The sequence below is a fragment of the Diadema antillarum genome, unplaced genomic scaffold, assembly GCF_040938485.1.
Source record: "Diadema antillarum isolate AM-2024a unplaced genomic scaffold, OU_Dant_1.0 seq00001158_RagTag, whole genome shotgun sequence".
Lineage (NCBI taxonomy): Eukaryota > Metazoa > Echinodermata > Echinoidea > Diadematoida > Diadematidae > Diadema > Diadema antillarum.
Genome location: NW_027271968.1, coordinates 19099 through 262070, shown reverse-complemented (window position 1 = coordinate 262070; position 242972 = coordinate 19099). Strand labels below are relative to the sequence as shown.

Genomic DNA, 242972 nt, shown 5'->3' with positions numbered 1-242972 from the left:
CCCCCCCCCCCAATGTGTGTGTGTGTGCGTGTGTGTGTGTGTGTGTGTGCGTGTGTGTGCTTGTGTGCGTGTACACATTACCTGTCATGTCCCTGGAAAACATTCCATGACCGAAAACCATTCAATTTATGTCTTTATTTTAAAGATGCAAACCCAGGATGAGACCTGATTCAGCTAATTTCATCATAAGTATGAAAGAGATCGTATAGTTTTGGTTGAGACCTAATTTCAGGTTTCTAACATTTTTTTTGTGAGATAATGAGAAACCTCATATGAAATATGAAAGAGCATGTGATTCCATGAGGAATTCAACATTTATTTGACGAAAATTGGTTTTGAAATGGCCGAGATATCCAAAACAGAGCGATTCTAATAGAGTGTGGGACCCACATTTTACTATGATCGCTTTGTTTTACTTTGTTTTTGGGTGTTTTAGTCATTTCAAACCCGATTTTCATCAAATAAACTTTGATTTCTTCTTAAAATGGTATGCTCTGTACTATTTCACAAGTGTTTTCTTTATATCTCGCAAAAAGTTATAAGCCCAATTCTCATCTCCACCAATACATACAGTATTGGTGGAGATGAGAATTGGGCTTTTAACTTTTAACATCCCTTTAAAATTGAGCCATTTGACTGTATGTGTGCCTGTTATAAAAGTGTGTACGGTGTATGTGTGAATCCATCCTGCATTGGTGACATTCAGTGGGCAGGATGCCTTTTTACACAAGGAAGTCAAGGAAGACATCAATATCTTCCACAGCACATAACATCATACAGTCAACCTTGCATAAGTCAAATCTATTTTGACTGAAAAAAACATAATATAAAAAGAAAGAGGACTTCAAAAGACCTTTGACTTGGACAATTATTTGACCTATGCGAGGTCAACTTACTCAAGGTTGGCTGTAGATGACATGATTAACATTCACCAGACTTTGAGCATTCCATCACTACAAGGGTTTGAAGGTACGATAAAAACTTCACCAAATCATAACTTCCTTGCATTACAAAAACAACATGAGATCTACAATTACAGAAGTTAATTAGACAAGTGTGTCTGCTAGAAGAATGCCAATTAACTAATATCAATTGACCAAGGAAAAAAAAAGTAAATCAAGCATTCTATATTCTGAGGTAAATTCCTCATCGGCACCAGAATTACACTTTGCATACCACAACACCATCAACTGATATAGAATTGACATGTAAGACATTAATCCAGGTTTGTAATCCATGCACATTGTCTGTGGTTTTTATTGTCTTTCTTTCACAGTGACTTTTGGTCCATTAAAAACAAAATTACTTGAATGAGCATAATATGATCATAAGCCTCATCTGCTCATCTCCTTACAAAACGACAACAAAAGCATTACCCACAGTGAATATGACCCTTGTTTCATATGTATCCAGTACTGCACAGATAGGAAAGCTCACAGCCATGACATGAGAGTAACAAAGCTATGAACACAGAGCAGTATGTGTTGACTGCACACCTTTTCACTGTTTATGAGTCTTAATTACAGTAACCTCTATAAACCAACTTTTGAGCTATTATTACAGAAAATTACCACTTATTCATTGGTGATGGTAATTGATTGCTGGTGCTAGGCACTCTCACTCCACTTGTGAGTGAATAGTTAACACCTTCCACTAAATTTGGAAAACAACAGACAAAAAAAAAAAAAAAAAAAGAGGAGAGAATAACAATCACAAAAAGGACAAACAAGCCATCTCATGTTTACATGATGCCGTAACAACTTGCCGAAAACTATTTCGCAAAGTGAAAGGGAGATGATCAGCTCATGAGCTTTAATGTGTACTGTAATCTTCTTTCGCTACATTTCTCTGCAGTTACAAGTTATCATCTGCTCATACATAAACAGTGATCACAGTACGAGAGCCTCGAACAGAATGTACACTTTGCAAATTACAGCAACAGTCCTATAGCAACTTTATACACAATATTCAATTTATTGGAGGTGATAAGCACAATCAGGGTATGCAATCATGATTTTCTCACTTTAAAAAATTGTAACTTCTAAAAGAATGCACCAACTGACTTCAAAATTCACATGCAGCATGCTGAGACATCATTAATCACATGTGGCAATACAATAGTTAATTTCTTCTCATTTACTGTTAATAATTATTAAAGATTAATTACCAAAAAGTCCCCCAAAACCCATGTAATGCATCAAAAAAAGCGTTTTACAACTTGTGTAAAATCAAGATTTGAGGTCCGATTTTTAAGTCTACCCCTTTGTGTTTGGTATCAAATTAATGGATTTTTTCCTGGCATTGCTTGCATGCAATAAAAAACAGTGGTCCTTTCTGCTGGAGAAAGTTATGAGGTCTGAAGTCCTGTCATGGTAGGAGTGTAATGCTGGCTAATTTTTGTGACATTGTGACCTTTTAACCCATGCTGTACAGCCACTAACTATACAGGGAGAAACAGCTTATTTTTCTGCTTTTCCTGAAAGTACTGAAGATACACTACAATATGGTTGCTGTTTGTCAATAAATGTTCAGCCAGTTTTGAGTTTTGAGCCATTTTCAAATGCTGAGGAAAAAAGTGCAGCCATTTTTTTTTAGTATTTTCAGTGAGGTATATCATAACTTGACTACTGAGAAGAATCTTTTCCCCTTATTGAATATCATTGGTTTTTTAGCCATGAATTGTACATATGTAGTAATCTATTGTGTGAAAAGTTTAGCAAATTTGAGCAATAAGAACTTATTTTTTTATATTTTTACAAATTGCTGAGGAAAAAAAGACTGATCCACGCCCATGTTCTACTGCATGAAGGTCATATGATAAGTGTTCAGTGTTCTTATTTCTATGCTTTTTCAATTTTTAAAGATATCATAAGCAAAAACACAGTATTTTGGCTTAATATGTCACTGTTTGAGTGTCATAGCTTGGATATCGAGTCAAGTCATCATAAATCTCATATTCATTCCTCTATCTGTGTTTACAAATATGAGAATGGATCCAAACACTATGCGCACATTCAAGGTCAAACTGTACAGATAATTTTTTGATGAAAAATATCATATCTTCCAAAGTACCAGCCCTAATTTCATAAAACTTTGTAATAATGGCCAATATATGTCTGTTACCTATTCCTGAAAGTTTCACCTCTTCACTCTATGGCAAAAGTGAAGTATTATAAAATATATAAAAGTGGTTTTATTTGAATTCAAAGTAATGCCTACAAAATTTATCATCCATTTTGAGTAGTGAAAATACAACATTAATTCATACTTTGTGATATGTCATGGCTATGTGCTGGTGGTGAATGAAAGGGATATTTATCAGGAATATCTAAAAGCAATTTCAGATGAACATAAACATTCTCCTTTTTTTAATGAATTTTTCCAACATATTAGTCATTTCAATGTAATTCGACACCCCTAATTAAAATGCTAATTCATGTGCAGTTTAATGCAAAATTTTGACTCTCTCTTTACATGAAATGAAAATTTGAACACTCAGCTACAACAAACAGCAAAAAAAGCATTTTCACCAAGTTTTTTCATTTTTCCCCTGTTACATAATTGCATACCCTGATTGTGCTATTGACCTGGTGAGTTTTGATAAGCTTTCGTAATTTCAGCTAACTGCAGAGTATCATGCGAATTCAGAGAAAGAGAAATTCATGGCTGTTTTGGACAATAGGTAGTCTGGGCAAACTTTACATACCCAGTATGTGTGTTTATAAAAGGAAAAAAAAAAGTCATCCTTGGACAAACAATAAGTGGAAATTGCTAGGTTTGGACAGAAAATATTGTATCCCCCAGTTCTCTGCCATGCATTGTTTAATTTCTCCCACAAATGGAGGCTCAGTACCCATTCACTGTATTACCTGAAAACTCCCCAGGTGCCTGGAGTGAAACACTATTATATCAATTGACATATGCACACACACACACACACACACACACACACACACACACACACACACATTCTCATAAGATGCTTTAATTGGTGATATGACAGTTTGCTCAAGGTGACTGGGCATATTCCATTATTGTTTCTTTTAAGAAAAAGATTCTTTTTTTCCCTCAATAAATTGACTTACTGAAATTGAAAACCATAAAAACAAATACTTCAATTCAGTCTACAAAAGTATTAAAAAATTGTGCATCATGTAGAGTATAGGCACATTCACAACAATTGAGGATATGTTTAGGATACGTAAACATTTTCAAATTTCTTTGTTTGTATAGTTTGAAAACTTTTCGCCTACATACATGTCCTAAAAATGCAGAATTGGCAGGTGCATTATATACCTCTAGGGTACCCCTAGGGCCTTGAGAGGGCATTTTTTATTCGTTTTTAAATACTCTGAACAAACGGGCATATGCCTGGTGTGAAATGTATCCCCGGTTGCCTTGAGTGAAACACTATAATATCCACAATTGAAGCCGTTTGCGAGAACACACACACACACAAAATGTTCATTGGAATTTGACTCCACACAAGATCCTGCAGACATCACAGTAGTGTGCATATCACATTCAATTATTGTGTGATAATTAGTGCCGACTACTGTAAAAGTCTATTTTTGCGGGACTAATTTTTCGCGCTCAGCATGACAAGAAGAGTTTCGCGTGTTTTTAATTCCACGGAATCAAGACATCAACTGCTGGAACATACGGTGAGCAAAAATATTTGCGTCTTTTATTTTCACGCTAGTTTCTGGTTGCTTAAAATGCGCGAAAATTTCAACACCGCAAAAATTTCCACTTTTACAGCACAGTAGTATCATACGCATTAATTTGATTGACTTTATTGGTGTTCAGTTTGACACAGTTGGCATGTAGAAACACCAGCATTACCAACAAACCTGAAATCATTCATAGAGCAGTATAGTGTTCAGACATTCATATCCAATGGATTGAAAGAAAACTAGAAATGTCGCTATGGCGACTGATGCCTCCGCCATAATGCATGATTCTCCCATAGGCGTATAGTACAATGTCTTCACAATGTGTGATCCATGACAGTTTCACATAACTGGCAAAATATTGAAATGACAGGTTTGTCAGAAATGTCTTGAACTGGGTTTGCTATAATTTTCTAAGAGTGCAGGTGCACATATTTGGGGAATTGAGAATTTTTACTTGAATTCTGACAGACCTTTTTATAAGTTTATGCATTGATTAATTTCCAAGGTATGAAGAAAGAGTGTAATGATGGTACAAAATAGATTTTTTATTTTTATTTTTTATTTTTTATTTTTTATTATTATTATTATTATTATTATTATTTTTTTTTTTTTTTTGGGGGGGGGGCATTGAAACTTGGCCTTTGACTCTTAACTGTTGACCTTTGACCTTCTGGCTGGAAATTTCCCAGAGAATCTCCATTAGGTAATGCATGTATTAAGTTTTGAAACTAATAATGCAAGCATTGTATATACTAGTATATGAGGGAAATAGTAAAATTTTGAGGACTTGACCTTGACCTTTGACCCCTGAATATTGACCCATGACTCCTAAATTCCCTAGATAATCCCTGCCAGTCAGTACATGCGTGTGTACCAAGTTCCACGAAGATACATTGAACCATTTGCGAGAAAAGTCATATTGCAACATTTTCACCTAACCTTTGACCTTTTGACCTTTGACCTTATGACATGAAACTCTCTCTGGAGAATCTTTACGCAGTAGTACATGTTCACACCAAGTTTCAAGAAAATACCTTTGGGCATTGCATAGATATGGGGGAAATTGCAACATTTGTAGCATTTGACATTGACCTTTTGACCTTTGACCTCTTGCCAATGTCACTAAAATCTACTCAACTAATTGTCCCATCATACATCATCCTTGGACCAAGTTTGGTGAAAGCTGCTTCGTCCAGTTTTGAGTTATCACGTAAACAGATAAATTTTAGGATTTGACCTTGATCTTTGACCTTTGACCTCTGTCCGATTTCGCTGAAAAACTAATCAAGTAGTTGTCCCATCATACATCATCCTCCAACAAAGTTTGGTGAAATTTGCTCCATCCAGTCTTGAGTTATCGCGTAAACGGATACAATTTCATGATTTGACCTTGACCTTTGACCTTTAGCCGATTTCACCCAAAATCTAATCAAATAATTGCCCCATCATACTTCATACTTGGACCAAGTTTGGTAAAATTCCAATAAATATTACTCAAGTTATCGCGTAAACGAAAGTGGACGTACGGACGGACGGACAACCCGAAAACATAATGTCTCCGGCACCACTTCGTGGCGGAGGCATAAAAAAACCCACAAAGCTCCATTGTTCCACAGGACATCTACAATGTACATTCAGAGGAGAGTACCACTAAGGTTACTATGTGATGTACTAAAATACAGTGAGATGTTAAAAGCATCAATATGCTGATGTAATATCATTTGCATCATTTCCTACTATTTCTTACAACTTACAAACATCAGTATTTTTCAGAAGAGACACATTCTTATATCACTCAATCCTGCACATAACTGGGAGTTGTGTCCCAGTTTTCTAGTTTTAAGAGATCAACTTGGCAAGACCATCAATCTACACTGTGAAGAGACTGATGTCTTTTTCTTTTCCTTTATCATATTGCATCATTTCTTATGATATGGTAATTTCAAAGTACGGACTTGGAACCACTCTTTTTTTTTGGGGGGGGGGGGGGGGCAAGCGACACTGAAGGCTCCTTTTCATGCAAGATGGAGTTGATGGGCTTGGCTCCAAAGGTTTCTGTTTTGAAACAGAAGGGAGTATGAGAGAGGAGATGGAAGAGGAGTGCACTGACCCCATTTGAGGCTGATACCTTGAAACAGGAACTAGTTACAATACATCACAACACATTAGAGGGATACAGTAAAATTACTTTCAGGTGGGTGATGTCTTTCTCTTTTTTGTTGGTGGTTCATCTTCTTCCTCCGTGTTGTCTTCCAAAGAAGTTTGTGATGGAACACTGAATCCTGGAACCTAGAATGAAAAACAGAATGGCAGTACAAAGACAGGAGTTAAAAACAAATAAAAGAAAACCCACACAAACAGAGGTTGCTTTAATACAAACAGTGGAAAGAAATGATGTGGAGGCAAGTGTTGTATCATAAATGATTACAGAATGGGGAGCAAATATCCTGCAATCTCATAGGTCAAGAGCTACATGTTGGTTTTTTAGTGGCTGCACGCTGCCTCACAGAGGACGGTCACTGTAAACATGTTAGAGTGTGCACCTTGTAGCAAAGGTTCGCGCACTAAGTTAGCGTTTGTGCACTCGTGAAGAGGCTCCTATTGGCTAGAAAATCATGCATCCAGTACTTTTAATGCATGTAATTATGCTACCAATTCTATAATCATTTATGATATAACACTTGCTTACACATCACTTCTTGCCAGTAATTACTGGATGCATGGCTTTTGAGGTTTTGTCTATGGCAACCCAAAAGGAAATCCAGAAAATTTGCTTATCAGGTAACATGATCGAAAAGTGGATTTTTGGCAAGAAAATTGTCCCCATTCTACAACACAGCTGATGCACATGTCTTTGCATGCGTCAGTCGGAATATAGTGTGCGTGCGGTAATGATAGAATTTAGCCTAACCCACTCAGCTTCACCTCGTGGGTTAAGCATTCCATACATGTAGTTACCTTATGCACACAATCCGACTGATGCACTCAGACTTGTGCGTCATTTGTATACTGTATTTTTATTGGATGTTTCATCTGCTTGAATGTCATTTGATAATAAAAAAGGGGGCATTGCAATCACTTAGAGAAGAAAGCTACATATGACTGGAAGTCTGAGCGAAATTAGACACAAAATACGAGAATGTTTTGACAAATTACGTAGCTCAGTAAATAATTTTTCATGGCATCTTATAAATGTCCCAGATAAGCCATCCTGATTATGTGAATACTACACAACATTTATTTATTACCCACGCCGATGAAAATCGGCAGGGGGTTATGTAAAGGGTTCCGTATGTTTGTTTGTTTGTTTTGTTTGTTTGTTTTGTTTGTTTGTTTGTTTGTTTGTTTGTTTGTGTGTTTGCTTGTTTGTTTGTTTGTTTGTTTGTTTGTGTACAAGATAACAATAGAATGGGTAAACAGATTTGCACAAAATGTTCAGGGGATGTCTGGATAATGACAGGAAAGAATCGATTAGATTTTGGTGATAATCGGTTGACCCTTGCAAATTCTGTGCGACCTTTAAGTTTTGACCCCATGGTATAGTGACCACTCCGAAAATTTCCCGTTTCTCACTTTGTGATTTTCCGCTACCATACGAAAACATAAACTCCCAAACGATCGGACTTCGCTGATCAAATGTTCGTAAGAATTCCGAAATTTACGTTTAGGCCTATTTGAAGGACTATGTCCTTCTGGATTTATGAAAGTTCGTTCTCCGTCGTCACAAACTGGCCCGTATTTTGATGATTTTTCAAATTAAAATTGATTGTTTTTTTTCGTTGGAGGAGCATTTGCTCGGTCGCAGTCACACTGCACGATATGCGTGCTCAATGTCAATGCGTGTGCAAGGCCGCTGAAAATGCATTGCGCTCTACCCTGTTGGTGCAAAATAGCATCGGGGACGTTGCGGCGCTCGTTGGTGACCGAATACTGGTGCAGTAGACATTTGCATTTAACCCTTGCATTGAATAATTCCCGTAGACACTAATCATAGGGGTAATTGCCTAGGGGGTACGTAAATTTTGTTTTTCTTTTGCGCTTTTGTGGATACCATCAAAGATCGTACACTCGTACACTCATACGACCTTTGATATCAACACACTCTCGGCTTGCTATAAGCAAAATATCCCGCAAGAAAACGGCGTATTTCTCGATTTTTAGCGCTTTTTCGGCGACCCGTCGCGTAGACAATACTCTTAAAACTGGACTTAATTCGCGCGCGCTTGGAAAAGTTCCGAATCTGCACTTTTGACGGTGGAATTTGGGATTTTCGATGGATTTTTGGAGGAGACTAAAGGACTTTCCTGTGGTGAATGAGTGTTACCGTATGTGAAATGATGTGATTTGCGTGTGATGTAGAACCAAAGATCGTACACTTCAGTGTACGATCTTTGGTAGAACGCACTGGCTGGTGATAAAGGACACTGGCAATTAAGTGACCGAATTCTGGTAGATGACCGAATGCACAGTATGTTTACCCCGACTTTGTACAAGGCGTGGGTCTGCCGCCTTTGACAGCCCCTCTCTAGTTTATTTTTTTTTTAGCACACACCTCATTTGCTTTGGATATTAGACAAGAAGACTTTCTACTGCACTTCCAACAATGGAAGACATACATATGTATATTTTGCTTTTAAATGCAGGAATTAACTTCACAAATTTGCAAATGGGTGAAAGGTGATGTCGTTCTATGTATAAAGCAGAGTCAAAGAACAAATATGATGTCCTTTGCATTGGAAAATGGGAATGTTGATCATTTATGGTCTCAATTGGATGTGCAAAGCTGTTGCACACTTTCCTTGCTATTTGATGAAATCTGCACATTGACATGGCACATGAACAGGTATGAAAAGGATCAATTGTTGGACATAAGCACATCTTACTGGGAATATACTATCACTATTTACGTCATGTACCATTTGTACGCTTGTAGTTTCAAGACACATATTTTTGCATCCTGCAAATGAAAAGGAAGGCAAATATCAACTTTACAGGTAGGGAGGGATCTTCCAGCACTTTCCTATACTCCATACTCCTACGGCCTTACACTGGAGATGGGGGATGTACATTTGTATGTCATAAACACCCTGCTACCTCGCAACCAGACTGAACATTCTCAAGCAGCACAATTGAATTTGCCTGACAGTAAACTGCATTAATATTAGTAAAGCAACAACAGGTAGGCTAATGCAACAATTACACTACAGTTACAAACAGTACCATATTCCTGGTAGAAGACAAGTCAGAGAACAACAAACAAAATGCAAAATCAATGCTGTTTTCAGCTGTCATTGTCAATGTTTTGCATTCAGTGATGAAAAAAAAAATTATTGGAAGGAACCATGTGAACAATACTGGCAAATATTTGAACATGCTAAATTGATGATTGTTACTGAGGGAGGAGGTTATGTTTTCATTGGCGTTTGTTTGTTTGTTTGTATGTGGGCATAATAACTCAAAAAGTTGCAAACAGATTTGGATGAAACTTACAGCAAAGGTTGAGAATGACTTGAGGAACAGATGATTGAATTTTGGCAGTGATCTGGAAATTTTTATGGATTTTATGAAGGATTTTCAATATTTTGGTGGGTAGGGTCAATGAACTTGAGAGTTTAAGCTGCACATTTTTCGATGTTTGCATATGCGCACTAAGGCTGGGTTCACATAGGAGTACACTATTCGGGTATACAGTGCACGTTTTCGAGGGCACGCGAATAGCTTGAATCGAACGATAGGATTTCCCAATACCGGGTCACATAAGAGGGCACTATTCGAAAATGCCGTACAGCTGCGTATAGCATAGTATAGTGGGAATCGTGCATGCTTATTTGATTTTCGTGCAGCGTATGTATACCATCTCTTGTTTCTGAAATGATGGAAATTTGGGTCTGGATTTGCCCTTTAGCAAAAATAAACATGTAGACTGATATTCTGATGCAGTGTTGTGTATCATGATCAAATACAATGTTATTAAATAAATTAAAAATAATCAGTTTTAATTGATTTACCCAAAATGACCCAAGGATAGAGTTGGGTCAGTTTTTTTATTCATATACTAAATTTATAGCTTTCTTGTAACACAAAGTTTCTGGAAAACTCATGTTAATTTTGTAAGTAAAATTTTGTCTAGGAATATTGGGATTTTGAATAAGCTCAAACATTTCTTTCCTGTTCATATTTTGCAGAGTATATATTCTTGTTTAATATCTCCACACTTCAATTATGGAATTTTGGCGTGGGGAAATGCAATTCACTCATTACTAGATTCCCTTCTCCGTATTCAAAAGCGTGCAATAAGAATCATAAACCACGCCGGATATTTTGCCCATACCAATTGTTTTTTCCATCAAAACAGAATTCTGAAAATTTCAGACTTATTTTATTATAATCTCGGAATCTTCATGTATAAACTAACAACTAATGAATTACCATCTGTTTTTATCCACATGTTCAAAAGGAATCGTTCTATCCACTGTTATCCCACTCGCCAGAGTGACGCCTATCACCTTCCCCGTACTCGCACTATTTTTGCAAAGAAGACAATTATATTTACTGGACCCAGATATTGGAATGATCTCCCTCTAGATATCACTTCTTCCTTATCTTTATTCACCGTCAAACGCAAATTAAAACAATTATTACTTAGTGGATACACACTACCAAGCCTTTAGCAACCTTTTTATGCTCACAGTCTTTTGTCCTTGTCCGCAGCACCAAGTTATTCAAGTGATTTCATGGTACCGATACATCTTTTAATAATATAGCATTTTTGTTATTCAAACACTGCGAGATTAGTATGCAGTCTGGTTTGTGCGATATCTATGTGGTTCATTAGTTTATTACTCATCGATTTTTTTTGTACTGGTGTAATTTTAGTTAGTCAAGACAAACATATCCGTTCTCCGTGTAAAATTATATGCCTATGAACTCGGGAACCTACAGTTTTACAAGCTTTAAAGCTTTTATGTAGGCCCCATCATATTTCTTATACTTACTAGTGACTTTTTCATACGATGTGACCATGTACATTTGTGTCAAGTATATTTTCTTTTTCTTTTTCATCTACAATCAAAAGACATGATTGTATATATTTTGTACTCTTGTTTTGTTGTCAATAATTTGTAATGTCATCATTGAGAAAATGGAAATATGAAATAAATTTGAACTTGAACTTTGAACTTGAACAAAAATGGTATGTTCCAATGTAATCTCAGTTTAGAAACTCTTAATAAGATTGCTGGGATGGTTGTGTAGGAGGAAGAAATCCTCCCTGCATGGGATAGGGAGTTGATGGTGCGAGTGATGGTGTACTGGGTCGACTTGACGGCGCCGAAAGAATATTAAAGCAGGACAAGCGTGCTACCTTGTGACCCACCATGCCCAAATAGCGTATAGCGAATAGCGAATAACGAATAGCGAATACCTTATACCGTATACTTCTATGTGAACCCAGCCTTAAGTGCATACTCTAGTTTCTGCTAGGGGGAGGTGGCGCGCAGCTGGATGTTGATGACATAACAAAAGGCTTCTATATTGGGATATTGGGTGATTTTCAGCATGCATACCTATGAGTGGAAATCACTGATCTCTATAGATGAACAAGATCAGTGGTGGAAATGAGCTGTTTGGCAGAGGTCTGAGCCCTCAGAGTGCTTGTCTAGTTCATATTTACAACTATGATTACTAATACCATCAGAAAAATTAAATAAACAGCTGGAATCAAACAATTTTATATTGCAGCAAAACATGGCTTCTGATTGGTGTCTCAATATTCCCTATGGCATGTGACAGTGACATCGCTTGTATGCAGAATCTTTATTTTCCTTTCAAAACAAAATGATACCATTAATATTCATTCTTAGATTTGCCAGGAAAAGTAAACTCTATCTGCCAACGTGGATGTACATAAACATGATACCCTGTATGAAGTTTGAACAAAGTCATTGACACTGTTTCTTTTCTTTGCAAATATATCGATTGATATTCTTTGAAGTTTCTAAAGTGGTTAGTTTGTAGATGATGCACTTTTGGTGTTCCATGTTACCCTAAAGAGGCAATTTTGGGCAAATGCATAAAAAAACCTAGGATGAAGCAACTGCTTAAATAGGCTTTGCGCTTAAAGTCTAAAGGAAATAATTTTGGAGTATTAATCACATTTTACAATCCTAGCCACGAGTTACTGAGAAAAGGAAATGTTAATTCATGTGTTCTAATACAGACAAGAAAACCACCCTGAGATCAAAGAGTCTGACCTGAAATCTACCAACATTTTTTTAAATCAATTTGTTTCATACATATGTCTTCATGTAATTTATGAAACTACACTTATATTTTTTCCCCCTCTGGAAAACGGTCCGTTTCATGAAGTCATCACATAAAAGTCTTTACATAAATCTCAGAATGGCCAACATCACTCATATGAAGCTATGAGAGACTTTCAAGGAAAAGTAAAATCCATTTCCTTTCAAGTCTCTCATAAGCTGTCTTAAGGGCAAAAAGTGTCTCATGAGACCTTCATGAAATGGTTCCCTAGTACCTGATATCCACTTCTGACAAGTTCTGGTATACAGAACCTTAAAGAAAAATTTAATCCTGATATTATGTTGCTTTGTATGACAACTACAGTTAAGATAAATTGGCAACTTTGTGTGATCTAGGTGTTGAGCATCTCTCTATTTGGTTTATACACAAAAATTCATCAATTTTGATTTTCCTCCAGAAAAAAAAATCTTCAGTCCTATTCTTGTTATACGACGAGAATAATATGTTTTTGTGTGTCTTTGCTAATAGACAAGTTCTGTCTGTGCCCAAATATTTTAGAAAATTAAAGTTACTGGAAGTTTGTGTACAAAACAACAGCAGAGCTGCACGACAACTTGATTAGGCAGGGTTGTCAATTCATCATACTCTCTAAACTTTTGCCATTCACATCTGATTTCAGGTGTTGGACATTTCCCCATATTTTCACTGATTTACTTCTCTAATTTTTCTGATTTCATTCAAAGCAACATTATGATGATGAAATTTCCCTTCCAGTAAAATGAGTTATGTGATTTCTGCGGCTGGTACTGGTCAATACTGAATCTGTGCAAGCAGTAATTCAGAACAAAATCCTTCACAAGTTCCATTTTCCTAGTGCTAAATTTGAGGAGTGCTCTCTAACAACAGCTACCTTGAGCTCTCATATCCAAATATCAGAGAGAATGTGTCTCACTTGGCTCTGCTGCGAACAAAGAACTTGGGTTGGGATGGAGTGAGACAATGAAAGGGTGCCCACAGCAAACCATCTGCACATGATCTCAGATGAATATATGAGCTTGGGACAAAGAAACTGTCTGGATACTAGTCTTTTGATTTCAGCCCCTTTGTGGAGATCACAGAACACAGGGCCCAGACATTGCACCAAGAAATGGTCATGAAGACAAAACAGTCATGAAATTTTGATAGTAGGGTTTTTTGTTTTCCTTTTCATGAGACAGTTTAACCCTATAAAGCCCAAGGGGGGCACATTGTCCCCCCCCCCACCATATTTTCGTTTGCCACTCCTACACCCTTTACCCGATTTCAACCAAATTTGGTGACTTTTCCTAAAATCTTATTGCGAACATTTTGATGTATAATTCAGCTATGTCCGATATTGCCGGTTGCCATGGCAACCGTAAACTGACAACCACGTTCATCAGATTTTGCATGATTTTCTGTTGCAATTTTAGTTAACAGTATAATAATTAATGAAATGGGAGTTTTCTTGGCTGTAATTTGCTGAAGGACCAAATGGTGAAGTAATTATGGTTGTGAATTACTCTGCAATGGTTTTTCTTATTATTTCCTTTATTTTTATATGACATAGGCATCAAACAATAGATATAATAGAAATAATCGAAAATACAGCATTTTCCAAAGACTACCCTTTTATTTTGTGTTATCTTCAAACAAGTTTTTACCTGTAATATCATTTGTTTATCATATTATCAATCTGCAAACTCAAAATTTCAATATTTCGGAAATATGAAATGTGATACCAATATATGTATCTATTCCAAGCAATACATCACAGGTTTCACATATTTTTTTTTTTGACGCTTTTTATAGCCTTTATTCTGACCAATCAAATGAAATTGTTACATTGTAATGACACAAAATATAACTATAATACACTGTTTAACGGACAACAAAAGGTTGTGTGCAAAATATAGATAAAACATACATAAATTTTACACATTTGACATGATTCAGTCACCAGTCTGAATAAAGATTTTATCTAAAACAAATACAAAAAAAGCATGAGAGGTGATGGACTTACAAAATCTTTAAAATGTATTCTATTCACCAATTATGAACATCATAATGACTAATATCTCTCTGGGTCTTATGCAAGTGGAGATTCATAATCAGATAATATTTGATTAAGTTTTAATGGTATGAGGATCAGAGAAAATAAACAAGTGGAGTGGGCAAAGCTGAAAACACAGGATATTCAAATCATTCTAAATAGATTGACTGAAGTAAATACAACAAGGAAAAGTAGAAATTACGCGGTGCGTAATATATGTCCCCGCCGGAAGTAGCATTTAGTAGCAAAATGTACAATATAGGTAAAAAGATGAAGGTCAAAGGTCAAAGAAGTCAAAGGTCAAAATTCTATGTAGAAGTTTTGAAGCCCTCACCTAGTGCCATCACATAAAGCAAACGGAATCGAAATCGGGTTAGAAATGGCGAAGGAGTAGCATTTTGTAGCCAATGTACAATATAGGTAAAAAAATCAAGGTCAAAGGTCAAAGAAGTCAAAGGTCAAAATTCTGTGTAGAAGTTTTGAAGCCCTCACCTAGTGCCATCACTTAAAGCAAACAGAATTGAAATCGGGTTACAAATGGCAAAGGAGTAGCATTTTGTAGCAAAATGTACAATATAGGTCAAAAATCAAGGTCAAAGGTCAAAGAAGTCAAAGGTCAAAATTCTGTGTAGAAGTTTTGAAGCCCTCACCGAGTGCCATCACATAAAGCAAACGGAATCAAAATCGGGTTAGAAATGGCGAAGGAGTAGCATTTTGTAGGCAATGTACAATATAGGTCAAAAATCAAGGTCAAAGGTCAAAGAAGTCAAAGGTCAAAATTCTGTGTAGAAGTTTTGAAGCCCTCACCTAGTGCCATCACTTAAAGCAAACGGAATTGAAATCGGGTTACAAATGGCGAAGGAGTAGCATTTTGTAGCAAAATGTACAATATAGGTCAAAAATCAAGGTCAAAGGTCAAAGAAGTCAAAGGTCAAAATTCTGTGTAGAAGTTTTGAAGCCCTCACCTAGTGCCATCATATAAAGCAAACGGAATCAAAATCGGGTTAGAAATGGCGAAGGAGTAGCATTTTGAAGCAAAATGTACAATATAGGTCAAAGGTCAAGGTCAAAGGTCACAATTGAAATTCTGTATAGAAGTATCAAAGCTCCCATGTAGTGCTATCATATAAAGCAAACAGAATCAAAATCGGGTTAGAAATGGCGAAGGAGTAGCATTTTGAACATTTTGATCACACACGGACGCACACACGGACGGACACACGGACGGACGCACGGACGCACGGACGGACACACACACGTACGGAGCCCGTTTCATAGTCCCCTGCTCGAACTCGTTCGGCGGGGACAAAAAATATATCTTAACAAGATGCAATAGTTAAACCCGGTATTTCATGAAGTATAATTTTCCCATTTCGCGTAGTGTAATGTCAATTTATCCTCTAATGTTGCTTTTTCATATTCAGACTGTTTTGAGGTGGCGATTGCCCTACATATTTCTTCACAGGTTGGAACTCTTCCAATTTTACGATTAGTATAAATCATATGCTTAATCAAAATTAACACATGATTCAACAAGGCATTGAGTTTGATATTTTCCCTGAATCGAAGTAAAACATCCAGCCAATTTATATTAATAAACTGAGGAAATTTTGATTTATTTCCTACCTCATTCCATATTTGATAAACTTGAGGACAGTCATAAAATATATGATAATATGTTTCGACCTCTTCCCTACAAAAGGAGCACAGATTTGAATGTGTTATTCCAAACTGGTGAAGTTTATCATTACAAAAAATAACATTGTGCAGAAGCTTATACTGGAATTCTCTCAGCTTCCAGTCTAGTGTTGAAATTCTAGGAAAAGAGAAACAAACTGCAGTTGCCGATCTATCCATGTTTAAAGCTAATACTTCTGGGTGTTTGGAAAGGAAAGAATCTTCAATTGTACCAATAAAAATATTGTAAATCATTTTTGAAGATACTGACACTAAGAGGTACACTTTTTTGTTAATATTAAGACTAATTTCAAAAACATCAGCAGGGTTATCATTCAAAATATGATCCCTCACATTACCTATTCTCGACACCTTCCACTCTGCTGGAAATTTATTGTATACATATTGCTTTATATTGTAATGAATAGCGCCCCCATATGTTGACCTTGAGAAATTTCACCCATAAGAAATAGTGAAGGTAGACTTGCTTTTCCTTTGTGGTAAATATTAAAATGATTGATATGAAATAAAAACATATATGCTCGGGATAAAGAAATTTAAAAAAAAACCACATGATTTTAGCGTATTTCCTATGTATTTCTTTATATTTTGGTAAATAGCGCCCTCAGTGGATGACCTTGAGAAATTTCAAATGTTGGGTCATGTAGAGTATGAGTTGCTCTATCCATGTGCCAAATATGACAGTCATACATCGAATAATAAAGAAGTTATATGGGGGGGGGGGGCACAATGTGCCCTCCCTCGGGCCTGGAAGGGGTCAAAATAGCTCGGGCTTATAGGGTTAATATTGGTTGTACCCATCTCTAATACAAATTAGACAAGTCAATGGCTTTTAACTTCTAAGTAGTTTGTTGAAAAAAGAATTAAACGTTATTTTTTTCCTTTAAAGTACTCACCATGAGAAAAATAGCTTTATATTAATAAATAAAGTGAATTATACATTTCTAGAAAGCTTACGTCTTTAGGAATATGAATAATTAAGTTTCAGAAAGTGAAAACCTCTCTAGAATGATGGAGAGATGGTGTTTTGAGACCCTTTTCTTACCGCCAGAACCCAATCTGACGGCAATATTTTGGGGACCGAAATTGTGACGTCACACAAGGAACAAATCAGCCCTGCACTGATGGACTGTTGCTACACAGCACTGTGGTTCAAAGCGTAAATTCCGCATGATCTGCGTAGGATCACAGAGTGTTGCAAAGTCTCTTCTACAAAGAATCAGGTACAAGTTGGTTATAATTTTTGCAAATTATCACTTATTGAATCCATCTTGCTTAAAATTTTAGTAAGTATACATATATTATCTATACAGACTTCTACTTGCGCTTTTGTGCCTCAGTCTCGCCTCTCAAACAGCTCGTAGGCCTAGGCGCTCTACTTGAACTAGAACCACAAGCTAACTCTGCAGAACCCTAGCTAAATGTAGGTCTACGTGATCTAGATCTAATGCCAACAGTTAGAGGTACAAGGTCAAAATTTCATTTAGGTTTTATTTTATGTCCTAATAGGCCTATATGAACTTAATTATGTACATAATTATGTTATGAATCCTTACAGCTACGTGTGCATGCCACTTACGGTAGCTGTTTAGATGGAGTGAAATCAAGCAGGGCCAGTGAGTGCCGCCGGTAAAGAAATTGCTAGAAATTAGAAATGTTGGGCGCCGGGCGTTAGAAATTGTCGGGAGCCCTACCAATCAGACTACTGCAGATTAGTACTAGTACTGTAGCTTGAGCCGCACAACACATGGTAACGCCAACAGTCTGATTAATTGCTATGGTGCGCCAAAGTAAAAAATGTCTGGTAGGCCTACTATAAAAATAAAAAAAAAAATCAGGAATTCCGTACAAAATCACCAAAAATGTTACTCTTATGTCAAAATCAAGGGCAACAACATCATTAGTTGAAGATTATTTTTTTCACAAAATTATTAGTGGGACAGTGATATTGTAACAGAATAAGACATGGCTCCTTTTGGCGCACCATAGCAAAACATATCAACACGGACGCACTACAGACAGACAGTAGGCTCTGTCGCCTCACCCTCGTTTCTTCTACCACCTCAACTTTGCCACTCAATTCACCCTTGATATCAAACTCAAAGTCTTATCGTATAATATAAGGTAAAAATTGGACGTTTTAATGCCCAAATGGACATTTCATTATCGTCGACGAAATGACAGATTTTGTAACGAAATAGGCCATGCAACACTTGGCGCCCCATACAAAACTATGGTCTTTGTCCATGGCTTAAACCATGGGCAAGATTCTACCACCTTTGTGAATTCGGGCCAAAGTGATGTACTCTGAGGAATTTCAAGGGGAAAATCATTCCACTGTTAAGGTTCTTTAAACATAATTATATCTTTAGTGAAAATTCCTCAAGTATGTGGAAGATGATAAAATTTACTCTCCATGGTGGATATGTATGGACCAATTTTGCTTTTCAATATGTTTTGAAAAATTGTTGGTAATTCATTTGTGGATAAAAGGTACATAAATATTCCAACACTACAGACAATATAATTTACTTCTAGGATTTTGTTCTTACAAAATGAATGATTTGTACGTGAGAGATAATCAGCATGATTTATAATTCGGGTGATTAATAAGCAGGCCTGGTGATATGGTGCAATTAACTCTGCGATAAGAAGTGAAAGCTTCTGAATTCGTAACAGTCAATGAAGCACTGTGCAAAGCGAAGGACAAAAAACTCTCCAAAGTTCACCTCCTTGTATCTCCCGTATTTTATCACCAAATCCCTTGAAACTTCACATATTATATTGAATATGGCTATGCTATCCTTCATATGAATGTTAGGCAAAAATGCTGATGTATCTTTCAAGATAATTGTATTTTTCTGTTTGAGTCAATCATAGGAAAGGTTTACGATTATTTCCCCACACAACTCTGCTCCAGCATGAATAAGCATTTGATTAACACAATGCTAGTCTGTATACCCCAGACTCACTACCTGCAAAGTTTTGTGTTAGCGCAATTTGTAGTTATGTTAAAATCAGTGCAAATAGACAACCAAGTTTTAGAGAAAATACTGGACATGCACAACTAGATCCTCCTCCTGCGCAAGTGTTCTCTACTGGTCAGCGCACACTTAGTCAATCAGCTGTGTCAGGATCGGCGCATGGCGACAGGGTTCGCTTTCGCTCCACAGAGTGGTGAGTGGATGAGAGACGAACCCTGCAATGTGCTTCAAATCAACTGTTTCATGCAGCACGAAAACCGATACATTGGACTGCGTAATGCTTACGCTATGGATTTTACGTGGGTCACAAATGACAGTGATCTTGATTTTTCCCCAACATAACCATGCGACAAATATTACAGAAAAGATACTTGGAACACAGTATGGACATGCTACCACAATTCATATACCGAAGTTTCATTTTTGGGCAATGAAGGAAAATGTGAAAAATTAACACTTTTTTAGAGACCATTTTCTTTTGAGGCTAAGTTTCAATGTTAGTTTCACAGGTTTATCCTCAATAAACCCCAAATATCTAACATTGTGAGGTATCAATTTGCTGTATAGATTTTATCATTTGATGGCTTCAGAGGTGATATATTGGGATTGTCCTGCAACACTTCCCCAGCAGATTTGCATAAACACGCTACTGTAAAAGTGGACATTTTCGCGGTGTTGAAATTTTGCGCATTTCGCGCAACCAGAAGCTAGCGCAAAAAAAAAAGCACGTGAATATTTTTGCGTGCCTTATGTTCCAGTAGTTGATGTTTTGATTCTGCGGAACTGAAAACATGTGAAAGTCTTCTTAAATGACCAAGCGCGAAAATTAGTCGCGCGAAAATATCCACAAAAGCTTTTGGCGAGTTAATTGCACCGTGTCGCCGCGCCTGTAAAGAGCTTGTCTAAGAGGGTTTTTGCACAATATCCCCATGCAAGAATACTATAATTCCAGTGAGGAGATATCAAAGCTAAGGCCAAAAAAAAAAAATTGTTGCATTGGCGTAACATGAGATTTTCAAATAGGGTCGGTCGGGCGGATTTTTTTTTTTTTTTTTTTTTTTTTTTGCTACCTGCATTTTACGTGTATAACTCGTGCTCAGTAAACAGTTACAACTGCTGCACCGTATGTGCTGTGTTCATCTATTCTACAAATCATTTATGAGGCCGATATTACTCGAATTATACCCCTTCACAGAATTTAAAGATGTTGAAATCCCTATCCTGAATGTTTTCACTTCATATTTTACTATTTTGACTTAGATAAGATAGATGCAAATTGACCCATATGTACGATCTTTTCATCGCACACGGCGATCTCTATTACAGTCCCACATATACAGATTCGTGTAAGTTCTCCACACAAGAAACCTATGGCAAAACTGTGCACAATACATTGCAGTCTGAATGCTAAGTATACACTGTACAAATCTTGATAGAGTACGCGTCCGTGTTGGACACAGATGACCTACTGATCAAGCGAGGCTATGTGAGGTGCTAGCGAGATCTCTCCCTCGTACATCCGATATCCCCAGAGCCGTTTCCACTTCCGGGTTTTTTGCGATCGCGATCACAGTCAAGAAGATACTTGATATCGATAGCAAAAAAAATAATTAAAAAAACATAGGGTCGGCGGAATTTTTAGGGTCGGGCGGGTTACGCCAATGCAACAATTTTTTTTTTTTTGGCCTAAGTACACATTCAATGTGAACTGATGGAATACGAAAATATTGACTCATTAATTAACAGTCTGTGATTTAAGACTATAGACATCTCCAAGGGGTCAGTACAAGATGAACTTTTCTCTTCTGCAAAGCTGGGTATGACCTCTTGGGGTCAATTCACAGGAGATGTTGTGAGGGTGTTGTTCCATAGCAGACTATTTTTGGTGAGGAATTTGTGTCAGGATTGGATTTAGGGGATGTTTGCTTGTTGCCTAAATGGGTCATACTTTAATATATGGTGCTCTAGCATCTCTTTAGGGTTCAGTTGTCAGTTCACTTAACTTGTCTCGTCAGATTTGACACAAGCTTACTTGATCCATTCTTCATTCCACATTTTAACCATCTCATTCTCCACTGATAAATGAGCTGGATTTGAAAAAACAATAAAAACAACATTGGGCTACATAAATGTATATGTAAATAGCAAACATTCTCCTTCTTTACTGGATCCCTCACTTCAATTCCTCCACTAACTTCTTCTTTATCACCTTGTCCTTCTATTTAACCACTACAACTAACAGAGTATTCTTTGCTCATTACTTGAGTAGGGTCGGGCAAAGCATTTCTTACCTGTTTCATTCATGTCACAACTACATGTATACCAATCATAGTGTTGTTCACATTGCAAGTGAAAATTTGCGAAGTTTGGGTGAAAGTTGCTAGGCAACTTTCTTTTGACATGGCCCCTAAAAGAAAATTCAACATGCTTTCACTTCTCTAGCGTAATGGAGAGCACTTGACTAACCGCTTTTAGAAAGCAGGGGGAATAATTACTACCCTTAACATATGTCAGTATCGAGTTGATGAAATGTGTAATTTTTATGAAAAATGAATTTTTGTGGAATTCTCTTTATATATTTTTTTTTATTGTTGTCCATACATGACGTCATGAACTCTCCTTATCCATACAGTCATTACAACACCAAATTTAAAAAATTAATAACTTTTGCATTGATTGCCCGATTTTCCTCAAACTTTCACTGATGAGTTCTACTAATGTTAATGCTTTTACTCAATCCACATTGTTCTTTGGGTTTTGGTTTCCTTTAAAAGTAGCATGGGATTTTTGGAAAAAGAAGATGCATCCATGAAAAACATTATGTACATGTAGTTACACACTTGTCGACAAAGCTCCCACACTCTAATCATTTTCTCTTTAATCCATGTGCAAGAGTTAGTGCTTGTAGGATAATTTAATAAACATTCATCGGCATGAAGCCTAACCATGGTGTAAACCGCACTCTCGTCAAGCCACATGCATGCTATGAAACATGTGTCATGTGCGGCTAGACTCCTATGCTTGGCACGTTGCCACATGCTGTAGCAAATTCTGCTGTCCCCATTATGTTTAATGGCTACAAAAAGTTCATTTTCCCATGGTCAGTCTGAAGAAAGGTTAGAACCTCAGTGGAGCTAGCTTATTCTTCGTTATTCTTCAGAGCTGGCTAGGCACGTGTAGTTTCAGTATTACTCTGTCATATTGTGTGTAGTTCAGGTAGTGTGTAGTGGTGCTCGTGCAAGCTGGCGTTTGTACATGGCATGCATAAATGTCTCCATTTGTAGTGATGTGGTTTATTCAATGCGCTATCATCTAATTATGAGAATAGATGAGCTTTATCTGGAAAATGTCTACTCATTTAACAAAAAATGCCTAACCGATCGTCCAGTATATGAAACATGCATCGGAACTGTTTGTTCAGGTTTTACATAAATTAAGTGGAGTACCTGATTATGTGGAAACTACAGTAACACTTCTTTTATGACTGCTTTTTACTACTACCTTGTATTACTTTTCAATTAGTTCCACTGGCATAACTATTCTTTTCATCTCAACCACATCTGTATTACTACTACTACTACATGTACTTCTGCTCCTGGAGCATCACCTTCCCCCACATATGCAGCCAAAACTTGCCTTTTTTGTATGTCTGTATGTGTAATGCGTGTGTTTGTGTATGTGTGTGTATGTATGTGACAGACAGCAAAAGGAGGGATGAATATGAAAATAGAAAAAAAGGTTCAACATTCATTAACAAGGTGAATTACACATTTCTTCAAAGCCTAAGCCAGTAAGAATATGAATAATCAAGTTCAGAACATGAAAACTTCTCTAAAATGATTGTTAGATTTTTTTGACTCCCTTAACTGAAAGCCAGAACCCAATCTGACTGTGATATTTTGGGGACCAAAATGATGACATCATGTCATGTACAAAGTAGCCCTCCGCTGCTGCGCTGTTGGTATGCGGTGAGGTGGTTCAAAGTGTGAATCCCACATGCTAATCTGTAGGCAAAGTGCAGTGAAGAGATGGAGTCCTCAAATGTCTTGCTCACAGAATCAGGTACATGAATTTTTTTAAAATTATAATTTTGGTAGATTTGTACTCATTGAATTTATCTTGCTAAGACCTACAAACCTGAGAATCAGTAGTGATTCTCTTATCTTCAAGATACAACTGGCCACTCATCTCTCAAAGCATGCTAACATCTTACCGGCTACACCCAAATCTGAGAGCATACAATCGGAGAAACCTAAACAAAAGCAATCACTCACCACACACACCTCCGATGTGTGCAAGTTCATCCATAAATCATCTTCTGTATAGCGCAAAGGCCCTCCAACAGGAGCAACAGCCCAGTTACAAGGCAAGGTGGTGGGTGGGCAGTGAGACAGGTGGCCAGTTGTATCTCATAGATAAGAGAATCATTATTGATTCTCATGATCTACAATCAATACAACTGGCCTCTCATCTCTCAAAGTATGCTAGACTGGCACAGACCCAGATGGACCGGTTGTTACTGCCGACAGGCAGTGAGTGCCTAAGAGTGGACCATGGACACAAGGGCTCCCTGCTGGAAGGAGCCTTGGGGGACCAGAACGTCTTTGAGGCAGAAGGAAATATATGTGTTAGGCGAGCGCCAATAGGCATCTGCGTGGATCTCCTCCACCGACACACCACTGAATAGCGCCCACAAAGAGCTAATGCTTCATGTGTCATGGACGCGAGTGGTGGAGTCAGGAAGGCCTTAAGGCCACCTGCCCTGATGGTGGTGACTAGCCATCTGGAGATAGTATCTTGAGAAGCTGAGGCAAAGGGCTCTTGAGTGGTGATAAACAAATGATTGCCGTTGTGCTTAGATTGAAAGCAAGAGAGATGCATTTGAGCGCTCTGATAGGACATCAGATCTTATCCTCTGCCATGAACAAAAACGAGGCCTGAGGCTGGAGAAAGATCTCAAATGGTTTCAAATTGGGCGTCTGGTTTTTGGCAATTAAACCAGGCCGTGGGATTAGGCACAACCCAGCACATTCCACTAGATATGACTTGGGCAGTTGAGAGGACACGAAGAGTATTGCGCTGCTGGTCTGAGGCAACAGCCAACAGAAACAGGGTTTCAGTGGTGAGATCATGGAAAGGTATCTTGGCAAGTGGCTCAAAAGGTGGGCGACTGAGGGCTTCCTAAACCTTTGGAAGGCTCCAGGAAAGAGGGGACCTCTTGGAGGAGGCCGCTGGAGGAAGAATACCTGGAGAGGCGAGTAAAGGCAGGGGCGTAAAACATGCTTGTGCCTCTGTAAACCCACCATGAATGGTGGCAATGGCAGATCTGTAGCCCCAGATCATGACAAAGGCTAGACCTTTGTCAAAAGGTGCACTAAGAAATCAGCGACCTTTGGGGGGCGGGGGGGGGGGGGGGAGCTGTGTGAGGATCAACCCTAACACACCTGCACATCAATTTAAATAACCTGCAAAGGAGGGACTTGTAGATAGGCATTGCTGACTCCCTATAAAGGCTAACAACTAAAGTGACAGCACAGTCAGCAGAGGGCCGGCCTGGGAGGTGGCATCCTGGACAAGGTATACGTAGTCTTGTGCAAGTGGCTTGGATGGGGTGAGGCTTGCCTGCAAGGGGCTGTGTCAGATCTGGCCTGCTCGGAATGACTCTCGGCACCCCGCAGCAGGTTCAGAAGCTCTGGATACCACAGTCTCTGGGCAGCAAGAAGCAATCAGGAGAATGGAGGCCTGATCCTGCCTGATTTTCTGCCAGACGGGTGGTATTAAAGGAATTGGTGAAAGGCATAGGCGCTTGTTGAGGCTGACGCAAAAAGGTCTATCTCCAAGGGAAGGAGGGAGTGGGATAGCAGATGCATCACCTCGCTGTTGAGGGTCCACTCTGAGGGGAGATGTTGCTTCAAGATAGAAAATCCCCAACTTCGTTATTCACCCCTGGATCATAGAGAGCAATCGGCGTGACACCCCACCTGCGGCACTAGCTGTGCTGTAATCACATTCAGCTGAGCAGAGCGAGTGCCCCCTGCCTGCTGTAGGGCGCAACAGTGGTGCTGTCTGTGCGAATGAGCACAGTGCGGCCTAACACCTCATGGAAATACTTCAGGGACAAGAGCACAGCCAGCAGTTCCCAGATGTTGATGGGGGGGGGGGGGGGGGGGGGCAAACAGGACCAGGCACTGCTAGCAGTCCTCCCTTGGTAGTGACCTCCCCAACCCAGTAATGAGGCATCCATCGTGACCGTAACAGACTGGGTCACAGTACAAGTTGGCTTGCCATGAGAGAGGAAGGCCAGGGCACTCCACTTCTGCAGCACGGCAAGGATACGAGATGTGGCAGGTGTGAAGGACAAAACTGAGCAGGGCCCTGGAAAACTAGCTATCGGATATGAAGGAATGCATCCTTCAGGTCTGAGACTGCCCAATCCCTCACTTGGCCATGGCCATGGCTCCTGCCCCCATTGGGGCACAGCAATAATCCACCGAAAGTCTGGTTGCCCCTCGGAGGTGGGAGGGGGTTTGTGGGTGGGGAGGTAAGTTCCTGGTGTTGACAGGTGATAAACCGAGCCATCCTGGCTGTCTGCTGCCACAGGAGCTCAATCACTGAAATCAGCAGTGATTAAAGTAGGGTCCTGTCCATGGGCGAGACCCCAATGTCTTCAGCTTTAGCATAGCACCTGTCCTTTATGAATGGCTTGTATCACAGGGATTACCATCCCCTTCATTGTCCCTGAGTGCGAGCAGCTCCAGAGACAATTGTTCAGGGGGTTAAGAAGCATTCATAGTCCTGTGGTTGAAAAAGGAAAGTGCGATGCAGGCCAGGAGGGCCCAGCAAAACTGGGTTTCAGCAGCTAATGTTGATATTCCTAGTGAGAATCAGCAGTAAGGAATGCATAGGCCACCGAGGGAGCCATGAACAGGACAGAAACTTGCTGGGTGGACTTGGGCTTCACTGAGTAAAACTCAGGGCCTCCGTCTCCTCAACCAGGTCTCCCTGCAGTACAGAGCCCAGCACTGTGGGGATGAGTCCTCGTAAGATAGGGAGTCATCTGGTTTATTAGACCAGTCAGTCTGCCAAATGAGGGCAATGGGGCCAGGTGCTGGAGGAGCACCATGCGAGAGATTGTCTTGACTGTTACTTGGTTGGGCCAGAGTGGCAGTACAAGCTGGTCGTGGGAGCGGTCCTGGGAGACAACCTACGGAAGTGCACTTGGCACAGCCAAATGGGGCCCACCACAGCCCATCCATACTTCTCAGTAATGGTCTTCATCATACCAAACAGCTCTGCCTCAGAAGGAGCAGCTGTTCTGGCTGACTTCTTGCCGGGAGTGGACAACTTGTGTATCTTTTTCACACACTTGGTCACCAAAATGGCAAAGGATGGTCGGCATGACATTTTTTCTATGTCCCTTCTGAACGGAGGGAGTCGACCACCGAACCCTCCATACTATACGATGGCGCAGCTGTTCCTGGCCATGGTGGTCTAGGCCAACTACGAGCTGGGGAACGGTCCTGGGAGGACCCGGCCGTGATGGTGGTAGTGACCAACCAGGCGTGGGGGGGGGGGGGGGGGTACAGAAGATGCTCCCAAGCAGCTGGGGAGCCGGTTGGCGGGGCTGGGGGAGGAGGAGAGAGCACGGGAGGCGATCCAAAGCCACTGTGGTGCCCTCGGGTGTGCTATAATGGGGAGGATTGCGCCAAGGGCAGCCAAGAGCATGACAGCTCATCAGGCTCAGTATCTCTGAAACCATCAGAGCCATCATGAACGCTGTGGACGCAGTAGCCGAGTTGGTGACTTCAGTGTTACCCGGCAGCTGGGGTGCCCCAAGAGCCGGTGTGTGCGAGATGTTAGATCTACCCGCAAGCCAGGTCTCCATGGCAGCCCAGGAGGCCTGCGTCCACCTTGCACAGAAGTTGCAAGAAGCTTCGCGGTTATAAGCCTGATGTTGAGGGCAAGAGAGATTCAACATTCATTTGATGAAAATTTGTTTGAAATTGCTGAATTATCCAAAACAGACCAATCCTAACTAAAATTATCACTGAAGGTGATTAATACCCCTGCCCCTAGTTGCTTTATAGTATGTGATGTCATGAGGGCAATGACGTTAATACCAAGTTTGTGCATTTGTCGAATTGGAAACAGAATAATTTTAGTTTACTGTACAATTACAGAGTTGACACTGAGTATAAAACTTATAGCAAATGGAAACATGCTTTCCCCCAGCATCACTACACTTAAAGACCATCATACACACCAATTTGACCTTCATAGCTTGAATGGTTTATTTTGATACAAAAATGAGTGGTTACCATGGCAACACATTTTCCTTAAACTAACACATTGGTGTCTTGCAAAACTACACTTCTAGATCATGATACATACTAAATTTGACTTTAATTGCTTGAATGATAAAAAAGTTATTCGATCTGCAAAGTTTTGGTAAAATTGTGATTACCATGGCAACGGTTTGTGTGACAAACACAAAAATTATGTGTTCCACATCTATACCTCAGGGCCATGATGCCTACCAAATTTGGTTTCAATTGCTTGAAAACTGTGGAAGAAGTTCACTCCACAGGATTAAAAAAAAACATGCGGTTACCATGGCAACGCATTGTCCAACACAAATACAAAGGACATTTTGCAAAACTACACTTAAAGAGCATCATACACACCAAATTTCACCTTCATTAAATGGTTTAATGGTTTAATGGTTTAATTTGATACAAAAATGAGTGGTTACCATGGCAACACATTTTTCTTATATTGACACATTGGTGTCTTGCATAACTACACCTCCCGATCATCATACATACTAAATTTGACCTTAATTGCTTGAATGATGTGGAAGTTATTCAATCCACAAGGTTTTGGTAAAATTATGGTTACCATGGCAACGCTTTGTGCGACAAACACAAAAATTATGTGTTCCACATCTATGCCTCAAGGTAATAATGCCTACCAAATTTGATTTCAATTGCTTCAAAACTGTGGAAGTTGTTCTCTCCACAAGATTTCGAAGAAAACATGCGGTTACCATGGCAACGCTTAGTCAAGTACAAACACAAAGAGTGTCTTGCATAACTACACCTATCATAGATCATCATAGATACCAATTTTTAAATTGATTGCTTAAAGGACAACTCCACCTTCATATACATGTGGTCTGAGTGGATGCAGCAATATTTGTAGAAGACATCAGTGAAACTTCGGGGAAAATCAGACAATCCGTTCAAAAGTGATGAATTTTCAAAGTATCTGCACAGTCACTGCTGGATGAGCAGACTACTAGAGTGTATGATGTCACATGCGTACAATGATATAAGGAAAATATAAAGAGAATTTCACAAAACTTTACTTTTTGAAAAAAGTGCACATTTCCTCAACTCATCACTGGCGTATGTTAAGGGTAACATTATTCCCCTTGCCTTCTGAAAGAGGGAAGTCAGGTGTTCTTTTATTATGCGAGAAAAGTGAAAATATCTTGAATTTTCCTTATACTTTCTTTATATCGTCGTACACATGTGACATCACAAGCTGTAGTAGTCTTCTCGTCCAGCAGTGACTAAGCAGAAAGTTTTAAAATTCATAACTTTTAAACCGATTGTCCGATCTTCTTCAAACTCTTGCTGATGTGTTCTATTAATATTGCTGCATTCACTCAATCCACATGTCTATGAAGGTGAACTTGTCCTTTAAATACTATGAAGTTATTCAATCCACAAGGTCTTGGTAAAGTTATGGTTACCATGGCAACGCATTGTTCAACAAACACAAAAAAACATGTCTTGCACATCTATACCTCAATATCATCATTTACCCTAAGTTTCATTTAAATCGCTTCAAAACTGTAGGAGGAGTTCGCGACGCAAGATTTTGCAACAGACCGACCGACTGCCCGCCCGACCGACATCACGATGATTCCTATATACCCCTTCACACTATGTGTGGCGGGAGTATAATAAAAGGTGGGACCCGCCATTTATTAGGATCACTTTGTTTTACTTTGTTTTTGGATGCCTCTGCCATTCCAAAACTGATTTTCATCTAATAAACTTTGTTTTCTTCTTAGAATGGTATGATCTGTATTATTTCACAAGTGGTTTCTTGGTATCTCACAAAAGTTGAAAGCCCAACCCTCATCTCCACCAATACTATACCATCCCTCTAACCCTGAAATACAGCACAACCCCTGGATATTAGGCACTTTTCGATTTGCACGTTGAGCCAGGCGTCACCGTGGGTCGACGCAATTTTTAGGTACTTAGAATGCGTTCACCCCGGTTATCACCATCCACCCAATTTACTCGCGCTGCGCTCAACCCACCTTATCTACGACGTCACACTCCTCTCGCGATAGACGAAAATCGTGCAAAAGAGCACGATGACTCTCGGAAATCCGTGCTCAGTTCACCTGTTTTCCTTTTTCTTTTTAGAGAGTATTGATATTCTAATTACATGAAAGCTTATGATCTTGATACGTCACAGCAGCAGCGCTGATATACAAACTACAGCCTGTGGTACCTACTTTATTTGCCCGCTTTCACTGTTTCGCACTTTGCAACTGCATACCGTAGTCCCACACATGCATTTACACGTAATGCTGTACGCAATCACATCTTGGTGCTTGGCCTAGTGCAGTGTATTTACCTTGTAGTCTTACCATGCCTCATGTTTTAAAATCCACATAATTCATCCCAGGATACTTATTCGGCATCTAGTCAAAGACAAAATAAATATCACAAGTACAGAAACAAGTCACAAATTCCGCATACATGCACCCAAGGCACAGGTTGCCTCCTGCACACGCCACGAGACGTGACGCCCGAAATCGAAATGTGTTTTAGCAGCGGGTCAACGTACAGACGTGACGCCTTGACGTACGCTTGCGCTCGGCGTCACAACCCTCTCGTTCACCCAATCGAAAACTCCCTATTGTGCCGTGTTTACCTCAGATGGTTGGTACTCTAAAGGGACATGGTACAAAGCACAAAGCAAGAGTCTGGAGTGAGTCTGAGGTAACATGTCACACTGAACAGCACACAAGTCTGAGGTAACCTCTGGACCAAGTTTGAACTGCTCGCCCCATGGCTTCCCCCTGTCTGATTCTCTGGCCAGAAAAAGAAGCTAGAGTTTGAAAGGAGCAGCAACTTATGTGCGGAAAAGTTACTCACACAGATCGCAACACCGCTGCCAGCTCCACACACCACACACTCGCACTATTGTGCAAGGTAGTATTTGGGATCCATACACACATCCATACTGCACTTCGTACAAATTTGGACAGACACAGACAGCTGTCTGCCTCGGCCCACCGCTTGAGACTTGTGTAGGGGAGAGAGAAGGGGGGGGGGGAGGAAGAGGGGATGGGTCTTAGAGTCAGGCAGAGGGGGTCTGATACGTCCTTGTTGCCATGCTTATTGTTGGATACGGAAAAACAGAGGAACAATATGAAATGCATGCTCATTACCTCCATACGAAATTTGTGTTGTTTGCCTGCTTTGGTTTGTTTGTCTGTTTGTCCATTTTTCTGTCTATTTGCAAAATAAGTCAAAAGTTATGAACGGATTTGGATGAAATTTTCAAGAACAGTTGGTAGTGAGTGACACAAGGAACAGATGACTAAATTCTGGTAGTGATCAGGATCACTGTCAGGGATCTGCTGTCGGGATCTATCTTTTATTTATTTATTTTTTTTGGAGGGGGGTATTTTTTCTGTGAATTCATACCTGAATTCTACAATGTGTACCCACTACAGTCAAACCTGTCTTAGTGGCTATCTGCATATAGCAGCCACTGAAAAATACCCCGCATGAAATTGCTGTATTTTAGACCCCCCATATAGCAGTCACCTGCCTAATGCAGCCAGCGGCCACTCATTTTGTATCCCGTGGTGAATATCTACCTGCACATAGCAGCCACAAAAATTTAGCTGAACCGTTAAAGAAGAAATTTATAGGAAATAAAATCATATAAATTGACTGTTTTCCATCATTTTTTAATGTTATTTTGATTAATTTCAGACATAAATCATGCAATAAAGTTGTCTCTGCTTTGAATATAAGAATCTTTATTTTTACCAAATTTGAGCACTGGAAAAAGTTTGATGCGGCTACGAAAAGTGTCATATCTGCGACGTCACTAAATGTGTATGTAACCCAGTGGGATTTACGTATCTATAGGCAAACTGTGTGCGCTTTTCAGGAAATTGGTGTGTAATTTGTTGTCAATCTAGAATAAATCGTCCGCCAAAACTATATACTCACATTGTGAAATTGTTTGTTTGTTTGTGTTCATTGGAATCATTTTTTACACCCATAAATTTACGGAAAAACAAAGTTTTAAAAGCACAAAACCTATCGTCAGCTCAAGATTCACAATTGCCATGATCAGCTGTTCCTTCGTACAGCCACAATTTGCTGTTATTATTGACAAAACAAATCGATCATTGTGGAGGAATTGCATATAGCTGAGGTAATCTCACATACTCATGAAGGATGATAACTAAGTCAAAGAGCTGTAATTGATTGGAAATCATTTTTACACCCATAAATTTACGGAAATACGACGTTTGAAAAGCACAAAACCTACCGTAATCAGCTCAAGATTCGTGATTGCCGTGATCAGGTGTACGCACAACAGTACCAGCAGAATCGGCAGTGAAGAGGTATTCCTTGATACTGTGATTTCAGCTCGATTCTTCTTCGAAATGGCATGATGAAGGTTTGTTAGATAAATGTGACCTTCTTTTTCTCTTGTGTGCTGGTTAAAATTCTAATTTCTACCTCAACTTGCTAAAAAAACAGTCTGACAAAGCGGGAAACTGCATCATTTCCGTGCTGAGCAGCAGTCACGATACACGCGTTGCATGCAAGCATGCACCGCTGCTGCAGCGATCCCCATAGTATAACACGTAGGTTGCTTGTAAACAAGAGGGTCCTCGGCGCAGTTGACCAATCGTGAACACGTATTTCGATCACGTGTCTTGGTAAGCAACAAGGCTGTTTACGCGTCTGGGAAACGATTTGCATAAACTTACGCATGTTTCAGATGAATTTATGAATGAAAGTGAGTAGCATGACATCATGCCACGACCATATTTGGAATAAGCAGAGGTAGAGCTTTCCGCAGGTACCTAATGTGTCAGGGTTCAACGCAGAATATCTAAGACACGATCGCCAAAAAAAAAGTCATTTTCGCCGTAAGCGAAGGCGATTTGGTCTTTAGACATAAGTTTTGGGCCAACTTTTGAGATTGACATCCCTCTTTTCTCTTCAAAATTCCACATTTTGTAGGTTGTATTTCAAAATGTTGTTGATATCAATCAGAAACTAGAAAATTTCCCCTACAACGTGATACCAATATGTCAATTTGGTCCCTGAGGTAGGTCATTTTTTTTACCTTTTTCCGGCTGTAGCACGAAATCACATTTGCCGAGAAGTTTCGGGTTTTGCCACAGCGGGTCTCATATAGCTGTACGGCAAATCAGCTCATACACATTTGGTGAAGTCGCTCAAATCCGATGTTTCTTGTAGCGAACGGAGCTACGTGGTCATGGAAATTGGGTTTTTTTTCAATCTCAAAAACAGTTTGGGGGTAAAGTTACATCGTCTAAAAGATATCCAGTTTTGTTAACTAGCTTCTTAGCTTTCCGTAGATATCAAACTTGTCATATTTCTAGATTCTCTATAAATTTCTGCTTTAAATCAGCCATGAATACATTGGCTTTTACCTTCATTAGGTGAATTCTATCGAGTCCTAACTCAGTCACAATCACACAGACGTGATTGACAAAATTAATGCAGCTCTTCACAGTGAAATGCTGTCTTACCAGTAACTGACCAGATCTAGGCTTTAGTAATGCCACCTTAAATACTGTCAAACGAGGAATGTTTGCATGCATTTTAATTTCGTGAATTTCGCGAGCGCCAAGATTCTCGAAATTAAAATGCCCGTGAAAGTTCTTGTCTACATTATAATGCATTGAACGCCAGTGGCAATTTCATGCCACGAAAAAGGCCGTCGGCTCCAATATGCGAAAATTTCATGCCGCGAATATATCATGTTTTACAGTAGATGCTACACAGGCAAAAACAGCTCCAAAGAATGTCTTAGAATTTTACCAAAATGCCAACCAATTAGTGATTAAAATCCCTTTGAACAAGGACAATAGGGTACTTGTCTGGGTATTGTTTGTTCTTTCCGACAGATTCGCACACTATCAATCCCCTCGAACTCACTCGCAAATCCTATTCATGCAAACCGGTATGAACCAGTGCAGTTCCTCAGGCCCAAAATATTACTTTAAAAATTAAAAGAACAGAAATAGACTACAAAAAAAAAAATTAAAGAAATTGCACAAAGAAGTCCCCATGTACTTTTAACGAATAACCTGCGATATTTTATGCTATCATACAATGCAAGTACTGAAATTCAAAATGGCCACCGACCTGTCTATAGTGGCCACTTTTGTTGTTTCCATCAGGTGGCCACTATAGACAGGTTTGACTGTAGTAAGCTCTTCTGAGTGGGAATGGATTTATGAGGACATCAATGGTTATGAACAATTTATCGACGAGCAGGCAAGAAAGGAGCTATTTAAACATTTCCATAATATCCCAAAGATAGCCCGCTTGCAAGAAAATGGAACCTTCACCACGAACCTCTCTTTCATTTCTTATTAATGAACTGCTGCCAATATAGCTTATGGAGTTTCCTCATGGTTTCTGTGAGAATATACATCATACATCTCTGTGAAAATATCTCATTTAGTACCCCCCCCCCCCTTTGTGCGACGATGCATAAATGCACAGATATTTACATTTATAGTTATCCCCAACAAGCGACAAATTCCTGGAAAGAATTCAGGGTATCTTGGATCAAATACTTTTTCTGTTATGCTTAGTGACATATATCCACGAAAGCTCAATGTTCTCATACTCATATGATGAAATGATCTCATGTACCAGTATTTTCCGGAACACAAGAAATATCACTGGTATAAAGACAAGAAATATCACTGGTGATAACATGTTTACTTCAAGGGAAGCCCAGTTCAACATATTTTTTTTGTTGTTGTTGATGCGATCATAACACAGTCTTGGCAACCCGCATATTTCACACACTGAGTAATGCTATACCCAAGAAGGTGATATCATAGTTCACTAAAAGGTATATGCATCACATTTGATATCCTTGACTGCTAATAACAAATGAAGAGCTTGTTTGCAAAGGTACCTAAGTCCATTTTTCATCACGTGGTAGTTCTACATATGACTAAATACTGTAAATGTGGATATTTTCATGCTACTAATTTTTAGCGCTTGGCCGGGTAAGAAGAGTTTTGCGTGTTTTTAAATCCGCGGAATCAAGACATCACGTACAGGAACATATGGCCAACAAAAATATTTGCGTGCTTTTATTTTCGAGGTGGTTTCTGGTTGCGCCAAAATTTCAACACCACGAAAATTTCCACTTTTACAGTAGACATTCATCAAACCGACTATGGTCCAACTATGAAAAGTTTCAAGAAGTTGGTGAAAAACTGATATGAAATACAAGTTTTTCTTCAAAAGGGCTTATATCCACATTTCATCAATCCTGTATCCTGATTGGCTAAAGCGAAAGACACAATTAGCTTTCGTGACCAATACGAAATCAACATACAACTAGCTAAGCAGAGTACTCTGCATAAAGATGTGCCATGCAATTACTAAATCAACCACGTCAGAGATGATGAGGATGATGGTATTACAGAAGATAGTGGGATGGTAAAGCCTATTAAGAAGCATGCAATTGTTATATGCTTTGTACTTGGTAGAGATTGCTGCTAAGTTGGGCAAGCCTGCTTCTGGTAATACAGACAGCATGATGAACATTGACAAGAGAGCTGGGGGTCTCGCGCTCACCTGAGTATTGCAAGTTCACCATCCACGCATTCTTGCAGATTCTTACCTGAGAACATTGATTATAAGGTCTTACTTATCCTGGGTAGCCTCTTCAGTGTTTCCACTGCTCTACCTGAGGGCCCTGCCATTATTATTACCTTTAGCATTGCCAGGTACCCATTTATACACCTGGGTCCAGAGGGACATGGTGGGTAAAAACATCTTGTCCAAGGACGTAAGCACTGGGCTGGAATTGAACTAGGGTCTTCCGATTGGGTGTCGAGAGTCTTATCAACAATGCAACAGCACCCCCCAGTGGCAAACTGGGGGGGGGGGGGGGGGTGGGCAGCTTTGAAAGCTGGGGACATGGTATCCATTTGCATATTCCATCACACTGGTGAAAATACCTGCCAAGTACACTGGTGAAAATACATGCCAAGTTTGCAATCACATGCAAAGTCCTTGAGCACATTGTGTGAAGCCACAAGAGTACCCATGATTTGCTGAAAGGCATTGACAGAGGTGAGCAGCATTATGCCATCTTGTTAGAACTATCCAAAGCCTTTGATAAGGTACTGAAGTACCACATCATCGCCTGCTTTGTAAACTTCAGTATTATGGAATTCACAATCTAACTGGATCGAAGACTTCCTCAGTGACAGTAACGGGTTGTTCTTTAGGGCTCCACATCAGATACAGCCAAAGTAACATCTGGCGTTCCGCAGGGCAGTGTCATAGTACTCCTATTATTCCAGATCTACATTAATAACCTGTTGGACTATGTATCTTCATCAACACCTACAAAATTGTTTGCTGATGAGTGCCCTCTGTATCATAAAATCCAAACAGTTGATGATGACAGATATCTCCAAGATGACCTTGATACCCTACAATGTTGGGATCAAGCAGACTGGCTCATGAACTTCAAATCCAAGGCTATGACCATCACCAATAAAAGGAACCCTAAAGGGACATATCAAATACACAGCAAAACCCTTGAAGAAGACTCAACAGCAAAATACTTGTGCATCTCTCTCCAGCAAAATATGAAATGGAACCATCATATCAGCCAGCTTACAAAGAAGACAAATTCAACAAGGGCATTTTTACAGAGAAATATTGATTCTTACCCCATACATGTCAAGATCATGTGCTACAAGTCATTGCTACAGCCCATTCTCGAGTATAGTTGTGAAGTTTGGGGTCCATCTACCAAAGTGCTTACTCGAGTCTGGAAAAGATACAATGCCATTACACCAGGTTCATCGATCTTCAATGACTTCAAAAACTCTAGCAGCGTCTCTGACATGCTCTCCAAACTAGACTTGCCGACCTTGGAAGAGAGAAGGGCTCAATATAAGGTCATCATGATCCATCGTATCACCCATTCCATGATACATATACCCATGAGCAACTACCTAATACCAATCGCCAGGGGCTCACTCAGAGGACATGGGCACAAGTTCCTTTTGCCCGAACACAAGCTTTGAAGACATCACATTTCCCACTTCCATACGACTGTGGAACTCGCTGCCCAGTTTGACCATTTGCACTTACGCAAATCAATTCAAAGAGGATCGAGGTGCAAAAGATTCAGCTCCATTATGTATAATGTTTTTTACTTGCACGTAGTTACTTTTATGGAATAATTGCATTGCACATTGCACATCACCCAAAAGTACAATGATACACCTCATTGGTGAACTGTACTGGAAAGGAAGAAGAAGAAGAAGAACACAGCGTGAGGCAAAGTTGTGAAAAGTAATTAAGTTCCCTTGGTCTGGCCTGTCACTGGTAAATCATTCAAGCATGTAGAAGCAGAGCGCACACTGAATATTTTGATGAGTGCTGTCATTCCTGCCAGCATCCAGTCATTACAAGGTTTGGCCCTCAATCTGACCCAGAACTCTGATTGATTCCCTCCCGCTAAGGGTATAGATGGGACTATGGGTAATCAGGATGTACTGTGTGCCAAACTTCAAAGTGATCCATGATATAGTCTAGACCATATTATGTCAACTTATGGTTTACTGTACAAATGTAGTGTAGAAGGTGCTATTTTATTGCATTATCCCACTTTCTGCTAAAGAAATGATGGTCTCAGCTGAGCAAGCTAATCCCTGTGGACATGATCTTCTGGCTTCTCACCCAATTCAGTAATATAGAATATACAGTCAACCTCGGATACCTCGACGTCGGATAAGCCGAATATCACTTACCTCGGGTGCAAAATGAAAGTCCCGATTGCTCCTATGGAGTTTCCGTGTATTGAAATTCGCGTAGCTCGAAGAAAATAACTCGAAGTTCGGTTACCTCGAAGTGAAATCTACTGTCCCGATCTTAATTAACTTATTGTTTTTCCCAGCAAGTAGCTCGAATCGAATTGCAACGTCACTCAGAATCTCCGATTAAGCGCGCGTGGACAGCGGAGACGTGTCACAAATCTTTTCACACTCGACTGTAAATATTCTTAACAATCGCGCGCCCAAAGAAATACCTGGTAGGCCTACACAGCTGACAAGAAAAAACCCCAACACCTACCTACTACACACGTACACGATATGCACATAGCACCCGTGCCAATGGAGTACTTACGTTAACACTACGCTCTTTTCTTTAACCACTGTGTTCTGATTTTTGATCGTGATACCGAGTAGTCATACCGTGCGCGTATACTTAACCGTCGTGGCGCACCTGCTTAGGTGTTGACAGTTATATCTTTGGCATTAATCACGGTCCACTGTTCTAACACCAATCTCCTGCATAGTGCCTATATTTTAACTTTTTTTCGGCCTTTCACGAAGTTTGTTTCATTCATTTTTCCCCGAGAACGCAAGCACTGGATTTTTTTTTCCAGCAATGAAAATACATGTAGTGTCGTATAATGATCTGGAAGTATAGGCTGAGCATAATAAAGAATGGAATAGACAGGGCTCCACACTGACTTTATCGGGTCACCAATGTCATTGATTTTTATTTTTTGGTGGTCAAAAGTAAAATCTGCTGACGCAAAAAAAAAAGCATCCCAAAATGGGAAAAACAGAAAAACTAAATTGGTCCTACTAAACATAGAAAAATTAATATTAAGCATTATTGAAGTGATGCAGATGCCCATGTCTTAAAGAAATGAATAGAAAATTCAATCATCTTATTCTGAGTTTTAAGATTTAGCAAATTTTGCATAGGCATAGAGGTTATTATAAAAGTTGATGCTTATACTAGGAGGTTAAAACTTACGTTTGAAATGAGAAAGTGGGAGCATTTGCTGACATTTGTTAGCATCCGAAAGTTACCGTTATTCATTTCATATTGTAAAAGCAATCATCCAACATATATTAGTATGTTAGCACCTTGCGGAGCCGAATATAATCGTTAATCATTTTTAAATGTAAAAGCAAACAACCGACATTCATTTTAGCATCTTGGCGGAGCTGAATTCTTTTTTATATCCTTATCCATTTCCAAACGTGAAAGCAAACATCCACTATTTGTTTTAGCATCTAACTGAGTGGATTAATACCGTTAATCATTTCCAAATGTAAAAGCAACAATCTGTTATTTATTTTTGCATCGTCCGGAGCAGAATATTACGGTTATTCATTTTAAACATCCGACATTTATTTCATTATCGTATCCGGAGCCGAAGGTACTGCTGTCCACTTCCGAAAGTGAAATGAATCATCTGACAATTATTTTATCATTGTACGGAGCCGAATGTTACTGTTTTTCATTTTTGAACGTCAAGGCAAACATCAGACACTTATTTTACCATCAAACATAGCTGAATTACCGTTATTCATTGCGAAATGTAATAGCAAATATCCAATATTTTTTAACATCGTATATATGGGGCAGAATGTTACCGCCATTCACTTCCAAACATGCCAAACGTAAAAGCAATCATTCGACATGTATTTTAATAACTTCTGGAGCTGAATGTTATTACCATTTACTTCCTAACGTAAAAGCAAACATACGGCATTTATTTTGTCATCGTACGGAGTTTGATATTACACTGTATTGTTATTCATTTCAGAACATCAAAGCAAACATGCGACATTTATTTTAGCATCTTCCGGAGCTAAATGTTATTGCAATTTACTTTCAAATGTAAAAACAAACATCCAGCATTGATTTTATCATCGTTAGAAATTGAATATTATTGTTACTCATTTACGAACGTCAAAGCAAACATCAGAAGGTTATTTTAGCATCTTCCGGAGCCGAATGTTATTGCTATTTCCTTTCGAAAGTATAAGGAAACACCCAACATTTATCAAACCATCGTACGGAGTTGAATATTAGTTTTTCATTTCCGAACGTCAAAGCAAATATTAGACATTTATTCCAGCGTCTTCCGGAGTCGAATGTTAACCTTGTTCGTTTTCGAACGCAAAATCAAATATCTGACATTAGTTTTAGCACCATACGGAGCGGAGTCTTATCGTTATTCATTTCCAAAAGTACAGTATTAGCAAACATCCGACATTCATTTTAGTATCATACAGAGTCGAATATTACCGTTATTCATTTCCAAAATTAAAAGCAAACATCTGACATTTGTTTTAGCATCTTACGTAGCCGATTGTTACCGCTATTCATTTTCAAAAGTTAGTAAAGGCAAACATCCGAATTTTTTCGGTGGCGCGATCGGGCCACCAAAATCTTTATTTCTGAAATTTTAATTTCAATTCATTCATATAAAAGTCGATTCAATTCCAATTGACAAGCATGCAAGCAATCAATAGGCACTACAACAGATACCATGTTGAACAACGATAAACTTCGGATAAGTCGAAGAAAATTCGACGTACGCGTACCTCGAAATTCGCGTACCTCGAACCATTTTCTTCAGTCCCGACGAATTCGAGGTATCCGAGTTTGACTGTATTTTCTATCCCTACAGTCATTATCCAATATTTGTTTAATGCCATGTCTTAAAGGGACTGTACAGTACTGGCTGAGAGGAGGATTCAGGTTTATAACATTCCTAAGTGAGATAATGAGAAACCTCTTATGAAATATGAAAGAGCATGTAATCTTAAGAAAGATTCAACATTTATTTGATGGAAATGGCCGAGATATAAAAAAAGGTTGTAGTAATAAAAGGCGACCGGCCACGCCTTTTATTAGGATCTCTTTTTTTTCACATTGTTTTTGGATATCTCAGTCATTTCAAAACCGATGTCCATCAAATAAACTTTTGATTCCCCTTTAAAATTGTATGCTCTTTGACATCTTGCAGTGGTTTCTGAATATGTTGCAAAAACATTAAAAGCTAAATCCTCACCTCAACCAGAACTGTTCAGTCCCTTTGATTACTAGTAGCAACACTTCTTAGTCTAGATCATCCCTTTCTATAGACCTACCAAGTCTCACTCCCAATGACCCATCTCACTCTCACCTGCCCAGCAATCATATTTTCATACCTCCCTGGAAAAAATAAAAACATAGATCAACTAGAAAAGCACTCTGAGAGCGCAGACCTCCGCCAAGCAGCTACTTTTCACTGATGATCTTGCTCTTACGTAGAGATCAGTGATTTCCACCTATAGGTATACATGCTGAAAAATTGCGTGATTTCCCAATATAGATGCCTTTGTTACGTCATAAACCCTCAGCTGCGAGGTGCACCTCGCCCTAGCATAAACTAGAGCACGCACTTTAGTGCGCATTTGAAAACCTCAAAAATACGCAGCTTGAACCCCCACATTTATTGACTTTACCTGTCAAAAAAATTAAAAATCCTTCATAAATTCCAAAAAAATTCTCGTATCACTACCAGTGTCATTCTCAACCTTTCCTGTAAGTTTCATCCACATCCGTTAACTACTTTGAGTTATTTTGCACATGGACAAACAAACAAACGAACAAACCAACAGTAACGAAAACATAACCTCCTTTCTTGGCGGAGGTAATAATAAACATCAAATGGGAAGTGCTGATCTATTATAGTACGGTATACTTTTTCCTTTTTTTTTGTAGCTAGAGGATACATACATAAATCATATGGCTCTATCACAAACTACAGCTATTTACTATTCTTCATAGATAATCCACAGAGGTCTGTGAAAATCGTGCCATCTATTTACTAAGTCATGTCAGTCATACATTCTATAGACTCATTCACCATTGGCCAAAATTTGGGAAACCTAGGTCGTCATGCTCCCTCGCATTTATCTCGCTCCAAGCCACTTGAGAAACTTGGCATCTCTGTTTCTGGATAACACATTTTCCTCTCTCAGCTTGCTCCCCCCCCCCCCCCCCCCCTTGTCTGCCAATGCTATTTTCCTTTTCATGAATGCCTCTTACAAAGATCAGCAGGTGCAGACTCAGCATTCAGCCAAAACAGCAGACACTATGTGAACATCACCTCCAAGTATAAAAAACAAACAAACCCAAAATCGCCACCCACAAAAAAAACCCCAACTAATTGCACCAAAACAAAGCACGCACATAATGCAGTATCATCTACATCTTAACATTTTGGCATGCAAATGGAAAAACAAGGATTTTCATATTTTATTATTTCACACATTTCACCTATTTGCAAAAGTTCATTTGCAGCAGGTCTACAATATCTGGCATGCTACTTTAGAATGCTGCTCATATTTGTGGGATATCACTGTGACATGTTTAAAAGGTGAACGGACAGCCACACAGATGAATGAAAAATCAAATGAAAAAAACAAAACAAATTATGCCAATCAAACTGAATGAACTCTTTAAACATCAACAACCTATCATATGACAGTCTATAGATGAGCTTGACTAAGGGCTACATATCTACCTGGCCAGGACATCACTACTAGTAGAAACAATCAATAGTATCATACACAAAGGAAATAACTGACAATATGTTAAACTTTACATGACTTGAGTTTCCTTTTAAATTTCCAAGATACGGTGGATGTATAGCAATATAGAATTCTTTTTATGTCATAAAGGTCCTGTTTACCTTTGGGAGCAGTGATTAAAGAATTTTTCAAGATATCATTTTTCATGCATATGTGTAGGTCAGTTGTATCACAAAATATCCTACCATATAAAACTTTTGCAATAAAGCTTAAAATATAAGGAGATATTACTATTTTTTCTCATTAAACCATAACTGTAGATGGTTCAGTCTGGAAACATTTTTGTCATAACTATTGTTCACATTTTGTATATCTAACAATACTTAACATTGATTATACTGGTTAAAACTTTTACAATGGTTGTTTCTATCCCTAACTCACATTTTAGAACTATTTCAAAGCACTAATGCTAGGTTTTTGTTTCATTTAAAAATGGCAAAGGCATGAGGAATATATTTTAAAGCTATGAGAAGGAAAGAGGTGATACACAAGTGATGTGTCGTAGTCATGTGACTGCTATGATTGGTAACAAGCTCATAGGACACTATATTATATCCTATTTGTCTGAATTCCTCCATATTTGCTCTCATCTGTTTCCTTCTCCTTGGTACAACAATGTTTCCTGTAGATGTACACACAAACACATGCAGCTGGTTTAATTCTTACATCATCTTAATATATCTCCTTGAATAAGAATGCTAAACGTTCTTCCTTTTGACATAGATTCTAATTTGTAATAAAAACAATACAAATACAATGTGTGTGTGTGTGTGTGTGTGTGTGCTACTGGCATACTGGAAAAATGTAGTTACATCTGTAATGCTTGTTCTGGAAAGAAACAGGGGAAAATAGTTAAGAGGAATATCCTTACAGAGTTTCATGGAAGAATATGAAGAAAACGGAAAGGGAAAAGCAAAGGGGCTGATCCCCTTTATTTTGTCTGCTTTTTTTTTTCAGACAGTTCAAAATCGATTTGATGTAGGTTAAGGGAAAGGATTATATGAGTAATGCAGTTATTTGCTCACCATGAGTCCTGTAATCGCATCTTCACACATGTCCAACATAAGTCAGTTGAAAATCTCATGCTGGGTCTCTTTGAAATTCAGGCATCTATGACACCCACCCCCATCTCTCCCTTTCTCTGTACATGTGTTCATCATAATTGTCTGGCTGACTCATCCTGTGAATGGCATCAGAACGACACATTGAACAACGTGGCCATGTGGTTCATGGCTCATGGTCACAGACAATGACTAACCCTTCACACAGCCCTTCATGCTTTTGCATTTCATTATCGTGCTGTTTCTGAGTGCCTCCCCCCCCTCCTTGTGTCATTATATTTGTCTGATCACATTGATGCATCATCCATTCACATCATTCACAGATAGACAGTAATAGCGAAATGTGAATGGATTAGAAAAATAGGATGCTCAGTGTGTGCACTGATGCTTCGCTAGCCCCAGTGATAAGATCTGATGTCATTTCCAACAAATTGTGTGCCCTTCCTAAATGATGCAGCATTTGGTGCTTGGGGTACTAACTGAAAATACCATCCTTTTGTTGAATTATCACATTTTCTTTTAACCCACTGTACCCTGGGTTACCAAAAATGGCTGCAAAATGATGCTTTATGCAAGAAGATCTTGTTGTTTGTAATCTTAACACAGCAATAATTTAAATATATAAATCCTATAATTTCTTTTTTTCCCCCTTTCTCTCTGTGATTACAATACCAAAGAGTACGATGCTAATGCCCTGCTGCTACAGTGGCAGAGTGGGCAGTGCATGCATGTGTCCCTCAGCACATGACCATTTTGTTAACGAAATGATCATTTCGTCGACGTAATGTTAACATTCCGTCTATTCCACAATTGCATGTATGTGATTTTAACCGGTGTTTACTTGCCTCAATAGGAACATGCAAATATGCTGTTGGTGCATGACCAGTGAGCCCAATGTGAACACAATTTAAGCCTTGACTGATACTAGACCAGTGCGGGACACCATCTCGCATCACTCCCAGCTTAAATCCAAGGGCAATGTTAATATGGTATTAGTAGCATCAGTATCACTGTACTATGCATTATCAGTTCATATAAGAACATCAGTAATCATAATCAACTATCCAAAACCATAATAACATCTTTTGAAAAAAATGTGAGAAAAATAATCATTATTGTTGACATTATGTTAAACATGTCAAACAGGAAAGAACTGAAACCGGGACTGCATCACTAATAGCTCAACTTTGCCTGCCTGGTGCACTGGTTACTGCACATCTTTAAAAGAAAAAAGTGGCACTATACAATGCTGCAACTTGGAGTATAACGACATCCCCACATTGCTGCATGCAGAATCAAATGTCTAACTAGAGATTGTAATTTGCCAACACTGACAAATTAAGGTGATCCCATCTATTTGGAAATCAATGATTCGAGTCCTGATCGCAATAGGCATGACCATACAGGTTTCATCTGTGTTACGAGACATTGGCCGTGTGATAATTGGATTCTCATTTAGTAAAGGGAGTCAGATCTGCCATCTTTGGTACCAAATTCCGTATACACTATAACAAAGATACAGAATGAAGTATATTTGACCTTTGACCCACCTTTGCACAGACAAGATGGCATCTGAGGAAAAAGTGGTTATTTTGTGAAATGATATTGCGACATCGTCTATACGTGTGCAAAATATGGCAAAGATAGGACAGGTATTCACCAAGATACAGGATGAATCATTTATGACCTTTGACCCTAATTTACATACCAAAGATGGTGTACGATCAAGTAGTTGCTATTTTATGAAATAATGTACTTCACATTGACTAAACATGTCCAAAATATGTTTTTCTTGAGTTATTGCAAAGAAAGTTGCAGGAAGAAAGAAATATCTCAATACATCGAAGATAATCTTTAATTTTAACCAATTTTTTTAACGTGATCCCAATATCGTATAAAAAAACGAAGGGCAAACACACGATAGAGCAAAGTCTCAGCTACAACATATTAAAATCTGAGAGAAATTCAGCGAAGGGTAAGTGAGCTAGTGCTCGATAAAGGCAATCATGTCAATTTACACATCTAGAAAAATTCCCTTCCATAGAATTCCACGCGTCCATCCAATTTTTTTCAAAAAATGCTCCAAATGGTCTGAAACGTGTGCAAAAAAATTTTGAGCTCGATTGGAGCATGTAAATATTTCAACGCGCGCGTCTTAAGGGTAGATATGAATTTTGAGAATATGAGTAGAATTCGCTTGACCTGAAATATATGTGATGTAAATTTCATTGAAAAATTCCATTCGACTAATGAGATATGAATGAGAATGTGTTTTCATATAATGATGTCATAGTGATGTCACGGTCAACTGATCACTCTGATTTTATTAGATCTGTCGTCTTTGGGACATGATACATATATGGTATAATTTTGAAATTGATAGGAAGAGGACTTTCTGAGCTAACCTCTGCACAACTTTTGAGGAGAAAGAAGACAAGAGACCCGCGGGTCTAGCGCTCACCTGAGTATCGCAAGTTCACCTTTCACGCAGCCACTAATCTAAATTATTCACAGCTCTACCAAAATTTGACCAGGCATTCTCAAGTAGAAGATGAAAATGTACAATAAGGGCCCAATTTTTTTAAGATTCCTTAATTTGGGGGGGATTGGGGCCCCCTGGGGCCCTCTGGGTGGGGCATGGTACCCATTTTGATAAATTGAGATCCTGACCCCCTAGGGATGCTACCTGCCAAGTTTGACCCTCCCCCCCCCCCCCCTCCCCTGCCCCCAAGAGGGGCACCCCTGGATCTCCTATGAACAAACTTGAAACTACAGTCATTAATGTACTCACTCATAGTATTATCTCAGCTCTATAACTTCTGATTCTAGAGAAGATTTTTAAAGATTCCTTCATTTTGGGAATTTGGGCCCCCCTGGGGGCCCCCTGGGTGGGGCATGGTGCCCATTTTAACAAATTGAGATCCTAACCCCCTAGGGATGCTACCTGCCAAGTTTGGTGAAAATGGGTCATGGGGTTCTCAAGAAGAAGATAAAAATGTACAATTTAGGCCCCATTAGGACCCCTCCTCACCCCCCCCCCCCCCTCCCCTGGGTCCCAAGGGGGGCACCCTGATTCTGCCATGAACAAACTTGAAACTACAGTCATCAATGTACTAACTCATAGTATTAACTTAGCTCTATCACTTCTGGTTCTAGAGAAGAAGATTTTTACAGATTCCTTAATTTTGGGGGGTTTTGGCTCCCCCTGGGGGCCCCCTGGGTGGGGCATGGTGCCCATTTGAACAAATTGAGTTCCTAACCCCCTAGGGATGCTACCTGCCAAGTTTGATGAAAATCGGTCTTGGGGTTTTCAAGAAGAAGATGAAAATGTGAAAAGTTTACGCACGACGCACGACAGACGACGCACGCCGCACGCCGGACGAAGGGCGATCGCAATAGCTCACTTGAGCCTTTGGCTCAGGTGAGCTAAAAAAGAAGAAGAAAGAATCAGGACAGATACAGAAGGTGATCCGAGAGGATACTCGGATCACCTAATGAGCCTTCTCCTTCTCCTTCGTTGTGAAGAAACCTAGTTAGTGAGTGCTTCTGCATCCTATCATGGAGCTCCATGATTCTATTGGCTAAGGAACCTCTGGAGGACGTGCTAGACATAAGTAAGTGGCAGAACTGTAACCAGGAAGGGGGGGGGGGGGGGGTGAGCGAGACCCTGATTTAGTTTTCCTGGTCCTCTAGCATTAAGTCAGCATACATTACTATGGAAACCAGTGGCCATGCAATTCTCTCGAGAGGCAGACAATTTCAGTGTGCACATACTGTATGTGCACTCACACTGAGGCAGCGCAGGTCACCAGAATTTTGTGCTGCGTTTACCATGCAAATGGTAAGAATCAGGTGATCCGAGTATCCTCTCGGATCACCTTCTGTTTCTGTACAGATTCTTTGTTCTTCTTCTTCTTCTTCTTTATTTCTCCTCAAATGTTGTGTAGAGGTTAATTCGAAAAGTTCTTCAACTATCAATTTCAAACTTACCATATACAGTGTATGTATCATGTCCCAAAGACGACAGATCTAATGTATCATTGTGATTGGTCGGCCATGACGTCAATATGACTTCATTATCTAAAATCACATTTTCGTTCATATCTCAATAATTGAATGGACTTTCTCAATGAAATTTACGTCTCATATAGCTCAAATAAAGCTCTTATCACTCATATTCTCAAAATGTATCTCTACACCAAAAATGTATGTGTACGCGCACGTTGAAATGTTGACATGCTCCATTCAAACTCAAAATTTTTTTGCACATGTTTCAGATCATTTGGAGCATTTTTTGAAAAATTGAAAAAAATTGACGGACACGCACGTGCAGCTCGGATGCAATAGAAATTCCCCGTTTCATGGATCGGATGTCTTAAATGCCAAGGAATAATTCTACCAAGTTTCAAGTCAATCCGACTCAATATGACTTCATACAGGCCCGTCAAAAAGTGAAATTCCGCGCGCGTCAATGGCAATATACAGTTCAACTATGCAAAAAAATCGCCAATTTTAAATCTGATTTTACTCGTCAGGTTGGACGGTGACCCCCATTTTCTTTACATATTCTGAAAGCTGATGAGTTGTACATGTCATTTCATGAGTAGGCGATGCTAGCAAAGTGATTAAAAGGTATCAATATCCTAAATGAAATAAAAAAGGTAAATTTTCAAAATGACGTCATCAAATTTCAATTTCATTCAAGCCTTTCTTACTTATCCTTTGCTGATTTTCACCAGATTTCAGTATGTCGTAGCTTGTTAAATGCTCTTTTAAGTGCGTACCCTCAAAAATTTGATTGGATGACATCATCATCTTGTAAAAATCAATTGAAAGAAACCTTGTCAAATTTGACCAGTTTGCGTGTTATCTCTATGGGAGTGCATTTTTTCTGGAAATGAAAATTGACATGACTGTCTTTATCGAGCACTAGCTCACTTCTCCCAGATTTTAATATGTTGTAGTTGAGACTTTGGGCTATCGTTACTGTGCCCTCCATTTTTTCATACAACATCAGGATCACGTCGAAAAACTTGGTTGAAATTGGCACTTGGCTTCAATGTAGCAACATTTTGCTTAATACACACAGCCTATGGGGGATGAAATAGGTCAGTGGATAGCGCATCGGACATTTAACCTAAAGGTCCCATGTTCAAGGCTCGCCCCTGCCAATTCTATTGCTTTTTTAAAACCCTTATATTTTTTCTATTTCTTCAGTAAGTCTTAAACTCCCTTCCTAACTTTATCTTTTTCTGATCCTTTTATGTTTCTCCTTCAAATTTCTATACAACACCTTAACTTTTTTAATTTATTTTTCTTTCTTTCTTCTACTTTCTGTGCAATAAGTCAAGAACAACAAGTCCTACCAACCCCATATTTTGCACATGTTTAGTTCATGTCACAAACATCATTTCATAAAATAACAACTACTTCCTCCTACACCATCTTAGTTAGGTAAATTAGGGTCAAAGGTCAAACGTGTTTAATCCTGTATCTTGGTGAATACATGTCCTATCTTTCCCACATTTTGCACACGTAATGACCAAGTAGCAAGAATCATTTCACAAAATAACAACTTTTTGCTCAGATGCCATCTTGGCTGTGTAAAGTGGGGTCAAAAGTTAAATATACTTCATTCTGTAATCTCATTAGTGTATATGGTATCACCGCCATATTTTGCACACACATGGACGTCTATAGATGGATCATTTTGTAAAATAATGACGCTTTGGTCGGACGCCATTTTGGCTGTGCAAATGAGGTATTATCTCTATGGGAGTGCATTTTTTCTGGAAATGAAAAATGTCCTGACTGTCTTTATCGAGCACTAGCTCACTTATCCTTCGGTAAATTTCTCCCAGATTTTAATACGTTGTAGCTGAGACTCTGGGCTATCGTTACTATATCCTCCATTTTTTTATTGGAAGTTGGGATTACGTCCAAAAAACAGGTTGAAATTGATGCTTAGCTTCAATGTCGGGATATATGTCTTTCTTTCTGTGACTTTCTTTGCAATAGCTCAAAAAACAAGCCCTTTCACCCCCATATTTTGCACATGTTTAGCCCATGTCACGTAAATCATTTCATAAAATAACAATTACTTCATTAGACACCGTCTTGTGTAGGTAAATTAGGGTAAAAGGTAAAAAATGTTTCATCCTGTATCTTGTAGAATACATGTCTTATCTTTCCCATATTTTTCACACGTAAAGACCACGTTCCAAGAATTATTTCACAAAATAAACACTTTTTGCTCAGATACCATCTTGGCTGTGCAAAGTGGGGTCAAAGGTCAAATGTACTTCTTTCAGCATCATTGTTATGACATGTTATCTCTAGGGGAGGGCATTTTTTCTGGAAATGAAAATTGACATGACTGTCTTTATCGAGCACTAGTTCACTTATCCTTCGAAGAATTTCTCCCAGATTTTGATATGTTGTAGCTGAGACTCTGGGCAATCATGAATGCGCCCTCGGTTTTTTCATGTAGCAGATAGGGTCATCTGAGTCTTGGTCGGGGCTCATAACACTGCATTTTCCGGATACATCGGATCACCTAATTTGTCAGGCTTGACAAATTCTCGAATCTAGTTCTCGTTAAGTCCGTGGTTGATACAGCACAACCTCTGGAGGTCATGCTGTATTTACCATGGATGAGGATAGTGCACAACGCACAAAAGCATGAGTCTGGAGTGAGTCTGGTATGAATCAGAGGTAAATGTCATGCTAGACAGCCAAAACGCTGCATGACCTTTGGAGGTCATGCCCACATGTTTACCTCAGATGCCTGATGAGACAGTAAATGACAGGGCAAAGAGTGATTCTGTAGTCTGGAGTGAGTCTGAAGTGAGCCTGAGGTAAGAGTCCCTCTGTCTGCAGGAAACATGTTATCTCTAAAGGTTGTGCTACACTTGTCTAGGCTGTCTAGCACAACATTCACACCAGACTCACTCCAGACTCATGCTTTGCACTTTGTGCCTTGTCCGTTTAGAGTCCCCATCCTCTGAGGTAAACACTCTGGAGATTCTCCTAGTCAGGGGACGTTGAACGGGGTATCCAATAAACATGGCATGAGTTGTTATCATCCTAGCATGGAGCTCCATGATCCTAAGGATCCCAATGTATGCATTTTTTTTTTCAGTCACAAAGACATAATGCAGCCTGCAGGCTCCACAGGCTCCAAGAAAACCATCACTTTTTCCGTGTAGTGAGTTGTCTGACTCATCTAGCACAGCTGAGCAATGTAGATACCTCTGTGCCTTTTTCACAAATAGAAGCCTTTGCCACTACGACAGACTAGGCTTCCACCTGAATGCTCTTGTACATGTGAAATAGGATATTCTTCATAATGTGTGTATGGATTTACATGCAAACTAGGTCAAATCCTAGTTTTTTCTCCCCCCCCCCCCCCCCACACAATCTCCCAACAAAACACAGATCCCTCAGATAGTCTTGGGTGAAAGCCAAGATGTAAGCATTTCTCTGTTGTCATTAAAAAAAAGAGCTCAACTGTAATAAATGACAATTCCTCTCTATTTTCTTTTTTTTTCTTCTCGATAACAGTTCTTCTGTTTGTGTCTTGGGAAAATAAAGATAAAATCTTCACAACCAAATAATTTACAGGTCTAATGTAAACATGTATCTTTATAAAGAATATGATGCTTCCCATTTGTCATCACATTAACAATCTTGTACAGTGATGCTGCTATAAGAACAAATGCTAGTAAACACAGTACACATCAAACAGGGGCAAGGAAACCTTCAAAGTCTGGCCAGTGCCTAGACAGCCTGACCACAGCTGATGTGTTGGCTAGTCACTAACTTTCAAATCTACATGGCAAATACTGCAGTTTCAATGGGTCTGCAACATCGTGTACAAGACTAGGGGAAATGCTGAGCAGGGGTGAGCTCAGAGAGCGTGTTTCTACAGAGTGACAAAAATTTGAGGTGATATGAGGCTATGCAAGGTGATTCGCGGTGATAGGCAGTGATGCGAGGTGCTCCGTCGTCCACCTTTTGAGGCGGTCAGTGCGCGGTGATGCCGAGGACGATTTTCAGTAGAAAAACAGCGGGTAATTAACGAAATTCGTGGTGTACCGGAAGTCTTCAATTGTTGGGAGATTTCGCCCGTGTTATTTAAAGTCGGACGATCGTCATCCCTAATGGTACGTAAACTCTGAACGGCCGAAGTTTGTGCATGCAATTGCGCAATGCCAGACTCGGTGCTATATATCCATAAACGTGTGGGACAATGCTGCCACTGAGACACGTGTGTGTGTGTGCCTGTGTGTGTACACATCATACACAAACATTGTGACCGCGAGCTGCAGTGATTGGAGGAGAGAGGCAAGAAGACGCGTGGCTCTTTTGGCCTCTCTTCATGCACATGCGCACTGAGAGTGTGCGTCCATTCAGAAGCTCTCGTGGCTCGCTCGGACAGCCATTTTGGGTCAGGAGATTTGTAGCACAGAATTCTTGTAGTCTAGAGTGATGTTCGCTGACCCATTGAGCCAGCACTATTCTCATTCGGTGTCACGACATTTGATACAGAATGGAGGAGGCAGTGTGTTGCGTTCGTCTCCGTGCCGCACAAACCACTCGCCACAATTGTATGCCTTTAAATGGTCACACACCTGCTCTGCATTCACAGCGTTGGTGCATCTTGCGTGTTGTGGTAGTATCCTATACAATATATGCACTGTACAGTCTACACCTGTACTGCGTATTGTTACTTGTCATCTCACTGCTCACTGTTTTTAGGGTGTAACATTTCCTTACGCAACACACTAACTTGTTTGTTGAATTTGAATGAATTATGTCAGAGAATATCGACTGGATACTGGATCTGCAGTGATTATTGATTTTCGAGTGGCGGCAGAAGACAGAAGTAGAGAAGGGCATTTCATTTTTGGATGGTAAAACTAAGCGGAATGCCGGCGGAATGCCGTTTTTAATAGCCTACATGCTTCTTCTAATTTGAGACGTTGCATCTCCAAAAACATTCGGCCATTTTCTTCCTTCTCAATATGCTAGGCCCTCTTATTAAAGAGGTATTTTTGCACATTGTTGTGTTCGCACAATGGTTTGATACCATTGGCAAATACAATGTAATCACTATCTGTATACACTAATTTTCATGACAATACTTTGAACTATTAGCAAAACATAGATAAAAACAGTGAAATTTTTTCATTTTCTCTTGACCTTTGACCCCATGGCCCAAATCTTTCCCTACAAAATTACTGTGCAGTACATATAAGTTGAATAAAGTGCATACATTAAGTCATTTCTAAGGTACATCTCTGTATGAAGAAAATAGTGTAATTTCACCATTAAGAAGTGTGATTCTAGCATAGTAACCTGACCCTTGACCTTTGACCTCATGACCCAAAACTTCTAAAGAGAATCATTTTCAGGCAGTACACATGCATGATTATGTAGGCCTACTATGTTTCATGAAGATACCTGTAGCCATTTCTGAAATATCGAGAAAAAAGTGAAATTTTAGCATTTTTCACTTGACCTTTGATCCACGGCCTACAACTTTTTCTGGAGAATCTATACCGGGTAATACATATAGACACTATAGGGCTTTTTACACTTGTGTTTCTTAACCCCGGACTTTCTCTGACCCAGGACTATCGTTAGTCCCGTACCAATTTTTCCAGGTTTTTACACTCGCCAATTAGTCCCGTACTATCTCTTGTCCGGGGCTAAGGAGAAAACTGACCTTTTTACACTCGTATTTCTTAGCCCCGGACTTTCCAAACCACATGAATATTCATAATGACGCTGTGTACTGTGCACGTACACGCACGCACCAGCAGCACTTGATTACCTCGTTTCTGATTGGTCAGTGAGGGTCGGACTTCGTCTCCGTCGCTTAGCCCAGGATTATTTTTTCGTTCTGTTTACACTCACTTGCTTGGCACCGCAATTGCGGTGCTAACCCCTGCTATTTTGCAGGGCCAGATAGTACTGTACTATCGGTGGGGCTAGCCCATTTTGGCAAAAACGAGTGTAAACAGAAAGTGGGCTAAGGATAGTCCCGTACCAACGGTGGGGCTAAGGCCCCCCCTTAGCCCCACCGTTGGTCCGGGGCTAAGCAAAAATTTACAAGTGTAAAAAGCCCTTATGTTTCATGAAAATACCTTCAGGCATTGTTAACATATGGGGGAAATATTGATATTTTAGTAATTGACCTTGACCTATGGACTTTGACTTTGTGCATGAGCGCCAACAAGTTGATAGGCACAGCTTCGTCCACTCATACATACATGTGCCAAATAACACTGTCTACAAAATCAATTACGGAAGGACTGAAGGATGAATGGGCGGATGGATGACCCGCAAATGTAATGCCTCCAGCGACACTTTGTGGCCAAGGCATAAGAATTATGAGTGTATACAAGTATCATTGTAATACAGGGAAGAATGATATTGAGATTGTTATTGCTGATTGCTGAAATTTAGCTGCCATAATATTGGTGTGTATAACTGTACATGTACATCTTAGAGATTCTTACCAACACAAGATGGGATAATATTACACAATGCCATAAACCCAGGGTATGCTTGTACCTCAGGCTATGGTGTTGAATCATATCATTCTGAACAGATAACATCACCACTGGAATCCCCCAGTTTGATGTCTGTCCCAGATAGGGAGAGCATGCAGGTGAGAAAGATGTCAATTTTGTCCCACAGTGAAGACTGCCAGGAGAGTGCAGTCTCATTATCTATGCAAGAAAAGAGGCTGAGGCACTATGGGAGGGAGGCCTGGAACTGGGCAGACATCTGTGGATAAAGGCATTAGTTTCCAATCCTCATCTCCACTGCAGACATCACATTCACATCCAGTAATTTCATGTCAACTCACAACACTCCCTGTGATTTTTTTTTTTCCAGTCTGCACCGATAAAATAGCCTTGGGTGGTGGCAGTAACTTACAATGACCAAATTTTCTTTTGACAGAGAAAAAAAAAATGGTCAAATACAAAGAGCCCACAACGTGACAGACACCTCCCTTTGTATCTTAAAACTTACTCAGCTGCCAGCTTTGAGAACATTCATGTAATTGTCTAACTCAGCCTCTATTCCAGCTAGATTTTTCAATATTCTATGAACATATCACATACACACACACACAAACACACACACACACACACACACACACACACACATTCCTACTAGTACTACCAGCAGATTAGCTATCATTTGTCCTTTCTTCATTTCTCTTCTGTGAATACACAGAGTACAATTACAAAATCATACCAACTATAATACCATGGTCTGTCTGTTCAGATTAATAGAGCCCCATAATATCCCTCTTATATTGCGCATGACTTTACGGTTACGTACGAGGCCAGAGTTACCACCCCCCCCCCCCCCCCTCAATCGCATCAGCCTGCTGTGCTTCCCATGAGCACAAAAATTCAAAGACAGTATGCATGCTTACTTATGAATATGAATTCAGTTCCGTTGTTATATGTTACACGCAAAATTCAACTAATCATCAGCACAATTATTGCACTGTACGTACTGCCAGTCTATACTCTTCACGATTCAACCATGTCGTTTGCGAGTTCAAAGAGTTCACTGAGATTTTTACCAAAGAGTGAAAAGTGACAGCATAGAATACACTATATAGTGCATGCTGGTAGGTTTCAGAGCCTCCTTAAGGTTCAAAAGTCTGCTCAAAAAGTAGTCTCTTGTCTGTTTATACACTGTACTGCTTGGGATGGTTTGGCCCAAGCAGCTCCACCTGGCTCAATTCCCAGGGTAACTGAGTTTCCCTCCGATACAAATTTCTTTCACAACAGCAAACATGATTGGTGGTAAGGTGTGTCACGACAGTTGGTTTGTTTGTATTTGCTGGCAATGATGTTCAGTGATAACTTCCGGGTTGGCAAAAACCTGCTTCTCTAATCCTGCAGCGGTTACAATGCAGCCGAGGTCCTAGAAGCTGCTGAGGCTCTGAAACCACTCCCATATACGGAAAATAGCACTCTCGATCGCTACTGTATTCCAAACAAAACCTGATGCAATCACTTGCGTACAACTTGTTGAACCATGTGACTGTCTTGGACTATCTTCCCTTTATCGGACTCGTTCTGGTAATACATGAATACACTAAGTTTCAAGAAAATACCTTTAGGCATTGCATAGATATGGGTAAATAGCGAAATTTTGAGGAACTGACCTGAGCATGTGCACCCAAAAGTTAATAGGCACAACTTCATCCACTCATGCATTCATATGCCAAGTTTCATTAAGACACTATGCTATCCACAAAATTGATTACGGATGGAAGGACGAACGGACAGACGGACAACCCGAAAACATTATGCCTCCAGCTACACTGGAGGTATAAAAATATAAAATGATCAAGCTTATATCAGGCTGTGGAGTATCTATACTCCATGCATATTATGCATTTATAGCACAAATCTCATGTTGTGTCCCTTCTATCAAAAGTGGAGAATAAAAGGATGGAAGAGACAGACTATGGAAATACAGAACAGGCTACAAGTACAGATCTATCAAGGCTTCGTTTATCTAAACTTGAGAGAGAGAATCACGTTTCAAAATGCGTTTAGAACGGTGTTTCCAAACGTGGTTTGAAACGCGATTCTTGGGGAGCCGCGTTTATCTAACCATCATACAATCGCGATTCCAGTGGTGTCACTGCGCAGCTGCTTTACGCCGTTTGACCTGGGAAGTAAAGGTCAACTGCATTCCACCAAACATGCCTCCTCAGTCACACACAAATAATGGGTAGAGAGCACAACAGGAAACAGCTGGGATTTGACCTTGAGATATAAACGCGTTTCAAAATGGCATTGCATTTATCTACTCACAGAATGGCAATCGTGGTTTCAAACGTGTTTCAAAACGCCCTTCGAAAGGCGTTTCAAAACGGTGTCTCTAAATGCGTTTGAAAACACAGTTGCATTTATCTAACCCCTGAAAATGCCTCAAACGCGTTTAGGATCGTGATTCTGCCTCAGAAAGTTTTTAGATAAACACAGCCCTAGTCTCCTATGGCGTGAGTCTCACACCCCAGCAACCCCACTCACGTTCATCTGCCCAGCAATCATTTTCTCAGGCCTCCCAGGAGGTTGGCTAGAGGATACCTACATGGCTGTTACTTTTAAATTACAGCTATTTATCATTCTATAATCATCCAGAGGTCTCTATAAATAATTGTGTCATTTACTCAGTCATGTCAGTTATACACTCTACGAGTCAAGAATCAATCCCCCTTGAAGAAAATTTGGGTGGAAATGCTCAAAATGTTGTCTTTCAGATCCACTTTCCCATGTCAAAAACAGATGAGAATTATATAAGCAAAATGGCATTATGGGTGTTCACAAAATTACACAATTACCAATATCTGTAAGTATGGGAGGTAGGACAAGATAAGAAAGAGGTGAAGGAAGAAGATGTGACATGAATGAGGAGCAGAAACTCTAAAAGAGGACGATTTGGAGGGAGAGGGGGAGACAAGGAGAGGAAAAAATGAGGAAGAAAAGGAGTAGGAAGACAAGATGAAAAAGGAGGAAGAGGAGAGAAAGAAGAGATGGGAGAGGAGGAAGAGGATTATTGAGGAGGTTGAGGAGGGGAGGTGGAAGGGTGAGAAGGGGTAGAGGAGGTCAAGGAATGGGAGGACAAGGAGAGAGAGGGGAAAGAGGAAGAGGAGGTGGTGTAAGGGGAAAAACTTAAGAGTTTGTGAGAGCATTGTTCAGCTTTTAGTGGCCAGTTTCCATGGCCATCACTGTGCAGCTTGAAAAAGAACACAGTCCTGTCCCAGTATAGGGGGATTTACGCTTGTTTGGAAATTTTGTGATTTTTCTAAAATCTTGAAATTTGGGTGCAAGTTGCTAAGCAACTGCACCCAAACACCCTCGAAACATCGCAAGAAAAATCACTAGCCGGAGTGTGATTTCTTAAAACTTTGTGAGGTTTGAGGCGAAGTTTAGCGAGTGTAAACCCAAATTACAGAAATATCGTGACTTCTCATCATGTGACTTTTGGTATTTCCGGATTGCACCGGGATTTTATGCGCGCTTTGGATCCCTCTTTGGAAAGAGTAAAGTACGTCGGCCCCTAAATTACGTCACGAGCATTTTTATTTCACAAATTTCGCGAGCGCCAACATTCGCAAAATTAAAATGCGCACGAAAGTTCTTTCCTACACAATATGCATTGGTTGCCGGTGGCAATTCACGAAAATTTCATGCTGCGAGAAAGGCCATCGGCTCCAATTCGCAAAATTTTCATGCCGCAAATATATCATGTTTTACAGTATCTGCATGCAAAAGGTGAAGGAAAGACTATTGGCTAGAAAGAATGTAAAGGGACATGACTCACTGACAAAGAGACTGAAACTATTACAAAGAATGCAAGCAATTAATTTGTCAGTTAAACTGTTAGTGAAGATTATAACAAACAGCATGACAAAATAAGCACATCTCCACATATCGCCACAAAAAAGTAAACAAAAAGTAGCTCAATATGATAGTTATCTTAAGCTACTGAAATCCTTGCATCTGACTGGCTTAGAGCAAATTTGTCATAGAAATGTGGCAGTTGTTACTAAAAACAGGTTTTATGAAACGGGACCCAGATTAGGACTCATACCATGTTACAACTAGCCTTTTGCAAAGGCCTCGTAGCTGAGGAATGAGACTAACTCGCCACACCAAGCATTGTGAGAAACGGGTTAATGCGACACTGAGTATCACAACCACGAGGCTTTTTTAAACCTGACGTACGCCAGTATGAATTATTCATGTATTCATGAGTCAGACAGCAGTTGGTATGCTAATGATGGCTAATAATGTCAACACAGGTAACGCAGGCAACTACCGCAGGCCAGCGCAAGCTGGATACAAATGAGCAAGCCGCTGACATGCATACTTATGCATATTCATTAAATGCGACATCTTTGCGAGAACTGCGGTCGTTGATTCGCTACCTTTTTGGTAGCAGAATTGGCGAGAAACAAGACTCAAGATAAGAAATTTATGTCAGGTTTAAAAAGGCCTCTTTAGCTGCGCCACCCGACCTTGCATTTACTCATTCCCTTGCAGTTAGTATCATTTTCAGGCTGGAGGCCTTGTCAAAAGGCTTTGTTATAACAGACCTTACAACAACAATGGGACAATGTTCAGGGAACAAATTTCTTGTCTTGGGCAATAAACCCACAGGAGAGAGCAAGGATATCAGGGGAAAGCTCAATAGTCTAGTGGATATGATGCCCGTCTAGCAATAAGAAGGTCATTGGTTCAAGTCGAATGTATGTACGCCCATGATTTTTATCATGGGTACGACTAAAATGCAGAATAATCAGTGTTTCTTTATTTTGATGAAGGACAATTTGTCAATTCAGTTGCAATTGAAAAAACTTGGCACAAAATCATTAGTCCAAATGCAAACAAGACCCTCACTGAGACAGGCACAAGACTTTGCAACTCCCCAAATATTCCTCTAATGGCAAATTAAACATGCTGACAGACATATGAGGTTAGGGTGGAGATGGGCAGACATGTGTGGGGCAAGGGGTGATGGTCAAGGTGGAGTGGGTCTTACGTGTGGAGAGACAAGCTTCAGAGCCAGTTTCTGGTGTTGGATGCTGGTTGCCTCCATGCTGATCTGGACTGTCACATGATCAAATGCACGCAGCTTCACGTCTCCAACATTCTGACTTGGCTCCTGAAAGAGAACATCCATCAAATCCACGTTATTACATCTACTGTAGGATGACATCGCCACCTCAAAACCACTTTAGATGATTTCCCAAATAAGAATAAAGATAAAGGATAGAAACAAGGAAATAAATGACCTTAAATAAAAACCAAACTAAGAAAATTTATGCTTATAATGCTAAGGATGATGATAACTACTATATAATTACGATATCATCATTAATTGAAAGAATACAAAATTCACTTGTGATGATGGCAGACTAATGCTAAATACAGGGAAACTCGATATAACATACATTACTATAACGAGATATTGGTTATTACAAGGAAACTTTCAAGGTCCCAAATTTCCTTCCACACAAGTCTATGTAAAACGCTACTCTTATGGCGAGATTGGCTGTTATGAAATAACTGCTATAACGAGATATTTTTTGTGATTTCCAAGCAAAGAAAAACATAGTTTATCAAACCCATTATAGCGAGGTAAAGCGAAATCTCATCAGGTAAAGCTTTTTACTTCGCCCCGGCGATCATGTTTGAAGATTGTAAAGCTCTATGCGACGCAAACTGTATGTGTCTTGTACACATGTACACACGCATTTTCTTTAGTGCACTCCACCTACAGATAACACCTTCAGTGTCTAGTCTAGTCTAGTCAGTCTAAGTTTCACTATGATGCACCTCCGTTCCAGTTTTGAAGAAATTGATCAAGAAATGTGCATGGCAAGGTGTACACACATACACACACACACAGACACATACACACAAAATATAACCTGGTGGTCACTTTTGACCCTGTAAAAGGTGGAACATTTGGGGAAGCATCACCAAAAATATAGCGGTTTAGATTGCTGCTAATATCTGTACAAAACTTGCACAAAATCTGCCAAGAAATGTGGCTAATACAGTGGACACAAGTAGACCCTATGAAATACACCTTTTTGTGGATAAGAATGGAACAAGCAAGGGCATTACCACCAAAAGTAATTGGCAGCTAGACATTTTAATGCTACACCTGAATTGCATATATTTTGTCAAGTCTACTTTCATTTTATACCCTGGCATGTGGTACTGGAGAACACTTTGGATTCAGCAGCGTTACGCTACAAGTGCATCACATTTTGTGTACATGCAAGACTGGCCATGTTTCTCAACAAATTTATTCAGTATTGCGCACACATCACAAGGTGTCAGTGGCGTAACACTTCTGAATCCAAAGTATCCTCTAGTACAAAAATACTTTGGGATACAATTACAAGATTATGATATACTCTCTAAAATCATCTGAAAATTACTACACATTGTTTGGGCAGCTTGAGAGATCCCAATTCCTATTCAGAGGGGAAAGAAGGGCTGGGAAAATTGAGCGACAATTCCTACCTCATCATTGTACGTGAAGAGACTAGTCTTGACTCCATCCTCTATCTTTTGTACATAGAGTGTACCCTCCAAACCAAACTTAGGGATGAAGATCTGCAAGGCATTTTTCCTGACAGCTATCACGTACCCATCCTCGTCTACAACTCTGTCCTTGAAAAATATCTGGAGGGAAAGAGGGGAAGATGGATAAAAACAACATACTTTTCAAGGATTGTGTAGATGTACACTTAGTAAAAAAAAAAAAGTAACACAAACATATCATATCAAGATCACATATTGTAAATCTAACAAGAGCTCATATTAGACGTTTTTGTTTATATATTCATATCGTATGCAGAGCTTACAGGGCGGAAGTTTTTTTTTCCATTTATTTATTATTATTATTATTATTTTTTTGACAACAGAAATGCTTGTCCTGGCTTTATCCAACATATATACACACCTGGAATATATACACAACTGGAATCCAAATGTTGAAATTCTATCTCTGGTAAAACTATTATGAAGTTTGGTTACCCCAGGGTTCTGTTGGAGGCCTGCTGCTTTTTTTCTCTGTATACATGTATGCAAACAATCGGTATTTCACAAACATTATCTTGGTTATCATTGTTATGCAGACGATATAAACTTTATCTGTTTTTTAAAGTTACTGTGTCTTCACTGTCATCCTCAATTGCAAAACTTGAAGCATGTTTGCAAGACCTGAAAGTCTGGCTTGCATCCAAAGGCCTTCACCTGAATGATGATAAATTTGAGTTTTTGTTATTGGGTTCAAAGCACATGCTAAGTAAGGTCGCTATCAATCATGTCATGTCCATATTGGTAGCACTTGTATTATTCCATCAAAACCAGCCTGCATTTTAGGTATTATATTTGATCAGGAAATATAATTTTGAAGTCATATTACTCAAGTGCAATGGAATGCTAGACATCAGTTGCATAATCTAAGTTTCATAACAAAATTTTTGTCTAAATCCGCAGCCGAGATTCTTATTCATGCTTTGATTTCTTCTTGGCTGGATTTTTCAAATTTGTTGTTTTGTAATCTTCCACAGAAAGATGTCACAAAACTTTAAGAGTTGCAAAATTGTGCTGCTTGGTTGTAACTTTTACTATAAAGTTTTCTCCATTATTTACATTGGCTGCCTGTAGAAAAAAAAAAAGGATGATCTCGAAGATTGTGTTATTAGTACATCATTCAGCTCATTCTCTTTCCCCCATTTACCTCATGACTCTATTCAAAAATACATTGTACAAGACATGGATGGGGGGATCGTTCTTTCTCCGTTCTCAGACCAAAACTGTGGAATCAGTTACTGTAAAAGTGGATATTTTCGCATGACTAATTTTTCGCGCTTGGCCCGGTTAGAATAGTTTCGCGTGTTTTTAATTCCGCGGAATCAAGACATCACGCACAGGAACATATGACAAGCAAAAATATTCGCGTGCTTTTATTTTCGCACTAGTTTCTGGTTGCGCGAAATGCGCGAAAATTTCAACACCGCGAAAATTTCGACTTTTACAGTACCTTTTCAGTTACGGCAACTGTCATCTACAGAAACATTCAAATCCAAACTTAAAACATATGTGTTCCTCTCACACAAAATTAAAGGGGGGCGCACCCCTTCCCCCCATTTTTTCTTTTTATTTCTTTTGTGTTAACAAAATATAAAGAGGGGGCACGCACCCGGTGCACCCCCCTCTGGATCCACCACCGAGTTTCAACAAGCTCTGAACGAGCAATGGCTTACAGAGAAGCTGAAAGGTGAAATGCAAACTTTAATAAGAACAGTAGCAAATATACTGTGAAGTCAATCTCAGCATAATGAGTAAATTGGCACTCAATCTGAATTAAGGTATACTCCTGGAAGTTGCTCAAAGAAATGTGATCATTCATTTATCATCAAATAGGAGGCTCATCACTATCTTTTCTTTCTTCAATTCTTCCCCTTGAAAAATAAGTAAACAAGTCTTGGAACTGGCCAAAAGATAAGTGCACACAACATACACATCACTAGTATAAACTAGAGAGGGGCCGTCAAAGGCGGCAGACCCACGCCTAAGTACAAAGTCGGGGTAAACATAATGTGCATTCGGTCATCTACCAGAATTCGGCCACTTAATTGCCAGTGTGCTTTATCACCAGCCAGTGAGTTCTACCAAAGATCGTACACTGAAGTGTACGATCTTTGGTTCTACAGTCACATCACACGCAAATCACATCATTACACATACGGTATTAACACTCATTCACGTACAGGAAAGTCCTCAAGTCTCCTCCAAAAATCCATCGAAAATCCCAAATTCCACAGTCAAAAGTGCAGAATCGGAACTTTTCCAAGCGCGCGCGAATTAAGTCCAGTTTTAAGAGTATTGTCTACGCGACGGGTCGCGGAAAAAAGCGCTAAAAATCGAGAAATACGCCGTTTTCTTGCGGGATATTTTGATTATAGCAAGCCGAGAGTGTGATGATATCAAAGGTCGTATGAGTGTACGATCTTTGATGGTACGACTGTATCCACAAAAGCGCAAAAGAAAAACAAAATTTACGTACCCCCTAGGCAATTACCCCTATGATTAGTGTCTACGGGAATTATTCAATGCAAGGGTTGAATGCAAATGTCTACTGCACCAGTATTCGGCCACCAACGAGCGCCGCAACGTCCCCGATGCAATTTTGCACCAACAGTGTAGAGCGCGATGCATTTTCAGCGGCCTTGCACACGCATTGACATTGAGCACGCATATCGTGCAGTGTGACTGCGACCGAGCAAATGCTCCTCCAACGAAAAAAACAATCAATGTTAATTTGAAAAATCATCAAAATACGGGCCAGTTTGTGATGACGGAGAACGAACTTTCATAAATCTAGAAGGACATAGTCCCTCAAATAGGCCTAAACATAAATTTCGGAATTCTTATGAACATTTGAGCAGCGAAGTCGGATCGTTTGGGAGTTTATGTTTTCGTATGGTAGCGGAAAATCGCAAAGTGAGAAACGGGAAATTTTCGGAGTGGTCACTATACCATGGGGTCAAAACTTCAAGGTCACACAGAATTTGCAAGGGTCAACCGATTATCACCAAAATCTAATCGATTCTTTCCTGCCATTATCCAAACATCCCCATAACATTTCGTGCAAATCCGTTTACCCGTTCTCTTGTTATCTTGTACACAAACAAACAAACAAACAAACAAAAAAACAAAAAAACAAACAAACAAACAAACAAACAAACAAACATACGGAACCCTTTACATAACCCCCTGCCGATTTTCATCGGCGTGGGTAAAAAGAAAAACAAAATTTACGTACCCCCTGGGCAATTACCCCCCTACGGCAATTATTCAATGCAAGGGTTGAATGCAAATATCTACTGCACCAGTATTCGGTCACCAACGAGCGCCGCAACGTCCGCGATGCAATTTTGCGCCAACAGGGTAGAGCGCGATGCATTTTCACCGGCCTTGAACACGCATTGACAATGAGTGCGCATATCGTGCAGTGTGACTGGGACCGAGCAAAATTATTTCATGATTGAGGAATGCTCCTCCAACAAACAAACAAAAAAAGAATCAATGTTAATTTGAAAAATCACCAAATACGGGACAGTTTGTGACGACCGAGAGCGAACCCCGAACTTTCATAAATCAAGAAGGACATAGTTCCTCAAATAAACGTAAATTTCGAAATTCTTACGAATGGTGTTGAGCAGCGAAGTTGGATCGTCTTACGAACAGAGTTGCATGCAGCGAAGTCGGATCGTTTGGGAGATACGCTTTTGTATATGGCGCGCCGATCGACCAACAACACTGTTTATCGGCGATAAACACTTTATCGAGCGATAAACTCTGTTTATCAAGATGAAGCTCTGTTTATCACACCTTTATCAACTGATAAACTGAATTTTTCTCGATAAACACCGTTTATCGGCGGTCGATAAACAGTGTTTATCACAAAAAACTCTGTTTATCGGTCGATCGATAAACATAGTTTTTCCTCGATAAACACTGTTTATCACTTGGTCGATAAACATAGTTTTTCTCGATAAACACTGTTTATCACTTGATAAACAGTGTTTTTTTCGTTCAATAAACACTGTTTATCGCCGATAAACAGTGTTTTTTCAGTGTTTATCGCCGATAAACAGTGTTTTTCGGCGATGAACAGTTAATCGGCATTATTGATCAAATGGCGCGCCATATTTGTATGGTAGCGGAAAATCGCAAAGAAACGGAAAACGTTCGGAGTGGTCACTATACCATGGGGTCAAAACTTCAAGGTCACACAGAATTTGCAAGGGTCAACCGATTATCACCAAAATCTAATCGATTCTTTCCTGTCATTATCCAAACATTCCCTGAACATTTCGTGCAAATCTGTTTACCCGTTCTCTTGTTATCTTGTACACAAACAAACAAACAAACAAACAAACAAACAAACAAACAAACAAAAAAACAAAAAACAAACAAACAAACATACGGAACCCTTTACATAACCCCCTGCCGATTACATCGGCGTGGGTAACAAACACTCAGACACAGAAATATTCACATATGAAAACACAAATATATACTCACCTTGTAATAAATCTTTGTTTTTAATCCAAAACAAAGAGAATGTTTACTTAAAAGTCAAATAAATATCAGCGCTGATTCAGAACACTAACAGCAAATCGAGATGCTTTTTACAATCCACACTTCATCAAAACCATGGCAACTGCCATTCCACTCTGAAATTATCAAGCTGTAACCTCTACTGCCTATAGCCCCCCCCCCCCATATAACTTCTTTATTACCTCCGCCGAGGAAAGGAGGTTATGTTTTCATCAGCGTTGGTTGTTTGTTAGTTCGCCTGTTTCAGGCACAGCGATACGGTGCAATTGACTCACCAAAAGCATATGACCTCAAAGCCTCATTTGCATAAAGTAGACATCTTGTGTATGCAAAACTGCTGGGGAAGTGTTGCAGGACAATCGCAATATCTCATCTCAGAAGCCATAAAATGATTAAATCTATACAGGAAATTGAAGAAGAAACTATTCTCCAACTCACAATGTTAGTTATTTGGGGTTTTATTGAGGATAAACCTGTGAAAATAATGTCGAAACTTAGCTTCCAAAACAGAAAATTTGTTCTCAAAACAAGTGTTATTTTTTCACATTTTCCTTCATTGCTCCAAAATGAAACTTTGGTATATGACTAATATGGTAGTATATCCATACTGTGTTCCAAATATCTTTTCTGTATCATTTGGTGCACGGATGTGTCCAGAAAAAATTGAGATCACTGTCACTTGTGACCCACGTAAAATCCATAGTGTAAGCAGTACGCAGTCCGATGTATCGGTTTTCGTGCTGCATGAAACAGTTGAAGCACATTGCAGGGTTTCTCTCTTGCCAACTCACTACCCTGTGGACAGAAAACCGAACCCTGTCGCATTGCGCCAAACCTGACACCGCTGATTGGCTAGGCATGCACTGACCAGTAGAGAACGCATGCGCAGGAGGAGGATCTAGTTGTGTATGTCCAGTATTTTCTCTTAAATTCGGTTGTCTTTTTGCTCTTATTTTCACCTAACTACTAATTGCTCCAACACAAAACTTCACAGGTAGTGAGTCTGCTATATACAGACTAGCAATATGTTAATCAAATGCATATTCATGCAGGCACAGACTTATGTCCAGAAAAAAATCGTAACCCTTTCCCACGGTCGACTCAAGCAGAAAAACACACATATCTTGAAAGATACATCAGCACTTTCGCCCAAAAATCATATGAAGGATGATATATCCATATTAGATATATGTGTGAAGTTTCAAGGGATTTGGTAGTAAAATATGGGAGATACGAGGAGGTGAACTTTCGAGATTTTTTTGTCCTTCCCTCCGCACAGTGCTCGATGACTGTTACGAATTCAAAAGCTTTGGCCTCTTATCAGTGAGTTAATTGCACCGTATCGCCGGGGCTGGTTTATCTGTGTGCAAAATAACTCAAAAAGTTGTGAACAGATTTGGATGGAACTTACAGGAAAGGTTGAGAATGACACAAGTAACAGATTATATTTTGGTGGTGATCAAGGAATTTTTTTTTTTTTTTAATTCTATGCAGGATTTTCCATATTTTGGCAGGTAGGGTCAATGAACTTGGGAGTTCAAGCTGCGCATTTTTGAGGTTTTCATACGCACACTAAAGTGCATGCTCTAGTTCCAGCTGATTAGGGGGAGGTGCATCGCACAGCTGAGGACGTATGATGACATAACAAAAGACTCCTATATTCGGAAATCGGGTGATTTTCAGCATGCATACATATGGGTGGAAATCACTGATCTCTATGGATGAACAAAATCAGTGGTGGAAATGAGCTGTTTGGCAGAGGTCTAGGCTCTCAGAGTGCTTCTCTAGTTATTTGATGTATCACTGTCATATTTGGCACATGGCAGAGTAACTGAAGGCTCTACATGACCCAACATTTGAAATTTATCAAGGTGACCCATTGAGGGCGGTATTCACCAAAATATAAAGAAATAGATAGGAATATGCTAAAGTCATGGTTTTTCTTCATAACTTCTTTACCCCCCAGTATATATGTCTTATTTTAGACCAATCACTATCATATTTGCCACTGAGGAAAAGCATGTCAAACTTCACTGTTTGTTACGGTCAAAATTCCTCAAGGCCAACACATGGGGGCACTTTTCATTACAATACTGTATAAGCCATATATTTAGTGAGTCTAAATTTTCGTGAATCGGGACTACCTGACAATTTCCCGAGTGGTTGAATTTGTGATCGTTGAGTACAGTACTAAATAGAGAAGTGCATGCATGCATGTCACATTCATATCGGGATCATAGTCAATATTTTTGTGTGTTTTTAAATTTGAGAATAGCACCTGACTCGCAAAATTTGTGAAAGTAAAAATCTCATGAAATATTTGGCATATACAGTATAAGAACTGAATGAGATCTGTGATGTATTGTTTGGGATAGGTACTTATTATACAGGTATCACATTTCATGTTTCCATGATATTGGAATTTTGAGTTTGCAGATTCATAATATGATAAACAAATGATACTACAGACAAGACTTGTGTGACAGATTCAAAATGACACAAACTAAAATGGAAGTCTTTGGGAAAAAAAATCTATTGTTTGATGCCTATATCACATGCAAAATAAAAGAAATAATAATAAGACCATTACAGGGTTATTCAAAACTATATTTACTTCATATTTTGGTCCTTTAGCAAATTACAGCCAAGAAAACCCCATTTCATCCACTATTACAATGTATATCGTCGGCGGCCATCTCAACAGCCGTATATATTATGCAAATTTTGCGTAAGAATGACATTTTGAGATAATCACATTTGAAGTTTACCCATTTTTCAGTCATGACTGCTACACTTTTATCTCTGGCATTTCCAATTATTTTTGTAATACGTCAGACTTTTAATTCTTATTCTAATGTGTAATGTTTTTGTCAAAATGTATTGTTAGGAATTATGCGAGAAATCGCGAGAGAGCTACATATATGTTTTTTCGGTTTGCATAGACCGTTGCCATTTGCCATGTAGACAATAGTTTTGTTGACTGTACACACAGTTCTTGTGATCACCAAACCGCCATATATCACTAATATATACGCGCAAAGTCAATGTGCCTCATATACGATGGTTTGGTTGACTGTGCGCACTGTGTCTGTGGTCATCCAAAACATGGTATATTGGAGAGGATGCCATATCACTGTTTTTTAACATGCGTGCCTATGGGGAAATGAACAAAATGAAATGACAAGACTCTATAAAAGTGATAATTACACAAAAATTAGATCAAATCAGAAACTGAAAATTTCACAATATGCACAACGGAATGTCCACTACCGAAATGACTTGAAAATCTCACAATCAAAATTTTGACGGAAAATTGTGATATACGATGCTCCGGATGACTGCTAACGATGAACTTGAAATAGAAAAATATGCAAAATCTTACTTAATCGTTGTCAGTTCATGGTTGCCATGGCAACCAGCAATATCAGACATAGCTAAATTATATATCAAAATGTTTGCCATAAATTTTAGGAAATGTCACTAAATTTTGTTGAAATTGGGTAAAGAGCATAGGAGTAGCAAATGAAAATATGGCAGGAGGCACAGTGTGCCTCCTTGGGCTTTACAGAATCACATCGGTTTAGCTTACCATACATAATATAGCATCCTCTACATCAAGACTATTCATAAGAGAGGACTTGTGGTGATGGTAGACAGACACTAAATTCAAGTGATGAAAACAGCATGTTTGCTTTGCAGAAAATAAATTGTACATGTATTCTAATCACATATATTGTGTGTCTGGTGTATGTAAAACATGTCACTCATATCCCTAGCTCAGACTGACTGTGGTCAAGTTTCTTCTCTCTATTTAGACTGCTGTATGATTACCATCATCATTCCACAAAGCTAACATATGTCATATGACTTCAACATCTGGCTGTGGATATGCAAGCACACTAGTTTAGCTTGAGCTGTTAAAGTAGGCCTTTCAGTCACGTGACACTTTTTTTCAACCGCTCCGCTGCCCCACACTGAGTCTATGGGGTGTGAAGGTCACTCCATAGGGTTTGTGTGTGCAGCGCTGCCGAGAAGAGTTTTGGGTCGACGGCACCGTCTTTTCAGAAACTCTCCGAAATTGCTCGGAATACCTCGCTAACTTCCGAGGGTCGTAGCATCAATGTGATTGGTCGATGAATTTCCGAAAGTATCCGAACAGACAGAGTAAACATTGACAATTCCGATGATATGTGAAATGGATCACCTATCGTGAAGCTTCATGACGTCTGAGCTAAAAGAAAAGTTTGCTCGAAGATTTCATTATCCAGATGCGCCAAGATCCGTCCATTTCACACGTAAGTAGATAATATCATGTTTTAAGAAACTTTATGTGAAGTTTCATGGTGAAAAATGATTTCATTTTGATGCTAGAGTGATTTTTAGGCAGCACTGTCCGTTCAATTTCCAAGCGAGTTTTTACTGCAATCACGCAGCTGTCGACAGCTGAGAGCATGTCGAGCAGTGATTTGTTTACGTGAACGATCCATTACGGACAGGTATCGTAGTGTTGCGATGTTTGTGTGTGTGGTCTTTTTATAGCTTTGCAAAAGACGATGCTGGCCTGCTGATCATTTTTATTAATAGTGAAGAGTAATCTTAATGCCAATCGATTAAATATCCGGTCATCATTGTGGCAAAGTTTGCATTTTCAGTTACCTCATTCTATTGATTTACCTGCATGGCGAATGGATCGTTCCGTTTGGTATGTGTTGTAAACAAGTACGGTAAACAACTAATGCGATGTGTGATAACCCTTGCTGTTGGTACGAAGGAATCGACGATGTTTTAATCAAAATCCCTTGTGGCACGACCCCCCAAGAGTGACTTAATTTGTTTCCATATTTAGTTTATACTATCCTTCACGAAAATTTCGGGTTTGAATGTCAGATTTATGATCAGGTTTTTGTTACCGACCGTATGTTTTGATCAATGTAGTGGTCACGATCGTGCACACTGACTTGCCAATACTACAGTACACGTTATGTATGTGAGCTACTGTACTGTGTACACCTGACCTGCAGAGCAGAGCAGGCTTTGTTCCACTTCGTACTTCGATCGAAATTCGATCGGATTATTTTGACAGCAACTTTCAAAATCCCTAGTTGTTATGAAGTGTCTCTCTCAAATATTCCCTCTGGACGACCTAAAAACTATGAACATTTGGCAGATTGAGTTACAGTACTAGTATACAAGTCAGATTGGAGGCCGGAGTAACACCGATGATTTTTTTTTTAGCGTCTGGTCGGGCTAGAGTTACTTACAGACAGTAGCAACTTGAAAAGACTTCTTTGCAACTTGCAAGAATTTTTGGAAAATTTCTTCAGTTTCTACAATTCAAACTTCAGTACAATAGTTTACTTGTAACCTGGTATTCCAAGTATAGTTATATTTTGTGAAATTACAGGAGTAAAATTACTGTGAAAGTATTTTACGTAATTACAGAATTCATTCTCTGATTCTTCGTACTGAACACCACTGAGCTGGGAGGAAGGGGAAATTACTGTAATTTTTTAAGTGTATGACAAATATCAGCACTTAGTGCTGCTCGTGCTAATAAAGAGGGCACTAGGCCTAGCTATGTCACTAACGTCAACCTACGTAAATATAAAAAGCAGAAATTACACCATTTACATTTAATTTTCTGTGACTGACAAATTGATATTTAGTGTTTTGTTTCAACTCAAGTTTTGAGCAGAAACATTCATGAGTCTTGGCTCGATATTTAGACAGTGTGCTTGCAGAAGAACCAAGATTGATCAGACTAGTGATGATGATTATATGAGACACTAAGCGCTTGACTGTCAATTCATTAGTATTTCCTACAGAGTAGCCTGAAGCCTTCAATCTTCGTATTCTTAGAGTAATTCATGTCAGTTTGATTATGACTTTATTTTCAGGTGACTGGGCGGGTATGTGTGCCTTCTTATTGTCATGGATGTTGAAGGTGACTGCAGTGGTGTAGCCAGCAAACAAAATCCAAGTTCAGGTTAGAAAAATTTAAGTTCATTCCTTATGTTATATATATCCATCTTTAACCCCCAAAATTGTGACTCATTTATTTTATTTTATTTTTATTATTATTTTTAGATTTCTGGTTTTTCATGTGAACATGCACGTACATGCATGCACACACAATCTGAGGCCAGTGAGGGCGAGACAAATAAGCAAGGTCTTATCCTAAAATTGTGACACTTCAAACTTGAACTTTACAGACTGCAATTCTATATATTTTGTTGTTGTTTTTTTGTTTAAGAAATTTGTTAAAATTTTGCCTCAAGATTTTCACAGGCTTTATAAATTCATAATCTGGATAACGTTTTGCAAAACAGATTGTTAATCTGTGATTACTGTACATGTAGCCAGGACTCTGAACTATTTTTTAAATCTAATAAAATCAATGTAAAGTAATCAAATATTGATCATACTTCTTTATAACAGAACATGACTCTGTGTTTCCCTCTGGCCAAGCTGGAAGTGGATCCTCTCAACGACATGTAACAGGCCCAACAAACCTTTCTGCCGTCCAGCCAAGTCAGCTGCTAGAAGAATCCTCTGCAGGCTCATCGCTGCCCCACTCACATTCAGCTCCCTGATAGAGGCCGATCATTGGTGTTTGATGTCATATATAACATATAAGTCACACATGTTCTTCACACTTAATGTGTGCTTCCACATGTGTTATGTAAGTGGAACTGTTATAATGTTTGGATAGTGCTGATTATCCATGTGTTCCCAGTACTGCATCAGTATGCATTTTTCAAACCCAAAATTTAAAACCTGACTGAGACTTGATATAGGTTTTTGCTCTGTATTTCTTTGAAGGCAACTCCAATAGAGTGAACATAAAGTGAATTTGAAATCACATGGCAGAATACATCTATAAATTTCTCAACGATTTATTGAACTTGCGTTTTGTAGTGCTTTGTTTCTATACCTGCGAACTGCAAAAGATGTATGTGTGCCATGAATTGTGTGTGTGTGTGTGTGTGTGTGTACAGTATTGATATTCATATTTGTCAAAAAATGAAAAATATGAATTTGATACTATTGCAGAGTTGTGGCAGAAAGTGATATGAAGATGAAAGGCAACTTCCACCCAAATATTGCGAACATTTATGGCCAGAAATATATGGACCAATATGAATATTAATATTCATATCTTCATCTGAATATCAGTATTCATATTTGTATGAATAATATTAATGTGGCCTTCTGACAGGATTCTGGCAAAACATGTCATTTAGCAAATCTGCATTTTTTTCCTGGTATTGTTAACCATTACCAATTAACATACATTATATTTTACTTTTTAATATTGATATTAATATTTTTAATGTAATGTTCATGAAAAAATTATTGTAGACTTGTGGGAAAATATTATACAAAGCTATCCTGCAAATTTTGTTGAGTTATTGTGATTTATCACTCTGTTACAAGTATTTATATGCATTTTTATGAATATTAATATTCATAATTTTCAAAATATGAATCCTATTTCTTTAAAAACAGTGCAAAATTGTGACACAATCTATCATCATCATATCCTGCAAGTTTCATTGTCATACTTCAAACAGTAAAGGAATTATAGGCAATTTAGTTGTCTGTGTACATGCTCAGGCGGTGCCATTGTTAAAACAAAGTAAAACAAAAGATTGACCTTTGACCCCGGGTTGAAAAATGGGCATGTCTTGTGACATTAAAACGCCTATATCTTTGCAACCGCTTGACCGATTTGAAAAATTCAAAAAGATTTGTGAATGGGAAGAGTAGGGCTTTCATTCTACACTAATTTTTCCTGACCTTATATCATTTTGAAAAATCACCTAAAATGCCTAGTTAAAGCTCTGAAAGAATTGATACTTTCTTCTCTTCAAATCACTCCAGCCATACCTCTGGAGATGATATTGTATTGTATAGTGGATATACAAGCATACTATTTAGCTTGAGCTATTAAAGCTCTGAAAGATTTGATACTTTCTTCTCTTCAATCACTCCAGCCGCACCTCTGGAGATGATATTGTCAAAGTAGAAATTTTCGCGGTGTTGAAATTTTCACGCTTTTCGCACAACCAGAAACTAGAGCGAAAATAAAAGCATGCAAATATTTTTGCTTGCCATATGTTCCAGTAGTTGATGTCTCGATTCCGCGGAATTAAAAACACGCAAAACTCTTCTTACCCGGCTGAGCACAAAAAATTAGTCACGTGAAAATATCCACTTTTACAGTTCAGGATAATGAGATGGAAATAGATTAGGGAAAGAGATCACAAAGCTCAGCTGCACTTTGTGTTAAACAACCACACACACTGGAGGTCAAATTATTGGGTCAGTAGACCTTGGGGTGGGGTGGGTCATAATAGAAGCAGAGGGTGGGACATAGCTTTTCAGAACTAAAAAGGCCTAGTCTTATTATGCAGCATCCTGACAGATGAGCTCTGCTACTTCAACAAGGTCAAGGCACACACACACACACACACACACACACACACACACACACACACACACACACACACACACACACACACACACACACACACACAAGAAATTTATGGGAGTGATTGCTCTTTCCTTTGCTTTGACAATGACTAAACTGGGAAGCTTTAAGGATTAAATAAAATAAAAAATTCTTTATCTAGTTTTTTAAAGGGTCTAGTGGTAGAGTCTGACATGAGCGTCTGGGCTGAAATCACAGTCAGGTGACCAAACCCTGCCAGTGACCTTGGCCCAGCAGAGAACTAACAAAACAAGAAATAAAGGCCAAGAGACAAGTATCCCAGGACATGTTTAGAAGACTCACAAGCTAGGTTTTTATTCCAGGTCTCATAGATTGATTATGTATTGAGCAAAGCGATGTGTTATAAAAACTCAGCCCTGCCTCACAGCCTGGGCCCTGTTGCCTAGAAAAAAGAAGAAGTTATGCTTGAAAAGTCATGAACTTAATCTGGGAAACATAATCAGTGTGAAAGCGCCAGCAAAACCTACAATTTTAATAATCTGATGTAATTGCATGTTTGACAATGTAGGATTATGCCAAATGTTTGCTCGTACAGTGCAGCCACTAAAATAACTTTTCCCCATAGGCCTACATTCCATACGACATCGCTCAAAATATTTGGCAATGTCATTTATGCACTTGTCAATGTAATGACGCACCCCATTCCCCCCAGACATGGGTGCGTCATGGTCATTTTTTGACCGACCATACATGGTTTTTGATGCACACCTCGGTCACTTTTTTGACGGACATCCTTGGTACATTTGATGCACATCCGTAAATACTAAAACGATTTTTGCATACGTTTTATTCACGCAATTTCATTTTCTTTTGGTTCGTAAACATAAATTGTAAAAGTTTCGGAAGATTTCCTTACCCTGTAAGTACCATCATTCACTGTAAATCACTCTGCCACAACGATATTCTGTATGTATTCTGTACATGCAATCCATACATGACTTGTGTGCAGATGCGCTGTGTGTGCGCGGCCATTGCTAGCTCGGTTGAATGCAACACATGGACGATGTAGTTTATGTTCGATGAGGAATCATCGTGTCTTTTACAAGCAGAAAACAATCGACTGTTGATCATAAAATATACTAAACTAGCAATCAGAGCAACTTCACCATTCAGAGATCATTCAATTTCTTTGAAATCGCGCAATTTTGTCGAGCGTGAACCCACAAGAACCTCTCTACTTTTAGATTGTCGTCATGCTCTCACCAACTCTACATAAACATGTGACTCCGAGCTGGTGGCTCCAGCCACGGAGCTACCTCCCTGCGCTCTAGCTCAGCACAAAGCATGCATGGCTTTGTCCTACTAGTAGATGTCACTCACATCGTATAAGCATGATAAGATTTTGTATTTTTCTCGGGACATTTGACTGATCTTTTAATTTTTAGTCAAGATAGAAGGGATGTAGTAATCATTTCCATAGCTAGGTGAACATTGTGGTGCACAGCTAGTCTGTTTGATGTTTTTCTTTCATGCCAAAATAAAGACTTAAAAAAAAAAATAGTACCGATAATGTTTGCATTCATTCAAAGGGGTTTGGTTCGATTACTCTAACTGCCTGTTCCCACCTGTACCCCACCCCCAATTTACACGTGTGCGCAAATTCCTTTGCCCTGTGGTTTTGTCTGTCTCATGGGTGTCAAGTTTCCCTTCACATTGTTTTTCATGTCATTGTTCAATTCCACTGTCCACATTTTGCTTCGATAATCACCTCACAAGAGACAAGCGTAGTCATATTTGCTGCTAGTTGTTTGTTGTTTGTTTTGTTGTTTTTCATCACTCTTGGGATCAGGACCATGGTGGGGAAAGGGGAAAGAGTAGGGTGAGTCGAGTACGAGTGAGAGTGGACAGGGAGAGGGCAATCGAACGATGGAATCCTCTGCTCACGATTTGTCTCTTAAAACATAAATTGTCAACCTTTTTTTCATAGTTATGATGGGTGTTTTGTTGGGTGTGTTAATGTGTTGATTTTTTTGCCATAAAAAGAAGGAATAAATATCGTAGAATGTCGACCAAAAAGGAAATGTGTTCACCAACATTGCGTGTACATTTGACCAAGTATCAAAAAGAAAATAACTCCCCCCCCCCAAAAAAAAAAGGATTTGTTCTCCGTTATTTGGTTGTTCAATATGATTATTTTCTTTCTTCAGGTCTAGCACTCACCCGAGTATCGCAAGTTCATCCTTCACGCAGTCACTAATCTAAATTATTCACAGCTCTACCAAAATTTGACAAGGCATTCTCAAGTAGCATATGAAAATGTACAATAAGGGCCCAAATTTTTTAAGAATCCTTAATTTGGGGGGATTGGGGCCCCCAGGGGCCCTCTGGGTGGGGCATGGTGCACATTTTGATAAACTGAGATCCTAACACCCTAGGGATGCTACCTGCCAAGTTTGATGAAAATCGATCGTGAGGTTTTCAGGAAGAAGATGAAAATGTACAATACAGGCCCCCATTTGGACCTCCCCACCCTTGCCCCCAAGAGGGGCACCCCTGGATCTGCTATGAACAAACTTGAAACTACAGTCATTAATGTACTCACTAACATTATCTTAGCTCTATCACTTCTGATTCTAGAGAAGATTTTTAAAGATTCCTTCATTTTGGGAGGTTTGGGCCCCTTGGGGCCCTCCAGGTTGGATATGGTGCCCATTTGAACAGATTGAGATCCTATGCCCCTAGGGATACTACCTGCCAAGTTTAGGTGAAAATGGGTCATGGGGTTCTCAAGAAGAAGATGACAATGTACAATTTAGGCCCCATTAGAACCCCTCCCCACCCCCCTCCCCTGGGTCCCAAGGGGGGCACCCTGATTCTGCCATGAACAAACTTGAAACTACAGTCATCAATGTACTAACTCATAGTGTTAACCAAGCTCTATCACTTCTGGTTCTAGAGAAGAAGATTTTTTAAAGATTTGTTAATTTTGGGGGGTTTGGGCCCCCCCCCCCCCTTGGGGCCCCCTGGGTGGGACATGGTGCCCATTTTAACAAATTGAGTTTCTAACCCCCTAGGGATGCTACCTGCCAAGTTTGGCGACAATCGGTCTCGGGGTTTTCAAGGAGAAGATGAAAATGTTAAAAGTTTACGCACGACAGACGAAGAACGATCGCAATAACTCACTTGAGCCTTTGGCTCAGGTGAGCTAAAAATGCAAGAATGTTTGTGATTCCACGGATGCGTTTATTTCATTGTCGGATGAGCAAACCTTCGGAGTATCGAGCCTTGTTTTATTCACAGATAACTTTTGGAATAACACACTTTATACTCAAAGCAAGACAATAAGTTTAATTCTGATTGATAGTTTGACATCGTTTATTTCTTAGTTGGGAAGCAAGAGATAATTCAGAAAAGAAACACAGACGGAATGTGAAATATTTAAAGCTACTAAATGAGATTAAATCTTAGTGTGTTTGTTGGTTTGTTTGTTGTTTGTTTGTTTGTTTGTTATTGGGAGAAGGGTTATTTTCATAGTACCCACGTAAGGTTCACTGATGCAAAAATGATATTCCAAAACACGTAAATTCCCTACACATTATAGATGTTCGTATATCAGTAGTGTGAAAATGAATGATAATGATTCATAATCCGAAAGAGCACGAATGTAGTGATTGCGTTTATCCGGACGTGAAATCAAGTTGGTTAGTCTGGAAACAGATTACAAAACTTATCATTATGATGATGATGATTATTACTATTATTGTCAGGAACCTGTTACTATTTGATTAACGAGCATTTGTTTGCTTGTTTTTCCGTTGTCGGATTAGCAAACCTTCGGAGTGCCAACCCTTGTTTTGTTTTCGGATAAACGAACTTTCAGAACAACGAAATTTCAGAGTAGCAAACTGTAATTATTTTATTTGGGCATTGGGGATAATTCAGAAAAGAAATATAGACGGTGGGAAAATCCTAAGTCAAGAAATATGTTGGATTCTTAGTTTGACAATGTTTATTTTCGTAGTGTTCATTATTCCAAAAAAAAAAATACACGGTTCGCCATTCCGATGGGTCTTATTCCATATACGAAACACGCATATTCCACATGCCTACATGTGGTATGTTTTTTTTTATTTGAAAATGTAATTATGGTTTATCAATCTGATTTATGGCATTATTCTGAAAGTTCGTCAATCTGAAACGAATTACGTGGCACACAACTAATTGGGCCTACTTATTTCGTTTTCGGATAAACAAACATTCAGATTACCAAATCTTCTTTTGTTTTTGAGTGAAAAACCCTTCGAAAGAAAATCTTTTTTTTTCCAATTTACGAAACTTCGGAATCGCGAATCTTCGGAATCGTGAAACTTCTTTTTTCCCTTTTTTGAATAAACGAACGTTCAGAGTATCAAACAGTACTTAACATGTTTTTTCTCAGTCTGTGTCCATATAGAAGGGAGTGATTTTTTGAAAGGCAAGAAATAAGTTAAATTTATGTTTTTACATCGTTTCCTCTTTTTTATCGGGAGTGAGTGGCAGGGCTGGCGGAACCGGGGGCTCGGCCCTCACTTTTTTTTTGCACCCGTAGGCCTACATAGTGGGCTTTTGAAAACGTGGCACCAGATATGTGATAGGCTACTTCAGAAGGAGGTACATAGATGGGAGGTATTATTTAGTTCAAGAACGAGATTTATTTCTTAGTTTCGTTAATGTCTTGTGTGCACGGTATTTATCATTCCCTAAAGAATTAAAAAAGGGTTCATATTCTGATAATTGTTATTTCGAATTTGAAAAAAGCAAAATCCCTGTGCCAATGTTTTTCTTCCGAAAATGTCATTTGCAGCATTCATATTCTGAAAAAAAAAAGGTTTTGTTAATCTGAAAACGAATTGTAATTCATTTTCAGATTAACTTTATTATTTCTTTATTGGCTTAACGAACCTTCAGAATAAAGAACTTTCAAAGAAACAAACAGTAGTAAACAATTTTTTTATCTTTCTTCAATCGAGCGATGGGCGGACAATTCAGAATCCAGAAGTAGCTAAAACAGGAAAATAAGTTATACTTTTCTTATTTCTTTTATTGGTGAGTACAGATAATTCTGATAAGAAATGGAAAAAAAAGAAATAGCCTTAATTGAGGCCAGATAAATGAAAGAAATAAAGAATCATAACGTTTGTAAGCCTGGCTGGGTCTTCATCCTGGGGCTTCGACTTGAGCGAACATTCTTTCCCAGTTCATCCCCCAGGCCCCAGACTGTTTATGACCTCCGAGAATGCGTCGGTACGCGCGGTTTCTTTCGTTGAATATGGTAGTCTCTTCCTTATACCTACCCCTCCCCCTTCCCCAAGTCTGGCACCTTGCCATAGTGGGATTTTTCTTTTTTCTTGGTAAAGTTGGTGTTAACAATACTGTACTCTTGACTGCGCATTGCATTAGGGACGTGTTTTTCATTTCTATCTGAATTACGTAGAGTCTACTGTGTTCTACGTACACATGGAGCACGCTGCTCACAGCGAGTCACGCACCACACTCGACTTACCTGCTACTGCAGGTACGCTACGGAATTCCCGCGAGCAGAAAATGAATTTTTTTCGAGTCAGCTGCTATTCGCGAAATTAAAAACACGTGAAAATATTGACTCTAATGCCGATATGAATGTGACGTACGCATATACATTTCTCCGTTCAGTACAGGACTCCACGATCGCGACTTTTACCACTCGCGAAATCGTCGGGAAGTCCCGATTCGCAAAAATTTAGACTCGCGAAATATATGGCGTATACAGTATATCAATTGGGTAAATTTGTTGGTAGAATCTCCACTAGATATCAGCATCCCATCTGATATGAGTGCATATGATATCATTGTTATTTCCAGCAAACAAACTTATCTCAGTCAAACTTAGTCTGCACTGTCTACTACACCTCAGGCTATGATTCCTCCATAATATGAAGGCTATGCCCCTCTGAATGTCTAGACATTGGATGTTTCTTCCTTGTAAGCAAGCCATCACTGTAAAGGACATGAAACTAATTGAGTACTGATAACCCAAAGCAAAAGCTGAACCAAAACTTGGCATAGCTCCTTGCATGAAAATGCACATTGAAAGGCAGTCTGGAGTCTATCCTCTACAATAATATAGAAGTGCCTAGATTGGACTATGCTCGCAGCAAATGAAACAAATCTTACACTTCCCATGTTTGTTATTTGATCTGGAAGCATTCTCAAGTTCAAACCCAAAATCGGAGACTGAAACCCACATCCTTATTATCACGCACTGTATGCAGACACAATCACAGAGTCAACATGACCAAGACATGTAGCAGTCTTTGTGCTCCATGATGTCATGAGAACCATGGACCTCAAGATCAAACAAGATATAAGAGTGCATAAATCTTAATCACACTACTTACGTTCAGACGACAAGCCTTAACCTCGAAGTTAAGCTTGTAGTTAGGGACCGTGAAGATGCACTCGTAGTTAGCTAACCTCGAGGTTAGCTCGATTTTAAGAGCCACAAGAAATCTTATGGTTAGCGCTATAACGACGAGCCACGGGGGGTCCCCACTCTAGTTAAGCACAATGTGGACACAAAAATCAACGCACTCAAAGGGGCAGGAATTTAACCTCGAGGTTTCGTGACCTCGAGGTTAAGATTCGTCCGTGTGGACGCACATCGAAGTTAGGGGGCAAAGGCTTAACCTCGAGGTTAGGGCTTGTCGTCTGAACGTAACTACTGTCTTTTTTTTTCACCCACGCCGATAAAAATCACCAGGGGGTTATGTAAAGGGTTCAATATGTATGTATGTTTGTTTGTTTGTTTGTTTGTTTGTTTGTGTACAATATAACAAGAGAACGGGTGAACACATTTGCACCAAATGTTCAAGGAATGTTTGGATAGTGACAGGAAAGAATCAATTAGATTTTGGTGATAATCAGTTGACCCCTGCAAATTCTGTGCGACCTTGTAGTTTTGACCCCATGGGGTGACCACTCCGAACATTTTCCTGTTTCTTACTGACCACTTTAATAATAATAATTTTTTTTTTTTTAAAGGACAAGTTCACCTTCTTAAACATAAGGATTGAGAAAATGCAACAATATTAGTAGAACACATCAGTGAAAGTTTGAGGAAAATTGGACAATCGATGCAAAAGTTATGAATTTTTTAAATTTTTGTGTTGGAACCGCTGGATGAGGAGACTACTACAGCTTGTGAGTCATATGCGTACAACAGTATAAAGAAAATATAAAAGAAAATTCAACATATTTTCACTTTTTTCGCATAATAAAAGAACAATTGACTTGCCTCTTTCTAAAGGCAGGGGGAATAATATTGCCCATAACATTTATCGGTAACGAGTCAGGGGAATGTGTACTTTTTTCAAAAGATGGAATTTTGTGAAATTCTCTTTATATTTTCCTTGTATTGTTGTACGCATGTGACATCTAAGTTATTCATACACTGCAGTAGTCTTCTCATCCAGCGGGTACTGCAAAAAAAACTTCAAAAATTCTTAACTTTTGAACGGATTGTCTGATTTTCCTCAAACTTTCAATGATGTGTTCTACTAATATTGCTACATTCTCTCAATCCTTATGTTTATGAAGGTGAACTTGTCCTTTAAATAATAGTAGCTACAGGTCCACCTTTCAGTGCTCATGGCGATTCAAAAAATGGAAAAAAAAATAGATATATACATGTTCAAACATGACAACAGAGAAGAAAATGGCAAACAACAGACAAACACATACCAGAATGCAATTGTTCCGAACATTATACATTGCAGTTATAGTCCTCAGTGTGAGAGGAACAGAGAGGATGTTTTAAGTTTGAATTTAAATGTTTCTGTAGATGACAGCTGCCTTGGGTAACAGATTCTGCAATTTTGGGCCTATAACGGAGAAAGCATGATCACCTTTGTCTTACTTTGGTTTTTTGTTTTTATATCTCAGCCATTTCAAAACTAATTTTTACAAATAAAAATATTAAAAAAATCCTCTCAGATCATCTCTCAAAAACTTAAAATCTTAATCCCCCCATGTCAATCCCTAAAATGTTATAATTTCACTATAGTTGTCCATGTTTTCAAAATGGCTCAAAGTATTGTCATGAAAATTGGTGTTATACAAATAGAGACTACAGTACGCGCAATAGAAAACGCCCGACGAAAGTGCATCCAAATTTCGTCCCAACGCTTTTAGCATTGTTGATTTCGCCGGGGACGTTTTCAACGCTTTTTGCGTCCAGACTTCATGGACGGATTTTGGACGAATTCAAGGAATTCAACGAAATCCCCGAACGCTTTTCCGAAGCTGTGGACGCTTTCAACACTTTCAACGCTTTCAACCCTTTGTACACGCGATCACACACACAGCTACAGTGTATACAAAGTTAGCTCTCATCACGAATCGCTAGCTCTTCTTTCGTCGAAGTTGTCTAGGTTTCCCGTCCATTTCTCTCATTTTCTCTCTTTTGCTTTCGTATCATTGTATCCCTTTCTTTTCAGAGTACAATCATACTTCTGAGAGTGTTTTTTCTCATTTTTATTAAGTGATTACCCTGTTTGCCACAATTTGGGGTGAGTTTTTGTTCGAGTGTTTGTTGAGTTTTTCGATTGAACCATGTATCGATTATCTTCGTGTGTGCGAGAACATCGTACCCACTCGTTTGTTTCCGTGTAAGTATTTTTACCGTAAAGTGTCTTCATCGTTCGTCTTCACGCATCGGGTTTTCACCCTAGTTTTCCTCATCGTAGTTTTCCACATCCATTTTTTTTTTCCAGTGCAAGACACTCTGTGTATTTTCTGCTACGGTAAAATGCCATCGTCGATAGTTTTTGTGTATTCATCGTAGTTTTCCACCTCCATTTCATTTTTGTGTGCAAGATGTGTAGCTAGGTCTGCGATGTCTGTATCGTTTACAGATGTGTTTTGTGAGAGTATTAACCACGATGATTTTGAGGATTTTGAGGGTTTCGCAGTGGATGAGATTGACGGGAATGATAATGATAATGATTCTACTATCTAGTGGTGTTGATATAAGAGCTCTTATGATGATGCAATTAATTTTGTGTGACCAACCATCATGACGTTGGCGATGACGAGTACGAAACGAGTAGCCTATACATGTACAATGTAGGCCTGTATGATCTAAGACGAGAGTGACACTGACGACATGGCCTGGCCCTGGGGGCTGTTTTAGTGTTGCTCGCTCGATCGTGCACTGGAGTGGTCTAGAGACCTGCATTTTATTTTTTCATTTAATTGTATCCTTTTGCTTGTTCACTCTGGTTTACTGCTACCAAAATTTATGTCTCTGAAGAAACTCAACCAGAAGCTAGACAATATGTTTGCATCAGGTCCAAGTCTATAAATTGCGATGTTCCTACTCCTATTGAACTCGAAATCCCATTTTCTTTGCTAATTTTTCCACTGATAAATTATTTAGAACTGTACTGCATTTCTGATGAATTGCTTTTGTGTTATATCAAGAGCCTGCTGAGTAGGTGTTTCATTCTATCCTTTCAATTATCTTTCTATCACTTTCTTCTTCTGACCCTGGATGGAAAAAAAACACCCTATCTTGCCATGTAAAGACAGAACACATACCATCATGAAATATCATGACATTACTAAAGTAATAAAAGAAATAGGTAAGCGATGAAAATTCTTGTTTGTAAAATCATAAATCAAAGGTGATTTCATATGAACCAGCTCTTTGAAATGTATTTAATTTGCCTATTGATACTTGCTTTGCAAGTATACATTTTCTCTCCCATGGACTTTGAGTCCCCCTTTTTTTATGTGCTTTAATGATTATTATTCTAATTTGTTTTGTCAATAACATCATTATTGCTGTATTAATATTACCATACTTTGATATGGTTAATTGCATTTGTTGATTGACTCACTTTCATTTTGTTGCCTCCTCTTGGTACTTGTACAGATCCTTTCAAGGGCTTGCTGTTTGCTCACCCCCCCCCCCCCCCCCTTTGCGGTTGCTATTTCACTCTTTACCTTTCTTTATATCTCTGTTGTTCCTTATCTTGTTTGATGTTGCCTCCATATTCATCCTTTTCCTTCAATGGTTGCCCCCTGGCCCTCACGACCATTACTAACCTTCCCCTGCCTTTTGTCTGTCCATCCTCCTGCTCTAATCCCCCTCCCTTTACCTGTTGGGCTCCTTGCCCATGACATCCTACCCTCTCCTTTTGTTTTCTTTGTTCCGTGTCCCTTGCCTGTTCCTGACTGTTCTTGTTGTGTGAAGTCGCTTTACATGTGTGTGGTTGCTTTTTCTGCTTATTTGCCATTTTGCTTCTGACGAAGATTCTGCTACGATCGAAAGCTTAGGTCCCTTTTAACTCTATCCTAAAAACATTCATGTACACTCTCAAAACTTGCTGGGCTAGTAATGAAAACTTCCATTATCTAGCAGGGGAGGGGGAATGCTTTCATTTTCTCAAGAGAGCTTTTGTGTGAGAGAATGCAAAACTTGATTGAGTATTGCCAAGTTGTTTTCAAACTTCTTCATTTTATTTGATCTTAAGCATATTCACTTTCGTAAGTACATGTACAGTATTACGATTTCTTCTCCCCTGACTGTAATCGGAAAGTTTGCCATAACGACGATCGCTAATGTGTTTGGATGTGCCGATATGCGAAACACGTGGTTCAAAGGAATGCACCATGTGCTACTTACTGCCTTAGAGGTTACTGCAAGTTGAATGGATCGAATGCGCCATAGGTTTAGTTACGGTAAACAGTTTACGTTCGATGCGAATAATTATTACGTCTTTCAGGATCGAGGAATAATACACACAAAACATGCAAACAAACAAATCCACGAACGAGTGTTGATAACCAAAATTCATATGAAAAGTAATAGGCAGTTTTGATGAGCGTGAAATTTTATTGTCATGATTTTGCTGTTTAATCGGGTGGTGGCTGCATCACATAGGACATCTCAGTGAATTTGTCTAGTCATATGAGACCTTTCATAATCTGTGATTGCATTTTTGAGTGATTAATCAATTCCTTTTTACAGTTTGGGAACATATAAATACATTGTACTTAAATCAAGTACACAATAATCGACTGTACGATGTATGTGCCTAAAGAAAGGCGAAAGAATCAAAACATCTTCGCAATGATTCCTTTAACTCAACTCACCAGCGAGTTCTTCGATGGATATTGGTGCGCACATTCTTTCGTCTGGCACCTGGAGTCTGGCACGCACCTGGTTTTGTGGAAATTTCCACAAAGGGAGAGGGTGGGGTTTTTCCAATCCCAAGAGACCGCATTATACACAAGAAGACAATCTCGTCGCTTCTATCATTTTCCGTCACTCGTGTTTTCCCCTTATTCTTTGCTAATAATGAACATTTCGATTGAACTTAACGATGGATGTTCACACATGGTTCCTTTTGTTGTGAGGTGTAGGTATTTTCTTTTTTTATCATTCTTGGGAGGGGAAAGAAGAGTAAAAGAGGGAAAACTTATTTAAATAAACGAAGGGCACGTACGCTCAGCATCCACAGCAAGCCGTCTTTTACATCAGCATCGTTGATTATCATCACCTGCACTATCATCAGGCATCACTCAGATAATTTTGTCCTTTTTTATAAACATTTAGAAACACGATCACCATCACTCGAGATAAACACGTAGCAGTGGCAGATCCAGAGGGGGCGCATGAGGCGCACGCCCCCTTTATTTATCGTGAAAAAAAAAATAGAAGTGAAACCCGGAAGTGGCACCAGAAATATTAGTTGCGCCCCTCCCCCCTCCTTTACAGAATTCCTGGATCCGCCCCTGCCTGTACGAAAATAAATGTCAACAGACAAAGTATCAACAATCTCCCCGACAACTACATAAACATTACCACAGAGCACACCGAAGCGCCTGGCATCAAACACCCTTCGAAATACTGCAGCAAAGCGGGAAATCGCCGTTACGAAAATGCATGTACACAGTGGGAGGCAATTGAAAGAATTACCTGTAGATATTTCAGAATATGAAGGGAACAAATAAAGTGATATGAAACGAAAGAAATCGTACACCAAACGAGAGGTATAACGACCTCCAAGGCCCTTAGCCGCAGCATAACAATAAACATGACGTATAAGCACACGGAATATGCGTGTTTCGGATTCCTCCCTTCTATATTTCTTTCCTGAACTATTCCCAATGCCCGAATAAAATAATGACTAGTTTGTTACTCTGATTTCTTCTTCTGAGGTAAGGAAGTTCGTTCATCCGAAAACAAAAGGATTGACACTCCGAAGGTTTGCTAATCGGGCAATGCCCCCCCCCCCAAAAAAAAACAGCCCACAAAATGCTTGTTAATCAAAATATTGGTTAATAATGTTAAAGACGATAATAATAACAATAATAATAATAATAATAATAATAATAATAATAATAACAATAATAATAATAATAATAATAATAATAACAATAATAATAATAATAATAATATAACAATAGACAGAAATAAAACAATATATGGCCCTATAGCAATTACCCGCAGCATGATTACATTTTCGAATCAACAAACATGGATAGGCACAAGGAATATGCGTGTTTCGGATTTGAAATAACGCCGTAACCATCGGAATAGCGCACCCGTTTTCTTTTTCGGAATAAAGAACACCACGGAAATGAATAAATGATTTGAAACTAAGAATCCATCGTAATTCTTGCCTTAAAGATTTTCCTCCCTTCTATATTTCTTTCCTGAACTATTTTCGATGCCCGAATAAAATAATGACTAGTTTGTTACTCTGAAAGTGGTGTTGTGAGTTAAGGAAGTTCGTTTATCCGAAAACGAAAGGATTGACACTCCGAAGGTTTGCTAATCGAACAATGGGGGAAAAAAAAATAATAGTAATACGTTTTATTTTCACACTAGGTACGAACATCTACAAGGTGTAGGGAATTTGCGTGTTACGGAACATTTTATCACTTTCACATCAGCGAACTTTGCGTGCAGTGGATACTACAAAAATGCCTCCCCCCTAAAAAAAAAAAAAAAAATTTATATATAATTACACCAACACTTGAGCATAACAACAAACAAGCAAGCAAACAACTTAAGATTTAATCTCATAGCTGCTTTTAATATTTCACATTCCGTCTGTATAAAAATACTTCTTTTTAGAATTATCTCTCGCTTCCCGCTTCACAACTAGGAAATAAACGATGTCAAACTATAATAAGAATTAAACTTATTGTCTTGCTCTGAATACAAAATTCATTATTCCAAAAGTTTGTTTATCCATGAATACAACAGGCTCGATACTACAGTACTCCAAAGGTTTGCTAATCCGACAATAACGCACCTATCCAATCACAAACATTCGTGCATTTTCGGATTATGAATCATAATTTGACTATCACATTTACGAACATCTATTTTTCGTGTAGGGAAGTCGCGTGTATCTGAATGTTTAATTTTCGTATAATAACTAACGAACCTTATGGGTGCATGGGTAAAACGAACATGACCCTCACCCCCCCCCCAAAAAAAAGAAAGAAAGAAAGAAAGAAAGAGCCAAGTCAAACTAAGAATCAATCTGAATTAGTCGCTTTGAAAATTCCATGTACCGTCTGAATTATCTCTCTGTCCAATAAAGAAATAAACAATATCAAACTAAGAATCAAACATATTGTCTTATTTTGAATATTTTTTTTTTTTTTTTGCTTTTCTGGGGCCCGTTGCATAAAACTTACCATTGAATTTCAATGGTAACTACCGTCAAAATTAGGCATCACAGCCAATCAGCATCAAGGATTATAAAATTTACCGCTGATTTGAAGACTTACCGCTAGAAAGGAGCGGTAAGTCCAGCGGTAAGGGTTTTATGCAACAGGGCCCTGATTCAATAAAAAAACGGGCAATGTAACGCGCAATTGCTGAAGAAAGAAAATATATAATAACGGCGAACAAATCCTTCTAATTTCTTTTTTCCTCTTTTTGGGGGTTAATTTTCTTTCTATACTCAAATGGATTTTATGTACACGCAATTTTAGTGAAACCATTTTCTTTTTGGTCGGCATTCTACGATAAGGTTCCTGTGGGTTCCTGTGGGTTCACCCTCGCCAAAATTGCGTGATTTCTCTTAAATACTATGAACCCGAATGATCTCTGATTGGTAATTTAGTCTATTTCATGATCAACAGTTGTTTATTTTCTGCTTGTAAAAAAAAACAAACAAACAAACACGTGAACTACTAGTACAGTGTACATCGTATAACATCTCTGTTTCGTTCAGCCGAGCGAGCCATGCCATAGCAATGGCGACGCACATAGGGCGCACTCGCCTTTCCCACACGTGCACATTCCCTGGTTACATGCAGCCCGCATACCACCATGTGATGTATCAGGTGACTTTTACTAAATGCAGTGAATAATCTGCTAACGGTGCCGTACTTACAGCTAGGGTAAGGGAAACTAAAACTTTAACAAATTGCTTCAATGAAAACGGCATCGATATATGTATACATGTTACCATTTTTAATATTATTATGTGTATCAGGTTAATTCCACGCCTGTCTACTGTTCTCATTCCCGACCGCTGTGCTACTTGTTGAGTCTAATCTTGCAGTGATTCTTGCCGGCTAGCGGCTGTGGATGTGGCCTCTACACACACACGTGTGTACTGTATTCCATGTGCGCCTTGGATCACGGACGCTTCTAACGAAATTTGGACGAAACTGCCGAGCTCCGAACACGCATTTTCCGAACGAGCAACGCATTTGCCGAACGGAATTGAGCGGGCGGTCGTGCGTGAAATGCGTCCACAAAGCGTCAGAATCGTTGCTACTGGATCGATAACGAAATTTCGTCCAAATTTCGTCCAGATTTCGTTGCTACTCGATCGATAACGAACTTTCGTTGGAAAATGAAATTGACGGAGGCGTTTCTTATTGCGCGTACTGTATTTGCCAATTAAAGGAGCCACTCTCACATTAGCAAGATGTTTTGTAGACCTATTGGGAGAATAGTGCCAAATAGCAGATGCATACCAGTTGCCATAGTGCATTTCAGCCACATATATGTTTTGGGGTTGTCTGTCTGTCCCTCTGTAATCAATTTTGTGAATGGGATGGCATAACTTAAGAACTGTTTGAGGACTGGTTTCCAAATGAATCTTGGCAAAGATTGTATATCTTGTCCCCAAATGAAATTGTCATGGCATCTTAAAGGACAAGTTCACCTTCATAAACATAAGGATTGAGAGAATGCAACAATATTAGTAGAACACATCAGTGAAAGTTTGAGGAAAATTGGACAATCGATTCAAAAGTTATGAATTTTTTAAAATTTTTGTGTTGGAACCGCTGGATGAAGAGACTACTATAGCTTGTGAGTCATATGCGTACAACAGTATAAAGAAAATGTAAAGGAAAATTCAACATTTTTTCACTTTTTTCGCATAATAAAAGAACTCTTGACTTGCCTCTTTCTAAAGGCAGGGGGAATAATATTACCCATAACATTTGTCGGTAACGAGTCAGGGGAATGTGTACTTTTTTCCAAAGATGGCATTTTGTGAAATTCTCTTTATATTTTCCTTATATTGTTGTACGCATGTGACATCTAAGTTATTCATACACTGGAGTAGTCTTCTCATCCAGCGGTTACTGCACAAAAACTTCAAAAATTCATAACTTTTGAACGGACTGTCTGATTTTCCTCAAACTTTCAATGATGTGTTCTACTAATATTGCTACATTCTCTCAATCCTTATGTTTATGAAGGTGAACTTGTCCTTTAATTTGGCTTCAGAAAAAAAATCTCAACCAACATTGCAATAACAAGATTTTATTCCATCACTGGGACAAGACCTATGGTGATACGCATGATTGGGGGGGGGGGGGGGGGGGGGTGATAGCAAATGCATTGACAAAGATAAAGATGTTAACATTCATTAAACCAAGCCGTGCTACAAAGCTCCGGAGTGACACAGTGATAAATCTATTCTATGTGTTCTCATGCCTGAATCAAGGAAGAATAAAATAGGCTGGTAAAATTCATACTAAACTGATAATTTGGGGGAGATCTCATGATGTTCTAACCAAAAAGGGGAAAATGCTGCTCAGAAGTAATTGTTTCGCACAAATTACAGCTCCATAGTAATACAGAAAGCCTGCTGTATACATGGACCAATGAGTCTATTCCACGCTACAATTTAAAGAAAAGGAAAGTGGAGGCAGTTTCACGCATTCCTGGTATTGTGTTGCCCAGTTTGGCTGCAAGCTTCACTGCCTTACTTGAAACTCATGATTCCAGCAGTTGGTCTCTGCCTGAAACTCCTTGGTCCTTACCAGTTTCACGAGATTCACGCCCACTGTGCCTACCAGAACAAGGAAGTGTTTTGATCCTGGGGATCAGGCTGTTCAGTTTTCAGCCAGGGGCTGGATGCCACTCCTAGCCTGCTGATTGGTTGCTTGTGAGGGAGCCAGTCCTGCCCCTGCATGGCAACAGGTCATCGCACCGCTGATCCTGCTCTGGCAGTTAGCTCACAAGTTTTCTTTCCCTGTTGTTATGTAAAGTAGTTATTATATTCTGCTAGTCTCAAAAGTGAGATTTCAGACTTTGACGCCCAAATTCACAAAGGTGGTACAATCTTGTCCATGGTTTAGACCATGAACAAAGACCATAGTTTTGTATGGGGCACCAAGTGTTGCATGGAATATTTCGTTATAAAATAGGCCATGCAACACTTGGTGCCCCATACAAAACTACGGTCTTAGTCCATGGTTTAAACCATAGACAAGATTGGACAAGATTGTACTACCTTTGTAAATTCGGGCCAGAGAGTATGGGATACATAGTGTACTTCTATGCAAGCATGGCAGGATGCTGCATCTTATAGAAAATGATTTTTCCCCTGCCCCCTTCAATAATGTTTGTGTGTATGTGTATACGTATGTATGTCTTTTAAACAGGAAGTCATACACAATCTGACATGAAATCAGCAAAGCAGAATTCTACACAATTACACAGATATGATTTTGATAGTTCTGGTTTCTATTTTTCATTGGTGATAGAATCAATAACCTGACTTAAAAAGAGAGAAAAATAGGAGCTGCTGCTCAACCATAGATAGGAAATGCTTGCCGTTCCCTGTCCTGTAACCCCACCCCCCCCCCAAAAAAAAAGAAATGGTTCTGATTTTGCTAGGAAATTTGCATATGTTTGCTGCAAGTTATTATCTTACTCTACATGTTGTCACAGCCCTTTAAAACAGTCTATTTGATCACTTGCCAACGTTTCTTGTCTAGCATCCCTTACAATTAGCTTTGTAGGCCTATATGAAAAGAGCCTAAAATCAATACATTTTAGTGAATTTGCACACAACTGAATAGATTCCTCTGCTTTGGAGATTGATATAGAGCCAAAGCAATAAATTGTGTTTGGGCTTACTATGACACACATAGTAATTATAACAGCACTGTTACAAAGGTATATAAATAAAGTATATACTCTGTTATTGCTATGTGTTTAATTGTCTCACTATGATATGATTGAATTTTCTGGAGCCAAGGTAATACAAGCTGTGCTTTTGATTTAGGCTCCCCACTTTGGTTCTTACAACTTCTATTTATTTACCATTTGTTACAAAAAGCATATGGTATTAGAATATATGTGAACATTACTTTTGTACACTAAAAATAAAGACAAAATGTAATTGCACAGTAATAATCATTGCATCGGAGTCATGTTTAGTTTCTTTGCTTTTTGTGAACACAAAGCGGAAATAAATTTAAATCAATCAATCAATCAATCAATCAAAGTTACCATGCTAACAAGAAATGGTGATGCATGGATAGATAGACAGAGGGAGTACACAGACAGCCTGTAAGCAGTAAGCATCTGACACAATAGTACATGGTGTTCAAAGCCTTTGATGTTGTGGTATTACTACAAGTATAAAGTCGTATACTCGGCTGTAATGCATCATTTAGAAGTGTAGTTAATGTATCACTGAATCATTAAGAGAGTGTGGGCAGATTGTGTCTTGCCCACTCAGGTCAATTTAGAATGTGTCACATGAGAGACTTGCAGGTATCAAACTTCAATGACTGATCTTTGATGAACTTGGACTTGAATATGTGACCTACAGAGCACCATAACATGATGACCCCATGTTACAAATATTTTTTTTACCTAAGTTTGGTTGCCATTTGAGGGAAGCTAGGTTGCAATGTTACCTGCCAAAAGGAAGTTGTGCAGTCCAACTTAAACCTTTGATCTAATGATGCCATGAGTATATTTCTTTCCAAAGTTTTGTCACATTTATACTGCATTCACATTGCCTAAAAAATTTGAACCAGTATCGCACTGAGACGAAGCCGAGGTATAACACCGGGACAGTCCCGTAACAAATGTTTTCACATTGCTCTCGCTCTCTCGGAACAACTTTGATGCAGACCTGTGACAGCGCATTCATATCGCAGAAAGGTCATTAAGCAATAGAGCACATGATTTCTGTTTACACACCGAAAAAAAAGATTATCATCGCACTCTCACATTTCTGCCACTCTCATCGCAAACTGCTTGCTACATACAGTAGCTCTCTTGTAAAACTAGAATATGTTGCTATGGCTGCTGGTATGCCTTTATCATTATGTATGGTTCTTTCACTAAATGCAGGTAGGTCAAGAGTACGTTCTAACAAAGTTAGACAAAGTATCACATACACTGTACTGTCTGTACATGTAATTGGCAAACAAGGCAAGTGCCATAATGTGTCTCGCCCATTCACGTACAAGAAATTGTACGCGAATGGGATATAACAGATTAAAAAAAGAGATATAACAGATAAAAGGAGATATAAAAGGGTAAAAATGTATGGCAAAAAAAGAAACGTGACATAAAAACTTAACATTGGGCCCTTAAAGTTTGTTGACCCCTGCCTGTGACCTTTGACCTTGTGGTGACCATCCACTCCCCAAGGAACATCTACCATCCAACTTTGGTCACAAACTGACCTATGGATCAAAAGTTATGACCCATAATAGAAACGCGCCATAAAAACTTAACATTGGGCTCTAAAAGTTCGTTGACCCCTGCTTGTGACCTTTGACCTTGTGGTGATCATCCACTCCCCAAGGGACATCTACCATCCAAGTTTGGTCTCAAATGGAGTTATGGATCAAAAGTTATGACCCACAATAGAAACGCGCCATAGAAACTTTACATTGGGCCCACAAGTTCATTGACCCCTGCCTGTGAGCTTTGACCTTGAGATGACCTTCATTATATGGTAAAATGTGAAACTTTGTATGACCCCTCTTCCCTTGAAGTTTGATTGCAATTGAAGCCCAGAGTAAAGAGTTATTGAAGTTTTTGTAGTGTTACGGACAGACGACGGACAGACGGACGGACGGACGGACGGACGACGGACAGACGCCGCAGGCGATCCCTTATACCCCTTTCCCGCTGTCCCTCTCGGTGAACCACCGTTGGATTCCTCGGTGAATTCACTGGGGAACCTCTCGGTGAATTTTGTTATGCAACTTTCCCCTAGATGTGTTTTCTGCTCGCACAGTGGCCGATCCCAGCTGAAGTGTGTAATAATGGCGCGATTCGCGCGCTAATTTGAACATGGTCTGGTGGATACTATAGACCGATTCAAGCGACTGTTCATGGAAGTGCGCCCTCTTAAGGCGACGCCATAACTGGGGGCCAAACAGGCCGGGTCGGCAAGCGCCGTGCGTGCGTGGCAAGGGCAGCCAGTGCTTTTACCACCCGGCGCCAGCCGGCCAGCTAGCTATCTCTGGCGCTGGCAGCGATCGACGCATCTGCATTTGTGACAACTGGAGTCTATATATATATATATATTTATTTTTTTGCCAGCTAATTAAAAATGAATAAAATTAAACAACTTATACCGACTATGAGCGAATGGGTAGATGACATACGGCTGTAGCCAAAACTTGAATTTCAAGGTAAATATCGGTATGATCCGTGAGTGTTTGTAGACTCTATTTCTTTGGCGATGACTTGGGTACTCGCGTGTAAGCCCCGTATATTCACATATGTGTAAGACTTGCAAGAGAATAAAAACCGCTGGGGAGAATTATTGCTAGGCGCAGGCAGACGTCTTGCTAATAAGCCTAGGCTGTTGGCAAGTTAACTGATATAATTAAATACAAATAATGAATAAGAATCTTGAGCTAGATATGGCGCAATAAATTGCAAGCTATCAGTTAACTTAACCTTTTTAGGACAGGCTTTTACCTTTTGCCTTTACTCGGGAGTGTCGGGCCAGCAGGGTAGAATCTGTCTAACGTTAGATCTTGTCTAGAAATCGAGGCAAGAGTCCAGACTAGATCTAGACCTATTGACTTCTACTCTAGAACCCTACATCCTATATCATTTTCGGTTGTCGATAACTTCAGGCAAGCCTAACTATTAAAGTAAACCAAACGGAATATAAATCTAGGCGTTTCTAGGCCGTATATGCCTAAACTTAAGTTACGACTACGTCGCGTGATGTCTACAACCGAAACTTCGAACTTTTCTACTGTTTTAGGTCTAAGTAACCGTGCATAACATCACGCTAACGCCTAATATTATAATCTACAAAAGTGATTTTAAAATCATACTTTTAGTATGATTATGAAGCAGATGTTTGCCACCATCCATGGTTTAATATTTATAAGTATCACTTTATCAAAAGTCAAATTCAGAGTTCCAGGCCAAAATTGAATAGGCCTATACCCTATGGTCAATTCAGTGCTGAACATTGAAGAAGTGCAAACAATATAAGAATTTAACGCATCTTGAAACATTTATTTAGCTGTAGTGTAGGTTGTAAAATGTTTGTCATAATAATAAAGTCTAGCCATGAAGTGGATTCTAACTTTGGCAAGTAGGACACCAAGGATTAAAAAAAAAAAAAAATCAGTAAATAATTATCAAATTCTTTGATCTAAACTTGTCTTCTAAGATAAACAACATATTTTACGAATATGCAGTGATAACCTAATGTGCTAATTAAATAGAGAATTTAGTAGACATAGTTTGTTTCGAAATCTGTGCATTTTTTATACCGTTGTATTTCACTTAATTGTCTTTAATTTTGCCTTAATTTATCATGCGTCAGCGGTGTCTGAATTTCACACACTGCCGTGCAGCTTCCATTTCCATTTTTTTTTTTCTGTTACTTTGTGCACCCAACAACTGCACAATGTGTATTCGTGATCCTTCCTTTGAAGCTTTCAAAGTAAATCAACATGTCTGAATCACTCGATTTGTCCAAAAGAAAGGCATTAAAAGCCGCTGAATTACTTTTCCACAGAGTGAGTAAAGAATCACAATATTAGCGCGGCGCCAGCGGTCGCCGGTCGCGGCGCAGCGCCCGCGCCCGGCTAACTATGCGCGATGGGTACGCTAGGCTGCTGAGCTGCAAGTGCAACTCGCTGGGTAGCTAGCTCGCTAGAAGCCCCCGTTGGCCCCCAGTTATGGCGACCGTTATAGCGCCGCTAGCGGCGGTAGGTGAATAGGTCATCGAAATTGAATCGGTCTATACTACAGTGCGTAGTGGTTCGTACTCGTAACTTCTCTATGATATCATCTCTATCGATCGTAATTCGCATTTTCGGAGGGCCTTCATTTCATTGCTCACAGTGTTGAAATTCGCGATATTTGCAGCTCATTATTGTATACAAAAAAAGGAGAAAAAATATAGAATGGAATTTGCTATCATTGTGTCACTGGTGCTTCTGAATCAACTCGGACTGTTCAGAAACCGAGTGATGTTGCAATCGCAGCAGCATAGTCGAGTACGAAGACGGATGAGACTCATCAGCGTACCAGACTGGAAGAGGAATCAAAGAAGAAGAAGACACGGCAACTCGAGTACACTCTAACTAATCAGCTCAGTTTATTTGTACACGGCATGCGTAGACGATACAACACCAAGATGCAATACTGTACAACAATGCCGTCGCGGCTGTGAAAAGTCCCACGAACGACATACTCCCGTAGTCGTTTTGTGTATTTACATGGGTATACACGAATTACGTGTGGATTAATTTGGGAAAGCGCGATAGCTAGCGAAAAACGTGTGCATGACCAGAAAACAAAACATAACCTTTGACATAATTTGCATATTTTCCCCGGTGTTTCACCGAGACAACCTTTCACGCTGAGCGTTCCTCAGTGAACCACCGTTGGTTTCCCCGTGAACTATCGGTGTTTACCCAGGACGCTTCTAGGGTAAAAATTGCCCAAAAATTTAATCGGTGTTTCACCTAGGCTTCCCCTAGGTTTTCAACCGAGATTCCTTTCACACTGCGGGGTTCCCCGGGTGCCCCGGGGGGCACCCGGGGAAGATTTCCTTCAGCGGGAAAGGGGTATTAGTCTCCCCTCACCTCCGGTGGGCTCGACAAAAATTGATGACATGTTTAGCACAAATGTGTGAAGTGTTTACTTTCCTTGAACTATATGTTTCTACTGAGGACAAATTTGAGGTGTAACTGCGCATCACCACGCATCACCTCGCATCACCACAAATTTTTTGTCGCTCAGTAGAAACACACTCAAAGGTGGGCGAGGCAAACTATTAAAACTCTCTCAATGAGCGTGTTTCTACTGAGCGACGAAAATTTGAGGTGATGCCAGCCGATGTGTGGTGATACCGGCCGATGCTGGCCGATACCGGCCGATGCGTGGTGACACCTCAAATTTTTCCTCAGTAGAAACAGATCGGGTAGTGGCCGATGCCGGGTGATGCGAGGTGCTCCGTCGTCCACCTATTGAGGTGGTCGATGTGTGGTGACGCGAAGGTAGATTCTCAGTAGAAACACACCAGGTAGCGAAATTTGTGGTGTATCGGACATCTAGAATTTCTCCCCGCGCTTTTCAATCGGTTCATCGCACACACTCCTTCGACACATGTGTACAAAATACATGTGTACACACATGCAGCGACCGTGTTCGCATCATGCTTTGTACCAACTCGCTTGTGTACGTGTTATAGGCCCTATACGTTACGTTACATGTGAATTGTGGCATTCATCGTCTATTGTTCGTGTGATTAACAACCTAACTTATTGCATTACTAAGCCCTCATCACTTACTTTGATTTTACACCGCGTTATTTCATTTTATATTGTCTCGAATCGCGAGAGTACCACATTAGTATGTCGTAGCCTTGAGAAAATCTCAACTGGACCCTCGATCTCCAAAGATTTCTCATCAGTCAGAGGCAGGATACCATATGTTAGTTCGGGGTATGGGGAGACGAAGAGAAATGGCTTATCAAAAAATAGCCGACGCAGTAGCAAAGCAGGCATGGTTCGGATCGTATTACCAGGCAGTGCGCGCATGACCCAATCTGTGACTTAAAAATACCTGACTTCCGGAATCGCCGCATTTGCACGTCACCTTTGCATCACCGCGTATTTTATTGCTCAGTAGAAACAGCTCGAGTGGTCGTAAAATACGAGGTGCTGCATTGGACAAAATTCGTGGTGATGCCAGGGATGTGAGGTGCTCTCAGTAGAAACACGCTCATTGTTTTCTTAGCATACTTGAAACCCAAGTCTGTAAAGTTGCTATGTTCCAGCCAGGATAGGCATGTGTGTGTGTGTGTGTGTGTGTGTGTGTGTGTGTGTGTATGCGCATGTGCATATAGCTGATGTTGCCTCTAGAGGACAATGATGTAGTGGTTGGGAAGGTTTTGCCATGGGGTGTGAGCACCATCTGCCATCAAACCAGCAATCCAATGAAGACAATCAATAATGTGTAACTCACACCCATCTTTCTACTTCATCAGGCACCAAATGGCATCATGCTAACAAATTGGCTCCTTTTGGCTGCAGCCACTAGAGGTTGACATTACAAAGTCACAGTAGGCACATTCACACAGACTGATAAAAGCATGATTCAAATCACGCTTTTTGCACTCTGGTTCACACTTGTCCTGGAAAAAGAAAATTGCACTGGTTCAAGCAAAGCCAATTTGCACATGCGACTCCCAAGTGAGTGCTTGACTTGTCCGCAACTTGTGAAGCACAGATGTCAATGTGAACACTTACACACCATCTTAATTTTAGGCGGTGTGGTTGTGTCCCACATCAATACAGTCTAAAACTAATCCTCCTGCCGACTAGCGGAGCTGATATGAGGCGGCTGCCACTGAAAACGCCCTCCACATCAGAGGCACACAAAAAAGTTCAGAGAGATCAACTCGCACAAATTGCCATTTTAAAAAAATTTGCAGAGTTACTTCAAGAAAGGAGTTTTTACCTTCATTACTATACCCATTGGCCTAAACATTCATACATGTGAAATAAACTATTTCTATAATTGGCCAGCACAAATCAAAATTATGACTGAACACATCTTAAATGCAATCGTTGGGTAAAGTTATAGAAAACAAAACATTTAGTCAAAGACACTAAATACACTTAAAATGACACTAACATTATATTTGAAAATTCAGATACTATGGGGGAACCTACAGAAAATCAGCTGCTTGTGGGGGGGGGGGGGGGGGTAGACCTGTCCTAAGAAAAGAAAAACACACAACAAGCATACATGCATAAACCAACAAGCAAGAGAGAAATGAAAGGAAGAGTAAGGAGAAAGAAAAGAAATTTGACTTCACCTGAAGACAGCTATCAAACAGCTATACTTGGAAACATTTTGACTGTGATTGTTGGAAAATTTGCATTGTACCGGTTTTTTATTTTTTTATATGTTGTTCTTTTAATTCTAAAAGACCCAGAGGTGCAAACAGAATCAAAATTTCATAACGATTTAGCACGTAACTTCATGTTGAAAATGGAACTTTTTTGGCGAGAATTATGCTAATGAGCTGACGAGCCCGGATGTTGTGATGTCACAGGTGCCAAATATATCTCTGATTACAAGCCCTCGCATACGCGTGCGTTAAATCGTGCCGAGTAGCAGACGACGCTTAGGCCCAATTTAGCTAGCAGGCGGCACTTGTGTACTGTCCTATCCATGCAGCTGTCTCAAATTTCGCTGAACCAAATCGCACCAAAATATACATACTTCTAAGCATATTTCAAAATACTGCATTATATTTGAACGAAATCGGTAATCGAGAAGTATCAATATTGACGCCAACTTTCAAGTTGTCACAAAAAAAAAACTCACTCTTCGCGAGAGATCTTGGTAAACACGACATGCACAATCTAGAGCTGAAGTTAGCCGACTAGTACTGTGCGAACGGGGAATTTACGCGGGAACTAAACTAAAAAATGTCATGATTTGGGCGATTTGTGTGATTTACGAACTTTATTTTTCATTCAACTGAGCTCAAATAATTTATAAATTGATTTTTTTGCTCCCGATTACTTGAAAGATTTGTCTCATGATATTAGATGACTAACTTCAGTCTGTGCGTGCGCAGGCCGTAGGGCTACTACGCCGCGATCATCCACTCACTCTTGTTTAGTCCTACAGAGCAGATTGTTTTTAGCGACGACAGGAAAGTCGACAACTTCATTTATGCTTCCCGACTTGCGATTTGGTTCCAATTAGCGTGAGCAAGTGTACATGAGTCATAAATATTTCTTGTGATTTTGGTGCAATTTGGTTAAGTGAATTTTGAGATATCTACATGGATACGGAAGTACTCTAGCACTATGCCTAGCGTTTGTCCACCAGCGCTTGGATCGCGAAGCGGCGGCACTGTTTGTATCTACGTGGTCTGGCCACTCTTCCGAGGTATGGGTCGTACTAAAACTAGATCTAAGTTAGTCCATGGTGTTAATACGACCACCATGAGATTTATCTCGACTACAAAAACATTGAAAATCCATAAAGCAGATACCTTACCTGCAAAATTCAGCACAGAAACAACAGGGCCTGCAGGACAAGGGCCTAGATCTAGCAGCAACGCTAGACCCTGGAGTCTGGACTTTCGTCTGGACTTTCTTCAAGTTCTGGCAGCAGGGGTATGTATTGCATACTAAACGTTTACGCTGTGCCTATTGAGCGCTGTGCACGTACAGCTGTCGACGGGGCGGCGAGTAGAATCTTCTCGGTCCTTGACTGCTCACTAGTCCTAGTCCTAGTTCTAGTCTAGAGTCTATATGTACTGGGTGCTGTTTTCTTCTAACTAGGCGTAAACTGTGATTGCCGTTGACTATTTTTTGGATTTAGATTTTAAGAATCACTCAGTTCTCATCTTCGTTAGATAGTTAGAACTGTGATGTCGAACCATTATCGCTTATCATCAATGCATAGTTAGTGCGACGTTACTTACACACAGTTTTCTATGGGCAGCACGTTCGGACAATGATGCCAATTTCATTTTGCATATCTGGAATATTCCCCACGAATTTTATCTAAATAAAAATCTTTTGAAGAGATTCCTTCTAAAAATTAATAAATATTGTTTAACATGTTTATTTCAGCTCCATATTGAAATTTTACTAAATAACAGTTTTTGCAGTACTTGGTGTGAGATTTCATCAGTAAATTGACATGTGTACCGTAAAGTTCCGTGTATAAGACGCACTATTTTTTCGTCGGAAAACGTTGAAAATCGGGGGTGCGTCGTATACACGGGTACAGTCGAATCGAGGAAAAAAATCCGTCATGTACACCCAATTTTATAAGGCCAACTTGGGGCCATGTATGCCCATCGACGTTTGAAAGGTAAGCAATCACTAGAACTTACGGATAAAAGAGCGATCTTTCAATCTGGACACCCACAAAAGCTGCAAATACGAGATACACTTACATCGGCCTTGTGCAGTAACGATGTATCAATCTGGCCATAGACAACAGCTGTAACAGCACTGCTGTATGCTACCGATGTCAGTCTACCAAGCTACCAACAGCCAACCTAGTAGCTGGAATACGCGATATACAGGTATCATTACTAAATTACCGATACTGTAAAACTTATCAATGTACTAGTATCAATATGACCATAGACAAAAGCTGTAAAATACGGAGTAGGATCGACACTATGTCACCGTAAATATGAACGATGTGTGAAGCATGCACGCATATCCATGTCGTTCGTTTGCTCTTCATTTCACGAATGCGAGACTAGCTAGGATAGCATAGCTACACTGTGCTGTAGCTAGCCTTTAAACAAGGCAACTCGCTCTGCGTGCCCCGTATAGCGCGTTTACCCCCCACAAACCTGTTGGCCGGCGAGTGGAGCGAGCCGCCTTTATCCACTCGTTCAGGGATGTGTACTTTTGTCGTTGTTGTTGCTTTATATTCTTTGACAAATTTGCGTACAAATTTGACGCAGAAAATACACACGGCACCAAGGCAAGCCTCGTTAATATTAAGTACTCGATAGAATAAGAATAGTTACTTAATATTAACGAGGCTTGCCTTGGTGCCGTGTGTATTTTCTGCGTCAAATTTGTACGCAAATTTGTCAAAGAATATAAAGCAACAACAACGACAAAAGTACACATCCCTGAACGAGTGGATAAAGGCGGCTCGCTCCACTCGCCGGCCAACAGGTTTGTGGGGTAAACGCGCTATACGGGGGCACGCAGAGCGAGTCGCCTTGTTTAAAGGCTATGCTGTAGCTAGCTAGTAGCAAGCCTTTGGCAAAGGCAGCAGCTGCAGAGAGGCTTTTGCAATGGACTCGCGTGCACACAGCGATCGGATCGAAGCGCGCTAACCCGTTGCGCGCTGTGTGTGCAAGTCCATTGCTCTCTGTGTGCGTGTGCTGAAATTATAGCGAGCTGCCTTTTGCAAAAGGCTAGCACTGTGCATACAAGCATGGTACAATAGACACACATGTTACTGGTAACAGTGCATGAGTGTAATTACCGTACGCACCGTACGTCTTGCCGTATGATCCCTCTGCTACACTTGTTGATGTTTTTCTTATTTTTCGTGATGAACCTTCCAGTCTGACATGCGTCAATATGCGAGACACCCTCTGCTATGTATGACAGCAAAGATCGTACTGTATACTCATGAGTACGATATGCATGACACATGTACCACGATTGAAAGGCGAAACAATAGCAAGTGAGTACCGAGACAAGTCTCGCATTTTGCGTCTTCCATATTTTGTTGATACCCGATGAATACCGTTAAAAGAAAATATAAAAGGAAACGAAAAATAGAGCAAATACATGCTGCATTCTAGGGAAATATTGAGCTGAAATAATATGTATGACACACGCAATATTTGCGTGGACATTTTCGTGTGTTTTTTTTTTTTTAATTTTAGGTCCGAAATTAGGGGTGCGTCTTATATACGGGTGCGTCTTATACACGGAACTTTACGGTAGTTTGTTTTGCTAAAGTCGGAGGTTGGCACCTGTGACGTATGCCAAATTGTGTGGATCGTTCCTTGGCTTGCTCGTTTTCATTTTTTTCAAAAAATCATTACAGGCTTATCCTGGGTTTTAGAATCCTCTCTTTCCAGTTGTAGGCATCAAAAAATGTAGATTAGAATTATCAGACAAGTAGAAAATGTCAGTACAGGTTTCTTTTAAGTTGCATGTTCTACTTGTATATGTGACAGTCAGAAATTCAGCAAATGGTACACATAACATTCCAACATATGTTGTGAGTACTATGCACAAACTGCGCAAGAATGGTTTACAGCTCCATTGTCATAACACTTTGGGAGAAATACTTTTCAGAATGTTGGACTTTGCATTTTTTCAGCATTCGCGTCTTTCACAAATCATTTGTCGTCACCGATTTATACAGTGACAACAAATGGTGAAATCAGCCCTATTCAAGTTTGTGCACCTCAGTGGTAATAAACTAGACGGGTCATAGTCAGCAACTATTGATCTTGATTTTCCAAATTTTAGATCCTTTAAATACATAGGGTCCAGAAAAGGAAGATTTATTTACAGGTGTGAAACATCAGGGTAGCCAGACACAGTGAGGGCACAAGCTTGAGATGACTCATGAGGTAAAAATGTCACAGCGTTCCATTCCAGGTCACTGTGTAAAATTTAGTTTGGAATGTTATGAACAGGAAAGCCCTGGAGTGTAGGTCTTCTGGCAAAACAACAGGGAATTCAAGCAATATTTTCATTTCTCCTATATAAGATGCAGCACAAATCCAAATTATGACTTAATCCATCCTAAATGCAATCTGTGGGTAAAGTTGGATGAGAATCAGAATCAAGAATTCTGCTACTATTTAGATTTCTGGCATTGTGGTCACAGAGACATTTGAAATAATATAACCACTGACATCAATTACACCCCAAGAAGCATATAGGGTGATTTTCAGAAAAAGAAAAAGGAATTAAAAAAATACCTAATTTGGAAACTGGAAGCAATTTTTTATGTGATAAAAAGTGGTATTTGGCAATATCAATAGAAAGAGATCAGTAATACATTCAATGCAAATGATTCCTATAGGCCTATACCCCCTTATACACATTGTGTATATGGTATTCAAGGGGGTATAATTATGCAACGATTGCTATCCCAAGTGTTAATTGATGGAACATTCTGGTCATCTGGTCTATGCAAGTCCATTCTTTGTTTGAATAGGACTGATGAACCCCATAATTTGTTGTGTAAAGCTTATGCATTATGTCGCTCTGAAAACAAGTGAAGTGCCTCTTGCCCACTGAAAAAAAAAGAAAGGTCATTAATACCAATGTGCCCATCAGCTTACTCTGAACTGGCTTACTGTCTATTATAAATGAAAAAATGTACAGCTGTGTAGAGAAAGAACAGTAGATGTAGTCCACTTCTCAGACTCTGCAACTTGAAGACCACAAGTTCAGCTTTTGGTTTGGTTTGGTTTGGTTTGGTTTGGTTTGGTTTGGTTTGGTTGGTCAGTCGCTACACCTCTACGAATGTGTAGTGGTATTCCTGCCACCTCAGAATCCCTGATTTCAAATAGAGACTCTCAGTGTATGGTATGTTTGTTTACTAGAAGAGCTGGGTTTTAATTTTGTATATATATTTGATAATCATTCCATCCAATGTACTATGACAACAGTGGGTATCAAATTGCAGTCACATTGTCTGATTACACCTGTTGTAAGGTTAATGACAACTCTGTTCTGTGGTCAAGGAGTAACTCTCTTGGCTCAACCAGGCCTGAGCTAAGTCGTAAAATATTGAGTTTAGGGGGAGAGACTGATACCCCTTTCCCGCTGCCCCTCTCGGTGAACCACCGTTGGATTCCCCGGTGAATTCACTGGGGAACCTCCCGGTGAAATTTTCCCTGCCGTCGTTTCACACCTACGACAATGCTCTCGGTGAATTTTGTTATGCAACTTTCCCCTAGATGTGTTTTCTGCTCGCACCGCGGCCGATCCCAGCTGAAGTGTGTAATAATGGTGCGATTCGCACGCTAATTTGAACATGGTCTGGTGGATACTGTACTATAGTGCGTAGTGGTTCGTACTCGTAACTTCTCTATGATATCACCTCTATTGATCGTAATTCGTATTTTCGGAGGGTCTTCATTTCATTGCTCACAGTGTTGAAATTCGCGATATTTGCAGCTCATTATTGTATACAAAAAAAAAAAAATAGAAAAAAATAGAATGGAATTTGCTATCATTGTGTCACTGATGCTTCTGAATCAACTCGGACTGTTCAGAAACCGAGTGATGTTGCAATCGCAGCAGTATAGTCGAGTACGAAGACGGATGAGACTCATCAGTGTACCAGACTGGAAGAGGAATCAAAGAAGAAGAAGACACGGCAACTCGAGTACACTCTAACTAATCAGCTCAGTTTATTTGTACACGGCATGCGTAGACGATACAACACCAAGATGCAATACTGTACAACAATGCCGTCGCGGCTGTGAAAGTCCCACGAACGACATACTCCTGTAGTCGTGTGTGTATTTACATGGGTATACACGAATTACGTGTGGATTAATTTGGGAAAGCGCGATGGCTAGCGAAAAACGTGTGCATGACCAGAAACAAAACATAACCTTTGACATAATTTGCATATTTTCCCCGGTGTTTCACCGAGACAACCTTTCACGCAGGGCGTTCCTCGGTGAACCACCGGTGGTTTCCCGGTGAACTATCGGTGTTTACCCAGGACGCTTCTAGGGTAAAAATTGCCCAAAATTTAATCGGTGTTTCACCTAGGCTTCCCCTAGGTTTCAACCGAGTTTCCTTTCACACTGCGGGGTTACCCAGGTGCCCCCGGGGGCACCCGGGGAAGATTTCCTTCAGCGGGAAAGGGGTATGAGGCACACATTTTACTCAGTACATAGAGGTCTAGACTGAAATTCCATATTTGTGGTGTTACCAGTCCACATTGAAACTAGAACCGGAATTTGTCAACACTGACAAATTAGGTGATCCGATCTCTACGAAAATCAATGATTTGAGTCCTGATCCAAATATTCATGACCATACAGGTTTCATCTGTGTTGACGGGACATTGGCCGTGTGATGTTTGGATTCTCATTTAGAAAAGGGAGTGAGACCTGCCATCTTTGGTACCGAATTCCGTATACACTAACGGAAATACAGAATGAAGTATATTTGACCTTTGACCTCACTTTGCACACCCAAGATGGCGTCTAAGCAAAAAGTGATTATTTTATGAAATGATTCTTGTAACATGGTCTTTGCGTGTGCAAAATATAGGAAAGATAGGACATGTATTCACCAAGATACAGGATGAAACATTTATGACCTTTGACGCTAATTTACATACCCAAGATGGTGTCCGATCAAGTAGTTGTTATTTTATGAAATAATGTACGTGACATGTATTAAACATGTGCAAAATATGGGATTGATAGCCATTGTTGTTGTTCATCTATTGCACAGGAAGTAGTAGAAAGAAAGAAAAATAAAGAAAAAATTATGTTATTTTATTGAAATTTGAAGGAGAAGCATAACAAAATCAGAAAAAGATAAAGTAAGGAAAGGGAGATTAAGATTAACTACAGAAAAAGAAGTGAAAAAGTGTTTAAAAAAATTAAAAAAAAATATTGTCAGCGGTGAGCCTCGAACCAGGGACCTTAGGATTATGAGTCGGATGCGATACGCAATGACCTATTTCATTCTCCATAGGCCCTGTGTATTAAGCAAAATGACGCTGCATCGAAGCCTCGTGCCATTTTCAACTAAGTTTTTCGACGTGATGCCGACATTGTATGAAAAAATGGAGGGCACACTTACGATAGCCCAAAGTCTCAGCTACAACATACTAAAATCTGGGAGAAATTCACTGAAGCATAAGTGAGCTAGTGCTCGAAAAAGAGAGTCATGTCAATTTTCACTGCCAGAAAAACTGCTCTCCCATAGAGATAACACGTAAACTGGTCAAATTTGACAACATTACATTCAATCCATTTTTACGAGGTGATGCCGTCATCCAATTAAAATGTTGTAATTATATTAATGAAAGATCATTTAATAAGCTACAACATACTGAAATCTGGGTGTAAATTGGCAAAGGATAGGTGAGATACGCTCGAGTAAACTTGAAATTTGATGACGTCATTTTGAAAATTTACTTTTTTTATTTTATTAAGAAATTTGACATCTTTTCATCATTTTTCCAGCATTGCCAACCCATGGAATGACATGTACAACTCATCAGCTTTCAAAATATGTAAAGAAAATGGGGGGTCATCGTCCATCCTGGCGAGTAAATTCGGATTTAAAATTGCCGGTTTTTTGGCATTGTTGCACTGTATATCGTCATTGACGCGCGCGCGGATTTTCAACTTTGACGGGCCCGTATGACGTCATATTGAGTCGGATTGACTTGAAAGTTGGTAGAAATATTCCTTGACATTTCAGGCATCCAATCTGTGTAAAAAAAGTGGAAATTTCTATTGCATATGAGCTGTACGTGCGTATATGCGCGCGTGCGTACGCGTCCGTCCAATTTTTTCAATTTTTCAAAAAATGCTCCAAATGGTCTGAAACGTGTGCAAAAAAAAAATTGAGCTCAATTTGAGCATACAAATATTTCAACGCGCGCGTACGCGCGTGTTTTAAGAGAAAATATGAATTTTGAGAATATGAGTAGAATGCGCATAACTTGAAATATATGTGACGTAAATTTCATTGAAAAATTCCATTCCACTGATGAGATATGATTGAGAATGTGTTTTCATATAATGACGTCATAGTGACGTCACGGTCGACTGATCACTATGATTTTATTAGACCCATCATCTTTGGGACACGATACATATATGGTATAAGTTTGAAATTGATAGGAAGAACACTTTCTGAGCTAATCGATACACAAATTTTGTCCAGAAATAAAGAAGAAGAAGAACCTACAAAGAATCCGTACAGATACAGAAGGTGATCCGAGAGGATACTCGGATCACCTAACTAGGGAGGTCCCACCTCCCTGTTGAGACTATGGAAATGAGCTCCTGAGTGTGAAAGTTCTCTCACCTATACTACACCCATATGGAGCGAGCCTTTCCAAATTCCCTCGGCACCAATAATGGCAGATGTTCATGGCTAATTTAAGCCAATTAAGATACTGGATGCAATATTCTTCCTAAGCTGGTAAAGGGGGAATACTTGATAGGATATCACCATGTCATCCCCCCCCCCCCTCCATCTATGATCCCTGTTTAGTCAAACCTGAGACTGGATAGTGAATCATTCTGTATTTAGCAGAAAATGCTGAATACAGTCGGACCTCAATTATCCGGCCATCGATTATCCGGATTCTCTGTTATCTGAACGTCGACTGGCTGAAATGTTTTTTCAGTCTCAAATCCCACTAAAGACAAACACATGTTCAACCATTATTGTGTGAATACATGATGGGATACATTCGAATCATTGCAGCCGACTATAACTTTTCAGTCAATTCATGAGACGATGTCAAAGACTGGTGCGCGCTTGTCACTTATAGGCCTACTGAGTGCACAGCAGTGGTTACAGTACAATGCAAAGGCAGTATTTGACGAGTCGCAATATCCATCTCATTGTCTGTTAATATCAATCAAACAAACAATACGTGAAGGGACATGAGGGGATATTTTGCTTATACTGTAAAAGTGGAAATTTTTGCACATTTCTCACAACCAAAAACTAGCGCTAATATAAGAGGGAAATGGAGTCAAAAGGGGCCTGAGCTTTCGCTCCTAGCAGAATCTTCGTCAGAGGCAAAATGATAAACAAGCAGGGAAAGCACTCACATATAAGGACTTCACACAACAAGAACAGACAGGGACAGGCTGGGTACACAGTACAAAGAAAACAAAGGAGAGGGTGGGAGGTCATGGGCAAGGAGCCCAACAGGTAAAGGGAGGGGGATTAGAGCAGGAGGGTGGACAGACAAAAGGCAGAGAGCAGACAGACAAAAGGCAGAGTAGGGTCAGTAATGATCATGAGGATCAAGGGGGCAACCATAGAAGGAAAGGGATGAAGAGGGAGGCAACATCAAAGAAGATAAGGAACACCAGAAGGATAAAGAAAGGGAAAGAGTGAAAAAAGCAACAGCAAGGGGAAGGGGGGGGGGGGGGGCTGAGCAAACAGTGAGCCCTAAAAAGGTGTACCAGGAGGAGGCAACAAAATGAAGTAATCAAACATATCAAAGTATATACACACACACAGTAATGACAATAATGACAATGAAATAACAGTAATGAAAAAAAAAAATATATATATATATATATTGATAAAAGAAATAAAATAAAGCACATGTGAAAAACTAGGGGAGAGAAAATTGTACACATGTATGTAGATAAGCAGGTAGGGCGTAATAAACACAAGTATGTATAAACAAACAAACCTAGTGTGTATATGTGTAGGTGGAAAAGGCTGTATAAAAGAGACTTGGACTAGAGGAAGGAATCAATTGGGAATAAAAGGGTCTGCAAATGGAAAAAGCACACAGAAAGAACAAAATGAAATTTTGCTAAAAATTTTGAAAAATTGCTAATGTAAGAGCACACAAATATTCTTGCCTGCTCTATGTTGCAGTAGCGCATGTCTCGACTCCACTGAATTACAAACATGTGAAATCTATCTTCTTACCCGGCCAAGTGCGAATAATTACACACGTTAAAATATGCACTTTTACAGTACTTCATTTTATTTTCCTATCATATGAAGTATGGAACATGACAATGCCATGCAGATAATCATAACATTAGTAAATTTGTAATAGCATGTGTATACCCACAGCCAGATATGCTATAGTATAAAGTGCTGTATTTGAACATATCTCTTTCGCCCGGCCAAATGGATTATCTGGATGCCCGGTCCCAATGTGGCTGGATAATCGAGGTCCTACTGTACCTCCATAATACAAATAATCACTGGATGTGTCGAGATGCTCCGTCTGCAGCCCCTGTCCAATTCAGTGGATTCCAAATATGGTGCGCCACCTATCGGTTGTAGCGGACAGGCCGATTTTCAACTTTGGGGTCGACATCGCGCTATGCAGCTAGAGCTACGCTGCAGACAGTAGCTGCATGCGCAATGAATGCACTGTTTACTGTACAATAATTGTACTGGCCTAGCGCCTGGCGATCGGTATACGCTGTAACTAGAGGTACGTGTTACGGTCGCCACAAAGCACAGCGGACTTAAAAAAATGGCAGACCCCCCCAAACCCAAGGCCCAAGGCGAAAATGGCAGACCCCCAAGACCTAGCTGTCTTCCGGCGAATGCGAGTCGACGAACTGAAGAAATACCTGAATGATCGTGGCATACCTCCCGTGACATACCTCCCGTGCAGTCCGGAGAGGCGGGCCAAGCCAGACCAGAAGGCCAAGAAGCACAAGGAGGCTTTGGCAGTCCTGGTTGAGTCTGTTTAGAACACCAGGTACGTAACAATTTGGCATGTGAGATGCCTTTTTTTCCAACCAGCTTTGGTGTCTTTTGCCAAAGAAATAAGTCAAAAGCTAAGCCTGCATTTTGGAGTGTACATATGCGTCGAACATGCAACACGGAAAAGCCAGTTTGCTGCTAATACCATACCGTATCGATCTATCTCTCGATCTCGCAATTGATATCCGGCCGGCCCAGCCCGGGAGCCTGCCCGCCCGGCGCAGCCGGCTGAGCTGAGCTGCACTACTGCATGTGCATATAATGCGAGTAATTTTGATGTCGACTTTTTCCCATAAGGCATTGCGGATTTCCGCCTGTCCGCTTCAACCGATAGGTGGCGCACCGTATATGGAATCCACCAAATTCTGGGGATGAAATATGGCTGTTGTTCACATAGAGACATAACTCACAAGTAACAAAAGATGAAGATTTTTGTGAATATCACTCTCATCAATATCATTGATTTTATCACAATTATCACAATTTACTCTGCTTGAATTTCCCCTCTTCCATAGTTTGTTTTATCTGCCTTTTATTCATGAAGATTAACTAAGTATGCTAGATCTTACCTGGACCCTGTTTTATGAAGAGTTAAAATTGATTATAAAGTTGATTTCTATGATAAGTCTATGGCAGCCTGTGTGTTAAGGAAATTTAAAATCAATTCATCTTTGGATAAAACAGGGCCCTGATCTTAAATCAGTTTGCATATTAACTACAAACAGAGTATGGATCTATTATGAGCCTGTACTCTGATGATGCTTGAGATCCAATAGCTACAGATGTAATTATGATAACTTTGCCTTACATAGCCTGGCTCCTCTACTCCACTACATAACTTATAGTTATGGCATTAGCCGAGGCTCCGTTCTTCATTGTTACCAGCTCCTGGAGATAACATCTATTTCAAACCATGAGGTCATGTCTATAGATGCTTATCACCATGGATACCACAGTCATTGCATAGCAATGCATTGTATCGTGGGTACACTGATGCAGTGACCAACAAACAGCCACATAGAACTTTATTCCAACTTGCCACCAGTACACATTCTCTCTGATATCATTTTTATCACAAGATAAGCATACATCCCTGCAGGTCCTTGCAATCATACTCACTGCAGGACAGTGTTTTTTCCCTTTCAAATAGCTCAGGGCATAAAGTGGAAAATTTGTTCATTATCGAATACCAAAGTGATGATGTCACAGTTTTTGTTATAGCTTACTACTTGTTCCGAACAAGATATTTTGCATGACGCTCTGGGTTGTGAGTTGGAACCTGGTATGAGCATGGTTAGCAATCATTGGACATTGTGAATATTATATCATTAAGTGACAGAAACTATTGTAGTTTTGTTCGTAGTGTGACTGCGTGCTCAAACTTCTGGACGCTATCCGGATGTAAACTACATGTAGTTTTGCGTCGTCAGACTGTACCTATTGAGACAGTTTACAGAATATATACTGATTAAAGATTGCCTCAATGCTCTTCTGTCTCACATACTTTCCACATATTACAGTGCACTTCTACTATAACAAACTTGGTTATGATGAAATTCCGGTTATAACGAAGCAAAAATTCAGACTACAACATTATCGCAACATTATGTTCAGCTATATACTACTGCTACTGTAGCTACTACTACTTCTAATTATAATGATAATAATAATAATAATAATAATAATAATAATAATAATAATAATAATAATAATAATAATAATAATAATAATGACAACAACAACAATAAGGTCTCATTTATCCAGGGTAGCCTCTTCAGTATTGCCACTGCTCTACCAGACAGTCAGACCACAGCACCTGATAATTCGCTCGTATTTATTCAACTCGTATGCAAGCCTGCTCGAGGCTCGCATACGTAATGAGCTGCGGAAGGGGATTTTGTCCTTGGACTTTCGGCAACAAAAATACACTTCATATTCACAAATTTGGTATCAAATTCAAGGAAAATATGTAAACTATCGTCACATGTTACTCAAATTATTGTAAATGAAAAATATCATAGCGTAATTTGAGCTTGAGAAATGAGGAAAAAAGTAATTCGTGCAGTACACGTTCAAGACGTCAAAAAAATACCAAATTCACCTTGCATCTCAATGAAAATGCTTTATTTGGTAGTCCATCTCCTAATCTTTGTATCCATGTAAATATCTTGACAATTTGTTGCTTAATCCGGTCAGGAACCAGTAAAATATACATCGATGTCAGTGCTGATCAGCTTGAAACTGTGCAATCTCAAGAGTAAGCTCTCTCATTGGACAGCGCTTACATTCAGCGCTTGCATTACGTCATTACGCTGCTACATAACGGTTTCATGCCAATTGCGGTTTCTTGGCACGCGTGTAGTTCAAGCGCTGAATGCAAGCACTGTCCAATGAGAGAGCTCTTTCGCGCCACTGTACACTTTGTGTGGAGCATACTTCCGGCTTAGGAGTGAATTTTACAGACATTTCAAAACGGAAAAGACTAGTATAAATCATGCTTGCGTCTCCTTGACTCCAATATATGATGAGCATCTAAGTTTCCTCTCCACGAAAAAGCCAAAATCAGAAACAACTGTTTCTTAATCCGGTCAGGAACCAAAAACGAACTTTAGGCGACAAAATCTTCCGTGAAAAGCAGGTAAAATTTACGCAAATTCAACTGATTATATAGTCATGATAAGATCCAATGTTATACGCAAATTTAGTATCAAAATAAAGATCAAAGTCTGGAGAACAATTTACCATGACTTGTAGCCATGACGAACGTATGTACAAGTCGCTACACTGTGAAAACCATAGCCCTATCAAAGTCTCGCAAAATCTTGCACGACGAGACACCTTTCGAACTTAAAGATCGTCAACGAGAGTGCTGAATAAATCTTGCCGGATCGGCTCATTAGCATACGTGCTACGGACTGACTGCAGAGGGCCCTGCCATTATTATTACCCTAGCATTGCCAGGTACCCATTTTAAATACACAGCTGGGTCGAGAGGGACATGGTGGGTAAAAACATCTTGTCCAAGGACGTAAGCACTGGACGGGAATCGAACTCATGTCCTCTGATAGGGAGTCAGGAGTTCTATCCACTATGCCACAGCACCCCCAACTTTCGAAATTTCGCTATAATGAAAGAAAACTGCCAGTCCCAAGAACTTCGTTATTAACAGGAGTCCACTGTATAAGATGAAAGAGTAAGTTTCCAGACTACTACTCCAGGATGGGTTAAAGGCATAATCTACCATTTGCAGATGAAACAAAACCAAGCAGTAGTGCTTGAAAATAGTTTTAAAATGTGAATGAGGGATAGAAACAACCACTGTAAAAATTTTAATCCGTATAATCCATGTTAAGTGTTGTTAAAAGCACAAACTGTGAACAATAGTTATAATAAAAATATTTCCAGACTAAACCATTTACAGTTATGGTTTATTGAGAAAAACACTGATATCTCCTCATATTTTAGGCTTTATTGCAAAAATTGTATATGGTAGGATGTTTTGTGATACAACAGACCTACACATATGCATTAAATGTCATATCTTGACATTTTTTAAAATCACTGTTCCCAAAGGTAAACAGGACCTTTAAGTTAGTTTATTATGGCAATAAAATAGTAATTGAAACAAAAATCTGCCACATGACCAACATGCACAGTTTAGTGGCATATATAGCAAACGATCAAGATGGAAGCAATCCTGCAAGAATCTTATTCTGCCTTGTTACATTCTCTTTCTGCTATCTGGAGTATCAAGTACATCAAATCATGGTGAACACATCTCTTCTGATCCTTGTTGCTACTCTCTACAAAGCAATATTATATTTACCAGAGCACAGGCACTGGAGCTACGTTACTGTCTATAGACCAGGGATGTACATTGTACTTGACTCAAACTCGATTGCCCCAGTGTGAGTCACCTGTATATCAGGTTACATCTTAACTGCTCTCTGTCTTTTGTCTCCGACCACATCATTCCTTCCTTGAGGTTTTCTTTGTCACTTTCCATGAATCTGGCCAGTCATGTTTTCCCATACCCCCTATACAGTGTGGTTTTTGTGCTGGCCTTCACACAAAACCTTGCTTCACACACATCTTGGCAACATGGTTCTGTGTAAAAATGTCAGAGTTAAAAATGTCAGAGGTAAAAACGTCAGAAGTAAAAATGTCACAAGTAAAAATGTGACAGGTAAAAATGTCACAGGTAAAAAATGTCAGAAGTAAAAATGTCAGCGGTAAAAATGTCAGAGGTAATAATGTATGAGTAGAAAGAGCTTGACTTGAACTATATGAGACGTAAATGTCATTGAGAAATTCCATTCCATTAATGAGATGTGAATGAAAATGTGATTTCAGATAATGACGTCCGACTGATAACAATGATTTTATTAGATCTGTCGTCTTTGGGACATGATACATATATGGTATAATTTTGAAATTGATAGGCAGAGGACTTTCTGAGTTAACCTCTGCACAACTTTTGGGGAGAAATAAAGGAAGAAGAAAGAATCCGTACAGATACAGAAGGTGATCCGAGAGGATACTCTGATCACCTAAAAAATGGGTTAAGAAACAGACCAATATCATGCACACAAGCAGACCCTGAAAAAATTTACCTTTTTGTGTTCAAGGACAGAACAAGCGAGGGCGCCACCATCAAAAACGATAGCCACCTTTGTTTTACCATAATGCACCATCCTGCAAAATTTGACAATGATCCAAGAAAAACTGCAGCTGCTTGAGCGCTCACACACACAAAAAAACTCTTTGCAGCTGACATGGATGGTGCGGCGTGATGATGCCACATCCATAGTATCTTCCCAACTCTGTTCAGGGGATGAGATTATCATGCACAAGTGCACTGCAAATTACAAGCCCTGCTTTTTTAGCAAACCCCTCATTTTCAACAACTTTCTTTCGGCACAGTTATAAAGTCATGGCATATACACCAATCATATTTCTGTTCATAGTATTTTCCATCATTAGAATGTTGTATGAATTTTGTGAAACTAAATTGTATGTATGTAAATGTTAAAATGCAATTACAGTTCTGTTGGAAATGACATAAATGAAATGAATGAATACATGCACTACAATGCCACCACAATACCGGCAAGGCATTAGCATTTCCTGTTTGGTACCCTGATTAGAGAGAGAGAAAATAAAAAAATAAACAATGGAATTTCTTTCATGCATTGGTATTCATTTACTACTGTGGCATGCTAGGATTACTAACACACAAAAATCTTCTTACATAAAGAGCGAAAATCTAATTTTGCCCATGTTTTAGTTACCAAGCATACGGCCCTTTAAAAAAAAAAAAAGAAAAAAAGGTGGTGCTAAAAAGGTGGGTCTAGAACCACTTTGTTTTAATTTGTTTTGGGATATCTCAGCCATTTCAAATGCAATTTTCAACTTAATAAACTTTCGATTACTACAATTATTTGCTCTTCAATAATTCTTATGAGTGGTTTCTCATCATCTCACAAAAAGCTAAAGCCTAAATCCCCATCTAAACCAAAACTATACTATCCCTTAAAATTGAGTGTCAATCGGTTCACATGAAGGAATGTTTACTCTTTGACAGCTCCTGGTGCTGTGCTGTGTTTAGTCTCTTCTGTGTTCAGTGGGCTTGGAATCGGAGGAATGTTAATAGTCTTCAAAATACACGTACCTGTATATGTAGGAGTACTTGTTAAAAGTCAACAAGAGGCAAGTTTAGTAACATCAAATAGAACTTTTAGCCACCTATTCTGACTTCCCACTTTAAGGTCTATTGAAAGGAAATGCATGTGTAATGCTTCAATTCACAATCTCATATGGAGCTGCAAATATCCAAATATAGAAAAACACCCCCTCCCCTAAAATCAATGGGGAGTGCCAAATTAATGAGATTCACTGCATGATAGGATTTTTAAAATGAGCAAGAAGGAAAGGTTGAATTCATAGCTAATACCTTGTCTGCGTAATGGCATAATGAAAGCCAAATCACATGCTGGACCATTCTGGTTTTGCATTGGCTTAATCTAATCCACTATCTACATTATCGCTGGGTTCTAATACCTCTCCAAATGACACAGTCTGATCACAAAGAGAGGACCTGCACCATTGAAAATGCAGCAGAATATGTATATAAATCTATTGTACAGTCATATGACAACTGAATAAAGAAAGATTAAAAAGAAAAACATCCTTGCCAAATATTCATCTGGTTGGACAAACCTTACAATCACAGTTAGAATAAAAGATAAAAACGGATGTTACAGCGATACACATGTACTTTATACTATGTTATGGTTTGTAAAATGTTTTTGCAGTTGCTATAATCCTTTCTTAGTTAGGGTTTGCTCTCCGACTTTAGCTTGAAACCACATGTGTTCTATGTTCAGAGGTCAAGATTTTCACTAAGAGCAACTCCTGAACAAAAGCAGCAAAATGGAAAACATTTGATTAAAGTCACTAAAAGTTTTCTAGAGAAATATGAAAGCTGTAATAGAAATGATGACAATTGGAATGCTAGTCTATTATCACACAGAGTGATACAGTGTAACAAAAATCTAGTTTCTCAATCAGTTAAAGGACAAGTCCACCTTCATATACATGTAGATTGAGTGAATGCAGCAATATTAGTAGAACACATCAGTGAAAGTTTGGGGAAAATCAGACAATCCGTTCAAAAGTTATGAATTTTTAAAGTATCTGCATAGTCACTGCTGGATGAGAAGACTACTATAGTGTATGATGAAATATGCGTACAACCATATAAAGAAAATAAAAAGAGAATTTCACAAAACTTTACTTTTTGAATTAAGTGAACATTTCTTCGACTTGTTACTGACATATATTAAAGGGGATGGCTAGTAACTGATCAGTGGGAATCAGTGAGAATGCTGGAGGATGATTGTTCCAATCCTTGTGGGATTCATTTAAGAGTACATTATATATCTATTGTTGTGTGAAAATTATTTGCTTCAGAATGGTCTCATATTCAAGTAATGTGCAGTTTAATGTTTCCAGGTTAGCGTGCTTGATCAGTGACGGGGCATTAATCTGCACATTACTTGAATATGAGACCGTTCTGAATCAAATAATTTTCACACAATAGTAGATACATAATGTACTCTTAAATGAATCCCACAAGGATTGGAACAATCATCCCTCAGCATTCCCACTGATTCCCACTGATCGGTTACTAGTCATCCCCTTTAAGGGTAATATTATTCCCCCTGCCTGCTGAAAGAGAGAAGTCAAGTGTTCTTTTGTTATGCGAGAAAAGTGAGAATATGTTGAATTTTCTTTATTCTTTCTTTATATCGTTGTACTCATGTGACATCACAAGCTCTAGTAGTCTTCTCATCCAGCCTTGAGTGAGCAGAAACTTCAAAAATTCATAACTTTTGAACGGATTGTCTGATTTTCCTCAAACTCTCATTGATGTGCTCTCCTAATATTGCTGCATTCACTCAACCCACATGTCTATGAAGGTGAACTCGTCCTTTAAGAGATGCAATCAATCAATATGAAACAGATGTTTCTATTGCCTTGGAGGAAACATTTAAGGACATTGCATTCCTGGTTTGTTTGTTAGTTTTTATTTCTGCATTCAATCAGATGCAATTTGAATACAAACTTCAAAAAGTACAAAGACAAAGAATAACAAGTGCAATGAAATAAATCGATAACAGTACATAAATAGATACACATAGGTGATTGCATTGAGCAATGTAGATACACAGAAACATAAATAAGATATACAGTATTTTTCAGTAAACAACAGAGATCATTGAATGCAGGAGACCACCATCATAAGCGATTAAGCTTGAAATGGATGGAGGCCTCATAAAATGACTATCCAACGACATAACTCTCTTGGAGGAAGGTGATCAGGTGAGTGCAGTGCAGTTGCAGGTGAAAGTGCAAGATGCAGTTGAAGGAAGAAAATAGAGATTGACAATAAGATGACAATCATTTACTATAAATATTTGTTAGCTTGATTGGTTTGGAGAATATAATTGTATCAAATATCGTTTTAGTGAAGCTTTCAAAGAATAAATACTTGAACAGGACTTTATATTATCCGGGAGATTATTCCAAATGTCTGGACCCGAATGTCTTATAGATTTATGTGTCACTAATAATTTGGGATTCAAAAGGTGGAAATTTCTACATATACGAGAAGGGTACGAATGGACAGAAGTATTAAACCTAAACATGTTATTAAACGATGATGGAAGTTGATCATGTATATATTTAAACATAATTACTGCTACTTGAATAATATTCAAATCAACAACCTTCAATGTTTACTATCAAGCAGTACTTTTATCACATTTCTGTTGAAATAAAGATGAAAGATGTGAGTTATATTACATGAATGATATGAGGGCTCTGAGATGACATCAGAGCATCAGCACTTCAGACAGTTAGGTTTTCATTCCTTTCTGGGTGGAATATAGCATCTTTGATAGCCATAAAAGGCCTTGTTCATGACTGCTATGACATGGGTGTATGCAAGGGGGGGGGGGGGGTGAGGGTCGTACGACCCCTCCCCCCCCAAAAAAAAAAAAAAAAAAATTTCAGAAGGTCCACATTATTGCAAAATAATTTTTTTTTTCTGAGGGCCTTTCCACAATGACTTAAATGAAAAACAAAACATTGACGTAATTCTAACCCAATTCCAGCCATTCTGACACTGAGTCTGCCATCCGCTTCAAGCCGCGTTGCAATCAATTTTCATGTCTCCCAGCAACTCATCGCAACTGGCTGAAAGTTACTCGCGCTTTTGCCCTGTGCCAGTCGTTTGCCGGAACAACACATGATTATTGTTTACACGCGCCGCCTTTCCTCTATAGGCTAGGCCTACTTTGTGATGAACAGCAACACAAACCTAGACATGTCACAAGCAGTTAAACTGCACGCCAGTCAGGTCAGTACTTTAGTACTGTTTGAACTTACATAGGCTACCTTGCAGCTTCGTATACTGTCAGTGAGCTCTAGCACTATGTACCTCCATAGACTACAAAGGCACACATGTTGAAAAAGACGTGACAGATTTCATGTTTTAGCCATCAAGATTGTCCCTCAATATTCATCTTCTTACCTTTTTTTATTGAAATGTTTCTCAAAATTCCACCAAAAGTGTGCACCAGACCGTTGAATCTACAATTGTAAAAATGCAGAAGCTCCCTCCCCATCCCCTCCCCGCCATTCTCACCTCCGTATACAGTGACAGTGACTGGGAAAAAACACAATTCAGACACTCTCACTGTGCTGAATATTTGTTTTTTACCTTTTTTAATCAAAAAATAACAATATTCTTAATATTCCCTCAGAAAGTGTGCAGCATATAGTTGAATTCAAGTCTAAACAGGCTCTAATATATATGTAAAAGCTCCCTCATGTGGAAGGGGAGGGGGAATAACACCATGCCCTCGCTCTGTCCATCTCCACAGACTTGGTACACAGTGAAGACCCAGACACGGAAAAAAGAGGTGGAAAATACCATATAGATTAGTCTCGAACATTCCTTATTCTACCTTTTTGATTGACAACTATACAAATATTCCACCAAAGTGTGCACCAGATCATTCAATTTCAGTCCTAAATATATGAAAGAGCCCTAACGTGGGAGGGAATTACCCCTTTCCGACCCCCCCCCCCCCATTTGGTCTACTGTATACGCTATATATTTCGCGTGGGTTTTATTTTCGCGAATTTCGCGAGTCGGGAGCTATTCGCGAAATTAACAACATGCGAAAATATTACCTTCCAAAATGAATCCCTTGCCTTGATGATACAAACATTTCAGTACTAGTATACCATGTCACGGCTTACCGAACAGACCATACTGGCTAAGCTTGTTTACGCACGTCCACGTCTACTTACGAATACTGTAGAGAGCCAATCCATTATCGCAAGGGGACCACTCGTCAGAAATCTAGCGCGATGGACTTAACCACTTCAAAAATGTTGAATTCTTACTTACTAGTTCGCAGAGTTTGGTAAGTTTTTTTTCATGCAGTGTATAACTAGTATCATTCTTATTTGCTAGTAAGTTGAAAATTCACACTTTCTTTGCCATTTCATATTTTCTCTGGTCCCCCAATCGCGAATTTAACCACTCGCGAAAATGTGTGACAGCGGCAATTCGCGAAAATTTATGTACGCGAAAATTATAGCGTATACAGTATCTCCACTGAAAAAGTGCAGACACACACGCGGAAAACAAGGTGACATAAGACGACATTCACATTGTTCTTGAACATTCAGTTTTCTAACTTTTTGATTGATAATTAATTTTCACGAAACATATTCCACCACAAGTGTACATTGGATCATTCAATTTCAGTTATCAAAATGCAAACGTTTTCTCATGTGGGAGGGAGATTCCCCCTACCACACCCTCCCCCTTCGGTCCATCTCCATAGACTTTGATAGTACACAGTGAAAGGATGCCGACGCGGTGTAAAGAAAAAGGTGCCAGACACCACAGGTTAGCCCTTCACACTGTTGTTCAACATTATTTTTCTTACTTTTGGAGTGAATATTAACCCCCAATGTATGCATCCAGATCGTTGAATTCCAGTTCTAAAAATGCAACAGCTCCCCTTGTGGGAGGGGAAACACAGTCCCCTTTTGTCCATCTCCCCTGACTTAGCACACAGTAAAGACGCAAATGCAAAAAAAAAAAAAAGACAGGTGATAGACCCGTCAATTTAGCCACTCCTAATATCCTTGAATATCAATTTTTCTTACTTTTTGATTGACAATTTTCTAAATATTTTCCTGAATAAGAGTGCACCAGATCGTTCAATTTCAATTCAAAAAATGAAAAATCTCCTTTGTGTGGGCCCACATCCTCCCACTTCCGTCCATCTCCATAGACTTTGATAGTACACAGTGAAAGGACGCAGATGCCATGTAAAGAAAAATGTGTCAGACACCACAATTTAGGCCTTCACATCGTTCTTATAAATATTGATTTCTCTTATACTTTCTGATTGAATATTAACCCCAAAAGTATGCACCAGATTGCCCCTGTGTGGGATGGGGACACTCCCTCCCACACCCTCCCCTGCTGTCCATCTCCCCTGCCTTAGCACACAGTAGGCATGTCTTCATCAGCCCGAAGTTTCAAAATAGCCCGCTATCTTGCGTTTACCAAACTAGTCCGATGTCAAAATAGCGCGCTATCTGTGTAGTGAAGACGCAAATAGCGCGCTATTTGATCGGGGAAAATTTCCCCCAAAATCTTGGTCTAGTTCGTCAACTAGAGCGCTAATTCGTGAAATAGCGCGCTATTTTGGTTGCGTCTCTATCAGTCCAAAATTTTCTCGATCCCTCACCGCTTCTGGTTAGCCAGCTGGCAATGGAAAGCGCATGTACAAGCTAGTGATTGTGTATAGTATATCACGCACGGTGTATTCAAGGATCACATGTGTGTACTATAGGCCTACTGTTGTTGTCATCTTTAAAACCAGGGAGGCGATTTCTCTCACCTCCCTATTAAAACTCAGTGCCGTGCATGCTAGCTGTTTTTTTGTAAACTTCTTCTTCTGGTCCACTCTACCTTAGCTGAAGATTCTTGCAGATTGTGTGCATTTGGGATTTGTTGAAACATTGCAATTCGTTAATTTCATATAAGATGCCTCACTGGACAGAAGAAAGAGTAGCATTATTAATATCCCTTTGGAGAGAATTTGCTGTACTGCTCAGCTCCCTGGTTGTAGAATCATACATACGGTGATATAAGAGATTTCGAGCAGGGAAATCCACTTTCGAACCGCGAGCCAGGCAGAGTAATATTGCAAAGTGCGCATGCGTCAATTTTCGGACTAATTTCCCAAAGCAGGTTGATCGAGCTGATGAAGACGCACATTCGTTGTATCGGGCTATTTTCTAAGACCGCAAAATGTCCCGCTAGTTTGAACTTCGGGCTGATGAAGACACGCCTAGTGAAGACGCACGCAGATGGGAAAAAATGGTGACAGACCCCTCAATTTAGCCATTCTGATTATCCTTGAATATCTATATTTCTTGCTTTTTGATTAGCAATTTTCCAAATATTTCCCCAGAAAAAGTGCACCAGATTTGTTGAATTTCAGTCTAAAAGTGAAAAATATCCTTCGTGTGGACCCACACTCTCATCCAGCACATTTGCTCCCTCGCTTCAGTGTTTTCCATGAATATTGAACATACTCTTGCCCCCCCCCCCCCCCCCCCCCCCCGAAAAATATTCCTGTGTATGGCCTAGCTAGAATTATCAGGGACATTCGAATGCGCGCGCATGCGCCTTACCATATTTTCTTCGCATACTATCTTTCATTGCAAAAAGGTCCAAAAAAATTATGATTACGACCCCCCCAGAAAAAATCCTGGATACACCCCTGTATGATAGCCCTTTAACTCTACAACCTAGGCAATATCATGGTCACAATATTCGCAACAATCTCTGCCAACAATTTCTGTGTCTTTGTGCACATAAGATATGAGATACTACTTTCATTTCCTTAATATGCTGTGACTACATTCCTACATAATAAATATACCTGGTAAATTGAAAGTTCCAGGTTTGATAAATGCTGCCATAAATATAGCCCACACTGACTTTCACTCTCATATAGTGACTGGAGGCACATATTACTCAGTGTTAAGAGCCCTAACTCTCATATTCACACTTAGTAACAGAAGTGAAAGTAAGAAGAATTCTGATGATGCTGATATACAACAGAAGACTCCCTCACCCATCTCAATAAAAAATTGAACCATAAATCCATAGTCTCCTTTTTTTTTTTTTATTCATCAGATAAACCATATAAATGGATGACATTCTTTCCAGCATGAGGCAATACTTGATGAATACAATTTTTTTTTTTCCCTGCACAACCACTGATAAACATTTTCAAAAACCAAATCTAAGTGTTTTAAGCTTTGTACACTGAACTCTGAATAGATTGGATAATCTTAGTACCTCCTCTTGTTACATTCTCTTCAGTTATTTCAACACTTGGTAAAGTGTCTTCTCCAGGACAAGCAAGTAGCAAAACACAAAGATAACAATTGAATAAAGTACAAGCACTATTTTGATGAATTAATTACAACACTTTCATGTAATGTCTATAGATATGTATGCATGTATGTATGTATGTATGTATGCATGTATATATATATATATATATATATAATATATATATATATATGAAGAAAGCGCAAATTTTGAGCTAACAACCGTGCGTGTTGCTATGTATTTTGCGCGGCTGGTGAACGATCAGCTTGATTTGAAAATGTCTATGTCTTACTTTTTATGCATTTTTATGATACATTGTTACGTCATAATTGAATTAAAGGATTTTGCGCTCATGAAGATAGCGCAAATTTTGAGCTAACAAACCGTGCGTGTTGGTTGCTAGCTCAAACTCTAAGCTGACAACCAGGCGCGTTTCTTTGTTAATTATTATTTCTCTGTGCTGAGCTTCAAATACAAATATCACTGTTATCCTGAGGAAGATCCGTGCAAGGGTCGAAAAATTTGGTTTACAAATAAATGAAGTTGGAATCTAATGCATTATGTCAACTTGTTTGTCTTCATCGTCTTCATGCTCTTATTCCACCACGCGGATAATAATACCATTATATATATATATATATATATATATATATATATATAAAACCAATGATTGATAAGACTTATAAAATTTGTTAAGACTGACAAATTGGGTAATCTACCAATTTCAATTGCAATTAACATTTACAAATGGAGATAGAGATAAGATAATAATGTAATTTTATAAAGTGATGTCACAATGATGTCACTGGTAACTGATTACAATGAGATTCAAGATTTTCTATCTTTGAGATGTCCATGAAACATAAATGAAACAAATTTCACTAAATTTGCATTTGTAATTTTTGAGAAAAATGTTTACATAGGATTTGTACAGAAAGAAATAGAAAAGAAAAATTAATAACGAATTCATACAGCATTAGAAAGGTGATCCCTGATATCACATGGATTGCCTAATTACTCTTACAAAGACAAGCACAATCATTAAAACATAAAGTCATTAGCAAAGATGATGAAAGATCAAGGAATACATCCAAGAGAGAAATAGACGGACAGAGGAGTAAAGGATTACTGCCTTTCAAAGAATGATTATTGCATTTTTAATATTCTTCATCGAAAGCATTATTTTTTCTTTAAATTGTTTAGCAGATAACAAGAGTCAATGATTCGAAAAACCCACCAACTCAAAGATGTAATGGACAATAGGAGGAAATGAAATTAAATGTAATACAGGGGAAAACTCGGTTTAACGAACACTGCTATAACGAGATATCGGTTATTACGAGGAAAATTTTCCTGGTCCCAAATTTTCCTTCCACACAAGTCTATGTAAAAATGCTACTCTTATAGCGAGATCGGCTATAACGAAATAACTGCTATAACGAGATAAATTTTGTGATTTCCAAACAAAGAAAAACATAGCCACTCAAACCTGTTATAGCGAGGTAAAGCAAAATGTCTTCGGGTAAAGCTTTATTTCGCCTGTGCTATCATGTTCCGAGATTGTAAAGCTCCATGCGCCAAAAACTGTCTTGTACACACATATTTTCTTCAGTTCACTCTACAGCAGCACCACATGTTGTACACATGTATGTTGTGTGTGTTCCCATGCAGAAAATGCGGTGGGACGGCCGTATACATGACATCATCATGACGTTTAGCAAGTGTGAGGCAATCTGATGCTGTGATTGGCTTTCTACGTAGGGAATTCCCCATCTTCACACACACGCAGTCATAAGGCCAAAAAAAAAAAAAGGTTGTATTGGCGTAACATGAGATTTTCAAATAGGGTCGGTCGGGTGGATTTTTTTTTTTTTTTTTTTTGCTACCTGCATTTTACGTGTAAAACTCGTGCTCAGTGAACAGTTACAACTGCGCACCGTATGTGCTGTGTTCATCTATCCTACAAATCATTTATGAGGCCGATATTACTCAAATCATACCCCTTCACAGAATCTAAAGATGTTGAAATCCCTATCCTGAATGTTTTCACTTCATATTTCACTATTTTGACTTAGATAAGATAGATGCAAATTGACCCATATGTACGATCTTTTCATTGCACACGGCGATCTCTATTACAGTCCCACATACTGTAAAACGAGGAATTTTCGCGTGCATTTTAATTTTGCGAATTTCGCGAGCGCCAAAATTCGCGAAATTAAAATGCACGCGAAAGCTTTTGTCTACACTACATGCATTGAATGCCAGTAGTAATTCGTGAAAATTTCATGCCACGAAAAGGGCTGTCGGCTCCAATTCGCGAAAATTTCATGCCGCGAATATATCATGTTTTACAGTATACAGATTCGTGTAAGTTCTCCACACAAGAAACTTGTGGCAAAACTGTGCACAATACATTGCAGTCTGAATGCTAAGTATACACTGTATAAATCTTGATAGAGTACGCGTCCGTGTTGGAAACAGATGACGGACTGATCAAGCGAGGCTATGCAAGGCGCTAGCGAGATCTCTTCGGAGCTCCCTCGTACATCCGATATCCTCAGAGCCGTTTTCACTTCCGGGTTTTTTGCGATCGCGATCGCAGTCAACAAGATACTTGATATCGATAGCAAAAAAAAAAAAAAAAAAAAAACCATTGCCCTCTGGGGGTAATTGCCCAGATACGTCTTCATAATCAGACTACGTAAGAGGATGTTGATTCCATGGGACAAATTCATACCACATTATAAATTTTGATTTGCATAAAGCTATGATCTATTTAAGGTCAACACCCTTCCATGTGAACCTCATGCAAAAAAAAAAAAAAAAAAATGTGTGTGTAAGGGAGTGAGAATTTCTTAATCTCAGATTGGAAATGAGATGTCGATGCTACCGTGCAAACTCATAACAAATGAAAAAAAAAATGTTTTCTCATGAAAATAACTATAGATATGGAATTATGGAATTACATTTTGTAGGAGTCGCGGTCCCATTACATGCATGGCTTATTCAAGATTTCCTCAAGATATTTTTCAATATCTCACTTATAAACCGTCACGATGACAGATATCTGGAAATTGATATGGTCAAGCTGAAAAGCTCTTATAAACATATTTACTTCCTACAATATTAATTCACAGTAAATATCTTCTTCTGATTTTTCTTGTTGTTTGATTGTTCTATATGCAGACTCTAAAAATTGTTCAGGTGTAAGGGCTTTGATCTTCAGAGGAATATTTTATGCTTATCAAGATGACCTGTTGCCAACACACGCGTCAAAGCTTTTATATAACCTTCCACGAATAATTTGCCATTTCTTGTAATCTGAATTTCCCAACAAGTTCGTTCAAAGCAAGAGAATTTGCTGTTGTCTCACGGAACTAAATCATCATACAAGCATACATGTATATGGTGTCGATTTTGAAGTAAACAAATGGAATATGTGACATGCTGGTAAAAGGTGAAAGAATCTAGACATTTTACAACTTTCCACAATGACCAGCTTCCTTTCAGTGTTTGTTGTTGCAAGCTCAAATGTCCCATGGACAGGATGTTGTCGGAAACCTAATCATTTTTAGATAATGGTGCATGACGAATCAAGAAATCCTTTGATTTTTCACATTTTTGTCCTATGTGCGCACAAATTATGATTTCTCTGTTTTTTTCACAAATTAACTTCCTTATTCCATCTGTCATAATCTCTAAATATATCAAAAGACTGAGAGCTTAAAGTTCACCATCACATCAAGATCTTTCCACTGCCCCCAGCTGGCAATATCCATACAGCTAACTGTTCCTAAAATACCTAGTTATCATCAGGGGGACATTTCATGAAGCAATTTGTCAGATATTTCGTCTGACAAACTGTTAAAAGCTACTGAAATCCTTGCTTCTGATTGGCTGAAAGCAAATTTTGTCCGACAAGTTGTCGGACAAAATGCTTCATGAAATGCCCCCAAGGTGTGTCATTTGTGCAGTTTTAAGTTCCCTCTTCATCATGGTTTGTTCCAGTGCTCATCGAATTTAATTATTCTCTCTAATTAAACCAGCAGCAATTACAGTCTTTTGCCTAGCATGTAATGTCCAATGTCCTGGAAATGTCCACTATCTAGTGTTGCTAGTGCTTTTCTCATTCTTCATCGTGAACATCCTGAAGACATATAGACATATTGGTTGCTCATGCTGTGCTTCTTATTTGGTGCACTATAAGAACTTTTTTTTTCATCAGTCATGGGAGGGAAAAGAAGGAAATTGAAAGCAAGTATTAAATGTCTGTTAAGCAGGATTGTTTTTTTTTAAATACTAACACCGGCATAAATACGTAATTATCATCATCATCGCTTGTCAAATCATGTTGTCCACTGCCTAACTTGCAGAAACACAACCGTGATTATCATTCGATTCGAGATAAACACCTGACAAATCACAAAGTACTAACATTCCAGTGGAAAAATTCATCTTGAGCGCATGCTCAGTGCGAGTATGTGCGCCTCAAATAAGCACAGCTTAAATTCCCTGGTTCGTTGGCCCTATTTGCCAATGGTACAGAATCCTTAAAAAAAAATTTTTTAATAAATCCTGGATGCAGATAATCATCTAGATCACTACCAAACTTTAATCATCTGTTCCTTGTGCCATTGTCAACTTTTCCTGTCGATTTCAGACAAACAGACAAACAGACAGACAAATTGATGCCAGCAATAAAATAACCTCCTTGGAGGAGGTAATGAAGGGACTGCACAAGATCCTAATTTCTAGTAGGTGGGTCTGTACATATGGTAAGAGTCTCACTCTCATAATTTCATTTTTGATAAGAAAATATATGGGGCAGACACAAATGTCAAAGGAAATGCTGTACTCTCTGCCATGGAATATGATAAATGATACTTTCAACGTATGATAAATTAAAAGAGAATGCATTACATAAATTTGACTTCCTGAAACTAAACCTCAGATATGAAGAGGAAGCAGGAAGGTTGTATACAACATCATAAAAATAATTTGTTTCCCAACTGACTTTTGGGTTGACTATGGTCTCATAAATGGATGGTATAGTAATGGTTGAGGTGAGGATTCAGCTTTTAACTCTTTGTGAAATACTTAGAAACCATTCTTTATGAAATGGTAAAAAACATACAATTCTAAGAGGAGTTCAAAGTTTATTTGATGAAAATTGTTTTTGAAGTGGCTGAGATATTCATAAAAAATGTAAAACAAAGTGATCCTAACAAAGATTGGTCCCATCTTTTATTAGGATTGCTTTGTTTTGGATATCCCAGCGACTTCAAAACAAATTTTCATCAAATCAACTTTGAATTCCTCTTAAAATTATATGTTCTTCCATATTTCATAACAGGTTTCTCCTTAGCTCATAAAATCACCATCAAAAATCGTTGGAAACTTGAAGCTCGATCTCAACCAAAACTGTACCATCCCTACAACACTGCATGAATATTCAGGAATATGCCTTTCCATAATCATACAATAAAACAGACTGTCATGGATGTCATTAAAATTGGGCATAGTATATAAAACTTGGTCATTTTTCCATGTTTTCTCAAAACAGTGATATGTTATCATCATGCAAATAAATTAAATAAATATAGTGACACATGTATCATCACATCTAAAGTTTCCAATTACCTGTATACAAATCTTGTTAATCAAATAGATATTTTCATAGCTCAAAAAGAATTAAAGCAGTAACACACCTACTGTGCACAGTCCAATGGCTGAAAATGTCTCTTCCATATCACATGATCTATATATTCTTCTATAAGAACATAACCCTTCATAAATACTTTGATAATGTTCACCGATCTTGGCCACTGACCTTACGGACTGACACTCAATCTTCTTTGAACAAGGGAAATATTTCCAACTTTATTTCTTTTCCTGCACACCAACCAATCCATGCTGACACTGGACTTTCTGAGCAGAAGTTATTTGCTGAATTTCAATGACCTCTGACCCCTCATCCCTGTCATGTCATGCAGTTAAACAATGATTCATTTCTATCCTGCCTTCAAATTATTGTTACCATTAGAAATTCCTGGAGCTGAAGTTAACACTGGAAAATGATATTCATGGCTAAAGTACGATGAGAGTTGACCTTCACATTATTATCATTATGGATATGACTGTCCAGTTTTTCCATCCTTCTTTCCAAATGATATGATTTTTAAGCATTTCTGAAATCATCGTTTACCTTTGACCTTTCATCATTATAGTCATTATATGCATATAATTGACTATAAATATCTGTCATTCCTGCCAAGTAATATCATTACTGGACATGACCAATACATTTTAATTAGTAATCCTCAAAATTTCTTTCTGTATCAAGGTGTCGTCCAGTCATTTTAATGTGAGCTTCTTCAATCTATCAAATTTATGTTCAACCCTAAAGAGACAGTAAGCTGAGTGCTATTTGACAATAATTTAAGGTGTAACAAGCCAATTCATCTACTGTATGAGCACCTGTCTGAAACAAGTGTTGGATAAGGTACTGTAAAATGAGGAATGTTCGCGTGCATTTTAATTTTGCAAATTTTGCGAGAGCCAAGATTTGTAAAATTAAAATGCATGTGAAAGTTCTTGTCTACACTATATGCATTAAATGTTAGAGGCAACTCGCGAAAATTTCACGCTGCAAAAATGACCGTTGGCTCCAATTATCGAAAATTTTATGCCGCGAAAATATTGTCTTTTACAGTAGCTAGAGTGTCTTGAGATTTTACATCAAACCATCAACAGCAGGACATCTTACCAAGATCAGAGCAACTTAACTGGCTACAAAACAGAATTCAAAGTGGTCCCCAATCATTGTAGTGGACCAATCACTTTCCCTGTAACTGCTGAGTTACTCATTATTTGTTCAGTGCTTTTAGTTCAGTATAGATATCTGTGTCCCATCTTTTCAATGCATAGCAAAACTCTGCACAATGGATTTTAGCCACATCTGTGAGCAAAGTGCCTTCTTTCCCTTTTCCACTTCCATTTCACTGGTAGAACGATTGGTCCTCCGGAAGAAACTAGGCAAGCCCACAGCCAGGAAGTAGAGTCACTTCTGGTCCAGGTAGATAAGATATTATTACCCAATAGACTCTCACCTCTTTTCTCAATAGTGGCTTGGTCTCTTCCTTTGTGCAGTGGCTGCTCAGTGGGTGGCTTGAATAATTTTGAAGGATGCCGGAGACAGGAAATGACAATGGGATAATTCTATTGGATATTATGTAAAAAGAGCATGGAGATGATACTTGTATATCATATCAGGCATCCCTTCCCTTCAGTTCTTTTTTTTTTTTTTTGGAGTGTTTTTTGTTTTGTTTTGTTTTGTTCTTGCTTCTTTATTTTTTGCTGCTTGCCACACACAGAAAAAAAAAATTTCAGTTCAACAAACATCCGGTCTTTTTGGCAAGGATGTGCTTGCTTGTGTATATTGAGCAATAAAGAAAACAATTTCAGTCCAGGGTTCTTGCAACATTTTCCTACTACAATATGGCAGGAAACTCTGATTTGTGCCTGGAAATTGTGTCTGGTGGTATTTTAAAGGTAATATTTTGCACTGTTCACACTTTTATATTTGTCCAATGTTTGCATGAACTTGGCATTTGGCGACAAAACAAGCACAACTCAAATTCACATTCAATTCATTTTCCATGGAGAATTGAGAATTCTAACTTTTGAAATCTAGTTAATTTTGGTGGTATCATTGTAAATGTTCTTGTGGTGGTACTATGGCACTATGAATCAGATGTTAACCCCTGGAGTACCATGACCACCTGTCTGCATGAATGTACAGTATGTCCCCCCAAAAAAATTACAATCAGATTTTTGCATTGGTAATACCAAATATGATTAAACTGTCTAAATGCTACTTCAGAGTCTTAAAATATAACATCTTAGTTCTATTTTGCAGAAAACCTCATTCAATTTGCTTAAGCGGTCACAGAGAAATGTGGATTGTTGTAAGGCATGTCATGAGTCTGATTCTTCAGGGAATAATTTTCCTGGTATCGCATCGCAATTTGCTATGCATTTTTACACCACTGCTACACAAACTATCTCTTGTGTAGCAGTTTTCTTCCATAGAAGTGTACAGGATATCATTTGAAATACTGTCCATCAGCTGAAATTGCTAATCAAATTTGAGTTGAAAAATTATTCCCTGTTCTTCCAAGTTTAGCACTTTGACACTCTTGTGTGTGAATACAAAAGACAGAACTTGGAGGGAAGAGATTTCTGACATCCTCTACAAACTCCTCATTTCTCTTTGACCACTGAAGCAAATCGAATGGGGTTTTCTGTAAGATGTGGGCAATGACTTATAGACCCTGTTTACAGTGCGGGGCTGGGCCGAGCCGCGGCCGAGCCCAGCCTCAATTGCAGGGCCGAGCCCCGCAATTTTGTCCGTTTACAATGCCGGGCTTGGCCGCGCTTTTTATTCAAACCTTTCAATATTTTGTCGTAGTGGCGCTCTGCTTGTAAACAAACGCAATTTGGTTGCAATCTTTCTTCTTTTTTTTCTTTTTTTTTTGGGGGGGGGGGGACTTGTACGGTATGTGCAGCTAAGGGTGGGGTTTTCATGATGTGAAAATGTGTATTTTGGTCAAATTAAACATTATTATTTCAAATTATCCATGTATCATAAACATGATCAAAGTTACCTAATCATGTGAAATTTACTGCTTCCTTGAGTGGGTACAGGTCGACACTGCGTAAAACTTGTGGGCGCTAAAGTTTTTAGATGAGCTTACCAAAATGAACAGGCCGCCTACATTATGATTTTGATTGAGATATTTACATAAAAGAGATGGTGCATTTAATAACTGCAAAATAGGATATTTTTGTATGAGTAATTTTCCGCGCTCTGCCAAGTAACCTATTGTTTTTAGTGCAGAAAGATAACAAGAAAAAATCACAATATATATTGACCTCAAGATTTTTTTTTCAATGCAATGTGAATGGAAAGTTAAAATGTTTCAATTTCAAATGTTGCAATATGTTCCAATGAAAATAGGCCAATTACCGTAAACCAAACTTTATCACAGGACTATCCATTTTCTGCAACTTATGCTCAAGGCAATAAGATCAGTGTTGGTTTGGAGTCTTATTACCTCAAAGCCTCCAAAATTACATATTTTCTTCAAGAGATGCTAGAATACTGGTTAATGGCTTGAAAGATTACACATTTCAGATAATAAGAAGTACTTACACAGAGTAAGTCATTTTTACCAATATGGTGAAAGAACAAACAATCCAAAATGAATATTGTACTTCATGGTAACTTGAAACACACCAACTACATTTACATTTTTGCTGTCTAGATCTATGAAATTACTGTGCAGCTCTAACAGACAGAATCTCTGTTGTGAGAGGAAGGCTGAGTCTGGTGTAATGAATAATATGTATATAAAGTGCTGTGTTGTACCATTGACATAACAAAGTAATTGCCTGGATTTCAAGACTACTAATACGGGGCGGGTTCCTCTGAGTATTTTGCATGAACACAAGGCTGTGGGAGGAGTTATGGGAGGGGCTAGAACTTAATGCTAATATCTTGGCAGCCGAAGAGGAGCCAATCATATTTGCTTCCATAGAAAGGAAGAAATTCCTTAATCCTGAATTTCAGCACTGCTGGTTCCACTATCAACAAGATACAAACAGACACACATTTGACCACACTCTAGAACACATAAACTTCTGGTAATAGAAGGACATTGAAGTGATAAGAAAACAACAACAACAACAACCAAAAAACTTCTGAGTTGGTTAAACACTGGATACTGAGATTTTGTTCCACATTCGGACTAGTAGACAATGTTTATGTGCTCAAGTGTTCATGTGCCTAATTTTAGGCTCATGTACAGACTTTGAAGAAATATTAGTAGGTTGCCTGTACAGGTAGATATTTCTCACTGGAACCCAGTGTGTTTACTATCAGTACTAATTGTATGAGACATGAAGAAGAAATGTAGGCATATAGGAGTACATTGTCCAATAACTGGTAGTAACAACAGCAGAACATGCATATCATTCATTACATTTACATTTAGATTTTAGGCAGGGCCATTCACTCTAATATAGTGTACGTGGCTGAGACATATTTCTCATGGACTTAAAACAAGCCTAGAGACAACCCACAGCTATTGCCACAGTATCACCACGTCCATCATACCCTGTTAACCCCGATGGGTTTCAGCCATTCCCTTGTTAAATCAGTGTGGGTTTTTTTCATATTTTCTTGATAATCTGACCTCATTTGATCCCCTATAAAATGATGCTGTGTTTGATAAAGGAAGTGCTTTGGAAAATTAGCATTCACTTTATGGATGGGGAAATAAGAGGGACAAAGAGGATAGGCACAATGACCATAGTTGCACCCACAAGATGATTACATTTGTATATTTACACTTAATCTTGGGCAAATACAATTCAGTCACTTCATGTCCTGACAGGTCTTTTCTTCTTCTTTTTTTAATGTTGCATTACCATATACTTTGTTTTGCACATCGTAAGTCCATCTGCATAGACCCACAATATATGAAGTCTTTGCTAATGGAAGACCTATAATATGGGACCTGTATAATGTACAGCACTTTGGATGCCACAACAAGCAATTCTGGTGACTGATTGTTATTAAATCTAATGTGCACACTGGCCATCAGACAGTTGGAATCATGCATATGAAAATGAGAATGACCTTCCAATTGTATGTCTCCAGAGCGCATCCTTGTGAAAGACAAGTAGAATTTTTCAATACACTGTAAAGCAAGAAATGTTGGCAGCATGAAATTTTTGCGAATTGGAGCCAAAGGTCTTTTTTGTAACATATAATATTTTTGAAGTTGCTCCTAGCATCCAATGCATTTTCTCAGTGTAGACAAGAACTTTTGTGTGTACTTTAATTTCATGAATCTTGGCTCTTGCAAAATATGCAAAATCAAAATGCATGCAAACATTTCTAGTTTTACAATATGTTCTTCTTGTGTGTTTTCCCAAAACTCTGCAGCTCTCAAAGGCTGAATGATGTAGAATAGGGGACTTGATTTCCCATAACTGATCTGTCCTGCTACAGCCACAGGAGGTTGGTTTCAAAGAAGAAAAAGAAGAAGAGGAAGAAGAAAAAAATAAAGGTGAACCTGGATAAGGAAACATTCTTTCCCTTGTGTAGGAGTCGGGGCATAATAGGCTGATTACAGCACTTGACAGAGTGACTGTAAAATGACCCCAAGTAATGCATTCACTTCCTCTTCCCCATGTCATTAGGCAGCAGGGAACTAATCACACAAACAGAGAAGGAAGCAACTACTGGGTAGACATGCTTCACTTGATTGCACAAAGAACAGTATTGTGCAGTAGTTTTATTTAAAATGGACACACTTCATGACACAATGATAGAGGTCACAATCATTTCCAGATAGATGGTATCCTCTCACAACTCTCCAAATGACCTATACTTTAGTCATCACTGCAAAAATGGACAAGAAATAACAGGGTCCAGTGCAGTCATAAGAAATGAGAAAAGGGGTGGGACAGGAGTGGATGTGGAGAGGTAGGGAATTTTGGAAGGATAGGGTGAGGGAAGAGTTCTTTACTAGCTACATATCCTACACTTGTAAGAATTACTTTGATGGATGACAATAACATTCGGCTATGGATTTATAGGTGCAAGAGTAAACATCTCAAACACACAAACAAAATTAATAATTCACTCTATTTCACAATCAATTCTTCATTCTCCCAACAAAAACATGTGTCAGGAATAGATATGAAGTCGTGTATCAGTATTATTCAGTGATGTCGAAAAACATCACCTTTACAAGACTTTGATTGCAATGTACACATTAGTATCTGATGCGTGATAATTTGGGAGTTGATAGGTATTAGCCAATAGAATTTGGCAACAATATGTGATCCATGCCATCTTTAATTCTGGGAGAGGCCTCTGGTATGCAATGTGCTTCCCCTTCCCCCTCAGCCCCTCAGAATAAATGGCTGGTATACTTCCTGACTCACTCAATCGTTAATTCTATCCACATTGTCTGAATTTCTGGGATGGTTTTGAGTCTGGCTGGTGATTACCAGACTGCAGCATGAATTTAGCACATGGTAGTCTTACAGCAAACACGCTGTACCATGCTTTGTCAGCACTAGAGTATGAGTATTTTATAGCAAAATGATCATGCTGTGTGGAAATCAGGAAATGGGGGAGAGGGAATCATTCAGTTTGCTGTTAACATTCATACAATTGTATTTAGTGACATAACCTGTGTCTGCACAACAAGTTATTACAATGCACATTTTAAAGCAAGGTAAAATGGGGGGGGGGGGGGAGGATTAGAAACACAATTGGACAAACTCTCTTTTCTTTTAAGGTGCAACGTATGTCTATCAAAAAAAAATGCAATGAGTATTACTTTGAGTACAGAAAAAAACAATAATTTCTGATATGCAAATTTTCATTGAAGTATATACTGTAAAACACGGAATGTCAAGGAATTTTAATTTCGAGAGAGCCAAGATTCCCGAAATTAAAATGCACACGAAAGTTCTTGTCTACACTATATGCATTGAATGTTAGAGGCAACTTGCGAAAATTTCATGCCACAAAAAAGGCTGTCGGCTCCAATTCACAAAAATTTCATGCAGCGAAAATATCATGTTTTACAGTATGCAAAAAGCACAAACTAATATGGAACTTGTGCTATTTGCACTGCACACAGGAGATGAAGTGATACTGAAAGCCAAATTGCAAGGCTTTTTAATTTGCTCTCCAGAGGATTGAAGAGGCCATTTTCCACCAAGGACACTTCTCATCCTGATGTTATCATCACAAATCACAATGACAAGTGTTCCACTACTGTCTGTGTTAAACCATTCAAACCATTGTTTCATCCTTTACATAACACTGGGAGAAGTGATGTGTGCTGTCTAAAATGGTGATACCAATGCTGCTAGCATCAAAATAATCATTTGGAGACATGACATCATATTACACAAACACACCTTGAGAAGTGGAAACGAAAGTAATACACACATTATATATGAACTGTAGGCCTAAATATATCTTGTCATGGTCACATTTCTATTCAAATGTAAACATAATGCATTAAGCATGTGATTTATGTCATATACCAAAATGGTATAGCTACATGATAAATTTAAATGTCTGAATGCTGACTAACAAAACATATAACAAAATGATGGTCAGAGCATCGTTTTGCACTAGAACTCGATAACGAATCACCATTCAGTGTGCGTCTGAATGTATGGTGACCATAAAATGGTGGGGGGGATTTCATGAAGCGTTTTGTCAGATATTTCGTCTGACAAAATGTTAAAAGCTACTGAAATCCTTGCATCTGATTGGTTGAGAGCAAATTTGTCCGACAAGTTGTCTGACAAAAATGCTTCATGAAATGCCCCCCTGGGCGGGCTTAATATGAACACGCACATAAGGTGACCCTACCTCTCACTTCCGCTTCTGCTCCTTGACCTGCCAGCTGTTTACAATCTATGAATATGCTCTTGATGCACATGCATTGCTTTTAACATTGTGAATTTGCGATGCCAGTACACGTTTAGTAAGTACAAAGTATAAATAATTGTGACATTTGTGCAAACAGTACCGGTCAAATCAACAAAAATGTCCAACTCTTCATCAAGTTCAAAAGAGTGAGGCAATACTTGGAGCACTTTAGAAATAAACCCCTTGTTGGATGTGTGGGGTAGCGACTGCACCCAATGCATGTTCGCAGGAACCCATCGCAACAAAGAAGTCTACGTTAAATGTGCACTCCATGACCAGGTGAAGGCCAGGCAGGGGCTAGCGGCGACGTCATAACCAGAACAACATGTGCAGTGGGAAACTGCACATCTCTACCACATTTTCTAGAACGGTCGATATTATGCATCTGAAAGGACCGTCAGCTATACGATATCAATTTAGACGTCATTTCTTTATCAAGTTTTTGGTATAAACTGGTTTGTGCCTGAACAAGGGGCTAAAGGACAGGTCCAGCTAACTTTTGAGTTTGTCGATTTATTGTGTCAAAACAAAAGCTACAGTGCTCCTGGATAGAGCTTTGAAAAACCGTAAGATGTCATGTGGTTCTAATCAATGACTAATCTTTAAGATTGCTAACTATTGAGTGTATCGACAATCTACACGGGGCTAAACTAACAGCTAATCATTGATACTGGGCTATTAAGATTTTTGATCAATTCATTCAACTTGATTTTTTTTTAAAGTAAATTTGAACATTGTGTAAAATTACAATATAATTATCATTTTGTGCAAACATTCTTGGTTCAAATGAGTACCATTTTGAGGGTTTTTTTTTAATGCATGATTACAAGTAACACATAATAGCCACATAGGAGTGCATTGAATGGTTAGATGGTTGAAAAAAAAAATGATGGCAAAAAGTAAACTGCCATTTGCTATAAAATTTAAGAAGCAGCAGTCTGGAAGCAAGATTACTAGCAAGGGAGACATGCCATGGGTGCTTGAATGAGCAGTGGCACACCTTTCTTCTGAGAAAAGCTATCAGTCACTGGTGAGTAAACACCCACAACTCATCATCCAGCCTCAAGATTTTCAAACATCTTCTTCTGCAAAACATAAACTTTGCATTTTACAATGCTTGAATAAGAAATGGAGACAGAAAAGAATGAAGGGGTGCTTCAGAGAAAGAAAAGAGCTCGATGAGTAAATAAAAAAAGAATTATTCATAGACATACAAACAAACAGACAGACATACACAGCATACAAATACAAACAGAGACTCTTTCTAGTATCATCTACACAGCACACAGACCAACATAATTTATAGACACAAACTTTTGCACAGATGCACCACGCAGATACAGATGCCAAACAGACACATTAACACATAAACAGACATGCATACTGATACACAAAGAATGAAATGGTGATTTACTAAATGTTTTAGCAGCCACACCCTGCCTAAGACATCATGCATATTTGAAAGAACCTCCTGAACGGACAGCAGTACATCACAGAGTTTTCCTTTCTGAGGACATCAGAGGTGATCATCACACTCTTGGTCAATGGAAGCTGATATTCTGATCACCAGTACACATCATACAGTATGCACTTCAATTATATGTACACAGCTTTGGAATATTAGTTTCAGCAGAAAGTCCCAAGAATCAAACAGAAATAACACCCCACAAACCCCATAGGTGAAGAAATACAAACCATCACTTTAACAGGACTGTTCATCTTTGAATACTGTTCAGCGACCAAGTCATTACACACCCCCTTATTTGCAACAGACAAGATATTACTGTCTTGGAAAGAGTTTGGTTCACTGCAGCTTGAAATTATTGTGCAAGTTGAACACACATCACATTTGATGTACATCAGCTTCACTCATAGGAAATGGACAAGATGCCTTGAGTGTTGAATCAAATTTATCGGTACCATTATCCATTCAAATTCAGGAAATTCTTCCGTTGAGATGTTTTCATTGCAACTGATTGACATATTGCCCTACATCAACGTAAATAAGCACTGAATTGATCAGTGTTTTAGTAGTAGCCATGATAAAAAACAAACAAACAAACAAACAAAAAAACAAAAAAACCAACACTTGCTGTCAGGCGGTAGCTCAGTGGTCTAGTGGAGATGACACCTGTCTGGAGATCAGGAGGTCGTAGGTTCAAATCCTGCTTGAGTATGTACGCCCATGATTTTTTATCATGGCTACTACTAAAACACTGATAAATTCTGTGCTTATTTACGTCAATGTAGGGCAATATGTCGATCAGTTGCAACCATTATCCATTCTTATCATTTATAGGTAGCAGATCCACAACCCATCATCTTATGATTTCAGTATGACATCAAAAGATAAGATTTGCTACACGCCAGAGAAGTTTGCAAACTGCCATAATCTACCTTCATATAACATTTGAAAACAAAACAAAACATGGAAATCATGGGAAATACACAAACAGTGCACTCTCTCCCTCTCGCTCGCTGGTGTCTCACCTCTTCCTTAATTGATTTTTTCTACATGCCTGGCCTCACACAGCTGGCTCCCATATCAAATTGATGCAAGCATCGTCTGGGCTATTAATATATTCGCTATCATTCCTGCAGTCTCTGACAACCTCCCAATCTCCTTGTGATCATGGGGAGAGAGTGGCTGCATCAAATTTTAAGGAGAAAGGCAGTAACAATCTGGATGTCATCACGAGGAAAAAATTTTCCTTGGGAGGCAGGTTCATGGCTAACCCCCCCCCCCCCCCCCCCCAAGAAATTGAAGGATGCTACCATGTACGTACCTACGGTGCATTTGAGTGCTCTAAAGTGAACCAAAGTGAACTGAATCAACGCATATCATACTGAACTGTGCCAGATTTGGAGCGTTCGAGCGCACTCAAGAAAGCGCACCTCTTGACTTATTTTCAGAGGGGGTCATGCAATTTGTAGCAAAAGGGTCACTTACCTGGTGTGCTTGAACTACTGTAAAACATGATATATTCGCGGCATGAATTTTTCGCGAATTGGAGCCGATGGCCTTTTTTGCGGCATGAAATTTTCGCGAACTGCCACTGGCATTCAATGAATATAGTGTACAAAAGAACTTTCGCGTGCATTTTAATTTCGCGAATCTTCACGCTCGCTAAATTCGCGAAATTAAAATGCACGCGAACATTTCTCGCTTTACAGTACTTACAGCTGTCCCAAACAAATGTTTACGCACATTCTTCATACGAGAACTTTTGGTACGCTTTTGTTAACCTTTTGGAGCACATTGGAAAGTGTTCCACTTTTGGCTCAGTAAGGTACGGTATGATATACTTCAGGAGCGTTCAAGCGCTCCTCTGGCATGGGAATGGAATGGTACAGTTTGCTTTAGGAGAGCGCTCGAACACACCCCTAAGCTGCGTTTATTTACTTTTCCATGTTTAAAACGCATTTTAATACCCACTATCTTCTTGAGTTTTGTATTTTTCAACTCCATCATGAGTGGATTGGGAGACCTAGTCACTGCGCAGTTCCATTGCGCTGTTTGAACTGAGGAGCAGAGATATGTAGTTGGTAGTGGTTAGTGTGGGCAGGTCCAAGATATAAACGCATTTCAAAGTGGTGTTGTGTTTATCAACTCTACAGAAATGCGTTTCTGGCTCAAACGTGTTAGCAGGCACACTTGTGTTTCAAAAAACTGTTTTTAACCCCACAATCAAAAACAGCTTTGTGTTTATCGACAGCCAAAAACTCCCAGAAAGTTGCTTGTGGAAGTGAGTTCCCCTCGACACTGTGTGTATTGCAGTACTAATACACCACACATTCATTTGGAATGTAGTATACATCTCTTAATTCTGTCATCAAAACAAGCAAGGGCAAAAAAATGACCAGTAGAGAATTCTATTGCACCATATTTTTTCTCTTTATTTCCTTAAGTTTCAAAACAAAATTCAAATGATTGTAAACTGATCTTTAAACCTAGACTCATAATAAATGAAATCAAAGTACAGTCAAACCTGTCTACAGCGGCCACCCAAGGGAAACGAAAAAAGTGGCCGTTATGGACAGGTTATCCAACTTTGTGTGCACTACCTACAAATGTACATGTATCATCGTTGTATACATCTATGAGTACCGGGTACATGTTCATGTATATGTGTGTACGTATGCACACGTGTGTTTCATGCATTGAACAATGCCGGTGTTCTTGAAGTAATTATTGTTGCACAGTAGTATGTGTACAGTCGTGAAGAAAGCTTGATTCTAAATGAGCGATGAATGCAGTGATGGCGATCACTGAAAGTAGCCCATGAATGACTGGCACGGCTACTAAAAGCAGAAAACGAGCTGAATTATCATCTCTTTGGCCGCTATAGACAGGTTAAAAGCTACTGCGGGAAACAAAATTTGTGGCCGCTGGCCGCGTTAGACAGGTGGCCGCTATACACAGGGTCTTTAACTCTTACTGTGCCAGACCCAAAACCCCTAATGTGCCAGACGTTTTTACCTAATGCCAGAAAGTTTGTGAACTGGATTGACAATGTAATTTAAAACTGCCATATCTTTGAAACTATTGTCTGTTTTGAATTGGGTTCTTCACAACAAATATCAAGAAATGATTGTTCTTTCGTGTCATGTAGTCAGTTTGCTGTAATATCTATCTGAACCTGAAATATTGAAGAAATAATCGATATCATAAAAAAATTATTACAATTTTTTGTGTAGTATGGAAAGAAAGAGTCAGTCATGATTTTTCTTCAATAGAACGCTCCCTTAACTCTGTGAGAAAGTTTTAGAGCTACATTTCCTCTTTCAAATGATAACAAATTTGTCTTCTAGAGTTGTACAATTCCAAAGATATTGGCAGTTCAATTTGTCTTTTCAATTTCATTTTCTGCCTCGGTAATTCATTCCCAAATCTGTGTCCTTTAGTCCCAGATCCTGTATTTGAAACTCAAGTAAATCCCGGGTCGAGTCCTGGAAGAGTGTCTTTTGTCCACTTGAGAAGGAAGCACCCACTAATCCTTCTTTTGTCTCTACTACGGCTGGGCGTACTCTATTGAAATCGGCAGGCCTTTGTACGCGAGGAGTTTGTGCTCGTGCAATTCCTTGGTTTACAGGTCTACTTTCCGTCCACTGTACATGGACATACACATGAAGAAAAGCGTGTTCTTCTTTTGTATATGCTAGCGTGGGGACGATTAGTGAAGTTAACTGTCCAAGACAAAAGGATGAAAGACTTGACCGACGAACGAAAGCTTTACCCTCTTTTAGGGACAAAATGAAAGCCGCTCCCGCAGGAGAGCGCCCAAGCTGAACAATGCGAGTGGAAACGCATAGACAACACAGGCAGATTCATTAGCATACACACGCGCGGTTTATCAATGAGATATTTGATCTATACACATCTCACAGAGGGTGCGCTCTCTGCGTATTTTTCCAAAAAAATACATCTAGCTGAAAAATCACGCATTTACTCAAAATTTTCCAATGTAAGCATACTCATATTTTTAGTGGAAACGATGGATATGCTAATCAACTACCAGTACATGTAAGTTGCAGTTTCTTGTTATAACGCATTTTGGTACCACAAGAATTTAAATGACCAATGTTTTTCGCGCTCTTCTTAGTCGCCGATCGGCGACCATGGCACGTCAGGACTAAGGTTGCCGTTCGGCGACCATGGCACGTTAAGAGTTAACAGGGCTTTTCTCTCGGGGGGATTTTTCAGTGGTCGCTATAGACAGATGGCCACTATATACAGGTGGCCGCTAAGACAGGTTTGACTGTAATATTCTTTCCAACATGCTGTTGAAAAAATACATACTGCATGAGCCCTGTAATTTGTTCTGTTGCCAAATGAAATCAAACTGAATTGAATTGTAGTATACACAATACATTGGGGATAGATGTTTCTTCACAAATGTGATTTATGGTACCATAGGGACAACTCCTTCAGGATGAAAACAAAACCCCTCAATGAATAGATGTACTCTTAGTGTAAGCTAATGTAATTTCAAAATGATTTATGTGGTGGTCAATACATTCCTCTGATACACTCAAAAACCTTAACAACTGCCTGAACTATTATGTGGTTTACTGAGCAATCTCTTAAACTGTCCTTGATGGTGTCTTGGCGTCACAGAATAAACATTTATTCAGAGCAGATAACTGGTTGCTCTGCTTTCATGCCTCTTGAGATAACACAAACTTGTTTTTTAGTTTCTAGAGTTTAAGAAGACATGACATTTTTGAACAAAAGAGAATAAAACTAGAAATGCTGCTATTGTGAATGCAATGCATGGATCTCCCAATAGGTCTGGAGTACTGTAAAAGTGGATATTTTTGCGTGAGTAATTTTTTGTGCTCCGCCGGGTAAGATGATGAGTTTCACATGTTTTTAATTCTGCAGAATCAAGACCCAAACTACTGGAACATATTGCAAGCAAAAATATTTGTGTGTTTTTTTTTTTGCGCTACTTCCTAGTTCCGCAAAAATGCATGAAAATTTCCAATTTTACAGTATGTCTTAACAATGTGAGACAAAAGTTTCACATAACTGGTGAAAAAATTGAAATGACATGTTTATAACAAATGTGTTGAGAGTTCACTTTCCTTGAAAAAGGTTCTATTTGGATGGATGGCTTATTTGTTTAAGAGAATATGTACACATATTTGGGAATTTTAGAATTTTCACTTGACCTTTGACCCTGTTGCCCACAATTCTTCAAATAATCACTACCTGGTAACATCCATTTTCATGACAATGCTTTGAGCTATTTTCAAGATATAGGAAAAATTTCTGACATCCTAAAATTTTCACTTGACCCTTGAAAAGATGATAGGCACAACTACGTCCACTCATGCATAGCCTACACATGTATGCCAAGTTTCATCAGGATACCTCGAACAGTTTTTAGGTTACATTGTCCACAAAACTGATTACAGACGGAAAGACGGACGGAAGGATGGACACTACAACAGACAGAAGGATGGACAGAAGTACAGACAGACAGATGGAAGGATGGACAACCTGAAAAACATAACGTCTCCAGCAGCACTTCGTGGCAGAGGCATTAAAAAGCATAAGGTCAATCTTCCTAGAAAAAAAAAAAAAAACCTTTATAGAACTGAATTGTGATTCCCTCTGCTCATTGTAAGGTGGGAGTCCTTGTAACAAAATATGTGTTGAAATCTTTTATGCATCTAGAATTTGTAAAGTGGGATTTTACACATAGGTATGCACAAGTTTCATATCAAGTCATATCTGAAGGACAGTGTGATTTTGCCGATTATTCTAGAAATGACAAGGTTACAATCATTGACTAGCCTGCTATGACTGTCCATGAGTACGTTTGAAAATATTTCAACGAATAAAATGCAGCGATTGGCATTCATCGCGTAACGACTCAGCATGATGCATATAAATGTGCAATTTATTATCATTTCGAGGATGGCAATTACTATACACCTCCCTTACAATCACTTACACCAGTGATTTGTGACTGAAGAACACAGGCCTAGTCTGTTACAGTTTCCAAGAGCTCTTCTTTGGAGTGGGAGAAAAGAATATGGGGGTGATAAAAGGTCAGGAAGAGAGAAGAAATGTTCTTCAGTAGGTCTGTGGGTTGATGGAAAATACACATTTCCTGATTGGCACACCAGGCCTACTAGCAGATGTCTGTTCCATTCACAGACTGCATTACACTGAGCCCCAAAGTAAACGGTACCAGCATCAAAATGTTTTCGATACTTGGCAGACATTGTAAGACTGCACAGACTTCCAGTTCATCAATTCCAATTATTTTTTATCATATAGATTCATAATTCATGTTAGCACTATTCAAGTTTAGTCCCCTACAGGAAAGGACAGTGCTGACTACCGCTTGCTTTTCATTATAAGACATATGACATAAATTGAGATATTTGAAAAAAACTGTTCCACAATGCTTCCACTTTGAAAAACCTGAGCTGCATGGTCCTACAAGCTACCAGAATCTGTGACATTGTGAAAATATGAAGATACAAACGATAGGGTTTGAAGTTTACGCTAAATGCTTCACAAAAGTAAAAATCTGTGACTGGCTTTTCCATAATTGTTATTTCCATGTGGACAGGAGTGTTAGAATAAACCATTCCAAAATAATTTATTAGCATAGTGATATTTGAGGTTGACAGCAAAATTCTCAAACTTTTTAAAGCTGGGTGTGGGCATTTTCATGCATTTGAACATCATACAAGCTCAACAAATTCTGAACTTAAACAGTGTCTCATTTGGTATTCTTCTTCAATCTAATTCAATCTTCCTGTAACTGTATCTTGCCCAACTTAGTCAATCTTTGCAAGACTGACAATCTTCACATGCTAACTTATATCATAGGTATCACTAACTTGTAATGTTTGTTATTCATTTGTATCAAAATAATATCCATTTTGCAAAACTTATTGTCAAACTTGATATAAAAGTATACATACATTTGCCACAACATACACTGATTTGTAGCATGGCGTCCACTGATTGTACATGCGTACATGTGTAGTCAAACCAGGAAATGCAACAATACTGAAACTAAAGGGCGGGTCTGCATTTCTTGTAATAACAAGCTGGCAAAGGATAAGAACCTCGGCAGAAACCACATGAAGTTGACAGTGGTCTGGTCAAGGCAGAAAGCACATTGAACAGAGGCTCTCAAATAATTAAAGGTGAACTATCCTTCTTTTAATAAACACACACATACACAATCTACAGAATATCTCCCACATTTTGCTCTCACGTACTCGACTGGTATGGTCCTTGCAAAATACCTATTGTACAAAATGGCTTCAAGGTAGAACATGCAGAGACTGCTTAAGAAATGTGTGAAATAATACTGTGATAACATGGTTTCAGTTGGCCAACAATGAAAATGTGTAAAATTAGGTAAAAGGGTAGGCCGACAGTATTGCAATCTGAGAACGTATCTGATTGTGAATGCTACGTAATTTTTGATAATCGATTATCACTAATCAACAAATCGGGCCATAGCAGTATCCACTGATCTTTAGTGCAAGAGTGAATCGCATGCAGCTTGTTGGGAAATGCAAGAACTTTCTACACCCCACTGCTGAATGGGGAGGGCTCTTTGATAATAAAAGTCAGTACACAAACTTTTATTATTTTACACTTTTGCTCTCAAAATATTCCAAAACAACTTATTATTCTGGCAAACCATGACAGCCTGATGAGTTTTTTGGTAGACCCTTCCAAGGTATTGCAAGCAAATTCCAAATGGTGGAAGATGAATTTTGAGCCCTCCTGAGAACCATGTTTTTGCCACATATCCCTATGTGTGTACATAGCTCTGAGAGTGTGTTTATAGTACATGTAGGTCCCTGCAAGCTTTGACTATAACAAATGGCAGTCTTTAACAGTACATAAATTTATTATGTCATTAACAAAATGCCTTTATACCTCTTGCTCCCTTTTCATTCTCTTTCTTATTCTGTATCTTTTTCTGTCTTTACATAACTTTAACAGTAATTTAATCTGTTTCAGCATGCCATGTACCCGTGTAATGCTGGTACACATTCGTTGTATGCAACCTGAACTGGGGGTGAGTTGGAATTGCATTTCCCAAAGCAAAAATGTCCCTCCAAGGATGTAGCACTGGTTAAATCTGACATTGCTTCTATACACATCTCCCGAAGCATGACTTGTAACTAGCAGTCATAATACTGTTGACACAATGTGAACATCACAGATATTTTCACTGTCAGGTAATTTTTGTTGTTGTTTTTGTATTAACATCATATATGGAACAAGATATCACAATGCCCTTGACATCAGTATCACATGCTTGGATGATCATGATACGCTTGGTACTGTAAATCCAAGAACTGTGCCATGAGCATAAAAAGATAAGATCATGTGATGTACTCTTCTAGAAAACTTAAAATTGGACAAGAAATAACCAATAAAATATTTCAAATGTCTTGTGTCAGTGCAGGTGATTTTTTTTTCCCTTACATTTGCATGCAGTTAAAGAGGGCGTCTTAAATGCAAAATGGCTCAATGATCACAGCACCTTAAGCAAGCCTTTCATATTTCTACCACATCCGCTAAAAATGACATTTTATGCAAAGGGACCATGTGAATTTCCCCCACCCCAACATTTTCTGTTTTATCTCAAATACTTGTATCAAATTCAATTTGTCTTGAACAGTTTGTATGAATGAGAATTCTAGATCTTGAAGGCACATTATGACCAATGGAGAATGTTTTAACAAATGAACTGAAGTTGTCATCACTGTAAGTTGTGATCACCTATTAATGTACATGAAAAGAGGTAAATGATTCAGATTTCATAGCAGCCAGCTACTGTGGACATAAGCTGTATAGATGTATTATTATACGTACACACAAGAACGCATGTTTGTGCATTCATAATAAATCTGTAAACTCATTAAATTGATTTATTTACATTTCATCAATATTTGGATTATTCAGTCATCACCAATCCATCATACCATGGTACCAAAGCCACTGTCAAAGTCGGTAAAGGCTGAAAGCTTGGCAGATTAATAAGTTTGGTAAAAGCTGTGTCATGGGTATGCATGCTCAGGTATGGATACTTGGGTATGTATGCCAATAATTTTTATCATAGCTATTACTCTAAATCCCTAAATAATCAGTGTTTGTGTAATTTACATTCATGAAGGGCAATTAGTCAATCAGTTGCAATAAAAACAACTAGATGGAAGAATCATTACTTTGAAAAAAAATATGCAGCACCTGCTTGTATAAGGGATAAGAACCATCACAAGCAATTGGGAATAAGTTCTGTAGTTTTGTGCCACGCTTCTCAATCTTTTTCAACCCAAGGCCCACTTTGGCTCCTACAAATTTTTTAGGCCCATGTAGTTAGATGAAATTTAATTTTTGTTCTATTTCATTTTGTGTGGACATCCCAGTCCATTTAAAATATAACTTTATTCACAGTGGAAATACCACAGCTACAAGAATAGTGAATGTAGTATCCAAAGAACCGATTTATGGTACTCATGTTATCATCACAAAATAACTGGCACAGACAATAAAAACTTTTTTATCAGCTTTCTGTGAACTCAGCAGCCCACTGTTTATGTGTGATAAAGTAAATGTGGGCGGCTTGAGGATTTAAAAATCAGGCCTTGAACCAAGACTAGCAGGTGCTAAGAACTGAAGCTTGGATGAGTCATCAGCTGTGAAATTGCTTGAAATTCTCTGTCATCATCTGGGACAAGCCACTGTCTTCATCTTATGACACTGGTCTTAACTTAGCGGAAACAATCCATCTTCATCATGACCAGATGTGACTCTGTAGTAAGTAACTTTACAATGGGGTACAAGTTTAATTCCAGGCAATAAATGCTAGAAAAGGAGCTAGCCCCAACTTCCAAAACATATGGGAAAGGGTCTCTCTGTAAATAGGCTCCAAGTATGCAGTGACATAAAAAAAAAAATACAATTATGATCATTCATATACTAGCATGAATTTACAAAGTACCGATTACACTCAGTAAAATCATTGTGGGTGAAACTGTCTGCTTGCATACTGCATGAAGAAAATACAGTGTACAAGGGACTGAGAGGGCATGCATTTATTTAGAAGCAAGTTTGAACAACTATCCCTTTGGCAGATCTTGAAAGAGCAATAAATAAAATAGTTAAAGATGTGGGGGAACTTCATTCCAAATATTGTCAGTTTAATGGGGAAAGTTCATACATGTATAATATGCAAAAGTGATGGACAATGATTATCGCACATTTTGACAAGAAAAGACAGTTCTAACAGCCATTTAGTCACAGATGGGTCTGATTGACTAGATTTCTTCTCTCAGCTGCATTGAGACTATAACTTAGAAATTTGAAGGAAAAATGCTTGCATATATACAGGCACACCCCCCCCCCCTAAAAAAAAAAAAAAAAACAAAAAAAACACAATTTACAATTTCCATTTGGTGCCATTTTACACCAACTTACTCTTGTTCCATATCAATGGAACCCCATTTTGACAATAAACCCATGCCAACTCTTCTGATGCTGTGCCTGAGGTAAAACAAATTAATACACAAGGTTGAAGACTGCATCAAACATGCATACAACAGTAGAGTCGCTAATTCCATCAACAACACAAATGAATGCTAGTGGCAATTAATGCAAGCCCTGGAATGGCCAGACATACACTACGAATGCTAAAAGCAAAAGGTCACTATTTCCGTCCACTCCATGCAATAACAGCAAAGCGCTAACAAGCCAGTCTCCATGTTACAGACATGGGTGCTTATGCAGATTTGAATCTACCATACAGTAGTTACCATGGCAACTGGCAATTAGCCATGTGCATACGAGTGATTTTGATAGTTGCCATCACTGTATTAAAGTGTAGTCATTCTCACATATCTCAATGGGGCACTGTTAATCTACTTGTCAAATTTTCCTATTGTAAAAAAAAAAAAAAAACTGTTAGCACAAACCCTGCTTTTGGAACTTTGCATTGCTGCTGTCATTAAAGCACATCAAAAGAATACTCATGCATCCCACAGTTTGAGAAACAGACAAACATTTATCTTATTAGTGGAAAAATGAGCAAAGAAAATGTGATTCCATCAGGATTCGAACCCAAGACTTCCAGATTTGTTTATTTTGTCAGAAAACATATACAGAAATTCTGTCTTAAATACTTGAATTTGTATTATCCCTTTTGGAATAGCAAATATATCAAACATATGACAGACTGGTAAGTTGTTACCATGTTTTCAATACCACCAAATCAAACAGGAGAATGTGTACAGTTGACTGACACATGTACAATTTAAATTTAAGATAATGCCTCCGGCACCACTTCGTGGCGGAGGCATAAAAACCCCAAAGTTGCGATTTCATTACCAATTTTCATCATTGAGATGGAAACAGCAGTTACCACATAGATCAGTGATAGCATAGTAGCAATTCTGAAGTAATTAGCACAACTAAAATGAGGACAAAATATGACCATACCACTGTTACTACTCTTGCCACCATTTTGCTTGCAAATCTAATTTCTCAATAGTGATGAGTGTGTAGACTCTGCAGTAGGTTTCAAATATCCATTTAATATCTGTTTTCCTTGGTGTCTGCTGCTACACAAGCCATTCTAAGAAAGCGTAACTGAAAGTACCTGCAGACAGTGCAGACACATGATATCTGTATGGTATACCACTTATCATAGGTTTTTGTTACAGGCTACTATAGTTTTGGTTTTGAAATTGGGGTGTGTGTGTTATGTGTGTGCATGTGCAAAGGGAACTATCAAAAAAGGTAATAGCTTGCTATGATGAAACCCAACCCCAAATCTTGATTTATAGACCATCCACTATGGCATATATATGGGACAATGTACTGCGTAAAAGACATTTCCTGCTTGCTAGTAATTTGAAAACACTTTGTGATTCTCGTCTTCTAGCATATTTTGTCCAATACATATATTCATCTTTATTAAAAATAAAATAGAAACCATATTCACTGTTTGTGTGTGTGTGACTTCTCTCACTTCATAAGAACTTGAAACTTAAACGTCATCAAATACATTATCTTCTTGAGAGAGTCTCTCAACTCTAAACAAGCGTTAATAGTTATTATCAAATTGCATTCAAGTTGGCTCCTGAGGAGAGCTGAGATCACCCCTTCAAACATTTTGCATAATATGATACTTGAAAGGACCTATTAGTTATGTTCACACGCAGTTGCCGAACTTGAAGTTTAGGTCGAAAACTTAACTGTTGATGATTAGCTCTACTCATGAATTCATGACGCGAGTTCGCACGCATACCTAAACTTTAGGATACAACTTACGAGCGAATCTCACTCGATACCGGACGTGCAGAGTCTTTGCTATGACCTTATGCCCATACAAAATAGCAACAAGTAAATTTCTGCCTTCATGTCCTTGAAAGGAAAGTAAGGAAGTAAAAAAATGTGAGGAAAGTATAAATGGGATAACTTCTTACCATTTTTTACATACGACACCCTCGCAAGTTGAACAAATTACATTCTTGCTTATTCATGTTACACTAGAAGTACTCAGGGACAGCAAACCTCTGCCAAGGCCATTATGTTAACTAGTGGCATAGAACTGTGTATGCATCCTTATAAAAAAAAAACCCACAAACAACCCTAATAATGATAAAAAAATTGAGGATCCGGTTCATAAGTTGGATAAGCAGCAAAGACCATAGCCTATTCCTTTTACCACATTGAACATATCCTGAAAAAAGAAAAGAAAAAACAAAACAAAAACTGGTTCATAAATTTTTGAATGATACTGCGAATAAACAATGCTGGCATAACATACATATATATATATATACATATGTGATGAAAATGGTGGCTACGTATATAGCACACAGGTCTGCCTTTCGATGCTCATGGCGCTTGATACAAATTTAATAACCAACTATTGATGTCAAGGTATACAGGAACAGAGGAGACATCAAATAACAATTACAAATACAAGGGAAGGATTAAAGGTTGAATAAGTATGTTTTAAGTTCTAATTTAAATTTGTCTGCCGCAGAAATTTGGCAAAGTGTCCTCGGGATCTAGGGACTGTTTGAAAGTTTTGTTCCCACCTTTGGTATAACAGAAAATGCTTGATCACCCCTTGAGTGTTTGACTTTTGGTACATGAAGCATTTGTGTTTCTGCTATTAGAGAATGTAAGTTTTGGTTGGTGACTGATTTATTCATGTAATCTCATGAAGACAAATAAATGGTATGATCTATTGGCAAAAACATTCTAAAGGAGATTTTTTTTTTGTCTCCTGGGAACTAGTGAAGAGACATTAGACCTGGTAATAAATGGTCTGATTAATTAGTGAGCATTAAAAGGCAAGTTGCAGAATTCTGAAATCACTGGACTTTAGAAACATCTTTCTCAGGGACAATGCAGAAGAGCGAAATAGTGAATTCTAAGTGAGAGGAGATAAAACATCATGTATTAAATAAAGCATCCATGGCTGTAAATTTCAGCAAGTCACCTTCTCATTGCTCAAACATAGTCTCATCCACCTTCCCCCTGGGGACAACCATATTTCCTCCATGTCACTGAGATGATAGGAGATGATAGCTTTATAAATACAGGTTGTACAACACCTTTCATCTCAAATAGCCAGTTAGAATGAAATGTTTGCTCAAGCGTTGGTAAACTGAGCTAGATAGTCACTGCATATTTCTTTTGAAACAAATTGGCCAATGGGGGACTGTCAATTTCAGACTCTACACACTGGACTGCAAAGTTCTACAATGAAAATGAAAAGCTTTTGCCCAGGTGGTCTCCTTGCTCTGGTATTCCTTTGCATATTCCATCACACTGGTAAAAAGACCTGTCAAGTAGACTGTAAATAGAAAGTTTGACAATATAGTTTGAACAAACAACAACAAAAAGACTTACAGCTCTATCATTTCTGATTCTAGAGAAGATTATTTTTTGAATATTCCTTAATTTGGGAGATGTGGGCCCCCTGGGGCCCCCAAAGGAAGCATGGTGCCCATTTGAACACATTGACACCCTATCCCCCTACGAATGCTACCTGCCAAGTTTGGTGAAAATCCATCATGTTGTTTGTAAGAAGAAGATGAACATGTACAATCTGAGTCCCCATTTGGACCCCCTCCCCTCCCTCGGCAAACAAGGGGCAGAGGGGGTTGGGGGACCCCTGATTCCAACATGAACAAACTTGAAACAACAGTCATCAATGTTCTAACTCATTCTTATTAACTTTAAGCTCTATCACTTCTGGTTTTAGAGAATATTTTTTAAAGATTCCTTAATGGGGGTGGGGGGGGGGGGGGGGGGTGGGGGCTGGGGCATGGTGCCCATTTGAACAAACTGAGATCCTATTCCCCCCCCCCCCCCCCCCAATATGCTACCTGCCAAGTTTAGTGAAAATCGGTCATGGGGCTCTCAAGAACAAGATGAAAATGTTAAAAAATTACGCACGATGGACAAACAAAGAGTAATCGCAACAGCTCACTTAAGGCTCAGGCTAGCTAAAAACCTGGCTTGTAAGGCGGGCCTGTATGGCACTGATTAGGAGGATTGCTCAGTTTCCATATTGTCAACATACATATTGATAAATCATTCACCACAAGGATTACAATAGTATGTATACAAATAATGAACCGGTACACATTGAATATGTGACTTTCAATAGAGAGAGGGATAAGGAAGGATAAATGTAAAAGGTGGGTAGGACAGAAAGGATTTATCTCTCTGCACTATGTGGTACTGGTTGAGAACTCTGGTGCACGTTCACAGATCATAAACAAGTGAAAAATTGTACATCAGAAAATTTGTTGAAGATCAAGTCATGTTCTAACATTACATCTGTACACTTATTATGCACACTGTCCAGTGGTTACAAACTTCCCATGATTGCAGTTTGTCTGCCTCTAGCCATGTGGCGATGGTTTATTGCAAATAGCAGTTCCACTTTATAGGATCACGTGAAAAGTTCTGAATGCTTCTTACTGCAGCACATATTGTATTCCCACCCACCAGGAAATAGCGCCTGGCTGAGCCGACTCTTACTTTTGCTCCACCATGAGAATATTATGTTGGGGCAAGCAGGAAGTCTTGAGGCAGAAATTCAGGAACAAAATCCATCCCTCTTGTGTGGCAGTCATCAGTCCTAAAACTGTGGACAATGATCTGCCCTGAAGGCTTAAATGTTCCAAAAAAAAAAAGAAGAAAAAAAAAAGAAAGAGCTCTTCAAAGAAATCCCTACCTTAAGTCGTTAAAGGGGAAGTGTAACAGGTAATAAATATGCATTACATTTTGTAAATATTTTGTACGAAAATGTAAATATCTAAATGTTAGTGCCACTTCCCCATAAGGGCCACATCATAAATAGGCCTATATTTGACGGGAACTCCCCTATGCCAGTAACCCTTCATTATTGCTTCTCAGTTACCCCTTTTATACTGTACACGATGTGAGGTAACTTTAGCTCAGGCTATATATATACTGCCATTCTTGACAAAATATACAGCAAATTACTTCAAATGTGAGTTCTTTCTCTAGAATTCAGTAAATAGCTTGATTGGTGACAAAACAAAGTGTGAAACTAGAAATGTCACCATGGCGACGGTTTACAGCACATCGTAACAATGTGAACTGAAAAGTTTAACACATGATTGGCAAACACTATACTGTAAAACGATGAATGTTCGTGTGCATTTTAATTTCGTGAATTTCGCGAGAGGCAAGATTTGCAAAATTAAAATGCATGCAAAAGTTCTTATTTATACTATGTGCATTGAACATTAGAGGCAACTCGCGAAAATTTCATGCCGCGAAAAAGGCCGTTGGCTCCAATTCATGAAAATTTCATGCTGCGAAAATATCATGTGTTACAGTATCTGGTAAAAGATATATGCCAATTTTCATGACAATACCTTAGCCATTTTCAAACAGTAGGAAAAAATAGAGAAATTTTGCATTTTTACATGATCTAGCAGACCCCATGACCCAAACCTTTTCCCTGCAGAATCAGTATTTGTGCAGTAATGTCTGTTTTATATACCAAGTTCAGTTCAGAGTATGAGTCATTTTGAAGGTATGGAGAGAAAAGAGTAATTTTAGCATTCAAACATGACCTTTGACCCTTGACCTTCAACCTCATGACCCAGAAACTTCTCAAGAGAATCATTATTAGGCATAACTTATGAGCCATTTCCAAGTGAAATTTTAGCATTTTCACACTTCACTTTTGACCTTTGACCCCATGGCCCGAAGTGGTATGAACTAGTGCAGTTCCTCAGGCCCGAAATGTTATTTAAAAATCAAAAGAACAGAAGTAGGCAAAAAAATAAAGAACTAGAAAAGCACTATGAGAGCGCAGACCTCTGCTAAGCAGCTACAGTGTATTTTCCACTATGATCTTGCTCTTCTATAGAGATCAGTGATTTCCACCCACTGAAAAATCGCCCGATTTCCCAATATAGAAGCCTTTGTTACGTCATAAACCCTCAAATGCCCGGCACGCCTCTCCCCAGCAGAAACTAGAGCACGCACTTTAGTGCACGCATGAAAATCTAAAAAATGCGCAGCTTGAACTCCCAAGTTCATTGACCCTACCTGGCAAAATACCAAAAAACCTTTCACAAAATCTATACAAATTTCCTGATCACTATCAAAATTTATTCCTTTGTTACTTGTGTCATACTCAACTGTTCCTGCAAGTTTCATCCAAATCCATGCACAACTTTTAGAGTTATTTTGCACAAGGACAAACAAACAAACAAACAAACAAACAAACAAACAAACAAACAAACAAACGGTAGCGAAAACATAACCTCCCCCCTTGGCGGAGGTAATAAATAAGATGAAGTGAATTGTACAAAAAAATCCCCATATTATAGCTGTACATGCAAACTTATTTGCTTTTCTTTCAAGAATAACAGGCAGTATTTTATGCTATTATACAATGCAAGTGCTGAAATTCAAAATGGCCACCGACCTGTCTGTAGTGGTCACTTTTGTTGTTTCCCTTGGGTGGTCGCAAGAAGCAGGTTTGAGATTTGGGAGTAATGACACATCTAGTGTAAAATCCCTCTGTGAGTGGAGTGATAAAGCCTCTATGATACAGCATTGTTCTACAGGAATAGAACTCAATTAATCTAGCTTTAGAGCCTTTTACAAGTACAATGTGTGTTCTGTACCACATGCATGCCAGTTGTGCACTGTAGTAAAACTTGTGGTCTGTAGGCCCCTATATGAGAGGTAGGCGTATGTATTACTTCATATGTATAAACATGAAAGGTGTGCACTTTAGAATGTAACATGTGACCAAAAAAAAAGAAGACGTTTGGTGAGTGCCTGTAAACCCTATTGTATTCAGTTGTTTATGTTCACCCAGGGATTTAGGAGAGACACCACCTCCCTGACACAGCTTAGATGGTATGTAGGCCTACTGTATTTAAAACATTTATAAGGCTCAATCCAAAGTCAGTGGAATCCAACAGGCATCAGTGCCATTCATACATTGATACAGACAAAATAGCATGATGTCGATTGCAATCCCTATATGGAGAAATATCCCACTAATTGCCAATAGAGATAATCCGTTGACCATAACTCTATGTGCATGCTTGAAATCTACTGGAGTGGAAATGGTGAACCTAATATTGCCCTTGTGTTTGTGCTCTGTTGTAATGTGTGTTTTGAATGATTGTACAGACAAAAATTTCCAGAGATATTTTGCTCTAGCATTCATCCACTCGCCATAGTGTGAAATATTGCGGTGTTTCTCAAATTATCCTAACTCCGAAATAATCGTAAGATTTCTTGGGGTTTGGATCATGATGATGATTGCACTATTTGGTGAGATTTTTACATCTATGCAGGCAAAACTTGAGATTTGGATCAAGATGCAAACCTCAACATTTATATCTCATGAATCTGCAGTCAGTGTGACTAACCTCTGTTGAGACTGATGCCTGCTAAAAGTGAAAACATTTTGTTTTGATAAGACACAAGCAGGCAGGAATCAAGTATCTGGAACTGCCCTGCACAAACAACTCCCACTCATTGACACTATACTGGACTCTATCTTGCGTAACGGAGAAATTCTTTTTAACACACAAAAACAACAAAAACCCTACACAAAAAAGCTAAAACCAGATTATCAATTTGCATAACTGCTTTAATCTGTCAAAATATCTTCACCACAAGAGTCCGGCAATGCAGAAGGATTAACACAGTTCCGTATTTTCCCTCATAGGAATGCACATTTGGAATGACTGAAACCCACACATGTAAAAACAACAACAAAATCTTGCAAGGCCTAGCAATACAAAGGGTCCACATGATCTAGTGAAAGAATTGATAGCATTCCCACTGTTCTGTGGACCATCATCAACTGAGAAACAAATGGGTATAATTCCTCAGACTTCTATAACACCTTTGTGGCTCTTTCTTGTCCTCATATTCTAACATCTTCGTAGAGGAGAAAGCCAAGATCTTCTAATCACTACGTAAATACAGGTTCTTTCTTCTCCATAATATTTCAGTGAAATAACCAATCAAAACACACACTTTCATTGTATGAATATTTTCTTACATTTCTAAAAACTGGAATAAAAGTAATGAGGTCCATGATACATACTATATAAAATGGGGGGAAATAGACATGCGTCCTATTGCACTGCTTTTCACCATGATGTCAGTGTCAGTATGAAAGTACTGAGAGATGACATGGTACATGTAGGTTAGATGAGCGTGGCCCCTAAATTCTCTGTCCTGCAGCTTTGTCTTGGACCTGATACTTTAAAAAGCAATGAGCACTGATTGCATGTGTATCATTACAACACATGAACAAACAAATGTCATGCACTACTATTTACTATACTCGATACATTCCATAAATATGATCAATCATTTCTTGGTTTTCTTTTCAGAGAAATCATAGCTATGCTACAGATATTTCATTGGCATGTGTTTTCAAAACAAATTGATAAACACATCAATTCTAGTATAGGAATATACAAGGCACATAACAAACAAATCATGCACCTATCTATAACAAGTCTGTAAATGCATGGCTACATTACGTACATCATACATGATTTAATTACTGCAAATGCTCTATACTTCCTGGATGAATGTATACCATTTGCCATCCCCTGTGAGATGACTTCATTCAGACAAATGAACCTCCAGAATGAAAAACAAACCAATCCTCCCCCAAACAACAACAACAACAATCCCTAAGACACCATTAACAGGAAGTCCCTGGTAGCTTATACACTAGATCCTCAGTATTATAGTCCACTGCCTAAATACTTCAGAGCCAATCATGGTCTGGGTGAGCCTGACAGTGGAGCAGAAAGCTAAAAAATACTGGTACTGGCAGTATCACTCTACACCATTTGAAGGGTCTCTTCAGGCAAGAAAATAAGTATTCGGATCTATTCTCAGCGCAACAGAAAAGGCCCCACTGTGTCTATTACTGTATACAGATGAGAGCTAATTATGGTTTAAGCACTGAGGTAACGTTTGTCCAAGCCCCCATAAAGATGGGTTCAGAAGTAAAACCAACAGCATTCACAAAACTTCAGTGGAAGTACAGATAACAGGAATTACAGGACAGAATAGACATGAGAGCATAATAGGATTCTTGGGAGGCCTAAAGCTAAATGATACAATTCAGAATAAATCTGGAAATAACCAATACATATCAACTGATATTGCATAAACATTGAAATCTAAAACATGATTCTTGATCTTTGACTGAGAATACACACACATCAAAGGTTCTGTTCCTAAATACCACCTTCAGATGCACTTTTTCACAACAAGCTCATGACAGAATTAAGCTTTTCTTTACAATTTATATGTTAAAGTTTGGGTATTCAATCTGCCTATAGGGTATTTTTCCCAACACTGCAGCTTGCTTCTTTTTTTTAAATCTATAATCTTGCAGTCACTTTCCTGGCCACTCGGCTTTCTCATATCTGAAAGTGATATCAAATACAATGGCTACGTAGATAGACACATTTAATATACACTAGAGGCTAATACTAAAGGCTGGCATTACTGCAAGACAGCACTTCCTCATATCACTATGGCTGTGCTTATGCTTCCCTTTTACGGGCCATAATCAGTGTTTTGGAATGTGATTGGTGCAAAATGCGGTTGTGTCCTTGCTCATTTTGATAGAAACGGCATTTCAAAATGTTGTTTCAAAACTTTAAAAAAGGTGTGTTTACGATCGCCGATTCTGATTAATGTTTCGTGGGGAAGCATAAACGCAAAGTCACATATAAAACATGCGTTTAACTGACGTCATCTCATAACCTTTCCGGTTCCCTTGAAAATGCACTTGCCAGGATAGCCCACCTTTCGATTACTGTACTTCATTATGTCCAATCTGCTGGTGTTGGGCTTTTCAGCTCAAGCTCCCTGATTTTGGTACATTTGTATGCTGCATGTGTATGAAGAGGTCACTATACAACACAATCCAATTTTGTCAACAATTTGTCAACAATTTGTCAATAAAATAAATACTCGTATTTCCTATTGTTATCTACAGTCCATACGTGTATCAGTAAAATCAAAATGATTCAGTACTGTATTTTAGACATGCTATTAATGAATGTAACCAGTCAAAACGTGCACTTGTATGATGCACACACTCAGGCCAGAACTTCCGAAAAAGCGCGCGCCCTAATTGGACCTGCCTCTGCTGAGGTCAACAAAGCAATCGAAACGCTCTTTCCAAGCTCAAAAAAAGTGAGCATAAACAGTGCTCCCGTGAGCGGCATTTTGAATCAGTGTTTCAAAACACTGATTCTGCCTTCCCAAACTGAGCATAAACACACCCTATGGTGAATTCTCTACATACTGCTTTATGAAGAATACACGACCTTTTGAGAGGTAAAAAGCGTGGTCTTTCTCATCATGGCTAAGTGTTAATTGATGATAATAAAATTAGTATCATGCCTCTTCCTCCTTTCTTCAAACTCAGTATCATGTCATGCACTGGGGCTGAAATTATTTCGTTTTCTCTCACTTCATAAACCACAAATGTACAAACTATTGTGACATTCCATACAAGGTTCAAGGAGATACCACTATTAGTATCAAATGGTCATTTCAAACAGTTCAGTACCTGTAATACTAAACAAATATTTGCATTATTCAGAAGGTAAGAGTAGAATGATGTTACAGTTGAAAGTGAAACACCTATTGTTCTATCATTATGTTGGAACACAAGCATGAAATAACAGTTACCCCCTGGACAAATACCCCAGACCCTTACTCTGGTCCTCACCTTAATCCTAAACCCAATCCTAACCCTACCCAAGCTCTGACCCTAAACCTAACCCTGACCCTAATCTTTACTCTAACTCTATCACTAACTGGTATTGGGGGGGGGGGGGGGGGGGGGTAATTGTCCTGATACAGCCCCTGGTCAAATCACTGCCTAGTCCTGAGGTAACTTAAAGGCAAGTTCACCTTCATAAACATAAGGATTGAGAGAATGTAGCAATATTAGTAGAACACATCATTGAAAGTTTGAGGAAAATCAGATAATCCGTTCAAAAGTTATGAATTTTTGAAGTTTTTGTGCAGTACCCGCTGGATGAGAAGACTACTGCAGTGTATGAATAACTTAGATGTCACATGCGTACAACAACATAAGGAAAATATAAAGAGAATTTCACAAAATTCCATCTTTTGAAAAAAGTACACATTCCCCTGACTCGTTACCGACAAATGTTATGGGTAATATTATTCCCCCTGCCTTTAGAAAGAGGCAAGTCAAGTGCTCTTTTATTATGCGAAAAAAGTGAAAATATGTTGAATTTTCTTTTACATTTTCTTTATACTGTTGTACGCATATGACTCACAAGCAGTAGTAGTCTCCTCATCCAGCGGTTCCAACACAAAAATTTAAAAAATTCATAACTTTTGCATCGATTGTCCAATTTTCCTCAAACTTTCACTGATGTGTTCTACTAATATTGTTGCATTTTCTCAATCCTTATGTTTATGAAGGTGAACTTGTCCTTTAAAGCTATTGAACCCATGGTTGGTTGCTCACAAGCATTCAAATGTTGCTTTTTTTAGCAGCCACATCAAAAAAAAAAAAAAATCACAATACAGATCATACAAAGACAAAACAAAGAATACATAAATAAATGTAATTCATCATTGTAGCAAACTGCTTCATGAAGTAGAAGTCAGGGAAGGTGCTAGAATGATGATTATTGTGAGCACTCTGCCCTCAATTACCTATTATTTGTTTGATGTGTATACATATCTTAGACATAAATGCTATCAATAGCACTCTTTGGACATACCAAGGTACTGCAATAAAGATAACAAAGCAACTGAAACAGGGAAGAGAACACATGACATAGGAAAAAGGGGAACTAGTGTGGCTTATAAAAGAAAACAAGACCAGAGATAACATGGAGATTGTTTGACTACTCAAACATGCATCCAGGACACAGATGGGATTATGCTGAACTGCACTGATATCTAGTTGGTTCACTTCCTAAAATGGTCCTATTGACTTCCTTGCAAGCCTATCGTTAGATGATCATGCTTCTACTTCCTGGTCTAAAGTCACATCTTCCTATTCTCTGCCAACCAAAGATAAGTAATTTTCACTTTCTATCTTATTTTGATACATTCTACAATGGCAGAGGCAAAAGAAAATGTTATGCAAAATCAGCCACTCCAAAGGTAAGAATTCACTCATTGGGCAATTCTCATGACAAAAATAAAAAAATAAAAAAATATTGTGACATGAAAACTTGCAAAGTTTCGTACTGTATGTTCGCACATGCAATGATACAGTGTAGCTCAGAAGAAAAAAAGACTGTAAAGTTTCTGTAGGTACAGGTGTAGTGAACATGTCCTGTTTCAACTTTCAACCATTCCAAGGATGATTTTCTTTAACATTAAATGTGCTGGTGATGCTCAGATACAGTAGAGTGCAGTGCATGCACGCATACAAGGTGTAGTACAGCTGTAAGATACCTTGTATAGGTTCTGTTTTTTTTTAAAAAGGATTAAAATCCACAAAAGTTAAATATTGCAATTTTTCAGCGGTGTGTAATCTCATTACAAAACACCTTGCAAAGTTTCTTTACAAGTTAGAAAAATCACACACCGACTTGCAATTTTTCTTCAAAAGTTTCAGATGGAGTTTGGTACAGCTGCTAGCTAACTTTCACTGTAACAGGCGCGGCGGATACGGTGCAATTAACTCGCCGAAAGCTTATGACCTCGAAGTCTAATTTGCAAAAAGTAGACAGCTTGTGTACGCAAAACCGCTGGGGAAGTGTCACACGACAATCGCAATATCTCACCTCAGAAGCCATCAAATGATTACACAGCAAATTGAAGAAGAAACTATTCTCTAACTCGTAATGTTACATATTTGGGGTTTTATTGAGGATAAACCTGTGAAAATAATGTCGAAACTTAGCTTCCAAAACAGAAAAATTTGGTCTCAAAACAAGTATTATTTTCTCACATTTTCCTTCATTGCACAAAAATGAAACTTCGGTATATATGACTTATGGTAGTACAATTATATCCATACTGCGTTCCAAATATCTTTTCTGTATCATTTTGCGCACAGTTATGTCTGGAAAAAATCGAGATCACTGTCACTTGTGACCCATGTAAAATCCATAGCATAAGCAATACGCAGTCCGATGTATTGGTTTTTGTGAGCCTGCATGAAACAGTTGAAGCACATAGCAGGGCTCCTCTCTTGCCAACTCACCACCCTGCAGACCGAAAACCGAACCCTGTCGCATTGCGCCTAACCTGACACCGCTGATTGGCTAAGCATGCACTGACCAGTAGAGAACGCAAGCGCAGGAGGATGATCTAGTTGTGCAAGTCTAGTATTTTCTCTTAAATTCGGTTGTCTTTTTGCTCTTATTTTCACCTAACTACTAATTGCACAAACACGAGACTTTGCAGGTAGTGAGACTGGTGTATACAGACTAGTAATATGTTAATCAAATGGGCAATTCCGCGGTTAGTAACGTTACATTTAAAGAAATTTAGATATTTATTTTTACTACTAAATCACCATTTATTCATTTCAAGTCAAAATCATGTTAAAACATGTTCATCATCCCCAGGTCTATGATATAGAAAAGAATGAGTACAATCCAATAAATATTAGAATTGCTATGGCAACTAAAAGGGCTGGTTAGTAACGTTACGAAAAAAGGACATGACAAAAAAATCAATGTCTTGTAACAAAAAGTGTGCAAAATTTCAAGTTACTTCAAACAAAGTGTTGCATTAATTTCAATTATTGCATCATGACAAACGTTCACGCAAATATTTTTAGCAGATCGACCAATAATTTATCAGCTAGACCCCCAAATGCATGGTTAGTAACGTTACGGTTAGTAACGTTACATTTGTCCGGAGTAATTCCGCAGGTCATTTCACCCTTTTGTAATTGACAAAATGTCACATGACTTCTGGAGTATTTAAATGTATTCATCTTTTACCTTTTAGCAAAAATTTGAGGAAAAAATTTCAAAGCAACCCACTGTAATTTGCATTTAAGTGAATTTCAGCATCCCCAGTCCCACATGTACATTTTAAATGATGGTTTTAGATCTCGCAAAATCAATAAATACGAAAAATAAAATCTACTGAATTTGAAAGACCTTAGTGATTGGTGAACATCCAAGGCATTAGTTGATACCTAAATTAAAGAGTAAAAGAGGCACATTTCTTTTATCCATGTCATGTCCACCTAACTGCGGAATTGCCCAAATGCATATTCATGCAGGCGCAGACTTGTGTCTGGAAAAAATCGTAACCCTTTCCCACGGTCAACTCAAACAGAAAAATATACATATCTCGAAAGAAACATCAGCATTTTTGCCCAAAAATCTTATGAAGGATGATATATCCATATTAGATATATGTGTGAAGTTTCAAGGGATTTGGTGGTAAAATAAAGGGAGATACGAGGAGGTGAACTTTCGAGATTTTTTGTCCTTCCCTCCACACAGCGCTTCGATGACCATTAAGAATTCAAAAGCTTTGGCCTCTTAGATCAGTGAGTTAATTACACCATATCGCTAGGGCTGGTAACTTCAAGATATTTCGAACATCTCAATTTTTTTTTTTCTATCTCAAAGAGAATGGCCCTCATGAAAGCACCATTACATTTATCAACCAACACAAGTGGCAAAGGGATAAGACAAGCTGTAGAGTAGTACATTGTAATGGCAGGAATGAAATTACAAAAATGAATATGCTGGAAAGAATATTGTTTATTATTTAAACATGATAGATATAACTCTAGAATAGTCAATGCATAGGCCTACAATTATAATGCTTCATTCACAGGTTCTAGCCACATGTTATTTTATGCAAAGAAAGCAGACTACTACTTCATACCAAACTGGAATTCCTACAAGCTTCTCCATAGACATGACAAATTGTGGTGCCCACTGCCCTTTTATCTTATATGAAACACACTTCTATGATCAGATTCATAAAATCAGGTATGACTTATTCATCAATTTTAACTGTCTGATGATCTAGTCCTACCTTATGACAAACAGGCTTGGCTACAAAGTGTCATATTCTCCATACGCATGCACACACGCACACATACATACACAGATACACACACAAGAGTACAGCAGAGAGAACTTTGGTAAACAGCAATAATATATCTGTAATAGTTTTGCCCCATGCCTGCTAGGATATAGAACAATGGCTTGTTGTTGGATTTTTTTTAATCCTGATTCAACATGACAAAATTTATTAGCACCTGATACCACCCACACAAAGATTTTAACCATTCTACCTTGCTATCTACACTCACTTTCCCTTAGAAAATCTCAACTGAGTCACTTTCAATGATGAAATCTCCCACACATGATCACATCAATACAATCTTGCACTAACTACATTGTACACTACAACATTGGAATCAGTAAAGTCCAGACAGTGAATGCATCACATTTCCAAAGGATTTCTAGCTGAGGAACACAAAAGGCGCTGAAGGTGACTAGTAAGAGCGACATAAGCAGAGTATGCAAGCACAAGCAGGCACACACACACACACACACACACACACACACACACACACACATACACATACACATACACAGTAATATATCTGCTGCCTTCTTACTCAAGGACAGTACTGAGTGATATACTGACTGTTCTCTGTAATAGATACGGCAACATAGGCAGGGGCGGAGCCTGATACACAGATTTCTCTCTCTCTCTTTCTTCATGCAACCAGACAAAGCATGGCAAACCCAGTGCCTGATGGAGTGACTGGGTGCGGTTCCCTTATTGGCATACTCATTTGCATACAGCTGTGATTGACAGCAAAGCAAGCTTGTGCCCAGTAGATGGCGCAATGCAAGAAAATTCAACATGCCTCTGACAGTCCATTACATTTGTCATCGAATCAAACAGGAGAAATTACATTATTAGAATAACAGCATCAACTTGCATACATTTACATCAACAATATTTTGTGGCTGCTTTGAAATTCTTCATCTGCTGAATGGCAAAATGATCAACAATGTAAATGTATCTTCCATGACACATATACTTGCAGTATTTGTAGAACGAAATACATATGTTTCAAACTGCAGAAAGCATATTCTTCAATACACTTCACTGTATGATTTAAGGCAACTGAAATGATCTTCTGGCATTTTTACATTTTGATATCAATCATAATACATGTAACTGTGTTGTTGTGGGTTTTTTGTTTAAGTCTTAGACATCATAGCTATGCTGCATATAAATGCAAAACCCAATTATATCTAACAAAAAAAATATGTATGAAGGTACATAAATCTTGTTCATTATTAGCTTTGCAGTTCAGCATAAAGTATGCATACCCTATGTGTAATTTCTTGCTTCAAGCATATGCACTAAGATATTTTGCAAGCATGATACAAAAATGTACACAATAACTCTTATTCACAAAAGCTTATGTCAACAACAAAATTGTCACATAAAAAGCACACCCAAGACAGAAGAAATGTCAGTAAATGAGTTTATGAGCACTCATTGTCCTTTCCCTATATCAACAACTACACATTTCGTTGCTACTGCAATAACATCTTAAAGGCAGCCGATCGCCATCCCTAATGGTACGTAAACTCCGAACGACCGAAGTTTGTGCATGCAATTGCGCAATGCTACCACTGAGACATGTGTGTGTGTGTGTGCGTGTGTGTGTAAGCATCATACACAAACATTGTCACCGCGAGCTACGGTGATTGGAGGAGAGAGGCCAGAAGACGCTGCGGCGTGTGTGTGTGTGTGTGTGTGTGTGCGTGTACGCATCATACACAAATATTGTCACCGCGAGCTGCGGTGATTGGAGGAGAGAGGCCAGAAGACGCGTGGCTCTTTTGGCCTCTCTTCATGTGCATGCGCACTGAGAGTGTGCGTCCATTCGGAAGCTCTCGTGGCTCGCTTTGACCGCCATTTTGGGTTGGGAGATAAGCACAGGGAGCCCTCTTGTAGCCTATCGTACTTTCGCTGACCCATTGAGCCATCGCTATTCTCATTCGGGGGTCACTACATTTGATACAGAATGGGGGAGGCAGCGTGTTGCGTTCGTCTCCGTGCCGCACAAACCACTCGCCACGACGGAGTGTCTTTAACAATGTCAGTGATGTTGAAAATTACTTCTTCTGGAGATATTTTTGCAAATGGCAACTTTGAACTTGTTACTATTTAATTTGTAAAATGTCACTGATGGTGATGACAAGATTTATGATATATTTCATGTACCTACTGCAGCTGTTGAAAACTGCCATATACATGTAGATATTATTTGTATCATTAATAAAAATTCCTCTCCCCCCTCTTAATGCCAGGTAGACACTTTTATGCAATTTGCAGCTCTCTTCAATAGGATCAACAGTATCGCCACACATAACACCAATGCGATCATCAAGACGTGTACCATTGCTGCTACTAAACACTCATCCTACAATCTTTTGACACACACCTGTCAACACCAACACTCTAACACACACACCACACAAACATTATTGCCACCACCAAGACTTCGATTACAGGCTTTTCCAGCACATACATGAGCTGCAAGAATGGTCCATGAATCAGTTGCTGTCTTGCATTCATCATGCATGCAACATGCACATCATATCCACTTTCCAACTGATTGACAAACTGCCCTACATCGATGTAAATCTGAGATCAGGAGGTCGTAGGTTCAAGTCCTGCTTGAGTATGTACGGCTATGATTTTATTTTTTCATTATTTTTCTTTATCATGGCTACTACTAAAACACTGATCAATTCAGTGCTTATTTACGTCGATGTAGGGCAATTTGTCAATCAGCTGCAACGAAAACATCTCGGCGGAAGAATTTTATGAATTTGAAAATCCACTTTTGTAAAAGAACTGCTTGTTGACTAATGATTGTTATTACTGCTGTTTCATACCTGAGTGTGGAGGTCCACCGAAGCTCTGCCAGCATACTGAGCCATCCGGTGCCTGTAGTTCAGGTTGTCACAGATTTCCTGCAAGTGGGCAAAAATAACAACTCAATAATCGGGACAGCAAAGTTGCAGATTTGATGGTAATTCAGTATCTACCACAGGAGATCAAATATATTTGGGCAATTCTGTGATTAGGACATGACATCACTAAAAAAAAATGTGCCTCTTTATGTTAATCTTTCATGTATTACCTAATGCCAAGGATGTTCAGAAATCTTGATTTTTGCAAGATCTCAAACTAACATTAAAAATGTACATGCGGGACTTGACACAGTAAAATTCACTTGAATGCAAAGTAAAGCAGGTTCCTTTCATATTTTCCTGTAAATTTCGCCAAAGAGAAAAATGTAACAAACGCAAACAGCAGGAAACTTACCAGAAATGAATATAATTCATTAGTGGAAAAATTATTAGTGGAAAAATTAGCAAAGAAAATTGGATTCCAATGGGATTCGAACCCCAGACCTCTGGATTGCTAGCCCGGTGCTCTATCGACTGAGCTATGGAAAGTCCTAGTTCAGTCTTCATCCCAGAAACCCTAAATTCTCAATGCTCGGATGGTCAGAAGCTATGGCGGTGTGTTTGTGTGTGATACACACGCACATACTTACACCTGGCTTAAACCCAAAGGATAATTCAACTTGGGGATAAATGCGAGGGATCACCGAATGGAATCCCATTTTCTTTGCTCATTTTTCCACTAAAGAGAAAAATTAATACACTTCCATACTCCAGAGGCCATGTGATATTTACTCAATTACAAAGGGGTGAAATGACCTGCAGGATTACTCTGAACTAACTGTAATGTTACTAACCGTACTGTAACTCACCATGCTTTGGGGGTTTTGCAGAAAAATTATGGGTCAAACTGCAAAAAATATTTTTTTTCAGTTCAGTTCAATTCGTTTATTCATTTCTACGATAAAAAACAAACAAACATGCAATGCATACATACATAAATACAAATCATACAATAATTGATTAGAATGTATAACACAATAAATATATAACAAATTAACAGAATAACGCACTTAGATATTTAACTGAGGAATACAGCCTTTGGTTAACTAAAGTGTGAAATTAAAAAAGAGAACTTGGAGGAAAGCTTCAGAAGCCTTGTGAGGAAATAAGTTCTCTTAAACCTTCTAATGAGGTATTTTACCGGCATATGTTACAAGTCAGATTAATGAGGAAACACACAAAAAACACACACACGCGCACACACACAAAGAATACATTTAAGGTATATAGATACAAAATAAGAGAGATCAACTTTTCATAAATGATTCAATAATTCAATAATAATGACCTTTTGAGGGACTTTTTAAACAATCTTAATGTTTGACATGACTTAATGTTATTTGGTAATGAGTTCCAGATGACAGGAAAGCTAAATCTGACAGATCTTTGAATAAAAGTGGAGTTAACTTTAAACAAATGAAAATCATGACTTTTGCGGGTCTCATAATGATGAATATTGCTATTGACATTAAACATTTGCATTATGTGCACTGGTAGCAGGTTTTTGAAATAAAAAAAAGCCGAGTATTGCAGTATGGTAGGAATATAAATCTTGAATTTGTAATATGTTCAGTTGTTTAAACAGTGGCGTAGAATGAGAACGATAATGACTCCCTGTGCAAATACGTACAGCCTTCTTTTGGAGTTTCAAAATGGAATTTAACTTGTACTGATTGCTGTTGCCCCAGACTGGTAGACAATATGACAGATAAGGTAATATCAACGAATTATACAAAATAAAGAGAACAGATCGGGGTAAGCAATTTTTTAGTTTGTATAAAATACCAACACTCTTCGAAACCTTATTTTTCACATAATCAAAATGCTCATTCCATTGTAAATGTTTTATCAATTTGAATACCAAGAAAATTTACATAATTACATTTCTTTAATAACTTAGAATCAATAGTTAAAACAATATCATCTAATACATCACAAATATTACTACATCTATTTTGAAATGGAACAAAATATGTTTTGTCATAATTCACAAATAACTTATTAACTTTAAACCATTTTATGACTTTACCCAATTCATATTCAACATTTTCTTTTAAATTCCTTACATCAGATTGGGTATAGAATAAGGTGGTGTCATCAGCATACAAAACAAATTCCATTTTTTGGGAGGATTTTGTTATGTCATTGATATACAATAAAAATAAAAGGGGACCCAAAATAGAACCTTGGGGCACACCGTACTTAATTTGACTTTGATTTGAAGAGTGATTAGCAAAGAATGTATATTGGGAACGCTTGTTTAAATAACTAGTAAACCACTTAAGAGCTGTACCACGAATCCCATAATGCTTCAATTTGTAAAGTAAAATTTTATGATCAACCATGTCGAAAGCTTTGGACAAATCCATAAATATTCCTAAACCAAAATTATTCTTATCAATTGCTGATATGATTTTATCCTGTAAATCTATTAATGCATGGGAAGTGGAATGATTTCGTCTAAATCCGTACTGACTTTTTGATAATATATCATTGTTGCAACAAAAAGAATATACACGGTTAAATACACATTTTTCTATCAGTTTTGAAAAACAAGGCAGGATAGAAATAGGACGATAATTTTGTAATATATGAGAGTTCCCCTTTTTATAAACTGGCACAACTTTTGCAATTTTTAATTTAATAGGAACATTTCCTGTTTCAATGGATTTATTAAAAATATAAACTAATGGTTTAACAATAAAATGAATTATTTTCTTCAAAATATTAACATTCAAATAATTACAATCATAAGAATTACTACATTTCAGTAATTTACATATTTCAACAATTTCACATTCTTTAATAGGATTTAGAAAAAGGGATTGCTGACAACTATTTGTGAGAAAAATATCAAAAGTGTGGTTACATGAATTTTCTAGTGGGAGCATTGATTGTAGAGCAGTTGTACAACAATTATCAAAATATAAATTGAATTCATTTGCAATAACTTGTGGATCATCTATTTTCTTTTCATCAACCATAAAAAAACTTGGAACACTCTTCTCTGATTTTTGTAAAACACTATTAATAACTTTCCAAGTATGTTTGATATCATTTTTAGATTCCCTAAAAACATTACAATAATATTTTTTCTTTGCCTTACGCACTAACATTGTAACCTTATTTCCATACCTTTTATATTTATTTTCATTAAAAAAAGATGTATCATTCAAAAAATTTTTATACAATTTATTTTTTCTTCTAATATACCGAAAAAGCTTTGGAGATATCCAAGGCTTTCTAATTTTATTAACAAATACTTTATTCTTCTTAAAAGGTAAATGCTTATCCAACAAAAGCATGAAAATAAACAAAAATGTATTGTATGCATCATCAACATCAAGGGCAGAGTACACAGGGGACCAATCTGTATTACAAAGTTCAATATTCAGCGCATTTATGCCCTCCATTGATATATTGCGACTGAGATTAGACAATTTTGTTCTCTTCTTTGATAATTCTACATTAGTTAATAAAAATATAGGGAGATGATCGGTAATATCCACATATAAACACCCACAATCAAAATGAGTATCTAAGACGTTAGTAAATATATTATCAATGAGTGTAGAACTACTTGCAGTCAAACGGGTTGGAGAATTAATCAAAGGAAATAAACCAAAACATGAATTAATATCAATAAAATTACTGACATATTGATCCAATGAACGCTTTATCAAATCAATATTAAAATCACCTGACACATAAAGATTCCTACGTTCTCTAGATACAGTTGCAAGCATTCTATGATAATATTCAAAGAAGATTTCATTATTACAACTTGGTTTCTTATAAATAACACCAACTGAATATTTCATATTTTTATCAACAAAATCAATAAACAAACTTTCACAACAATCTTTTTCCTCCTCTGTCTGAATAACATCAGTATTAATCATAAAATTTATATCATTAGATATAAATAAACCAACCCCACCCCCTCGACCACAGTATCTATTGACGTTTACAAAACTATATCCTGGTAATTTAAAAGGAATCAGTGGTGTTCCTGAAATCCAGGTTTCCGAGATGGCTATAATAGAAAATGAATGTTTTAATGATAATAAGAGTTCATCAATTTCATCAAAATTTTTTTGAAGACTTCGTGCATTAAAATGAATTAAACTAAAACCGGTGGAATTCACAAATTCAACATTAAACTCATTAGCAGTATAACAACTATATGAATGGGAGGAATTGAATATATGTATATCTGGGTCAATGTTTTCTAGGTTATTATCCATAAATATGATATGACATAGTATATTTTGTCAAAACTGGAATATCAATATATCCAACTCTTAGGTCATGAAAACAAATAATTATATTTACCAAATAATATTCAAAGGTAACAATCATTACAGTTTTTACAGATCTCCTCGAATGTATACAGAAAGTCACATACAACATTTCACAGAATAGAACACAATACATAAAAAGCAAACCAAAAAACAAATCAAATGCTCATAAAGAGAAGTACAGGTATGAGCGGGATGAAACGTCAAATGAAATATGTTTAAAAAGTTCAGAATGCAACAATGATTCCACCGGGATCATTATATCAAAAGCATTGGACATTGTCATACACCAATCACTGTCAATTGAAATATTTCATAGCTTTTTCAGATCATCATTGTTATGTATCAGTTTTGTCTGATTGCTTTTTCCTTTGAGCAGGGCATATATTCGTCCATCCTTGCTCCATGCAGTGTCAACTTTGGCATGTGTTCGCGTTTCGTTGAGAAGTCTTTGATTCATCGCTGTGAGGTCTTCGACGATAGACATCTTCTTGCCCTTCAGTCTGCGTCTCTTGGAGAGGAACTCTTGTCTTTTCCTGTAGGATTTGAACTTGATGATGATCCCTCTTGGATGGTCCTTGTTTGGGTGCTCTTTTTTCTGACCCACCCTGTGGGAGCGCTCTATGTCATCAAGCTTGAGATCTACCTGGAGATGTTCGCTTGCCACCTTCAGCGCGATGACGTCAGTATTTTCCCCGGCCCTTTCTGGGCAGCCAAAGAGTCGGACACAATTCCGCCGTGAGTACTGTTCCTGGGCATCGAGCTTCAGGTTCAGTGAACGAAGGCTGTCATTGTGTTTGTCCATCTGCTGTTGAAGATCTGTGAGCTGCCGGGACTTGTCTTTGTTGCTGATTTCCAACTCCATGATGAGAGCATTTTGTTTTTCAATTGTTTCCTCCATCACTTTGAACCTTTTGGCGACAGAAGCTTCCACCAGTGAAAGGAAGCTCTTACTCTGGAGAATGTCTTTTATCACCTCTTGGACAATCGCAGCATTGGCAGTGTCCTCAGATTGTGATCTGGTCTTGATAGAGGATGAAACTGGGCCAGTTGACATGCTGGATGAATGAGAAGCTGTCTTCTAAAGAAACTTGAATGCTCTATTGTGACAGGATTAGCAGGGAATTAACTCTGGCAGAATTCCTTCCGAAGACGCTTTGTTCAGGATGAAGACAGCAGTTTATAGGCGTATCAAGTCCATGGTGCAAGGTGCTCTCCAAAAAGCAGGCATAAAAGTGAGCATATGGGACTGTAGCAAAAGTCTTGACACTGATAGTCAAACAAGACAGTTCAAAATATCATTGAAAATCAGGCACAGCCACAGCTCATTGGGATCATATTTCTCTCCCGGTGGATGAGAACAGTCGTCCAAGTAATTACATGATGAGTTTAATTCCACAAAGATACATGATGAAGTTCAAATTGAAGAAATATCGAGAGCAATTTCCAGTACATGTGTATCCAGCCAACCATCTCCATGCTATCCATCAACTGTGGGGGCTAACTGCCCACTGATTCCCAATTACCTCCTACCTCCTGCTGGAACATTTGTCATGATGCTATAATTGAAGTTAACTTGACATTTTGTTTGAAGTGTCTTACATTTTAGCAAACGATTTGTCTGATGACTTATTGATTTTGTTCGTGTTCTTTTATCATAACATTACTAAACACTCTTCAAGTTACCATGGCAAATCTAATATTTGTTTCATTGAATGAATTCTTTTCTATATTGTAAACCTAGGAAGGGTGAACATGTTGTGATACAATTGTGACTTGAAATAAAAAGATGGTAACTTAGTAGCAAAAGCAAATATGAAAATTTGCTTAAATGTAATGGGTGTACTACTGTACCTAAACTGTACGTGTGTGCTCTTTTTTCTTTTTCTTTCCTTTTTTTTTTTTTTTTTTTTTTTTTGATTGGGGGGCCATAACCTGCTATTACCATGGGAACATACTTTCTGCTAGTCTTTAAAAAAATATGTCTAGCACAGTTATATATCACAATCTCCATGTGTGCCATATTCCTTCTGAGCTATAATGCACTGTTAACATGGTAAAACACTTTCCAGCACCACTGTGTCTTGCACAACTTTATATCAAGTTATGCATGCATGCTAATTTTCTGGTGCATAACTGAAAAACTGGAGAAGAAGTTCGATCTGCAAGCCTTTTACCTGATTTAGGGCCATTTTGTGCTGTTACCATGGCAACACAATTTCTGCTACAGTTAAAAAATGTGTCTTGCACAACTATACAATGAGGTAATAATGTGTGCCAAATTTCTTTGGAATCGCTCAAAAATGGAGAAGCAGTATGATTTGCAACTTTTGTAACACATCAACTGTGGGGGCTAACTGCCCACTGATTCCCAATTACCTCCTACAAACTTTGCTTGATGGAGGTATAATAATCAATTATGCATGCCGCATTAAGTAGATTTGACAACCAATGATTCCTTCATGCATGCCATATCAAGTTACAATCATAACTAAAGGGCGAGATCATAATCTTCCCCTCACAACACATCTTGAGTCGATTCCCTTCAGTCCTATCCTCATGCCATATTTGGAGGAACAATCTCAACATGTTATAGTCTATTGTCAATAATGTGACAGTGAATTAAGCTTTCTACTTTTTCACAGGATGGAGATGAAGGTCTCCACTTTTCTATGTGATCATTCAGCCATTCACTGTGATCATAATATCTCCAAACCAGCAGCTGGATGTAAGGAAATAGTATATCAGAAATTTAAGGTGATAGACCCTGAGCAGTCGCAGCGGACGGGTGCAATTAACTCACTACTTTCATTTTGACGTGACCTCGCTATCCTCTTGAATGAACACGTTTCGCACGAAAACTGCTCGGAAAGTGTCGCAGCAAAACTGCTGTAACTTTACTATTAATTCATATTTTTTGATAATCCAAACGGTTATGAAAAGTAAAAACCTAATTTTAACCTGCCATTATGTTACCTTTTTTAAATAATGACGATAAAATATTCCAAAATGGAGCATAATTTCACTCTCAAAATGGAAAATAATTGTCAGAAATCGTTGCTAAAATTTCACATTTTGACTTCGTGAACAACAAAAAACTTTCAAGTATGGTACTAAGTATGTATTTCTTTATGGAACTCTAAAATATCACATTTGAGAAGTCATGCGCCCGGATATGTCTGGAAATAATCGAAAGAGGTGCACTTTCTACCTTCGTTCCGAGCACGAAATTTCATAGTCATTTGCACACGGGAAGACAGGGTACAGTCCCACGTACCCACATCTTTGTTGCGCTCACGTCACCTGTACTTCAGTGCCGTACGGCACTGCTGGACTCTGATTGTAACTCGTACTGGGAATTCGTAGTTGTAATGTTACTTACTAGTGCAGTAAAATCTGCGTTAAGTCTGAATAATCCAATGTCATGAATTTGCAAGTGGTATCATAGCTGGTATCATATCGGGTAGATATTCACATTTTTGATACTTTCTTTTTAATAGGCCTGGGCCCCGTTGCAAGAAACTTTGCGTTTAAACGCAACTTGCAACTGATTGTCACTGGCCAATCAAAATCATTGTTGCATGCATGTCTTCTTAATAGGGCAGACCCTGAGCCAATCAGAATGGTTGTTTCTAAATTAGCAATTATTTGCAATTGATTGCAACTTTCTTGCAACGGGGCCCAGTTCTGATAACGTGTCGTAAGTGCTTGTTTTTGAGGTGGCGAAGTCCCCTGCAGCACACTGCTACATTGTACTTATCGACACCCCGCGGCCCACTCTCATAGCATGCATGTGCAGCCACCTCGTATCGCACAGTAACAGTACGCTGCATTATATCCACCAATCAGCTCGCTGGATCAAAGCAGCATGTGAAAGTCCATTCATTGCGTAAGCGCAAATCAGTTTTCTTAGAATATGACGTCATTATTCTCGTTTGCTGCTCCGAGATTTCTGACAAGATACCTCATTTATTTTCACTTGTAACTTCAAAAATAGGTCTTCAGCAAAGCGAACACCTCTCTGCTAACGTCCGCCCATGTCTAATGAATATGTGTATCAAGTTCCATGAATATTAAGTGGTGCGACCAGATGTGTCTGGAAATAATCGGAGGGTAGTTTTCCAAGACAGCGAAACATTAAATTTTGAATAACTTAAAAAGTTCTCAATCGTTTCTCATGATTTTTCGTATGTAGATAGAAATCATCATTTTGCATTGATACTGAAAGTTTGAGCGATTTTGGTTAATGTATAGCGGAGATATGAGAAGGTGAAATTTTGGTGAAAATGAGAACGCCCGATTCGCACTGCCTCGATGACGGTTGAAAATTCAAAACGTTTCGTGGGTTTTGGGGGAGTTAATTATAGTCTTCCGTTGCGACTGTGAGGACTTTGTTAAAGACTTGGAGTTATCTGACCTGATTCAGAAATCTGAGAATGGTACCGACAAGCTGGCCAATCAGTATGACAGCACTTTATCAACTATTCTTGACAAGCATGCACCTGTTAAACGGTGTGTTGTTGCTTCACGTCCATCAAACCCATTGTATTACAATGAAATCATAGAGGCAAAGAAGCTTAGGATGAGATTAGAGAAGAAATAAGAGAAGGACAAGTCTTGAAGATAATAATGTATCAAAACTCAGTGCAAGGTTGTCTGGGATATGATACAGTAGGCAAAAGCATCAGACTATGAGAAGCAGATATCTGACTGCGTTAGTCAGAGAGATGTCGACAAAATAAGAGACAACATGCTTCATTATTGCAATAAATCTATCCTCCCAAAACATTGTAGCAACCAAGAACTGGCAGAGAAATTTAGCTTGTACTTTTCCACAAAGATACAGGACATCCAAGCAGCACTTGATGCTAAAGCGCTAACTGGTGCAAGCTTCACAACGGGTCATTCTACTGGGAAAAACCACATTCTCTACATATTTTGTCATGGCATTGGAGGAAGAAGTGAGGATTACAGCTGGTTCCCATTCTACTTCTAGCTCACATCTTCTTCTGTCATGCACTTTGTATACTAATAGTGAATAGATCATATGAAACAGATATCTTCCCTGGCTTATTCAAGGAAGCAGTCATTCAGCCTCTGCTAAAGAAGCCAAGAATAAACACTGGCACCCTCAATAGCTACAGACCTGTGTCTAATCTGAAGTTCAATTCAAAGGTTTTGGAAAGAATTGTAGCCCAGCATCCTTCAAGAATATCTTGAACTGAATGATATAAGTAAACCACTTCAATCTGCTCACAAGAAGCATCATAACATTGGGTCTGCTTGTTATTAAAGTCCACAATGATAGGATCAATGAACACATGTCCTCCTCTGCAGAAATTGTGTATGGTGCCCCCCCCCCCCAACCGTCTGTTTTGGGTCCGTCATTCGTAAGCATTTATGCCAGCCCTCTTGCCGAGATTGCACGGACCAATGGCATCCATACACATCTTCATGTTAATGACACCCAGCTAGATACACATCATTTGATTCATCTGATCTTTTAAGTGAGGCTTCTAAAACATACACTTGCAGCATATACTGATGATATGAAAGCATGGATGATACAGCACAAACTGAAACTGAATGATGACACAAGTGAATTTATGATATTGCCTCAAAATATCTGGCAGCTAAGGTTCACAGTCAATCACTACGCATAGCATGTGTCAATGTCCAATCCGTATCAAGTTGTAGGAATCTTGGAATTTACTTTGACCCTGAAATGTCAATGGGGACACATGATATAACCACATGTCACTCTGTATATTTGCAATTATGCAGTATTCACAGTATCCAGAAATCATTGTCACATTAGGTAGCAGTCTCTGTTATTCATTCATATGGTACGTCTTGTATTGATTATTGAAATGCATTATTGTTCTAAGCTTCATCCTACCAACATGCTAAACTACATCATGCTCAAGATTCTGCTGCTCTAGGCCTCTATGGAACATCTTGCTTCTCCAACATTACCCCAGATCTTAAAGACCTAATAAAATGGTTTAGATATTTTTTTCTTAATGATGTAATAATATTAAATGTTAAATTCTAAGTGTATTCTGTGGTTGTGCGGGGTTTTTTACTCTTCTGAATTTTGTTCTATATTTGTTAACATAATGGATGCAATTTCCTCGGTTTTCGAAAACTTTCTATACTTTCGCCACATGCGGCGCACTATCACTTCTAAATTGTGATGACGTCAAAGATCGGAGTCGTCGATATCGATTGTCCGACCAGCCTAGCCATAGCCAGCGAGCTAGCAAGGCTAGCGCAGCACAGCGACAGCACCGGCCGGCCGGCTGGCGGCTAGCACTGGCGGGGGAGCAAGCTAGCGAGCGCATAGCTAGCGCTGCGCTGCACTATTGTCATTGGCTAAGCCTTTGGACAAAAGAATATTTAATGAATTGTATCGGATTTAATACTGCCAATAATACAAATTACAACTGTGGTACGCTTGAATATCCATTATTTTCGGCAAACTCATGAAATAGGCCCCACCACTGCGTGTCTGTATTATACAATGCCCAAGTAGATCCTTGTAATTTGATTGGAGGATTGTCGGTGACGTGATATTCAGTAAGTACTCCATTCAACGCGCCATGCAATTTTGGTTCAATTTTTGCGTGCAACTTGGTTCGATTTTTTCGTTCTATTCCACGGTTCGAGAAATTGTACGGTACTGCATGTACTGTGTGTTGCATATTGCAGCTAGCGCGGTGAACGTGTGCGGTACATCCACATCCCATGCGCGTATGTAGGCCTATGTACGTAGTGCTAGTGTACGTGTATGAGCGCTAGCTGTTACCTGTATCTACACTGATTGCACAAGCCAGAAAGAGAATCGCAGTGGATCCACATGTAAGTATGGCTATATTTTTCATATAGACTTCTAGGCCTACTTAGACCTACCCAACAATCATCCAACCAAACAGAGATCTACTTGGACATTGTATAAAACAAATAGTGTATGGTCTTTACTCGTGCAATGGAACGAGATTTCGCACTCGGTGAAAGATGAGGTGCACTACTCAACTCGGCTTCGCCTTGTTGAATAGAGCGCCTCTATCCTTCACCTCGTGCGAAATCTCGTACCATTGCACTCGTGACCATTCACTATTTGTATACTAATACTACGGCGACTCGCCTGTTTATACTCGTGAATTCAGCCCCACCGTGTGGCGTTCATCGGTAGATAAGCACAGCGGTGGGGCTTCCTTCCACAGTATAATGATCGTGAATTCGGCAAAAAGGACTTCCTAATATGTCCCTCGACTAATTTAACAGCCAATTTAACCATAAATACAACCCCACCTAACCCTAAACCCTAACCCTAGGACCTACCCTAAACCCTAACAACCTAGGACCTACCCTTGCTTGCTATAAACGCACGGGTGCACGCGCACTGCGGTAGGGCCTATTTCAAGATAGCCCCACCACTGCGTGTCTGTAACAATACTACGGCGACTCGCCTATTTATAGGCCTAGGCCTACTCGTGAATTCAGCCCCACCATGCCGTTCATCGGTAGAATAAGCACGGCGGTGGGGCTTCCTTCCACAGTATGATTTGTATCATAAAACAAAAACTACTCGACCAAAATTGACGATCATTCTTGGTATCGTTTTCTTAGAAAATGGCGCATCTAAATTACTGATAACAATTATTGCAGAAACTGAACATGGGAAACTTTTTTGGCCCTTTTTTTTCTTTTTTTTTTTTGAGCCACGACCCACCCTGTAACATACTCTAATCCCCCTAATGTATAGAGTGTAGCCTAGCTGTGCTACTACCAAAGATTCTGCTACTATTACTACTTACTAGTCTACTAGACCCAGTGGTACTAGTACTACAACTAGTAGTAGTACTAGTACAGTTTACTACTAGCAGACTAGGCCTACTACTGCTAGTTTAACTTGTTAGCGCCGGCAGACAGGCCAGGCCACGGCCGGGACGCTCCCGCTTGCGGCGACCGGAGTATCCCCTCACTTTGTGAGCGAGCTGGGTCTGTTCTTCTAATACTTACTAGACAAACAGTTACAACTTACAGTGTCAATCATGTAGAATACAGTATATCCTTTCTAACGTTAAACTATGGGGGCATATCACACGTACCACTCTGTATTATTCCCAGGCGATCGTTTCCGTGAGGTCTATTCTCGGACTTGGTGCCATGTTCATTCGCTCTTGCACTGGCAGCGGGAGATGCAGCTGGTTCATTTCGGTAAGGTGCAGCCCCACGATAACGTTCTGGTTCATCGGCTACCTCTCCCTCCCCATCTTCCCCTTCAACTTCATGTGCCTCCTCTTCTTCTCCACTATTGTCAGAGCTGCAGTCTTCATCATCATCATCATCATCACCAATGTCGAAGTTTACCCATATAGGGGAAGACATTATACTCGAGGTACCAGGTATTTGTGCAAGCTAACTTAGTGATAATGCACGTGGTACTAATGCGTACATGTCGACAGTCAGTGGGTTGACAGGGAGCGCACATCCCGGGCCCGGGCCTGGCCGAGCTAGCTAACGTGTACGCGCGTGTACCAAGCTAGTAATCTAAGTGCTAGTGCTGAGCGGCGTCTGCTAACTGAGCACAACTCCGTGCTTATGCGTCATCAATCGGTTCAGGGGTGTCAGTCACGTGACATATTTTTTCGCAAAAACTGCAACAAGGTCTTCCAAAAATGTGAACGGAACGACACTGAAAACATATTTACATTGATTATCATGACATATACTTTACATTTCTTTTGCATATTAAAACATTTTGCACGCATTTTATTAGGTCTTTAAAAGTCTTCACTGGCTACCAGTGTCCAAAAGATTAGAGTTTAAATTTCTGCTCCAAACAGAGAAAACAGTACATTCTTCTGCTCCAAAATATTTGCAAAACATTTGTCTCAGAATATGTGCCTGGCAGATATCTCTGCTCTTGCAATACAAAACAACTCAAAAGAAAAATCTCAACTCTCAGAGAAAAGGGTTTTATTTTTGCAGTTCATTTCTCTGAAATGCTCTTCCATTGATGATCAGATCAGCAGAATCCACAGAAACATTCAAAGAGCATCTGAAGTCATGTATGTTCACATCTTGTTTTGGTTGAATATTTGTTGGGTTTGTTTTAATATATTTTTATCTCTTCCTTGTCTTTTTCACTTTGATATGCACAACTGTATGTAATTCACTTTATTTCATGTCCCTCTGCACCTCAAAATATATCATTAGATTGATGGTGCATTACAAGTGCTGCATTTATCTATCATTTGTTATTTTCTTGTCTCTTTGTTCACTTACACATATTTCCAACCTAGAATTAATAAGCATTCTTATCATACAGCTATTAGCCATTATAACAAACATGTAGCATGACCAAATATTTGACTACATTTGGTCAACAGTACCCAAGCATTACAAGGAACGACTGTAATACTGAATAGAAAAAGATAAAGATATCCAAACTCTGATATAATAATTGGATAAATGCACACACAATACCTGACTCACATCTTAACACAATGCATCGACTTTTAATGAAAGACAGACAATGTGGACAAAATAGTCTCTCTTCTTTACCTGCTTCATTGAAGGTCTACACTGTGACTTGATGGTGTTTGACATGTAACAACAGTAATACTTAATGCCCCAGTCACATAGACATCCCGGACCACCCCGGACCACCCCGGATCTGATCCGGGGTGATCCGGGGAGAGATCCGGGGACATCCGTGTTGACGCCGGGGACATCCAGGGACATCCGGGATGCCAACACAACAACTTTTGGATGTCAAAAACATCCGGCGTCATCCGGGGATTGCCGTGTTGGCAGAGCAATCCGGGGCGGTCCGTGTGGCTGCCGTGTAAATGCCGGGAAGGTCCATGTTGATGCCTGGAACGACCGTGTAGGTGCCGGGAGTATCCTTGGCAGTCCATCACCTTTTTTTTTTCACATCAAAATCACACGGACCCACTCGACTTCCCTTTAAATTGGGGAACATTTGAAGAGTTTGTTCACAAAAACCGATAAGTCCATATTTGCCAAATGGAGATATTTGCGATTAAAGGTCAAGAAAAATAAAGATAATAATAAGAAAATTTTTGCTTCTTGTGACCATAACTTCAAAAATGTACCTTTATGTGTAGTGACCAATATATCATTTAAAAGGTAGGCCCTATTATTTTGTACTTTATGACAGAGACCGTACTTCAAAATCTTCAAAAATGGACTTATCGGTTTTTGCGAACAAACTCTTCATTTCAACATCATGCTTTGTCAGATACGTTACCATCATTTATCGATTTTTGAGGTCTGATTTATTAGAGACAGGAACAAAGGAAATTTGAATTCATGTGCATTTTTTGCATATAAAACTTTTCCAATTTAATTCTTACCATTTTTCGTGTAAATTACAAAATTTCTGAACTATATAAAAAATATTGTGGATTTATGTTTGTTTGGTTCTCATATTTCATGTATATCTCAAAGTTTTACGAACCATGAAGAGTTATCTAATCTTCTATCAATGACGAGATCATTCTCATCGATTGGAAGTGGACATTTTTAATTGAAATAGTCACACTGTGATGTTCTTACGAGTTAAAATGAATTTATTGGCATGATTGGCGTTGGGTCTGAAACGTACACGCTAACGGAACTTCTAATGCGTCAGATACGTTACCGCACTGGTCTTCTTCTGATCCAATATGTATTTAATCTGGCAGAGATGTTACCTGGCATTTTCTATTTAAGAAGTGTAAAGCTTATTCATAATGTTTTATACAAAAACAATGAGATTATTGATATAATTCAAATGCACGTAAAAGTAAAATTAGGCTAACGTAATTTAAGCCGATATAGATTATTCTAATGTTCTTGATTTCTAGTTAGCCTTCACTTTATAAATCACGATCATTTTTATTACAGATTAGATGAAGGCTGACTCAAAAATGCTTCCATGATATTTGTTTACGTTTAAGCTTGTAGTTTCACATCAGCATTGCCATTCTAAATCAAGAAATAAGCAGACAATCAACAATTTTCTACCTCTGGTAACGTATCTGACATGTGGTTTTAACATGACTTAGAAAAAAAAAGGACTCTGCGTTTGGAATGTTTCTAGAAAAAAAAATATGAGCTTTCAAAAATCACTCATTGATTGTTATATGTATTCCTACGGGATTCAATTTTCTGAATTGGTAAAAAATGAATGAAATCTGTGATGCTGAATTCAAAATTTGCTCGCTTTTTCTTCTGCAGGTGTGACACATGTGTAGCTGCCGTGTTAGTCCGTGTTGCTGCCGTGTTGGTCCGTGTTGATGCCGTGTTGCTGCCCTGTTGGTCCGTGTAGACGCCATGCTCTGCCTGCATCGACCGTGTAGATGCCGGCTTTGTCCGGCATGGTCCGTGTTAGCGCCGTGTAGATGCCGTGTAGATGCCGTGTTAGTCCGGCCTCATCCGTGTAGCTGCCGTGCTGATGCCGTGTGTACAGTCATAAATGCTCGTCGACGCTCCATTCGGGGCAAATCTATCCCGGATCTCCTCGGATCATCGCACGCATGATCCGGGGATTGCCGTGTAGATCCTTGAGCATCCGAGTTTATATGTGACTGGGGCTTTAAATCCGTCAAATTACTTGTGCAAAGATTTGAATATACTTGTGACCTTAATAATGTATCATTATTGCAAAGGGAATATTACAACCTTTATAATAATTAAAGGAAATATTTTCAATCAGTAGTCTTTAAAACAAGCTAAAACAAAAGTAGAAAATGGAAAATGTTAATATTAACACACAACAGCATTAACAGAGAAATGGCATTGACATTCTAGATGAATGGCTGCATGTCATCTATTGCCATACTCCACCTCCCCCCCCCCCCCCCCCAGCTAATAGGGACAGTGAGGCAGCCCGCTAAGCCTTCATACAGACTGAATACAGTGGCTATTGCCATGCCACTTTGATTATCCCCACTGATTATTTACATGCTCTTCCTCCTACGTCCACATTTTGCCCAACCGCCATTACTGCCAAGGCCTCGAACCAGTGACGAAGAATAGCAAGCGAACCCATCCAGGGGGAACGCCACTGATTGGCAAGCTGCTACCACATCATCCAAACACAGCACGGCCTCCACTCCAGCGAAGCAAAACAATGCGTAGCTCTGAGTACAATGTTCCTTTACAAGTACTACATGTATAATACACATTCACTGCGGCACTCAGTCTACTTTTCCATATGAAGGCTAGCAGATCTTACGGTCAAAACGTCGTAATCCATTTTTGTTTTACCTTGCTTCGTGAAACAGCTGATTGACCTTATTTCCTTTACCACTTATCACGATGATGAACATCTTCTTCTATTCCTAATAATTCCTTATTTTTTAAAGGTTGTAACAGAATTGACTAATCTGCTAAGAAGTGATGAATTCGCCACCAGTTTGTTTGCTTTTTTTTTTCTTTTTTGCCCTGGATCAGCTAACTATGTGTTGGTGCCATTCATGATGTCATGTAACAATGGGCCTATGAGAGCGTTCCCAAGTCCTCTGATCAGCTGTAGGTATTCATTGTGTATGTGCAAATGTCTCTAGTATGCCAAGTATCTCATCACAAAGCTTAATCTTGAGGAGCAAGTTTGAATACGAATTGAGACATTGAAGTTGATGAAAGAGGACCACCACTAGTGACAGTGGTAGTGACTAGTGGTAGTGATAATGATGATGATGATGATGATGGTTGTTATACAACTGGTATTGTATTACTGGTCTGGGCTCTGGCTGAGCTGAGTGCACGCCAGTACTAACTCTGCAAGGGCCTGCACTGAATGCACTGCCTGAGCCGAGTTAGCCGAGGCTGACCCACACCACTGCCGCACCACTGAACTGGTGATTGATCTGCTATGCACACTAGTGGTAAGCTGCAGTAAGCTTGGGGAGACATTATGTCATTTTGTAATGAGTAGGGCTATTTTTGCAAATTTCAAGGGGCATACAACATAAACCAAGGAATGTGAGATCATGTCCCATGAACATCAATTACATATAAGCACCATACATGGAACTGCCCAACACCACAAAAATGCAAACGGATGCTAGCGATTCACTGTCAAGGTCTAAAAACCGAACATTGTCAACAATACTCATCATACTATACTAACCAGATCCAGGCCATACCCATTTAGGCATACATCTCAGCAAATTACACTAAATAGAAGGATATGTGGACAAATCTATTTGAAGATTCAATCTTATATCATACAATCTGCTTAATATGCAATGATGAAATGGAATTAACTGATTTTGAGAGATAGTTATTCGCCTTCATCATCAGCTGGCCTAAGTCCAAGTCATGGGAAGTCTGGATTATTAATACAGTTACATATATTGTACCCTAAATCTTGAGCTAGACTTGAGTTTCAATATTGCTCCTGGCCCCAATCATGACATCATTATACTCAGTTATTCTTGTTTTCAAGCCAAGTATGCAAGTGTGTGAGAACAGTCTTGGAAAAAAGGCTTTGTATTGTATTTCCTTGACATTACAAGACCTTATAGAGCAAGTGATTTGTGCTCTGATTGGTTTTCTGTACATGTACAATTTGTCAATTTTGTGATATTTCTTCATGCAGATACTTTAATATAAATGACAGCATGAATGTTGTGATCATTTGGAGTGTACATAAATGCTATCATCTTTACCTGAATGCCAGTTTTGTTCAAGAGTTCAGGGAAACATGTATCAGCTGAGATGGCGACAGCCAGCATGCGATGAACAATGACATCAGAGTATCTGGGCAATATGAAGGATATGCAGGTATGTCAAATGGATTCAATACAATACATATGCAGTGTCCACATCATAGGAGTTATGCTTATCAAATGTTTGAACCGATGTATAGACTTATGTACAGCCATTACAAAATAGATGTGCGTACCAAATGGATTAAATTTAAAAAACAAAAATTACTCCTCACAGTCAGTCAGTCAACTGATCATTCAATCCATTAATCAAAGTAATTTATTATGTAATTCAATGTTGTCAGAAAAAGACGATACTGTATATATCAATATTCATTAATTGGGACTTGCATGACAATTTCACAAGTGGCTGCATTCCTGATAGAGAACCACAGAGACTGAATAAAAAACAGGTGTTAATCCTTCTCAAACAACAACAACAACAACAAAAGTTTACAATTTCCTAGCTTGGAGAGAGATGACACACATTGCACTTCTTCTACAGGACCCATTATTTTTGTGATTTGTTAATCTTGTGATTAACAGTTGGCTAAAAAAACTACTTAAATGGAAACACTGTGAAATATATGGCATACACAGTTACTTGTCCACTTCAGTCTGAGGCTAAATTCATTCAAACTATTATCATGAACATTCCAGAAAAATGCCTTATCAAAATACACAAAGAAGACAATTGATACATGCTTGGAACATTCAGGCTACTGGTAAACTCAACTATTCAGCCATACACACAGGAAGCAACATTATTTTGCAAGGAAGAAACTGATAATTCATCATTCTGCAGGCGATGTGGTTTATATTTTTTCCTTCTTATCTAACGAAAGCAGGAAGGTACTCCTTTAATTTAACAGAAATAATCATTTCCATCTACACTATCAACTTGAAAAATGTATGCTCAAGTTAGATACTAAATAGGACAGCGTAGCCTGGAACTAACCACCCAACTGGTAAGGTAAAAAGTCAGGGTAAAATGAAGAAGCCTTGAGTATTTATATGTCAAATGGTATATCTCAAAGTGGACATCATAGTGAGTGAGGTATGGAATTGGTGAAACATGATATATTTGAGTCGCAGAACAAAATTATAGCTGGTGTTGCTGGAACTAACCTCCTAATGGGTGAGGTAAAGTGGGTGTAAATGGGAGAAGCCAAGCCATAATGGAGGTATTCCTTCTCCGGCAGCATGCCGCTGCTGAAGTACAGGGCCTGGGTCATGCAGCGTGTGGTCATCATTCTCAGAAGCTGGTTGAAGAACGGTATGTCTGGGAGCTCAGCCTTGTCCAGAGAGTCAGCGAGTGCCTTCCCACTATCCACCTGGAGCTCAAAGCCCTGTCAAGACACACAGAAACAACAGACGTAATGTTGCTATAAAAGACTTGCCCTTAAATTTTGCTCACTATGACAAATAAATCATTGTGGATGAGGGAAAATCTGACAAAAAGCTAAAATAAATCACTTCAAACAACAAGCGCATCTTCTGTATATCACTGTAGATGACAGAAATTGCAATGCACTGTTTTGTAAATCAACTTGCTTTGACACTGACTTCAGTCTCTAAAACACATACTACTATGCAACATGTATATCCATCAGTGGGATTGTGGGATCAAATCATAATGTGATGATTTTTGTGGCATACTAAGTATTTTGTTTCGTGATCTTGTGATCTCTTTTTATTATTGCATTTACTGCAGCTTGTTGTATATATTAGATCAACTTTAGAAATGCGTGAATAAAGACATTTTCATTCAATCAGTTTGATCTTCTAATACCATACTGCAGCGAGAAACAACTTTACCAGTTGTGACAATGAATAAAAGTAATAATAAAGTAAATAATAAGTTGAGAGGGGTTATCACTCCAAGCGCTGTGTGCATCGCTCAGGTATAGATGTATGTACCTCTATGAAGAGTATGCCATCCACCTACATCTATATGTTCATGGAATGCTATCTATGAGCAAATGGGAATATGTTATCATTTGCTTGCCTGACTTCACTATTGTAACATTTCTTTTGTTGATTTAAAATAATTCTAACTTTCAGATTAATTCGCTATTTCTTTCAGCTCACACCTTATAATGCTTTGAATTTCTTGGAAATTTTGAACAGCATGTGAAATCAAATGCAAGTCTTCTGGGCAACACGCTAGCATTGCGATGCAAAGTTGCATGTATCTTGGGAGAGTTTCAACAAATGTGTGTTAGAAAAGCTTACAACTCACCCTAGTAAGGGCAACCTTTATGAGAGGCTCAAAATTTGAGGGAGGTGGGACAGGATGTCGCCGGAGACAGGCACTCTGTGGAAACTCCTGTCGAATGCGCTCTGCCACTGAGATGTTGGCCAACAGCATGAACTCCTCCACCATGGAATTTGTCTCTCTGAGGTACAATTGTAATAGGTAAGAAAGGTTAGGCAAGCACTGACACACTGCAGTAACAACATATAAAAGAGATACTACAGGCTTTATGACTGAAGAGAGGAATATGACATGTTTAGAATTGTCACAACAAATGAACTACACTTCATACTTGGAGTGAACATTAGAACTATAATGTCACTGTCACTGTCACAACACTTCAGACAATCAGTCAATGGATACAGAAACATAAGTGAATACTTATAATGATATAATTTCTGTTTTAAATACAAACTTGTCATGGACATAGGCCACACCAAACAGCATCTAAACATAGTATCTGTAGGACCTGGAATCCCTATGGGTTGCAGGTGTGGTAAGGGTTGCATAAGGTAAAACCATAATATTTGTGAATCCCCTCTACCTAAGTTTGGTGGAAATCTAGTCATGTAATTTAAGGGAGAGAATGAAAATGTCAATTGTAACCCTTTCCATCACATCCCAACCCCTTAGATGCCCAATTGGGCCAACACTGACTCTGTCATACAATGTATACAGCATATCTTCTTCTTTTTTTTTATTATGTATGCAATACATCTTGGTTATTCTTCACCCAGATCAGAAGATCTGTACAATGTACATGCTTTTAGGGTCTTTGTTAGTCTTCTTGGTCTTGGGCCCCATTTTATCAAAAGATATTATCGATTATAAATTTCCTTACCACACAGGCTGCCATAGACTTACCATAGAAATCCACCATATAATCAATAACTCTTCATAAAACAGCCCTCTGCACTCTTGGTCTCCTCCTGGGAGTCACCTGAACATTTAGAACACCTTGTATTACCTACCACTACCAAGGAGCCATACCAAGGTTGTTAAAATTGAACCACTGGCTTAAAAAAAGACAATTCTTTAAAAAGTTTATGAATGACACTTAACACCATAAAATGAACAACAGACAGAAGGCATTTGTAGTAGATCCCTTGAGCCCTTGGCAAAGGTGAGAGAGAGAGAAAAAAAAAAAACAACAACAAACAAACAAAACCTGTTTTCAGGAAAGATAGAGAAATTTGTTTGCATCCACGTGAGAAGAATCATGATTTTTAATTACTCTAGATTGCAATGATAGAAGGATAATGGTTGGGGTTGCTCACCGCATGACCTTGCGTTCAACCTCAATAGGATCATGTGTCTCACTGTCCATGCTGAACCGAATTTCAGAGGATGCCAAAGTTAAGGCACTAGGGAAACATAAAACAGAAAATATTTTCACAAATTATTACCTTCATACAGCAAGCATGACTATAAAAGTGACTTCATAAAAGTTGTATCACTGTCCTTTTAAGAAACACTTTCACAGAAGCGTTGCAGAATTTTTGTGAGTTTGTTGGTCACTATTGTATTGAAATTGTGCTAAACTCCATAGCACTCCAAAGTGAAGTCATGTGGTGTTCGTAGACCTGCAAAGCACATGAAAGTTATAGCTCATTTCACTGTCTCATTATGTTGGAGGACAATACTTGCATTCCGTGATGAATTAATAATCTTCTAAAATTTAAATCTACACAACATCACCTACCACCACAATTACACTCTACAATTTTCAAATGTCTACTTGCTCCTATTTCACAATCAATATCTACTCTTAATCAAAACACACAAACTGATTCTGGTTATCATGTTTCTCTAAATTCTCCCTATCGCATATAGCTCTCCGAATCTGAACGCGTGTGGCACTCCAATTTTTTTGATCTTTAATTCTTGGGATATAAACCACTGGTTATGAACACGCGATGTGTAAATGTACACTTTTATGCACATTGAACGCCGAAGTACTAGTATTCACATATCGTATCAAATTCTGTGTTATAATCTGTCAAATAATAGAGTTATTTTCTAATGAATAACTCTAATCTGTAACTTTACATATGATGAATGGGATTCTTCTGCGAAGCGGCCCAATGCTGGGCCGATGATGCAAAACATCGAAATTATGGAAAATATCCACAGATGAAAGACATGACGTGGGTAAACCGCAAAACTGGAAGTGTATGTCCCAAGAGCAATCGATCAGATATCGGAATGGCGAGGTGATATCACTTGATATCGGCTATATGTGATAGGGAGAATTGCACAATATCCAAGTGAGCTAATTAGGTATTTTCTAACTATAAAGCCATACCATGTGATCACATTTAACATAAAAAATATCGAGAGGTGATCAATTTCCTTTATTATTTTCATTCTTCTACTTTTCAGCAGAATTAAAATTGATGGGGCTAGCAGCATTCATACATATTTGTGAGAGGACAAATCACTACATTGCAGACCACCCAATATCTCAAGAAATCAGCAGTGTCACTAAGTCAATGCCCTCACCCATTATCTATCCGGCGCTGTTTGAGAATCTTGGCCATCCTGTTGAGGCCCCTAAGGCCGATAGCCAGGGCATCATTCTGAGACCTGTCATCAATCTTTAACTGTGCTTCCTCATAGGTGAAGGCAGCCTGGTATGATGAGAGGTAAGTCCAAGACCTTGTAACAGTTTCATCAGCAATGCATACATAAGGGACTTTCAAATTCTCTGTGAAGGAATGGTCTGGGCCCTGTTTTATGAAGACTTATAATTGATTATTTAGTTGATTTCTATCGTAAGTCTATGACAACCTGTGTGGTAAGGGAATTTATAATTGATTATATCTTTTGATAAAACGGGGCCCTGATCTACTATTAATTTCAAGGGAGCAGCTGCTCTCAATTGAAACTTACAACATATATCATTGCTGAATCTACTACTACTACTACTACTACTACTACTACTACTACTGCTACTACTACTACTACTACTACTACTACTACTACTACTACTACTACTGCTGCTACTACTACTACTACTACTACTACTACTACTACTACTACTACTACTACTACTACTACTACTGCTACATGTGTGCTACTACTACTACTACCAGTACTTTGAGTATTTTATTAGTAAAGTCACTCCTAGTAGAGTAATATAATATAGGCGATGAGCAAACAAGGGGTGGGGGAAAGGGGGGATTTACAAAGATTAAGTAGATGTAGAGAGCAGAAAGAAAAAAAATTAAAAGGGAGCAACAGCGAGAAAAACAACATAAGAATTATAAAAAAAAACGACAGAGAGCGAGAAAGAAAGAATGAAAAAACAGCCCCACCCTCGATCTGATGATGCTCTTGTGGAACCTGACATTGACAATCTCTGCCCCTGGTGTCATTTCCCAGATCGTAGAGAAAGCGAACCTCTCCTCGCCCCCTCGTAGAGAACAGAGGTTGGAGCTGAGCAGGTCCGGCACCATGTCAATTCTCTATGATAATCACATTATGATAAAAACATGTGATGATGGTTACAACTGAAGATACTACAATTGATGATGATGATGATGATTATGATGATGATGACGACGATGACGGCATGGTTTTATCTTATCCTTGGGGTTGTCTGTTCAATGTTAGCACTGTTCTTTGATAGGAAACAGTTGTTAATCATTACCTTAGCATCACTGAACACTCATTTATCTATCTGGCTCAAGAAAGAGAACTGTGGATAAAACATCTTGTCCAAAAATGTATGCAGGACTCAAACTAAAACATGACTCCTACCCACTATTGCAATGTTTCAACCACTACACAGAGCAAATACAAGATACTCCTTTAGAACTATGAATTACATTGTTTTTTTCAAGGTCCTTGTTCTAATTTCACACAATTATTTCCACAAAAACCCAAATACCCCTTTTGCATTTGTTCGATGGCAGAAATAATGTGCAAAGTATACTGTAAACAAGAAGTTGACTGAGTTGAGCACGTGAGAATATAAAAATCTATGCGCAGTGGAAGATACAAAGCGGACGCCAGAAAATAAACGATTGCAAAGGTCACTTGAGCCTTTGGCTTATGTAAGCTAAGAAGTGATGTGGAAATACTGCATCAAGATCACAGATTGTAAATACAATAAGAGCTTATACATTTACATATCATGGATAGCTTACAGTGCTATAAGCTTTTTTTTTTTCTTTTGAGTAACAGAGGGTATGGGGGGGGGGGGGGGGTGGGCACAGTGCCCATTTGAACATTTGATCTCCCATTTGATCTCCCATTATCATAGGAATGTTACCAGCTATGGTGGCAATCTCTCATGAAGCTGAGAACATGAAAATTGGGCCACAATTTGCCTCCCCTCAGGGTCGGTCACAACCCTCAGATTGGCCATGAACAAACTTGAAATTACAGACATCAATGAGCTTACTAACAGCATTCAACTTGGGTTTTATCACTTCTGGTTCTAGAGAAAATGATTTAAAAAGATTCCTTAATTTGGGGGCTTTGGGGCCCATTGGGAGCCATGTGATGTGTATTTGAACAAATTAATATTCTATCCCCCTAGGTACATGTATGCTACCTGTAAAGTTTGGTGAAAATCTATCTTGGGGACTTCAAGAAGAAGCTAAAAATGTAAAAAGTTTGCACAAAACCTTTGACACACAACTTACAGTTGTATGGCACAAGACATACGCCAGACAATAAATGGTCTCAATAGCTCACTTGGGCCTTTGGCTCAGGTGAACTAAAAAAACAACTTCTACTGTTATTTGTGGACTCTTTTATTCAAAGATACCAAGAGTTCCATAGAACGTGAATCCCAAACATGATTATCCTGTCATACAAAATCATAAAGCAACTGCTTTAACTTCAAAAAGGAAAGTCCAGATGTAACTGAACTGTTATTTCATTCAATAGAGAGATACTTGTTGCCCCCTAAATCTTTCACAAAGGAAGGATCATGTATATGATTTAAAAACTGCTTCTACTAACTTTGACCTTCCCAATCTATCATCTCTGAGCTCTGTTGTCAACAATACAAACTTGCTTTGCTATATATCTTGATACGTTATATATGACTAGTGTCAAAATGTACAGTATGTTTCCCCCCCCCCCAAAAAAAAAAAAATATATATATACATATATGTATATATAATGTAATGTATATATATATATATATACATATATATATATATATATATATATATATATATATATATATACACAGTATATAATATATTATATAATTGATTATATGAAATGATTGAAGAATCTAATGCTATTTCAGGGAATGAGACTCTAACTTCTTACCAACACTTTGCAGAAAACCCCATTTAACTTGGTAAAGTGGTCAAAGAGAAATGAGGATTGTAGTAGAGCATGTCATGGGCCTATTTCCTCCAAGTTCAGCATTTGGATGCTCTTGGAACTATGAACACATTGGACAAAACTTGGAGGGAAGGGATTCCTGACATGCTCTACAAAGACCCTCATTTCTCTTCGACCACCTAAGCAAATCGGATAGGGTTTTCTGTAGGGTGTGGGTAATAAGTTCTATTTTCATACCCTGAAATTGTATTTGGATTGATGCACTACTTTTAGGACGGTCCCGTTGTAATTTTTTTTTTTTTTTTTTTTTTTTTTTTTTGGGGGGGGGGGACATACGGTATATATTGAAATACGAAATGTATAAATTCATAATAAATGTTGTTCCTTGATACTAAAAAAATAATAATAATAAAGAACTTAAAAATGAGGTAGGTTTTATATTGACTGCCTCAATTTGTCTGCACTCAGATGCTAAATCCCTGAAGTACTTGATCATCAAATCTTTGGTCAAGACAAGAAAGGAATGGTTTACCCTGTCCACGAGGTAGACAGTGGTTCCTCTCAGTCTAGCTTCAGCATCCAGAGCGTTACCTGGCTTGATGAAATGACTGACATCAGCAATATGAACACCAACCTGCAAGACATACACACAGATGGATAGTATCACAGTCATGAACAGAGTATTGATGCTTACTTAATTTACTGTACTGTGTGCCTTCCTGGCAAATGTTGTCTTCTTTGAATCTGTTGTTAGTTATGACTCATCTAGATAACATTCAATTATGGCACAACATTAAATGATTGCATCTGATACCCCCGTCACACTAGAGGCGGAATGAACCGGAATGCCGTTGAAATGAAAATTCTTCCTGCATTCCTGCATATTCGAAGTGCATTCAAACAATTCTGACGACATTCTGAGTGCGTTCCAAACATTCAGGCCCATTCTTGTGGCCAGCCCAAATGTTTTACCCATGCTTAAAACATTCGAGGAGCATTCAAAGTGGAGAAATATTGATCTGCATTCGAAGGGTATTCTAATTGAACTCCGATTGCATTCTAAATATTCTTACAGCATTCTAAGTATTCCTACGGCATTCTAACAGCATTTGAAATAATCTGACCTCATTTGAGGGAGAATCGGAATGGTGTTGCATCTCAAATTCTGCCAAAATATCTCAAATGCTCAAATTACTGGTTAGTGAAAAGTTCGAGTAAAGACTAGAGTTAGGGTTAGGTTTGGAGTTAGAGTTTGGGTTAGGGTTGGGATTAGGTTCAGGATTAGGAGTAGGGTCAGGGTCAAGGGAAGGGTCTGGGGTAATTGCCCAGGGGGTAATTGGTCTAGATACTCTCTTTCAAGGAGGTCTTGCAGGAGGACACCAATCTGTAGCAAAGCAACATGGTCCAAGGATGATCGGGTTGAGACTGGTGAAAATCACCAGTTTATATGCTATCGGAGACCATTCCGGCTGCATTCTTGACACACATGGGACATTCGTGTTGCATTCTACGTACATTCTAAGTGTATTCTAATTTTTCGGGCGGCATTCTGTTTGAATTCGTGAACATTCAAAGTATATTTGGTAGCCATTCCGGGAACATTCTGACAGCATTCAAATTGAGTTTGTACTGCATTCGAGGCGCTTTCTGACCATCAGACTTCGGGCAGCAATCGAACCGCGCTCATGCGGCATTTGAAGTGCTTTCTAAAAATTCTGACCGCATTCTAACAGCATTCTGAATATCCCTACAGCGTTCCAAGTACATTCGAGCAGTATTCAAGAGCTAATTCATTCGGAATGTGCAAGAATGATTCGAGAAGGGTTCAAAGTGCATTCCAAGTATTCGAACAGCATTCCCAGAATTTGAATTTTTCTCCCAAATGTGGCACGAATTTTGAAAATCCTTAATTCCGGCTGGTTCTGCTTGATTCGTGCTGATTCCAAATTAGTGTGATGGGGGTATGAACATACTGTTTAAACAGTAGGTCCAGATATCATGATTTAATTTTGTGCCTTTATCTTCTTTGAAATCATCTAAAAATTATGAAGCACACAAAAACAAGGGAACCTTGTCACACTGAGATCAAGACTGTCATATTTTCCCTGCTATCAGTGGTTCTGTGCTGTTTGCGAATGGTAGGAAAATACACTTTTGTCACAGACAACAGCATACTCTATACGCCATATATTTCGCGATTCTAAATTTTCGCGAATCGGGAATTCTCGACGATTTCACGAGTGGTTAAAGGGACTGTACAGTACTAGTTGAGGTGGGGATTCATGTTTTGAACATTCCTAAGTGAGATAATGAGAAACCTCATATGAAATATGAAAGAGCATGTAATTCTACGAAGGATTCAATGTTTATTTGATGAAAATTGGTTTTCAAATGGCTGAGATATCAAAAAAAGTGATGATAATAATAAAGGCGACAGGCCACGCCTTTTATTAGGATCTCTTTGTTTCACCTTGTTTTTGGATATCTCAGCCATTTCAAAACTGATTTTCATCAAATAAACTTTTGATACCCCTTAGAATTGCATGCTCTATGACATCTCCTAGAGTGGTTTCTGATATCTCGCAAAACTTTAAGCTAAATCCTCACCTCGACCAGAACTGTACACACCCTTTAAATTTGCGATCGTGGAGTCCTGTACTGAACAGAGAAATGTACATGCATACGTCACATCCACATTGTGATCTGAGTCAATATTTTTCGTGTGTCTTTAATTTTGCAAATAGCATCCGACTCGCAAAATAAAAACCTCGCGAAATATTCGGCGTATACAGTATTGGTCTTTAATTACCAGCACTGAATCAACAAAGAAATCATACCTACTCCTAAGCAAAATTTATTCCATATCTGCAGCATTCATATATATGTTGTTGGCAGAGCTAAAATACTTTATTATGACAATCACCTTATTCTCTGACTACATTTTTCAACATTAATTTAAAGATAACTGGTATGGCCTAATTAAACAATCATTATGAACCTACATGCACCATCATCACACATTGTACATGTAAAGACGAACATCATGCCACTACTTAATTTGCCTGCACTTCATTATTCATAGTGTCTCCATCCTATTATATAGTGAATCAACAAATCAAAGATAGGAAGAATTCCATCATTGTGGAAACACCTACACACAAAATGACACAAATGGTCATGTACATGTGTTATCTTGAGAAGCACGTGATTGAGCAAATGATCATGTCTGTACTTCCACACATTCATTCAGTACACATAGAAGTCTGGTGCTGTGTGACTTGCTTTGAAGGGCTTGAGATCTTCTTCAATAGTCTTATCCTAATCCAAATGGCAAGTTTACCTCCCTTTATCTCTTCATCTCCATTGTTTATTTGGCGACATTACCAATGACTAACATGTAGGTGAAATTTTGCCCCAGTAATTTAACTTGTTACAATGGATTATTCCTAATTCTTACTGGTCTGACATGATTTGGGTGTGACATTTTTTTTCTTTCTTAGTGTTATCACTTATTACTTATTTCAACAAAACATCAAACTGAGCATCATAGACACAAACAGAGAGATTTTGGTGAGATTATCAAAGCACTCTCAGATAAAAGCTGTTGCTAATTGCTACCAGTTAAATGATTTACAAGTATGAACTTTCACAAGATTCTTCATTAATATGAATGAGTCTTACTGTGTTATGATGAATACTGCATAAAGATTGCAAACAGCCATATTACCTCAGCATTTCCATTCTCCAGAGGGCGGTAGTGAAGAGCATCATCAATATCAGTACAGCCTGGTGGATCCACGCTACATATGTCAATGTGCCTCAAATCTACTCTTGCAGCCTCATCCTAACAGCAAGGCAAACAACAAACTATTATTATTTTCTTCTACTGGAATCTGCCATGGGATATGAAATCAATCACAGTTGAATGTCAATGATGGGATTTTTAACTTACATACATACATACTTTCAGAAATACATTGTACATACGTGCATATCATAATACATACATACATACATACACACGCACACACACCTACATACATTTATACATAAACTCATATATACACACATGATAAATATGTGTACATAATACATAATTCATGTACATACACACATAGCCGCCCATACCTACCTCCTCAGTGATGGTCCAAGGCATTTTGGGAAGGAAGCTGAGCACCGCCTCAGAGAAAGGGAGATGTGGCACATCATGCTCTAACAGTAGCACCTCATTCTCAGTGTCTTTATCTCCAATCTTACCCAGACTCCGTACAAAGTGGCCCTGTATCACAAATTATGGACACAAAACCACAATGGATTTCTGAAACTCAAAATAGATCAAAAGTGTTTACTTATGCATCCCCCTTCCCTGCACTTCACAGTAGAATTTAGTCCAAAGAAAATCACTTTCAATTGCAGCCTCTAGACAAAAATCAGCAAAAACCGGTAAGTGCAGAACACAGAAAAATCAGATGAGTGTTAAACATTAGTGTATCATTGCAAATGGTGTCTTATGGACTATTCGGGTCATGTTACTTTGATTGACATCTCTTTTCTCCTGCATGGTGTGCCTCATTTATTTCATACAAGGCAAACATCAAGCGATGTAAACATGCAGTTGTAAATGCCCTCCCAAATATAGATAATTGAGGAATTACATAAACCAGACAAAAAATAAAACAAACATAGCAAACGACAAGCAGTGTCTCGCCTGCATATTGCAAGTTGTGATCATAGTGTTTTTCATTGTAAGTTCATTGACCTTTCGACCTTTGACTTTGTCAGACTTCACCCATATTCCAACTTGACTGGCATGGTTAGGTTATGTACCTGTGGTGTGAGTTTGGTGGTTATAGCTCAAAGCTAAGGAAAGTTAGAGAGTACACCAAACTGATGACAATGCTGACAATGACGACAGAAAAATGACGCCTATGCCTCGCTTCCACTACACGCGCAAGACAACAATAAATGACCAAAATCGTGTTTATCCTGAAGAAAATGACAATTGTCTGTATTAAAGAATAGACACTTCAGAATAAAAGATCTGTCTTGAGTCAAGTCATATAGAAACCATTTCTTTCTGGTAAAAAGCACCCTATGACGGTTAATGCTCACCTGAACTTCAAAATAAAATCAACCTCTATGAAACTACCTTGTGGTGCCCCTTCTTGGTATGTCATAAAGTAAGTTAGTAGGTAGTAGTAGTAAGTAGGTATTTAATCAGGTGCCTCACAAACAATTGCGTATCATTCTTCACATGTAAAGGTATCTACAACAACAACAAAAAAAATCAATTTAACTTTCTAATGAACATAGAGATGATAATCTAAATCAACAGCATTCCAGCTCTCATTATGGGATTTGGGTCCCGCCCCTGAGCCCCCATGTGAGTGCCAAAAGAACCACTTGAACAGATTATATCCCCTGTCACTTTAATAGAATAATTCCTGTCAATCTTGGAAAGACTGAAATGTGATAATGTACAGTATATATCAGAAGTGAGTACACCCCATGTGAACATTAAAAAAATTGAATGTAATTCTTTAAATTGTTTGTTTTATCTCACAAGTCTCACAGAGATTGTAAAAATGGCATTGAATGATATGACTTGAGACAGAAAACTAGTATTTATAACCTTACTTTTGAAATATTATGCATACTTGAGAAAATAATGGCAACAAAAGTGAATACACCCTGTGTAATACAGATGTACTTGCATGGAAACATGGTTAAATCTGGAGTTTTATGGTCAACAGCACTGGTCATAATTTTCCTTAGCACACACACAAAAAAAAATCATGTTGATATGACATGGCACTGTCTTATAATGCCCCTCTGCATTCTTTTGACTGTGTTTTACTCCTGTTTGATGACTTCTTGGAGTGGTCAGGGTTTGACTCACTTTAATTCTTGTATTCCTCTATGCATTACTACTGGTGTGACTAGTGTGGTCAGGAGAAATCATCGAACATGCAACAGACTCCCTTACTAACTTTTCAGAAAAGCAGTTACATACATGGAACACAAATTCAAGGTCACTACCATGTAATATCAACATGTTTTTCATGCTAACGAAAATTATGCCAAATGCTGGGACCATAAAACTCCAGATTTGATCATATTTCAATGCAAATATTACACATGGTGTACTCACTTTTGTTGCCACTATTTTCATGAAATATGCATTATATTTCATAATTAAGGTTATGAATACTAGTTTTTGCCTAAATTCCTATCACGGCAGGTCCTTTTTACAATCTCTGTGAGACTTGTTATTTGAAATCAACAACTTGAAGAATTACATTCGAATTTTCAAATACTCATGTGGGGTGTACTCACTTCTGTTGGATACTGTATATGAAAAGGTTGAAGATGATAACGTAAATTTCAGCCCTTTTGTCGCATCCAAACTTGTCATCCCTTTGAGTGGGCTATCACTGCCATTGTCATGAGCAACATTCTTCAGCTGTAAGCGCATCTAAATTCAATATGACTTGGCTATTTAAATTCTGGATAATGGAGAGAAAATAGTTGTAATCGCCATACCTTTGGTCTTCTTGGGCCTGACCCAGGGCCTATGGAAGGCAACTGAAACTTTTGCCAAGTTTGGTGAAATTCTTAAGTAGAGTTATGAATTTTTTACCCTTGATCATCCTCCTAACTTGTACCCCCCTCCCCCCCCCCCCCCCCCCCCCCCCCCCCAAAAAAAAAAAAAAAATGGGCCCCATAGACATGGACAAACTTTTGGAAAACTCTGTATCCTTAAACCCTAAGAATAACTCCTGCTAAGTTGGCTACAAAATACATGTATGGACTACAGGTTAAAAAAAAAAGTCAAATATGTACAAGAAGGCTCTGAGAGAATTGAAAGCTTTTCAGCACCCTCAAAATAAAAGAGATATCAAAAGAGCTCTGAGGAGCAAACACTTTCAGAGGATCTAAGGATGGAAGGGTTTACAAAAGGTTATGAGAATTATACACTTTCAAAGTCCTTGGAAAAAGGAGGGTTTGCAAAAAGCTCTGAAAAATCAAGCTCTAAGTATAGAAGGGTTAACAAAAAAAACATTAGACAGTGCATATTTACGACACATCATATCACATATTCACAACAGAAGCCTCTGTTGTCAATTAACTCACCAGTGGATATCTTGAGTTACGTGGCCATGAGTCTATGCTCACTATAATTCTGTGGCCAACGAGGGCGTCATACTGCCGAGTCTCAATGCGTATCTTAGGAATCCGGCGCTCAGCTGCCATGAACAAATGTCTTGTTCCCTACAGCACATAACAGTGAAAATGCATGTTTGTTCGGTTTAGGTTTTTCTTTCTTTTTCAATAGAAGTTAACATTTACTCAGTTACAATCATTGCACTGCACATGCACATATTTTGCTTATTTTCAGTACCCCACATTTGTGAAATTTACATCTTTTTCTTTTCTTTTTTTTAAGTATAAGAACCTGGTATTCACTGACATGCTGAAACCATGCCTTGACAAGATGTAAAGTATAATGAAAACCAAATCCAATATTCTGAATTACTTTTGTGGTACAATTGTAAAAGTTCTAATGAATCAGTGAAACTTTTCAATAAGGAAGTTAATAGGTTTTTGAATAGTCTATCTTTTTTCTTTTTTTTTTTTAGATAGTGATCCCTAAAGGCAGGTCAATATCACATTGAGAACAAGTGTTGAGCAACTTTACCAGTACACAAAATTTTATCAATTATTGTTTTCTTTTCTGATTCCTTTGTATTCACTGTCTAAAAAGGAAATACCGGAAGAAAATATTTGTCCTTTATACTACATTTTCACTCTAGGGAACATATCATTCACAAGAAGTGGACGAATAAGAAATTTCATGTCACAAAGACGGTTGTCTACAGCTTCTCACATATTGATTTTACACCCCTTTGCAATCATTTTATTCTAAAAGGTAAAAGCTACACACAATTTTCTTATTCCTTGCCAAATATTTGTGATCACACTTTTGGGATTCCTTTAAGTGTTTCAACCCTTGCATAAACAGTGACTTGAAACAAGGGTAATTCCTATAAAGCACAAGATAATCATCTTTCTCAGCCACGAAAAAAAAAAATCACACTTAAATTTCCACTTTCACAATATTGGAAGGGTGCTTCATATGTTAGTCATTGATTGATTTGTAGAGAGGTATGTTTCTAAATGTACGATGCTGAAATATTTGAAGATTTCACCCTAAAATGACTGGGCTTTTGTAAAGGTTCAAAACCCGATAATCACCAAATCTTTTATGTGCATAGTGTCTGACATGCTCTCCAAGAATGCATATGCAAATTAGACATAGAATAAATCATATTCAATCAAAGCTCACTAAAATGCAAGTTTTGTAACTTCACTTTATGCATGAGCAGAAAAAGGTAATTTGTGCTACCATGGAGGTTTATGAAATTAATTCACAAATCTCATTCCCTTTGTACCCATGCCTGATGCAGCTACTTAGAAATATCTGAAGTGTGTATCGAATTAAATCTGTCTCACAGATAGGAAGACAATTGATTCATGTCTCCACTCCTACTAAAATAACAGATGAGTGGCACATACTGGTAAAGACATGGGGATGTGTGAAAAGAAAATGCGCGAAGATTGATGAAATAAATATTAAAATCAATCACCTGGACATGTCTAGACATTAATCTGACATATCCATTTATAAGAACATACCTGTAGATTAAACCACATCAGTTCTATTTGTCAAAATTAATCAGAAAAGTCATATAATCAGTTTTCAAGGATGGTACAGTTTCAAAGACTTCACAACACACAGTTCTGATTTGCACTTATATGTTTCATCCTTAAGGCCGTGTCACACCAGCCTTGCGTGCGACTTGCAAAGAACAATTTTGACTACCTGGAGGTCCCCGTAGATGATCCGCACATGACAGTACCTAGCATGTATCTCAACCGTAGTCGCCCGGAGGTGCGCACGCATATTTTTTTACCCGCAACCGTGTTTAGGCCCTGTCACACCTTTCCGGGCAAGCTACTCGGGCTTGTTACGTGTAGGGATTTTCTAGCATACCGGACATTCCTGAGGGCGGAAAAGGATTTGTGCGAGTCAGCGCATGTGTCTTACTTGCTGGACGCGTAATACTTGCGAGTATACTGTGTGACCTTTGTACCAGTCGCATGGGGGCTGACAACTCAGTGAAGGAATTCCTCTAATGGAATGGCTGAAATCTCACAGAATTTCATTATCTTGGCTGCATACGGGACTGCGAATTACCTGCGTGGGAATTGCCTGGGAAGTACTGCTGCTAAGGGTCTCCTACTGGCGTTCTGTGTAGACCTCTACGGGCATTCCCGCGACTCACCCGGAAAAAGTTTTGGTCATGCTCAAAACCTGACTGCGGTTAAATCGGACTTGCATGAGCACCTCCGGGCAACTACGCGCTAGATACTGTCAGGTGCGGACCAACTGCGGAGAGCTCCGGGGAGTAAATTTGTTTCCCCACAAGTCAAGCCGCAGAAGTTCCTCCATACGGTATGACAAGGCATGAATGAAAATTGCAAACATTCTTGTTCGCCCGCTGAAAATCTTCTACGTGCTGGAAACTACCTCCTCGCCACAATAGTCTAGTGGGATTTCTGAAAAAGGGCTCTCTAAAATGGTGTTAGAGGCATTTTTGAGTAAAAGTTGGAAACCGGTCTCTTTTACCTAATTTGAGTATGCTGAATCCGAAAAATCCGGTTCCCAAGCGAAATTCACCGATCTTGACCATCTAATTTGCATAAACAAAATGGCTGCCAAGCTACAGAAATTATCAGTTTCAGATACGCATTTTCTAGCAATTCTTTGCAAACAAGCTGGAAAAAGTGATTTGAAATGTTTGTACAGAGAATAGAATTACCAATTTATAAGGGATAAACGTTTCTCAGGTGGCAAAGAGTATATTTTATTCATAATTATGCAAATTAGGACTGAAATATGCAGATAAATATGTATATATATATATATATATATACATATATATATATATATATATATATATATATATATATATATATATATATATACATTAACACTGGAAGAGTAATTTTGACATTTTTTATTTCTTGAGAGGCAAATTAAATACTAAATATATAGACTTTAAGGTTTTGAGGGTCAGGAAAACTCCGGTTTCCAAGCGAAATTCACCGATCTTGACCATCTAATTTGCATAAACAAAATGGCTGCCCAGCCACAGAAATTGTCAGTTATTCAGTTTCGGACACGGATTTTCTAGAAATTCTTTGCAAAAGAGCTGGAAAAAAGTGATTTTATATTTTGTACATATAATAGAAGTAGCAATTTGAGGGATAAACGTTTCTCAGATGGTAAATAGTATATTCTATTCATAATTATGCAAATTAGTACTGACATATGCAGATAAATGTATATTAACACTGGAAGAGTAATTGTTACAATGTTTTTCTTGAGAGGCAAGTTAAACACTAAAGATGTAAACTTTAAGGTTTTGAGGGTTAGGAAAACTCCGGTTCCCAAGCAAAATTCACCGATCTTGACCATCTAATTTGCATAAACAAAATGGCTGCCCAGCCACAGAAATTGTGAATTCCAGACACGCATTTTCGAGATTTTTTTTAGGTAAACGAGCTGGAAAAACGTGATTTGAAATCTATGTAAATAGAATGGAATTAGCAACTTGAGATATAAACGTTCCTCAGGTGTTAAATAATATATTTCATTCATAATTATGCAAATTAGTACTGAAATATGCAGATAAATATATATTAACACTGGAAGATTTTTTATATTTTTTTTCTCTTGAGAGGGAAGTTAAGAATATTAGATATATACACTTGAAGGTTTGGAGAGTTAGATGAAATCTGAATCCCTTCTCAGTGGTATCAAAATAAATGCAAATACATGTATTGTATCGGTATGCAAATTATATGCAGGCTTAATGAGTTTTATGCGCATGCAGTTCATTCAATAGTCTATATACCCTGGTAAAATTTTATTTTTCAAATCCTTTAAAATGGTCCTTTTGGATTTTTTTAAAGAATTCAAGTTAGGAACCCGATTCTTAACCAAAAATGATTGCGCTAGGGCTAAAAAAAAACAAAAACAAAACAAAACAAAACAAAAACGGGTCTTTTTCAAGCGAATGAACTTTAAAATCTAATTTGCATAATACATACAAAATAGCTGCAATATTGCCATAAAATTGTTAATATCATGCAAAATATTTTTATTACATCAATAATCGCAAAACGAATTGATGAAAACTCTCTCTACACGGATCATGACTCAACTTTTTTTTTTTTTTTTGGGGGGGGGGGGGAAATGTCATCAAACAATGCCATTTTATTCATATGCAACATCCATTATTGTATTGTTCCAATATGCAAATCTATAGCATTGGCACGGAAATGCTATTTCCCAGTTAGCCAGAGCATGGTAATCATGTATATATATGATAATAAAGATTACATATGATTATATAGCAAACATTCGTCTATAGGTTGAAATGGATAGGTGGTTTTATTCTATTTTGTCTTATGAAGTGGTTTTTTTTTTTTTTTTTTTTTTGGGGGGGGGGTTCAAGTCGACGAAAAATACCTTTAATGTACACAACAAACATTACTGATGTCCCAATGAATAAACAAAATTATGTTGCAAGTCCGTTAGATATATAAGATTGGAGAAGGATCCATTGGAAAGTTAAGTTTGTAGAATAGCCGCGATCACACACTGGCAAAAGATCAAGAAGTTTAAGATCGCGATCTCCAAGATCTCAAAATGCGCGGCCAAATTGGCAAAATATCGAAAAGTTTCAGATCGCAGTCTTTAAGATCTTGAAGTTTTTGGGATCTTTTACCACTCTGACCGCGCCTTATCATGATAAACTTTAATTGCAATGTTAGAATAGCAGTGAGGGAGAAGAAATGGAAAAAAAGATATGTGGCACACATCCACCTATATTATATCCTTCTACATCTGTTATAAGAATGTAACTTAGTCAACTTCCAAGACAGTTCGAACTCTGAAATTGCATCGGCCAGTGCAATCTGCGAAATAAGGGGTTTACACCTTCCTGTTCCTTTTTGTTTTTGTTTTCAGTATACTTGGATAACATGCCGCCAGTGATAACCACCAAGTATGATGCATTTCAATTTATTCTTAACTGGACGACGCCACGCTCCCTTGTCAGTCTGACTTCTGATATCAGATCATAGAAATGACATTCTTAGCAAACAGGCCTCTATAGCTTTAAGGGCCAGTAAATTTAAGAAATAAGGAATAATGAATACTCATTAGAAACCATGTTACATACAGATGATTCCACTTCATATCAGACGTAAATGGACGCCATTTTGCCTCTCATTATGGTTTATCAAGTACAGTTTTTGAATATCCACAATGTCACTTGAATTTCTGCCCAAGAATTAGGATATGGACCTTTTCATGGAGGACCTGGGTTTTCCATTACCTTGCGAACATGAAGTTACTTTTGTTCCCTTGAGAGATAACATATATCCGATATAGCTACCTTAAAGAGGCCTTCTTCCGTATAGCTACTGGAGTTGTGCTTTTTCTGCCAGACTGATACTGACAGTAGCACTCACAATGACTCACAATCATCAAGGATGCTGCTTGTACGAGAAAAAAACTAAAGGGTTCCAAGAACATGGTTGTTATCGGTCGTCTTTATAAGAATAAACTTATATTCGATTCAAAAGATGCATCACACAAGCTCGTTTGGCACAAAATATGTTCCGCCATTTTACCTACAAAAGTATACTGGACGCTCGAAAAGCAGTCCAACGACAATACTCCAGTATCTTAAAAAAAAATAAAATAGAAGAAAATCCTGCTCACTGTGCCAGACCTGATCTTTCTTCACCAGTAGACATTGGATGGGAACGTTTTGATCTGATCTACAGCCTGTACAACTGATATATCTAGCTCCAATCCTGCAAATTTGCCTTGAGGTGATTTCATGTGCATGCGAAAGCATTGCAGAACATTTCGATGCAAATGTCACAAATTAGGCCTACGATGTACAGCAGTGTGTGCATGTTAGCAACAATGTGATGATGCAAACCTTGCATGAATGCAGATCAATTTAGCTCGATTGAGAAATAGACTTTTTGACTCAGATTATGTTTCTTTTCAGCCAAAATATAAAGGTGTCGATGACTAGAATTACAAAGTTCATCCTACGTTTCGTTTCCGACACTGTCCGAGATACCAGGATTTTTCTTATAATTTTTTTTTTTTGCTTGAGCCTGCAGAGTGGGTGAAGAGATAGGTTTTTTTTAATCTATCTCTGGGAAACCCATAAATTATGACGAGATTTATGAAAGTTGCCACTTGATTTTAAATTCAACAGATCGAAAATAATTATAAACCAATCTATCCAATGAAAACGACAAAGTACAGAGTGGAAAAAGCGACCTTGCACTAATCCATAGAGTAACGTACAGTGATGTGATTGTTCGATAGCTTTGATGGCAAGACCTTGTTTTAGTGGTGAATATGCATATAGAAAATGGGTGAATATTTGCATAATTTATTATGCAAATGAGATAATAGATGTGTGTTGTTTACTAGTTGCAGTTAATTTTTGCATCTCTTAATCACACCAGGAATCATTAACAGGTCTTGATATTGTTATAACTGTTATGAAACATATTCATATATTGCGGCAGTGCGTTGTATAATCTCGAAACCTGCCTGGTCTACGGCCTCTTGAATATCAATTTGCAAACATATTTCATTTTAGTATCATTCAGTTCTCCTTTATTGATTGATTCCAGTACTTGATTTACTTCGGACGACATCATTATGTGCAACGTGTTTGCCCGATATCTTAGCTGTATATTAGTACACCAAGGTACATTTTGATAGCAAGACTTTGTTTTAGGGAATATATCCATAGAAAATTTGTATAATCTATATGCAAATTAGATTATTGGGGTATTTCTAATAACTGTGTTTTTTTTTTCTTGTATCTCCTTTAACACAAAAGAATCATCAACTTACGTCTTGATATTATAACTATAATGATTCAGATTCATATATCGCGGCAATGTGTTGTAGAATCTCGAAGCCTGTCGTAGTAAAGCCTCTTGCGTACCAATTTGCATACGTTATTACAAATATTGTTATTCATTTTTTTATTCTGAATTGGTTGATTCCAACACTCGATTTTCCTCGGACTCAGATGACACCATGAACACTTTGTTTGACCGATAGCATATCTATATATTTTTCACTACGCCAAGGTACATTTTAATTGCAAAACTTTGTTTTAGGGGAAAATATGTTGAGAAAATGGAAAAATATTTGCATAATTTATTATGTAAATGAGATGCATGTTTTGTTTTAATACATAAGGTTGGTTCTTGTATCTCTTTAGCGCACTAGGAATCGTGAACCGGTCTTGATACAATGACAACTATCTTCAGAATTATGATTCAGATCCATATATTGCAGCAATGCGTTGTAGAATCTAGAATCCTGCCAGTTATCCTCTTGTGTACCAATTTGAATAGATATTTGCATAAGTGTAATTCAATTCTTGAATTGATTGAAATCTTTTGAATTGATTTATTTTGATTCGACTCCGGCGACACAAAGTACTTTTTGTTTGCCCGGTAACTTGTTAAAATGATTAAAAACAGAAGTGAACACGTAGGTACTATACATGTGCATATATATGCGGTAATGCATTACTGTATCAGCGGCAACGCCTAATTTGCATATTTCACTTCTTAATTTGCATATATAAGTGAAAGTTATGAACAAATGATGACCTAGATATTGTCTTTGCACCTTAATTTCTGAAATTACTACTATTTCTGCATGTCTAGGGAGATGTTATGAAAATTAGATCATCGAGACACCTTAAAAAGCAATGAATTGGCGGCCATTTTGTTTATGCAAATTAGATGCTCTTAGACTCAAAATTCCGCTTGGGAACCGGAATTTTTGGATTCAGCGTACTTGAATTATACAAAATAGACCGGTTCCCAACTTTTACTAAAAAATGCCTCTAACAGTCATATTTTCCCAAAATCCCACTAGACTACAAGCCCGCGTAGCTTGCCCGGAATGGTGTGACACGGCCTTTAGGTTAAATTTCATTTCATATACTGAATAAACAAGCAAAATATACTCAACAATGACTTTGTAATCACTGAGCTAAGCATTTTTAATGTAACAATTATTCATGTAATCCTTAAAAATGGTGCTTGCCAGCACATCCACAGCAACAAATAAACCAAGGTAATGATATACTTTAAAGGAGAAGAATTAAATTAAAAGAGACATGAAGACAAACAATAATCAGTATGCTTAGAACAGCCTGAAGACACAGGCCCAACAACAACAGTGGAACTTCTTCTTGGCTCCATTTGGATTACATCTCTCACCCCTTTCACCGATGCTGGCATGATTACACCACAAAATGGCCGCCAGTTTCGCTTGATGATTCCTACAACCCTGCACGTTGGCATTGCATCTCTCCTGGGTGGGCGGTTAGAGCTATCCACAGAGTCTTCTGCCTGTATGATGTCAAGAAAATAGGAGCTCATTTCACCTTCCAGATATCAAAGGCAAGACTATTAAATGTAATAACCACAAAATTTTTAGATACTGGCCCTGAGAGGGGAATTCTTTGGTGACAACCACACATCAGGGGTTGGTGCCTGTCCTGGGTCATAGCTGAAGAGCAGTCCAAGACAGAGACAACAAGACATAAATGTGAATTTGGAAATGCCCTCCCCGGTACAGATAATCAAGATATTACACAGACAAGACAAAAAACCCAAACAAGCCATGCAAATGCAAAGTGATGTCTCACCTGCATACCGCAATTTGTTATTGTAGTGTTTTTCATTGTAAGTTCATTGACCTTTAGACTTTTGACCTTGTCTGACTTAACCAATATTCAAACTTGACCGGCATCGTTAGGTGATGTACCTGGGGTGAGAGTTTTGTGGTCACTGCTCAAAGCTGTGGAAAGTTATTGAGAGCACACAATATATGGTGCTTATCAGGGAAAGTTCATTGACATTTCCACCGTTCACCTTGTCAGAAATCACCGGTATTTGAACTTTACTAGCATCTTTATGTGATGTACCTGTGGTGAAATTTGTGGTCATAGCCTTAAGCTGTGGAAAGTTATTGAGAATAAACCAAAATTCTATGAGTACAGTGCTAATCAGGTAAAGTTAATTGATCTCTTGACCTTTTACCTTCTCAAAATTCACCAATATTTGAACTGACTGGTACCATTAGGTAATGTGCCAAAGGTGTGAATGTGATGGTCACAGCTCAAAGCTGTGAGGAGTTATTGAGAGTATACCACAACACTATGTGTACCATGCTTATCACGTAAAGTTCATTGACCATTAGACCTTCAACCTTTTCGGAATTCACCCATATTCAAATCTGACTAGCATCTGTAGGTGATGTAACTGTGGTCTGAATTTGGTGATAATAGCTCAAAGCTGTGAAAAGTTATTGAGAGCATACCACAATCATTTGAGTACAGTGCTTGTCAGGGAAAGTTCATTGACATTTTGACCTTTGACCTTGTCAGACTTGACCCATAGTCCAACTTAACCGGCATCTGCAGGTTATGTACCTTGTGGCATGAGTTTGATAGTCATAGCTCAAATCTGTGGAAAGTTATTGAAAGTACACCACAATACTGAGTACAGTGCTTATCAGGGCAAGTTCACTGACCTTTTGACCTTTTACCTTGTGAGACTTCACCCATATTTAAACTTGACCAACACTTTTAGGTTATGTACCCATGGTGCTGGTTTGTTGGTCACATCTCAATGTTGTGGAAAGTTAGAGTACACCAAATTGTTGATGAAGATGACAAAAAAGTGGTGCCTATGCAAGTGAGACAAAAATGATTTAATGCCAAACCAAGTTCATGAAAACATACGTGACCCTGCACCACAAAACAAACAAAAAGTCGCCAGACATGAAATTTTAGTTAAAGGCAGCCGATCGCCATCCCTAATGGTACGTAAACTCCGAACGACCGAAGTTTGTGCATGCAATTGCGCAATGCCAGACTCGGTGCTATATCCATAAACGTGTGGGACAATGCTGCCACTGAGACACGTGTGTGTGTGTGGGTGTGTGTACGCATCATACACAAACATTGTCACCGCGAGCTGCAGTGATTGGAGGGGAGAGGCCAGAAGACGCGCGTGTGTGTGTGTGTGTGTGTGCGTGTGTGTGTGTACGCAACATACACAAATATTGTCACCGCGAGCTGCGGTGATTGGAGGAGAGAGGCCAGAAGACGCGTGGCTCTTTTGGCCTCTCTTCATGCGCATGCGCACTGAGAGTGTGCGTCCATTCGGAAGCTCTCTTGGCTCGCTCGGACAGCCATTTTGGGTTAGGAAATTAGCACAGAGAGCTCTCTTGTAGCCCACAGAACTCTAGCGTTTTGTTCGCTGACCCATTGAGCCAGCGCTATTCTCATTCGGGGTCACTACATTTGATACAGAATAGGGGAGGCAGCGTGTAGCGTTCGTCTCCGTGCCGCACAAACCACTCGCCATGACTGAGTGCCTTTAAGAGCATATTCTGAAAGAGCAGACTTTAAGCTTTAAAATGATGTATTACTCAAATCAAATGGACTCTCCTAACCTATCGAAATATTGGAAAGAAAGCACACACTCAGGAAAAGTGTGAAGTGAGAAAAGAGGCTCTGAAGTACAGTGTTTATTCAAGCGCTTAATCTTTACCAAGCCGTGCTGGTTGTGCGATGAATGGGACAACTAGAAATGTCGCTATGGCGACTGTTATGCCTCCGCCATAATGCATGATTCTCCTAATAGGTCTAGATAGTACATGTGGACAATGTGTGATTACATTTTCACAAAACTGGCAAAATATTGAAATGACAAGTTTGTCACAAATGTGTTGAATGTTCATCTTCCTTGACCTTGGTTTAATTGGATGAATAGGAGAGCATGTATTTGGGGATTTAAGGACTTTATCTTGACTTTGACCCATTCATACATTTATGCATTGAGTAATTTTCATGGTACCGGTATGGAGAAAAAGTGCAATTTCTGTACTGAATAGTAAATTGTTACCATGTTCATCTGGCCTTTGACCCTAAAATTCATAAGATAATCACTTTCAGGTAAAACATGCATAGATATGCAGTAAGTTTCACGATAAATTGAGCCACTTCCGAGATATGGAGGAAAAAGTTAGCTCAGCACTTTCACTTGATCTTTGACCTTTTGACCTTTGAGGCAATAAAAAAGAAAAAGAAAAAAAAAAACTCTCCAGAGAATTTCTATTAGGTTACACATGCATACACCAAGTGTAAAAAAAAAAAAAAAAAAAAACTAATCCTGCTGGCATTGCATGAACATGAGGGAAATAGTAAAATTTTGAAGTGTTGCACTTGACCTTTGACCCCTGACCTTTGACCCCATGAACCCTACATTCTCTAGATAATCACTGCCAGTCAGTACATGTATATATACTATGTTCCATGAAGATACCTTGAACAATTTTCCAATTTACAGAGAAAAAAAAAGTTTTAATACTTTTACTCGACCTTTTGACCTTTGACCTTTGACCTCATGACCCAAACTTTCACCAGAGAATCTAAATTGGGTAATACATGCATACACTAAGTTTCAAGAAAATATCTTCAGGCATTGCATAGATATGGTGGAAATAGTGAAATTTTATGTATTTGACCTTGACCTTTTGACCTTTGACCTTTAGCACGTGCACCCAAAAGTTGATAGGCACAACTTCACCCCCTAATACACATACATGCCAAGTTTCATTAGGATACCTCAATAGCTTTTGATAGTTACCTTGTCCACAAAATTCATTACGGACGGACGGAAAGACGGACGGAAGGACGGACGGACGGACGGACGGACGGACAACCCGAAAACATAATGCCTCCGGCACCACTTCGTGGCGGAGGCATAAAAAAACAGGATGTAAACCACCGGAGTAACAACAATGAAGGGATTATTAGATTAAACTTAAATTAAGCATGCCTTATTAATAGATTCTGTCCTTAATTAATACCAACTTTCAAAGTAGTAGCATCATCCTTTCAAAAGTTATAGGAGTTGAAAGTGAAGAGTGTGTACAAGGTTTTTAAGAAATGAAAAGGGGACTCTAGGACACACTTAATTACATCATTCTGCAAAAAAAAATGTTCAAAATAAACTGCTAAAAAACACACTCTCCTGCCCGTTTTATGACCCCAAATTCTAGCATAATGTAGAAGAAGACTTGCTCTTTCAGAAAATATGAAAAAGTCAAGATTGGCTCAGTTGACCCATTTCACCTATTTTCAGTCCTCACACAAAATCAGTGTGTGCGACTTTTTGTTCGTTTTGTGATGCACGGTCACATATGACCTACTAGGGAAACATCAGATCTCACCCATCCTAGAACAGGGGAATATCATATTCAGCTCTTCACGTACAGCAAGAGCTTTATGAAAACAATCCAGGTCTTTGGTACTGTTTCATCATCATTGCATTATTATGCATCTTTGCCGCCTCACCTCATCGAGAACATCATCTTTGGATCCAGTGTCCTCTGCAATGACAGAGGAAGGCGCTGACCACTGCGACTCTGGCAGCATTTCGATAGCTATGATGTCATCTTGCACAGCCCGATTCTGATTGGCAAGGCCTTTGATGAATACCTGTCCATGAAGAGAATGTGAAGATCACAGAAGGCACACAACATTTGTAGTGGTTTCTTTCCAACTGACAATGCTTCAATTTTCTACTATTATCAAATTGGTTTTCTGTGTGAGCAGATGATACATTATGAATTCCATCGGGTAAGATTAGGTTTGAAAAGATTATTTTGTGAAAATAACAAAAAACATACATTGTTGTCCCCCTGATTAAAATAAATTCTCCCAGGTACAAAATCTTAATGATCAAAGAGCTGGAACATTTACAGCATTCTTTTGTCTGTGGTCTGAAAATCAGACCTACAGGACCCGACACCCAATGCCGAGGCCAGACCTCCCCATCACACACCTAACAAGCACCCAGAGCATGTAGAAGACATGTGATGCCACAAACAGTATTGAATGCTGAATACAAAGTATCCTCTGGTGACTTTGTGCTTCAAGGGCACAATAAAGACCCCCTGATCTGAAGCCTAGAAAGACCAGCTAAGCCAATGTTGTATGTCTTCTACCATTCCTTCTGTTAACAGGCTAAATCGCTCTTTTCCTCACAGAGGACACAAAATGATGACTCCATGTGCAAGAGACTCGGACCTCATGAACATTGTCACTGAGCTTCTTTCAAAGAGTAGGGTGCAAATTAGGTGGTGGTCTGTTTTACAGACAAAGCTCAGAAAGAGGTGAATGATACTGACTACCAGTGGTCAAGCCTTCTTGACTGGTACTCCAAAGGCACATTGTGCCACAAGCAGAATGCCCACTGTGCGACCTGGGGGGCATTTCATGAAGTATTTTGTCCGACAACTTTGTCGGACAAATTTGCTCTCAGCCAATCAGATGCAAGGATTTCTGTAGCTTTTAACAGTTTGTCAGACGAAATATCTGACAAAACGCTTCATGAAATGCCCCCTGGGCCTACGAGCTGGTGTGAGCTGGTGCGAGGTCGCACAGTGGGCGACCACAGCTTGCACAAGCTCGCACCAACCAGCTTGCTTGAGCTCGCAAGGTTTTGGACATGTTCAAAAAATCTTGCGACCTGTGGTTAGCTCGCAGCAACTCGCAAGCAGGTCGCACAGTGGGCGACCCCAGCTCGCAGCAGCTCCCAAGCTGGGCAAGCTCGCAAGCATTCAAAAATACCCGCTTGTCCATCCAAAAGGGTAGAAAAGTCAGAGAAATCGTGGATTAGTTATCTTTTAAAGACAAATTCAAGTCCAGGTATCTAGGTTAATCTTATAAGTAAGATTAAAATCTTACAAGTATGGCTATAACAGTGAAAATTTGACAAAAAATTGAGGAAAAAAATTAGGGAAACTATGGCATTGTGAAGTTTCACTAATTTCTGCAGCACAGTTTGTATTTATATGCACATGAGATGATGATGTTATCAACCCTCCATTTTTCTTTGCTAGTGTACAAAAGTAATGACAAATATTCATTGTTTCTGTTATCAAAGTGTAAAATGTGATGTTATTCCTGGTTGAATAACTTGAATAATGATCAGTTATACATAGGCCTACTATCAGGATTTGAGACCCAGGCAAACTTGAGCTTGAATAAACTGGAAATGTAAAAATCTATGTACAATCTATGTGGCAAGTTGTAAAAAAAAAAGATGCAATTGAGACTTCACTATTTGCATATTCGTATTGACTGTTCAAGAACTTTTCCAGAAAAATAAACATACTTCAAAATGTCATAACTTCTTTATTTCCATCCAATTTTGATCCAATTTTCATTGTTTTTGAGAGAAAACTATTCTTTACTTTTAGATTAACACTCGACTGCACTGTAATTTCCCTTTAAAAGCCACATATTTTAATTTAAGATGACACTGTCTGTTCCATTAAAAGCCCCATTCAGGCTAGATTCAGAGCAAGAAGAGCTAATTGTGCAGTGAGACAGGGATTAATCAAAGACTTGCTCTACAATGTGGTGGCAGTCAGATACCACAAAAGGCCCAGAAAGGAGAAGTAGTGGGCTGAAGGGGCCTCCAAGCAGGACCAGTGTGGTAGGACTGCTAATTATTGGTTGACTTGCAGTGCAGAAACACTAAAAAAAAAAAAAAAACTTTAAGAAGCTTATGATAGATATTAACAAACAAACAAACAAAAATAAAGCATGCCTGACCAAATCCTGGATGCAAATCTACACAAGCAAAGTCAGCCTACCACGAATACGAAATTTGCATATTCCTCCACCATGCACGCATATAACTTTGTACGTAGAAATGGATCGAAAGGAACTTACTAGGGAGCTCGCAATGAGCTCGCAAAGAGGTCGCACTGTGGGCATTGTAGAGGTCGCGTCCACAATAAGATCACACTAGCTCGCCAGCGTGCTGGTGCAAGCTCAAGGTCACTTTCAACTCGCACCAGCTCCAACCAGCTCGCAGGCTCAGGTCGCACAGTGGGCATGCGGCATAAGAGATTTGAACAACTATTCCTTACCCTCTTCTCCTCCCCCTGCACACTGACGTAGCCCTCCCGGTAGTTCTCCCGGCTGGACTGGAATGTACCCTGCTTGTACCGGCCTTCTTTGATACCTGCCTGGAGCTGGGACAGACTTAGGTGCTCTGGGAACAGGATCTTCTTCCCTCCAGACACCTTGATATCCCTGTCCAGCTGAAGAAGCCCACAAAAGAAAAAAAAATGCAAAATTCCTGTTGGTCCCATCAACAAGACTGTGGTATATCTTTTTCTATTTTGGTTTTTTTCTTTGGTATGGTAACTTGTTACTACAATGCACTCCTGTTATAATGACACAGTTATGACAAATTTCTTGTTCCAATGAAGCAAAAATTCAGGTCCCAAAATCATCATCTATATACTGTCTTTATATACTTTCTGTTCAGCTTTAAGAATTTCGATATAACCAACACTGCACACTGGCACTGGTTCGATGGTCCCCGACCAGTGAAAATCACTGTCTGACCAGTAACTTTTTCAGGAATTGACCGATAAAAAGTGGAAAAACTGGGTACCTACTGGTGCGACCCGTCTGTCGGAACAGTAGAAAAAAATGGGTTGGTGTGCAGCCCTGATATAACAAAAGAAAACTGCCAGTCCCAAGGACTTCATTATAACAGGAGTTACCTGTATATCTTTTGAATTTCTTTTCAAAATGATCATTACAAACTTGTATAACTGATTTGTGCAGTACTTGCACAATGATATTGTTAAATTTCTTATAGTAATCATCTATTGAATGTTATTCAGTGCTCATTGGACAAGCAAACACATCTGAAGTCACTTCACCAAATAGCATGCCAAAGTGTGTGGGTCTGCTCGATTGTGTTTAATATGTATTTACAAACAATGATTCAATGCGATCTCACAGCCAGGTACAGACAGCTTACATGCCAAATCAGCAGATAAGAAGACAGAAGAAATGTGCTACTTACAGCATCTTTGGTCCTTTCTTCACTATTGATCTGGGCCAACCGATCCACCAGCTCTGGCCTACCATTCAGTGCTTTGACATACTCCCCAACTGTTTGGAAAGAATACAAGCACTCAGATAGTGACTTTCACACATTCATTGACACATTGGGTACTGGGAACTTGAAGCTCCTTACAAAGCAATAAAGCAAATGCCTAGACTGCAGACATATCCTGTATGTTATTGTGAATCTGGCTAGATCATAAGCTACCCAAAATCCACAGCACAATGAAAACTGAAAAAATTTTGTCACCCCTGATGTTATTTATACTGTTAGTACCAGGATGAATTACACTACAACTAAAGGTGGTATGACAAGCATCCAAACCATCATACTAAAAAAAGTCATTCATGGCTGACTGATAGTGAAATAATATAAATCAATAGTAAATGGCACTCAATTTTGCTTTGGACTGTGGCACATGTTTGGACTTGAATGTTGATCTAGAACATCAAAACCCAAAGCTTAGGTAGAAAAGCAATTAAACAAACAAAATCAACAGCATTGCTTATTCCTACAACATATTGCTGACCACTTTAAAGGGACCGTAGAGTTTTGGTTGACACCTAATTTCAGGTTTCTAACATTTTTTGGTGAGATAATGAGAAATCTCTTATGAAATATGAAAGAGCATGTAATTCTATGAGGAATTCAATGTTTATTTGATGAAAATTGGTTTTGAAATGGCTGAAATATCCAAAAAAGAGTGATTCTAATAAAGTGTGGGACTCACACTTTATTACGATCGCTTTGTTTTACTTTGTTTTTGGATGTTTCTGTCTTTCCAAACCAGATTTTCATCAAATAAACTTTGAATTCCTCTTACAATCGTATGTTCTGTACTATATCATCAGTGTTTTCTTGGTATCTCTCAAAAAGTTAAAAGCCCAATTCTCATCTCCACCAATACTGTACCATCCCTTTAACACTTGCTCATGAAACACGTCTCATTTCCCTTTGCAGTTCCATCCTGGCACCATTTCACAGACTTTTGCAATTACTGTAAGTTGTGATCAAAGACATTTAACTGAAAAGACAGAAAAGTGTGCACTAATCCTGTACAAAACAAATGGACAGCGCGCGGTCCTCAAGCATATTACGCACATCACCTGAGACACACTGTCTTTGAAGCTGTTGTTGTTGTTTATCAAGCATCTTTGATTGTTTTTAGATCATGTTGTTGCCAAATTTTTACCTCCACGAAATAATCCTTATTACTTTACAATCTCGTTCTTCAAAATCATCCCCTTAATCGAAAAAAAGCTACGACTATAATTTTTTAATCTTTTTAAGATAATAAAAATACCACTACCTTTGGAAATGAATGATGTTTCTAGGTGTACTGAGTTTGTACTTAGCTCTCTTTTGTATCGTCATGTAGGGTAGCCATTTTGTTTTGTTTCCATTTTTATCACGCGCCTTCCTATCTTCTTGTTAACTATCTTTTGTCGTGATCATGGCAACATTCAGGAACTGCCAATCAGTTGTGAGTATCTCAGGTTGTTACTGTACATTATGTCCCCCCAAAAATTACAATCTGTTTTCGCATTAATAACACCCAATATGATTAAACTGTCCAAATGCTACTTCAGGGTCTAAAAACAGAACATCTTAGCTCTATTTTGCAGAAAACCTCATTCAATTTGGTTGAGCGGTCACAGAGAAATGTGGATTTTTGTAAAGCATGTCATGAGTCTGATTCTGCCAAGTTCAGCACTTGAATGCTCTTGGAACTGCAAATGTGTATAAACACAATAGACAGAACTTGGAGGGAAGCGATTCCTGACATGCTCTACAAAATTCATAATTTCTCTTTGACCACTGAAGCAAATCGAATGGGGTTTTCAGTAAGATGTGGGCAATGAGTTATAGTTTCATACCCTGAAATTGTATTTGGATTGATTCACAATTTTTAAAGTTATCATTGCGGAGGGTCCTGTTGTAATTTTTTGGGGGACATACGGTACAGTGAATTCTTACAGTTTCAATAATTATCAATATCTGTTTGACATATGCCCTTGAACCTTATGTATTCTGGTTGTTGTTTGTGTCAAGAGGCACAGAGACAGACTTGCCTGTGTATGCCAACTGCCCTTCTTCTCTTGCCTTGTCTCGGTTGGCAATGTCATTGGTGAGTAAAACAACCTTGATGTTGCAGCTTTGCTTCAAGTGTTTGTTGTACCACTCCACACACTTTCTGATGGCTCTGTCATTGAAGTCGTTGGCAGATTCCCCAGCAGCTATCTCTACATAGGTATCTCTATGACACAAGGATAACAACACATTTCAAATTAACACACAAAAGGAGCACCAGTCAGTAGGACCTGAAACAGAGCTAATAGTATTCAAATAATGCACAGGTGTGAGTGAGTTTAGTGGAGATGCAGTGCACTCAAGGGTATTTACAATGGCAAAACATGTACGACTGTTGCAGCACAAATTGTTGCCCCCTGAAATGGGCGACAAATTGTGCAGGGAGCTGACGGCACAAATTGTCGCCCTGCACAATTTGTCGCCTGGCGACAATTTGTGCTGAAGGCACAAATTGATGCCCGCCCTAGAAGCACATTTGGGTTGCGGGGGGGGGGGGGGGGGGGGGGGGGGGGGGTAATATAATTTTTGACATAGGCATTGGAATACCAACACATACAACTTCTATGGCTACATCCATGCAAACAAGCCATGTACAAAGTCACGCTAAGGTTTCAAAGAAGTGTGCGCGATGTGCATGATAATTGAGTGTCTGTTGTGTGTGTGAGTGTGTGTCTGTGTGTGACAATGCTACTGCTGAAGAGTTATACTTTCAATCATTTCTGCTGCAATTTCACAATAGCCAGAGACAAAATCTTCAGCACAACCAGCGACATTACGGTGAAACAAAAATGGTGACAGAAAAATTACTATTCAATGTTAAATGCATTATGAAATTTCACATCAATGTCTACTCTGTTTCTTTACACAAACATACTTGTTCACACGATACTGGCATAGTATTGACTTCCCTATAATGGAGTTTACATACGTCAGGTTTGGAACCAAATGCCAAGAGTTTCTCGTTCCAGTTTTTAAGGTGCATCCCCAATTTTGATATTTTCCACGATGAAAAAAAGTCTTCTGTATACAAAGAACTTTACTGTATTTGTAATTATACTGACAGGAATTTATGACTTGCAAAAAAATTCCTACGAAGAAAAAAGGGACTCACCTATGATGTTCATTGGTAAAGACATAGAACTGCTTATTACTATTGGCTATGATGTCGCGTATCCTTTTGTATGCAGGTAGACTTCTGTGCTTGACCTGGGCATAAAAAGAGACCCAAAAGAATTGAATAAGGCAACAATGTTCAAAGAAATACTTGATATTTAGGGCTGCACTATAATGATGACCTAATACATTTAAGCCCTAGTAAGGTCTAATCTTAGTCTAATCCATGATCAAAGTTCATTCAAAAGGACTTCAAATTGTTTTGTTCATTGTCTGTACATGTACAATGTATATACCGGTAGGTGGAAATCATAAGAAACAAAGCTCCCATGTAGTGCTATCATATAAAGCAAACAGAATCAAAATTGGCTCATAAATGACAGAGAAGTAGCAAATTGAACATTTTGATCACACACGGACGCACAGACAGACAGACGGACGGACAGACAGACGGACACACGGACACACACACGTACGGAGCCCGTTTCATAGTCCCCTGCTCGAACTCGTTCGGCGGGGACAAATAATGGGTTTTGGTAGATCATCAAAAAGGATACAAACTCTTCAATTTGCCACCACAGATATGAATACGTGGGACAATCTGTGGTGAATGACTGTGACACATTATACCACATCCTCCTAAAATGTATTGTTCAGTAAAAGTAGCATGCAAATATGAGAGGTACCCGGTACATCACAATACAAATGTTCCTTGAAATTCCCACAGGACATCACAATGTGTATTATTTCTTTGTCATGCATTGAACAAGCCATTAAATTCACCATAACCTCACATCCACATAAAAAATATAACACATATTAACATTTGTAATCACCTGCAGGATTTGATCCCATTTAGTTCCTAAACTTAGAAATGAGACTTTCTTTAGATTCACAGATAAAACCAGGGAGGTGGAAAGAGATGGAATGTGCACTCCGAGACTTGGTTGCAGGGCATATAGTCCACGCGATTAAATATCCACAAACATGTCAGCAAACAACTAATTCCAGCTGTGAATCATCCTCGAGCACTAGTTAAAGGCCATCGTTGGGGACGAAATTTGGCAATCATGCACTTTACGGCCCTTTATTATCGGCGAGAGATTTTACCCTAAACAAGCAGTGCATACGAACTTGGGTTACCTATCAGGCACCAAGCCTCTCCTGTGATGGGAGGTTTCTGCGATTTGCAGTGGCAGCAGATGGATGAAAATACCATATTTATGTAGTTGTTCAGATTTGGCTAGCTAGGATGTTCAAAATGGAAGCTGTTGTATCACAGACTTCCTCACACTTTGCGCCACGATCATGGCAATTTTCTGTGATGCAACATTGTAAATGTGACCGTGCACCTCAAAACGAACGTAAAGTCGAACACACTGATTTTGCGTGAGGACTGAAAATAAGTGAAATGGGTCAACTAGCCGAACTTGACTTTTTCATATTTTCTGAAAGAGCGGGTCTTCTTTTACATTATGCTAAAATTTGGTATCATAAAACGGGCAGGAAAGTGTGTTTTTAGCAGTATATCTCGAACATTTTTGGTAGAATAGTGTGATTAGCTGTGTCTTTAGAAACCCTTTTTCATTTCTGAAAAACCTTGTCCACACTCTTCACTTTCAACTCTTAATAACTTTTGAAAGGATAGTGCTACTGCTTTGAAAGTTGGCATTGATTATGGACAGAATGTGTTAATGAAGCATGCTTAATTTCAAATTAATCTGATAATCCCTTCATTATTGTTACTCTGGTGGTTTACTTCCTGTTTTTTGTCCCATTCATTGCACAGCCAGCACGGTTTGGTAAAGATTAAGCGCTTGAATAGACACTATACTTCAGAGCCTCTTTTCTCAGTTCACACTTTTCCTGAGTTTGTGCTTTCTTTCCAATATTTAGATAAGTTAGGAGAGTCCATTTGATTTGAGTTATACATCATTTTAAAGCTTAAAGTCTGCTCTTTCACAATATGGTCTTAACTAAAAATTCATGTCTGGCGACTTTTTGTTTGTTTTGAGGTGCAGGGTCACAAATGTAAAGCTTGATAATCCTGCAGCGGAGAGCAAAGACACGCTATATTGCGCAGTATTCAATGTGTCAAAGTTGCAGGGTGAGGAGGGCTTTAGTGACGTTACCACTTGTCAAACAGCGTTCCATACAGCAAGAGAAGCTCGCCAGCAACTCAGTGCGTGGTGGTTCATGGGATATCACCTTGGCACACAGGGAATGAGGTACGGATAATATAGGGCCGTAAAGTGTATGATTGCCAAAAAATTTAGTAACCTGCTTGGGCACCAATCTTCCCTCTTCCCAAATTGCAGATGAACCATCTGCACTGAGGCAATTGAAAAGAGCATGAAAGTCATGCTTGGCATTGCAAAATTGATGTAATATACTCATACTTTACACAATTCATTTGATACAAGTAACAAGATACTCCATATTGAAATCAACCATTCTTGGCACAAGTAATGTTTTCACAGGCTTCACATAACAGTGTCTGGGTTCCTCAGTGTGTGTCTCACAGGTCAGTGTTCAAACAAACCAAATTGGCCAAGAAACAAAGCAGCTACAGAGCCTCAGCAAGTAGTGAAAAGTGTGCTGTTATAAATATGTAAAGTTGTATTATAAAAATACATGAAACTTTCTGATGTAAAGAAAATGTTTGTGTTGCAGAATAAGCTTTTAGCCATCGATTGGTATTGGTATTGGTCCAACATGCCTGTTCTAGTGTGTTCTCATTGTACAGAGTTGTAAGCTTTTGCTCTTTGTTACACACGTCAACCTGTACATAGTAGTACTGTAAAAGTGGATATTTTCGCATAACTAATTTTTCGCGCTCAGCCGAGTAAGAAGAGTTTCGCATGTTTTTAATTCCCCAGAATCAAGACATCAACTACTGGAACATACGTTAAGCAAAAATATTTGTGTGCTTTTCTTTTCACATTAGTTTCTGGTGGCGCGAAATGCACGAAAATTTCAACACTGCCAAAATGTCCACTTTTACAGTTCTACCCTAGGTAAGTGCTGATGGCGCTAATGCACTCTTGTATAAACTCAAATGGAGATTTCAGGATTGGGAGTAGAGCTTATTCATTTTGGGGTTTGATTTACAGCCAGGGCCCAGAGTTTAGATTAATATCATGGTTACATTTATGGGTGGCATATAAGGTTGTTGAGTACACTGTTGTGCATGCTAAACATATGCAATCATCATCCGAATTGGTATATGATGAAATAATATGATGATATATATGATATATGATATCTACAACTGATGCCGATATCAACACTCTCTGTGGACTGATCTGGTTAAAAACTTTGACAAGGGATGTGTTACATGTTGTTTGCATCGTCACAAAATTTGAAGAAAATCGGAAATGTGGAACATGAAATATGAGCATGTATGATACAAAACTGTATTAGTGCTGTTAGCCAAGGGCTACTCTTTCCTCGGTCAAACTAACAGTACACTGTACACGGCAGGGGTTTTACGACTTGTGGTTACACTGGAGTGTAAAATTAGATTATGGAAGAAAACAAAATTGAGCAGTGGTCCTGAGCATGACTTCTAAAAGGAAGAGGGAGAGCACACTCCATCTCTTTCCACCTCCCTGGATAAAACCTGTGATTATTATACATTACCTCTTTTTGGACTGTCTGCAGAAGAATAACATTCTTGATTATTTCATCCTCTAAGATGTCAACCTGGGTAAAAGAAGAAAAATAAAGTCTGAAAAATAAGGTCTTTGAACATTTTCAAGTTTATATAAATCATACAAGCAGACAACTAGCATTGTCACTCAATGAAACCATGCTGTTCTCACAGTTCAAGTGGCTTCCTAGTCTGGTTTCCAGACGTTTTGTAAACTTAAGTCACTTCCACAAAAAAAGCCCTCCATGTGGACAGAGCCCCTGAAGGCCCCTGAACCTGCCACTTCTTTCATCATTAGAGGGCTTTAATATTCTGGGGAGCAAATTGGTACGGGCAGATGGTCTGGAAGCCAGTGGATTCCATACAGTGCTGCTGGTTGCTGTAGCAGCAAAAATTCTAGGCATCTCCTAAATTCCCAGCACTGCAATAAGAAAGGTGTATGCGCACACATATCCCATGTCAAAACAAAATCAGTCTCTGCAGCTTGGTGGGGACTTGGACCCCGTTTACAGTGCGGGGCTGGGCCGAGCCGCGGCCGAGCCCAGCCTCAATTGCGAGGCCAGGCCGCGCAATTTTGTCCGTTTACACTGTCGGGCTCAGCCGCGCTTTTGATTCAAACCTTTCAATATTTTGTTGTAGTGGCGCTCTGCTTGTAAACAAATGCAATTTGGTATTGTCTGGTTTTCAGACCCTTTGCCACATGAATTCCGTGGCGACGAAGTCACCGTTCGGGCAAAGGCCTTTGCCGAAGGAAAAAATCCTTTGCAGGACAAAGCCATCTTAAACTATACTAGTTTTCGACGTTGAGGGGGTTAATATCCTAAACAGCGAAATAGTATAGGCAGAGGGTTTGGAAGCCAGACTAAAATTGGCCGCGCATTTGGCCCAGTTTACGTTTACACTGAGAAAAGGCCGGGCTCGGCCGCGGCCGAGACCACCTCCAGAGCGAGGCCAAATGCGAGACCAATTTTGGCCCCGCAATTGGCCTTTTGTGCGTTTACACTGAAGCGGGGCTGGGCATGACCGCGGCCGAGCCTCGCACTGTAAACGGGGTCTTGGAAAGATGTTGCAGAGACATCTCCAAGAACAGCTAGACACTGGAAAAAGTCCTTGAAAAAAACAAAACATGCTTGATTCTCTCACAACTCCCAAGAAACCAGGCTAGACTATAGGAGAAGTCGCGGAGATGTCTCTGTGGCCAGTACATGAATACAAATACAAAAATTAAGGGGATAAATGTGAACAACCCGAGGAAACAGAGGAAAAAAGAATTGAAGAAAATCCTTATTAGTAATACGCATGATTATCCTTGACACGTCTTTGCCATTCACTAGATTTTAAATGTGCTTTAGCAATGGGAAAATGGGCGGTCAATTAAAATGAGTTTGCACCTGTGCACAGTAAATAATGTCACCTGCGTTTGTCGCCGAGAATTCCGCGCATACGGTACGAGTCAACAATCTGAGCCCAGGGCAAGGATATGAATCTGCAGTATTTTCTGCCGGAAGTGAAATGAAATCATGGTGAAACTGACAGTGAGGGATATTTTCTTAAGATAAATTTACAAGGTATTTCAATTTAATCAAGAAAAGGTGGTCGATGAGTAGTAAACTAGCAGAACAATCGAGGTCCAACTAGAGTAAAATATCCTGTTTGTGGCAGTTTAAGCATTGTTAAGGGTTTTTCCAACTTGTAAACAAATCAGGCAAATTATTTTCGATCATTTCATATATCATAGACAAGATTATTCATTAACGCAATTGTTTTCATAAAAGAAATTTACCATTGACCAACGCAGTTTTCATGATTTACTAGGGCAAAACCCGGCACAATTTTCGCCGATAAGGGCGATATGCGACGTAGTTTTTCTGCTTGCGGCACGATGTACAATCCCTATGCAATACGTGCGTGCTCCGCGATCTTTAGCTGAACGCCTTCACATGTCTCGCAAACATTGCGTAAGCGCCAATTCCCATTGCGAAAGCACGTGAAAATAGCGGGCGCACATGCATTGGCAGCAAACAAGATCGCAATTCTGGCGGTGTGGTTGATGTCTTCCTCATGTTTTTCTGAATTTTTTCAATGGTAACATCCACTTTCCGAACAAAAATGGCGGCCCACATCGGCTCGCGAAAGTTCTATTTTATGTGAGGATATGTTTTCAAAATCTATGAGCATCGGGAAAACAACAAAAAATCAAGTTTCTTGGACCATTATTTCTTAATTGTTATGTTAAGAAGTACCGAAATTTTTTTTTTGATGCGATATGTTGTCATTTAGGTGAGAAAATTTCACTTTCGTCAGAGATCGTGCCCATTTTATCAGTTGGTTTTTGTTGATTGCTAATGTGCTAGTATATGTGTTGTGTGCATGTAACAGTGCAATGCTGTGTTTAGCGGTATATTACCGTGTACTTGTACCTGCCGCGAACGGCTGCACGGCCGCTTACTGCCGCAGTTACTCTAGTTCTGGGATGCTCCATTGTACACACTCAAACAGTTATACTATAGACTTATACCTGCTTTGTGTTCGGGCTGTTCGCAGTTAGTAAATATACCGTAATTAGATATGGGTAAACTTGGCCGTGGCGTGCCGTTAGGCCGAGTTTACTGTAAAACGAGGAATTTTCGCACGCACTTTAATTTTGTGAATTTCGCGAGCACCAAGATTCGCGAAATTAAAATGCACGCGAAAGTCCTTGTTTGCACTATATGCATTGAATGCCAGTGGCATTTCGCGAAAATTTCATGTCACGAAAAAGGCTGTCAGCACCAATTCGCGAAAAATTCATGCCGCGAATACATCATGTTTTACAGTAAACTTTACCCATTGCCATCTATGGATGCTACAGGGAAAAGATAACATTAAACAAAGGGTGTGGGACTAATACCAATTCGCACACCGGAGACTCCCTTTACTCGTGTCTCAAGAGTCAAAAGTGTTATTTCTTTTTCTAGATCAACATTTGACCCTATAGTATATGCTTATTGTATATGCTTATACCTGGTGTAGCACAACATTGGTATCTGGTAGCAGATAGTGGGGGAATCCACATAAACTGTTGTCAATTGACGGCTCCTTTGATAGGACCGGCTTGTCCATCGAGCACTTTCCGCAGGCTTCCGATCCGCACCAAATATCGTCTCGAAGATAGTGTTCTCGCACGATTTTAATAACACCACCTCGCCTGGTCTTCTTCACAAAACTCTTCGAAGTCAACATGTTGGATTCAGTTGTTGAAAAGTGACCCGTTCACTGGTAAGGTGTTTCAAAATTACATGATACGATATGTTCGTGTCAGGCAAGCAAAGCCGCAGACATCCTCAGCTCATCAGGCTTCATCAGTCAGCTCATATACCGCGGTACGGCCACACGATATGCGCGTGCATGATATATGATGCATGCACGTTGTTTATAAAGTTGCCGCCCTCTACGATCAAAATCAAAAGAGCAACTGGCGACGAAAGGGCCTTGCGGATGAGGAGGCGCAGTCACAAACCAATACCAATGGTACTCGACGTGAACACAATGTTTGCATTGCAAAAGTGTTATAATTCGAATACAATTTTGATTCAAATGATCCTTGATCCATGACTGTAAACCAGTATAATACTGTTGATGAAACTTTTCTGTTGGCTCACTTGAACTTGAAAAGTATCTATAACAAAATTTGATAAATTCAGTCGCGCTACTTCAGAAAACCGTCATCAAAAATTTTGCTCCGTCTTAATGGTGACAGACACATGGCTGAATCCCAATATTTGTCATTCATGTTCTTTATCCTGCTTTGAATTTAGGCCTGCATACAGAAACAGAAAGAAGACAGCGGTTGGTGGAGCCAGTTTGTATATCTCGTACGAATTTGAATATTTTATCCACGAAGAGCCGAATGTAACAATTGATGTAGTTGGATCCCTTTTGTTGATTTGGTTAATCCGAAAGTATGGGAAAATAAAGATATATTAATTGGAGTTATTTACAGACCACCCCCCCCCCCCCATCGAATTAAAATAATTTTTTTAATGTATATACAAAATTTGGGTATCGATCTTATGAAATGTAATTTCAGAAATATCTCACAAGAATAGGAACAACAACGACATATATTAAGCTCCTTGTCTTTTTCCGGCTTCTATGATATATAGATACCCTTTTTTCTCTCAATATTCTCCCAGTTACACTTCCCTAGTCTGGTATTGTTCTTTCAGATATCTCTGTTGATGATCCTTTATTTACACAGACCCCAATGAGTTTAAATACCAAGAAAAATAATTTTAAAAAAGACGTAATATTATGCGAGAGAATCTTATCAATCTGCGAAATAGTTTACTTTACAAGAAATCGATTGGTCTTCCATATCTAACAGCTACTGATCTAAATTTGTCTTATGAGTATTTTGTAACCATATATATAGTATAATTTATGTAATATATATATAATATGCAAACCCACTGAAAAAAAGAGGGGAGAATATGAGTCTTATCATCTACACGCTTACTGAATTACCTGATACAACAGATTTGTGTGTGTGTGCGTGAGCGTGTGTGTGTGTGTGTGTGAGTGTGTGTGAGTGTGTGTGTGTGTGTGTGTGTGTGTGTGTGAGAATCACGGCAGTGATTTGGCTCAGTCGGTAGCGCGTCTACCTCCGATCCAAAGGACCCGCGCGGGTTCGATTCCCGAGTCTAGTTATGAAAAATGTTGTGTGTAGGCCTAATCATACCGTCACCTCTAGTATGAGGTAATAAACCACTCTGTCCCTCGGGAGGTCCCTTGTGTGTGAGAGAGTCACAGCTCACGCACGTAAAAGATCCCGCTTCATTCATTCATCGAAAAGAGCAGGGTGTTTAACCCGATTAAGTGGTCTTGCCTCACATCAAACTCTTAACAGTACCCCTTGGGAGACCAGCCAGCAGGCTATAGTGCAGCTGCATATGGGCTATCCGGCCATCTTCATGGAAAATGAAACTAATAAAGATAACTGAATACAAAAATGTCACTTGAAACACGTAGAGAACAATAAAGCATGCTATAAACACATGTAATAATGCTTCTAACCTTTCAGAAATACGATATGGTACTGCCACCTGCTAGCATGGCTGAAATTTGTAATTATCTGTCACAAAATATCCCTTTATCTGGTAAATGTTTAGCAGCTTTTTAGACACACTAAACTTCAAAACGTTATCTTTTGACCCCACATTTAACGAAGAAGTAATTATTATCAAGATTGTTTTTATTTGAAAAAGAGAAAGAACCCTGGTTAAGATTTAATTGAAAACTACCTGTTAGGAAATATAATTTCGGAAATAGTAGATGGCACACATTACAAACTTATCGCTTACAACTGGGCTTGTGCCAAATAACATGAAGATTGCAATAGTTATTCCTATATCTACAAGAAAGGAGAGAAGGATGATGTCAATAATCATAGACCAGTATCTTTCTTAACTTCAACTCCTACACATTTTTAAAAGTATAATATACATCTGCACAGCGAAATTTCTCAGAAAAAGCAACAGCCCGTCATAGTAGAGGCGGTAACAGCAGCTGTATCAACGGCGATGGCTTCATTGATGGACCATCGAGGGGGAGAGAGAGCAGATCTTGGTCAGATGAAGCGAACCATTCAGATCAACCATTTCGAGAATGAAAGGTTGGAGCATTACACCAGAAAAGAAAATGTCAAAATTTACGGTGTGAAGGAAGCGGAGGAGGAGGATACGACCAAGGTCGTCGTTGAGTTGGCCAAGGAGATCGGCGTCAACCTGTCCACTTCTGATCTGAGTATTTGTCATCGCCTCGGGAGCGGCCCAAAGGGAAAGCGCACTATCATCGCGCGCTTCGCAAGGAGGGAGGCCAATGCCTCTCTGATGAAGAGCAAGAAAATCTTGAGGAAAAAGGCGTCTTACAAGGAGGTCTATATCAACGATGACCTGACGAGAATGCGCAGCAAGGTGGTGCAAGAGATGAAGAAGGACACTGACATTCTGAAAGTATGGACAATTGACGGGAAAATCCACTTCATCTCCAAGAGGGACGAGAAGACTGTGAAGGTAATTGACTCAGTCGATAGAGTCATGATGCAGCTTGAGTGGGATGAGCGGAAAATGAGAGAGATTGGTATTTACCTTGATCTATAGGAATTCGAGGCACGTGCCTGCGAAGTTCAAGGACATCTTGCGTTACAGGACCATAATTATTGCAATTCCTCTACAATCAGTCTTAGAATATCAGGTCTGAATTTATGCGGTCTCAAGAAAAAGTGTGATTACGGAATTTTTACAGAATACATAAAGAATTGTGATATAGTCTGTTTGTCCGAAACTAAAACTGACTCCATCGATCCGGTTTACTTCCCTGACTTCCACTGTATTACCGCAAAGAAAACGAATTTTGAAAAGTTCCCATGCTCTTGGTGGTGTTCATGGTCTCGCAAAAATCATTTCAGATAGATGTAAAAGTAACTATGAGATATTGGATGAAACAAATTCAGATTCAGTTTTATGGATAAAACTTGTTTTACCTGGTTTTTCAGCTCTAATAGGGCCAATTTATATTCCGCATGAAGGTTCAAAATATTTTGAAAGTGATGTATTTGATACTTTTATAACTGATTGCATCAATGTTCAAGTCAAGTACAATGTATGATATTCCTTTGCTGTTGGTTGGTGCCTTTAATTCTAGGACGGCTTGTCTCCAGGGTTTTGTTACAACTGAGGATGAAATCCAAAATGAAACTGGTTTGCATTTTATGAATGATTCGATTTTCAATGCAAGAAATGAGCTTGAATCTCTTGGTATTTGCACCGACAGATACAATATGGATCACATATCCAATAAAAATGGATTTAAGTTGATAGAACTGTGTAAATGTTTAGATCTACATATTGTCAACGGTAGAGTTGGTGATGATAAAGGTAAAGGTAGCGTTACATGTGCAGATGTTAGCACCATTGACTATGCAATGGCCTCATCTGAACTGTTTGTGAACATAAGTCACTTTTATGTGGATATGTTTGATGAACTCTTGTCTGACAAATATTGCCCGATAGTCTTAATAAGTATCCATGCAAAAACGTCGTCAACTGTTTCTTGTTTGAAAAGGTTTGACAATACAGTCAACAGTTCCGAGAAGGATTATAACAATAATAACACAAAAATGAGAAGGATTAAATGGAATAACGATAGGAAGTCTGAGTTTGTAAATGGTTTGAACGCTTTTGCTATATCCGAATTAGATTCCTTTATCGAGTCCATGAATGTTGATGATGTTGGTCAAGAGGACATCGACAGCACGACCAATCTATTGCAAGAAGTGTATGTTAATGTGGCTTCTTCATCTGGAATGCTGCACGAAATGCAGAGTAAATCGCATATTAGTAAAACGACTCTTTCTAGATCACAGCCATGGTGTGATTAAGACTGCAAAGAATATAGGAAAAAATTCATACAAATTAAAAACAAACGTCGAGAAAATAGATCAGATTATTGGATGAGAAGAGAGCAATCGGCTAGAGTCATAAAACTTTGTACGATCAAAGACTCAAGAAAAAGTACTTTGCTGACTTACATACTAACATAAGGAGTTTAAAAGGTAAAAAAGAAAAAGTCCCATGAGACTACTGGAATTTTATAAGTAGAAAAAAAAAGAACTACAGCGTCTTCAAATATTTCAATAGAAGATTTCTTTGAACACTTTAATAGCTTAAACAATCAAGGTTCGAATACTGATGTCCTAGATCTTGATTATGGCATTGGTATGAATTATGAATTGAATCGAAGAATAAAAATATTGATGAGTCTGAAGTGATGCAGCAACTTAAACGTCTTAAAAATAACAAGGCTCCTGGGGATGATATGATCTTAAACGAACTGTTAAAGAATAGTTCTAAATCTCTTTTGAAACTTGTTACCAAACTGTTTACTATAGTGCTTGATACAGGCATTATACCCTCAAGCTGGGTGGTAGGCTTGACTAAATCTTTGTTCAAAGGTAAAGGCTCACCAGATGCTGCTGATAACTACAGGGGTATCACCCTCTTATAAGAAGTTGCGTTGGTAAGCTATTCACTGCTATTCTAAATGAACGCATTATATACTTCGTTCATTGACTCTTATGATCTACTTGGTGAAGTTCAAGCCGGTTTCCGGTCAGGTTGTTCTACGATGGATCATATTATTTTGTCATTGCAAGCAATTGTTGATTGGCATTTAAAAAAAAAAAAAAAAAATATATATATATATATATATATATATATATACATTTAGTACGGTCTGCTATGTCGAAATATTGGATCCCGTGAGATTTTCGTGCCAAAATTGATTTTTTTTAGCTAACTTGGTCAATTTGGGGTTGCTGAATCAAAAAAACTTTGGTTCCATTTTTTTCGACCACGTCTTCAACGGGCATTTTGAATTTCAAAATTGCCGCCATAGCAAACTGTATTTTGACCCAGTTCTCATAATGTGAGCAGCATAGAAGGTTAAAATTTGATGCAAAAAGCATGTTTATGATGTCAGACATTCTGATACACCATTTCATGATATTGTAGATTGTTTTGATACAATTTGAGGGCTGCCATCTTGAAATAAAAAATGGCCGCCATAGCTAAATGTATTTTTACCTGTATCTCAGGTTGTAAGCATCATGGAAAGTATATTTGGGGCAAAAAGCATGCTTATGGTGTCAGACATGCTAATATAAACATTTTTGTTTTAAATGGTGGATCATTTTGGTTGGCGGCCATCTTGAAATTCAAAATGGCCACCATAGCAAATGTAATTGGGCCTATATATCACATATCGTATGCAGTGTGTAAGGTTCTAACTTGGGGCAAAGAACATGCATGTGCTATAAGACTTTCTGAAACATCTTTTTTCTGAAATGATGGTCCATGTTGATATCATAGGTGGCCATCTTGAAATTCAAAATGGCCGCCATACCAGAATGTATATTTATTTTGACCCATATTTCTTGTTGTACACAATACAGACAGTTCACAATTCGGGCACAAACTGGCCTCATGATGTTGAACATTCAGATGCACTTTGATCCCCTCCTTAAAATTGCAGATCATTTTTGAGGCTGCCATTTTATCATTCAAAATGGCTGCTTTTCAGCTAATATCTGTGGTTAAAAGCAACTTTTAGGCATATCAATGTTTATGGTTGTGTATATTGTACATTCTTTTACAAACACACACACACATAATTATATACATTCTATGATAATGGATTATTCGCATTGGCTGCCACTCTTGAAATTCAAGATGGATTTCGACCCATTTATTAGTGCTGTAAGATCTTTACCCTGCAAACTCAAGCATGCTGGAGCGCTTTCATGTAGGACCTATGTGTAAGTCAATCACTTCAATAATATCATTATTGCATAGGCGGGACTGCTTCCTGCAGGTACACTACCATGTTGAAATGCAAAATGGCCGCCATGGGAATCATTCCTTTAAGAGCATTGCATTTGGGTAAAACTTAAAAAATAAATAACTGTGTGTGAGTGACTAAATGCCCCCATTTCAGACGATTTGGTTGTAGAGTTTAAATAAACGATGTTAGTCGTGTACTAGGAAATTTATCGGAAATTTACTTTAATAGTTAATGTTTTCTAGGCTCATTCCCTGCATGTGTTTTTGGAGTCACAGCACTTGTATAGGGCTGTACACAGGGGAGAATTGGTTCTAAATTCTACCAGAAACAATGACTTATGTATTTCTTGCCATATGAACATGACAATGAATTCTGTGGCTAGAGTTGGTGTAGGAAGCTCAAAGTATTTAATTGCACAGTTTATGTATACTAGTATCCACTGGAAATAACTCACAATGTAGCATATTATATTCCCCTGTAAGTAGAGGCACAAATTAGGTTGTGAAGGTTTATGATTCAAGGCTTAGAGAATTCTTGATCCATCTGCTCTTTGAGACATCGTCAAATTTTCAACTTCAGCCTGCGCCATGAAAGGTATGACAAAACAGACCTTTGTTTTTCGCAACAATTTGCAGAACATAATCTCTCAACACTGTCAATTGTTCTTTATCATCTCCTTATCCAGTGATGGAGCAGACAACATGCGATTCAGTATTAAAAGTAAAGCAAAGCTAGATCCACTAGGAGAATGAAAATTTCAGTGTCTATACGTAATAATCATCAATATCTCTGAAATTCCCTGTTGCTCTTGAAGTGGCATCTAATACATGCAATGGAATGAGGATATCTGCTTCCTTTTTGTGACGGGTGACAGCTCCCATGGCATCTTTGATGAATCCTTTGTTTCTTTTTTCCCCGTTCTTTGTTAAGGGCCGTTCACATTGGAGCGGTTTTGCGGCAGCGGCAGCGGCGGCGGTTTGCCGCTAAACTTTGCCGCAGCGGCAGACTAGAAAAATCGCTCAGCGGAGCGATTCGAGAAAACCGCTTGCGGTTGCCGCTCTAAGAAGTCACCGCTACCGCTCCAGTGTGAACGGTTGTACATGAACAACACGCGAGGGATTTTTGCGGCACGCCGCTGCCGCTACCGCTGCCGCAAAACCGCTCCAGTGTGAACGGCCCTTTAGATGGAATTGACTGATCAGTATTTCAACTTTCAGGCTGATTAGTTGGCTCAGTTTTGTGGGTTTCTAAGGCATGGGTATGAAAAATGAACCTTTGTTAGTGAGAATGGGGAGAATGCCATAAAATTATGAGATGAAGAGTGATTGTGGAATTATACAACATTAGAACTTATAACTTCCGATAATTGCGTCGTCCAGTAAAGACTGAATAATGACAGGTCTATCAGACTGTTGTATCTATAGAAGTGTTAAAGAAGGAAGTGGTCCTTTATAAGCTGAATGACTTTTGATCCAATCTTACACGGTGTATTGCAAGAGCTGAATGTCTGGCCTTTCTTATTGTATCCGAGACTGATTTTTTTTTTTTCAATTCTTTCAGATACAAATTCTTTGTACAGAACATGAAAACTTCCCTTTCCCTTGAATGTGGGATACCTGATAGCCAAACACCACATTCATCAGTTTAAATGCATTGACAATTTTTTAGATTACCCTCATGTGATGGTGTTCTAAATTGTTGAGGAATTCTGATGCATCCGAAGTGCTACTGAACTGAGCTATTATTGCTCTTTGTAATAATAGTTTTAGAATCATTGACGGTATGACAGCAGTAAGCATCTTGGAAGTCTTGATTGAGGATGACCCACACAAGGGCAATCAGGAAAAACCTACTCATTGGCATTCCTTATTCATTCTGTGTTATTCCAGAAATACATCCAGCAATTATGAGCTCCCTGATGAGTTGTTTCCTTTTTATGGTCAACAAACAAGCTTGTGAATGGGATGTCTGGTAGGATGACCATGGCATTTCTTGCCATTGCGAGACTTCTCCTTGTTTGTCTTCATTCTCTCGAGGCAGCATCAAGTTTTTGAAGATCACCTTTAATCGTATCAATGCTTGCTTGTGTACATATACTCATAATAACTGGGATTAAATAAAACTATTAACGAGGTTCCACGACACCAAATAATGTTTTGCCTGAGAGGCAAAAACAGATCTCTTGTACGCGAACCACATACCCTCTTGGCTATTATGGGACTTGCCCAAACTTATGGGTAGTGGTATGGGACCCCCTCCCCTCCCCACCCCCCTCACGCAGTTTTTGCCCCTCAGAATGGCTTGATGACGTCATTGGAACTTCGTCCGTACAGTCTGAATTTATGGCGGCCATTTTGAATTAAGAGATGAATTCGGTCTAACTATATAGGACAAGTTTGGCAAATTCATCTAAGGCGCTTGCCACAGTATCACATGTTTTTCTATGGCCACCATCTTAAATTTCAAGATGGTGGCCTATCTAATGATCCACAATAGGAAACAGCTGTACTGGAACGTTTGACACCACAAACATGTGCATTACTGAAAATTTGATGCTTCTACAATAATTGCAACATGAGATACAGGTAAAAATGCTATGGCGGCCATTTTGAATTTCAAGATGGCAGCCATTAAATTGTATTAAAACAGTCCACAACATCAGAAAATGATACATCAGAGTGTCTGATATCACAACCATGCATTTTGCACCAAATTTGAAGCTTCTGCAATGCTCACTGTATGAGATATGGTTCAAAATACTGTGTGCTATGGCGGCCATTTTGAAATTCAAGATGGCAGCCTACTAATTGTATCAAAACAATCCACAATATCAAAAAAAGATATACCAGAGTGTCTGACATCACAACCATGCATTTTGCACCAAATTTGAAGCTTCTACAATGTTCATTTAATGAGATATGGATAAAAATACCGTTTGCTATGGCGGCCATTTTGAAATTCAAAATGGCGGCTGAAGACGTGGTCGGAAAAAATGGAACCAAAGTTTTTTGGATTCAGCACCCCAAAATTGACAAAGTTAGCCAAAAAAAAAAAAATCAATTTTGGCACAAAAATCTCACGGGATTACATAGTAGCCTCTACTAATTGCTTTTGTGGATTATAAAAAAGCTTTTGATTTAGTTGATCGAAGTTCGCTTTGGATTAAATTACTGAAGGACGGGTTTGATGGAAAATTGTTGCATGTAATAGTCAAAATTTACGACAACGCTAAATCTTGCATTTCATACGGTGGTAAGAAATTAGACCTTTTTTCAAAGTAACGTAGGAGTAAGGCAAGGTGAAAATTTGTCTCCAATCTTATTTGCACTGTACCTGAATGATTTTAAATCTTTTTTACAAGAAATATACAATGGTCTGAGCTCTCTATCTACATCAATTCACGATTGCTTTTATGGGAAAGAAATGGATGTTTATATAAATTTATTCACTCTTTTGTACGCTGACGATACTATTGTAATTGCTGAAAGTGCGAATGATTTACAAGATGCTCTTAACGCTCTTTCTGATTATTGCCAATTGTGGCATCTTACTGTTAATACCACGAAGACGAAGGTTGCTATTTTTTCTAGAGGAAAAGTGAGAAATATTCCGAAGTTTTATTTTGCCAATGAACCTTTAAGTGTAATTGATGAGTACGTGTACTTAGGAACAACTTTCAACTACAACAATAGCTTCAAAAAAAAAAACTATAAATAAACAAGTAACTCAAGCACAAAGAGCTATGTACTCCATGAAGAGCAAAATTGCATCTTTTTGTCTATACCTGTCGATATTCAACTTGAGCTATTCAATCAATTGATATTGCCAATACTGTTATATGGTTGTGAGGTTTGGGGTTTTGAAAACGTAATTCAAATTGAAACGTTTTATTTGAAGTTCTGTAAAGAATTGCCTGGTCTGAACAAGAGAACTCCCAATTGTATGACTTACGGTGAACTTGGGCGCTACAAACTAGAAAAAACTGTCGCTAGTCGAATGCTAATGTTCTTGTATCGTCTCTGTAATGGGAAATCAGCTAACTTATCAAGCATCATTTATAGCTTTGAATTTTTCTCCTTTTTGAAAGGGAAAAATCAGATGGGTTGGATTCTCAAAGTGAAGACTATTCTCGATAGCTTAGGCCTTTCTGACGTGTGGAAGTGTCAAGCAAGTAACCTGTTACATTCAAAAGAATAGTAGATACAAAAATTAAAGATATGAGTCAGCAGGAGTGGCACAGTGATGTTGAGCTAAACAATCAATGCACTGTTTATAGAATTTTTAAGCAGCGATTATGCTTTGAAAAGTACCTGATTCGTCTTAATGAAAATAATATGAAATCTCTATCACGTTTTCGTTGCCTCAATCATAAGAATAAGGCATGACGGCTGGTGACAAAGGGACCCGGGTTTCCTGAGTTGCCTTCTCATACTAGGTTAGATCTTATTCCTAGCAATTCCTAATCGCAATTAACAACGATTCAAGACTCAATGAGAGAGTTTGTAGGAAAGGGGACAGTAGGAAATTCGAAGTTTGACCTGCCTGGTTACGCCGTTCCCGTCAACATAGGGTTATGAACCCCATGTCAACACCAGTGATGTCTCGGCCTTTCCTGGGGGCAGGCGCCTTTACCCTATCAGACCTATCTGACCTACACAACCTAGCAGGCAGGGAACTTCGAGAAAAATAGGAGAAAGTACAGCGTACAGGGACAGAGGGAGACAGCTAGGGAGGCAGAGGGAGCTGATCCCCTCACTCTGGATATAGAGAACCAGCCCTTCTCCCAAGGATATGGTAACTGTAACGGCTCAGTTGTGCAATGCTTTTTAATGCGTAAGTATTGATGCACGAGCCAATGACAAAGACTGACGAACTGAGAAAATAATTGCTTTCTACATACCTACATACAACTTGTTCGTACTTTCACCTGTCCTGGCGATCGATGGAGTGGTTACAAACCTCGCTCCTTGCTTCTCTGCCCCTTCTCCTTTCTCTTTCACCTTTATTGTGTTATAATGTCTATGTGTTTTTTCATTCTACTACAATATTCCGTCTTTTGCTCCAGTGTGAATTTTTTATTTTTCTTCCTTTTTTATTCGCGTGATCACTTGTGTGTTTTTGTATGGATTGTAGTTTTATTGTAGAATTGTCCAGGTACACACGACTCAAAGAATAGTGTATGTTCTGTAACATTTATCTCATTTTAAGTTTGCATGCCTGTACTATCCATAATGTATCTATTATCATTATTATCATTATCATTATTACCTGCAACATACATATTGGTTATAAAATGTTCTAATTGTAGATATACACATTTGGATATACAATGCACTCCTGTTATAACGAACATGGTTAAAACAATTCTTGTTACAAGTAGGAAGACGTCAGTTCCCAAAATCATCTTTATCTTTATATACCGTATGTCCCCATAAAAATTACAACGGGACCCTCCACAATGATAACTTTAAAAATAGTGAATCAATCCAAATACAATTTCAGGGTATGAAACTATAACTTATTACCCACGTCATGCAGAAAACTCCATCCGATTTGCTTCAGTGGTCAAAAAGAAATGAGGATTTTTGTAGAGCATGTCCGGAATCCCTTACCTCAAAGTTCTGTCCATTGTGATAGAATTTTTCCATCTTGAGTTAGTTTGTCTACAAATGTATCTGAAAGTTATCATTGCAAAATTGCAAAAATCCGATTGTAATTTTGTTGGGGACATACTGTACTTTACTGTTTTGCTTTAATGAAATTTTGATATAATGCAAGAGAATTGCCGGTCCCGAGGACGGGCGTCGCCTGTATACGATATTTGTATTGTTTTTCAAATGATATACTTTTTAGAAGCTCCACTTTTCAGTCGATAACTCTTTTCCAATGCTATACATTTATCAACTTTGTGTCACCATTGCAAAATATATGTTTTCTATTATTTTGTTCATATATTTTGTTTTAGGCTTTATGATTTGTATTTCTCACAAATTGTTAACAATGTGGTTTATCAAATGTATTTTTTTTTTATTTGTATAACCTTTTGTTGGATGGAAATAAAGAACTAAATGGAATTGAATTGAAATAACAAGATACGTAACGAGGCAATGTCAGATGTCCCAAGCAGCTCGTTATAACGACGATCCCCTGTGCAATATTTTCTACCAGCAGCAATATTAGACACAATCACATATGCAAAGTTGACAAGGTCATGTCACTGCTTATCAAAACTCTCCCAGCAACAAGAACCCCCTCCCCTTTATAAAATGTTCAATGCTAAATCATTGGAACTCCAGAGCAATTTGATGTGGATATGATTTGTCTTTGAGTTTACATCAACTATTCAAGTATTGTGTGCCAGAAAATAGGGGGAAATTTCATTATCTCATCATACAGTATACATATGCTTCTGTATCATTGTTTAATTCTGCTCTACTCTGTAAATGTAACTTGGACATCAAGTGGGTTTTAACAGTGTATCAAATAGTGTTGGCTCACAAACATGTTTAACACACACATGACTACAAAAACATCCCCCTCCCCCCCAAAAAAAACCCAACCCAAACACACACAAACACACACACACACACACACACACACACACACACACACACACACATACACACACAACACCCAACCACTGACCTACACATAAATGTACTACATCCATGGACTATGAACGGAGGTCTTTCTTTGATCCCATCATCACTACCACCACCCGATCATGTGCATCTTGATGAGTACATTGAGATGTTTGGACAAGGACGATTGTGCAATCGTACATCGTCACTGGCAAAAAAAAATGTTTCCCTCCTTTTGGTCCTGCTTGGCAAAGGTGCCTTTTCAGACTCAACTGCCTTTAAATAAACACCAATGATGGGGAGCAGCAAACCTTAAACAATGACAAATCTTGTGTCACAAAACTGGTAATTACTGAAGTGGACATTTGTGGCCAGGCATGTATGTTGATTAATGGTAAGACATCATGTTGTCTTCTGTAACTGTCCACGTTTACTTTGAAACAATGTGCAAAAAATGGGGAAAATCAAATTACATATTACAATCTACATGCAAAAATATTCGCTTGCTCTTATAAAGTATGTGTACATACATTTCGCAAATGAAATTGCTTGAGCGATAATTCCCGAATATACACTACCAACTGTAACTGTATTTTTCTCGATTTAAAAAGAGCCATTATATTCTGTCCCCGTAGTTTTAAGATACAGTATCTTAAAGTGGTGTCTTCTTTATCTAGGCTGGCTGTCGGCGGAAATAATGAGATCAAAGCAGGAAAGCAAGTTAAAAACAGGCACATGGGATAATCAATGAGTGATGAATGTCCATGGGCAGCAGGTCCATGACCCAAACTTTCCACTACGATGTACATATTTATTGTCACACAAACAACAACAAAATCAGAGAGACCCAAAATTCATGATCATTATGCTGGATGGGCATTTCTTGACAATATACACATCAAGCAAATTTATTGTTTTTCTCCTACATTTCAACAGGGCTACAATACATCAACTGAACAAATATTTTCTTCCTCACTATGCGAAGAATTCACAACATTCCTTAGAGAACATGTCATTTACTAGCCAGACGAAAAAAAAACAAAATCAAAATATCTTCATGTATGCCATTAAATTCTGTACACTGCGCATCAAGATACCTTTAGCACTATACATCACATGGGGATCAAAGATAAATACATCTGGAGACAAATTATATGTGGAGCATATTATTGTTAGCAATGCAATATCGGTACAAAATGCTCCACATTCCACGGTGGAACTGACATCTCATCTGATTTCATATCTAATCTATGCAAATCTGTGGCAATTGTATTCAGTGATAATACCCGACTGGACTCCACAGTAAGATCACATGGCACACTTACATCTGAGGTTTAATTTGTACTTTTTCACTGTTGGATTGCTTGTGTTTTCTACTATTTCTAACTGCCTGTAAGGGCTTTGTAGCATCTCCCTTACAATCAAAAGATAAGCTAGTTTGAGGTCCAGTTAAAGCAAACAAACAAACAAACAAACAAACAAACAATAATGCCTCCGGCGACTCTTCATGGCGGAGGCATAAAAACACTCTCTTCCCTGTAAGAGGATCCTGTGCAAGAGACATCATCCCTGTATGCAAAAGATCCAACATCTCATAAAAAGCAGAGTGAAAACCTGGTAAAGTGGTCTGACTTACTTAAACACACTCACACACATACCTGAAAATGGACAAATGATAAAATTCATTCCATGCTGACTAGCAGTAGTCAGCACATGGAATCAATCTTCCACGTTGTGCCATTTATAAGGATAAATTGCTTGTGTAGCCTGAACAAATATTTATTCAGAGGATTACAGCATGAATTAATTATATGACTAAAGAGCAGACATTATGCACATAAATGCAGGGTTTATATTTTTCTTTCTGCTGTCCTTTCAATCGAATAAAATCATAATTTCTAATAAAAGAAGGTAAAATTTCCCAACTCAGCATGGATAAATCATATCTTGCAAGCATTCCAGTGGTAGGCACACATTTGCAATGAAAACTTAAGACACAAATACCCCCCCCCCAAAAAAAAAGTGTTAAAGTCGAAAGTTTCTTTTCAATTGTCTAAGATTCTACGAAGCAGCACATCAAGGTGTGCTTGATATCATTTAACCACTCACTGTTTAGCTGCAGCATGAATGCATTTGTTATGTTGTTGTTGTTTTTCCCTAATAATATAGAGATATACTGGACATCAACCACGAATGAGTGAGACTGCTTGAACATCCTGGATTGATTTTAAAGCTACTGTTTGCCTTCAAGACATTATTCTTACTAAGTTTATTTGGGATAAAGATGATTGTGCAGCCAAAGCCAAAGAACATGCACACAGAAACAGCTGAACAAGAATGAGGACAACAAAATTAGCATTTCATATCTACAGCCATGACTGACTAGAATTTCTGACATCGTGCACTTCCCTCCACTTGGTCTCAATATTGTCCCTATATGATACATGCATCCACAAACTCTGTAAATAGTGATTGTGGCCTGGTGCATAGTGTAGTGATTTGTATGACAATGTGCTCCACAATTATCACACAATATATAGGGGGTCTGTTCAGGATATTTATTACATATCAATGTCTATATATACATGTACAAAGCTTGCAACATCATCTCACCCCAACACGTGAGTCATCATTAGTTTCCATCAGTCGATAACCATCAACCCCACAGTATCAAACTCCATCAATTTCACTATGAGGTGATAATCATTGCCACATCTTCTCACAAAGTGATTACATACATCACACTCTCTGCTTGGAGTGCGAACACTTTTGCAGTGTCGGTGCAGCTTAACTCTGACATGTGACTGTAATCAAAAAATAAATTATCTTAGAATGACTGTGAAGCTTGTACAAAACACAGAAATCTCTAATTAGCAAAATGTGCTGTGTGTCTGCTTGTATCTCCACAAAATAAACTCAACAAATACCAGTGCTTGTTTCAAATCCGTCTATTAGGTTCAGCATCTGTATGACACTAGTGAGCATTTAATACTCTTGATAACACAAACATGTGAAATGAAAATTTTAACTTCACTTTCATCAATGTTGACAGATCTTTCAATTTTTTTTTGGTCAAATAATCTATGAAATTATTGGTATCTGCTCCTACCTATTACACTAATCACAGGTCTGGAGAAAGCAAAGAGACTTACACCCAGCTTAGCTGTTTCACATAGGAAGCTGTACAACAGATACATAAACTACATGCTCATGACAAATCTGATTCTCTTCATCAATCTCCTATTGCAAGAAATATATTATATTGATAATCATCCACACATTTGTGCAGCAAAATAATTTGTCTGACTGTGGAGTCCAAAGAATATAAAAAAGAGAGTAAAATCCAATAACTACCTTTTGACCTTAATGTTGACATATCCATTTTCACAGGTCAGCAAAAACCTCCCAGTGTACAAAGATAATATTTAGGATAAAGGGGTTAAAACAGAAAGAACACTGAACAAATGAGTATATCTGACAGTTGTCCTTCCAAGCTATCCTTGTGAGTAATTTACATTAATCCAGCTCCATCTCAGGGTCAGGCTGTCCAGTGTCACCCTTGGTGTTGTCTTCACTCGGTGTGGTTTGCTGTCCATCTTCTTCCATCTTCTCCTCCTTATTGTCAGCTGCACCGCCCTCTTTGCTTGCTGCTGTGTTGTCTGGTTTTGCCCCCTCATCCTTTGGAGGTTCCTCCTTTGGCTTTGGCTTTGGCTTGTTCATGATGGGATCGCACACTGCCCTCAAGGTCTGCATATGACAATTCACAAACATTTGATGCAATAAAATAACAAAGTTCACTTCTCAAACAATCTTTATCACTAAAGGTATCAAAATGTCAGTGTACAACATCCTACACAAACTAGATTTGATTTGAACCGCTTGAAAACTGGAGAAGTTCTAACTGCAAGGCTTTTCCCCAATTTGGGATCAAAATACACTGTAACCATGACGATGCACTTCAGCTATACTTACAATTTTGTCCTGCACAACTTTATATGACATATCCAAGCAAGCTTTTTGCCTGATTTTGGAGACATAATGAACCATTCCCATGGCAACTTACTTTTGCTACTGCTGACAAATGTGTCTTGCACAACATCACATTGAGCTCAACTTGCATGCCAAATTTCATTTGAATCGCTTGAAATCTGGGGTAGTTAGATCTGCAAGCTTTTCACTTTGATTTTGAGACTATGATGTGTTGTTACTATGGCAATGCACAACAGACAAAAAAAAAGTAAGTTGCACAACTTTACATTAAAGGGACTGTACAGTACTGGTTGAGGTGAGGATTCAGATTTATAACATTTTTTTGTGTGTGTGAGATAATGAGAAACCTCTTATGAAATACGAAAGAGCATGTAAATACAAGAAGGATTCAACATTTATTTGATGAAAATTGGCCTTGAAATGGCTGAGATATCTAAAAAAAAATGATCCTTATAAAATTGATAAGCCACGACTTTATTAGGATCTCTTTGTTTCACAATGTTTTTTGATACCTCGATCATTTCAAATCCGATTTTCATCAAATAAACCTTTGATTCCCCTTAGAATTGTATGCTCTTTAACATTTCATAAGTGGTTTCTAAATATCTCGCAAAACAGTCCTTTTAAAGGTACAGTTTACCATTGGGAGCAGTGATTTTGAAAATGTTCCAGTTACTGTATACGCCAATATTTTCGCGTACAGATATTTTCGCGAATCACGGTATCAGTGGCATTTTCGCGTGTTGTTAAATTCGCGATTGATACTAGTAGTAGTTGGGTCTACTGCCGCGCCAAGCCCGAGAAACACGTTCAAACACTTGCCAACGTACATTTTCCATTTGCATGCGAATTGTGACTTCCCAAACATGACAATAGAAAAGACACAGTAGAAGATTTATAAAATGAAATAATAATTACGGGAACTTACAGTGAGACAATCACATACAGCATTCACAAGTACCTACCATGTTGCAACAAATAGATGCAGACTATACAAAGTTTCAGAGCTGCGCTAGTGCTAGCGAAAGTTTTACATGCATCCCTAGGCCTCACGCACCCGTACCCAACCAAGTCGAGCCGGTGGTCATTCGCGTAGGGTAACGCAGCACGGAGATTGCATATTTTAATGCATGTTTATCATCGTACTGCACCGTAGCATACTACTGTATGTAGTATACGATGCCAGCAGTTGCAGTACTCAGTACCAGTGTTTGTACGTACTGGCCGGTGTGCTGTGCATAGAGATGGCTTTAGTATATACAGTCAACCCCGGATACCTCGAAGTAGTTGGGACTGAAGAAATTGGTTCGAGGTACGCGAACTTCGAGGTACGCGTACGTCGAATTTTCTTCGACTTATCAGATTTTTGTCGATGTTCAACATGGTATCTG

The 242972-nt window shown here is 38.7% G+C and overlaps 1 protein-coding gene, 1 long non-coding RNA gene, 1 other non-coding gene and 1 pseudogene across 3 annotated transcripts; 2 read left to right on the top strand and 2 right to left on the bottom strand.

The window, feature by feature from the left end:
• Positions 1-6661: 6661 nt before the first annotated feature.
• LOC139744316 (exosome complex exonuclease RRP44-like) lies at positions 6662-224929 on the bottom strand. The gene is made up of 22 exons (XM_071654761.1): positions 224633-224929; positions 221620-221682; positions 217976-218070; positions 216846-217030; positions 214732-214820; positions 213779-213952; positions 211191-211334; positions 207040-207171; positions 198757-198894; positions 195755-195901; positions 195350-195466; positions 192155-192256; positions 189630-189779; positions 188815-188942; positions 187590-187676; positions 186298-186454; positions 185184-185404; positions 184017-184107; positions 165947-166024; positions 60596-60757; positions 59100-59222; positions 6662-6965 (listed from the first exon to the last, which is right to left on the bottom strand). The coding sequence occupies exons 1-22, from the start codon at positions 224849-224851 to the stop codon at positions 6867-6869; spliced, it is 2901 nt and encodes a 966-aa protein (XP_071510862.1). The 5' UTR covers positions 224852-224929; the 3' UTR covers positions 6662-6866.
• Positions 69232-72192, top strand: LOC139744315 (uncharacterized). Its single transcript, XR_011711822.1, has 3 exons — positions 69232-69504; positions 71107-71195; positions 71648-72192. It is a non-coding gene; the product is annotated as an uncharacterized lncRNA (long non-coding RNA).
• Positions 138069-138141, top strand: Trnas-gga (transfer RNA serine (anticodon GGA)). Its single transcript has one exon. It is a non-coding gene; the product is annotated as a tRNA-Ser (tRNA).
• A 15728-nt stretch (positions 224930-240657) lies between the features above and the next one.
• LOC139744314 (97 kDa heat shock protein-like) overlaps positions 240658-242972 on the bottom strand; it is an 18092-nt pseudogene continuing 15777 nt past the window's right edge.

Excerpts from the sequence above, each read along its gene's own strand:
- LOC139744316 (XM_071654761.1), bottom strand. The coding sequence starts at position 224,851 with ATGTTGACTTCGAAGAGTTTTGTGAAGAAGACCAGGCGAGGTGGTGTT. Across the intron at positions 192,257-195,349 it reads TGGAGAATGGAAATGCTGAG|GTTGGTGTTCATATTGCTGA; the intron begins GTAATATGGCTG and ends TATGTCTTGCAG. Across the intron at positions 60,758-165,946 it reads CGGTGGACCTCCACACTCAG|ATATTTTTCAAGGACAGAGT; the intron begins GTATGAAACAGC and ends CTTTCCCTCCAG.